Source organism: Sorex araneus, chromosome 5, assembly GCF_027595985.1.
Source record: "Sorex araneus isolate mSorAra2 chromosome 5, mSorAra2.pri, whole genome shotgun sequence".
NCBI classification, from domain to species: Eukaryota; Metazoa; Chordata; class Mammalia; order Eulipotyphla; family Soricidae; genus Sorex; species Sorex araneus.
Genome location: NC_073306.1, coordinates 162,494,530 through 162,782,887, shown reverse-complemented (window position 1 = coordinate 162,782,887; position 288,358 = coordinate 162,494,530).

The window sequence follows — 288,358 nt, the reverse complement described above, 5'->3', positions numbered from 1 at the left end:
TGATTCAATAAAATAAATTAAAAAAAGAGATATATATATACAGAAACTCAGTTATTTTGCAGCTCTTGAACTGAATATTTGCATACTTAACTATTTTATCCAACATGAAAGCAACATAATTATATTCTTTGATTTTCTAAAAATGTTTGACAGCATCATATAGTTCCCTAGTACTTACTTCTTAGATGATGGATTGTAAGTATCTGTAAAAAACTAAAGCACGCAGAGGGGCGAGTGCACTCGCGGGCTCTCCGGGTGGCTGTGCCTCACCGCCCACGTTCGGTGCTCTGGATCGGGAGTGTGTGGACTGGATCGGGACGGCCGGTGGTCAAGGACAGGCGAAGAAAGAACGAGGACCAAGCTGGTTGCTGATTAGTTACCGTTTATTCAATCTTCAAACTTTCTCATCTCCCGCACTCCCAGCTCCGGCCTCTCTCTGGATCTACTGCTCAACTGCTGCTCTCTCTGGCTTCTCTCTCTACTCCTACTTGTCTCTCCCACCTTGCCCTCTAGGCTACCACCAGCCAGGTAGCCAAATCAACATAAGAAAGCCCTTCCTGAGGGCAGGGCACTCCAAAGCCCTTCCTCACTCTTAAGGTTTTTTTTCTTTTCCTTAGTCCAGAAACTTATTAACATCTCAATACTAGTTATTTTTGTATGGACATAGCAAGGGATACATTGAGACTTGCAAGGCAGCTCTCCTGGCAACATCTTGCCACAGGTTCAGACCACAGCACTCAGGCCAGATTAATCATTCCTCACCCTAGCAGGGTCCAAATCTAGTATCACTGTTTGGATCATGACAGCATTTGTCCATGATCAAGCTCTTAACTTATAGTTAAGCATTAGGCACTTTGGCCAGGCCCATCTCGATGCCAGGGTAGCACACAACTCACCGCTTGCCCTGGGTCCTTCTTGTCCCACGTCGGGATGGTGCTTTGGGGGTGCTAGGAAGTAAGGGCAGCTGAGGCTTAGGTCAAAAGAACAGATGCCCTGGAGGAAAATATCATGTAGAGTCAAATGACTCCCAGGTTACAAAAGCATAACATTTGTTAAGTCTTCCTGTGTCCATACAAAAAGGACTTGCTCTGAATAAACTATGCAAAGGACTCAAGGAGAAGAGAAAAACATTATTTACAAGTCAACAGAACACCAAGAAAGAAGCTACAAATAAACAAAGAGGAATAGGAGCACTGTAACGGGAGTAACCCAATAAACCTAAACTGCTGAGGCTATGTTATCCTACAAGTATCCACTCAAGCTATTTTAGATATGAAAATGGTCAAATCTCACTAGTGCTATCAGTGCTTTCATCATTGCTGGAAATTGAGATGTTTTTATCTTTAAATACAATCATTTAAAGACCCAATTTCAGAAACCCTAGAACCAATTCAGAAAACATCTTTAATACTCTGTTCCCCCAAAGCAGACCCCACTCCACGTATTTGAATGCGTGTGAATTGCCTATTTATTACCATTTTCATACAGTTTGTGTAGGCATACTTACTAATCATGTCATTATTCTGTAAGGTTATAGCAAGTTGATTAAAACCAAAGGATCACTCTGGTTGAAAGATGTGTGTCAAAAGTAGACTATAAACCAAACATGATGGCCACTCAATACCTCTATTGCAAACTACAACACCCAAAAGGAGAGAGAACAAAAGGGAATGCCCTGCCACAAAGGCAGGGTGGGGTGGTGGGGGTTGGGTTGGGGGTGGTGGGAGGGATACTGGGAACATTGGTAGAGGAGAATGGGCACTAGTGGAGGGATGTAAATGATCACTGTATGACTGAAATGCAAACATGAAACTGTACCTCATGGTGATTCATTACTAATAAAAAAATAAATAAATAAAACCAAAGGGTCATCACCAAGTGCAACTACATACATCATTGATCTGCTATCTGAATGTATTGATTAAATGATTTAGAATAATTTTCTATCTAATCATCTATCAAGACACTATCAGCAATTTGCACTAATAGTTTGACTATGCAATTTTGTTTCACAATAATGCTGATGAATCTCAGACAAGATTATAGAGAAAATTTCTATTACGGAAAAGAGTTCAGTCTAACACTCAATTTCTTGCTGACCTCTTTACTAAGGTTGTCCAGAAGATGAAAAACATCTTTAATCTCATATAAAATTCTTTGTCACAGAGATCTACTCTACTTTGTAATTGGCCACACTAATATACTTATAACGGGAAGTGGGCTTAAGAATGATGGCCTAGAAACTGAAATTTCTTTGTAACAACTGAAGGTGGAAATTGAAGTCCAGTTATTGATATCTGTCTCTCTGATAAGTTTAAACATGAGCTTCAAATAAAACTGAAAATAGGGATATCATTGGTCTACAAATAATATTCATTTTAACCATAATGTTTTTTGCATGCACTTGACAAACTTTTAAAAATCTACCTATGATAACTTGAACTCACTATTCTATTTTTTTGAAAGCTTTGCTTATATTGTTAGCATTTACTTTTAATTTAAGTAAGATAGCTTAGCTTTTAATTATGTAAGAAAGAGGAAAAATTATGATGTCTTTACTCAGTTTCATAGGACTTCTATTATGTTCTTGATGCATATGTCAAAAAATAAAACTATACAATATTTAATTTTTATAACTTCTAAAATATTCAGAAATTGAGACACAGTGGGTAGGGCATTTGCCTTGTATGCAGCCGACCCAGGTTTGATTTTCAGCACCTCCAGGAGTAATTCCTTAGTGCATGAGCCGGGAGTAACACCTGTGTATTGCCGGGTGTGACCCAAAATGCAAAAAGTAAAATAAAATAAAGAAAAAGAAAATATTCAGAAATATCTGAATTAGGAAAGAAAAGATTATTATTTTCATCTTATAAATAAAGGCATGCTGAGGAAATATGTCTAAAATTTTAATACTCTGGATTGTAGTTGAAAATATTAGTCTCTTCATTCAAAGGTCTCTGTTCTCCATGCTAAAGTTATTATTGCTATGTAGATAGATGATTGACAGAAAGGCACAGATTTAAAATAGTACAGAGAGACAGTGCAAAAGCTATAAACTGGCATTGCATGTGCAGGCATTGGTTCAATTCCTGGCACCACATCACATATTGACAACTGCCAGCGATCTCTCCTGAGCATAGAGCTGGGAATAGCCACTGCAAAACAAGGATCTGCCACTCCCTCCAAGAAAGTAAATGAACAATAGAAGAATATTTTGTTATATAACTCTATCTTCATTCTGATGCTGGTCTAGTATTAATAGGACGGTAAGTGTGTGTCATAGCTTGACTAGTATGATATTTATATGCATAATTTCAAATTGTGAGTAAGAAAAAGAAAAATGAATATTTTTGCATATATTTTCTGTGGCAATATCCTGAAAGTCCAAGAGACACTTTGCTGTGCCTGTAATCTCAATGAGCTTTAGCCATACCCCCAAGCACCTATCTGTCCCTTTAATTCCGTTGCCTTTCTTTCAACCTAAGCATTTTTTGAGTCCTATTCTTCAAATTTTTGGTAATTTTATGAGGCAGAATTTAAAAACTATAGCATACTATGTTTCAGCTTAAGTCAATGGGAATTGATTTCTGAATTAGGAAACAACTTCTTGACTACTGCCTTAGAAAAACACAAAATGGACTACTAAGACATAACAATACTATACTGAGCTACAAGGTCTTTGGAGTCAAAACATGTTTTTTTCCCCCTTGATAATTTTCTGAGACAAATATTCTCTGGTTTAATTTTTTGTTTTTGTTTAATTTTGTTTTGCTTTTATTTTTCAAACAAACCCTGCTATGCTCAGGAGTTACTCCTGGCTCTGCACTCAGGAATCACTCTTGGCTTTTCTCACGGGGACCATACAGAATGCCAGGGATGGAACTGAAGAAGCCTGGATGCAGGGTAAGCACCTCATTCGCTGTATTATATCTGAGACACCATTATTTATATAGAGAAATTATAAATTTACTACTTTATGTGTTTGAGGGAATGGAACAGAGACAAAATGGAATGAAGGAAGTTGAGATGGTTAAAGAATTATGAACAATAGGGCTAGAGTGATAGTACAGTGGGTAGGGCATTTGCCTTGCATGCGGCCGACCCTGGTTCAATTCCCAGCATCCCATATGGTCTCCTGAGCACCACTAGGGGTAATTCCTGAGTGCAAAGCCAGGAGTAACCCCTGTGCATCGCTGGGTGTGACCCAAAAAAAAAAAAAAGAATTACGAACAATGTAATCCAATTTGCAAGTCATCTCATCATTAATTAGGGAATTTTGCTTCCACTCAATTGCCTATCAAAAACCATGATAAACTTTTTGTCTGGGAAATAGTGGAGCACTTGCTTTGAATATGGCTAACACAGATTTGATCCCCATTATCCCATACGATATCCCTAGCCTATCAACGGTGGTCTTTGATCCCAGAACCCAGAGAGAACTCTGAGTACCACAATGTGTGGTCAAAAAAAAAAAAAGAACTATAGTAAGTTTTCTATTTAGAGGTGCTATGTGTTTTCTATTTAGAGGTGCTATATGTGTTTGCATGAAAATAAACAAATTAAATGATTGTTAAATTTTATTTTTAATGTTCATTAAATAGAAAAGTAACACAGTTTACAAAACGTTTACAAATAAACTTGTTTTTAAAAATAGAAATAACTTAAAGGAATTGAAAAAATGTATGTTCAAATGATCATTCCATTACTACTTTCTTTTAGGGTTCTGAAATGTCCGAAAATGGGGTTAGTCCTAAATTTTGAGTAACAAGAGTAGAAATTTATCTCTAATTTCCGTAGAGCAGATACATATTTATATACATATATATACACATATAATATGTATATATTAGTCTTTTATTTTTTCTCTGTTGTGTAGAGGGTGAAATATTAACTCATTCCCTTTTATTTTCGTTTTGTTTGGGAGCCATATCCCATACAGGGCTCCTGATGGTGCTTGGGGGCCCCATAGAGGGTGCCAAATATTCAACCTGGGTTGGCTGAGTGCAAGGCAAGCGCCCAACCTGCTGTACTAACACTCCAGCCCCCATCCATGCCCCTTTTTAATTCTTAACAATAGGTAGCTCTGGTGAACATAGTGAGGGTGATACACGGCCAGAGCCATGATTAAGAAACATATTTGTCCAGTGATCCAAGTCTCAGTCTTTAATTAGTTGCCTCCCTAATGATTTAAGCCCATACATTGGTCTCTCCCTCTTTCTCTCATGATGTATTTCTCAACTGATTCAAAACTCGGAAATAATTTATGAGGGATATGAATGATTACTCTCTAGCCCCTTAAAATGAGAAGGCATCCAAGGGAAACGGAACTACTTTGAATGATTATTTCAGGTCCCCAAGTACTCACACATGCACATTAAAGCATGCATCTTCATCTATGAATAAAGTGAGATTACATTACTACCAGGAAAAACTTCAATAGAATAAAAATTAATTTTAGAAAACCAGCCGGAACTAGTATATCCAAATTCTGGTAGGATGTTTCCTACATACTCTTACATTCTTTGTGTAATAGCCCTGAGAGAAATTTGGGCTGTAAATTGAATGGATGAAAATTAGGACTTGGATATACATTGCAAAACATAATGATCAAAAGCAGAGAAAGAGTATGGGGAATATTGTCTGCCATGGAGGCAGAGGGAGGGTGAGAAGGGGGGTATACTGGGAATACTTGTGGTGAGGAGTATGTGCAGTGGTGGAGAGATGGGTGTTTGATTATTGTGTGATTGTAGCTCAGACATGAAAGCTTGTAACTATATCTCACAGTGAATCAATAAAATTTTTTAAAAAAGAAAGAAAATTAGGACTTGGTAGGACTTGGTTTAGGCAATTCTCCAAATGAATCATGGCCAACAATTAGGTATAAATAATCTATACAAGTGAAAGATAAATATGTCATCAACCTTAAGAACATCAAAAAACCACAAATTTCTTGCTTTACCCACTCACTCAATATGTCTAAGATTAAACAAGAGCGCTGACCATAAGTTCTTTTTTTAAAAATTTTTTTATTGAGTCACCATGTGGAAAGTTAAAAAGTTTTCAGGTTTAAGTCTCAGTTATACAATGCTCGAACACCCATCCCTTCACCAGTGCACATATTCCACCAACAAGAATCCCAGTATAGCTCCACCCCGCACGCCCACACCCTAACCCCCCCCGCCCCTAGCCCCCCACCCTTAGCGCCCCCCCCGCCTGTGTAACTAATAAATTTCACTTTACTTTCACTTTGATTGCATACAATATTTCAACAAAACTCACTATTATTGTTTGGAGAGTCTCTCCCCTAAAGTCAGACCTGCTGAAAAGGAAGCATTAGATAATTTGTTTTCCATTGCTGAGGATGAAGAGGTATGAGGTCGAGTGACCACACTTAGCGGCCTCTCGGTTTTGGGTTTCTGTATTTTAGTATTTTAGTAACTAAGTCCAGAGAGATATCTGATAGAAGTTGCATCGTTGCCAACTTGTACTTCTCAGTTACATTATATTCCACATATGAGTGCAATCTTTCTATGTCTGTCTCTTTCTTTCTGACTCATTTCACTCAACATGATACTTTCCATGTTGATCCATTTATATGCAAATTTCATGACTTCATGTTTTCTGACGGCTACATAGTATTCCATTGTGTAGATGTACCAGAGTTTCTTTAACCAGTCATCTGTTTTGGGGTACTCTGGTTTTTGCCAGATTCTGGCTATTGTAAACAGTGCTGCAATGAACCATAATTTCTATGAAGTTTCCTGAACTTCAAGAGACAAAACAGTTTTTCTTTTCAAATATATTATTCGAAAAGGAAAAATATTAATTTTATTTAGAGTAGTACTTTTGATATTCTCTTAGTAGCTTCAAAGTTTTATAATACTAAGATTATCACTGTTCATTGATACATTAAAATTTCTTTATTGCTAAGTTAGTTTTTTCTTTCAAATTTACAACTTGTTAAAACATTTAAAAATATTTTTATGAATTTTAAAAACTTAAGTATTATTACCAAAAGTTCACATTTATAGTGTGCATAGAATCATCTTTATACTTCTTATTTTTTGATACCTTAGACTTATTGATGTACAATTGTTTGAAATACTTCTTTCAAAACGTGTCAGTGTTCTTGTTTAGAGATATTTTGAACTTGCTTTCATGAACAAACATTTAAATTATCTAAGGCCTAGTTAATTTTATATGTTTCTACATTATTTACTATTCCTTCCATATTAATACCTGCTGAAGTGTATGCTCCTTTTTAGAAACTTCTGGTTTTAGTTTTGAAAGTTTTGAGTTAATCTTGAACTTCATTATAACTTCTACACCCAAAGCACAATTTTACATTTTATCTGAAAAACTGTAAGAATAACTTAAAGTCATTTTGAAACTCTTCAAATTATAGAGGTACAATTTAAATAATGTAGCTAAAATGACCCCAGAAAAAATTCTGCTTTGCATCACACATTTCTAAAACCCTTAATTTATGAAGAAGATTGAAGCACTGAGAATTGAAGTTATTTGCCTACCTCAAATCAAATAAATTTTATAATCACATTCATGATTAGAATCTCTCTCTTCTGTATAGTAGGCTAGTTATAAATAAAATTAATTATATGAAGATAAAATGTGTACTACCATTAATCAAAACACTCTAAAATACAACATGTTGGCATTGTATGTGCCAGGTATAAGAGTATATGGAAGCATATACATATATACTATATGTATAAGTATATGCTATAGGTACTATAAGTACTATAGGTACCCCTATATGTACATTGTAAATATATCTACATTTTATGTTTATTATAAGAAACTTTACCAAAATGTACTTTTGCTTTCAATATCTATTTTTTATCAAATACAGAAAAAACTCCAGATTTGTCATTTAATGAATATGTTGCAGGCAGGAAGGTATCAACATGAATTGTTATTATCCACAGGTCTTAGTAGAAGAATCAGGTTAAATTTTTATTGATTCAAAGGTGTGATAAAAAAGAAGTGTGTGAGCAACTCCATCTCTTCTCAAAGGACTTACTGTTCCTAAAACAATCTATAAGGAAAGGTGCATATGCTGCCTGAGCCCATGTGCTGCTTGCACCCATGTGGTGCCTGAGCACATATGTCACCCACATCTCCTGGGGACCTCTCACTATAGATCCCAGAATACAGTCTGCAGGCCACTTGTCCTTCCTAATCCCTGCAGGTTCCTTGTCCAGTCACTACCCTTTGGGTTATGACAGAGTTTGTCCACAACCATGCTCTTAACTTATAAGTTTTATGGCACTTGGCCTGCCCTGTTTTGATGCCAGGGTAGCTTACAGCTTGCCCTAGGCCCACCCGGTCCCTTCATCGGGATCCTGCTTTTGAGGTGCTAGGAGCTAAGGGCAACTGAGGCTTAAGTCTATTAAGTATGAGAGATGCACAGGAGTAAATATTATTTGGAGTCAATTAACCAACGAGTTAAAAAAGCAGAGCATTAACTGTCTTCCTGTGTCTATATAAAAAGGCCATTGCTCTAAAATAAACTATACAAAACACATAGGTGAATCAGAAAAGCAATATTTCACTTACAAATACAAAATCTAGAGTTCTTAGAAGGATCTTACCTTACACGTCACAGGGTCTGATTTGGGGATAAAGGTGATTCACAGAGAGGGGAAGCAGAACACAGAGGAGGGGTTAAAGATAAACACAGAGGAATGGGATTACCTTAGGAGCACTGTGATGAGTGTAACCAAATAAACCTAAGCTCCCTGTAGCAAGGGAGAAAGGCCAAATCAATGTTATCCTACCACATTCAAATTGGAAAAGACAAAGTTAAACTATCGCTATATCCTGATGGTGTGGCAATATGCATAGACTCTCTAAAGATACCACTAAAATCTCAGCAATATAGCAGCTACAAAATTAATAGCACTGTAGCACTGTTGTCCCATTGTTCATCAATTTGCTCAAGTGGGCACCAGTAATGTCTCCATTGTGAGACTTACTGTTTTTAGCATATCAAATACGCCATGGGTAGCTCGCCAGGCTCTGAACAAAATTAATACACAACAAAAATCTGTTGCATTTCTCTACATAATAATCTTGAGAATTCTTTTTTTTTTTTTGCTTTTTGGGTCACACGCAGCGATGCTCAGGGGTTACTCCTGGCTCTGAACTCAGGAATCACTCCTTGTGGTGTTCAGGAGACCATATGGGATGCTGAGAATTGAACCTGGGTCGGCCGCATGCAAGGCAAACACCCTACCTGCTGTGCTATCGTGCTAGCCCAACCTTGAGAATTTTTAGTATAAAATAATGTCGAAAAAAAACCTGAACCTAGAAATCTGCATAACAATTTGTGGAGGGGAGAAGGCAGATGGAATAGAGAAGGGATGACTAAGAAAATGATGGCTGGAGGAATCAGTCAGGATAAGAGATGTATGCTGAAAGTGAGTAATTGACCAAACATGATGGCCTCTCATGATGGTCTGTGTTGCAAGCCATGATGCCCAAAAGTAGAGAGTATGGGGAATACTGTTTGCCATGGAGGCAGGGGCAGAGTGGGAAAGAGGCGTATATACCAGGTGGGCAGGGGGGGATATTGGTGGTGGGGAATGTGCACTGGTGGAGGGATGGGTGTTTTATCATTGTGTGATTGTAACCCAAATATTAAAGCTTGTAACTATCTCACTGTGATTCAATAAATTTTTTAAAAAAGATATAGACATAAAAATCTATGAATCACTATTTAGAGAAATAGAATAGGACACTGGGAAATGGAAATATATTCCATGTTCATAGAGTGGAAGGCATGATATTGTCAAAATAACTGTTCTACAAAGACCACTATGCAAACTCAAAGCTACCTAAGTAAAAAGTCAATGAGATTCTTCAAGAACTTAGAACAGAGAAAGATAAGAATAAAGGGTGAATAAAGAAGTGTATAGATCTAATCATAAAGTGTTTGCTAATAATATTTACTATGTCCAAATATGACATAAAAAACAAAATATTTGCATACTGTTACTTCCTGTTTAGGTTTCGTTAAAGCTCTTCTATTATTGTTACCTTTTATGAGTTAAATGTGCCCTTTCAAAATTTTTATGTTTAAAGTTTAGCTCTCGCTATTTCAAAATATGAGATTACATAGAGCTAAGATAACTAAACTAAATTGAGACCATTAGGCAGAGCCATAATCCAGTATGACTACCTGTTATTTTTATAAGAAGAAATTATCTGGGTAATAGCAGAGATAAAATAACCCATGGAGACAGGGAAAAAATATAACATGATCAACTATAACTCAAGGAAACCTTTCAGAAGAAACCAACTCTGCTGGAAACTTAATTTTGGATTTCTAGTTTCCAGAGATGTCAAAAAATATTTTTTTTATTGTTCAAGCCACCTCTTCTATGGCACTTTGTTATGGCAGCACTAGCAAATCAATACACCATTTACAAGAGAAAGCTAAACAACCCAAAAGTCAATGGTCTTTTTCAGACCTATCAATAAACTGAGACTGCAAGGGAACTTCAACCTGAAATCTGGAAAGCAAGAGGACTCCAGAGAGTCATAGCTGAAATCTTCTTACATGGAGCAGAAATTGTTAGAACCATAAGGAAGAAATACTGAAAATAGCAATTTTGATAAATTATCAGAAGTTTAGTGAGACTGACAATGACAATGTGAAAGTTGTCATAACTGAACTCTTAACCTTCTCCTGACTCTCCCCCCAGTCCACCCCCTCATGTGCACACACACCGTCCTGAGCTTTGTCTCTGGTTTCTAAGCGTAATTTGTGCATAGTAAGTAGTTTGCATCCAAACAATATACTGTCGCACTGTAGCACTGTCTACCCTTGTTCATCGTCCCGTTGTTTGCTCGAGCAAGGCACTAGTAACATCTCCATTGTGAGACTTGTTACTATTTTTGGCATATTGAATATGCCACGGTAGCTTGCCAGGCTCTGCTGTGCGGACGGGATACTCTTGGTAGCTTGCCAGGCTCTCCGAGAGGGATGGAGGAATCGAACTTGGGCGCGTGCAAGGCAAACACCATATCCACTGTAGTATCGCTCCAGTCCTGAAGAATACACACTAAAGAGTAAATTTACAGTTAGAGAAAACAGATGAAGCCCTTTCAGCAGAAAGGTTGATATCAGCACTGATGGTATACTGAGTATATGTATCTTGAGTACATGATGGTAAGAACAGCACTCTGCCTGAGTTTATTAATTAGAAAAGTATCAGACATATCCCATTTGACAGCCCGAAATATACCTGAGCAGTAATTTTGAAACCAAAGCAAACTAGTTATCAAAAACAAAGACAGAAAATACCACAATCATCAGTGATCTGAGAAAAAAAAAATCAAACAAAAAATAAAATCAGGGTGATATCTAGAATAGTCTTTTGGAGAGATATGGGGGAAAGTTAAAGAAATATGAGTAAAGACTAAATTTAATTTGTAAAATTGTGGTGCTTAATGATTGTTCAAGTTTCTCTGTTTTTATAACTACATGTAAGCTGTATTGCACAAAACTGTGGCTCCACAACAATATTATATAATGCATATACTATGTGAGCATAAAACAATTCATACGTAAAAATAAGTGACAGTGACATGTATAATGCTATGTAGCATAATATTATTGTGTTATTTTGTTGTTTGTATTTTATGTATTAGTTATTCCATGTACTAAATATCATTTATTTTATATATTACATTGTTATATATTATAACATGCACATGCAATATAATGTACATGTATGCACATAAATACATTAAAATTACAATCCCAAAGGACTGAAAGATATGAAATATATGATGCAAGAAAATAAACTTTCTTCCCTTTTGTTTATGCCCCATTTTCACATTTATAGTTTTATATGGCTCCTTAGCATCCTCTTATAATAATTCATATATATAAATTCATATATTTGAAAATCAAAAAGATATGGATGCAGCTTGAATATCCGATAACAAATTATTATACAAAAAAATCTTAGGCACATATACATACACTGCATATATTGCAGCTGTAAGAAAAAATTAAGTCTTGCAGTTTGCACGATTATCCTGAAAGGTATCATATTAAGCAAAATAAGTCAAAGAGAGAACAAATACTAATTTGTCTTACCCAACTGTGAAATAGTGAGACAGAAATAAGAATTTTGAGAATTTCAAAGAATGGCAATCCCGTAGTTTTAGATTTCAGAAATGGTGGCAACAGTGGTAGGAATTATGAGAAGTGAAAATCAGACTAGGAGTCTCAAGGATAAGTTAATGTAGTAGGATGCTGTAATTTTTATCTTAAACATTAACGTGACCATAACTATATTGCCTGAACTAAAATAAAAATGAGTAAAAATTAAAAAGTTAAGTCAGATTGTTCTACACGTATTCAAAAACATCCCTTAAAGTCTTTTTCAGGGCCTAGCACGATAGCACAGCGGGTGGGGCGTTTGCCTTGCACGTGGCCGACCTGGGTTCGATTTTCCCAGCATGCCCTCGGACACCACCAGGAGTAATTTTTGAGTACATGAGCCAGGAGTAACCCCTGTGCATTGCTGGGTGTGACCCCAAAAGAAAAAAAAGTCTTTTTCAAAAATAAGTAAATCTATGTACTTATTTGTGTGTACTTGTTACCAATTAACCATAGGACAAATATATATTGAAATGTCAGGGTGATAAATAAAACACATACAAATAACAATTCTGAAACCAATATGTTAGCTATAAATGTTTTATATTATTTTCTGGGAAATACATTTAAGCTACAAGCAAAGGAGAAAAACATTTAAAAAATAATAGTTTGACATAATCTTGACATTTTCTTGGTCAAAATCAGCAGAACCATCCAACTCAATGGTTGTGAAAAATTTAGTGGTCCCATAATGTTTCCATAATTTCCAAAAGCACTTATATTTTCATAGTTTCCTTTATATAAATACGTTCTTTATATGCATTATAAGTTCTTCATATAATTTTTGTAATTCATATAAATTCTTTATATCAATTACATATAATATAGCCAAGTGCGGAATTCAGCACATATTTTATTTCATGAACCAATAATGCCAACATGACTCAGCAACACAGGACAGGGTTTTAAGAAGACCCCGAGCAGCAAAAAAGAGTCAGATTTGTTTGTATTTCTGTAAATAACTTAAAATGAAAACTAGAGTTACCATTCTGACAATGTCTCTATCTTGTATTCAGTCTACCAAATAGGAAGGAGAATGAAAATTTACTCACCCTTTTATCGCATTACTTTGATTTTCTTCATCCAGCAGTCTCCCTCCTACAAGCAAATAAACAAAACAAAGATTTTTAAAAAATAATATTTTGACATAGCCATGACATTTTAAAGGTAAAAGTCAGCAGATTCTTTCAATGTAATAGTTGTGAAAATTTAGTATTTCCATATTTCCATAATTTCCATGAGAGGTAAAAGTGTTTTACTGCAGTTTTCACTGCATTCTTGAGTAAAATATTTCTTTTTTTATTTTTGTATGTATAATAACAACTTTTCTCTTTCTACTAGTCCCCAGTAAGCATAGCATTGAATATACATAATATTATTGTGGTACTACATTTTCAAATCAAATAGTCATTTGATTAATAGGAGGGGTGCTAATTTTTAAAAATCATAATGAAAATTTTATTAATTATTATATAAAAGTCAACAGTGCAATAGATAATGTTCATTGAGAGCAATAGAGACATTCTAACTATCCTCAAAAGCATAGTGTTTAAAGTTCTGATTTGTTCTATTTAGGAGTTTTAGAATGGAAATTTTACAAGCAAGCCAGTAAAAGAAAAAAGTCCTCTGGCAAGAACATGAAAGAGGAAAGAGAGAACGAGAAAGAGAAAGAAAGAAAGAAAGAAAGAAAGAAAGAAGGAAGGAAGGAAGGAAGGAAGGAAGGAAGGAAGGAAGGAAGGAAGGAAGGAAGGAAGGAAGGAAGGAAGGAAGGAAGGAAGGAAGGGTGAATCAAACAAATAAGTCAGTATCTTAGAACAACAATCTACTTATTTTTCACTATTTAGGAAGAGATTGCTGACACTTCATGAAGTGATTTAAGATTTTTAACTTAAAAGAGAATAGAGTGGATTATGTATTATGTCTTTTCCAATTATAAGAAGAGACTATTCAAAAACAGGTACTTCTTATTTCTTAATTTTAAATCCAGAAATCCTCCTCTTCCCCATTAAGATATAAAATGTTTATCACCAGTTCTTCTTGCACTAACATATGCTTCAGAGACCTGGGCCCTACGCAAACAGGATGAGAATGCTATTAGGGTATCCCAAAGAGGAATCGAAAGAGCTATGCTGGGAATATCATGTCTCACTCAAGTGAGAGAAGGAATCCCGAGTTCTGACCTCCGTCGACGGTCAAAAATCAGGGATGCTGTCTTGTTTGCCAAGGCATCAAAAATCAGATGGGCCGGTCATGTAATGTGATTCAGAGACAACTGCTGGACTAGAGCTGTTACCGACTGGATTCCACGGGACGTCAGAAGACCTCGTGGCTGCCCACCAACTAGATGGTCAGATTTCTGCATCAAATCTCTGAGTGAACAATTTGAGGCTCTTTCTGTTCCTGGAGCGAGGAGGTATCATTGGGCTACACTAGCTCGAGACAGGGACAAATGGAGATGTTACTGGCGCCCACTGGAGAAAATCGAAGATCAACGGGACTACAAGTGATACAAGTGATCACCAGTGCTGAATACACAAATAAGATATAAAGTGAGACATTATATGAAAAGGTGAAAGTTACTGAAGTAAGTTTCACAGAGTACCAATTTGTCTGAAACTGCAATCTAATTTACAATCCAAATTGTAAATTTTGAGACTTTAGGAGATATTTATGTTGTGGTTTTTCCAATTTAAGCTAATTTGGTTTTTTGAATAATCATGAAAAAATATGGCACTGATAGTATTGTATAAGGACAATGAAAGGACAGACTCAGTTCAAGCGTAAAATGCCACCAGGGCCAGAGAAACGGTAAGATGTTAAGGCACTTGCTTTGCAAACGGCAGACCTCAGTTTGATGCCTGGTCCTCCATACAGCTCCCTCAGCATCTCAGGAGTCATCCCTGATCACAGACAGGAGACAGTACAGGTGTGAGACACAAAAGCCCCGAAAGAAAATTTATAAAATAAGATTAGAAGAAAGCAATGAGGACACGGTGGAATGTCAGTGATAGTGAAATAGGAGCATGTTTTTTAAAGGAAACTGAGCAAAATGAGAGGGATTAAGAAAAAGAAAAGTGAAATCAAAGAGAGATAGTAGAAGCAGAAGAACAAGCCTGATACCTGTGAGAACTTCACATAATGTAACATGGTAACATCTTTTATAATTTTTTTTTGAAGTAACAGATTTTATTTTAGAGGGTTTTGAGGAAAGGAGGAAGGGATAAGCAGAAAAGGAAAAACAGCAGGAGTAACGTGCTCAAGAGAGAACATGGGCTTCTCCAAGGGTGGAGGAAGCCCCTACACATGACCAAGCTTTAGACGCAAAAGTATGAAAGCATGAAAGTACACATCTAAAGAGGGGAGATGCGGGCGACACATGTGCTCGGATGACACGTGCTCGGCCACGCGTGGGCAAGCAGCACATGGACTCAGGCAGCATATGCACCCTTTTTAGAATTCTTATTTTGGTCCAAAACCAGTTATCTTTGGAGGAAAAGCTATAAAACAGTGCTTTTCTATAGCTGCCTTGATAAATCTTTTGTAGTTGAGTAAGTGGTATCCATAAATGAATGAAAGAGTCCCCTTGGAACTGCAGTTATAATTGACATCACCCAGAAAGACGTTGCACTGATCATTGTTCTAATTGCCCTTTCACTCAACGTCCAACACTAAAACCTAGTTTGTAAACTCTGCAGGGGGAGGGTGGGAAAGTGGGGGTATACCAGGGATATTGGTGGTGGGGAACGTGCACTGGTGGAGGGATGGGTGATTCATCGTTGTGTAATTGTAACCCAAACATGAAAGCTTGTAACTATCTCGCAGTGAGTCAATAAAATTTTAATTTTTTTTAAATGACTCTGTGGCTGTCCTCAGAGACACTCTTTACCAGTGGAAATCTAGCTTCCTGCTCTTCAAATTGCCTTTTCTGAGCTTCCTTTGATAGGCATGGATTGCACTTGTTTAGAAAAAAAAATTAGCTTTGTTCATTTAACTTCAAAGAAAAAGTTAAATTTTGAATATTTTAGAATATTAAATGTCCGTCAATGTATTTTACAAACATTTTAGGCATATTAATGGTCATGAGATGTCAATATTTTGTCCCAAAAATAATTTTAATGTTCCTTTTATTCTATTTCAGCCTATCAATGCTTTTTATATTTTCAATTTTTATAAAGACTACCTCCAAATAATTTAAAATACCTATAGATAAGTCTTAATACATATTTATACATGAATAAAGCTCTACTTTTGTATCCTAACCTTTTCAAAACCTGCCAACTATTGGTGAATGTGTGTGTTTTATTCAGCTAACCTCATTGCTTTCTTGTTTTATGCCCAGGGCTGAGCAATTAGAATTTCAAAGCATAAAGCTTTAATGTTTCTGACTGACATGGAATTTTTGCTTACTTTAAGGATTTATTTTTTTGCCAACTTTGCCTTTTCCCATTTTTCCCCTGTTCATAATCACAAAGCTTTTCAAGTCTCTGTAAATTAATAAATATTGTCATTTACTTAAGATCCACAAAGAGTAAAGGTTTTTTGGGGTTTTGCTTTTAAACACTGAGGAAAGAGCTCTACTTAATGCATATAGATTATTTTACAACTATTTTTCCTTACCTAAAAATGATTAAACATATTTTTATTCGCCTTCTATGCTGTGTAATCCCACCAACGGTCAACATCCAGAGACTATAAAACCAAGTTTCTGGAAGAGAGTGACTCACAAAGTTCTTGCCCCCATGCCTGGCTGTCTTCCCCAGGGCCCTTGGGAGGGGTTGGGATTCAGTTTTCCTCCCCTCCTCAAGCAGAGATCCTGCAGCCGAAGACCTCCGGAGCCTAGCCACAGCCATGCTCAAGACCCCTCTCCACATGTTCAGACGAGCCTCATGCATGAAGGTACCGGCAAAGGAACCCAGGTGTGTGGGACCTGGGGCCGAGACCTCCAAGCCTGCTCAGATCAGGACTGGGCCTCTTCCGCCCAGATTTCCCATTTTCCAGTAGCTAGGTGGTCACACCCAGGGACTGCCTCCGGCACCATGTAATTCCATCAAGAGTCAACATCTAGAAACTATAAAGCCAAGCTCCCAGACATTTTATGGCTTAGTTCTCCCTCTGGGAGAGCTTGGCAAGCTACCGAGTTTCCTGCCAACATGGGAGAGCCTCAAAAACTTTCCATGGCCTATTCATATGCCCAAACCAGTAATAATGATGGGTCTCATTCCCCTAACCCCGAAAGCGTCCAATGCAGCACCATTTGAAAGGACAAGTAAAGAGAGGCTGCTAAGATCTCAGGGCTAGGACGAATGGAGACGTTACTGAGACTGCCTTAGAAATTCAACCATCAATGGGATGATGATGATGATGATGATGATGATGATGATGATGATGATGATGATGATGATGATGATGTTGTAATACTGTACACCTGAAATTCAGTCATTTCATAAATAATATTGTAACTTTGTAACTCAAAGTGATTCAAAATAAAATTTAAAAAGCCATTTAAATGTAAAAAGATCATACATCCAAGAGAAAAGCTGGCTTCTAAGAACTACAAATTTATCTGTAATTAAATTTAAGAGGAGCTTATATTTTCACTGCTTTGTGGTTGTTATGGAGTCAACACAAGCTTCTTATTCTTAAAAAATAATCTCATTTGCTTTCACCTTAAGAATTTTAAAGAATCTATTTTAAAATCTAGTTTCTCTTTTCAGATGGAAAATGATCATGAAATGTGATTATGTTAATACATACTGGCTTTGTTGGATATCACATAATCCTGATGAAGAGCATTAGACTTTCAATCAGGAGATCTGTGTTCTAATCCATGTTATGCAATTAATTAGCAGTGTGACCTTGAATGCCTCATCTCAGTTCTGTGAATGTCAGTTTCTGCCTTTTGAATCATACTAAATCACATGACTTTTTGAGTCTCTTCAAATGACAGCATTTCATGCTGCTACAATAATTAAAGCCAAACTCTAATTTTTAAATGCTTAAATGAAGTGTGGGAGGGAGCATTTCAGGGGATGGTGAGAGAGTGTTCTCTTTTGAAGATGGTCATTAACATCCAGGAATACCTAATTCCACAACAATGGAGATTTACTGAAGGAAAAACACTGAGAATGTGGATCACTGCCTAGAGTGGCCTCAAAAGGAATGATTTGCTTTTGTGTAGGCAAGGACATAGGCTAGAAGTCCTGGAAAGAGACTATCTGATTCACTTCTAGGATGGAGATAATAGAAATAAATTGAAACCCTTAGTCCTCTGCTACATTCCAAGTTTAACAAGATTAACAGTAATCTTAGCTATGAATATTAGCTTCTCTAAAAATCAGATAGAAGCATGCAGTTTGGTTCACAAGAATAGTTATAGCTAAATACATTATTTCTGCCATTCTTCTTCCCATAAAAATGGAACTCTAAAGAATGTGTGCAAATTGTTACAGGAAGATATCTTATGTATTTTACAATAAATAAAATATAATATTTAACATTAAAATTTACACTGTAGAAATATTTTAGGATAGAAAGCAAGGTGTAAAGACTAAATGTTTAATCTCAGAAATATGCTAAGTAGTAAACCTGGACTTGCCTTTATACCTGCGTGACTGTAGGATGCTACATGGCATGTACAGCTCTTTCCTGCCTCAGTTCTCTAGTCTAGAAAATCGAAATAATAGCAGTACCACGTTTATATTGACATATAACTCGGGTTGTAATATTGATAAAAATAAATAATATATATGTCAATCATATTATCCTCTTCACGATAATCATTATGTTATAGGTGCCCAATAAACTAGTTCATGGAAAGACTTTCTAACTGCTATAGGAACTCTGGAAATGAGAATGGAAATTAGGGGATCATTTACCAATAAGATTATATTTAGAGTTCCTTTTTCTATCAGAATGACTCTTGAAGAGAAAGGAAAACTGCTTCAGCTGAATTTTGTGTTGACAAATCCTAATAGCAAAAGCACTTGTTCTGAATATCTGTATCCTATACGGATATCAGACAATTACCTTGAAGTTAGTGGGGTAATAGAAACAACCAAAACACTGCCTATCAGGAAGTACTAGATTTATCTTAATGAATTTGGGGGACTTCAGTTTCATCTGAAGGTAGATTATATCCACTGTAGGGTGGGATTGGACAGTTATGGGGGGTGATGGGCACTTTGGTGGTTGTGGGATATCGTAATTTGTACATCAGTACTGTGGAATTTCTACTGACTTTCCATGGTTCTGTTTTTATCTTCAGTGCTGGTATATTATTTGTATCCTTTAAAAAATAACTATTTCTTCCAATATTCAGCTGAATTTATCAAGTGAAGTTGTTTTAAGGTTAGGAAAGTATATCAGGGGCCTTAGAAATAACACAGTGGGTAATGTGATTTCCCTGCATGTTGCTGGTCTGAGTTTGGTCTCTGGGAACACATATTGTGCCCAGAATAGCAATAAAAACAAAATATACTTTTAAATATGTGCGCGACTTTATTATTTTTTAAATTTATTTATTTTATTGAATCACCATGTGGAAAGTTACAAAGTTCTCAGGCTTATGTCTCAGTTATATAATGCTCAAACACTCGTTCCTTCACCAGTGCCCATATTCCACCACCAAAAACCCCAGTATACCTCTCACCCCACCCCCCTATCCCTGCCTGCGTAGTTGATAAACTTCACTTCATATTCTCTTTACCTTGATTGCATTCCATATTTCAACACAAAATTCACTATTGTTGTTGGAGTTTTCCCCCAAAAAGCCAGCCCTACTGACAAGGAAGCATTTGATATATAGTTTTCCATTGCTGAGAATGAAGAGACATGACGTCTAGGTTTAGGATTTCTCTATTTTAGTATTTTAGTAATTAAGTCCAGGGAGATTTATGTTAGAAATTGCATCATTTCCCTTCCTGGGGCAGCATGGGGCTATGGCTTAGTTAACAGTCTAGAGACATGGCTGCAAGCAGTTGCTGGTACCAAAAGTAGTCTAGCTGGCCTCCAGATCCTGGTCGATCAGCAGCAGAGCGGCTGCACAAATGTGTGGCCATCCGGGTCGAATCTCGGGGGAGCATGCGCCAGTATTGTCCCCGGCCGGAGACTGCCCACACGTCCTGCTGTTTCAAGTTCATAACTCTTTTATTTTTCTCCTTCCCACACCACCAAGTTCATACCCACTTAATAGTCCTCATAATACATATACGTACAACTTTAACCTTACTCTATCAAAATGAAATAAAATATTAATTTGAGGGCCAGAAAGATAACACAACCAACTGAATCAACAATGTACAGGTTCAAGTTTGATTCTTGGCACTGCATGGTACCCCAAGCACCATGAGGAGTGAGTCCTGACAATAGTTAGGAATCATCTGCAAATTCTGCAGAGTGTGAACAAAACTAATTAAAAGTAATATTGGCAGATTTCAAGGACTAAAATAATTTGAAATATATGGACTTGCAATAATAAAATTAAAATAGGTATCAATGACAGAAACATTTCTTACAATGAGTTAACATTTCCTTTTTTGCTTTTTGGGTCACACTCGAAGATGCCTATGGGTTACTCCTTGCTCTACACTCAGGAATTACCCCTGGTGGTCCTTGGGGGACCACATGGGATGCTGGGAATCGAACCTGGGTCGGCCGTGTGCAAGGCAAACACCCTACCTGCTGTGCTATTGCTCCAGCCCCGAGTTAACATATTTAAAAGCAAATAAGACATAATAAATAATCACAAAGAACTTGTAGAATAAGTAGAAATACTCTAAATGGAATAAATATAAGAACAAAATGCAAATTGTTGATGTAGGTAAAAAAAATATTACTTAGAAAAAATTTTAATAGGAGTGAGTGTTTTAAATGAAAAGAAAATGAAGTCCTTAACTTCATTGTTTTACATTCAAATTTGATGTCCAAATCTGGTCTTATAAATTAAATAAATGCAGATAAAATTCATATCAAGTATAAAAAAGATACAATAAAGGTAATTGAAAAGTTGTGCAATTAGTAAATGAAAATACTTGGGGAAAATCAATGAAACCAAAATTTGACTTGTGAAAGGAACAATGAAATTGATACATCACTAGTCTGACAGATGAAATTAATTAGAGTGCCATTAAAACTTATGAGAAAACTATTAAAATAAAATATAGACAAAAATTTTATTCTAAATACATCAAATATGAATGGGTAATGCTATGAACAATCCCACGCTTACAAATAAGATAACATAGATAAACTCAACAAATGCCTCAGCTTGATTCTATGGTCTCAGAGTACCACAGCTTAAAAGGATGTAATTTCTCTGTCTTTGCTTTTTGTGTCTCTCTCTCTTTCTCCTCTCTTATAATGCAAAAACAATGCTATCAACTATCAAGAAACAGTCTTCGAGCAATGTAAATAAAGTTCATATATATATAATAAAACATTAAAGTGAGTATACATATATTTATATTTTTCATACCTCGTGCTTTCCTGTGACTACTATACAAAATTAAATAATCAAGCTTTAAAAATTTATATGCATATGTTTCAATAGCTGAAGTCATGATTGCTAAAGTTGGAAACTGCCTTCAGTGACTAAATAAATAAACTGTGGAAAACAAATTAAGCACTACACTATGATAAAAAAATAAACTATTAATTATCTTATAGAGAAGCCAATTTGAAAGAAGTTAAGCTCCATAGGTTTCACACATAAATACACCCGCATGTACCTATATAAAATATAAATTTATACACGTATATGTTATGACCCTGAAAGAAGGATCAGATTGATTTAAGCATAGTTGCTTAGTTAGCCACTGTGAATGCCAACACCCTTGGTGCCAAATGGAATATGATAGAAACAAGTTTTAGTGGTATTATAATAAACATACATACACATGTATATATCATATAGTTATGTATGTGGATATTATCTCTCATGCTTATTAAAAATGTGTTCAATCAAAGATTATACCAAAAAATGTCAAAACATGAAAGTTAGCAGAATTTTTCATTGTCATATATAATAAAATATTTCTTATAGTCAATCTCTCTAGAACTCATTTTTTGCTTATTTCTTTTCTGTTATTTTACATGTCTTAAATAAGAAAAAGTGCTATAATGAAAATTGGATTTTAATCAAACGATATGTTTAATATCACAGCATCCACAAGATATAAAACCATTAAGTAGTATTACAGATAATATTTATTGAAATATTTTTATTCTTTCATCCTTTCTAACTTCCTGTAAGAAGCTGAGATAATGAGAAGGTAGATATCAAGCATGAGTTTTGTGTAAAATCTAATTCTAATATTTGTATAAAGCATGTTCTGAAACACATGGAAAATAAAATATTTATTAAACACAATTGCTGCCACATGTAGTATGACAATTTGTAGATCCTGAAATCATTTCTGGTGTGACATCTCTGATAAGTAACAGATCACTGCAAGCTAAACTCCTGGTGAGAATGGGACCTCAGCCCAGCTGAAGCTGGAAAGAGTCTACAGTTATTTGATACCCAATAATTGGGTACAGGGATGAAACACATGAGAATACACAGGATAATGCATTATTTCAGTAGGAGGAAGCCCTAGAAAGTCACTGAAAAGCACATGAGAATAATAACCCATTTAAAAGAAAGTAAATAAATTCCCAAAATAACTTTCTATGACTTCCAGAAAAAAATGCAGTCAGTGAATTTTGGTGAGAAAAATAATGTTTCTTCAACAATTTAATATTAAATGCAAGTGTAACACATTTCATTTAACTTTTGATCACGGAAGCTCTAGAAGTTAGGCATTTTCCAATTAGGAAATCACCACAGTTTAATTACCTTTTATTTATCACATGACTCTAAAACTCTAAGTTGATGCATCAGACTTCAATCTTTGTTTTATTGATTCTATCTCATAAATTTCAACTTTTGTTATCTTCTTCTACATCTTTTCATGATGTTTTAATTAAATGCTTTTAGAACATTATGGCTATAGGATACCAAAGCTTAATGATTCTCAGAGCATGTAGGACTCTTAAAAACCCCAAAAGTGCATCTGGGAATGTGGCTTAAAGTGTAGAACAGTTACTTTGCATGTGCAAGTTCCTGATTTGATCCCAAGTGACATATGCCCTCCACCTCAGCATCTCTAGGTATATCTGGTGGCCCCTATACAAGCAATAGTGAACCTGGGATTCCCAGTACCCTAAATTTAAATTAACCCCAAAATGTACTTACATTGAGCTCTTTAGGTAGTGATGTGATTTTCTCCTAAATAACTGGATTTTTAAATACTAAATGTCCCTAAAATCACCTCCATTAAACAAATTGAAATAGAGACACCAGTAACCTTCTGTTCCAGAGATATTATAACAATTAAGCAGATTCTCTTGGGGTATTAAAATTTATGGAATGACTACCAGCCTTGCTTAAATTTTATCAAAAGACACTTAGCAAAATACTGGGAATATATCAAGCATTGCAGAAATTCATAAATGGACAAAGTATCATTTGCCTCAATTCCCCTTCAAATTTAATTTGTTGCTCAAGGTGCTTTTTGCCTTAGTTGTGAAAAAGACTTTTCAATAAATGTTTTGCTCTACACAGCTTACATGACATCCGTGAGGCTCATAGTATATAGCAAAGATACTGTACTCCATAAAAACATGGATTTCAATTTTTAATACTGTTTAAATGTTATTTTCACAGAAACAACTGAAATTTATTGGGAATTAAAAACCTAATTGGAATGAAAATGTCCACAAGATTAAACAGAAATTTAGTGGTTTTAAGAAGAACTCAAGAAAATACAGTTGTGATTAAACTTTCCACAATTCAATTTGGGGAGTAAAAAGAGAAGGTTAATAAAGCTGAAAGAGTGATAAATTTCGTGTATATTTAGAGCTAGATAAACAGAAATAGACCATCTTGCTCTCAGTGAAAAGGCCCAGAATCATAGTTGATAGAGATATGGACACTCCCGAATCTTTCCAGGTTGACTGCGCTGAGCTGAGAACTCTGGTCCGTGTCAGAACAGGGGTGGGAGAGATTGCTCTCTCTGCATGAAGGCTGAGCAGTCCACAACCGTAATCTACCACCACTGGCTTAGACCACAACCAGGACCATCGCAACTGAGCCTCATCAAACTGTCAAGATACCAAATTGTCCCAGATCTAAAGCTAATTGACTGCACAACTACATATGCACAGTACCTCAAAATTTCACAGCACTTTCAGTCCAGTAGGATGATGGCAAATCTGATTGGAAACTGGTTTAGAAAAGCACCAAGCCCAATGAGCCTAAACAAAAACGTAGAAGGCTCAGCTAGCACCGCCAGCATGGCAGCTCCTCAGACAATGACTTTACTAACATCACTGTGAGATATAACAAAATTCACAAATTAGCTCTTATTGATCTAAGTTTTGAAAATTCCATTTGTCTTGTGTTGTAATGAACAATTTGAAGTAAATGTTACTGTGTCTGCCAGAGATGATGTCTCTAGCAGTCGGTGGGAAACTGGGGACATGCGGAGGGAAGGGCGCATTAGTGATAGTGCATGTCTAAAACTCAACTATGAATAACTTTGTGAATGATGGTGCTTTAATACACATTTTGTGGAAAAAATGTATTATGACCCCATGGATTTACCAAGTTGTTATAATTCACTTGTTTCAGGCATAAAATAAATGTCAAATGTTATTAAAAAGCAAAAGATGTAAAACTTGTACTGTACAGGACTTCTCTGATGACTCCTACTATTTACTTTGGTGGATCTCACTTTGGAGAAGTTAGGATGGGCACCAGAGAGATGAGGTAAGACTATTCCATTGGCACTGGAAAATACAACCCAACTTGAAAAGAAGACAGAACATAAAGGCTGCCCTTGTTATATGTCTACTGATACTTATGTATTCAATGTAACAGAGGAAAATAAACATGAGCTGTTTTCCCAAGCTAAAGTGAAGTGAAGGCTATAATAACCCAAATTAACGGTGATGCCCATTTATTTCTCCAAGGCTTTTCATACAGACTGAGATGAGGCACCTAATAGAATCAAAGTAAACGAAAAAAACCTCTGCTGTAGCTTGTTGCCTGTGAGGTGGGACCATTTTGGTGGAGAGAAAGCACAGGAAGCCCAAAACATCACATTTAAATAATTGAGGACACCTGGTGTGAGGGAACATTGGCCAATTTTGATGATTTTTCTTTCTTTTCATTTTTTGGGGGCTGTTCCATTTTAGTGAATGAAGAGGTTTAAACATGATTATACCTGCCAGTTGCAACCTCCAAAAAGGGAAAACCATTTTCATTTTGAAAGGTATTACAAAAATGTTTGCTTTACTCATCACTCTCTCATTACAGGAAATGTATTATTAGCTCACCACTGCTAAAAGTTTCCACTTTGGAAATAGTTTCCCTGCTTTGTACCAGGAGACTTTGAACTAGGACAATGAGATATATTGGATATCAAAATTTTATCCAGCATACCATATTTTCAATACTTAATAGACTTTATTCTGGAAATCGTTACACTTCTCTGGAAAGTACGGGAAAGCAGGTGCCTTTTTGTCTATGTAACCCCCAAGAAGGTTCATTTCATTCTCCTGGGAGGACATCAATTTAGACATGCTGGCAGGTTGGACTCCTGTCTCAAGACTATCATTTTGTCTGCCTGGTCACTAGAAGGTACTTTATAGTAAAATAGAACAAAGAATCAAATTTTTAGATAGGGTGGGCTGCAACCATTGGACATGAGAATAAACAATAAAATTCCTTCCTGATTACCTGAGTACCTGAGTACCTGAGTAATTTCTGTCTAATTTTCAAACCTAAACAAAGTAAGGGTTAGGCTTTGGGAGAAAGTGTGAGCTGTGTCTTGTCTCTAAGCACTGGGGCAAAGGGCAGGCAAGTATAGTTGTCTTCACCAAGATAGGCTTTTTGTTTTCAGATACTGATTTCTGGGCCAGTTTCTGCTTCCAATCTTGAGTCTTCTAACAGTTTGATAGATTATATATAACTATTTTTTTAAAAAATCTGATCTTAATGGTTATTTATTCTAAAATCTTGAGCACATTAAAAAATGAATATATTATGAATCTATATATGCTACATGATGATATCCTCCACAAAATAATATATAAAATTGATATATATTGTATTGCATATTTTATTGTACATATAAGAATACAGTTACTTCTTTATTACCATATTTATTATTAGTAAAAGAAAAACTAATGTAAAAATAAAAGGCTAATATACTCATTGAAACCTCCAGAGTGGTCAGAATTAATCCAGGATTTCCAATGCAGTTTTGCAGAAGATGAAAAGTCCTGTGTTATGATAGTTTTAAAATTGGTGAGCTAATATAATGGAGGCAGAAAAAATGAAGGATGTTCTCCAAGTCTGGAGAATTGGCATTTTCAGAGAACAGCCGTTAAATGACATATTCCTAGAATAAAAAGCAATTCCATCTGACTGAAAAAGAGAGATCAAGTAGAATACTGATGGCAGCTAGTAGTAGGAGGTTGGGGAGATCCAAGCCATAGGTCAAAAATGCATTTGAAGCATGGGTAATGAAACACAGAAGCACAATGATCACAAAAAATAATTTTGAAAAATGGGCTCCAGTAATAATGAGAATAAGATATTCAGAGAAGTGATAAAAATGTTGGGAAAAAGAAGATGGGAAGCATCACCTTCCCCAACCTTAAACTCTACTACAACGCAACAATAATTAAAACAGCATGGTACTGGAACAAAGGCAAAGTCACAGAAAAAATGGAACAGGGTGAAATATCCTTACACACACCCTCAAATATATGATCATCTAATCTTTGATAATGGAGCAAGAAATATAAAGTGGAGCAAGGAAAGCTTCTTTAACAAATGGTGCTGGCAAAAAAAAAATGTGCTTCTGTGTTTCATTACCCATGCTACAAATGCATTTTTTGGCCTATATTTTGGATCTCCTCAACCTCCTACTGGACAGCTACATGCAAAAAAAGAAATAAGAAATGGGTTCAGACCTCTACCTAACACCATGCACAAAACTCAGATCAAAATTGATTAAACACCTCAACATCAGACCAGAATACATAAAGTACATTGAAGACAAGGTCGGCAAAACCCTCCATGACATTGAAGCTAAAGGTATCTTTAAAGATGACACGCCACTGGTCAAACAAGTGGAAACAGAGATAAACAAATGGCACTATCTTAAACTAAGAAGCTTCTGCACCTCAAAAGACACCATGACCAGGATACAAAAACAATCTACAGAATACAAAATTGGATATCCATCAAATACCCATCTGAAAAAGGGCTGATATCAAGGATATACAAGGCACTGGTTGAACTCTACAAGAAGAAAACATCCAACCCCATCAAATGAACAGAAACTTTCTCAAAGAAGAAATTCAAATGGCCAAAAGGATTAAAACAGCATGGTACTAGAGTGAAGGCAGAGTTGCAGACCAATGGAACAGGGTGTAATATCCTTTGAGAGTGGAATGAAAAAATGCTCTTCGTCACTAATCATCAGTAAGATGCAGATCAAAACAATAAGGAGATATCATCTCATACCACAGAGGCTGGACCAGAGCTAAAAGGACTAAAGCAACTGGTGTTGGCGAGGATGTGGGAAGTAAGGAACCCTCCTTCACTGCTGGTGGGAATGCTGACTGGTTCAAACCTTTTGGAAAGCCATATGGATGCTTCTTAAAAAATTAGAAATTGAGGGGCTGGAGTGATAGCATAGCGGGTAGGGTGTTTGCCTTGCATGTGGTCGACTTGGGTTCGATTCCCAGCATCCCATATGGTCCCCTGAGCACTGCCAGGGGTGATTCCTGAGCGCAGAGTCAGGAGTAATCCCTCTGTATTGCCGGGTGTGACCCAAAAAGCAAAAAAAAAAAAAAATTAGAAATTAAGCTCCCGTTTGACCAGCAATATACCACTTCTGTGAATACATCCTGAAGATGCAAAAAAATATAGTAGAAATGGCATCTGCAAGCTTCCCATGTGGGCAGAAAACTCAGAAGATTGCCAGTTTCTCCCAGAGGGAGAAGTAGACTACAAGATATCGCTTCTGGGAGCTTGCTTTTAAGTCTCTGGATTATGGCCATTGATGGGATTACACACACCTGGGTTCCTCTGCTGGTACCTTCATGCATGAGACCTGTTCAAACATGTGGAGAGGGGCCTCGAGCATGGCTTTAGCTAGGTTCCAGTGGTCTTTGACCGTCAGGAGATCTACTCAGGGTGGGGAGGGAAGCTGGAGCTGATCCACTCCGAGAGGCCCCAGAGAAGACAGCCAGGCGTGCGGGCAAGAGACTCTCCGGATAACTCTCTTCTGAGAGCTTCTTTTAAGTCTCTCTCTGTATGTTGGCTGTTGATGGGATTACACACACCTGGGTTCCTCTGCTGGCAGAGGTGATTCATTTAAAAAAAATTTTTTAATGGAAGACTACTATAAATGAAAGAATGAGTTGGAAAGTTGTTTTAAGAGTAGGAGGATAATGACATATGTTACAGAGTAAGAATCCAAGGAGAATTAATGATACATTGGAGAAACAGACAAGGCATGGTAGCAGGCAGGTAAGCATCAAGGGTGTGTGTGTGAGTGTATGCTTTAATCACTCTAATGCAAACTAAGATAAACTTGGATAGAGAGAGCATTGGGTGACACCTGGAAGTACTGATGAAATTTACCCAATAATCTTTGGAGGGGGGGTCCCATCTAGTCAAGGCAAGTGCCTTAGTCCATGATCTATCTCTACGGCCCCAAAGTTTAATATTTTAAAATGTATTTAAAGTAATTTTAAAATCTGAATTTAATTTAACTCAATAGTCCCTATGTTACAACTTGATGCTGATTATAGTGTTCCAGAGTTGAGGATCACTTCTGCCGCAAAGTGATTGGTCAGCTTATTCAACCTAATTTCCTTTTCTACTTTCTTCCATAAATGTGAAACTATAATGAAACACATCTGTTTTGGGTTTCCACCAAATTTAACAAACCGACCCATGAACAAAACATACTCTGACTTTTTTCTCCCCTGTAGCTGATACAAAGGAATCTCCATGTGGACAGAGGGATAAACAGAGAGTGGAATAGTTGTGCCTAAATATAGAGGCCATAGACTATTCGCAGAGTTTGTTATCCTCTTGGATCTGACTTCTGCTCACTTCTCATGCACCTCTTCCATCATATGGTAGCTCATTCCTGGGCCCATCTGGTCACTGAGGATCTGGCAGAAGCCAAGTCTTAATGAGTAGTTCCAGATGTGTGACCATTTGGTGTTCATAATTGAACATTCTAACTCAGCTAGTGACCAGTGGCTTTCTAGAAGCTGTTCTTAAAATATATACCATTTTCTGCGCCAGTGGTATGGGTCCTTATAGAACCTGAAAGTCACACTAGGGTTACCGTTAAGCTATAATTCTCATGACAGTTCTAAAACTCTAGGTCATTTCAGATTGTGGCATAAGCATCCCTAATGGTAAAAGTAATCTATGCATGCTTTACATTGGATGAAGGATGTGGGTTTTAGAACCTTGATCATTTAGGCAGCTGGGTTTCCCATTCAATTTTTGTATCCTATGGTTTATCTGTCATATTAATTCCCCAACTGGAAAAAAATGTTCCCAGAATATTATTAAACATTAGTTCTTCTGAACCTCCAAGGTACAATAACTTTTAAAATTTGGGAATAATGTCCTATTGTCTCCAATGAAACACTTCAAAAATTCTTCTCACCAATGGAACCTTTAAACAAAAGTTACTGGTTGTTTAGCCCCAAATTCTTAAGGGGTTGGCTCTATTTCTCAAGAGTATATATTTATGAAGATATACAACTTACAATTTTTGATTCAGCCTCTTCATTGGTAATCTGATGTTCTCTTGGATGGCCCATACTAGGGATAAGGGAGTTATTAAGACTGTGGGATCAAATCTGGAGGAATGCATCACTGTTTCTGCCATAGAAATACTGTTTCTGATTCTCTTTTATCATCAGAATCAAAAACCTTTAAAATATTGCTGGTGAATTATTTCACCGACGCTATAATTTTTTTTCCTCTGGCAAAGATACCGTCTATAACAGGCACTGCAATTTGGACTTCCTGTGTTTGTGTTATAGTAACAGTGTCATTATCTTACAGTATTATCTGGTTTAGCAGCACTGAAGCAGACAAAAAAACTAGTAAATTAAACTAGCTTCAGGTTTTTCCTGCATCTTTTAGTATCTTCAACATTTCATCAATTTCTCATTCTTCTCTTATGCACCCTAGAAATTAAGAAATCTTGCTTCTGATAAACATTCTAGGCCAGAGATCTCAGAACTTCCACTTAGACCTTTCTATCACAATATTATTTATGTTATAAACAAGGGTGCAATGGTAATTATAATTATATATTTAAAGAGTAGGAAATAAGCAGCAAATAAAGCATCAGATTGGACAGAACTAGTGTATGCTGTCCTAGAAGAGGATTCCATTATTTTATTCATTCTTGTATGCTCGATACTACCAGTGATACTTTAGGTATCTCAATAGTAATGACAATTCTGTCACTGTGTTTAGTAGATCCCAAAATGTTTAGACATTCATGTTTGCCTAATGCACACTTATTTTAATAAATAGCTAAAGGCAAAGCCTTCATGATTTGTGGGATCCAGCGCAAAATGAAAATGCAGGACCATTTATTCATAAAGCAGGAAAAATAGCTTTTTCCTTTCTTCAGCAGTCTCTCAACCTGTCAGAGTATATTTTATTTTCTATTTAATGTACCTCCCCCTAGGCACAAGGATATATGTCAACCTTTCCTGCACCTGGTTCAGACATTATCAGCACTCAAATCTGCACCCAGGGTTCATGGGCAGCAGCAGCAGGAGAAAATGGAGAATGGATAGCTGAGGTCCTGTCCCAAAGAGGTACAAAGCTGATGGGAGACAAGATCCCATGTGAACTAAATATCCAATCTCTTGACAGATGCTCCATCATTCCATTGGACTTTGATCATATCAAACATAGATTGAAAGATATCATCTTTAAGTATTTCAAGAAGGCAATTTCAGAATATTAAACCCAAATGTCAACTACCATTCTGAGAGTTTCAGTCTGACCAACTGCATTGGTTGATGCTACTGAAGATATCCTTGACTATGTCTGCCTTAGGAAAAGATAAGAGGGGCTGGAGCGATAGCACAGCGGGTAGGGCTTTTGCCTTGCACGCGGTCGACCCGGGTTCAATTCCCAGCATCCCATATGGTCCCCTGAGCACCGCTAGGAGTGATTTCTGAGTGCATGAGCCAGGAGTAACCCCTGTGCATCACCAGGTGTGACCCAAAAAGCAAAAAAATAAAAAATAAAAGGATAAGAACATCATTGCTATGAGTTTTTGCAGTTCGGAAAAACTCTACATGAGACAAAGTTCTTTCTCCTAGACACCTGTTCCTTTTGAGTTAGTGCATTGTGGAAGCTAATTATGGCTCTGGATTGGCATAGATATTATTTGCTTGTACTTTTTAAAACTCAACATCTAGTGCACTGCAACATCTAGGGCTTACTCTTTTAGCTATACACGTAAATTCTCCCTCCATTAATGTTTTAACAATTGAACTGAATCCTTGTGTCAGGGGAGACATCTGGGTATCTCTTACCACTTGTTATAGAAGAAAAATAATTCAAGTCCCTAATTTTATTTCATGACTTCCTAACATGAACTTCTCCTGGCCTTAAATATTCCAGGTTTTTTCTCCAGGAGCAGGGTCTGAGTTGGAGTCCAGCATGTAAGATCCTTAGAAAGGATCAGGATTTGTGAATGAGATGAAGATGAAGAAAGACTAAGAAGAGTAAAAGAGCTTTAGCATAAGCTACAAAAGCCAAAGTGAATTTGGCAGGGAGATCTGGTAGACAAATGGCCCATCAAAGGTACTATGCAGACCAACATACCAAAGTCTTTAAACATCCACCTACATGATCATTAAATATGATCTACTTTTAGTGGGACTTATCCTTGGAATAGGTTATCCACGACTTCTACAAAGAGCTCTTCGATAGCCCGTGTACCTGCCCACATACAAAACTCTGCAGGAAGGATATATTGTTCCAGCATTCTTCCTTCTGAAATCTGAACATGCCATTTAATCGGGAAAGAAGCGTACAGCACCCGGTCCAGACAAGGTCAGACCAAAACACCTGAATAATCTGCTGCCAGTACTCATCAAAACACTGTCTCTGCTCTTCACACGCTACGTGTCTGAATGTATGGTTTCGTCCCAATGGAAAACCAGCAGGACCGTCCTGTTGTACAAGAAGGGAGACATCCACGACATCAGCAACTATTGCCCAATCTGCCTGTTGCCCATCGTCTACAAGTTGTTCACTCACTTCATCCTGAATAGAATAGACAGAACACTAGATGAAGGAGAACCATGCAAGCAAGCTGGGTTCTGAAAAGGATTCAGCACAGTCGACCATATCCACATGGTGACCAAGCTCAGTGAGGTTTCACAAGAGTTCAAGATGCTGCTCTGTCTAAGGTTCATTGATTTAAAGAAGGCCTTCGATTCTGTTGAGACTGAAGCGGTCATTGAAGCCCTAGTCAAACAGGGCATTCAAACTCAGTACGTCAAGATCCTCCATGAGCTGTATTACGGATTCACCACCAGGATCTCACCATCCTATAAGGAAGTAATCATTGATGTTAAGAGAGGGATTCAGCAGGGTGATACCATTTCCTCGAGAACGTCATGTGGTAACTGGAATGGGAAAAAATGGGAGTGAAGATAGATGGTCGGCAACTACACCACCTTCACTTCACTGATGACATCATTCTAATAACACCAAACATTAGGCAAGGGGCACAAATTCTGGCCAACTTCAACCGTGAGTATGGAAAGGTCAGACTGCTGCTGAATCTCATGAAGACAATGTTCATGAGAAACGGACTAGTTACTGATGTTCCATTTGCTCTCAACGGAACAAATATCTCCGAATGCAGCAGTTACATGTACCTAGGTCAAGAACTCAACATGACAAACGACCTGGCACCTGTGCAGGAGGAAGAGAGAAGTGTGGAATGCCTTCACAGGCTGGGCATTTGCCTTGCACGCGGCTGACCTGGGTTCGATCCCCAGCATCACATATGGTCCCCTGAGCACCTCCAGGAGTAAAATCTGATTCCAAATCCAGAAGTAACTCCCTGTGCATTGCTAGGTTTGACCCCAAAAGTCTAAAATACATAAGTAAATAAATAAATAAATAAAATGATCAGCAACTCAGCTTACATTTAAAACAAAAAAAAGAACTTCGAAAAAGTTACTAAGAGGATGAAGAACCTTCAGCTTTGGGCACATCTTTTCAACTCCACCATTCTTTCTGTTCTAACATATGCCTCAGAGACCTGGGCTCTATGAAAACAGGATAAGAACGCTATTCAGGTCTCCCAAAGAGGAATTAAAAGAGCTATGCTTGGAATATCACATTTCACTCAAAGGAGAGAAAAAATCCGGAGTTCCAACCTCCGCTGACAATCAAGAATCAGGGATACTGTCTTGTTTGCCAAGGCGTCAAAAATTAGATAGGCCAGACATGCAATGTGATTTAGGGACAACCACTGGACTCACAACTCCTGGCTTCCCACTTACAAGATGGTCAGACTTCTTTGTCAAGACCTTGAACAAATGGTTTGAGGCTCTTTCGTGTTCCTGGAGCAAGCAGACGCCATTGAGCTACCCTAGAGCGCGACAGGGATGACTGGAGACGTTACTTGCACTGGCTCAAGCAAATCGATGAGCAATGAAATGACAAGTGATATAAGTGATCTTTGGTCAATCTGGCTCTTTTCTTTTCAGCTAAATCAAGACTGATGACATCTGGCACAAAACATTCTTGATTGAAGAAGAATTGGACAAAGCTATTTGTTTATCATGTTTCTCTATTCTTGCTTATCTCTAAGAAAGCATTTGATACATTTGCAGAAGACATAAAAAGAAGTGTAAAGGTATGAAAATTTACCTACAATTTAGCTAGAGACCCTCTGATTTCATTGACTCTGGATACTTTGCAGAACTTAGGGAGGTTTTTGACAAAACTCTGCTGTCATTGGTAGATTCATGAGTTTCCTCAAAGATGCCGAAGTAGCAGATTCCTTCTAGCAGCTGATTTCATGACACCTGGAGTCTATTACAAAGAAACCTGAGTCTGCCTTCTATCATCTGCCTGTTCCTGTGCCTGCTGATTTACCACAACCCATAATGTTCTACCTGGTTTGTTACTGGTTCATTGCATCTGTTACCTTGCAGACTACTTGAACTCTTTCTAACTTTTGCAATCAACATTTGCAGTCCAATTGTACTGAATCTTTCTAGTTTAGAAGCTTGGGAAAGGGGCTCTATCCTCTATTCACTGAATGCCCTCATTGATCCATTAATGTCAAAACTAGGTTGAGCTGCTTCTAACTTTTTTTTTTTTAACTTGGGGCTTACGCTTAGCAGTTCTCAGGAACTACTCTGGCTACTACTTAATTAGTCCTTTGACTTCTCTTCTGGGTCCTGTGTGACTGGTTTTAACAAATATTATACAAAAACTTGAAAATTTATTTCTCCCTTCCTTCCAAAGTAGTTGAGAAATCTGCATCTTCCAGTGATAGAGTCCCCATCCATGAAGATGCAACTATTTTACAGGCAGGTCAAATTTTACAGTAAGTTGCTGGAGAGGTAGTGTTTTATTGTAATGCCTTTGACTCTTGGGTAATTAATTTTTAATTATGAAATATTCTGTATACAAAATGGTATTTATAGTACAAAAAACTTTATAAAATATAATAAAAAGAACATCTGTGTCAGAGCTAGCCTAATTAAAAAAGTGAAAAGTTTAAATATCTTTGAAGCTCCCAGTGTGACTTTGAAAATAGCCTCGCAGCTCAAGCTGCTCTCCTGAGCTTATTCAAGAGTCTCAGGATCTGTATATGAGTCCTTGAAGAATGTATTTTTTTTGCATGACTATAAGTCTCATGGAAGGGAAAACATATTGCATGTATTTTTGTGACAATCATTTCTGCATGAACATACTTTATATGTGATTTATTTATATTGATATATACAATTGTAAGTCATTTATTTTTATTGCTCTATGAGGCATTTGGGGACATAGAAACTATAAACCACTTTTATCAAGAGCCCTGGTTTAAGAGTTTCAGCTTACAAACAAACTGTATTGGATCTCCATTTCTCTCCTGTCTTAAAAAAAATCAGGTAATAATAGATAAAACTTTGAAGATATTTTTTGTAACATTTTAAGTGTGTTGTTATGATGTTTGTTTATTTACAAGGATACTATTTTGTTGGAAAATAAGTTAATACTTTTTATTAAGAATTTTTTAAATTTGACAAATGCTGGACTGTTATTTACTAAAAAAGGTTATATCATGAGAAGAATGTAGTTGTGACTGTGTGTATTGGCAGTTACCATGTTGTGTGTATGTATATTTTTAATGTATCCTATTTTTTGTCCTACATTTCACTGCTGTACTACCTTTTGACTAAACTCTTTGCTCTGGAACCCCCCTAGATGCATCTCTGAATACTAACTCTCTACACTGTAAATGTAATAAGTCTCTTACATATCTTATATGGTGTAGCTAAAGTATTTTATTTTTAAAGTTTTGTCTTTTATTATCATTTGTTAATAATTATGTAAAATTTAAAGTTTACAAATTAAACCACTATGTGTATATATGATTTGCCACACTCACCGCCAAAGTTATATTGTCATCCCACACAAAATAGACCACTCTATGTGTTTCTGTGGGAGTGGGGGGAGAAGTTGGACCACATCTGCCAATGTTCAGAGATTACTCCTGGCTTTGTGCTCAGGAACCATTCCTGGTCATGCTCGGGGGACCATATGTGGTTCAAGAGTGGCATGTAGTTAGGGGACAATGTTCAAACTCCACATATCCAGTGGCCCTCTCAACGAATAGAATTTGTTTCTCAACAGTATTATAATGATCAATGTTCATTAAGTTAATGAATAACATGTGAAGATAAATAACGTTATTGACCAAGTCAATAATAGAAGGACCCTCTGTACTGGCAAACTGGACTGTAGGTAAAGTGTTTTACAAGAAATAAATTCTGATTATCCCTCCACCCATGGATTTTTCTCTTTTCTAATGCCTTGGCCTCTTAAGGTGGATTCTGGTCCTTAACTCAGCAAGTTCCACCACAGAAGTGGATATAAGAAGCTGGGTCTCTATATTAGGCACTGTTAAAATAGTTTTATTCCTTTAAATGAGTCAGTCATGCCTTTGGTGCATGCATTGCTTAAACTGTCAAAATCAATTCAGATGCTAAATACCATTTATGATAATTTCAGGTGACCTTTAAGTTTTATAAAGCATATTTGGCCATTATTTGTCTATCATCTTGTTAATGTCTCCTAAATTTTACCCTTTTGCATTATGCATCTATTTTAAAGGTGTTGTACAGAAAGCCAATTTTCCCGTATGGATTGGAAGGGACTTGGAGGCACAGTTGGAAGCTCTATTCAGCCATCAGGCTCCCTCCCTCACCATAATCTTGAGGATCCTTGTAAAAACCTTTCTTGGATATTTCTCATATTTATACCAACAATCTAGATGTGATTTCTCACACTTCCTAGGGAGTCCCAAATAGACAATCAGAGCTCCATCAACTGTGGGACTGAGGCATTCACTGAAATAACAATAGGAAAACAGATGTACTCTCCAGGAAATGATCATCATAGCTGCTATGAAGTTTATTTTGAGCTTGTTTTTCCTATATGGAGGTTTACATCTGTGGAGGAAATAGGTAACTGTACAGAGTTTTGTTTCTTCTTTGATTCAACCCAAAATATTACTAATCACAGCTCCTATGCTTTAAGCAGTTTTCAGTTGCAAACATTTAGTTTTACAATGTAACGAATACAATATTTCACTCAAATATATATAACACAATGGTATATGAGTATATACATAAAATGAGATATATACATATTTTATAATGCAATATGTATCTTAAATACCGCATGAAGGCATAGAGAATGTTTGTGCATTTTCAGGGCTATTTATTATATTTTTTGTTTGGGTTTGGGGCCCACACTGGGAAGTGCTCAGGACTCACTCCTGGCTTTGCATTTAGGGATTGCTCTTGTCAGGGCCCAGGGGATGTTATGGGTGTCAGGGATAAAAATCGCTTATCAGTGTGCAAAGCAGTTGCCCTACCTGCTGTCCTGTAGCTCCAACCCCCAGGTCAGCTGTACAGAAAGCTGGAAATACGTTTTAATTGATTAGATTTTGACAAGAAAATGTATATAAAGTTAAACAACCACAATACAAGTTAAGTATTGAGTAATGTGGGTTGAGTATGTGGGCATCCATAGGGCTGGATAGATAGCACAGAAGGTAAAGTGCTCCCCTTGCATGCAGCCGACTGCAGTTCAATCCCTGGCACTGCATATGTTCTGAAAATAGCAGGTATCACTCCTGAGCACAGAGCCAGAAATAACCCTGAGTACTGTCAGGTGTGACCTAAATTTCTTTCCTCTATAGTTCCCTAAAAAGAGCACCAATGACATTTTGAAGAAGTGGCTGCAACATGCAAGCCTAAAGGAATAAACAGCAACAAGATGCCCGAGTTCTATAGAACTTCTTGTTCTGACAGAAATTCTTTCTATATATCTGCTTGATTTTATATGTTGATCAAAATCAGTATTTTTACGTGTACATGGTTTTGCAGAACTCTCACAATTATTTTTATTTCATGACAATATTGACTAAACTGAAACTAAAATAATTTAGCCTCAAATTACAGATTCCCTACAGGAAACATGCATTGGTTCATTTTTACAAAAGTATAGAGGGACTTTACTCTCATCCCTTGTCCAAGTACTTTTTAGAAAGCACTAAAATTCCTATTGCAAAAGAAAGATCTGAATTACACATATTACAAGTGCAAGTTAAGTGGTGAACATTTGTTGAGCAACTATCATTTTAGATGTTATAAAGTCTGAATGAAGAAGTATAAAAGATAATGAAAGTAAAAAAGCTACTTTGGTTGATGATATCATAAGAACTTCTCATGCAAGAAGGAGATACTCCATGTGAAAAGAAACTAGTGTTTCAGATCAAAACTGGTAATTTAGAGAGGTGACCTTAAAACTAAAATGAATTTTGGTATAAAGTTGAGTCAACTAAATAGGATTTTTGATTTTATAGAGGAAAGAAATGAGACAAGAGGTTCTGACCAATCGATTCCTCAAAGAAGGCTTCTTTAAGAGTTCTAATACGTTAACACTACTTGTTGCAATAATTAAAAAAGTAAAATGTGTATCATATTCTTTCACTCTTATCATGCAAGTGCTTATAATGTTCAGTGTGTGCTGAGTAAAGGCCAGGTCAATTTGCATACAATTTTCATTTCAAAACAAAACAAACACGTGGCATGGGTTTTCCAATTGAGTTAAATACATATACTATATAATGCATTTTCATATGGAATTAATGGGCTATAAATGTAAAAGAAGCTTAATTAACTTGGAAATGATGAGATAAACAATTTGAGAGATGTCTTTTTTATTCTCAAGGAAAATCCAGACCTCCAGTACATTTCATTGTTTTTTTCCTGAAAATCTTTATTTTTTATTTATTTTTTATTTTTTTATTTTTTTGCTTTTTGGGTCACACCCAGCGATGCTCAGGGGTTACTCCTGGCTCTGCACTCAGGAATTACTCCTGGCAGTGCTTGGGGGACCATATGGGATGCCGGGGATCGAACCCGGGTCGGCCGCGTGCAAGGCAAACGCCCTACCCGCTGTGCTATCGCTCCGGCCCCGAAAATCTTTATTTTTTATTTATTTTTTTAAAGAAATATTTTATTGAACCACCGTGAAAAAAAGAAAAAAATTACAAAGCTTTCAGGTTTAAGTCACAGTCAAATACTGATTAAACCACCATCCCTTCACCAGTGCACCCGTTCCACCACCAAGAACCCCAATACACCCCCCTCCCACCCCACCCCCCATCTAAGTAGCTAATGATATTCCCATTATTCTCTATATATATTGAGTACATTCTATATTTCCATACAGAACTCACTATTATTGATTGGAAATTTTCCCCAACAATCAGGCCTGCTGAATAGGCATCATCTAATAATTTCTCTTCATTGCTAAGAGTGAAGACTTTGAGTCCATGCGGCCGCGATAGCGGCCACGCGGTTTTGGGTTTCTAATATTTTAGCTCAGTTCACAGTCAAAATGGATGGCTGCAAGAATCCGCTCTGGTGCCAAAATGGGTTAGGAGACCTCAGGATCACAGTCAATAGGCGCGGAGGGTCTGCTTCTCATGCCGAGGCTCCCGGTTCATCTCTGGGCGGAAGGCGCGCCGGGAACGCCCCCCCCCCCAGGACCACCTACAGGCTACGTCACTAAAGAAAGTCCTACCTCCTGGTGGAGGGGTCTTAGAGGGTGGCTCTTACCATGTGGCTGCTACCGCTGCCGCCATTTTCGCTCAGAAAAATGGGGTGGAGAGGGAAAAAAATCCCTCCCCGGGCTGCACGAGGTTGTAGCTCAGTTCACAGTCAAAATGCATGGCTGCAAGAATCCGCTCTGGTGCCAAAATGGGTTAGGAGACCTCAGGATCACAGTCAATAGGCGCGGAGGGTCTGCTTCTCGTGCCGCGGCTCCTGGTTCATCCAGTACATTTTAATATGCTAATATTTATAAACAATAGAGCAATGAGTGCTCTCTAATTTGAACATGAAATTCATTTGATAGGGAAACTTACATGAAGTAATATTTATTGAATGCAATGTAAAGTTTGCCAAGTGAAGAACTTTTGTAGGTTTTGTATATCATTTAGAAAAGATCTCCTTCAAGTGACCAAACTCGAGTTAGAAGATTCATATTATACTGTATCCAAATGAGTTGTAATAACTTAAAAATAAATGAAAAGAGCGATTTCATATTCATTCATATTTATAATAATCTGTTTATTTATGTTAATTTAAGAATTGAGTATGACATTTCCCTTCCTAATGAAACTAAACACTTACATCATTAGTTCTTCAACAGAGAAAATTATGTTGCTTACTGGATTATCAAAAAATTGTTTGACCTCTCTGCTAATGAAGAAAAACACTGCCCACCTAGTTATTAAGACCATTGAAACAAAGGCTCAGAGATATATATTGTGAGAGACCCATAGAATACTAAGCAAGAGTGATTAATAGTGATTTAAGAACTATAATATCTAAGTGTCTTGCTAGGCTGTACGGTGGGATAATTCCAAGAAAATGCCTGAAGAGTGAGCAGGAACATTGTTACTCTCTGGATATTTAGCTTGGATCAACTCTTTCCTTTAGAAACAATTGTAATAATGGAAGAAAACTCTCTTAAAGAGTTTATTTATTAGCATATATGTATTCTCCCATCTTTCCGGTCTTTGTTGTTTGCAAGTTCACTTTAATATAACTTCAAAAGTTTGTGATACAACTAATATTTTTAGCCACAATAACTTTTTAATGCCATGCCAAAGTCTTTAGTCAAATAAGAGGTATTTAGGTGTTCCTAGACTGTGTACATGTGAGTTACTTAAGAGGACTCCACTAGAGATATTCTGAATCAGCATCATTGAGATATAACCTGATAGTCTGTAATTTTAATAAGCAACCAGGTGGGTATTTTTTAACATAGCGTTTTTTTAAAGAAACACTATATTAGGTTTTTAATGTCCTGTGAGTGCACAATTACCGCTATCATTCAAAGATTTCCAAAAGCACTGACTAAGACAACTGACCACATACTACGCGTTTCACTGAAAAGAATTCAAAGATATCTTAGAAATTGTCTCTGCACTAAAAGATAGTGTATAACTATTCTGTTTGGGTATCAAACTAATAAATTAAAACAATTTCTTGGTAGACTGTGAAAGTCACATAAATATGGTTTGACATTTCTAGAGTTTCATTTCTATTGGTTAAATCTATATTTTGGAAGCTTAGTTTTCCAAAATGGTTTACAATTAGTTTATCCACTATGGAGGCAGATATAAATGATAAAGTTTCATATACAATGTATTTTTAATATATGATTTCTCCTAAGCCTTCTAAAGAAATGTCTATCAAATTGAATAGTCGACACACTTTGAACACTTAGTTCCAAAAAGAAGATGACATTTTTTATTAGTTTAGGATTTATATGCTAAAGTATCTGTCACAATAATAATAAAATCTGACAGTGCAGATCATATGGGTTTTATGCAGCAGAGGTAATGTGTTCTTCAGAATATATAAATGATGATTTGTTCAAATCAGAGTTTTAAAAATTTTAGACAAACAAAAAACTTCCAAAACTTTATTTCCACTATTTTAGAATTGCTAGTTGAATGACTAGTTTAACAACGTCTTGTCAGCCATACTAAATAAAATTTTGCTTGTATATGAATGAATTGTTATTATTCATTATATACTATGCTAGTTATTAACAATTTCCTAAAATTCACTTGGCAATCAACTCAAGTGCATTTACAAGTTTAGCATTTCCTTTTTCCTTGCTTTGTTATGGTTTGGGGGCCAGGTGTGCTCAGATCTTACTCCTGGCTCTGTGCTCCTGTATCACTCCTGATGAGGATGCAGGATGTCAAACCCAACTTGGCCATGTGCAAGGCAAATACTCTATCTACTGCTCCATCACTCTGGTCCCTATAGGATGATCTTTTTAGACATAAATTCTAATATGATTTAGACATGTTATAACTATGAGGTCCCCCCCGGGTAGCTGCAGTGTGTGAAATTTCAATGCATTTTATGCAAGAATATGAAAAATAGACACATAACTCAATCATTAATCAAAGAAGAAATATTACTTTTCTTCTGAAAAATAGATGGGGTTTCAATATGAATCAGCGTCTGCTTTCTGCTCTGCATCACAACCTCTTGTTTATGTCATCTGTGCTTTGATATGACTGCATTCCTCAAGGGAAGGGCCATATTTTATTCACTACTACCGCTAAGTAACACAGTGATCATAACAGGTACGTAATAAATGAGAGCCATACATGACTGAAAGATAAGTACCAGAAGTATGATACATATCAGAAGTCATGTAAGTGCTAAAAGTGACTTACACATGCATTAGAACTACACATACTTCACTGTTCACATTTTAAAAGTAGAATGAATGGTGAAGAAAACTGCATACTCGTGTGGTATTTTTTTTGTTTTGTTTTTAAATCTATGCTCTACAAGTCCAACTAATGGTATATTTACTTTGAGATAACTAGAAAAAATGTGACTTCTTAGGGTATTATTTAATGTTAAGAGACAATAATTTATCCTAAAAGAATTAATACAGCTTCAAAAGTACTGTATATATTCTCAGGAAATAGCTTGTATTGTGGGGAGTTCAGTTTCTTAAGACTTAATGTTTCTACATACAGAATGCTTATTTTTATTTCTTCACCTAAAGAAACCTTCAGAACAATCATCATCTTTTATTTTCTAAGATATATCTTCTTGTCAAATCATATTTTACATGAATACTACAGACACTTCAAGTTGCACCCTCAGGGGAAGTGTCTCAAGCCATCTCCATCCCAAGGAGGATTAATCAAGGATAAGTATAACCTGAAAATAAAGTATGTGATAACTCCCTATAATATTATTAGACAAACAGAGTGCCAACAACGTTCAGAAACAAAAGATAAAATACTTTCAAATCAAAGCTTACATTAAAAATAAAATCCACCTCTATATAAAAGTCTAATAAAATTTGTGGCATATACACAGTCAATATCTTTCACAGAATCATACACCATTACAGAAGGAAGCTGGTACATCATGATCATCATCAACATTATTAATATTATTATCAATTTGTAGATAATATTTAGTTTTTGTTTTTTTCTACTTTGGGGAACTTCTTCCCTTTACATGATATTTAAGCATTTACTTCTATTGGTACATAATTAGAGAGGCAAAATTAAAATTTTTAAGTCCTAAAATAAGCTCAATTAAATTAATATTTGTCTTTATAACACACATGAGCATCTACTTTTCTCCACCTCCTGAGTGTCAACAGACAATTGAGAAATATTATGTATTAAGCTAAAAAATAAAAGCAAACTTGGTAACGTGCATATATATATATATATATATATATATATATGTCTGTGAAAGGCATGTAGATTTGTGCAATTTGTAATTTTGGTGGTCTGTTTTGAGTGAATCCACAAAGCAGGGATTGCTGTTGAGATATCACTTGTCTTCCCATTGATCTTCAATTTGCTCGAGCGGGCTCCAGTAACGTCTCCATTTGTCCCTGTCACGTGCTAGTGTAGCCCAGTCATATCTGCTTGCTCCAGGGACAGAAAGTACCTCAAACTATTCATTCAGGGTTTTGACGAAGTCTGACCATCTCGTTGGTGGGAGGCCACGTGGTCTTTTGACATCCTGTGGAATCCAGTCGGTAACAGATCTAGTCCAGGGTCATCTCTGAATCATATTACATGTCTGGGCCCACCTGATTTTTGATGTCTTGGCAAAGGAGAGACAGCATCTCTGATTCTTGACTGTTGATGGAGGTCGGAACTCCTGATTCCTTTTTTTACTTAAGTGAGACTGGATACTCCTAGCATACCTTTTTCAATTCCTATTTGGGATACTCGAATAGCGTTCTCATCCTATTTGCATAGGGCTCAGGTCTCTGAGGCCTACGTTAGTGCAGGAAGAACAGTCGAATCAAAAAGATGAGCCCTGAGCCGGAGATCCTTCATCCTCTTAACCTCTTCGTCCTCTTAACCACTTCTTTGACGCTCTTTCCACGCTGTTCTCTTCCTCCTGTGCAGTTATGGCGCCAAGTCGTTCCTCAGGTACACATAGCTACTGCATTCGGAGATGTTCGTTCCATTGAGAGCAAATGGAGTGTCAGGGACTAGTTCGTTTTTCATGAGCATTGTCTTATTGAGGTTCAGCTGCAGTCCAACCTTTCCACACTCACGGTCAAAGTCGGCCAGAATTTGTGCCACTTGGCTAATGTTTGGCATTATGAGAACAATATCATCAGTGAAGCAGAGGTGGTGTATTTGCTGACCGTCTATCTTCATTCCCATGCCTTCCCATTCCAGTCATTGCATGACGTTCTCGAGGGTGGCACTGAAGAGTTTCAGTGAAATGGTATCGCTCTGCCAAACCCCTCTCTTTACATCAGTGAATGCAAGGTTCTGTCCCAAGGGAAAACCAGCAGGACCGTTCTGTTGTACAAGAAGGGAGACATCCACGACATGGGCAACTATCGCCCAATCTGCCTGCTGTCTGTCGTCTACAAGTTGTTCACTTGTGCCATCCTGAATAGAATAGGCAGAACACTAGACAGAGGACAACCATGCGAGCAAGCAGGGTTCCGAAAAGGATTTAGCACAATCGACCATATCCACATGGTGACCAAACTTATTGAAGTTTCTCTAGAGTTCAAGATGCCGCTCTATTTAACGTTCATCGATTTAAAGAAGGCCTTTGATTCTATTGAGACTGAAGCGGTCATCGAAGTCCTAGCCAAACAGAACTTTCAAACTCATTATATCCTCCGTGAGCTGTATTACGGATTCACCACCAGGATCTCACCATTCTACAAGGAAGTGCACTGCCATGCTCCAGGCCGCTCTCTGGACACTTGGGCCGAAACTCATGCATGAGTGAAGCACCACAAAACCAGGTAGCAGAACTTTGCAACCTTGAACTCTAGGCTCAACAAGACCCGGAAACAAGATCCTCTGTCTCCCTCCTCCAATCTGTGGCACCTTAGGGTGGGGTCAAACCCAGATGCCCCATCCTACCCAACCCAGATAAATACCTCACTGGCCAACCCCCACTACATCCACTACCCAGCCACCACCATGCTCCAGGCCGCTCTCCAGACCGCGCGGCCCAACACAGCACAAGACACTTAATACCTATTTCCCATCATTCCTGCACCATATTTGATAGGGTTCAAATATGGTGTGAACCATGGGAACACCTCTAAGGGTATTTGGAGGCCACCCTAAAACCTCCATCCCTCTCGCGGAGAGCCTGGCAAGGTATCGGGAGTACCCCGCCCGCACGACAGAGCCTAACAAGCTACCCGTGGCATATTTGATATGCCAAAACCAGTAACAACAATGGGCCTCATTCACCCTGCTGTAGAGCTAAGCCTGGAAAAACAAGATAGATATTAGCAGTCAGCACTCTCTAACTTTCTTTAGTTTCAGTTGGTTGTTAGTCAATGCTGTGAAGTAAACAATAATAAAAATGTGTGCAAAATGTTTTCTTCAGTCAGTGTGCTCTGGTTAATGTACAAGTAATGAATATTCCCCAACTCTCAGTGACTTGCAGAATGAAAGCTCCTTCTAACCAACTCTTGCTTTGTAGCAGGAGTATCTGTGCATTTTATTGCTTAGAATCATAGCCATCCCCACTGCCAGCATTGCTGGTTGCAGTGCCTTACAAAAAGGGAAAAAGCTGACGAGATTTTTTAAATTAGAATCTCCACATTGGAGTGGCTTATTTCCCATTATTATTTAGACAGAATCACTATTTCCCACCCACTCAATAGGAGGTCACCAAATATAATCCTACCAGATGGAGAGAAGAACCAGATGCGAATACTTAGAAATGGTGAACCCTGTCTCCTCTTGACTGTGCACCAGTTTGGGCATAAGGACAAAATGAAGGAAGTGCCACACTACTGTGGAGGCAAGTCTGGGCATCAAGCCTGGCATTTCTTCTGTAGGAGAACCCAATTAACTCTGACTCTTCATCTAGCTCTGTCAACCATTTCTCATAATCCTGAGTCATTTTATTGCACAGTCTAAAAAATTGCCTGGCTCATCCCTGAGATTATGAGCTCACTGAGAAAATGTACCATTTCTCATTCATTTCAGCACCAGGCCTGACAATATTGTAGGTCCTCAATAAATTTAATATGTAAATGAATGGCACTCGGAATGTCTGGAACCTTTTCATCAGAAGACTGAACAAGATTTACACCCCACTCAATTTTGATTATTTTCTAAAAATAAAACTAACCTTTAGGTCTCTATCACATCACTTCATTCTCTTTTCTTAAGAAATCAAACATTTTATAAGAGTTAGATCATAATTTTTAATTTCCATGTTATAGGTTTGTCATATTGCATGACATAGTTATGGAGGTATTCTGCAAATGAAGTGCTTTATAAAGCCAGGATCAAGAAAAAAGAACTAGTGGAAAGGCATAATTCGGGATCAAAGACAAGTGAAATAATGATGTCTAAAGGTTATCAGAATGCAAATGACCATATTTACTATGGCTCAGAAACACTGATCTACAAATTTTAGTACTACTGTTTTTTTTTTTTTTTATATTTGCTGTTTGTGGTTTGGGGACACACCCGTCTGTTCTCAGGGCTCACTGCTACCTCTGTGTTCAGGGATCATTCCTAGAAGTGCTGAGGAAACCAGATGGGAGACTGGGGATGAACTTGAGTCAGTCACATGCTTTCTGTACTACCTCTCTAGCTCATTAGTACAGCTGGATTAAAGAGAAGTTTGGCTCTTCTTTATTGCCTTCTCCTATTGCTTGGTATTTAGAGTAAATTTGACATCTAATTTCGGATTGAAAATGATATTCTTTCTATTCTATAGAAAAAGAGCTAAACACAATCTCTTATTTTAAAACTGCAACCTTGATAACAAGAAAATCTTATTTAACAGGTAGTATTTTTTTTTAATCTGTCCTTTTGGTTTGGGAACCTTCCCTGATGGAATTAGGGAGTACTTCCAGATCTGTGCTAGGGACTTACTCTCGCGTGATGTTGAAATTTAAACCTGGTCTCCTCCATGCAAAGTAGGTGTTCAGTCCACGGAGCTATTTTGATACCAGCCTACCAAGCTATTTCAATACCAACCCAATCAAAGTTATTGTATGTTTATGATTATTTGGGGCCATACCTAGTAGTGCTCAGGGTTTACTCATGCCTCTATGCTGAGGAATTACTTCAGGTGGGCTTCGGGTGTGATGTATAGGGTTCCAGAGATGAACTGGAGTCAGCCATGTACAAAGCAAGCTCTCAACCCCTATACTACTACTCCAACCCTAACAAAATTATATTTAATAACTTAGGATTTAGGACCGGAGATGTCACTTTGCTCTCACTCCTTTAACACACATACACTAACAATAAATACAATTAAAATTAAATTAAATGACTTAGAATCTTACTACATGACCAATTTACATATAGGTGGAGTCAGGTAAAGGCTCCTTCATTTCACAAACGAATAAAGAAAATATATTAGTAAATGACTGAAATTTTATGCATTTGTTTTGTTTTGTTTTGGTGCCACACTTATTGATGCCCAGGGTTTACTCCTCATTTTTTACTCAAAAATTATTCTTGGCAATGCTGGGAAATCATATCAGATGCTAAGGGTCAAACCTAGGTTGGCTGCATGCAAGACAAGTGCCACCCATTTTACTGTATCTCCAGCCTGTTAATGCATCTTGAATGTTGGGAAATTTTGGCTTTAGAACTCTGTTTCCTATCATTATTGCTGTCTCAGTCTTTTGAATAATGAACAAATATATGGATAATAAAATGACTCATATCCTATATCAGAATATAAGATAGCAATAATATAGTGAGTGGGATTATTTATTTATTACTGTGTATTGGGAATGAATGAAATAAAACTGACTTACACCAGGATTTCCAAAAGAGATTGATACCGCTGCTGAGGGAAGGGGTTCAGGAATTACCCAGGGAGAACAAGAGTAGGTTTTGGTGCAATTGAAGACACCTGTTACTTGTTCTCATAAAAAAGATTGATTTTTGAGAATAGAAGGGGGGATTATGCAGTGATTTTTTTTTCTGAAAATCAGTGGTAGGCCAAGTAAGTCTGGAAATATCTAGTCTCTTCTCCAACTCACCGATTTCAAAATACAGTTATATGAAAGAGCATTCCGGAGCTGGTATAAGCTTTCATAAATGCTATGCCAAGATGGATGGTCTATTTTATGTATAGCTTTATTTAATACCCTATTTAAGGATATTTAGGTTTGTGATGCCTTTGTAATCACTCTTCCTGATCCCTCAAACTCCTAGCCATGAGAACTAAATAATTTAATAAACTGCCCCCCCAAAAAAGTAGTTTGAAGGACAATGGTCTGCTATTTTTCAAAATGATGCTACTGACTGTGGTTCCTGTAGCTCATGTGAGTGTGTAGCTTCCCTAAGATGAGGGTCAGACAGGTTTTAAGGTCCTGGCGCATATGTCTGAAAGCAGATTGACTATTGTGTGAAGCACCATGAACATGCTCCTCCTGCTTTACCTTAACCTACTAAACGTTAGTCTACTCAGGATGGTTTTGACAATGAAATCCCAAAGAATAAAAACACCAAAAGCTCTGTTCCACATTATGAAACGCTTCTTTCATCTTCCATTGATCCAAATGAGCAAGAAAACCAGCCAAGAGCCAAGAGATGAGTTAACTTTCATGTGTTTATGAGGAGACTAGAGAAGTTTCACCATCAGGAAGTATGGCTATTTAACACATTCTTCTAAAGTAGTTGCTTTCATTTACAAATCTCTAGCTTTCAACACAAGTGCCAAACAATGAAAAGTAATGCATGTTTTAGTGGTTCTTACAGGAAGTTGTAAGAGAGAGATTGATTTCTTGAAGCTCTGGCAATTATCTGACCCATTCTTAGAGCCAGAAAGGAAAATACTTGGGGCCAATGGAGTTGAACAGCTCCAGCTGGAAGTGAAGGGGACAGCACTCAATCTACATTGCTGAAAACTCATCTCGGTTCACCAGACAAGAATAGAGAATATCTTTAAAACAAAGAACATAGTTTGGTACTTTTCAAAGTTATTACATTCATAAACTTTTGGGAATTGAGGGTCTGAACTTTTCCCTGAATCACACAAGAAATGTACTGGCAGGCCTGAGAGACAGTACAGTGAAGAAACTGCTTGCCTTGCATGTAGCTGATACTGGTTTACATCCCTTGCATTGCGTATGGTCCCACACTCCCTTCATAAGTGATCCATGAACACTGCTGGCTGTAGCCCTAAAATATAATAATAAGTTTTAATTCTATAAGATATTAAGTCACCATGATTTGTATAGTGATTCTTAGCTGAGTTTCAGGTGTTCCCATGGGCTCTTGCCTTGCATGTGCTCAACCTAAGTTTCATTCCTGACACTCCATATAATTCCCAGAGCTCCAGCTGTAGTGATTCTGGGCAGACTCAGGAGTAATCTCTGAGCACTTCCAGGAATGGCTCAAAAGACAAAAAAACAAGCAAAAAAAAAAAAAAACCACTAGTGCCTTTCTTACTTTACTCTTCTTCTTTCTTTGTTGAAAGTTTGCAGTTGAAATTAGGATAATATGAAAAAAGAGACACCATTCTCCATATACGTGCTGTGTAATCTTAATTTACTTCCCACATCACAATTTCTACAAAAAATCCATATGAATATAAAATTATGTCTATAAAGCAAAACATAATCTGTGTCAACAACTGGTCTTATAAGTAATGAGTGGAATATATCTCCATCAATATCTTCATAGGTTGAAAAAGCCAGTTGAAATTGTTTATCAATACATTTATTTTATAAGTAAATACATTTGAATTTTTAACTCAAAATTACGAATCTTTCTATAACTATTTTATATGAAAATCATTTCCATAAATAAATACACTTGGGATTTTATTTTAAAAGTATAAGATAACCACGTAGTGAAATTTCTGCCTGTATTATGTTGAAACAATTCTCAAAAACACATTCTAGGAACATAAATGATTCTCCTGAACTTCTAAAGAAAATTTAAAACCACAGGTATGATCATAATCAAAGTCTATCAAAAGTCACTAACTCTGAGTCTATATATTTGAAGTGTACTCACAAAATGATTTACAAAGAAATAGAATACTGCAGCTCAGGAAGTTTAAAGATGACCTAGATTGTGTACCAGAATCACTGAAAAATTGGCCAAAATGGCCTGAAGCAGCACTGAACAAGAAATGTTCTTTAAATTTATACTCAAAATATACGTATGTTTTTTTATTACACCACTCTGCAACATGACTCAGGTGGCCTTATACAGAACTTTAAACAAACAACAAAAAAAATAAAACCCAAAAAACAAAAGATAGATTCCAGACAGTGTTGACAAGCTTAACTCTGGCTGGGGAATCTTATTTATTCTCTCAACTTTTCTATTTTCAAATTTCATTTGATCTTAGCTTTTGGCTTTGGTCCCTTCTTGGTTTGATTATTGAGTTTTGTGCATCTGTTTTTAAAGTAACCGGAGAGCTGAAAGCCTTTCACTTTCAACCAAATTTATTTGAGGCTGATAGACATATCTCGGTAGCTCTATCCTCAGGCCCTTATTTCTTCCCAACAGCAAGCACCACTCAAAAGGATGAGAGCAGCTTGCATTAGTGCTAACATGCAAGTCCTCTCATTGCCTTGGAGATACTCAGGCAATTTATGATCATTTGTTGCAAAGAGGCTCTGCCATTTCTCTCAGCCAGAAGGAAAATAGCATTGCCTCCTCAATTGCATCTCAAGGACTCAGCTAATGCAGCCCTCCTGCTCTTCTCTGGATGGAAATATCTACAAAGGCTTTGAGAGCTGAGATCAAGTATTTTCACTGTAAGCCACCAAAGGCATTCTGCCCCCTACCTGCCACAATTACCAGACTTGCTCGCCTGAAGATCTAGGCAGTCTGAAATGTCTTCTATTCTCTTGTCAATGTTGAACCACACATTCCTTTTTTTTTTTTTCTAAGTGTCATTCTTTCTCCCTCAGTGGCTCAAGTGCACTATGAAGGGTCTTTGACTCAGTCTGTGTCAGTCTGGGACCCGAAACTTAGAAGCAGCTCTGTACCCAAACACTGACGCTCGCCCAGCAGGCTATAAAGAATCAGGAACTCACCTCGGGCTAGAAGGAGTGGATATTTGTTTCTGGATGTGGGCCCCTTGCAGAGGATAGATAAGAAGGTACAAGCCAAGGAGCTAGGAGGAAACCGAGTGACAGAGCAGATTTTAGAACATGAGAGCTTATTTCAGCAATGAAAGCCAGAGAAAAGCGGGACGTTGCTTTCTGCCTGTCAGCGTAGAGCGCACTGCTGTGATCGGCAGGTGCCTGGACTTTGAGGCTCCTTTTGCTCTGTAATGGGAATCTCTCCACAGCTAAGGTAGAGTTCCCCAGACCAGTGGGTTCGGAAAGGGCTGAAGAAAGACCCCAGTGTACACGAGGATTTTCCCTTTAATTAATAACCGCGTTTCAAAGCAGCCCCCGGCCCCAACCTGCCCCAGAAGGTAAGCCAATCATTCTGTATAGCTAGATCACAACACCACAGGCTTGAGATTCCGGAGTCAACATGGTTAAGGATAGTGTAGTTTATTCCTTCAGGCTACAGTTAACTCACAGAGGATAATTAAGAGTGGGTAGAGCAAGCAGAGAAAAGGGCTGTTTCTCTGCCATGCACCATTAGCTATATAGGATTTCCAATTTATGTAACCATGAGACCAGCTAAGTGGTATGTTCACCTTAAAGAGTTGATGTTTTAATGGCCTGCATGTTCTATAACTGTCACCTACTCTATCATCATTAGCTAACACACTTGAGAAAAATTGCTCTCTACGCGAATTCTTACAGACACGAAACCTGAAGTATGATTGGCTCTATCTTTCACAAAGCTGAAAATCCAGGATCATCTACTAGCCTTTGACATGGCACTGGTGTAAATAATATTAAAGTCTAGGTGCTAGAGGAAGTAAAAGAAGAGACCAATAAAAATTTTCATGTAATTGTAAATGCAAATCCTTTTCAAAGCTTACTTTTAAATAGATAAAAATTCTCTTTAATTATTGTGAGTTTTATTTCTCACATAAAGTAAGAGGAAGCAAAAACTACTTTTGAGGATTATTTAGTGTTGTTCTCCTATTTCAGATGAAATAGTCAATAAATGTCTAGGCACAGTGAATGGATTCCAGGGGCTTATGATCTGATAGAGAACACTTAATACACACACACACACACACATACACACACACACACACGCACACACACCCCACATCTCTAACAGGAGAAGGAAAGACGCAATATAAATGCAAGCACAAGCACAGGGTACAAGTGGAAGAGTTATTCCTGCTAAGTAGTTCTATGTAGAACTACTTACTGAGGATATGAGACCTTAAAGGTAACCTAAGATTTTAGTATGAGAAAAGAGGTAGCAAATGCAATCGAATGAAAAAAATCAGGGCAGAGTTAAAAGGAAGTATGAGGCTATGAATTCCCATGGCCCACTCAAACACTGGAGTGCAGAGCAAATGATAAAACCCAGGTAAGGTAGGATATGTTAGGAAAGCCATCAAACAATGGATGTCTGTGTGTGCGTGCACTGTATTTTTCTATTGCTGCAAGATACATACAACAGCAAATTTTTAATTGAACTGATTTTGCTCACTTTGAGCCTTCTCAGTGCTAAGGGAGCTGCTTTCTGTGATACAGAGGAATCCATTTGGTTTGGGGGATCCCGCATGGAAACAGTGCACCTCAGCCCTTTGAGCTCTCTTGCTTGTACCCAAATTGAATCACTTTTAAGTGTACAATTTGGAGGTGCTAAGTAAATGCATCCTTTGCAAAACCATCATTACTATCCTTCAGAATTACTTTTTTCTCCCCAAACTAAAGCTGTATACCCATTAAACAAAAGATTATAAAGTCTTTCTCTGCTTCAGACTTAAAACTAACAATCTATTTTTTGTCTCTGTGAATTTTGTCTCTAAAACACCGGAAATTTCATATAAGTGAAATCATATAGAATTTGTGTTTCTTTGGCTAATTTATTCCACATAATATGTCTTTAAAGCCACGTTTATGTGATAGCATATAATATCACTGTCACTGTCACTGTCATCCTGTTGTTCATCGATTTACTCGAGCAGGAGTCAGTAATGCCTCCATTTGTCTCAGCCCTGAGATTTTAGTAGCCTCTCCTTACTCATATTTCCCAACTATTGGAGGCTCTTTCAGGGTCAGGGGAATGAGACCCGTCATTGTTACTGTTTTTGGCATATCGAATACAGCACGAGAAATACACAACTTAGTTAACTGGCATAAAACAGCCTCCGGGTTGCTGGCGGATCCAGGCAGAGGCCCCATGTGCTGTAACATTGACTCATACATCATCAGGCCCTCTGGAGGACACCCATATATGTGGAGGAGTACACAGCATATAATATAACTCCAATTTTTCTTAAAGAACAAATAATATTCCACTACATTTATAGACCATATTTATTCATTCAATCAATGTGAGTTGCTTTCACCTTTGGCTATCACAAATAATGATGATATAAGACACATTTTATAAATATTTTAGTTTCTGTGTTTCATTTTGAATGTGGAAAAGTTTCATCCAGGTATATAAATGATGATCATAGAATAATTCTTTTTGTTGTTTTTTTTTGGTAACATTGATTTTTTTGAAAAAAAAACACCACTATTCCATACTTGTAGTACTATATTCAGTCTCAAAACCAGCATAAATTCTCCATATCCTTGTTTATATGTTCAATTTTGTGATTTTGTGTGTGTGTCTGTGTGGTGTAACAGTCATTCCATTAGATGGTAAATAGTGTTAGTAATTTTATTTTCTATTTTCACAATAAACAATATTGTCTGATGATAAAATCATTCCAAATTTATAGATAAATAAAAACAGAACTCTGAACCTAAATAACTTTTCATGTACCTTGATTAGAAAATTGATACAAGCATGGAATATGAATTATATAATCAATGGATAAACAATTTACAAGAAATTTATAACTAATGTTGCCAGGAATACATTGTTGAAAAATAAGATAATTCCTTGTTATTTTGCCAACACTTACTCTATTCTAGTTTGCTATGACATTTGTTTTGTCTTCAAGGTGGTACCTGGTACCCCTTAGATTGTACAAAATACTTATCCTAATCTTTTTTTACTTAATATCAGATACACTCCCAACATTTGAAAGCATGACTTGTTTCATAATTTAGGAGGAATTAAAATTTTTATAATGAATCAAGAGTTAGTGGGAGATTAAAACTTCTATCTGAAATCAGTGAAATAAGAGCACCTTCCATTATTTAAGTATAACAAAAGATGATACTCTTCTCCATAGAAGTGAAGTATTCCAAAATTTAGATTTTGGGGAATAAAATTGCTGAAGAATTTGTGTCTATATAATAATTGCCATTTATCAACAAATAAGTTAATATTTAGTATGTATATTATTTCTTATGTAGATATGAAAAGTGGAATTGACTATTGGAAGATAATTAAGAACTAATTAAATAAATAACTTCTTCCAATTCTCTTAATGCAGTGAGTTAATACAACTTTCCTTTCTTAAATTTAATTTAATTTTTATAAAGTTGTTCATAATTAATTGCAGTCCTTATTAAAACACCAATACCACCACCAATACATCTTCCCACAACCATATTCTGAATTATTCCATCCCAATCCCCATAGTCTGCCCCAAAGCAGAACATAATAATTTATTTTGTATTTCCTGTTATGAATAATATGCTAAAGATAATCCAAAAATATTTTCTTAGAGGAAAGTGTGTAAAGATTATTGTATCACCCCGGTGCCATTAAGCCCTTGTATATAGAGTATGAGATGTTGCTCAAGGAACACAAAAAATTTTAAATAGAGTGGTGCAGCAAGAATTACATTTTTTAACTCAATGGTGACTTTGGGGTCTAGAGACATCTCTGTGGCATGTTTCTCTCTTCCTCTCTTGAGATTTATTTGTGAGTGTATGGATCATGGGCATTAATGAGCTTAAATGGCACCAGAGGGAATTTATGGGCACGACTACAGCTACTAGAAGCACAGGGAAATGATGGGGGTTGGGGGGTTAGTGACCTATTCCCTACTCCATGTTAGTCTGGATATTTCAGTCACAAGTCCTGCATACCTGGGTTTTTCAGCAGATTCACTCATGGATAAAACTCATCCCAACCTGTGGAGACTGTTCATGAGTATAGTGGCAATTGAATTGTAGAGGTTTTCAGCTGCTGGGTTTTTTTTGTGGTGTATAGTGATTGTCCCTGATGAGACTACCTGACACAGGGTCTGGTGGCATCTTTGCATCTTGTTGCCTTTCGGCTATTCAAAACCACTTTTTTCCATGTTGTACACACCAGCATTTTTAATCCTTCTTTTATAGCACTTTCTAACTTGCAGACTATTGTTTTACGATGTCCATTTTATGATAATCCAGTATTATCAAGTTGATGTTATTATAATGGAAAGGAATGGCAACTATCTGAAAGTGCACAATAACTACATGTATGGAAATTACAATAAATGCTGATTGAAAAGAAAGTAAAGGAATAGTTGGCAATTTGAATAGACTCTTCTATGCCAGGGAAAATCATTCATGCGTGTTTGACTCAACTATTATGTTGTTCCAAATTTCAGATTTCTGACAAGTGAAGAAAACAACCACCAAATGAAAATTTCATTAATAATTAAATTCCAAGATAAAGAACAAAGGACATGTTGAAGAAATTTATGGAGAAACATAAACCAAATAATTATTTCTAGAACAAAAGTTAAGTTGAAATCCACAAAAACATTGGCATGTTTGAATTACAAAATTAAATAGAAAAATCAACACATAGCTTAAAAGTGGCTGAACAACAACAACAAAAAGTTGACACAGAATAATTAGAAGTTAACTGCATGTGAGAAAAGTAGATTCTGGTGTTTTCATAAGTTTCAGCTTAAGTAGCAGTCATTGCCACTCTCTGGAATCAAAGCAATTTGTCATTCATGAACAACTGCCAAGAAGAACATCGCTAGGGACAGGAGAGGTTATGTTTATACCAGTCCTGGGTTTTCATAGAAAAGTATTGAATTTATCTGCTCTGTGGAGAGTTGCTAAGCTTGTGTCAAGGGAAAGGGCCCATCTTATTAGAGGAGATGTTATCTTAGTCATTGTCATCTGTCATAGTCTAAAGCAATGGGGAAGGAGAGATACATGTAACCACAGCTGCAGACAAATCAGAGTTCAGTTGTAGGGTCCTCACACATTACTGAACTTGTAGTTTCTGGAGGAAAAGACTCACTTTAATCAGACGTTTTTGAGAGCCCCAAAATTGCACCTTGAATTCTCATAAGCTACCTGTATTTAAAAACAAATATTTATATAAATAGATATTTCATATTTATATATACTCACACTTATATATCTGTTCGTATCATACACACACATGTAATATAATACACACACACAAAGCACAATTCTAATTTTCTTTTAATAATTTGGAATGCAGACCCACTGGCAAAATACAGACAGGAACACCCATAAATATATAATGAGATGTTGCATGTGTGTACAGAAAAGCCCGCATGGACTGACTAGAGAAAGGAAATGCTCTGAGTTTGGAAAAGTAGCTTGGGAGGCTTTGAAGTTGAATGCAGTGATTTTCAAAGGGCACATCCAAATGTCCCAGTGGTTGTGATGGGGTGAAGGAGACTCATCATTCACAAGGAGGTAATGGGCTGTTTACATGCTCCACTGGAGCCTAATGTGACAAATGAATATATTTTTACACAGGTCTCAAAGAGGCTTGATTGCTGAAAGTGACAGGGATTTCTCTCCAGGCATGGGCAACAAATCCCCATTTATTTTCTCCTCTAGGAACCAGCCTTTGTTGGAAGGTGAGAGGAACTAGTCTGGATACAACTTCCTTGACTCAGAGTGCAACCGCCACATCTGTTTGAAGACTCTGCTACAGTAGAAGTGGCCTGCATTCTCTGGAATAGAGCTCTAGTTATCCATTTATACTCAGCACTCACCCATGTAACTCCATCCTGTGTTCACCACCCCAAGTAAACCCACGAAAACGTTACATTATAAGCTGTGTACATGTTATTACCTTGCAACCTATCGGAGGGAAAATGACAGAGCACATGCAATTGGGTTGCTAATAAACTGATATTAACACAAGAGATTATCCTGGAATTATCTGGGTGAGCACAATTTAATCACAAAAGGCCTCCAATGTGGAAAACAAAAACAGAAAACTCAGTCATAGTACTAGCACCTGGAAACAGTTAACTTAACACTGATATATTTTGCAGTTAACATTTTGGAAGGAATCTTGAACTCATCTACTTTGGTTACTTTGATTGCTAGATTTAATTCCATCTTTGTGGAGGTCCATTAGGCATAGAACATGGTCAATGATCAAAACAGTTCTTTTATATAATTTCCTTTTAGACAGAGACAATTTCTATAAAAAAAAAACAGATGAGAAAAAAAAAGTTTTTGTTAGAACAACTAAAGTAGTACTATACAGGACTTGTTCACACAGCTTCATATTTCTATCTTTGATGATAAAGATATCTCCCCATCCTTATGACTGGGTGGTATCTATTATATGGAGATTAATTATGGTTTTCAGAGAGAACAGAGGAGAAGGATCATAGAAAATCCCTGCTTTTAAGATAAAGTGAGATTTAGGGTACTATTGTTTGTGGACTGTTTCAATTCAAGTTGATCAATATGCTACTTTGGATCTGGAACTCCCCACTTCCCACCAGGGATATTGATGGATAGAAGGTAAAATCACAAACTAAGAAACGTAGAGGTTCTTTAGGAGATAAAATGGCAGGAAAATGGGAAAAACATATGGTCATCTAGAAAGGAACATATTTCCCATTTGAAAAAGAAAATATTCACTTTTGGAGAGATGGTACAACAGGCAGGGCATTGCCTTGCACCTGTCTGAGTGGATTCAATATCTGGAAGCATATATGGTCCCTTGAGCCCTGACAGGAGTAATTCTCAGCAAATCCAGGAGTAAGCCTAGAAAACTGTGAGTGGTTTAGAATGAAAGGAAGTGAGGAAGGAAGGAAGGAAATGAGGAAGGAAGGAAGGAAGGAAGGAAGGAAGGAAGGAAGGAAGGAAGGAAGGAAGGAAGGAAGGAAGGAAGGAAATGAGGAAGGAAGGAAGGAAGGAAATGAGGAAGGAAGGAAGGAAGGAAGGAAGGAAGGAAGGAAGGAAGGAAGGAAGGAAGGAAGGAAGGAAGGAAGGAAGGAAGGAAGGAAGGAAGGAAGGAAGGAAGGAAGGAAGGAAGCTTGCCAGGTTCTCCGAAGCGGAGAACTAAGCTATAAGATGTTTTCCAAGAGCTTGGTTTTATAGTCTCTGGATGTTGGCAGTTGATGGGATTACGTGGCACCAGAGGCAGTTTCTGTGTGTGACCACCTTGCTACTAGAAAATGGGGATCTGGGTGGAAGAGGCCCAATCCCAATCCAAGCAGGCTAGGAGATCTATGCCCCGGGACCCAGACACCTGGGTTCCTCTGCCAGTTCCCCCATGCGTGAGGCTCATCTGAACGTGTGGAGAGGGGCCTTAGAGAATAGCTGTGGCTGGTTTCTGGAGGTCTGGAGGTCTTTGGCTTCTGGGGCTCTGCTCAGGACAGGGAGGGAAACTCACTGCACCCCCTCCGAGGGGCCCCAGTGAAGACAGCCAGGCATGGGGGCAAGAGACTCAATAAATAGTATAGCCTGTAGGGCCCTTGTCTTGGACATGGAAGACCCAACTTTTATCCCAGGTACTTCAGATGGTCACCTGAGCCCCACATGGAGTGATCCTTGAACACAGAGCCAAAGGTAAACACAGAGTCATGGAGCATCCTGGGGGATGACCCCAAAATAAAATATTTAAAAAATAAAATAAAATCATGCACTGTTCAATTCTGGGAAATTTCTGTTAATTTTCTACAATAGCAATAAGAGGCTAATATACCTTTTTTTACTCAATGTGATGCTTGTAAGATTCACTCATGTAATTTCAAGTACTATTTGTGTCTTTCTGATTTCCTGACTGTAATCAAGCATTAGATATCTCCCCACGTATGTACTTTGTAGAACTCTCAATTCCCATTCACCTCTGTTCTCTCCTCCATGGAATGCATTCATGTATTGTGTGTTTAATGTTAAAGCAGGGGATAGAACAAACACTAAAATTCTCTGAAAAATCCTGAAAGAATAAAAAGAATAAATATAGCCCTCAGGGAAGTGGGTTAACTTAGATTTATTAAACAATAAGACATAGTGGAGGGGGCATTCCCTCCATCAACAAACAATACCCCAAACATTAGCTGGGCATCCTACATTTGAATTTAATCCTGTCTCTGTTTTTTCTGGTGGGAGTGTGAAATTCTACTGGTTAAGGGTTTGATCTTACAAAACTACTGCAGACAGCTTTTGACCAACTGACTCTAAATCAGAAGTTCCTAGGGTTTAGCCTCTATTGGTTTGATTCATTTGCTAGAGTGACTCAAAGAACTCAGAGAAACATCTGACTAGGTAACTATTTTATTACAAAAGGAAATAGACCAAGACGTCCACGGGGAAGGGATAGGTGGTGCAAAATTTTGGAAAAGAGCATGAGGCATCTTCACTCTCCTTGGGAACACCACTTTCTCAGTACCTCCCTGTGTTCACCACTCTGGAACATCTCCAAATATTTCTTTGGGGATTTTATGGAGACGATGACATGGGAGCAATTGATTAAATCATTGCCATTGGTGACTGAATTTAATTTCCAGCCATTCTCCCTTTCTGAATGCCAAAGTAGGAAGGGGGACTGAGAGTTCCAACTTTCTAATCACAAAATTGGCTCAAATGGCAACCGGCCTTTATATCTAAGTGCTCTGGAAAAGTCAATAACATAACAAAAGACATTTATCACTCTAAACACTTAGAAAATTCCAAGGGTTTTCAGAACCCTGAGTCAGAAACCCTGGATTAAGACAAAATAAATATGGCATTCAGATGACTCCATATAATTTCCTATGAACAATAATGTCATATTCCTTTCACAGCCCTGTTTTCTCCAGGCATACGTTGATGAACATCTAGACTGTGCTTTTTATTAAATCACTGCCACTTGATAGAGTCTTTCAGAATGGGTTTGAGGATTTCCTAGTTGTTAGCTCTTCTGATGGTGACATGGTGTCTGACTGATGAAGGAAGGGTGTCAGTATGTGTTGCTTCAGGGTGAAAAACAGCAACTCCACTCTATTGTTAGCAAACTTTCCCAGACTCTGACAGAATATTTCACCAGCAAGATCTGGGCATGCAGGAGCTATCTTGACTTGAATGAGACTATGGACAACTCTATGTTCTGAATTATGTACTTCCTTCCTCATAACCAGATTGAAGATAATCAGCCTTGCTGTGCATTAGCCAAAGAATGCTTTCCACTGATAATAATCATGTTGCAGCATCATCTGAAGCAGTAACATCTTGCTATTTGTTCATCATTGTAATATGGGTAAAAGTAGCTGCATTTACATCATTATGCTGGGCAACAACTATGACAGCATAAACATATCTGATAAAGTATACATTATAAGCTTCTACAATCTTAACTTTCAAAAAATATCAAGAGGAAAAGTCCTCTGTCTTATATTTCTAGAAAATTATTAAATATAGACAACATACTAATTCAATAAATATTAACCGAGTATAGATCATCTTCTAGATGCTTATAAGATGATCAGTATTTATTTCACCTGTATCTCACTTTTAAAGATTCTAGTGAAGACGGTAAAAAATATATCAATGTTCCTCTAGTCTTTGCTGTGGTCACAAAAATGTTGGCATATGGGCATGGTGGTGAAATGAGTGTTGTTTTCATGAATGTCCTTGGTCTGGTAGAGGGATGTGGGGAAGCCAGGCAGATTCCAGAGGTGATGTTCTTGAATTAGGAAGATGTGATTCGAGGAGTTTTATTTGAAAGGGGGTAGAGGGAAAGAGTGAGTAGTAAAGACGCATACTGTGTTCAGAGAAGATATATTAAAACTCTATATATCCAGGTACATACCAGCCTAGAAGCCTCCAATCAAGCTTAGACCCACGTCAGGAAGAGATGATAACTGTTTTAAAATTTTAAGAAGTTATTAATCACATAAACACAAACTAGAATCAAATTCCAGTAAAGCTGCTAGTTACTTGGCCTTCAGTTAAGCTTCTATCTCCATGTGTTCATTTGCAAACAGAGACTTCACTTGAGATGTTAACAACAATGCTGGAAGAAGGAAATGACAGAATTTATATGGTGTTCAGCAGAGTGATTAATATATAATTAAATTTTTACACACCACAAACTTTCTTTGGTTATTCCCCTTTCGTTTACTTTAATATCAGATATATTCTAAAAAAGTATATGCTCATAACATTTTGTGCCCAAGAAGATACTAGATAGCAGAAAAACACATACCTAAAAGTTGGACTCTAGCTGGTTGTTACGAAAGAGGAGACAATAACACACATAATTTTCACACACTTCCTGTGAAAGTGTATCATAGTCCTAGTAGTTGTGTTGAAGAACACTGTATAACTGAATCCCAATCATGAACAGCTTTGCAATGCTCTATCTCATAGTGATTCAATTAAAAAAATTAAAAATTAAAAATAAATCTTTCTGAGAGGAAGGAAAGTCAGCCCAGAGTCAAGCAGAGAGGCAGTGATTAACCACTGTTTCACTGCTCATCGATTTTCTCCAGTGGGCACCAGTAACGTCTCCATAGTGTGACTTGTTGTTACTGTTTTTGGCATATCGAATACTCCATGAGTAGCTTGCCAGGCTCTGCTGTGCAGGCGGGATACTCTCAGTAGCTTGCTGGGTTCTCTGAGAGGGACGGAGGAATTGAACCAGGATTGGCTGCATGAAAGGCAAATGCCCTACAATCTGTGCTATCACTCCAGTCCTGATCTTTATCATATTAACCACAGCTATTACAAATTATGGGAAGACAACACCCTTTGTGGTTCTGTCCTTCCCCATCTCTGGAGCAGTGTCTCCAAATCCCTCTCCCCTCAAGGAGAATTCCCCGAAGTTTAACCAACTGGTGGCTCAGAAGCAATGGTGGTAGGGAATCCAGTAGTATTGATCTGTTGTTGGAAAAAAGTCATGTAATGGTAAGAGTCATGTATTGCATTAATGGGAATAGTCACATCTGAGGAACATAGAAATCTATACAATTTGTGATCTTCTTTAAGAAAACAACCAACTTGTTTTCAATCCACAAATTAGGTGTTCTTTTCGATTTGTATTACTACTGTAATACATTACCACATACTTAGTAGCTTAATGTATTACAGATTTATTATTAATTAGTCTGGGGTGTGTCACAGCCCCAAATATATTTCACTAGATTAAATCAAGATGTTGACAGGTGGTAATCCTTTCTGTAATCACTGAGGGAGTTTCCACGTTCTCATTTTACCTAGTAGCTTCCTCTCTTCCTTCAGTTCAAACCCATTTCCTCTATGGTCAAAGCCAGAAACAGTCATATGAACCTTTTACACAGATCTCCAGGGACTCTTCTGTCTCTTTTTTTTACCAAAGGACCTTGTGATTACTTTGGACAAACCTTGATAATCCAGACCATGTTCAGATTGTAAGACCAGTTTGTCAGCAATCTTAGTTTTAAATGCAAATTTTGACACTTCCTGTCATGTTTTAATTGTTAAAATGTAGACATATTTTAGAGGAGTAATACTGGTGACCACTGTATGAAATTAATGTTAAAATAAGAAAACAAATATCATAATCTATATGATGACTATGAGATTCAAGTCATTTTCTCCCCTGATTTTTTCAAGGCAATTGACAATAAGTATTTCCCTAGAAATACTTCTGAATAAAACTTACTTGTTCCCCTCACCTCCACTATTCTATAACTGTCAACAACCTTTCACACTGAATAGACACATGAAAAAATGACAGACCCTAAAACTAAACTCCTGAGACTCAGAACTAATCTGCTTCTGAGACCTGCAGTTTTCTGAGAACTAAAAATCATAGCAACAGAGATCATCTCCAGTCTGAAAACATATCCCCTTAAAAAGTGGGTTACTGTGGTGCCCTGGTGGCTTAAATAACATTATTTTTGTGGGTTTTTAAATGAAATAAGTATTATTGACTGAATTTGAGCTTCCAGTATTTGAAAGGCATTGAGAAAGGCAATTTAAAGGTAAGCTCCTTCTAGTGAATCTTGTGCTTATTCATATTTTATTAGCTGAAATCTTACCAAATTTAGGTTGAAGGATTTTTTAATGCACCTCTTTAATCAGTTAAAGTATATATGATGAGCAACACATGGGAAATTATATGAAGGGATATTAATATTCTATAAGTGCATCTTTTGTGCTGATATGAAAGAAAATAATTCTCACCTCTAGTCCTTTTTTGCTTTATTCTACCTTTATATGATAATCTCTACACTTAGTATGACATTCCATAGTGATTTTTCTGGAATTCTGACTTTTATAGTTGTGTGTTGAAAGTTTAGCAGAGGGGTGCCTCATCTATAGACATTGCTCTCTGACTGGGAGAGGGTCTATTTGTGGTTGCCTCTGCTGATCTTTTTCAGGGAAGAGGAGCTAACATGAAAACAAAAATCCACCTGAAAAAAGAATATAGAACTTTTGTTAGAATAAGGTTAGTCAAATTGTTTTGTTTTATACAGAAATAATTACAGTTACCATTCCATGAGGGCATGCCACCTGCCAGCCTAAGAATTTATATGCCACCTGCCAGACTAAGAATTTATGTCCCTTATCATGTTTGGTGTGCATAACAACACTGCAAAAAGCGATATTGGCATCTATTTTCTTTTCTCATGAATATTTTTAAGAGGAACTAATATTTTATGGTTCTCACATCAGAAAAGACCAACTGATTGGATATGGAGTTATCCGTTTTTTTCCAGACATTTCTAAGTCATAAGCTTCGCTGCCACTCACTCTCAACAGATATGGATGGGGTCAGATGGAATTTTCAACACTGCTGTTTGAGAGACAGAAATAGCAAGATCTAAGTCTTCGGAGTTTAAAAGAGGTCTGAAAACACCAGGATTAAATGAGATGACTGCTGCTGCTGAAAGCTAGGTCACTCTAAATTTTTTAAAATTGTATTATTTTAATTAAAGAGCTGTGATTTGAGCAGAACTTCCGAAGACATGCCATTTTGCCATCAGGACTTTCAAACTGGGAATTCAAGACCCTACAGTTTCACAAGAAATTTTCACCATTCCCTAAAATATCTAAAAAGTATGAGGACTGCCCTTTGGACCCTGCTGTGGAGCGAGCATGATGGAAAAGCCCAAGGAAGCACCCTTGGACTCCAAGCAGCCCACTGAACTAATTCCGGCATGGGACCAGAGACCCAACGGTGCGCTGAAACAGTGGGAACCGGGCATCCCCCAATTCTTTTAACCTGTCTCTCTCTCTCAACTCCTCCCTCCTGAGCACAGCGCAGGATCCGCGGTTTTCCTGAGCGCAAAATGGAGCCGGCGATCCAGCTGAAACAGGACAAGCGCTCGCGCTTGCGGGAGACCCCAGGGAGTGGGGGCGGCGACCCCCGCCCACCGCAGATAGATATTTAAACCCACCTCCCCCACGTGTGCTTCCCTTTGGACCCTGCTGTGGAGCGAGCATGATGGAAGAGCCCAAGGAAGCGCCCGTGGACTCCAAGCAGCGCACTGAACTAATTCTGGCATGGGACCAGAGACCCCACGGTGCGCTGAAACAGTGGGAACCGGGCATCCCCCAATTCTTTTAACCTCTCTCTCTCAACTCCTCCCTCCTGAGCACAGCGCAGGATCCGCGGTTTTCCTGAGCGCAAAATGGAGACGCCGAGCCTCTCTCTAGGCTTCTCCATCTTATGAGCACCATAAAAGGGTAAAAGTTTGTAGTGATGTTATTTCTGGTTGTACTTTCCCTGGACTTTATACAGAAACCCAAGACCTAATGTCATCTAGCATCAGCAATATGTAATGGTTCCTTTTTAATGGGTCGGACTTTTGTGGGAGATCCTAACAAGAATAGTAAGTCTGTTGCTGAAATATTGAAGGCAATCAAAGTGGTAGCCATCTCTCTAGACTGAACTAAGCTATATCCCCACACCAGCTGAGAAGAAATTTTCTTCTTTCTCGGGAAGAAACGCGGCGTGTCGTCAACTACAGTGTGATGTCCATTAAGCAAACAGACCTGGTGGCGTGGGAATGGGATATAAGGGGAAAAATTATGTACATGGAACAGTGGGACGCTGGTGGAATCTCGAGCCGGAGCCGATACCAGCGCAAGACCTTCGGTTCCAGAAACTGCTTGCAGACACTCTACTAGTCTATCAACTAAGCCAGAGCCCCACGCCTGCTGATGACGGGAAATAACCATCCTTTTTGGTTTTTTTTCCCTTGTCAGGCAGTGTGGCAATTACTAAACAGGCGTGAACTTGGTGGCGCAGGGCAAGGGGGAAAATGAAAAGTTATGTAACAAACAGCGGGACTTAATATCTCTATATTCTTAGCAGTGGAGAACTACCAAATGCCTCCTTGGCAATAGGACTGCTTTTCTTTTTTGGGGGAAACCCCAACAACGGTAGTGAGTTGTGTGTTGAAACATGGAATGTAATCGAGATAAGGCATAAACGAAGTGAAACTTATCATGTACAAGGGTGGGGACTGGGGAGGTGGGAGGGGGCGGCAGGTATACTGGGGGGGTTGGTGATGGAAGATGGGCACTGGTGAAGGGAAGGGTGTTTGAGAATTGTATAACCGACATCATCCTGAGAACTATGTAACCCTCCACATGGTGATTCAATAAAATTAAAAAAAAAATAAATTAAAAAAAATAACAAGTATGAGGACTGGGGGGATGGGAGATATTACCCCAAATTAGGCTTGTTACCAGAAACAAACTTTTATTAGAGAAGCCCCGCTCTATGGCAGGGCAAATATGTAGCTTTAGCACATCTGGTCTTCATTGCATATGTCACATCACTCTCTTTTTATCAATCAATCATGTTCCAGTTGAGGTCCAGGCCACTGTCCATTCCTAGAACATGTTCACTCATTTTGCGCCTGTGAACTGTAGGACCTATGTCCATATGAATTTCCCCTATGCATGTAATTAAATCTGTGCTTTCATCCTACTAATCCATCTGATATTAACTTGCTTATTAGACTAGGCTAAAAGATCGTGTATGAACCTAAAGGCTAGAGGAGAATCTCCCATCACCATTTTTTAAATCTGTTTTTATCTGTTTTATCTGTTACCACTGTTTTTATCTGTTTCCTTTCACCTGGTGAGTAATATCAATAAAGCTGGATACAGAAGCAGTGCCAGCTCCTGGAAGAGAGTGACGCAGAGAGTCTCTTACCCTCTTGCCTGGCTGTCTTCCCCAGGGCCTCCTTAGAGGGGATGGACTCCAGCTTCCCTCCTTACCCTGAGCAGAGCTCCCGGCAGCCGAAGACATCCAGAGCCTAGCCATAGCCATGCACAAGGCCCCTCTCCACACGTTCGGTTGAGCCTCACGCATGAAGGAAGCGGCAGAGGAACCTAGGTGTGTGGGACCCAGGGCTGAGACCTCCAAGGCTGCTCGGATTGGGACTGGGCCTCCTCTGCCTAGATTTCCCATCTCCCAGTAGCTAGGCGATCACACCCAGGGACTGCTCCCAGCGCCGTGTAATCCTGTCAATGGCCAGCATCCAGAGACTTAAAAGCCAGCTCCCAGAAGCGCAGGAGGCTGCTTTGCAGCCGCAGGATATCTTATAGCCCAGTTCTCCCTCTGAGGGAACCTAGCAAACTACGGGAGTTTCCTGCCCACATGGGAGAGCCTGGCAAGGTCCCAATGGTGTATTAATATGCCAAAACCAGTAACAAGCTGGGTCTCGTTCCTCTGACCCTGAAAGAGCCTCCAGTACAGCATTGATGGAAGAACAAGTAGACAGATGCTTCTAAAATCTCAAGGCTTGGACGAATGGAGATGTTACTAAGACCACTCGAGAAATTTGACGATCAACGGGATGATGATGATGATGATGATGATGATGATGATGATGATGATGATGATGATGACAGAAGCAATGCAAAACTACTAAATATTATTCACATTTTTCTTTTTGTTTGGGACCACGCTGAGAAGCACTCAGGGCTTACTCCTGGATCTGCACTCAGAGAATACTTCTCTCAGGCTCAGGGATTATATGGGGTGCCAGAGATTGGATCCAGTTTGCCCACATGCAGGGTATATGCCCTACCCACTGTTCTATCACTCTGGCTGCTTACTCACATCCTTAGTTAACTACATAGAATCTAGAATTTTTTTAATTAACTACTCAAATCAATATAAATAAGTGTCTCATTAACATTTATATCACCACCTATTCCTAAAACTACTAAAACTAAAGGATGCCACACCAACTCTCCTTCCTATCATGGAAGAAATCTTTGGGACACTGTTTCAGAGACTTTCTTAAGAGGAGACAGCCACCTTAACCTCAGACTGCTCACAGCTCTGTGGAAAGGTTGGAAACAGATTCCAAATCTTAGAACCCTAAAGCGAACCAAGTCAAGGGAATTTATGATCTGTAAATCCTATTCTGCTCTTTGATGGGCTGGACTAACCAGCAAAGCAGAGAAAATAAAACAGAGGGAGAGGCTGGACTTTGCAAGTAAACTTCTTAGTGACAAGAGATACTTGGAAGACTCCTGCAGTCAGAATCTCGGTGCCCACCACACATGGAAGAAGACTGATTTTCCTGTATATCAAAGATGCTGGAACTTGGGGCTGGAGCAATAGTAGAGTGGGTAGGGCGTTTGCCTTGCATGCAGTTGACCCAGGTTCGATTTCCAGCATCTCATATGGTTCCCTGAGCACCACAAGGAGTAATTCCTGAGTGCAGAGCCACGAAACCCTGTGCATCTCCAGGTATGACACAAAAAGCAAAAAACAAAAACAAAAACAAACAAACAAACAAACAAAAAATTCAGGACTTGCATCTCCCAGAAAGCGTTGAAGAATACTGCATAAGGCATGAATCAGAAAGTGTTCTGACATGCCTGCAGCATGTGCTGAGAAATGCCATTTAATCACTGGAGCCAAATTAATAGAGAACCGAAAAAAACCACTGTTGATAATTAGACTACTGTACTGTCCTCTTTAAAATGAACTGAACCTTGTCTGGGTCAAACAATTAATTTACCAGTGAGACAGAATAAGGTCTGGGGTTGAACCCTCACCTCAATCAAGGAGCCCAACAGATAAACTCCTCAGAACTTTCTACATTGCAGCGACATTTCTACCCCACAAGACCAAACACCTGTTTGCCAATTCCTCAGCACAAGATAACCAGGCCCCTGACCACAATTCCCCCTTCAACAAAACAAAGGGCATTTACCAATCCTGTGCTGTGAAGTAAACTGTCCTGTTTCATGACCTTCACAGGTGGTGGTGGTGGCAACGGGGAAGGGGAACTCCACTTAGCAGGTTGTTGATCTCCACTGGGCACGCACCACCTGCACCTGCCCTGCACCAATTTTTGGAACAATGTGCCACAAACCCGGCTTCAGCATGTGCACTCCAGCAGGCTGGGCGGTTCTGAAGCTGAGTGCACCATTCCCTGGCAGTGGGGGTGAATTTCCTGATTGATTAGAATGCTTTGGAATTCCAAATGGACAAAAACCTTAATCAGTCAGATTCATTTTGAAAAGCCAGCCAGTAAGTCTTACTTCCACGCTCTCTTTTGCTAGAGCATAAGCTCCATTAAGACCCTGTCTGAGACTTTGACCACTGGTCAATTTGTATTGCACACCGTGCCCAAAAAACTGCCAAAAACAAGAAGAATGAGGATACCTGCTTTAGAGAATTGATGGAAAACCTTCACTGCTTTTACTTCATGGCCAATTCGCCTGATCATTCTACTCAACCCTTCCTTCTAATCTTGTGACTACATCTAGCTGTTGCCTCATCTCTGACCTCATCAAACTATTTTCCTTTTTAAGCCTCCTCCCATCCCCCACTGTCTTGAACACACACACACACACACACACACACACACACACATACCTGCACCCCTTGGGATGGTGCTAGAGGTTCCTGCATGCTTCAAAATACAATTCTGCATACTCCAAAATACAAGATGCATTTCACTTGTCTGACTACCTTGTTGTTCTTTTATTGAAAGTGAAAAAAAAATACCATCGGGATTTTTATTTTACTGGTGCTAAGGCTTGAAGTCCATACAGTTCAAGTGACTCATTTAACTCCAAGAGAAGCAGAATTCATTGTTCTCAGTCAGGAAACCATACTGCAGTGCTTCCTACATAACTACCTTGAAGGGCATGGCACTTAACTTGTGCATTTGTTTAGTATAAATTGCCTTGTCTCTGTGCAGGTGCAGAATTAACGATATGGAATAAATACTGCCTACAGCCACATTACATAGATGCTGTTAATTAAAAGGTGAGCAATGGATAAACTGGAGGAAGTCACTTAGAATTTGTAGAAACATAATTAATAGATCTAGCTGAATATAATGAGCTAAAATTCACCACAAAAACAGTTTGGGGAAACCCAAATGCAATATATTTTATGTAATTGTTATTATAATTCTGGGTAGTTAATAATATGCAGTGAAGTCTTTTGTTTCTATTTAACACAGGTTGTAAAATATTTGGTTCATAGAAGTGTTAAGATGAAGCAATGAAAGGGAGTGGAAAAGAAACCCTTTGTTTTTAAAGGCGTTCTTTTGTTTTTCTCCCTGGTTATGAATCTTTCCCCTGAACAAACTGCTGTCTCATTTAAATTTGTTCTGTGTTCCCAAATGCCTCACTTGAAACTTTTCTTCATATTTAAAAACAAATGGAGATGCTGCTTAATTCATTTTGCTTTCAAGGGAGTAAAGGAAATGAAAATTAAAAGTAGTTTTACCACCAGTAACAAATGCTATGTATGATGCAGAGGTTTGGAGAGCAATGTTACAAGAAAAAATATATTACATGTTTTCTGTTCATCTTTCTAAAATACCTCTCCTTATCCACTTCAAACGTCAATATTCTAAAAACTGCATTTGTGATACCCCAGCATAGGTAATACACTTTGTTAGATGTTAAAAAGAAAAGCTATAAAGCAAATGAAAATGGAAAAGTGCTGAGCCTACGGTTAATGTAGTAAGCTCCTTTCAATGAGCAGTACATTCGGACCATGACTAGGTGTTTCAAGGGTCGAGGCCATGTTTATTTTTCCTGCAAGGTCTAGGTCTGGTGAGATGCCTACCATATATTGAACTACATTAAAAGATACACTGGGTGAATTACTGCTGCATTGGAGCAAAGTCAATCCCAAGTGGGCAGCAGCAGCTAGAATTAGAATGTCCATTCCACCAGCTAGTCTTTCAAGAGAAAAAGTAAAACAAAGAAAGGGAGTTAAAGATTAACTAACTGTGGCTTAAAATTCTAGTTGGACGTTTGTGATAGAATTTCCTTAGACTTTGGTTTTGTGACCTTTGCTTTGACATTTTTTTACTGATGAAGTGCCAGAGAAACAGAAACCCCTCCATTTGGTCTAATGGCTTCATTCTTTAATTCATGAATGAAGCGTTGGAAATTGGTCTCGAAGAAATGAAGTGAATTTAAAATTGACAACCAGCAGCTTTTCTGCACAATAACAGGTATCTTTGTGTTGTCTTCATTCTAAACACACACACACACACACACACACACACACACACACACACACACATACACCATGACAGAGTAAATCATGACTCAGAAACCTGTAGTGTTGCAGATATAATGAAGTGAGCCTTTGGAGACTGGCTCATGCGGGAAGTTTTAAAATTTATGTTGACCTTACAGGTTTCCAAGTGACCCTTCCACTTTTATGTACTGACCTCTTTCTCCATTAATAACTGCTTTTGGGGACCGTGAGTTCATCATGATACCGCCCAATAGATGGTGGCCAGTTTCTCTTTCTCCTTCTTGACTGGTCACCATAACTCTCTATTGATTGGCTCTCTGTTGGCTGAAGAAATTGGTCTTTTCTGTTACACTTTTATTAAACATTTCTCAATTAATTTTAAATTAATTTATAATTCCATGTTACTTTCTGTGACCAAAAACTCTACCCAATGCCTTTGACCAGAAATCTATGAGAAAAACAGGGACTTGCAGAGAAGATGCTGAGTTAGAAGATGTGATGAGATCCAATGACAGACATTGACCTACTCATGGTACTCCTAAGCTAAAGTTTGTGCTATGAAAAAGCTATAGATATACGTTATTTGTCCCCATCTGAGTTTCAATGTCAAATCTTACTATCTTAGTGTAAAGGGTTAGCAAACTGAGGCAGAAGCAAGCACGCTATATGCAGTTAACCCTCACTGATATCATCACATTGGGTTAGGCTTCCTGATGTTATAATTGATCATAAAAATAGTGACTTCAAGAAAAACGGTTTATTCCCTAACACTACTGGTGGTTGGAAGTCAAAATGAGTCTAAAAATATCTATAATGAGGGTGTCTGCAGGGTTTGTTCCATTTGGAGACTTTAGATGTTAATCAACCATGCCCTTTTCAACTTTTGGGGAGTATTGCAGTTGACTACACTCAACCACATTGTTCTACCTTTGTTTCCATCATCACACCATATTATCTGTTTTCTGACCTCCCTCTTTTTTCATGTGTGAAACAAGGGTGGCTCTTATTAAAGAAAACTTGCTTAGAAAGATGTGAGACGAGAGAGGAAACGCGTTTAAGAGATAACACAGGCTTCTCCAGAGAGAACGCTCCAGCAAGCAAAGAAGCATAGAGCAAGCAAGAGAGATATGAGATCCATGAGCTCGAAGAGCAAACCCTGCCTCATTTTCTGAAGTTCTTTGAAGAATGTTAAGATATTGGGTCCATCCAGGTACATAGGATGTTATCTCCAACTGAGTCCTAACTGAGTCACATCTATAATGTTCTTTCATCAGAAATATATTCATAGACATTAGGAATTCTGCTATTAATAACTCTGAAGAGTCTGCTAAGTCTACTATAAATACCACTATGATAATCAATTGTTTATGTTTGGGGACTTTAAGAAATTTACACACCTGTAAATTCCCCATAGCTAAGAAAAATAATGGGGTATATTGTTTACTTTGTGAAATTTGTTTTAATTTGGTCATTCTTAACAAATTGGGAAGTTGGGTGTGGTAGATATGAGAGGGGCTCTAACTAGAACATATATATTTTTTTAAAAAAATCTCTGTAAATATTTTAATTTATTCTTTTTTCAATAAATATTTATTACTGTTTTAGGAGCTGAGGGATTTTAAATATCCAATGATGCTTTATGTTGGAAAACCAAATAAAAATTTAATAGACATGACAAAGAAAATATTTCTTTCTGAAACTACAAAGTATATGCACAAATAAAATATTAACGTAACTAATGTGAACACGAGGACACAAAATTATAAAGGGGATCTATTATCAATGGGAGTAATTGTTGCCTATTTTCCATATTATTTGTCTAACAACCAACTCTGAATTCAGTATTTAAAAGTGCTTTTTCTCCTCGAAACACTGATAGTCAACTTTACATGTCACCGTGATTGAAATATTCTATCTCTGTTTCAATGGACAGGCAAACTTGGTTCTGCATAGTTAGTCAGTAGAACTAAGGACATTAATTTATTTGAACACACTTATGTCAACCTCACCCTAAGAAAAAGGGTCATTCCAGTGTGCATTTAAGACATAAAATATTTTAGGTTACCCTGTTCTCACTTTGCCCTTAAAGCACTATGCAGCTGATACACTCAACATGCTGAGGAGGAAAATCTGCTACTTCCATACTGAAGGGATGGAAGCAGAAGGGAAACTGAGCTGGGAGGGAAGAGAACCTGACTCCAGTCCAACCGGGCTACCTGTAAGTGCCCAGTAAAGAGATCATTTTATTAACTATCTTAGCTGCCATCTTCCCAGACTCAGTGACCTGATTCCTTTGTTTGTGTGACACCCATAAGTTCACTAATGCACCGATTATTTTGGGGTGATGGAAAGGGACTTTGAGAGGGCCACCCCTTGTGATGCTCAGGGATTATTTTCTGCTTCTGCAGGTAGGAATTACTACTGGTGATTGTTAGAGGACCACATGGGATACTGGACTTAGGCCAGTATTTGCTTTGCAGGTAGACCACATGCAAAACAAACACCCTACCCACTGTGCCATTGCTCTGACATCCCAGAATACATAAATTTTTATTCAAAGCAATGTCCTTTCTGAAACAACCTTAAAAAGTCCTAGTTAAATAAAAAAAATCACTGTGTAAGTTCACCTTTGCAATTTGTTAGGAAGAGGTGCTTAGGCGACAGGTAGAAATGTTCATTCAGGGCAATTCCTGGCTCTACACTCGAGATACCAAGGGACTCCAAATGTGGTCCTCAGAAACTACATTTGGTGTCATGGAATGAACCATGGTTGGTGATTAACACTGTACATAAAATCTCCATGCAGTTTTAATTATTTTTAATTTATTTATTTTCTATCATGTTATTTACAACTAAAAACTTAGACCAATCCTTCCTCTGATCTAAACTCTATATTAACTGGGAAGATTTATCCATCATTAAAATGACATTTTATAGGGCCGAGAGATAGTAAAGTGAGAAGGGCATTTACCTTCCATATTTGGTCAACCTAGGTTCAATCTCCAGCATCCTAAGCACTTCCAGGATTAATTCCTGAGTACATAGTCAGGATTAAAAGCTGAGCATTAGAAGGTATGACCAAAAAAAGCAAAAGAAAATAAAAAGGCATATTGTATATGCACATTTAAATAATCTTCCTTTAACCACCTTCTCTTTGTATATTATTAATGTCTTAATTTTTAAGCTCATCATTATAAATCCTGTTTCAAGTTTTCTCATCAAGGTATGCTCATGATCCAACTTTGAAAGAGTACACAAAAAATCATACAGTGCTCCTTCTTCACACACTTCCTTACTTGATTGTACATTAGAGTTAGAGTACAAAGTTAGTACTCCATGATTTTTTGAGTGTGGTATGTATGTCTCTCTGGTATGTATGTCTTTTGTTCTTTCCTACAGTGCATTAGTGCAATCTCAACAAGCAGTTTGGAATAGTAAATTCAATTACAAAGAATATTTTGTTGGTTTTGGTTGTTGGACTACAGTCAGCAGTACTGTGGGCTTACTTCTGGCCCTGTTCTCAGGGACTACTCCTAGTAAGCTTGCGGGACCATATGGTGTGCCTGGATCAAACCTGGGTTTTTCACATGCAAGGCAAGCAACCCTACCTGCTGTACTCTCACTGGGCCCCGGAACAGAATTTTTTTAATAATAAATTTATTTATTTTTAATTAATGAATCACCATGAGGGTACAGTTACAGATTTATACACATTTGTGCTTATGCTTCCCTCATACAAAGTTCGGGAACCCATCCCTTCACCAGTGCCCATAATCCACCACCAGTAAACCCAGCATCTCTCCCATCCTCCCCAATCCCATCTCCCCCCACCCCACCCTGTCACTGTGGCAGGGCATTCCCTTCTGTTCTCTCCCTCAAATTAGCTGTTGTGGTTTGCAATAAAGGTGTTGAGTGGCCACTGTGCTCAGTCTCTAGCCCTCATTCAGCCCGCAACTCCCTTCTCCCGAATGGCCTTCAACTACATTATAGTTGGTGATCCCTTCTCTGAGTTGCCCTTTCCCCAGAATGTGAGGCCAGCCTCCAAGCCATGGAGTCAACCTCCTAGTACTTGTTTCTACAATTCTTGGGTGTTAGTCTCCCACTCTGTTATTCTATATACCATAGATGAGTGCAATCTTTCTATGTCTGTCTCTCTCTTTCTGACTCATTTCACTCAGCATGAAACTTTTCATGCCGATCCACTTAAATAAAAAATTCATGACCTCCTTTTTTCTAACAGCTGCATAGTATTCCATTGTATAGATGTACCAAAGTTTCCTCAACCAGTCATCCGTTCTAGGGCATTCAGTTTTTTTTCCAGATTCTGGCTATTATAAATAGTGCTGCGATGAACATACATGTGCAGATGTTGTTTTGATTATACTTTTTTGCCTCTCTGGGATATATTCCCAGCAGTGGTATTGCTGGGTCAAATGGGAGCTCAATATCTAATTTTTTGAGAATCGTCCATATTGTTTTCCAGAAGGGCTGAACCAGTCGGCATTCCCACCAGCAGTGTAGAAGGGTCCCTTTCTCCCCACATCCTCTCCAACAGCGGTTGCTTTTGTTCTTTTGGATGTGCGCTAGTCTCTGTGGTGTGAGGTGGTATCTCGTGGTTGTTTTGATCTGCATCTCTCTGATGATTAGTGATGTAGAGCACTTTTTCATGTGCCTTTTGGTCATTCGTATTTCTTCCTTGGGAAAGTTTCTGTTCATTTCTTCGCCCCATTTTTTGATGGGGTTGGATGTTTTCTTCTTGTAGAGTTCAACCAGTGCTTTATATACCATTGATATCAACCCCTTATCTGATGGGTATTGTGTAAATATCCTTTCCTATTCTGTAGATAGTCTTTGTATTCTGGTCACTGTATCTTTTGCGGTGCAGAAGCTTTTTAGTTTAATGTAGTCCCATTTGTTGATCTCTGTTTTTACTAGATTGCTTAGTTCCGTGTCGCCTTTGAAGATACCTTTGTCTTCAATATCGTGGAGGGTTTTGCCGACCTTGTCTTCAATATACCTTATGGTTTGTGGTCTAATGTTGAAGCCATCTATCATAAGCCTATGGCAAGCATTATCCTCAACGGGGAAAAACTAAGGGTCTTTCCTCTGAGATCAGGCACAAGACAAGGATGCCCACTCTCACCACTCCTCTTCAATATAGTACTGGAAGTACTTGCGATAGCTATTAGACAAGAAAAAGAGATTAAGCGCATCCAGATAGGAAAGGAAGAAATCAATCTCTCACTATTTGCAGACGATATGATACTATATCTAGAGAAGCCTAAAGCCTCTACTAAGAAACTCTTAGAAACAATAGACTTATACAGTAAAGTTGCGGGCTACAAAATCAATACCCAAAAATCCATGGCCTTCATATATGCAAACAATGAGGCAGAGGAAAGGGACATGAAAAAAGCAATCCCATTCACAATCGTGCCCCAGAAAATCAAGTACCTCGGAATCAGCTTAACCAAGGAAGTAAAAGAACTCTACAAAGAAAACTACAAAACACTATTCCATGAAATCAAAGAGGACATGAGGAAATGGAAACATATACCCTGCTCGTGGATATGGAGAATCAATGTTGTCAAAATGGCAATACTCCCCAAAGCATTATACAGATTCAACGCGACCCTTATAAGGATACCCATGACATTCTTCAAAGAAATGGATCAAGCAATCTTAAAATTCATATGGAACAACAAACGTCCAAGGATATCTAAAACAATTCTTGGGAAAAATACGATGGGAGGCATCACTCTCTCCAACCTCAAACTTTACTACAAAGCAGTAACAATTAACACAGCATGGTACTGGAACATAGGCAGAGCCGTAGACCAATGGAACAGGGTGGAATATCCTTACACACAACCCCAAATGTATGACCATCTAATCTTTGATAAGGGAGCAAGAGATGTGAAGTGGAGCAAGGAAAGCCTCTTTAACAAATGGTGCTGGCACAACTGGACAACCATATGCAAAAAAATGGGCTTAGACCGGAACAGAATTTTTAAGCGCTATATTATACAAACAGCTTCATTCTCCTCCAGTCCAGCTAGTATCAGGGATAATACTACCATTTAAATGTTCACCTTGTAATATATGTGACTACTTTCTCAAATGTGTGCATAGCCCTGAAGAGAAGGCGTTGTTTATTGTGACCCTCAAGTTTTCATAAACTGACACAGTGATCAAGAATGGCAGAAGGGTAGTCACTGGTTTAGTGATATAAGAAACAAAATGCCATATGGATAAGTAGATGCTTCAGGATGGCTCCTGACCTTTTAGGAATATAGAGTCTTGCCACAGCAGCTGTTACAACAGATGTCTTTTGTGTGGACAGCTATTTTCTAAGTAGCACAGGGTTTTAGTAAAACATATTTCACACTGGCTACATCTTGACTAATGCAGGTGTGGCTTTAACCTAAACAAGCCTATATGAGATAGAGATTCAATTCTCAAGGGAGAGGAATTATTTTTGTTTCATCTATAGCACACCTATTACAAACATCTGAGGCACTCAGGGCCTCAAATTATTTGTGTTTATTCTTTGTGTTTTTTATTATCCACTTGTTTAGGCTTCAATTTCAACAATCAGCTGATATCTAGGTGGACAATATATGTCATGTAAGGTTTTTATTAAACTTCATTTTTGTATTTTATGTATTTGATATAAGTCAAGGCTATTAATTTAGTTTATTAAAATCCTTTCTCCTTGCCACACTTGCAAAGCTATCTGATTAAAAAAATGAAATTTAGGCTTGCCAAGAGGCTAATAGCTTGAATCTCCATACATAGCATATTCAATCTCAGAGGGCCACCTCTTACCACATGGTTTCATACTGACTCTAATTTGCACATGTAAATGAACTATAACTATGGTATAAGATCCCTAAGAACCAGACTGATGCACAAAATAATAGTAAATGTTATTAACTTACGAAGAATAGGAAAACAGTTCTATTATGTTGATGGCTTTTATTTGCAACCCAGTTAAAAAAATATTCGACATTATCACAAAATTTAAACTAAAAATTCAGCAAGTGTATGCTATATTTGCATTTATCTCAGTAAGGTTTATAGATAATTTGCAAGATAAATAGGGATAAAATACATAGAATTTTAAATGTCTTAACAGACTATGACTTGGAAAGTGATTTTACCTTTGGGAAGAGCAGAAGTTATATATTCAAGAACTAAGAACAAAAGAGTTATATAAGATGTTCCTTAAGATCCTTAGAACCAAATCAGTACCAGATAAAGTGTAAAACAAAGTTCACACATTGATATCAAATTCTCTTCCTCTGTTGATGGTAAAATTTCATAGCAACGATTTTGTTTTGGAAAGAGCTCATACACAAGAAATCCACAAAGAAGCATCACCATCTAGTTCCATATGGCAAACCTTTAGCAGCAGCAAGGAAATCATTTCATGAGAACTTGGATAACTATACATAGCAGTTACAGATGTTTTTAAAGAGGGAAAAACTAAGTAGATCATCAAATACTTCCAACATATTCAGGTTTATTTTATAATGGTTATATTTGCTTAATATGTAGATTTCCCTCCAAACACCAATTCAGTATAATGTTTGAGGATTTTATTGTTTATCAAACACTATGCTTTCCTCCCACCCCCCTCAGAAGAGCCTGGAAAGCTCAGAAGAGACTGGCAAGCTCCCTGTGGCATATTCAGTATGCCAAATACAGTAACAATAACAGGTTTCATTCCCCTGACCTTGAAAAGAGCCTCCAATCGTTGGGAAAGATGAGTAAGGAGAGGCTGCTAAAATCTCAGGGCTGGGATGAATGGAGACATTACTGCCGCCCGCTCGAGTAAATCGATGAACAACAGGATGACAGTGTTACAGTGATGCTTTCCCCTGGGAATACAAAGGCAACAGAAACTATATCCATAGAGAATATATCTTCAAGGGAGAATGAAGAACTGAGAAAGATGGAAAAAAGGTACGTATGCACTATTGAGTTTCAAGAAGAATGGGAAGACTCCACTGTGGGGGAAAATTACTGTCCAAAGCAAGCCTTCCTAGTGGGAATAAAAAGGCAAGGGAAGAATATGTGAAAAACAGGAAACAGCCAAGGAACTGGAAACAAAACATGAGATTGGATTGTTGGTATTACTGCACAACTCATGTGCTTCTCAAGTGTAATTTGCAAACAGTTCCTCTCAATGCCAACGTGAGGGCGAGAGGAAAGACACAAACCATTCCAGACCTAGAATTTACTATCTAAAGCAATTTCACAAGATTTTACTGGAGTGATTGAAAGATGAGAGAGGTTACTGTGTTCCCACAAAATCTCAAAACTTCTATGCTAAGGCTCTAATTATATTCAGACACATCTGAAGCCCAGGCAGCCTCAACAGCACATATTCTGTCATATATTTCTCCAGGCTATATTCTTGGAGCAGTCTTGGAAACCCACATTCCCAAGCAAGAAGGGAGAGAATTCTCTGTGTTTAGCTTTCTGGTCATATAGACAATCATATTCTCTCAATGGCCTCCCAACACACTTAGCCTGCCATTATGTTTTGTATTGGGGAGTCTTAAAAAATCTGGAAAATTGTGTAAGGGAAAGAAAGGAAAAGTTTGGCCCTCTGAGAGAATAAAATAATTTTTTTTAAAAAAATTGAGTTTAACACAAGAAATATTCATCCTACTGTGAGGGGAAGGAAAACAACCAGTTTAGGGAATAAATAAGAAAGAATAAAACTCAGCAGACAACAGAAATGACATGATCCAAAAAAGAAATCATTAATGAGCTGAGCTTCATTAAAAGTGAAAACCCTCTTCTCTACTCTGTGAAAGGTAGTGTCGAAATAATGATAATATAAGTCCCAGAGTGGGAGAAAACATTTTTAAAGGACCCATATGATAAGGACTGTATTCCAACATACAAAATTTTCTAAACTCAAAAAAGAAAGCAAATAAAACAGGCCAAAGACATCCACCTTTCTACAAAGGTATGCAGATGGAAAACAAACTAATAAAAAGATGCTCCATATTACATGTCAAGAGGGAAATACTTATTAAAATAGCAATAAGATTTTCTACACACCTATTAGAAAAACCAAAATCAATAATCCATGGCAATGCCAAATGCTGATGGGGTTGTGGTATAGCAGATTCTCTCATTTTTTGATGGTGGGAAAGAAATCACTAACACCACTTAGAAAGGTAACTTTCTTAAACTAACTGCATCTTAAGGCATCTTTCCATATAACTCCACAGTCATGCTCCGAAATCCTTGCACGAAGAAAGTCAAAATCTTTGTCTTACCCTAAACATGCACCCACAGTGCTCTTAGCACTTTACTCAGAATCACTAAAATTTGAAAGACACCAAGATATCCTTCAGTAGATGAATAATCCAGAGTACATCCAAACAGTGGACTCTTAAACAGCACTCAAAGGAAGTGAACGCCAAAGTCTTGGAAAGATACAAAGAAAAATTAAAATACATATTAATGATGACATCTTTAAGGCCACATGTGTTATGATTCACATTGACACTTTAGAAAATGCAAAACTGTGGAGACAATAGACAACATTAGTGGTTGCCAGGGATAAAAATGCAGATGTCCTATATCATGGCACTATGTTCAATACATGTCCTTATATACATGTTTTCAAATCTGTGGCATGTGCAACCACCAGGAATGCACTTTGAGCAGCTGCACTGTGTTGGTTGATCATTTCAAAAAAATGTACCACTGTTACTTAGAGGCACATACTCAGGTGGGAGGATATATGGGCAATTCCTGCACAATCTCTCAATTATTCTGTCAACTTAAAACTGTCCTAAAATAAGGTGTGAATAATTTAGAAAAACTAAACTCAAAAAATAAGCTATAAATCAGTTTAGTGGTAGAGTACATGTCTTGCATGTGTGAGATCCTGGGTTCAATCTCTCTCTGCAAAATGGAAAAATACATGGCTGGTATTAATAATTAATAAAATAACAGGAAAAAGAACTGTCTGTTAAAAAATAGAATAGGAGAGGATGGAATCATTTGGGGAATAGCCCACGATAGCAGAAAGAGATGGAGCAGTAGACAGAGCATGCATTTTGCCATGTAAATTGCATGTGGACTAGAGGTGATGTAAGGAGAGTGGCAGAGGTTCCTGGCCTTGTTGGAGGTGGAGTCCTGCAGTAACTCCACAAAACTGTACACGTCAATACTTTTAAAACCATGTTGCCTCAAATACGAAGGCCTCTCAGTATCTGTATTCTGAACAGAGATGCCCAAAAGAAGAGAGAGAGAGTAAGAAGGAAGGTGCCTGGCAGAGTCAGGGGGTGGGGTGGGCTGGGGGTGGTGGGAGGGATACTGGGGACACTAGTGGTGAAAAGTGCACACTGGTGGAGGGAAGGGTGTTCAATCATTGTATGTCTGAAACTCAATCATGAAAGCTCTGAAACTGTATCTCACAGTGATGAAATGAAAAATAAATTAAAAGAATAAATAATTAAACAAGGTCACCTAAACTACAAACAAATGAAATTATTTTATAAAGACAAGTAGTCATCACATCAGTAATAAAATGTCACAGTTATCATGTAAAATAAAATTACAATATTCTAATTCCAAGCAATCCACAAGTAAAGTGGCAAAGAAAAGGTAATTTTTAGAGACAGGTATGGTAAGGTTTGAATTTACTGGGTCACGGGGCCATCCTTTCTGAAGTCTCAGCAGCAACTGATGGCAGAGTTCAAGTGTTGCTGATTCTGCAGATAGCTAGAAAGGGAATAGGGAGGGAGACTTTTTTGAAATACAAGAGGAAATTATAGTTTGCAAAATATGGAGAACGGGGAGAAGAGAACTTCATTGGGGTTTCGTTTTTACTATGAGAATAAATGTGAAACACTTTAAGAAGGTTTAAATACCTTATATATCTGAGAGATGGGAGTAATTTTACATACCGATTCTCCTCACCCTTACCTGATAATCAGATTGCATAAAACTGACAAGTTGCGGTAAAACTATAGATCAAAGTTCTTAGACTTTAGATAACTTCATTAAACAGATTAAGATTCATAAAGTTGAGAGAGAGGGAAAGTTATTCTTTTCCTTACCAGTGATTCTTTTTTTTTTTTTTTGCTTTTTGGGTCACACCTGGTGATGCTCAAAGGTTACTCCTGGCTCATTCAATCAGGAATTATACCTGGCAGTGCTCAAAGGGACCATATGGGATGATGGGAATCAAACCCGGGTTAGCCTCGTGCAAAGCAAATGCACTACCCACTGTGCTATCACTCCAGCTGCCTCCTTGCCAGTGATCTTGAACAATAATTTACGTCTGGGTTAAACCAAGCTCTGAGATATAAAAATAATATGCACATGTGAGAACGCTTGTAGATGTTGATGTTACCTGTATAATTTTACTATAAATGGTTTGTGACTTTTGTGTCAGAATTTTATGTGACGTATTTAGTTTTTAGTATTTCAACTGTATCCTAATTTACCTTGGATTTAATTACATTTTTTAAATTCATTTTTAACCTAAAACAGAATGAGGTTCTACATTGTGAGCTTTGATTTCTTATAGATTTAATGGTAGTGTTCAAAATTTAATATAGCTTTTTTAACGTTATAACTCATTCTGCTGTCTCAGTACACAATGCCATGTCCTCTGCAAGGTATATTGGCTGACATGAACGATCATATTTTAGAAAAAAATCTGCAATAGGAGGCCGGGAATGATAGCGCAGTGAGTAAGGCACTGTGTGTACACAACCGACTCAGATTCCATCTCGAGTACCCCATCTGTGTGCCCCGCGCCCCCCGAGACTACAGGAGTGATCCTTGAGTGCCAAGCTAGGAATAGGTCTTCAAATATGGCCCCAAAACAAACAAAAGTGAAATAAGAAGTAAACTTACAAGGTGGAAGTTTGGATTGTGTTATTTTATTTTTAACTATTTATTTGTTTCTGATTGGAAACAAAATCAGACAGGGCTCAAGGGTTACTTCTTGCTCTATTTTCAGAAGTTACTCCTGGTCATCCTTGAGAAATTGTATCTGATGCTAGGGAATTGAACTGGAATCCCTGAGATGTAAGGCAAATATCTTCATCCTAATAAAACTTCTCCAACTTTGATTGTGTTATTTTACTTGACAAACACTCTATTCCTTGCATTGCATTCTGAGACCCTATTGAAAATATGTGTCAGAGTTCCAAGAAGATTATTTTATTTTTTTTTTTTTTTTGCTTTTTGGGTCACACCCAGCGATGCTCAGGGGTCACTCCTGGCTTTGCACTCAGGAATTACTCCTGGCGGTGCTTGGGGGACCATATGGGATGCCGGGGATCGAACCCGGGTCGGCCGCGTGCAAGGCAAACGCCCTACCCGCTGTGCTATCGCTCCGGCCCCCCAAGAAGATTATTTTTTAATGGTGCTTTGGAAAGGTACTTGTAAAGTAAAACAGAGACACTTTCACTGAACATTGAACGCTGATCATTATAGGAAGAACCACAGGTTTAGTTGACCAGACCTTTTTTGAAGCCTAAAGAGCTTACAGGACTCAATCTCATGCTGTTATTAGGGATTTCCTCGACCATCATCTAGAGAACTGTGATATCAGTCTCTTCCCCCAAAGGCTCAGATAGGCTCTTGACAGTATATCAAAACTAGACCTTTTCACCATGATATGTCATCTTGAAAACTCAGGTTCAACTGAGTCTCAGTTGGGACATCAGGAAGAAATGTTAACTGTGGAGCAGGAACAGAATTTGTATGCAAAGCACATAAGAACTGGGATATTCCTGGCATGTCTGACACCAGCTTTATGAAAGAAGAAAGTATATCTCTAAGATTAATAGCAGAGAACTGGAGCCCATGCTACATCTAGTGAATGTGGGGCGCTGGTTTAATCAAGTTGCATCAAGTTGCAGAGTGATTGAGGTAAAGATTTGGTTGTAAGTTAGTCATTTTCTGCAAACTTCCTTACCTATAATTGGGTCTCCAAGTCTTTTTTATCTTTTCATAAAACTATCAAGGTGATTTCTAGGGTGACCAGGTTAAAGGAAATTTGCACTTCCACAGTGGGTTACCAGTTCTGTCTTAGGTAGGTGTCTCTATTTAGAACAAGGGAGTTGGAGGTAGTAATTCTGTTGTGGGCCTAACAGTACTGCAGAAAATAGGAGTGATTAAGGTTGTGCCTTCTGTTGTGGGTTCTGTGGGTTTGCATTTCTGCTGGACACAGTAGTGGTTGGGACCTCCCAAAGCCCAGATGCTCCACCCTTTGCCTCTTTTGTCAGGAAGTTTTCCTGCACAGAGACCACTTTTCTGTTCCTTTATTGCCATTACTTAAAGAGAGCAGATTGGGGGCTGAAGTGTTAGTACACTAACGTGGATGTTTGTCTTGCACACAGTCAACATAGAGTTGATCTCTGGTTTGCCATATAGCCCCCAAGCTCCAGGAATGATCACATGACCAGATCCTGGAGGAATTCCTGAGCACCACAAAGTGTGGTTCCCAATTCCAAATAACAAGTTTTTTAAAAAATGATTATTTTAAGAGCAACAAAACTTCTGGAAGCTGAGAAGAAAGTCTTGTCCTTATTTCAGATCTTTGCCTCTTTTCTTAATCAAATAAACAATCACTGATCCCCACTTTTAATGACCAAGAATATAGTCGGGGGGGGCGGGGGAGTGGATCTCACCCAGGCCTATATTTATCAGTGATCATACACTCCTGGAGAAACTCAGGAAGTAATCACCCTTTCTTTCCCTTCCTCTTTCCTTGGTGCCTCATATCCCTTCCATAGAGTAAACTCTCCATCTCCCCTTTCGCATTATTGAGAATATACTTCTATGAAAATTCTCCATACCTACTCCTTTAAAACTTTCCCTTGGCTAACCTATCTAATGCAATGTTGATTACTCTTCTATCCTAAGACCCTAAGGATGAGATATTTTCCCCCTACACCTCAAAATACACATCCAGAAAAGTCACACATAGGTAATGCTACCAACCTCATTCCTTCATTTACAAGGTGATGAGAAAGGGAGGAGGAAACAGAGTCCAGAGTCAATCTATTATGACTTCCATTTCTGTTGAGTCTGTGGAGAGATCAAACAGGGTGACTAACTCAGAACCACGTCCCTTCTTCAACCCTCAGCTCCCAGCCAAAATTACAGGGAAGGATCATTTGACAGACAACCGAAGACCCAGAACTAAAGCATTAAAATGTGCCTGGGGTTGCCAGAATTATCCTCACTTTAAAGATTAGGAAAATGTGACTCCCAGGTAAGCAACTTTTCTAGAAACAGAGTAAATGACCAGAAATATTCATAACTAATCTGTCTCACTTAAAAGCATGAGTTGGTCAATGGTATATTTTTTAAGAATTAGTCCTTATCTTCATCCCTAAGCATGTCTCCCAAAACTTAAGCTCAGACTTCACTTTGTTTTTCTGCTATTCAGTACTAATTAATGTTCCATTACTCCCAATATTTCCTGTTATTCCCCAAATTTCCTATCACTCCCAATATTTCTTAGGTCAGCATGAATCACAGAAGTATGTGGTGAGCTTACTATCATGTTTATTTGCTCTTTTAAAGTATCTTAACATCTCAATATTTCCTTCACTAGCAGAATTTAGGCTTGTAGTAATTGCATAGTGTTTGTAGAATACAGCTTCTTCTGATTCCCAGCCACTTAAATCTAAGGAAATATTCATGCAAACATATCCCAATTGATCTAGCATTTAATAGCATTAGGGAGTGAGTTTAGCCTCACCTGCATATAGGAAAAAAACACTGAGATTCTCTCTACCTGATCCTGGATAATCAGACTAAACACTGAGTCTAAATTAGTAGTCGGCTTAGACTACTAATTTAGTTTTTGTTCTGTTTCCTATTCACCCCTTCATTACTTTGAGATTCAGGAGAAATCATGTGCCCTTCTCATCCTTAACATAACTATCCTTTGAAGCCCCGTTTACATTTTGAAATTGTAAAAAAAAAATGTATTCCATTAAGTTTATGGACCTTATGTTAATAAACCAATTACTCAAACATGGTTTTCCTCTAAAGACTTGGATTGTCTTTGTGTACTTACTGTGTTTCACTACACTGTGTCACTGCTTTTTATTTGCCAACTCATCAATTGACCAGTTGCCTGAGTTAATTGTGGAATAAAACCATTTCAGAGAACTAATTTCCATATCAAAGTAGAGAAAAGTGCCTACACTCTTAGAAGAGTTAATAAGCTCCTCAGAGGGCCTATTTTTTCTAGAGTGACTTAAACACTCAGGAAAATCTAGAGTTTGGAGAAGCTGCCAGTACAATTGTGTAGAGTATGCCACAGTCTGATACACGATTTGTCAAATTGCATTCATTTGTGAGAAAGCAGTCCTGAAGTTAGCCCTCCTTCCTAAACTCCCCCTTCTGTCATTTCTGAGATTTAAGAAAGGTTTCAAGACTAAGTACTGTCACTTATGTGTGAGATTGCTCCTGCCACTGGCAATAAATCATACTTGTACCTACTTGATGTGCATTTACTCACAGATGATATATATTTTACAATTCACGGGGCTCTTTACAACTCATCCGATTTGAAGTAGGTCACAAGAAAGTCTTAGGGTTTTAAAACTGTATGTGGTCTGCGGTTGTTTTTTTTTTTTTTCCTATTAGGATCTTGCTATTTTTAGCATTGGAAGGAACTTGAGAGATGAGATCATGCAATCTCTCCATTTTATAGATTAAGAACCAGAGACCTGGGAAGGTGAATAGATTGCCCCCAAAGTCCCCGAGCTAGTTAGTGGCAGCGCCAGCTCAGGACCGGATGCTATGCTCCTCTTGCAGCTCCCCTCCGCTCTACTCAGCCATTTCTTTCCCACAACGCAAACCAGGCTTCTGAAGTGCATTATGAAAGGATTATCGGGCCCACCCTTAGTGACTGGGTCAGCAATAAGTTTATTAAATTTTTATCTCATTCGGAGCTCTCCCACCTAGAAGATCTTTAGCTGTCAGATTTAATCTACCAAAAATATGCAGAGTGAAGAGATGACACGCAGACGAGTCACACAATTGGTCAGTGAAAGCTGGACGATCCCTGGAACAATAGACACCCAAATTGTATTATGTTCTAAAAAAAAAAAACCAAAAACACCCAATAAACATTTCTTCTCTCCACTTAGGCATGCATGCTACCTGCACACGGATACCCCGAGACCGCAGAGAGAGATGCTGGAAGTGCCTCCACTCTGACATCTGCCTAAATGCCGAATGAGTCTGCCGTATGATAATGAATACAAAATGAATTAATAATGATATGTGAATCATGAATACAATTTACAGTTCCGCAGACAAAATAGTGTCTTTTTTAGCATGCACCTGCATAAACTACCTCCCGCAGACCCGTCACCGCCTCGCAGGCTCTTCCCCCGGCACACCACCGCCATCTACTGTCTGTAGGTAGAACGGCAGCCATGCTCAAAACTGGTCCTGAGCCTGCAATGCTCCTGGTTAAGTGGGCTGCTCTTTTGTTCTGACCAACCTTGTTTCTCTTTTTATTTGTTTCTTTTGTTTTTAAAGTATCTGCCTTTTCAGGGCATGGCTCGCATACTTTCTTCTTTTACCTTTGTGACAAATAACTTAATTCACTCAGGGGCCAAATTTTTGACAGTGTGTTCTATTACACCACACAATCTACTGTGTATCAGCTCTCTTCTTGGTTGACAGCAAAAAGCTATCTAAGTGGATGACAGAGCATTTATTTCTCTCGTCAGTTTTACGTAATCAGTTTTGTGATCTCAGGCCATCAGTTTATAAAATACTCAGCCTTTCAGTCTTCCTCACAATAAATTCAGAAATTCTCGACATCCTCCTGACCGCAGTGTTTAAACTCTAAGGGTTGCTGGATTTATCCTGTCCATGCTTCAGAGGACAACTGCCATTTGTATCCCACATTTTCTCTGCGGTATTCAACAACAGCTAAAGGGTGTCTGAATTTCTCCTGTTAGGGTAAGGAAATGCTAAGTTCTCATTTGAAAGACCATTTTGGTTTCTTTGTTGAGAAATGAGCAGTGAGTTAGGAAGCTGTGGGAATTCAGGAAACCAGAACTGTGACTTCAACAGGCAAAGGGTGAGAATGCTGGTAAGAAATGGTTAGATCTGGGATATATCCAGAAAGTACAGTTAATAAGCCGTGCTGAAAATCTGGGCTTAATGTGAGAGAAAAAAAGAAAGTCAAAGACAGCACACTGATTTTTGCACTGACTTGGAGAGGAGAGCAGGAATTCAGTTCTAACCTTGAAGAATTTGAGATTAGTACCTGGCATTCAAATACATCTGTATGACGATAGAAGTGCATTCAATAAGCCAATGTCCTTTGGGAGAATTAGTTGATCTCACTACATGTCATGGGAGTAGAACTCTGAATTGTTGTTCTGCCTTGACTGTGGACAGGAGTAATGCTATAGTAATAAATATGCTATGACTGAAACAAGCTACAAACAAAGCCTAACAAGAGTGAAGTCATCAGGCAACACAGAGATAGGGCAGCGGGTAAGGAGACTGCCTTGTATATCACTTATCCTGGTTCAATCTCTGGCACACACGAGATTCCCCAAAGCACCACCAAAATTATTCCTGAGCACAGAGCCAGAAATTGGCCCTAAGCACTGCTCTGATTCCCCCCTATAATTAAAAATTGACTAAGTGAATGAAGTTTTGCTTTTAGTTTCATGATTATACTGTCACATCACTGGATCAGCTAACTTGTATAAAATGTCATATCATAAATATTGAGTTTTCACACCATACAACTGACAAGTATGAATATATTTGTCATCATTATATAATGAAAGAGTCTATCTGAAAGTTTTCCATAATCTTTATTTTTAAAAACAAGGAAGCACATGTCTTTGTTTAACAGCATTGTGCAATAAAATCTACTGAGATTTTTGTTGTTGCTGTTAAGTTGCTGTTTCTGGTGGCCTTATTCCTTCTAATTTTCATTCATTTGTTTGTTTTAAGAAGGAATTGATATTGGCTGGAGAAATAGCACAACAAGTAAAACGCTTGACTTGCATGTGGCCTATCCAGGTTTTATTCTAGCGCCATATACGGTTCCCAGGCACCACCAGAAGTGATCCTTTAGCACAGTCAGGAGTGAGACATGAGCGCAGCCTTCAAAAACAATGCCATCATGCCCTCTTTTTTAACAGGAAACTCAGAAAATGTATGCAATATAATTTACCCAGCATTCAACTTTATATGAAAGTAATGATGTTGAAAACCAGCTTCGTGTCATGTCTGGATTCTTCCTTATGTTGTTTTCCTCTAGTTCTTATATTAGATGCTAAAGCAACCAGAAAGCTAACAGGATTATTTATCTCCTCATCTGTGCAATGTAGGAACTATAGCCCAAATTTCTAAGGTCTTTCCTCAGCTTTAACCTTCTTATTCTGTAGTTGTGAATAGTTAAAATTGACCCTGTGGTTTAACCGGGCCATTTTCTTAAAACTCAGTCCATTTTATTTTTCTGATTATGGTTTTCACAATCATGTTGTCTTAAAAAAGTATTTGCTAAGATTCAGGGGGAAAAAAGAATGTTGTTGCTAAGTAACCAGCCTCATAACAAGAAAAGGAAAGAGTTAGGCAGTACAAATCAGAAAACAAAAATAAAATATCCAAGAGAAATTCTTTAAAATACCACTATGATTATGGTGTATATGTCCAAGTTGGGTTCTCCTTGGTAAGTACATTTATTTTATATTTCAAATTAAATATTGAGATTAGAGGGAAGGAATAGAGTAGGTACAAAATATCATCTCACTTCTGTAGTTCATAGCAATGCATTAAAAAATTATGCACTGACACTGGCCTTTGATTCAGTTATATAATCCAAACAGAGTTCTGTGTAGTGATTGAATAAAATCACTTAGAAATAGAAAAGTCAGTGTGTGCAGAAATGAACTTTCCACCATATCTAACAGGCAATTCATTACAAGGAGGAAACATTTTTAATTTCATCATATCCATTTACAATTCTAGAAATTTCACTTTTCCCTTCACAACCTTTCTGCCCTCCCTAGATATTTAAAACACACTTTCCTTCTTGCTTCTAAATTCTTTTCTACCTGTCCATCAAGCTTCAATTCCTTAGATCACAGCACCAATTTCATTTTTCTTTCCTTTTTTCCTAGACAAAAGGAAGCTGCTCATTTGATCTGTCTCATTCAAATAGAGAAAGGAGTTTAATAGCTTTAAAAAAATCTTTTATATTTATATGTCAAAGTTATCCCATTCATACAGTGCATTTTATAATGCTCATAAAATTATACCTAATGTACAAAATATTTTATGGTTTTGCATTTTTAAACATCATTAATATGGTTAAGGCTTATGTTAATACACTTGAACGGCCTCTCCAGGAGGGAGAATTGGTCTCACGGGCATGAAAACATTTTTCTTTGTAGTTTTCTTTAAATAATTTAATTTTAATTTATTATTAGTTATAGGTTAATTGGCACAATTGTGGAAGTGTTAAAATGCATGATAGTGGGGCCAGAAAGGATGGTGTAGTGTGTAAGCCATTTACCTCGCAGGCAGCCAACCATGGCAAATTCTCTCCCTGGCATCATATAAGGCCCTCTGAGCTCATCAGCAGTCATCCCTCAACAGAGAGCCAGGAGTAAAGCCTGAGTACTCCAGATATGTTCCCTTCAAAAAAATTTAGAGTATTGATATACAAAGCTCTACACCCACCCCACTATATCAAAAATGTCTAAGAAAGACCGAAGTTGTCGTCTTTAGATGCTGTCTATCTCTCCATGGAAATCTTAGAAAACATGTCATCATCTCTTTGTCCCCATTCAACAGCACTGTTTATAAAGCTTTGAAATGATTAATACATACTTTAAAATAAAAAAAAAATACACATTTTCAGGGGGTATGGTGCCGCCGGGCTGGAGCGATAGCACAGCGGTAGGGCGTTCGCCTTTCACGTGGCCGACCCGTGTTCGATTCCTCCGCCCCTCTCGGAGAGCCCAGCAAGCAACCGAGATATCACGCCCACAGCAGAGCCTGGCAAGCTACCCGTGGCATATTGGATATGCCACAAGCAGTAACAATAACTCTCACAATGAGAGCCATTACTGGTACCCACTCGAACAAATCAATGAGCAACAGGATGACACTGACAGTGACAGTGATGGTGTCGCCAGCTGGTCAAACCATACATGCAGGGTGCGTGTATAAGCAGCATGTTGGTAACTTCAAACTTCCTGATGCCTCAAAATTTTTGCTTTGTCTCTAACCAAACCCCAACAACTTGGGGCCAAGTTTACCAAGAACTTAAATAGCCAGAAGTTAGGTGTGGGGGTCCACACCCACAAAGCACCTCTGACTCATCTATACAAGCTCATTTATTGGCCTTATTTCAGAGATCCATAAATCTTGAAAGAGATGAAAAAGTGCAGGTAGGGCCAGTGGCACGGCACACGACAGTATTGTCATATGCCCTGGAGGCGTGCCCTACTGGGTATATGAAAATAGATTAATTCTCTGGAAAAGATGGAAACAAAAGCAATGATCTAGAGACACACAAAAACTGAGAAGCTTGCTGCAGAGATGCCTCCGGACTTTAAGCTAGGCTGACTTCACTGGGGTGCCTCAGATGGGGGTAGGCGTCCTCCCTCTACCTACCACTTAAAAATCCATGGCAGCCTCCAACTTTTAGAACCCAGTAAGAAGTACAGGGAGCTGGAGTGATAGAAGAGCGGGTAGGGTGTTTGTCTTGCACGTGACCAACCCGAATTCGATTCCCAGCATCCCATATGTTCCCCTAAGTACCACCAAGGGTAATTCCTGAGTGCAGAGCCAGTAGTAACTCCATGTGCATTGTCAGTGTGACCCAAAAAGGAAAGAAAGAAAGAAAGAAAGAAAGAAAGAAAGAAAGAAAGAAAGAAAGAAAGAAAGAAAGAAAGAAAGAAAGAAAGAAAGAAAGAAAGAAAGAAAGAAAGAAAGAAAGAGAGAAAGAAAGAAGGAGAGAAAGAAAGAAAGAAGGAGAGAAAGAAAGAAGGAGAGAAAGAAAGAAAGAGAGAAAGAAAGAAAGAGAAAGAAAGAAAGAGAGAAAGAAAGAAAGAGAGAAAGAAAGAAAGAGAGAAAGAAAGAAAGAAAGAAAGAAAGAAAGAAAGAAAGAAAGAAAGAAAGAAAGAAAGAAAGAAAGAAAGAAAGAAAGAAAGAAAGAAAGAAAGAAAGAAAGAAAGAAAGAAAGAAAGAAAAATCGGGTTCAGTGATGGCAAACTCCAGGCATCAAGGGTTAGGAGATGGGTCGGACCATCTCATCCCACCATCCCCATGGGACCCTGGAGGTCACACCCACAAAGTGCCTCTGGCTGCTATTTAAGCTCCTGTGGCCATAATCCAGAGACACAAAATAATCTCTGAACTGAGCAGCAGTTTCTTCAGACCCTAATTATCTAGAATTTTGGACTTCCAGGAGCACACCGCCGCTTTCGAAGCCACGCGACATGTTATGCTATTCATCACAAGCAATAGAGGAGAGTATGAGGGAGATTGCCTGCCATGGAGGCAGGGAGAGGAGTGGGATGAGAGGGGTACTGGGGTCTTGGTGGTAGAATATGTGCACTGGTGGAGGGTTGGGTGATTGATCATTGTATGACTGAAAGTCAAACAGGAAAGCTTTGTAATTTTATCTCATGGTGATTAAAAAATAATAATAATAATCGATAAAATAAAATTGACATTTTGAATAAAAAAGCAATGTGGAATTCATGCCTAATTCAATCAGCTTAATCAATGGCTGAATAAATAACAGTACTCCTACATTCAAAAAAATTTTTAAATGTACATTTAAAATTTTATGTTTCATGTTTCCTTTAAGGCTTGCAGTTATATATTATAAAGGAAAAATAAGTGTTTTGGATGGTAAACAAGTTTCTTCCACATATAAAAACAAGCATGATATGACAAAATCCGTGGGAGATGATGCTATTTGTTCTTCAATATATATCCCACCCTCCTTTCACTGTGACATAATATAACTCAACACATGATCTAGAATAACCTAGAATAAAGATGACATATCTTGGTCTCTTTTAGAGCAATGTGGGATGAAATAACTGCATTCTGGGAAGTGTATGGGATAAGGAAACACTTGATAGCGTGCCTTCAAAGGAAAAGTGTGTTACTCTGCCTTCACTCCTCAGTGCAGGTCTCTGTGAATGAGAGATAGTGAACCATCTTGAGCTTTACAGATAAGTGCAATCCCTTAGATTGAAGAGCAAAAAGCTAGAAGGATGCTGGGTCTCTGAAGGTCCCAAAATCCAAAGCCATCGCATAGGCCAGATTTCTGAGTTCAAAACAGAGTTCTAATTAAGTGAACTTTACTTTGATTCTCTTGTTAATGCTTAAAGGCAACAGTATATTGTAAGAATCAAGTTTATTTCTGTCAGCAAATATATATATCTCCCTTAACTCTTTCTGCAGGAGTGATCTTAGAAGGAGTTTACTTTGACAAATGCAATAGGGCAGGGGGTGTGTGTGGAGGGAGTCTGGGGGGTTAACACTTGAATCGCCTAAAAAAGTAAGTACAGGCTATTTTAGGGTGTTACTTGATAGTATTATGTGATTTTAATGTAACTTTAGGTATTCATTATAAAAAGGGACAGAATTCTACAGAAGTTAAAGAATGTACCTTTCTTGGTTTCTCTGAAAAATAAACTTTGGTTTGAATTGTCACTCTTCCATACACACACACACACACACACACACACACACACGCACACACACCATTAATTCCCTCAAAAATTTCAAAAGGATTATATCAATTACCTACTATACTCAGGTTCTGTATGTGTCTATTTCAGGGAGACAAATACACAGATAACCTAAGATAGATATATATTTGAAAATTGCTCTAAAATCATTTAGCTGTAAAACTCTTGCCAATTTATGTACACTTTCTTGGTCTCAGATGCCTTGTACATAAAATAGGTTAATACTGGTTTCTAACTCATAAAGTTTTGAAGATTGAACGTGACGATTTGTATGAAGCATTAGAGAACATCTGCACAGGGAAATAATTCAATGTATAGCTGCCTTGTGGCTGTTGGTAATGTTACAATAGTTGATATTATCATTGTATAGCGTAATAGTCAAAAACACTACCGTGTTGATACGAGGGACTTGTCATATGGAAGAGGAGATCAGACAGCTTCCTAATAGGTTATCACACAAAGTCATAAATTCTAGCAATCATCCCCATGGAAGTTATAAGCAAATACTATTTCTGGCTAGGCACTGGAAGATGTTGTATAAAGGGAGATCAATTTACCCAGAGTTTGAATAATAAGAAATCTCCTTACAGGTGAAAACGAGTGTTATAATGAGTAGGTGTCCTGTTGGAGAAAGCAGCATGAATAAATGCACACTGTCTCAGTGATTATACCTGTTTTACTGAAAGCTCTTTCGAAAGCCATAGTTCCCCAAAGAAAGAGATTTTTAAAGGAGATGCAATAAACTGTCAAATAGTGGAAATAAGTATTTTGTCATTTTCGAAATTGGAGCATCAAAAATGGTGTGAAGGGCCAGAGCTAAATACCTTTTTCTTCTGCCTGTAGCGAAGTTACAGAGAAAAACAGCCATGGGCTCCCTGGGACATTATATGAGCAGTGGCATAAAAATATCACTAGGATAAATCTGAACTAAGAGTTAGGTACCTTAGATTTCTAAATCTGATTCACACAGAAAGTAATTTATAGCTACATGAGATGTAAATTGGCCTCCTTCCTGGCAAAGCAGACTGTGCCTTTGGTGGTAAATTAAAAACAGATAAACACAAACATTTTGTTAGCCACAATCAGTCTCTGGGGTAAAAGAGCAAATTTTGCTTTACAATTGCAGGTCGGAATCCAATTTTGAGATCAGCAATTTGGATCTCTTGAAAATAGTCTGACAGCTGAAATTCTGAAATCAAATAACTCAGGCATAATGTTATTTCTAGAACTATCTGATTTATTTAATTTTCTGAATTTATGCCTTTTAAAATGGCTTCTAAGAACATGTGTGGTTAGAAACAAGAGAAAACTGACTCAAGAATGAATAATTTGGGACTAATTAAGTTAATACAAAAGTAGCAAAAGTAAGGCAGTAACTCAAAATTTCCCTTTTTCTCTTTCTGAGAATAACCCTTGTCCCCGGTATACATTGGATTGCAGATTGTTAGATACCAGCATCAAACTTGTGATAGTTTGAGTTGTAACTAATAATTATGAATAGAGTATTGGTAAAGTCTTTATATCCAATCTAACATTTGTAATATTTATTTTAAACTAATGACATGTAAGCAAATGGTAAAATAAATCAAGAGAACTTGAAATTTTTAAACACTAAGTATGACTGAGCAAACTATATCTTTGACTTGCCTCACTTCCAAATTCTATTATAATGAGTAAATTAATGCTATTAATAACAAAAGTATAAAACTATCCGAACAGAGGGAATTAAAAATGGAGGAGGATCCATATTTTAAAAAAATTTTTAAACTACTGAAATTTATTGAAGAGAGAGAGACTGAAAAAGTCAGAGGCTCTGTCAATAATTAGGGAAAAGAAAGATCAAAGGGCACTTCAAAAAATTATTTTTAGTTTGGGGGCCACACCCAGTGGGATTCAGACTTACTCTAGGTTCTGCCCCCAGGAACCACTCTTGGGATACACAAGAGACCATTTAGTCTCCAGAGATCAAGAGCCCTACCCCTTATACTCTCATTCCAGCCAAGACACACTCTTTACGGAAGGAAACACTGGAAAACCCTGATGAAGTTTTATTCTCTGAAACATCATGTACAATACAAGCTGATAGCAAAGAGTTGCCAACAAACAGAGGAAAATATTGAAAGAATGTAGCAAAAAATCATGACTTGCACAACCTAATCTTCGTATGCAAAGAAACCCAAGAGCCAGATATGCAGCAAGCATACATGTGACAGGAAATGATAAAGATGTTCTCTCTTTTTTTGTTTTGAGTTATATCAAATCTTTATACTTACTTATATTTTTATTGAATCACTGTGAGATACAGTCACAGAGCTTTCATGTTTTAGTTTCAGTCATACAATGATAGAACACCCATCCCTCCACTGTGTACATTTTCCACCACCAATGTCCCCTGTCTCCCACTCCATCTGACCTTTCCCCCTCATTTTATGGCAGACAATTTCCCTCTTTCTCTCTCTCTCTCTACATTTGGTCATCATGGTTTGCAATACACATAGTGAGAGGCCATCATGTTTGGTCCTTTATCTACTTTCAGCATACATCTCTCACCCCGAGGGATTCTTCCAACTATCACTGACTCATTGATCTTCTTTCTATCCCAGCTGCCTTCTCCTCCAAGTCATGAAGCAGGCTTCCAACTGAGGAGTAATCTTCCTGGCCCTTGTCTCTATGGTCCTTAGGTGTTAGCCTCATATTATGTTATTTTATATTCCACGAATGAGTGCACTCATTCTATGTCTGTCCATTCTAAGTAAAATGAGCCAGAAAGAGAAGGAAAGATGTTCTCTTTTTCTCTAGCTAGAACTGAACAGAAAAATTAATGGAGGACCTGAGAAATAGTAAATCAGATAGGAAGTTTGTCTTGCACGTGGCCAACTGGGGTTCAATCCTCGGCACCCCGTATGGTCCCTCAATTACTTCCTGAATGTAGAGCCAGGAGTAACCCCTGAGCATCACCAGATGTGACCAAAAAAGCAAGATAAATAAATTTAATTAAATTAGATAGATAGTATATTTTTCCACTTTCATAAACACATGTAACTACTTTGCATATTTTGGCTCTTCTGTGTGTTCAGTTATTTGTGGTTTGGTTTTTGATCCTTTAAAATGGGTTCTAACAAATTCCATTTGACAAGAGAGATGCAACATCTATTCACTGGCTTACTCTTTCAAAACGGATTTGCCCAACATGAGATTTTTTGAAAACACAGAGAACAAGAGTATAAAGAGAAAATTTATTCAAGGAAATAAAGAACAAAAGTAGCTAGAAAAATATCAAGACTTGTGCATGCTGGTAATGACTGATATTTGTGACTACCTTCTTATGTGTTTTACTTTCAACTGTTATAGACTCTGTGAACTCAGGGAAAATATTGGGAATTGATTTGCAGGAAAAGGACAAACTGGGTGAGACCACAAACCCGAATGTGCTATAGGAGGGGCTTTCTGTGTGCTATAGAAGTATCATGAACCTCCAAAGACTCAGGAAAGGAAAGTGTAGAGAAATTAGCGGTGCAGAGTGTCTTCTTGAGGCAAATTGGTGATCTTCAATTTGCTCGACTGGTGCCAGCAATGTCTCCATTCGTCCCTGTCACGTGCTATTGTAGCCCAGTGGTATCTGCTCACTACAGAAAAACGAAGATCCTCAAACCATTCATTCAGGGATTTGATGAAGAAGTCTGACCATCTCGTAGGTGCACAGCCACATGGTCTTTTGACGTTCCATGGAATCCAGTCAGTAACAGCTCTAGTCCAGTGGTCATCTCTAAATCACAATACATGTCTGACTCATCTGATTTTCGAAGCCTTGGCAAACAAGAGAGTGTCCCTGATTCTTGATCATCGATGGAGATCAGAACTCCAGATTCCTTCTCTCACTTGTATGAAATGTGATATTCCAAGCACAGCTCTTTCGATCCCTCTCTGGGATACCCGAATAGTGTTCTCGTCCTGTTCTCGTAGGGCCCAGGTCTCTAAGGCGTATGTTAATGTAGGAAGACCGGTCGAGTCAAAAAGATGTGCCTGGAGCCGGAGGTTATTTGTCCTCTTAATAACTTCTTCGATGCTCTTGAAGTCATTCCATGCTGCTCTCTTCCTCCTGCGCAGTTCTGGAGCCACGTCTTTCCTCATGTTGTGTTCTCAATCCAGGTACACATAACTGCTGCATTCAGAGATGTTCATTCCGTTCAGAGAAAAGGAAACGTCAGGGACTAGTTCATTTTTCATGAACATTGTCTTGGTGAGATTCAGCTGTAGTTCAACCTTTACACACTCATGATGGAAGTGTGCCAGCATTTGTGCTGCTTGGCTAATGTTTGATGTTATTAGAATGATGTCATCAGTGAAGCAGAGGTGGTGTAGTTGCCAACTGTCTACCTTCACTCCCATTCCTTCTCATTCTAGTTGTCGAATGATGTTCTCAAGGGTGGCGCTGGAGAGTTTTGGTAAAATGGTATCACCCTGCCCAACCCCTCACTTTATGTCCATGATCACTTCCTTGTAGAATGGTGAGATCCTGGTGGTGAACCAGTAATAGAGCTCGCAGAAGATCTTGATGTACTGAGTGTGAATGCTCTGTTTGTCTAGGGCTTCAGTGACCACTTCAGTCTCAACAGAATCAAAGGCCTTCTTTAAATCCATGAACCTTAGACAGAGTGGCATCTTGAACTCTCACAAACCTTCAATGAGCTTGGTCACTGTGTGGATATGGTCGATCATGCTGAATACTTTTCAGAACCCGGCTTGCTCGCATGGTTATCCTTTATCTAATATTCTGCCTATTCTATTCAGGATGACTCAAGTGAACAACTTGTAGATGACATGCAACAGGCACATTGGGTGATAGTTGCCGATATCGTGGATGTCTCCCTTCTTGTACAACAGAAAGTTCATGCTGGTTTTCCATTGGGATGGAACCTTGCATTCAGACAGGTAACGTGTGAAGAGTTGAGCTAGTGTATTGACAAGTACTGAAGGCAGATTCTTCAGAGTCTGACCTTCTCTGAACCTTGTCTGGACCAGGTGCTTTACACATTTTTACCAACAAAGTGGCGTGTCAGATTTCGGAAGGGAGAACGTTGGGAACGATATATCCATCATGCGGAATTTGGTATGTGGGCAGGTGGACGTTGCTGTCAAAGAAATCGGAGTTGAAGTCGTGAATAATCCTCTCCATGGCCCTTCTGGAAGATGTGTTAGATCCATCTGGACATCGGAGGGCAGTCATCTTGGTCTTGTAGTTGGCTAAGGAAAGGTGAGTGTCGCAAATACTTTTCCTGACTTCTGCTGCATAGGCCAACACTGCTGCTCTTCTCTCTTTAAGGTCTTCTTTAATCGCTTCTCTGCACAGGTTTGCGATCTTGGACATTAGCTTGTAATTGCCTGAGGCTCGTGCTAAACCACGTTGGTGAATGATCTGGAGAGTTTCGGAAGACAGGGGTCGGTTTGTGGCTTTCCTACTCAAGATATTCCTCAGCTTTACTGTTACTTTTACTGTTTCTAAACAGCAACAGTTACAGATATAAGGTGATGCTTTAAAAAAGAAACAACTTTTCTTTTATGATAAACACCATTTATCAACAACAAATAAAATTTAGATAATAGAATAAATTTTTCTAAAAACAAGCCAAGCTTACATGCTGGGGAAAAAGGAAGCTCAGATAGAGAAGGGACCATCAAGTAATTGATGCTTGGAGGACCTGCTCGTGATGGGAGATGTGTGCCTAAAGTAGACCGTAGACCGAACATGATGGCCACTTAATACCTGCATTGCAGACCACAACACCCTAAATGGGAGAGAGAGTAAAAGGGAATCTACCTGCCACAGAGGCAGATGTTGGGGGGATGGTGGGATCCTGGAAACATTGGTGGTGGAGAGTGGGCACTGGTGGAGGGATGGGTACTCGACTGAAATGTATGCACGAAAGTTTGTAAGTCTGTAACTGTATCTCATGGTGATTCATTAAAAAATAAAAATAATTAATTAATTAAAAGCCAAGAAAAATCACTATAATCTCTGGAGACCAAAAGGAGAGATTGTGAAATAAAGCCTGAACTTAGTGACATGATCCAGAAGTTCCACATTTTAGTAATTCGCACTGTTACCAGAGACAAAAGTGATTTATTTACCCAGAGGGAAACACTTCAATATGTTCAGAATTAGATGCTTCGGTGATACCATACTACTCTTTAGAATTTTAGGTGCATCATCATTTATTATCACTAAATTGCTTAGATTCTATTAACTAAGTCAATGAAATTATTCCATAGCCATTTATTGAAATAAATTAGTCAATGAATTAGTTAAAATCTGAGTAGCAGTATGTTAATAAATTCAATTATATCACTAAATTTTTATGAACAAAATAGATGACTAAAGGTCTATGATTTTTGCTGTGATATTTGATCTGTTTATTATGTAAGCTACCTTAGCAAAAATATTGTCTTTAAGAGTATTATGCCAATAAAGTATTCTAATCCACATCTACTAAAGAAAAATATTAAGGTACTGAAAAGTTTTCAAAATTATAAGATGATAATCACCTGAAAATCATAATTCATTTTATTAATGTCATTATCACATAATAGATATTCATCAAATTCATTCTAAAATTTCTAAGTTAAATTTTCATAAACTTTTTAATTGAATATTTTTCTATAATGTTTATTAATATTTTTCATATTATACAAAGTATTGTGTAGAATCCATCATGAATATACAAACTATAATTCATTATGATACTTTCTCCTAAAAATAGTGCATAATGTTTACCTTTTAAGAAAATTAAATTTAGTACTTTATTTTAGATCTTTATTTCTAGTAGTGTTATAAACAAATACTATTGATGAATATTTATTATGCCACACATACAAAGTACTAACTCCTATAAATAGTCATCTTTCAAACAAATCTATTAAGCTAAGATTTTTTTATTCCCATTTTTAAGATAATAAACTAAGCTTTGAGTTTAACTATCTAACTAAATTCATAGAAAGCCCTCTATATGATCAGAATTTGTTTTGAAAAGCAATGTTTGATATATGAAACATTTCTCTGAGCATATTATTTATTGGATGTGCCTTAGGCAATGTATACAAATTTACTCCATAGTATTAGTAGCATCTAATTATGAATATAATCTTAAAAACAACATGCTTGGCATTGCACAGAGAGAATCTATTTACTCAGCCAAATAGTTCATTAGTGTCATAGCTGACAGCTCACCTTTCTCCTCACAGCACCAAGATTGTCAATCAGATGGAATGGTTCCATTTACACCTGCATCCCATTATTTGAATAATATGCACACAAATTCAACACCTACCATTTCAATTTATAGAAGCTAGTGCAATGTCACTGCTTTGTGTAGGTGGCTTAAATATTTCAGGGGAGAAACATAATTAGGAGAGCATAATATATTACATTTTCACAGTCTATAGGTACTTTAGCTTATATTTTAAATCATATTTTGCTAATATATATCCTTTTATGTTGAATAAATATTCAACCTTAGGTAGATTAAAAAAATGACGACTCAGTTTCAACACAAATTCTGATATGCTGCACAATATGTTCTTTTCCCCCTAGAAATATATTGGCAACATTTTGGATTTGTGCTACTCAAATTCGAAGTGTAGCACACTTCGCTCATATGTTAGCCTTAGTTCTGTTTTTTTAGTGGTATAATCATATGGTCTCCTTTGGTTTTGCACTTATATTAGAACTTTGCTAACAGAGTCAAGTTAATGCCAAGCTTATATGTGGGATGTGTCCATATAATTTGATACTTTCAAAGTCACTGATTTTATGTTTTTAAAACCAATTCAAGGGTCAAGAGAGAGCACAAAACACTAGGGGCAGATGTCTTTCATGCATGAGACCCTGGTTCAGCTCACAACACTACACGGCCTTGGGCATTACTGAATGACACTCTGATGGTCCCAGTGCCATCAGGTCTCAGAAGCGGTACATAACTGGACCTGAGCACTGAATAATGAACTGTCAGTTACCACTGACCTCTCGGTTTCCTCACTTCCAAACTAGTAATAACTAATTATATTCTATCTCAGTTTGATTCCATACATGATAGCAAAAAGATAAAAAATGCATCTGGCACAAGCAAATTCTCTCAAGGGTCACCCACTTCACATAGCAGTCAATTGAATGAAGATCAGAAATATTTGCCCTCAATAATGTATACAAGAAACTCCTCTTTGTCCTGTTTTTCTGTAAGAATCTCCAATACTTTATAGTATGTGAGGGGTTACAGGTCTGTGTGAAATTCTATTTCCCATTCAGTAACGATCTCCTTCAAAAGGGCTAAGAGCTTTATAGCATGTTTACTGATAAAACTAGTTCCACATATACTGGAAAAACTTTCCAAGATGCTCTCTACAGGTTAGTCTGTTTATTTCATTTTTTAAAAGTTATAGAAATAAATTTAATTACTAGCACAGGCCAGACAGATTTCATATTAAATTTTCTAACACATAAAAATCACATTAAATGAGAATATCTTACTTTTGGGCCCATTTACAAAATAGAATATCTATGTGTAAGAAAGTTAGCCAATAAGCAGCTCATCCAAGTCCACAGAATATCTATTTTAGACCCACTGATGAATAGGACCAGGCTTCCATTTTAGCTATCTTGAGAAAATGTTAAACTGTTTTTAGTGAAAACTTAAATTCTTCCAGACTAATAAATGCAGGTGAGCACGATTCAAAGATTGACGAGTCACTTGTATAATATAATTCAAAGGGCCCTAAGCTCTGCATTAAGGGTGGATTCAGGGCACCACATGGGGTACAAGGGATCAAATCACGGTTGGCCATGTGTAAGGCGAGTACCTACACTGTGTATTACTACCCCAGCCCCCAAATGGAAAACTTTAATGTATTTACTTAATGTTATTATAAAGACTCTTTATAAGAGAGTCTCTTGCCCGCACGCCTGGCTGTCTTCTCCGGGGCCCCTCGGAGAGTATGGGTTCCAGCTTCCCTCCCCTTACCAGGCTCTACTATGCAGGCAGGATATTCTCGGGAGCTTGCCGGACTCTCTGAAAGGGACAGAGGAATCGAACCCCAGTCGGCCATGTGCAAGACAAATGCCCTACCAACTGTGCTATCGCTCCAGTACAATAATAATAATGATGATGATGTTGTAGACCTTAGTGTATGTAAGAATTTTTCCGTGTTTGCACATTGTGACCCAGGGAGAGTGTTAAGTTCATTTTCTTTCAATCCATCCATCTGTAAAATTGTCATCCTGATTATTAAACATTTTGAGTCTTCAACATATCCTGAGCACCGAATATAACATGTATAAAGACATTGTTTTTGCCCCTTAGAAGCATAATGAAGCTTACCACTTACTTCTAAGAAAGTAGGAATGTCTTTGGGGATTGAAACACTATTTTAAAGTGCCAAGAGCTACTCAGAAGAAATGTGCTGTATAATTACAGATATTATTATAGATGAATGGACATGTTCCATTAAACACTAGAATTGGTTACCAAGGGAGTTTATGAAGTCTTCTTCCCTGGAGAGCTTAAAAAAATCCTGAGCAGTTAGATCAATAGCTGCATTGCATCTAAGCACCAATTGGGAGAGTCACAGGGGGGAAAAAATAAAAATTCAAATGAATTCTCAAATTATACCAGGTTAGTATCATTTAAAAAACAATGGCAAAAAGAAGTTAAATAAATAATCAGATTGAAAAACAAAAAGAGCATATGTTCCAACTGAGGAGGTAATTAAGAAAGTTAAGAATGCTTTAGCTTAAAAAGATATCTATTTAACTAATTATCAGATACTCTTTACCTCAATCTGAGTATGCTTAAGTACAACTTGCACCACATTATAAAACAAAACAAAACCTGAAGCTAACTAAATTTCTCATCATTGAACCCGAGTAAATTGCCTAATCAGGAAAATTCACAAATAATAACATCTTAGAATATTGTAAAACATGTTAAAGTCTTTCCTGCTTGAACAAACTCAGTAAAATAAATAGTATTTATCCTTGTTCTAATAGTAGTTCTTTGGAAATTGAATGTTTTTTAAAAAGTTCCCAATGATTCAAGACCTCTATTCTAATTTTTTTCCCCTATAGATCCAGAGGTACTCAAAAGTGGGATTGTTTGGGAAGAACCCAATGCAAATGGTCAGTATATGCGGAAAATACTTGACATGAACATATTTAGGGACACTTATTTCATTTTTGTATAACCTGAATAAAACAGGAGCAATTATATGATCTTCAGAGAACTTCTTAGCAGAACTATTGACTTAAAGGCTATGAAACAACCTTCAACTGAGCTGTTTTTAATCACTAGAAACTCTTCTTCCTGGCATTATCACTGTGGTGAATTGACAGAAGTGTTTAAAACATTATCTATTATTTCTGTATCACAAATCCTGTAGACTGGGTCAATCGCCTTGTCAATTTCAACACACTCCTCTGTCTGACTTGCAGAAAGATTCAGAATATGATAGAAGGATCTCTCTTCTGGGAAGAAGAAGATCTGTATTTTACAGTTTTCACTCTGGAAGCTTATCTTTTTCTACTTTTAGCTAACCATGTTCATAATTTTACTTTCTAAAATAATTCCTTAGTGAGGTTCTAAAATTTACAATACTGTTAATGATGGTTTCGTGCACGCATCATTCCAACACTACCTACCACTACAGCACCCTCCACCACAGCATATATCTCCACCAATGTGCTAAAGTCCCCGGCCATTCAACCCCTTCTCTTCTGTAAGCTCAAGCAAATTGCATGAATTTTACTTTTATAGCCGCATAATATTCCCTAATATATTCCTTATACTATATAATCTACTATACATTACTATCTATATACAATATATTATAATGTGTTATATATTATCTACTACAATAAATTATATATAACTACCCATTATATATCATTATTACTATCCATAGTATTTATTCCATTATTCTAATTTTTCAGTTTTTCATTATTTCAATGTATATATATAACATTTCAATATATATAACAACTTCTTTATTCATTCATCTGTAGTTGGGCATTTCATTGTTTCTATATATTAACTATTGTCTAAGCTCTGCCATGAACATAGGTATGCATAGATCCTTTCAAATTTATGTTTTTTTGTTTTGTGGGTAGATGCCAAGAAGAGCTATTGCCAAGTCAGTGAAAGTTGTATTCTTACTTTCTTGAGACAGTTTCATATTATATAGAGGTGGAATATGATGATATTTCCACCAACACCTGGTCAGAAAGACACCCTCATTCACTATTCACTATAATCTAGAAGTCATTTCTCCTGGACACAGTGTCCTCAGGAATAAATTAAGGGATTTGATCAGATAATCAATTAGGTTCTATCCACTGTAAACATTTGAGACGTTGGTAATAGAAACCAAAGTCCTTTGCTATGAATCTCTTTCTCATGAGTATCCCATAATACTTTGCAAACCTTGTTGTCCTTTGACACTTATTTAATTCTTTATCCTAATTTAAAATACTAAAGCATACAAGTCAAATATTAATTGTATTGAATACATTTGATTTGTATATTAAAAGAAAATATTTGAGTTTTACATGAAAAATAATAAATTAATCATGATATCTTTTAAAATGGAGGAAGTAACAAAAATATAGCTATGGGTTTCTGTTGGAAGGATTACCTAAGCACATTATGTCTGCAGGGCCCAGAGCCTCACTATGTCCCCTCTCAGGAAAGAATTAATTCTTCTATTTGGGTTAAAATTGACAAAGAATGTAGCAGGAAGCCTCCTCATAGAAGGAAAAGGATATGCTTATGTTTCAACAGATGATAACCCCACCAAGAAACTCCGGGCCCCACCAAGCTTCATCAGGAGTCAAGTTCATCAGTCCAGTTCAGCCCCCGGAGCACCAGAAGTTCCACAATTCTCCAAACTCCAGCCCTGAGCCATCACCAAACGGATCTCAACTGGAAGTCACAAGGAAATTGAAGGAGGAGCCAGTGACAAAGAACCCCCAGATAAAGGCCTCACTCCTTTAACATGGCATGAGATCACATTAAAAACATTCCTTACACCCCTCTTTTACAGGTTGTTGATTGGACAATGGCGGGCGCCCCTATCTGGACTAACAATTCCTTCCTTATACCCCCTCCTTGGGACTCTGAATGAGGAAGGAATACCTTTCAATTTCTCTCTAAGATACTATTGATCCTGTTTGTATTGGAGCTTCCCTTGTCTTTCTCTCTGTCCCAGGCATGGATTTGTACCAAGCTCCTGAATTTCACTGCCTCTGATCACTTCCAGAACTTGGTTTTGTTTTTGTTTTGTCACACATAAAGCTAGGTCACATATATGACTGCCATTAATATGACCAGAGAATGGCAGCATTTCCCTACTGGAGATCTTGTGACAGAAGTTGTGACACACCTGCTCCTGTGCTCTGGGCATTACATTAAACTCTTTCTAGTTGCCCTCTTGGGACACACTGTTGTCACCATTACCACTGTTGCTGCAGACGCAGCTCTTCAAAACTCAATCCTGATGCACTATTCCAACAAAACTGACTCTCACCACCTCTGGACAAGTGCAGGCCACGATCCACCATGACACTGAGCAACAAATGGACCTTCACAACAAGCACTGCTGTGGGTCCAAGGGCGGGACAAACTCTTGGAACAACAAATAAGAATGTTTTGTGACTAGAACAGTACCTCTTTTTGTGTCCTTTCCCCCGCCCCTAGATATAATGGATCTGCTCATTCTCAGGACCAAATTAGATACCATTTGCAAGATTTAAAGGGAAATATGTCCCTAGACACTCTTGTCCATCAGGAGGAGATTGTTCAAGTGTTTAAAGGAAAGCTTCCAGGAGTTAAATATGAAAACTTAGCCCAAGGTACTGTGATGCATTACAGGGCCTCAAACTAGGGTCAAGGTGGCATAGTATCACCCATGCTGTCGGCAGCCCTGATACAGCCTTACTTACCATGCCCCTTTTATTGACTACAGGGTCCTGCCTCTTGCAGAAAAGACTAGTCATGCTGGGAGTATGACCTGTCAAGCTTATTTCAACTTTTTGCATTTTCGCAAACAGAAAAGGGGGAGATGTTGGATTATAGTCCCAAGCACTTTAGGCATAACATTAGGTTGTCCTTTGTCCTCATGCAGAGAACTTAGGTTAATCAAATTACACCCACTAAAGTGCTCCTACCCAATTCCACTGGGCACTTCCAATCCTACATGTTTATCTTTATACTCCCTTTTGTGTTCTTCTTTCCCTGTCTGTTTGTCATAAATATCTCCAAATCAGACACAGGAACTTATAAAGTCAGACCTTCTCATGGCTCTGGATCTTGCATATGCAAATCATGTATACGCTTTTCTTTTTCCTTTATATTATGCTCTTTACATATTTTAGTTTATAGCAATGAATGGCCTTTTTGTATAGACACAGGAAGACAATGCAATGCTTTTGCAATTTGGGAGTTAACAGACTCTGAAATATATTACCTCATGGGATCCATCATATTTTCTTGACTTAAGCCTCAGTTACCCTTAGATTGATCTTAGTTCCTTACACCCCAAAAAGTCAGTCTTACTGAGGGACTTGGATGGACCCGGGACAAGCCCTAAGATACCCCGGCTTTGACATGGGAGAGCCATTAGAAGTATAATAAGAGCACAGCCATGGAACAAACTCTGTCATGACCCCAAAAGAAGTAACAAAATAAGGACCCTATCAGAGTTAGGAAAAACCTGGCCTGAAGACTCTAGTCTGGAAAATACAGTGAGATGTCCCCAGGAACAGCCTCCCTTTACCATGAATCCAAAGTGATCATTTAAAGCTTAATGCAGGGTACAAATAAAAAGTCTATATCTCTTACTGTATTTATACAAAATAAATAGAAATATTATCAAGAAATAAAATTAATATGACTGTTTAAATTTCCAGTAAAGGAAAGGAGAAAGCAACATGCCCCTAGATGACTTGCCGCCCCTGTGTGGATATCCTATAAGGAATCTAGAGTACTGGAGCCTGTAGATGAAATTCCATCCTTGGGTGGGTCTTTTTTTCCCACTCTCACCACTTCTCTTTATTTATTTATATTGAATCACCATGTGGAAAGTTACAAAGTTCTCAGGCTTATGTCTCAGTTATACAATATTCAAACACCCATCCCTTCACCAGTGCCCATATTCCACCACTAAAAACCCCAGTATACCTCCCGCCCCCGCCCTCCCACCCCCAATTGCATAACTGATGAATTTCACTTCATTTTATCTTTACCTTGATTACATTCCATATTTCAACACAAAACTCACTATTGTTGTTGGAGTTTCCCCCCAAGAAAGACAGCCCTACTACCAAGGAAGCATTTGATAATTAGTTTTCCATTGCTGAGAATGAAGAGAGATATGTAGCCCCACTGCTCCAAGTACATAACTCTTTTTTTTCCTTTTTCCTTTTCCTTTTTTTTCCCTCATCCCCCTTCCCGTGGTATGGTGGACGCCATGCCACTTTTTTCCCTGAGTATGGGAAACAACCGGGAAAGAGGGATATTTCCTCTTCTCGGCTGGCGTGGGGCTGTTGCTTAGTTCACAGTCCAGAGAAATGGCTGCTACTTTGATTACCTTCAATATTTCAACAAAAATCTCACTGTTATTATTTGGAGTTTCCCCCACAAGTCAGACCTGCTAAAAAGGAACCGTTTCATGTTGCTGACAATTAAGAGATGTTAAGTTGATTTAAAGTCCAGGGAAAATTCTGCCAGAAATTGCATAGCCCATCTCACAATCCCAGTGCATTGCTGTAAGAAGCTGCACTGGATGCCAAAATGTGTGAGAAGGTCTCTGGAATCAAAGTCATTAGGCACAGAGGGTCCGTTTCGCTCTCAGCAGCTCTGGATTTATCTGGGCCGAGGGCGTGCCGGTTACACCCACTTCCCATGATTCCCTAAAAGCCCCAAGTGCAAAAACCATATACCTCTGGGTTAGCAGTCTTAGAAGGTGGCTCCTGCCATGTGGATGTTGCTGCTGCCACCATTTTCTGTGCAGAAAGACAGGGTGGAGAGGAAAGATCCATCCCCAGGCAGCGCGGAGTTGTAGCCCAGCTCACAGTTCCAGTGCATTGCAGTAAGAAGCTGCGCTGGATGCCAAAATGTGTTAGAAGGTCTTTGGAATCAAAGTGTTTAGGCACAGAGGGTCTGATGGGTGGGTCTTCTAACAGAATTTCCCCTGAAGGAGGAGTTTTACCTCTGTTCATTGTTTATGTTAATATTCAACCCCACATATGTGTAGTTGCTGCCTCCCAGCCCTTCAAGATATCTCTATAATAATCCCGATTGATTTGAATAAAGTTGCCACTGGTTAAAAGCCTCTGGACCCGTTCCTTTATTCATCCGCTGAGGGGATGGTCATTGACCACGAACACACCAGGGTACCCTAATACTGAGAGACTCGCACACTGACACTTGCCATCCTTATTTGTGATAGCTACTCCTATAGTGTTTCATTCTGGACACTATTCACTTTTGTTCTGTCTGGAAAGGCCTAAATTTATGATTGTTACTGCATGTTTGTGTGTTTTCTCCAAAGAACAATGGCCTTTTCCCTATAATAATCTGTTCTTACTTAGAATAGTCTCCTTGAGATCTTGGTACTTAGATTTAAATTTGTGCTTTTCACTGCTGTAAGTCTGGGGGTCTATGTCTTTAAGGATCGTGTTCACATTATAAAAATTCATACTACCACAGTCTAACTCACCATGTACTAAAATAGAAGTACAACTTTCCTCAAGTGGATACAAGCTATTGTTTGGTATTCCTTTTAATGTGGCACTACTGATAGCAAAATAATACCTTTAGAGAGTTGAGAAGAGTTGAACTTAGCTTGCCTCTGCACTAATTGCCCCCATAGGCTATAACACTTGTATTCATACATGCAGTTACCTTAAATGTTAATGTGGGAATTTAAATAGCCTTCAAAGGCTATATATGCTCTCCACTCTCCACTATTATGGAATTTTGGTATTTCTTTAGTCTATGCAATTCTATTTCTTTCTTGCAATGGCAGTTCTACCCTCCTGAATACTTCTGATATCTATAACATGCTTCTATCTTCTCAACAAATATATAGTTTTTGCATTTTCCTTTAATGCATGGCTTCTTTCTCTGTCTTTGGGGATTGATTTTATAGTAATTAAAATCAAAATACAGGGTTCATGTCTTATGATTAATGAACCAAGACATTACATTGTCTGGTTCCTAGTTATTTTAAGAAACTTCCCCCTTCAAGTCTGGATTATATTAGGACAGACATTCAAACACAGAAAAAGTAGAGAATTCCTAAAGAAATTTATTGGAATTTTCTCACTTGAACAATGAATGATAACTCAGAAAATGACTGAGGTGCTAATTTTTTTCCATTCCCCAAACTGGTGATGTAATTTGTACTATTCTAGATGCATAAGAGAGACACTAATTAATTACATGTGATGAATGCTTAGAGCAGTCACATCCATTTAATTTTTCACAGAGAACCTTCACTGAAGAAAGATTAAATTTGTATCTTTGTTTTTATTAGTAAAACTTTTAAATCAAGGGCTAAAAGGAAATTCAGAAAAGCAATAAAACCACTCGTCTCTTTCTACATTCATCTTTTGTGATTATTTCAGATAGTGTGCTCATTAATACACAAAGGGGTGTCTTTTTTAAGTAGATAATGTATTTTATACATTATCAGGTTGAAAATTCTTTATGTGGGTATGAGCACAGGATTAGGTCCATAGCTTCATATATGTGAACCATAAAACCTACCACTAAGCAACCTCTCTGGCTCAGTTGGAAATTATTTTTTATAAAAATAATAAAAATTACTAGAGATTATCATAAAATATTCCAGGGCAGTCATTAATTTTCTGTTAGATTTCTTTCTTTAGCAAGTCAATAAAGATCTCATATATGTATATGATTATCTTCTGATTATCACTGATTGTCTTCATATGTGCTCTACAAGGGTGAAGGTTAAGTATATAAAAATGGATGGAGACTTATGCAGTTACTCAAGAATCCTATTCTCAGCATTACAATTTTTATCTCATTTAGAAGCGTAAGATATGTTCAAGGCTCACTGATATATATTAAAAGACCTTGAGCTATGAAAAATATTTATCCTCTTCAGTACAAGGGTTTCAGTAGGTGTAAAACTACAATTCTTCCCAAATAAAAGTAACAATAATAATAAATAATAATTAGAGCCACTCATGTTTATTAACAGTATTTTAATCATATATTGACTTAAGTAAATCTCACTCTGAGAAGAAATTGTGTTACATGTGCCCCTATTTAAAAAAATATTTTAAGTAATTAATTATTTTATGTTTTGAGGCAAATGATGGGTCTCATTCCCCTGACCCTGAAAGAGCCTTCAATGTGACACCATTGGGAAGGACAAATAAAGAGAGCCTTCTAAAATCTCAGGGCTAGTATGAATGGAGATGTTACTGAGACTGCTTGAGAAAATCGATAATCAACGGGATGATGATGATGATGATGATGATGATGATGATGATGATGATGATGATGATGATGATGATGATGTTTGAGGCCACATCAGCAAAACTCAGGACTTTCTCTTGGCTATGCACACAGAGATGACTCCTGGTGGGACTAGGTAAACCATATTGTGTGCCAGGGATTGAACCCATGTTGTTCACCTGCAACACAAGCGCCCAAACCACTGTACTATCTCTCTGACCCCATATGCCTCTAATTTTTTTATTTGTTTTTCATTATTTTAAAGAATGAAAAAGTTAAAAGAACAAAGAAACACAGTACTATAAATGCAACTGTTGGCTAAGTCCAACATAGCAAGCGTATGCTGTGCAGTATACAGCAATAGTTACAATAGAAATATTAAAAACACAAATGAAATTATGCATGCAGTTTTAAATTTTCTAACAGACTTAAAATAATTAACATAATTTATTAAATATAAATGACCAGGGATTGGAGAGCCACTTCAGTTGGGGTGTTTGTCTTGCAATTGACCAATATGGGTTTGATCCCTGGCACCCTATATTGTCCCCCAATTCCAACTAGAGTTGATCCCTGAGTGCAGAGCCAGGAGTAAGTCCTGAGCACCACTGGATGTGTCCCCAAAAGAAAAACAAAAGAGGGGCTGGAGTGATAGTACAGTGAGTAGGGCGTTTGCCTTGCACGCAGATGACTTAGGTTCAATTCCCAGCACCCCATATGGTCCCCTGAGCACTACCAGGGGTAGTGTATGAGCCAGGAGTAACCCCTGTGCATAGATGGGTGCCAGATGTGACCCAAAAAGCAAAAAAATAAAAAAAAATTAAAAACAGAACATTATCTACTGCACTTTTTCCAAGCTCTCACATTGCCAGTTCTTAAGATATTTATAAGGGTTAGGCTACCTAAATGTGAATTTTTCTTTATTAAATAAAATTATACCAGTGATTCTTTCTCAGTGGAATTTTGTGTCTCTCTATACTCAGGACATTTATAGATGTCCAGAGATATCTTTAATTGGGTTGAGCCTAGGACACTGCTGACTGTTGCCAGATAGGTCAACGTTACAAACAAGTACCTGACCTACACTATCAATTATGTTGAGATTAAAACAGTAGTTTAGACCTAAGCATTTTAGCTTTTGTAATGTGCCTATATACATTCTAGAGGTATATAAACCTTCACAATTCCAATATTCTGCTACTACTGTCACTTCAAATATCAGATTTTATTTAGAATAAATAATCTAAATAATTTGACTCAGAATCTAATTAATTTGACCCCAATCCCAGAAACCTTTAAGCAGCAATAGCAGGATGATTTTATGCTTTCCTGAATCACATCTTAATCTCTTAGTTGGCCTTCATAAAACAATCCTGGCCCATCTTCCTATTTTGAAGATCATATTTTTATGTTTGTGTGAGACAGAATTTTGTTTTATTTGTAATTTCAGTATTTGACAAGTTTGTTCTTTGTAAAATAAAAATAATTTCCTGCAAAATGAAAATAAAATCCAGTATTATCTCCCTCCCCAATTTTAATTAGTAGGGGAAAAAACACAGAAAATCGGAGCTAGTCCAAGAGACAGTATAGTGTAAGTTTTCAAACAGAAAAACGGGGTGCACCTTACACACGGAACTCGAGCGTTCAGTGGCTGAGAGCCCCGTCCTCAGGCTGGACAATGGGAGCAATATAGGACCGAGTAACGGAAAAACTGGGCGCAGAACCCCACGCTGGTCAGTAGTCAGTTTATTTCTCTCACCTCCCCTGCATAGTCCGATCTCTCCCTTATGTTGCAGCCGCCGTCGTAGTTTTGGTTGTAGTCCCAGTCATCAGAGTTCCATCATCCTAGTCTCCTTGTAGACCTCGAAGCCCTCTCCTTAGTTACGTCCTTTTCCTTGTCTCTATGCAATCTCACAGTTGTCTGCTTCTAGTGATCATCCTCATTTGGTTTTCCTTCTAGTCCCAAAGTCTCCCAAGTCTCAGTTATCCTCGTCTTCAATGTCTTGTCATCAACCTTCCCATCCTCAACATCTAGTCCTCAGCATCTAGTCCCCAATATCTTCAACATCTCGTCCTCAGCATCCAGTCCTCAGCTCCTCAGCTCCTAGTCTTCAGCATCTAGTCCCAACTTTCTCGTCCCCAACATCTAGTCTTCGACATCTACAACATTTCTTTCCTTCTTACCCCTTTCAGCATAGTTATATAGAAATCATGAAGGGTGGGGATACAAAGGTGGGGATGAACATTATCATAAGAAGAGAGAGGTAAAGCCTTTCCTTTAGGAGACTGACTCAAGAACAAAATCCCATCTAAGGATACAGCACTCCAGACTACTAGGAGGTCCGGTCAAGGGGGAATTCCATCCAGGGTATATTGTTTTCTCCTTTCCTCAGCTAGTAATTCATTTCAACAGTCATAGTCAATTTATTTCTTACAGTATTTCTAGCAATGTCATTTTGTATGAACACAGTAAGAGATATATTAGGCTTAAAGTTTGGCTTTCCTGGGGACATCTAGCTATATGTTCCAGACCATAGTCCTCAGGCCAGATTAGTCTTTCCTAATCCCAGCAGGGTCCTTATTCAGTTACTTCTTTTTGGGTCATGACAGAGTTTGTCCATGACCATGCTCTTAACTTATAGTTAAGAATTATGGTGCTTGACGTGGCCCATTTTAATGCTAGGGTAGCTCACTGTTTATCCTGGATCCATCTAGTCCCTCATAGGGACCCTGCTCTCGGAGTGCTAGGAACTTAGGGGAACTGAGCCTTAAGTCAAGTAAATATGGATGCCCAGGAGTAAATATTATTTTAAAGTCTATTAACTCCATATTACATAGCATAGCATCAATTGTTGTCCTGTGTCTATACAAAGAGGACATTGCTAAAGAAACCATGCAAATGACATAAAGGAAAGAGTAAAGCAATATAGGATTATTAGTGCCTGATGAAATTGGGTGTGTCTCAGTTGCACTGTTGTGGGAGTGGCTCCATAAACCTTAAACTCTTTGCAGAAGGTGTAAGGACAATCGAATGTTACACAACAGTATAGAGGACAAGGTGCTTGCCTGGAACATAGTTGACCCCTGGTTTGATTCCTGGCACCACGTAAAGTTCCCCCATGATTGCCCAGAGTAAGCTCTGAACACAGCTAGGGCTGACCCAAAAGACACCCCCTCTCTGCATCCATAAAATGAAGGAAAAAAGAAACAGAAAATATTAAATTGTACCAGGATATGAAGATTCCTTGATGCTTAATCTCAATTTCTGTCATTGGCTGCTGCTGGTTTGGTCAAATCTCAGGAGCAGGATAAGCACCAAACCAAAATGTGAGTCACGTTGTAATTTAGCAGAGTGGAGTATATGTAACTCAATTATTGAGACAAATTTTAGGTCCTGCGCAACAGCACTGATGGTAGGGCATTTGTTTTGCATGCCACCAGCCTGTGTTTGATCCCCAGCATCTTATACAATCCCCTGAGCACTGCCAGGCATAATTCCTGATTGCAGAGCCAAAAATAACTTGTAAGCATCACCAGGTTAAAAAACAAAGCCCCCCAAAAATTATTGGGACAAATGTTAAGAGTCATTAAACCAAGTGCAATTTTTATTAATGAAATCTATTGTTTTCAAGCATTATTCAATTATCTAGAAAAAGTAATTTTCTCTCAGGAAACAAAATCACAGGGGAAAAATAAATTTATGCAGCTTTCCAACTAAAGTACTAGAATAAGACTTAAAACTGTATAATTTTTAAACGGGTGATTCTTTTTTTTCACAGAGCATAAAATATTCAAAGAAAGAATAAGGGCATTTGTAAACAGATTTTTTGCTTTAGAAGTGGAACAACATTAAACAGTTGTTACAAAGGAGAGCCAATTACAACAGGAAAGTAATGCTAATTTTTTACTGCATTGTATACATATGGTTTTCACATGCTATTCTACGTAACATTATGCCTTATCTATAGTCTCAAAGTTTCTTTCCCTTCTATATTTAGTCATACTCATTTGTTCCATTATCATGAAAGGAGCAAAGCTATTGACAGAGATAAGAGTCAATGAGAAAGTTTTATGGTATATTTGGGTTGGATTTTTTCTGCAGAACTGACAATACTTCAGAATTCTGTCTTTTTACATGATCAAAACCATAAATCCTTATTACTTGGACATAAAAAATCACTTCATTTAAATGAATATCTAAAAGATTGAAGAGCAGGGGCTGGAGCAATAGCACAGCGGGTAGGACATTTGCCTTGCCCTGGTTTGATTCCCACTAACCCATATGGTCCCCTGAACACTGCCAGGGGTAATTCCTGAGTGCAGAGCCAGGAGTAATCCCTGTGCATTGCCAGGTGTGACCCAAAATGCAAAAATAAATTAATTAATTAATTAAAGATTGAAGACCAGATTCTCTATGAATTAATTAATCATGATGGAACAGACTAAGTTCTATGTTTACATTTCTATGTTTATGTCCTTAATTCATATGTTTCAGTTCTAAACTCCAGCACATCAGATCTTACTACATTTCAGGACAGTACCTCAAAAATGTGTTCAAATAAAATGAGGTTTTGTAAACATACCGTGATCCAAAAGTTTTAATATCTTTACCGAAAAAGATTAGGATACAGAGAAGCATGTGTACAGAAGAAACACATGGGAAAATGAAGTTGAAAGGCAATTTATGCAATCAGGGAGAAAAGGATCTGGGGAAGCAAAACCTTCCAAACCTCTTGTTGACTTCTCATCTCCAAAACAGTAAGAAAGTAAATTTCTATTATGTAAGTCACTTGGTTTATAGAATTTTGTTAAGAAAGCTAAAACAAAGTCCCACGTGATTTAAATAATGATATAAAAATGTCACACACCAATGAAGAAAAATATCTTTCAAGGTACTAATTATCCCTTTAGATAAGGAAAACATTGACTCTGGCTTATAGCGTGGTCCTGGTCATCTTCCGTCACAGAAACTGAATGTTCTGTGGAAAATAAGGAAAGAATACTAAATATTAGTTAAATGTTAAATCTTATTTAAAATTTTTGGCATATGCTAAGGTGCACTGTTAACAGGAACCATTTCGCTGGGAAAATATTACACCCCAAACAGCATTCAACAAATTCAAACAAATATATAAAAATTGTAAGTAAGAATTTTAGCAACAAAAACTTACCCTGAATAAAATCTAGAACATAAACTAGTATGCTTTATAAAACACAAGATAATACTACATAGATCAGATTTTATTCTATGCTTTAAAATAAGCTCACTAATTTAATCTACTGAGTTAAAAATTATTTTATTTTTTAAAATTTATTTATTTTATTGAATCACCATGTGGAAAGTTACAAAGCTTTCAGGCTTAAATCTCAGTTATACAATGCTTGAACACCCATCCCTTCACCAGTGCACATATTCCACCACCAAGAACCACAGTAAACCTCCCCCCCACCCCCCCAACCCCCAGCCCCCCACCCCGCCTGTGTAACTGATAAATTTCACTTTACTTTCTCTTTACTTTGATTACATTCAATATTTCAACAAAAAAATGCTTACTCTAGTTTGAGTCTTTTTCTTTAAATTTTATGTAAATCTAAGAGCTGGAGTTAATTTGACAATGTTTAATTTCACTATCTATACTAATCCCAATTACTTTCCTTAAAAGTATTTAATAGAGAAATTTCCGAAATTTCTGTTAATAATATGTGATTTTCTTAAGTATAGGAATTTGTTTATTATCTGAGCCAGTAAGAAACATACAGATTTTGCAACTTTCCTACTTTCTCCCAAGTTCATTTTAGGCACTGTTCTATCAATGCCCATAAAATGCTTTAATAAGAATTTCCAATTAATTTTCACTTAAGTATTGAGTTGTGTTCAGCTTTTTTACCTACCATTGATCACATCAATTTTTCATAATTAGAAAAAAATTAAATTCAAATACCATACAATAGATACATTTTGTTTAAACAAGATAATCATTTGAATGCAAGATAAATTGTTTTAATTCCTTTCTCCTCAAATGGTTTTCAGTGGTAATAATATCTTGTAATATTTATAAATGATTTCTGGAGGTGAAAACTCAAAAAAAGCTACAGAGTGAGGGGAGACTTGGGCCATATTCAGCGTTCCACAGGAATTACTTCTGGCTCTGTGCTCAGGGATCACTTATGGGGACCATGTGCAGTTCTGGGATAAAACTTGGGTGGATTCTACGCAAAGCAAGTACCATACTTGCTATACTACCACTCTGACCCAAGACTAGCATTTCATGCCGAGGAAAGACGACAGCTTTGGAATGAACTCGGCACCACATTGTCTCACAATCACAGAGCGTAGACCTTACACCACCACCACCAGGTATGCGCCCCGTGTAAAAACACAAAGAAGAAAAAGGGAGGGGGCCAAACGGGGCACCACACCACGGGCACAGGGCACAGGGCAGCAGCACTGTCTCTCCCACTGCCCGCGTTCGGTAGTCTCCAGGTGCTTCACCCACCCCGGGGAGGTTGATGGTGATGATGAGGCAAGCGAAGGAAGGAACGGAGCCAAGCTGCTTGGTCTCAGTTGCAGTTTATTCCATTCCCATATCCATTCTCCTCTGATTCTCCTTCCGCTTATTCCTCCCCCATGCTACTTCATTCTCCTTCTCCTCTGGATCTGGATCTCGATCTGGCTTCTCTAGATCTGGCACTGGGACTGGCCCCCCAGCCCACTCTCACAGCCTAGTTAAATCTCCCAGCATGAGGGGTCAGCTTACACATAGGTATGGTCACAATCAATAGGGGTAAAGTTCTTTCCCTCGGGGGATGCTTCTTCTAGGACAGATTCTCTTTCAGCAGGACACCCACCCAAGAGCGTAATCCCATGGGTGTGTTTCTCCTCTCCTTGTCCAACTAACATATATGCATTCATAATATTAATAATAATTTTGTATGGACGTAGCAAGAGATGCATTAAGCTTATAGAATTGCTTTCCTGGGGTTACCTCAACCCCAGACTCCAGTGCTCAGGCCAGATTAGTCTTTCCTATCCCTAGCAGGGTCCTAGTCTCATTGTTACTTTTGTTTGGATCATGACATGACATGTCCATGACCAAGCTCTTAACTTATAGTTAAGCATTAGGCACTTTGGCCAGGCCCATCTTGATGCCAGGGTAGCACATAACTCACTGCTTTCCCTGGGTCCGTCCCGTCCCTCATCGGGACCCTACCTTTGGGATGCTAGGAAATTGAGAAAGCAGATGCTAGGGAGTGAACAATATTCAAAGCCAATTAAATCCCATGTTACCAAAGCATATTAACAACTATCTTTCTTTGTCCATACAAAAAGGACATTGTTTTAAAGTAAACTATTCAAAAGACATAAGGAGAGGAGAAAAGGCAATATTAACTTACAATGCAAGTTCACTGTCCTAGCAAGGTCTGACCTTACAAATTAACAGAGTCTGATTAGGGGAAGAGCTAATTAACTGGTTGGGGAAGGGAGCATAGAAGTGATTACGGATAAACAAAGAAATGAGTGACTTGGGAAGCACCTTGATGGGCATGACTGATATACCTAAGCTCCTAGTGGCAAGGGGAGCAGGACATACCAATGTAGTCTAGAATTGTTTAGAGATTATTACCAGATAAGCCCAAAGTCTGTGGCAAGGGAGAAAGGACAAACCAATGATATCCTACACGCCCCCACCAAACAGAGTGAATTAGATATATTGTTGACTTTTTTTCTTATGTATTTTTGCATTAGTTAATATTATTGATGCTGAGCTCTCAATTTTTAGAATTATATCATAGCTAGCGTATTAACAGTAGTGCTAAATTCTAAACACTCCTTTCTATACACTCCCAAAAAGAATGGAGAAAACATCAATGTCATTGTAGTGCAGGGCAAACATGCTACCCACTGTGCTATCACTGTGCTATCGCTCCAGCCCAGGGAAACATAAAATACTTAAAATATTCAATAGCTTTCAGCTTCTGGTTTACTAATTTCTAACTCTGCGATTATTAAATCAATATTCAAGAGGCTGCCATCCAATGTTGCCATGGATTCCATAAATTTGGAGCAGGAGAAGAAATATTTTTAAAGATGAATCTCAACACTAATTAAAACTCAATTGAGATTAGTTTCGTTTTCTGGAATGACACTACATTATGAATGGGTTTAAGTGGTGAGAATGTTGAAAATTAATTTCTAATTTAATCGAGTTATTTAGTACAACTTTCATTTTCTTCCCTTTTAAAAATTAATTTTTCAAATCTTCCTTTTCAGCCAAACTTCCCACACATACAGACACCATGGAAAAATTAATCCACACCTATTTTGTGCTTCTGCTGTACCTGTTCTTATCCAGGAATTATATTTTATTCAACAATCCCTCTTTTCATGCCTAATTTTCATGGTTTTGTATTTTTATATTTATTCTCCCAGTTTTTTATTTGTGCACTGAATAATTTTGAGCATCCACTAAGTGCTGAGCAATGGAGACAATGATACAGAGGGAAAATCAGCATCGTTGTGTATCAATTTTACACTCGATGGCAATTTCTAGTTGTGCATGTGCACTGGAGGGATTCCTAGGTAAATACATTTGTAAGGTAACAGTTATGTAGCGCATCCACATTGACAAAATTTGGGATAATGCTACTAATGTGGAATCTTAGTTGCTGCCATAAGTTTCCTGAGTCATAATTTTATCAGTTGCACACCATAGAAACTTGAAGACTTTTGCATCTGAGGATACCTAACATCTCAATCCTAGTTTATTAACATTGACAAGTCTCTGCTATCTAAAATAAACATATTTTTGAAACCCACATTCTTATCACACCAGATTTCAGTGGTTCAAACCTTTTCCTTTGTTCTCCACTTTGTATTTCTACGAAACTACACTTTTCACTGTTTCTTGAAAAGCTTATTCTCAAAGTTTTTAAACTTCTCTCTAAATCTCAACTGTAGCCACAGAGGTCCTTAAATTGCACTGTTAATAGTAGCAAGGATGCCAGTAAGTGGTTGAGCAGGTTCTTTATGCTAAGTACACTTCTAAAAGCACTTCATTTATCAGTTCATTTCACTTTCAACACTGATTGAAGAAGCTACCTTTATTATTCTTATTTTCAAATGAGATGAGGCACAGAGAGGTTGAGGAACAGTCACTCCATCACAATGCCTATCTCTGTTCTCTGAGCAGAACACCAGTGATTCTTTTCTCAATACTTTAGGACTTTTATTTTAAATTTGGCCAACAGCAAAGGACTTGCTTTCTAATAGTCATTCCCATATTTTTCTCATTTCACATTTGCTATTCATTAATCTCTTCCCATTATACATTACTCTCCTTCTGACCTCAAATAATTCACATTCAGTGCATATACACCTACTGGATTTATAACAGAGTAAAGTTTCAAATATAAATGTAGGACCCACTGGTAGTTTTCGATGCTACATGTTTCAAAGTATCAAAAACAATATGTAAAGGAAAAAAGAAGATAAAATATATGGTGCAAATGTTGCAATTTTTAGCAAGGATTTAAACATTGCTTTAGAAATCCTCTTATTTTCTGTTTCTCAGAAATACCCTATCAATATCAACCTCAGCTTGTTTGATTTGTTTTTTCACTTATTTTGCATCCCTTTACTTCATTGCTTTATGGAATTCAGTTAAAGAACCCATATTTTGGATCAGAGAGATATTATAGCAAGTAGCACACTTGTCTTGCATGTAGCTGACCTAGGTGCAATCCCCAGCACCCAATATGGTTCCCTGAACATACCAGGAGTGTTCCCTGAGTGTAACTGAGGAATAATCCTTGAACACTGAAGGGTGTCTCCCATACTCCCCGAAATTGTATCCCTAATTTATAGTGGTTTGTTGCTTATGAGGTTATTGGAAAGAATATGACTCAGCGATATCAAGAGCTTAAAATCTAATAGAGTAAGGATGTTCAGATATAATCCTGAGCATAAAATCCATGAGAAGGTAGAATCATTTACAACACAGATATGGTTTAAAAAACACTCAGTGATGACATCCAATGATGAATCTCAATGATGACAAGTAATGTGAAATTTAACAAACAAACTGTTAAGATTTTATTATTTAGACAAAACGATGCTGACAATCAATTAGGTTTATTCAGTTAACAAAAAAGAAACAAAATGTCTCAGCAGTAATCATGAAAGGAGACAATCTTGTAAAAGTATGTGATTTTAAGAAGTTATGGAGATTATAATATAGTTACAAGGTATTTGGGGAAGAGTAGTGGATGGAGGCCATTAGGAAAGAAAATGGAAGGATAATAAAGAACAGATACCATGAGCCTACAAAATTCAACTTGTAAAGGCATCATTTCAGGAACCATATGTAGTGTTTAATTTTTTCTACTTTTGGACAATTTTATATAATTTTACTTATAAAATACAGTTGAAAGAGACATCTGATTAGATGTCTTTGTTTTCATCAGAATATTCTATATGAGTTATTTAAAACAGGAATAACTTTTTGGTTTGTTTTGAACATGAATCAGCAGATGAAAGTCTTAGGAGTCATCTTAAACTACTGCTGAGGATAATAAAGTACCATAAATGAACTCAGGGTTCATAAAATATTCTGACAAAAAAGTAAAGTTAAATTATGTTCAAATTATTTTATATAATAATAAAAATTATAAATGCAGTTACATATATGTTTATATGAAATGCATGCACACAAACTCAAGAAAGGGTTGAGATAGCACTTCTGAAATTTCTGTGATTTGTAAAAATCATAAAATGACACTTTCTTACTTTTTATTTATTTCAAACTTTCAGGGTTATTTCAACCATGTTTTTCATTTTACTTTTAAGTCTTGTTGGACTTCTATCTTTTCAGTGAAAAAACATTGCAACAGCATCAGATAATGATTGGTAGACATAGTTGAAAATCAACATGTGTATGAAAAATATTAATTCTGTTGCTAAAAGTACAGTTATCCTTCATCATACCAGTTTTCCTCCAACTCAACTTATAATTCATGATACCTCCTTCCCTGAAGGCCTTTTATTATTTGGTTCTCAATCAGGATTATAAATCATTTCCTTATATTTTTCTCTCTACTTAAATGTTATACAAATATATGAGTCTGTTTGGGTAAAATATATTTTTGCAGTTTTAGCATAATAATTAACAATGTTATCTATAAAAGATAAATTAAAATTATTATCAATTCTAATAATGATAAAATGTAATGACCTTGAGCAAGTTAACATATGTCACTTTGTAATGAATAAAATTTGTATTCAAATATAAAGAGAGAAGGAAATTTTAAGGAATAAAATATTTATACAACTAGTTCTTATAAAATACTTTAAAAATACTTAATATAAAAATGTTGTGAAACATTGAGAGAAGACTGAATGTCCTTTATATAAACATGTGTTTATATGTATATATTATGGTCATTATTAAAATTTATAATTTAACATCTGGGTCAAGTACAACTTTTAGAACATTATCATTATTTTTTCCTATCCTGAAGTATCTTACATGTGGCCATAGAAATGGAAGGACAAAAGCAAATGAGCCAACTTTTATGAGAAGTCATGATATATTAATTTGAAAAATGAACCTTGTCCTAGAAAAATAGAACTGGCCATCCCTCAAAAAAAGAAAACAGGATAATAGAATACAATGTATAATAATAGTACATAGTAAAGAATCTGAAAACAATATTAATAATTTGAGAAGTAAGGTAAGAACTCACTGAGTGAAAAAAATATCAAAACTAAAATGATATAATTTTCTAATAAAGGTTTTCAATGTAGTGAATATATTGAAAGTATTTGGAATACATATTTTCAAGTTTGTACATATAGAAAGAAGAAACAGGATTTGCATGGCTCCAGTTAAATCTGCTGACTTTATTTAGAATTTATCTAAACTGCGCACCATTTTAGCCAGCCCCTCCTTATTGCCAGGTAACTTCGACTCCAGATCAATCGTGCTCTCTTCTTCCTGCCCCTCTGAAAGACCTCTCACACCGGCTCCACCCAGCCTGGGGACTTCCGGCTGGTGGGGGAGTGTCCTCTACATCAGGGGCGTGTCCTCAAAGGGGGCGTGGCCTATGTTAGACCGAAGTTATTTTTCTCCCTCTCCTATACTGCGCACTTAGGTCACAAATCCCTATGACTTACTTACTCGAAGAACAACCTGGCCATCTCAATCACTATATGCCTATAAACTCATGCTAATTCCAGAAAAAGTGACAGGAATACAACTAGGTACACAAAGCCCTCATAAACAGACCATAGCCTCAAACCTTGATTAGAAGCCCTACATAAACTAGGAAGATCGCAGTAATATAAGGAACTATTCTAGAAGGGGGAAAAGATTACTGTTATTGATTTAGCTCGCCTACAATCCTCTCCTGGAGCAAGAGGAATAGTGATATAGAATCGAGAGGTTTCACCTCTATTGTTCCATAACAACATGAAGAAACATCGAAAAAAACCGCCACAAACAGAAAATGAAGAGATTCCAGAATCCTCAATACAGGTCACCCACAAAGACAACCTCCTCTCAGATAAAGAATTCAGAGAAGAAATTGTGAAGATGGTCGAGGAACTCAAAACAACCATGGAACCGACAGCCAATAAACTAAGGGAGGATATGAACACAAACATGGAACGAACAATCAATAAACTAAGGGAGGATATGAACACAGCCTTGGAACGGTCACCAAGAAAATACAGAAAGAAATGAAAGCAGAAATTTCAAACCTACAAACAGAAGTGACATAATTAAAGGAATCGGTAGATGAAATAAAAACTTCAGTAGTAGCCCTCAAGAGTAGAATGACTGTAGCAGAAGACAGAATCAGTGAGCTTGAAGATGACCTGCACAAAGCTTACAAACAACAACAAATAATGGCAAAAGACCTCAAGATGGCTCTAGGGCGAATCAGAGTCCTAAGGGATGACCTCAAAAGGAACAACATAAGAATCATGGGAGTACCAGAACCACAGGAATTAATCCCAATGAAAAAAAACAAACACAGTTAAAGACATCATTGCTAAGAAATTCCCAGAGCTGGAGAATGCGGACATCCAGATCCAAGGAGCCCAAAGGGTGCCAACTAAAAGGGACCCCAACAAAAAAACTCCAAGGCATATCATAGTCACAATGATGGATGCAAAGGATAGAGGCACAATACTGCAAGCAGCAAGGTCAAAGAAGGAAATCACATACAAAGGATCACTCCTCAGATTTACAGCAGACCTATCAGAGGAAACCCTCGAAGCCCGAAGACAATGGTGGGATATAGTGAAAAATCTCAACGAAATGAATGTCTCACTGAGATTCCTCTATCCGGCTAAACTCTCACTTAAACTCAAAGGAACAATACACTATTTTCTGGATAAACAACAGCTCAGGAAATTCATTGACTCAAAACCAAACCTAAAAGAAGGCCTAAAGGGGCTGCTGTAAGACAAAGAAAAACCCTAACAAGAACAACAAACCCTACAGAAAGATGGCACATAATCCCATGACAATAATCTCTCTCAATGTCAATGGGCTAAATGCACCAATCAAGAGACAAAGAGTAGCAAAATGGATTCGGAAACTAAACCCAACTTTCTGCTGCCTACAAGAAACACACCTGAACAGTCAGAGAAAACACAGGCTCAAAGTCAAAGGATGGAAAACAATACTACAAGCAAACAACTCCCTCAAAAAAGCTGGGGTGGCCATACTAGTATCTAACAACATAGATTTCAGTCTGAAAAGGATTAGAAGGGACAGTTGACAGTCATTTTCTATTCATCAAGGGATACGTACAACAGGAAGAAATCACACTCTTAAACATATACGCACCTAACGAGCAACGACTAAATATTTAAAGCAACTCCTAACAAACTTTAAGGAGGACATCACTAGCATCACAATAGTAGTCGGAGACTTCAACACCACTTTATCACCTCTGGATAGATCAACAAGAACAAACCTCAGCAAGGAAACAATGGCCCTGAAGGAAGAAATAGAAGAGAGAGGGCTTATAGACCTATACAGGGCTTTACACCCCCAAAAGAAAGAATTTACATTTTTCTCCAGTGCACACGGAACATTCTCCAAAATAGACCATGTGCTGGGTCACAAAACATACCTCAACAGAATCAGCAAGATAGAAATTGTATCAACCATCTTCTCGAACCATGATACACTGAAAATAGAAGCTAAGCACACACAGACACGGAGCACCAAATCGAATACCTGGAAATTAAACAATTCCCTGTTGAACAACGAGTGGATCAAAAAGGAAATCAAGGAAGAGATCTAAAGATACCTCGAAACAAATGAGAATGAAGACACAAGCAACCAGAACCTATGGGACACGGCTAAAGCTGTGTTAAGGGGAAAATTTATAGCCCTGCAAGCATTCTTCAGGAGGGAGGAAAGGGCCTACATAGAGAGCTTGACTTCACAGCTCACGATCTTAGAAAAGGACCAGCAAAAGGAACCCAAGCCAGACCGAAGGAAAGAAATAATAAAACTTAGAGCAGAAAATAACGATAGGGAAACCCAAAAGACAATCCGAAAGATCAATAAAACAAAAAACTGGTTCTTTGAGAAAATAAACAAGATTGACAAACTGCTAGCAAGACTCACAAAGAAAGAAAGAGAGAGAACCCTAATAAACCGAATCAGAAATGAAAAGGGGGATATCACAACAGAAACCAATGAAATTCAAAAGATCATCAGAGACTAACTTGAAAATCTCTATGCCACAAAACAAGAGAACCTAAAAGATATGGACGAATTCCTTGATTCCTACAATCTTCCAAAACTGAATCAAGATGACATAGAATACCTGAATAGACTCATTAATATCAAGGAAATTGAAATTGTTATCAGATGTCTTCCCAAAAACAAAAGCCCAGGCCCAAATGGATTCACTAGCAAATTCTTTCAAATATTTAAAGAGGACCTGTTGTCAGTTCTCTTCAAGTTATTCAAGGACATTGAAGAAACAGGGACTCTACCGAACGGTTTCTATGAAGCTCATATCTCCCAAATACCAAAGGCAAACAAAGATACCACAAACAAAGAAAACTACAGGCCAATATCCCTGATGAACATGGATGCGAAGATGCTCAACAAAATACTAGCAATTAGAATACAACAACATTAAAAAATTCATACATCACGATCAAGTAGGATTCATCCCGGGGATGCAAGGATGGTTTAACATTCGGAAATCAATCAACATAATTCATCACATCAACAAAAGTAAAAATAAAAAAACATATAATCATTTCAATAGATGCAGAGAAAGCATTTGACAAGATCCAACACCCATTTATGATGAACAAATGGGTGTTGTTCATTTATGATGGACAACATTATGATGAAAATTCTCACCAAAATAGGCTTAGGAGGAACTTTCTTCAAGATAGTCGAAGCCATCTACCACAAACCCATGGCAAGCATTATCCTCAATGGAGAAACACTAAAGGCCTTCCCTCTAAGATGAGGGACAAGACAAGGATGCCCACTCTCACCACTTCTGTTCAACATAGTACTGGAATTACTTGCAATAGCAATTAGGCAAGAAAAAGACATTAAGGGTATACAGATAGGAAAGGAAGAAATCAAGCCCTCACTATTTGCAGATGACATGATTCTATACCTAGAGAATCCTAAAACCTCCACTAAGAAACTCCTAGAAACAATAGATTTGTACAGCAAAGTTGCAGGCTATAAAATCAATACCCCAAAATCCATGGCCTTCCTATACGCAAACAGCCAGTCAGAGGAAAGTGACAATTAAAAAAACCAATCCCATTCACAATTTTGTCCCAGAAGATCAAGTATCTAGGAATCAGCCTAACTAAGGAAGTAAAGGATCTCTACAAGGAAAACTATAAAACACTACTCAATGAAATAAAAGAGGACACGAGGAAATGGAAACATATTCCTTGCTCATGGATAGGAAGACTTAATATTGTCAAAATGGCAATACTCCCCAAAGCACTATACAGATTCAATGCGATCCCTATAAGGATACCCATGAAATTCTTCAAAGAAATTGATCAAACACTCCTGAAATTCATATGGAACAATAAATGCCCATGAATAGCTAAAGCAATTCTTGGGAAAAAGAGGATGGGAAGCATCACCCTCCCCAACTTCAAACTTTACTACAAAGCAGTAACAATTAAAACATCAGGGTACTGGAACAAAGGCAGAGCCGCTCATCAATGGAACAGGGTGGAATATCCCTATATGCAACCCAAAATATATGATCATCTGATCCTTGATAAGGGGGCAAGAAATGTGAAATGGAACAAGGAAAGCCTCTTCAACAAATGGTGCTGGCATACTGGACAGCCACATGCAAAAAAATGGGCTTAGAAATCGACCTAACACCATGCACAAAAGTCAGATCAAAATGGATTAAAGACCTCAACATCAGACCACAATCCATAAGGTACATTGAAGACAAGGTCGGCAAAACCCTTCACAATATTGAAGCTAAAGGTATCTTCAAAGATGACACAGAACTAAGTAATCAAGTAGAAACAGAGATAAACAAATGGGACTATATTAAACTAAAAAGCTTCTGCACCGCAAAAGACAGTGACCAGAATTCAAAGGCAATCTACAGAATGGGAAAGGATATTCACCCATCCGATAAAGGGTTGATATCAAGGGTATATAAAGCACTGGTTGACCTCTACAAGAAGAAAACATCCAACCCCATCAAAAAATGGGGTGAAGAAATGAACAGAAACTTTCTCAAGGAAGAAATACAAATGGCTATAAGGCACATGAAAAAATGCTCTTCATCACTAATCATCAGGGAGAAGCAGATCAAAACAACTATGAGATACCACCTCACACCACAGAGACTGGCTCACACCCAAAATAACAAAAACATCCGCTGTTGGCTCCTACACTACTGGTGGGAATGTCAACTGGTTCAGCCCTTTTGGAAAACAACATGGTCGATTCTCAAAGAATTAGAAATTGATCTTCCATTTGACCCAGCAATACCACTCCTGGGAATATACCTCGGAGAAGCAAAAAAAGTATACTCAAAATGACATCTGTACCAGTATGTTTATCGCAGAACAATTTACAATAGCCAGAAACTGGAAAAAACCCGAATGCCCAAGAACAGATGACTGGCTAAAAAAACTGTGGTACATCTACACAATAGAATACTATGCAGCTGTTAGAAAGCATCAAGTCATGAAATGTGCATATAAGTGGATCAACATGGAAAGTATCATGTTGAGTGAAATGAGTCAGAAAGAAAGAGACAGACACAGAAAGATTGCACTCATATGTGGAATATAAAGTAGCAGAGAGGTACGAGCTAGCAATGATGCAACCTCTCCCAGAAAGCCCTCTGGACTTAGTCACTAAAATACTAAAATACAGAAATCTAGAACCTCACGGCCGCTACTGTGGCCACACGACCTCATATCTCCTCATTCACAGCAATGGAAAACAAATTATCAAATGCTTCTTTTCCAGCAGGTCCCACTCTGGGGGGAGAAACTCCAAACAACAATAGTGAGTTTTTTGTTTGTATGTAATCAAAGTAAAGAGAAAGTAAAGTGAAATTTACCAACTACACAGGCAGGGTGGGGGGCTGGGGGGCTGGGGGGAAGGTGGGGGAGAGGTTTACTGTGGTTCTTGGTGGTGGAATGTATGCACTGGTGAAGGGATGGGTGTTCGAGCATTATGTAACTGAGACTTAAGCCTGAAAGCTTTGTAACTTTCAACATGGTGATTCAATTAAAAAAATTAATTAATAAAAAAAAGAATTTATCTAAGGACAATTCACAATAACAGAAATTAAATTGAACATGCCACATGTATACATGTATTTCAGGGTTGTATATAAGTCCATTAAATATAATATCATTTTCTTTTTCAGAAAATTAGACAGTGAAAAATGCTTTTAAACCCCATATACTAAATTTTATCCTCAGTTGCTAAATTTAGGGGAAATGTTTTTGAAAAATAAATCTTAAAGTTCTAATATATAAATACCCAAAGTACTACAAGTCAATGCAAGTTCACTAAGCATTCTGAGAATCTCACTATTACTAATATAGCTTTTTAACTTATTAAAATTTAATGGGGAAACACATTCCTCATCACTAGCAGGCAATAAAACAATTTTGTTTTGTTCAATTTATAGCATTTCTACTATCCAAAAGATAGGCACATAACCTGAAACTATTCCCACATTAAACTTAACCTGGATTCTCTCTCTTATTTTTCCTCCATGTTCTAATCTTTCTATACTTGGCCAAAAGCAAGTAGCTTTAGAGCTCCTTCCATCCCCCAATAAGAGTGAATTTTAATAGAGAGACCTCGACTTTTTTAGCTAATGCTTTTTCAGAACAAAATATAGATGTTGATGAGGGGAGAAAAGTTTATTAGAAGAGTGGATTTATTATAGAACAAAGAATAGGAAAATTGTGCTAGTATAGGATTTAGCTTCTATTTCAGAGTCATGGTCAACAAACATTAGATATAAAGGAGCACATGACAAATACTTTAGATTTGTGATCTTTGATTTTATAAGACTGGAGTGATATCACCGCAGGACTGGAGCGACAGTACAGTGGGTAGGACATTTGCCTTGCATGCAGCTGACTTGGGTTCAATTCCTCAGTCCCTCTTGGAGAGCCCAGCAAGCTACCGAGAGTATCGTGCCCGCATGACAGAGCTTGGCAAGCTACCCGTGGCGTATTCCATATGTCAAAAACAGTAACAACAAGTCTCACAATGAGAGATGTTACTGGTGCCCACTCGAATAAAACAATGAACAATGGAATGACAGTGACAGTGACAGTGATGTATGAATCCAAGTGCTCCTATCATTTATTAAATAGATATGCTTTCAGAATTACACATGCTACTAACATTTCAGTAGAAGCTATGTGAATAATGAAATGTGTATTTTTTTGTTCAAAGGGCTTGTTATTAAATCATGCAAATTAGAAGAAGCACAACAAACAAAAAAATCTCATATATTAACATAAATTCACTAATGTGATCATTTGGATCTAATTCATGACCTAATTTTAAACTAAATACCCCCCAAAACCCTCCTTCCAAATACCAGCACACTGCAGGCTAGTACATGAACATGAAAAGATGAATTTAACATTGAGAGTTTGGAGGACATAAACATTTAACACAAAACAGAAGGAAGTCAGAATAATTCATTACTAATAGCTTATATAAAAACAGTATAATCAAAACAAGATATCATCTCATACCAGTGAGACAGCTACACATCACAAAACACGAAGTGTTGATATAAATATGTGAACAATCATATTAATTTTTTATTCATGCCAGTGCAAATGTCTACTGGATCACTCTTGTAGGGAAACAACTGGGCACTTCTCAGAAAGCTAGCAATTCAGCTTCTGTAGGACACACAAATCCACTTCTTGGCATCAACCATAAGGGTCCTAAAGTCTATTCAGAAAAGATATCTGCACTCCTATTTTCATTACAGTACCATTCACAATAGTCCAAATCTGTGAACAACCCAAGTGTTCAAGAACAGATGACAGGATAAAGAACCGGTGGTAGGTATAGGCAATGGAAAATGACTCACCTTTAGAAAAGATGAAATCATGCTATTTGCTGCTGTGTAGATGACCTGGAAAGTACACAGAGTGAAGTCATGAGAAGGACATACACCAGATAGAAACACAGAAGAAAAACAAGTAACCAATGCCCAGAGGGAACAGAAATGGAGAACAGATCTTTACTAGGAAGATTACCTTTCGGGGAAGGAATGGATGGCTGTCGGAGTACGAAGGAGCAAACACTGGAACATTGGTGAAGCAAAAGACATTATTGTGGAAGGTATAGTACTGGAATGTCTTATGCATTGAAACCCAGTACATTAAGGTAGTGAGAAGATAGCACAGAGGGCAAGGCACTTACCTTGCAGAAAGCTGTGACAGATTTGATCCCTCTCACCACATATGGTCCCCTGAGTACCACCAGGAGTGAACTCTGATCATATCATAGAGCCAGGAATAAACCCTAAGCACAGCAAAGGGTTACCTAAAAGCCACACACACACACACACACACACACACACACACACACACACACACACACACACACACATACATATATATATATATATATATATATATATATATATATATTTAACACTTCAATAATATTTAAAACACCGATAGTCCATAAAACTTCCTAAATACAGACCAGTTTATGTTTAAGTTGAGTCACATTTGGAGAATCGGATATGTTATAAGAAGAGTCTAAGTTTATTGGGCACCTCAAAAGTAATTTGTGGGGCTGGAGCTATAGCACAGCAGGTAGGGCGTTTGCCTTGTACGTGGCCAACCCAGGTTCGATTCCCAGCATCCCATATGGCTCTCTGAGCACTTCCAAGGGTGATTCCTGAGTGAAGAGCCAGGAGTAACCCCTGTGCATCACTGGATGTGACCAAAAAAGAAAAAAAAGTAATTTGCAATTCACAAATTATTTAATCTCATTGTTGAATTCATATTAACCTTATAAAATTAGTATATCTTAAACTGTAGTTTCCAAATGTCATTCTTTAGCTTCAAATCCTGAATTCTATTAGGCTACTGCTTTCTCTGTATACAGTTTTTTGCTGACCTATTTTTCTCATTAATTACACTACCCTCGCAATGAGACTATTCTAACTAGGCACTTAATTTACACAGTTCTAACTACAGAAGAGCGAGTTCCATATTCTAACCTTCAGCGAAAACCTCATCATCAAAAAGACTTCCCAGAAACCAATAAAGACACTTGCCCAAATTTGACCTTAAAATTGGGTGGGAATAACCTGGATTTGGCACTGAAGAGAAATACTTTTTACCCTTTTTTCCTAACTTTAAATACAGTGAAACCCTACATTTTGTTTATTTTTTGTTGTTGAAATAACTGGCATGAATCTAAATGCAATTACATCCTTTGTCTGTTTTTATTTGAATAAATATGGCAGGAAGTTCTTTATAACACTAGCCCTACCAAACCTATTTCCTTCCCCTGTTCAAATGTCATGAATATTTATGAACCTGGAGATGGAGCAGTAAAATAAAATAAATTGGCTTGAGCCAAACACTATTGTGTGATCTTTTCCAGTTCATTCAACCGACTGCCACTTGACCAAGACCTCACTCAAATGAACTTATACATTAAACTACTCACTGAAAAATTGGTTTCCCAAATGTTTTCCAATTACAAAATCACATGGAGTTTCACAGAAGCATTCAGCAAAACAATCACTGTCTGTAAGACTTTTCATTTTGACACGGAATTATTTTTTCATCAGATGTTGGCTATTGTTCATTGCTTCTCAGGTAGTCAAGCCCTTTCCTGTAGGTTTAGAAACATAGGTTTCTAAGCGATCATGTCTTTCTATTTGAAAAGTCCATGTTCTTGGCAAGGGCTCCTTCTATGGCTATGTGACTTTGAGAGCATAAGAAAGCAAAATTCATGGCACCATCGTGTGTCCATCTGGCTTTCTTTGGTAAATAATAAAAGGGTAAAGTCAATACAGGTCTATTCAAAGCAGAACTTTTACTGACCATCTTGTATTTTCACTTATTCTCTTGCTCACTCTATCTGGTATGAGAATAAAATCCCTCAAATAGGGTCTGTTCTTCTATAAAAAGTTTCAGAAAGAAAAGAGACGTAAAACCAAAATTAAATATGTATTATTATTATTAAACTTTCTAGAATTTTATTTTTTAAGTGAATCACAACCTAACAAAGTTGGTATTGGAAATAAGATACCATAGAATAATCTAAAACTATGTGACTGATGTGTTCAGGGTGAAGATAAAAATAAAACTGCTTCTGAATATTTGAAAAACTTTTAGCATATGTTTTGAAAATGTGAACTATTTTGTGAAAGTCTCAATGGACTAAATATTATTTGTTAAAATGGATGAAATGAAGAATTGGAAAGGCAGTTCATTAGGTAGGGTGACATTACATTGTACATTGGGTAGGGACTTGTCTTGCATGTGGCGGTGCTGGATTCCATCCCTGGCACTCCATATAGTTCCCCAAGGTCAACAGCAGTGACCCCTGAGAGCATTGCTAAGAGCAATCCCTGAAAACCATGAGGTCAAAATAGGGTGGAATAAGTAATATTGCCAATGACTTAGAAAATAGCTGTGATTACGAAGGTTGATAGTGGTATATGGAGGCATTATTTCTAAATAAATTTTCTCTGTATTCAATAACTTTTTGGAAACATACATTTAAAAATCATGTACATGCTAATGCATTCCCTTAAGGGGGAGGAAACTCATCAGTAATATTGTGAGACTTGGTCATATGACATGGTGGCCAGCAGAACATGAATTTAAATCATAAAGTCAATTTTAAAGTCAAAATTTCAAAAGACTTGTATGCTCCCATCAGCAAACTTTATCCTTTATTCTATACTGAGAATAATGTTGCACAATGACATACTGCTCTTAAAGTCCGGAAAACAAAGTAAAATGTGTTACAAAGTACAACATAGTATTTGCTAAATTTTAACTCTAGTCACAGAATTTTAAGGTCTTTGGAATTTTTCAAGAAGTTTATTCAATATTTTAGAGAGAACATGAAGAATACATTGTATCAAAAGAAACTTAGTCTATTAGTTTGCATTGTTTTGCATTTATCAAACATTGACTTGATAATTACCAAATCTAGAATGTTCCCAGTTGAAATTAATATTCATATAATCAAATGTTTGATGGTTACAATAGCATCTAATAGTGATAACTTATATACTTTATAAACATACTAAATTTCTGAGAAAATATGATTTACAATGATCTTAAAAAATTAAGATTAAAATTTCTAGTAATTTTCCGTGTATCTCTCACCTACATTCTTCACTATAGGTAGTTTAAAAATCTATTTTTTTCAAAAAAAATTTTATTAGTGAATCACCGTGAGGTATAGTTACAGACTTACAAACTTCTGTGCTTGCATTTTAGTCATACAATGGTCAAGTACCTATCCCTCCAGCAGTGCCCATTTTCCACCGCCAATGGTCCCAGCATCCCTCCCACCACCCCTACCCCGCCCCCTCCACCCCACCCCACCTAAGTGTCAGGCCATTCCCTTTTGCTCTCTCTCTCTCTCTCTCTCTCTCTCTCTCTCTCTCTCTCTCTCTCTCTCTCTCTCTCTCTCTCTCTCTCTCTCTCTCTCTTCTTGGGTGTTGTGGTTTGCAATAGAGGTATTAAGTGGCCACCATGTTAAGACTATCCACATCTCCCATCCTGAGCAGGCCCTCCTAACACCCTTTACTTGGTGGTCCCTTCTCTATCTGAGCTGCCTTTTCTCCAAGCATGCAAGGCTGGCTTCTAAGCTGCCGAATAATCCTCCTGGTACTTATCTGTACTATTCTTGGGTGTTAGTCTCCCATTCTTTTACTTAATATTCCACAAATAGGTGCAATCTTTCTATATCTGTCCCTCTCTTTCTGATTCATTTCACTTAATATGATACTTTCCCTGTTGATCCACCTACATGCAAATTTCATCACTTCATATTTGTAAAAGAAAATGGAGTGCACTCTATCTTGAGGTCATGCACACCGCTTTATTTTGAGTGTACAATATCTTCCTCTTACTTTACATTACATTCCATTTCTCGGGCCCCCAAGACCCAAACCTGGCTATATAGTTTATTATTATTATTTTCTAATTTTTATTTTCTCTGGTATTTTTTTGAAGGGAAGAAGGGTTTGTACCACACTCTGCTATGCTTAGAACTTATTCCTGGGTATATTCCTCTATTGGATCACTTCTGGCAGTGCTCAGGAGACCATATGTGGTGTTGGGATCAAACAATGCAAGACAAGAACTGGCCACATGTTGATCAGCCACATTCAAAGCAAGAACCTTACCTACTCTACCATTCCTCTGACCCTGATATCTTTCTTTTCTTTAGTTTTAATGACCATGTCCAAAAATGCCCTGAAGTATTTACTTTATAAGTACATGCTTTATAAGTACGTTATAAGCACTTTAAAAAGTATTTTATAAGTACTTTTATGAAGTATATACTTCATAGATGAAAGATTAGTCTAAATCTAAAATGTCAACATCTACAAATCCTTTATCATTGATATGAGACATATGCTTTATATGAAAATTTAATTAACATCTTAAAAATTCTTTTTTGTGCCTTTCTCCTTTGCATTATTTGTAAGCAGAGTCAGATGCAGTCTTTAGACATGTTATGGGCTAAATAACAAAATCTGCATGTTTAAGTCTTAACCTCTCAGTAATTCAGCATGTATCTGTACTTGGAAATCCAAGCTTGAGAGGTGATTAAATTGAATTGAGACCATTAGAGGGATAATAAGCAAATCCAAACAGTGTCCTGTTAAAAAGAAAATATTTGGAGAATTCAGCTGTCTGTTAACACAGACAACAAAGTGTGAGGATGACCATCTGAGGTGTGAGACACTGGTCTCAGAAGTAACCATATCTCCAGAGACCATGATTTTGGGAACTGCAGTTTTCAGAACATTAATTCTGGCCTCTTTTTTTTCTTCATTTTGGAGCCATATCCAGTGATGCCTAGGGCTCACTCCTTGCTCTCTGCACAGGGCTCACTCCTGGCAAAGCAGAGAGAACTATATGTAGCGTCAGGAACGAAACCCAGGTCTGCTGCATGCAAGTGTCTATCCACTGTACTATCGCTCCTGCCCCACTAATTCTTTGTTATAACAACTCTAGTAAACTAATGAAATGTAAAATAAACAAGTAACTTATGAATATTATTTGATAAAAGCCTAATGGAAACTTGTAATAGAGAAACAAAAATTACAAAATACAAAGTGCCTTCAGTTTCAGTATGTGCATTTCTTTATTTTAACTTAACTGTATTCTGTTTATTCTTTCGTTTAAAGCAACTTTGGAAATTATATTATCAACAGTATCTCCCACTGAATTCAATAACTCAAAGTGATCTCTTAAATGAATGGCAATGTTCTATGCTTTCCATCTATGTGTTTCAGTAACATTTTCCCAATTTTATTCTAAAATTAATTTTTCCTGAAAGTAATTTTGATCATTTGACTTTCCTCTCTGCGTGAGATAAATTTCATACAAATAAAAAGCATGCTGCAGATGCATCTAAACTTTGTATCACAGAATATAACATAAATCCTTTTTCTGTAGATCAATATAATATTCATAAAAATTCAAACCAGATATAAATCTGGAAATCATTCTGTGACTTCCCATTGCATGTATTACTAACTAGCTATTTAAGCATTTAAACTGTCTTCCTCAACAATTTGTAAATTCTGCAAGAATAATTTCCTGCAAAGGTAACATGGCCGAATAGGCAGAACTTGTGTCAACAGTTTCTTATGTTGTGGCAAAAATCTAAACCCAAATTTGGATGAATCATGGAATCTTGCTTGAGGCCACAACTAACATCCTAGAAAGGAAGTTCCAGAAAGACTGAAGTCAAGGGCGCCCTCACCAGGTGAGAGACCCCGCCACTGCGTAACAAGCTGCATTCTGGAAGATAAATCTAAGCTGAACTCAATTTGCCACCAGCTAATAGCTGAACGATGCAAACCCTTGATTAAGCCTAGTCAACCAGACACAGCTCCTCACAGTCCTCAACTGACTACTAGCAGAAAATTCACGAATCATGGGCAGTTATTGGGGAGACACCACAAGTTGCATTACTGAAGCTCTAGTAACCTCTTATGCACACATGGGTTACCCCGCCACGGGCAGGCCTGTAGGAGAACAGAACAATGTCCTTAAGGTAGCCAGGAAATCACCAGTCCCTTGAGCCTTGGTCATCACTCAGGCTCTAAATACTGGTACAAAGGTGCCCTTGAGCAGCTGTGATCTTGAAGTTCGTGTTGCCCTCCAAAGCTTTTTTAACAGGGAACATACAGCATTTCTCTCTGGTAACCACAAGTCCAGATTCCTGGTCTCCATTACTTAGGCCCATAGAAATTAGTTCCCCCCCAGGCAGCTGGATCCCACAAATTCACTGATACTTGGTCCAAACTTATCATTTGGCAATCATGACTGCGCTTACCTGGTCACGAGCCAGGTCTTTTCCCAGCATGGCACACAGGTGCACACAGGCACGTGTGAGAAAACACTTAGTTAGAGCACAAGCCTACTCAAATTCAGTGTTCTGGGTTCCCCAAATGCTCAGAACAGCATCCCATGGACCGCTACCCAATTCTGCATGACCATGGCATGACAGTTGCAGCCAGGTATTGGTGAATGAAAATGCATTGGCAACAACACAGGTCTGTTCCGTGCTGCTACTTATTTTAGGCACCAGAAGTACAGATCCATAGCCACTGACCAGGCTGCCCAAACCTTGACCATATAGTCACCACTGTAAGAACAAAGCCTGAGTTCTAGGGTCCAGGCCCATTAGACCTTTGTGAGTCCTTCCTGCAGTGTACTTATACTCAAAAAAAAAAGGAATTCAGTGACCAACCAGGCTTCTACAAAAGAGGATGAGAGGGGAGAGAGAAGGGGAGGGGAGAGAGAGGAAGAAGAGAAGTAGGAGGAGAAGCTGAAGGGAGGGAAACTTGGAAGGAAGGCCAAGGGAGGGGAGGAGAGGGCGGGCTCACATATAAGGAAACCACAGTAAGACACTCAGAAAATTTATGAAATGAAATCCTATAGTTCAGATGGAATGATTTCATATGTCAAAACTTTGTAAAACATCTCCAACTAATGATGTTGTCCAACTAGTTTGTAAGTTAAATTTGAAAGAGTCATAAAGTTTCTCAGATAAACAGCAGTTTAAACAAACCATGGTCACTCAACTGGTTCTGCACAAAATACTTGAGTCTATTGTAGGGGCCTGAGACAGCAGACAGGTTCTCACCTTGCACACAGTTCACCCACATTTGAGCCCTGGTGCCACATATAGACACCCGAACAACAGCAGGAGTGATCTGTGAGCTCAGAGCCAGAAGTGAGTCTTAATCATAGCCAGGTGTGGCCCAAAGTACAAAAGAAATGATGGTCAATTATAAAAGGCACACACACACAAAAAAACCTACTTCCTAGTTTTAAAGAAAACAAAAATGAGATGAGGACATGTAATACAATCTCTTACTATGACCTTAGACTTGCCTTGAATTAAAATGGAATATAAGGTTATAATTATAGAAATATACTTCACGACAATGAAAATGTTTAAATATATAGAAAAATTGGAGATGTGGTAAATTAAGCCTCATCATTATACAATATATTGATATCAATATACAGGGAAAAGAGGAATAGATAATCAAATAAATATAAATGACAAAATTTTCAAAAATCAATGCAGATAATGGCAATAAATTAATTCATATCAATAATTTAATTGAAGTTTAATGATCTGAACTCCCCAGTGAAAATATACAGAGTCCCAGTTGCTCAAAAAACAAAATCACTCTTTTATTGATCACCCACCAGAACTTCAATGAAAAATAGGCTCAAAATAGATGGTTGATAAATAATCAAACAGGCAAGTTGTGGTCTGAAAAATATAGACCAAGTAATATTTACATCATAAAAATATATTTTAAACTAAAACCAGTAACAAAAATCAGAGATGAACATATATTATTATTATGGACTAATTACATCATGTTCATTAACATATATAATATTAATGTGCACCTATATTTGTAAATTATTAACATGCCTCAAGAAAGACATCAACAGCAACACAACAGCAATTAGAGACTACAAAATTTCACTCTCACCAATAGAGAAATCAACCAGAAAGAAAATCGATAAGAAAACAACAGCTATAAATGAGGAGTTGGAAGAGCTTTGCTCAGTAGATATTTTGGCACTTTCCACAAACCAAAAACCAAAATCACATGCTTCTGTAGTGCACGTAAAACTTTCTCCATGGTAGACCACATGCTGAAACACGGAATGTCAATGAAGTCATGATGATCAAAATCATATAAAGTATTTTTTTAGAACACAATTCTACAAAGGAGAACTAATCATAAAGAAAAGCTGTGAACTGTTGGGTCAAAGAAAAAATAAATCATGCCTAGGAAAAAGGATGAAGCATGAACTATTAGAACATATGGAACATAGAAAAACTGGTACTGAGATGGAGGTTCATACTTAAATTTCATCATCATCATCATCATCATCCTGTTGATCTTCGAATTTCTCAAGTGGTCTCAGTAACGTTGCCCTTCATCCTAGCCCTGAGATTTTAGAAGCCTCTCTTCACTCATCCTTTTCAATGATGCCGCATTGGAGGCTCTTTCAGGATCAGGATAATGAGAGATGAGATACTTAAATTTAGAAATAAAAGTCTTAGTGTTAGAATTATTGAACAGCAGGTAGGGCACTTGCCTTGCATGTGGCCAACCCCGGTTCAATCTCCAGTATACCATATAGTCCTCAAGCCTTCCAGGAGTGATCCCTAAGCACAGATCCACCCAAAAACCTAGAAAAAAGAAAATAGGCATAAGAAGTCTCAAATACTCATATAATACTTAGATCTTAAATCTTAGGAAACTAGGAAAAAGACAACAAATCAAACTGAAAATCATAATATGAAGAAATTGATTTAAGTAGAAATCATAAAATATGTAATGTCAATGAAAAGAAAAAATGGATCTTTAAAAGAATAAACAAGATTGATGGACATTTTTATAGATTTTTGAATTAAAATCAGAAGACCCAATTTAAAGAGATTAAGTTAAAACAGACTCCCCTGAAACACAAAACACCATGAGAGAGTACTATGAACAGCTCTACACCACTACATTGAGGGATCCAGAGAAACAAAGACGTTTTTAGAATCATGTTCATTCCTAAGATTCTATCTCTGGAATCACATGTTTCTGCCAAGCACCACTGGGAATAGCTCTGAGGCCAAGGCAGAATAAGGCCCTTAGTACCACTGGGTGTTACCCTCACACACAATAACTAGCTGAATAAATAATGCCCAAGGGATCATTCACTGTCAGAAGGAAACTGACTTGCAAGTTGAGACCATGAGTTTGTTCCCAGCACTACGCATAGATCTAGTAGTTCTATTTACAAATATTAATGTTAAAGTTGGTGTGGTCTCTAGTTGACCATAGCAAACTGTGTGCAATCACTGCAACTAAGTGTGTGACTCCTAGTAAGCACCTCAACTAAAAGATGTGTGAGCACTGTGAATAGGAGTGTGACACCCAATGAGCATATGTGTGAAACCACAAATAGAGCATGCAACTCCTGACCATCATTGTGGCTGAGTATTCTAATGTTGCAGCCAGACATGATCACAATCAAACTTGTGTGTGACATAGAAAAAAGAACAACAGCCAAGGGGAGGGAAGGAAAAAAATAAGTAAGAATTATATCATCTGAAGCAAATCTATTACCCAATAAATTATCCCTTCCCTCTTTCATTAACTTTAATCCAGAATGAACAATTCAATGAGACACTAACTAATCATGTGAAATATGCCATTGTGAAATTATAAAGTTCAACACCTTAGTAAATCATGCATTTGATCCTTAAAACACAATTGCAGATGATAGATATATGAAATCACAAGACGACTTGATTTTTAAAAATCTTGGATTTTATTCTGCTTTGGACAGACTAGTATCACTACCTCTGACTTCACTCAGATTCAACAAAAAGACATCTAACTATATAAAGTGCTTCATTTTTTATCTTTACTGATTTTAACACAAAAAAATGAATAACTTGATCACAGTAAAGTATCTCAAACTGTGAGAATTGTGGGTTCTGTCAGAATTTTGCCTCAGAGATGTCTGCCTACACTTAATCTTTCCTATTTCTTTGCTCTTCTGATCAAAGTTTATTCTGACTTTTTTAGTAAATGCATCGGTCAGTCTCCTTTGATGAAAACCAGTTCATGAACAAATCAAATGTATTCTTCTCTAATCTTATGCAACTCTATGAAGAGTCACATGAAAATTGAATCCAGTTCTAGAATATCAAAGAATCACCAAGTTAAAGGAGAAATTGAGCTCTTAGGGAATAATTTCTTATTTGAAAAAAATTGTGAATTCCAAGGGGAAAAATAACCCTCAATAATTGCCTTGTTATCATTTAGCTTCTTGATTTTAGCTTATTTCAGCCTATCTTATTTTTAAAAATTTATTTTGTTCTTTAATTACTGAATCACTATGAGGGTACAGATACAGATTCACACATTTTTGAGCTTCTTTTTCCCTCATACAATGTTCGCAAAAACATCCCTCCACCAGTGCTCATTCTCCACCACCAATAAACCCAGTATCCTTCCCACCCCCCAATCTCACCCTGCCTCTGTGGCAGGGTATTCCCTTTTGATCTCTCTCCAATTGGGTGCTGTGACTGCAATATGGGTATTGAGTGGCCATTGTGTTCAGTCTCTAGTCTACTTTCAGCACGCATCTCCCTTCACGCGTGGGATCTCCAACCACATATTACTTGGTCTTCCATTCTCTATCTGGGCTGCCTTTTTCCCCAGCATGTGAAGACCAGCTTCCAAGCCATGGAGCCAATCTACTGGTACTTATTTCTACTATTCTTGAATATTAGTCTCCTACTCTGTTATTTTATATTCCAAAGATGAGTGCAATCTTTCTATGTCTGTCTCTCTCTTTCTGACTCATTTCACTTAGCATGATACTTTCCATGTCGATCCATTTGTATCCAAAGTTCATGACTTCATTTTTTCTAACAGCTGCATAGTATTCCATTGTATAGATGTACCAGAGCTTCTTTAACAAGTCATCTGTTCTCAGGCACTCGGTTCTTTTCCAGATTCTGGCTATTGTAAACAGTGCTGAGATTAACATATAAGTTCAGATGTCATTTCGACTAAACTTTTTTGCTTCTCCTGGGTATATTCCCAGTAGTGGTATTGCTGGGTCAAATGGGAGCTCAATTTCTAATTTTTTGAGAAACATCCATTTTGTTTTCCAGAGGTCTGAACCAGTTGGTATTCCCACCAGCAGTGTAGAAGGGTCCCTTTCTCCCCACATCCTCTCCAATAGTGGTTGCTTTTTTTTTTTTGATGTGTGCCATTCTCTTTAGTGTGAGGTGGTATCTCATGGTTGCTTTGACCTGCATCTCCCTGATGATTAGTGATGTAGAGCACTTTTTCATGTGTCTTTTGGCCATTCGTCTCTCTTCCATGGGAAAGTTTCTGTTCATTTATTCGCCCCATTTTCTGATGGAGTTGGATGTTTTCTTCTTGTAGAGTTCAACCAGTGCCTTATGTACCCTTGATATCAACCCCTTATCTGATGGGTATCGGGTGAATATCTTTTCCCATTCTGTAGACTGTCTTTGTATTCTAGTCACTGTATCTTTTGCGGTGCAGAAGCTTCTTGCTTAATGTAGTCTCATTTGTTTATCTGTTTCCTCTTGGTTCGTCAGTTGGGTGTCATCTTTGAAGAAACTGTTAGCTTTAATATCGTGGAGGGTTTTGCCGAACTTGTCTTCAATGTACCTTATGGTTTGTGGTCTGATGTTGAGGTCTTTAATCCATTTTGATCTGACTTTTGTGCATGGTGTCAGGTCGAGGTCTAAGCCCATTCTTTTGCATGTGGTTGTCCAGTTGTGCCAGCACCATTTGTTAAAGAGGCTTTCCTTGCTCCACTTCACATTTCTTGCTTCCTTATCAAAGATTAGATGGTCATATATTTGGGGTTGTGTGTGAGGATATTCCACCCTGTTCCACTGGTCTTCAGCTCTGCCTTTGTTCTAGTACCATGCTGTTTTGATTATTACCGCTTTGTAATAAAGTTTGAGGTTGGGGAGGTTGATGCCTCCCATTGTCTTTTTCCCAAGAATTGTTTTAGCAATCCGTGGGCGTTTGTTGCTCCATATGAATTTCAGGATTGCTTGATCCATTTATTTGAAGAATGTCATGGGTATCTGTATAGGGATCACGTTCTATCTGTATAATGCTTTTGGGAGTATTGCCATTTTGGCAATGTTGATTCTCCCTAACCATGAGCAGAGTATATGCTTCCATTTCCTCATATCCTTTTTTATTTCATGGAGTAGCGTCTTGTAGTTTTCTTTGTAGAGGTCTTTTACTTCCTTAGTTATCAGCCTATCCTCTTAAAGGTGTCCATGACAAATTGTGTTTTATAAAGCTATTTGTGTGTATGTGCATGCAATACATATATGTGCCACATGTGTGCCAGTGCATGGTAAGATGATTTGAAATACGTATAATACAAGAAAGAATTAAACATATGAGAACCATTTCTTTAACATATTGCTTCCATCTTGTCTTCATTATAAATTGGGTTAATGCATGAAAATAACATAATGTAATTCAAATTTCTGCAACGCATTCAGTATGAATTCAAGGACGTGGCATTGAAACCAATCTTTTTAATATTACAACCAAAAGAAAATTTTGATGCTTATGAAATAAAAATGTTTGAAGCATGCATTATAAAAACACATGGTTAGTTCAATCCTGCCCCCCAAATTAAGTAGCTAAAGTATTTTAAAATTTTACTTAGTAATTTTACAATAATCTTATACACTACCAAAAAATGTAAAACAATCTATACATATAAGGCGTATCTTTGATAGGAAGCATATGACCTTGAAAGTCATATTATTACTGCTAATGAGCAATTCCAATGGTCTCTGTTCCATATTAAGTCAAACATGATAGCCCCCTCAGTGTAATTTATTGGTCCTAGATCAGTTCTCTAGAGTCACACAGAAAATTCAAGCCATTCTTTTGCATGACAGACCTTTAAGCACTCAATATGCTACTTTGCCCTACTAATTGCAGTTTTCCAGAAGGAATAGCAGATTATAGCTAAAGCATATACACAGCCTCTCACTAATGAAAAGAAATCAGACAGTGTCAATTTGACGAGCTATCTGTGTCCAATTTGGATCCTTAGGGAAGATTTCAACCCTGAGCCACAATGATTTAATTAAAATATTCTAAAATATTAGCTAACTAAGCCTCTACTCAAAGTCCTTAAATTCACTTTGAAAGTTAGCTCAGAGCCTGAGAAGACAGAACAGCAGGTAGGGTACTTGTCTTGCATTCATTTAACACAGACCCCCATCCCCAAACCACATATACCCCCGCAAAAAAAGTCAATTCAAACCTATTTTACACATTTAAAAAAATGTTTAGAGTTCTATATTTCTTGGGCTGTTGCAGACATTTTTTCCTTTCTCCAATAGTTCTTTGTAAAAATTGATAAAAACAGAAGATATGCAATGTTGCAAAATGTTCTTTTCTCTGAAGTTTTGGATAAGCAATCCTTTCCCGTTAAACAGTGGCCAAACAATGTTCTTTTCATTTATAAATTTCCATTTTTATACATTGTGAATTTTTTTTCATATTGGCCTGGAAAATGGAGTGCTAGAGCATTCTAAAGGATATACTAACCAGGAATCTTTGAGATTTATCAGGGACAGGAATGATGACAACTCAAATGCAAGCATTTATATCATTGTCCTCTTCAAAACTAAGAGCATATTTTGGAGGATACTGCCTTTGACCAGTGTGAGTAAGTAAATGTCACTAGTGGAGGATGCTTAAAGGTCACAAATGCCATAGACCTTGGAACAAAAGCTTCAGAGCAGCCATAAATTTCAATTTTACAGTTAAATTTAATATACTCTGCTAGGCAGCATGCCATTATATTTCTCTTTAAATCCTCAAATAGTAATGCAACCACAAGACTCATTTTAAGACTGCTGGTGATAGCAAACAATAGGCAGTCAGCTTTACAAAACCCCAGGAGTTACAGAAAACTTTTCAAGGTAAGTAAGTAAAATACCTTAAAAATTGATGTTTATTTTGTTTAATATATTAGATTATTTTATATATAACAAATTCAATATTTATATATATAACATAAAATTATATTTCAAGTTATATATATGTAACTTAAAGTTATATTAAATGTATCTAAAATTATTTTAATTTTAATATCTGTACATAAATGTTATATTATCTTTTAAATGAGCAGCAAAGTTTTTCTAGAATTAATAGGACATTAAGGACATTAGACAGTTTGCCTTTCTCCAACTAACTTTACAAAATGCTGCAGTACACAGTAGTTATTATTCTTTTATTAAAAAATAAAAGTTTTAACTAACTACAGATTACACAAATATATAGCAATGTGATGTCAATGCCATACCCCTCAAAGTCAGTTTTGCTTTCCTGTATGATTTATAAGGCATATTTTTCAGAATAATTGCAAAAGATTTATGGTCATATTACATATAATTTTCTACCTATGTATACATGCAATATTTGAAATTCTGTTTTTTCTTTTTTTATAGATCTAAATATTTTTAAATTGTCTATGATTCAAATATGATTTTTAGAAATGTAACATTATTTATGGAAATAAAAGGCAGAATTTAACAATAAGAAAACAGAAGTCTATACTATAAGATCAAGGTTTGATAAAAACTCATTGGTTTGTATATTGAAGAAAGAATTTCTGAAATTACATATTTGACAATGGGTAGAATCTTTGACAGACAACCCTGAAGATCAGCTAGAGAAGCACATTTAACAAGTCACAGGGGCAGATATTTATTTAAGTGTGAAGTGAGTACAAAGAAGTCCTGAGAGAAGTTTAAGGGAATTTGAAATTTGCAGAATTAAGAAATCTTTAAATTAACCTTTAAAATAAAGATAATTTTCAGATCTTGACTCTCAAAAGTATTAAGCCATGGTAAATTTTGAATGCCTACTAGAGATTAAATATTAAATTTGGCAACAAAAGCATGGGGCAATGCTAAAGTGAATTTTATGTATGTATATATATATATACATACATATATATGTATAATGTAGATGGATAATACAGGGGCTAGAGCTTGCCTATATGCAGTCAAGTCTTGTTTAATCCCCAGTACCACTGAGCAATGTCAGAGGTGACTTACGCACGGAATCAGGAATAAGCTCTGAATAACACAAAGTGTTCTGGACTCTAACTCCTGATCCCCCTCCCCCCCAAAAGTAAACATATAATTTAGGGAATACTTTTAGTAAGATGAATTGATATATGAAATTCAAATTAATGTGTCCTGTCTTTTATTTGGCATCCCAACCAAGTTCCTAGGTTTGCTAATGGTAGCACAAGTCACTGTTTCTAGGCACCTGTAATAATCGAAGACGGAAACCAAAATTTTTACTACTATTCCCCCTTACACAATCAGGTGTAAGTTACAAGATTTTTGCTTTCATATTTTTCAATCTTCAATCTGTTAGTTTATCTGATGGCATGAAACCAAAGCATAATCAAATGTGGAAACCAAACCTTATGTACTATTAAAGAGTCAGGTGAAATTAACAACATATTTTTTAGATTTATTCTCCATAATTTTCATTCTTAAGTCTGTTAGTTTATCTAATTATATAAAACCAAATGATTCATGTGAATCCCAGTTTGACAGAAGCCTGGCAATGCCAGGAAGACAAAATGCACAAATATGGCAATCAGCCAAATTAGAGAGGGTACCGAAAATTAATAGGTAGCACTGTAGCACTGCCATCCCATTGTTCATCGATTTGCTTGAGCAGGCACCAGTAACGTCTCCATTGTGAGACTTGTTGTTACTGTTTTTGGCATATTGAATACTCCACGGCCAGCTTGCCAGGCTCTGCCATGTGGGCAGGATACTGTCAGTAGCTTGCCGAGCTCTCTGAGAGAGACGGAGGAATCCCTGACACATGGGACCTACACACACTAAGAATTAAAAAGCATATATTCAGGGGCCAGAGCAATAATACAGTGGGTGGGCATTTCTCTTGCATGTGGCCCACCTGGGTTCAATCCCCAGTATCCCAAATGGTCCACTAAACCTGCCAGGAGTGATCCCTGAGCATAGAGCCCATAGTAAGTCCTGAACACAGCCAGGTGTGGGCCCAAAGCCAAAATAAGAAATAGTATATATTCAGAGAGATAAAAAAATGATCAGTAACATTTTTAAAAATAACAAAAACTAGATTAGTCTATATATTATATATTCAACAGAATGCTCCATATAAATTGCTTAAAATCACAAAATACAGAATGGAAGTTTTAGTTACTACCAGGTAAAAAAGAGGAACACTTTGTAGGAGAAGTAATTCAATATTTTATATTTAAATTTTAGTATCCTAAGTCAATCTCTGTTGCAGTTAGCAATCCTCCTGCTGAACACAACACACATCTAAAATAATTTCTTTGTTATTATTAATCAGTTATTCACATTTTTATTATATTCATCCGTGCATTTATACTACCACATTTTAACATGCTAGCACAAAAAAAAAAAAAAACCCTCAATTGAGCAACTGTTTACTTAACAAAGCACAGAAACATTCTGTGGTAGTTTCTTGGGAGAAGGAAACTGGTATTTATGTCCCCCTGAAAAAGTAATTAAATGGTAATTCCTGTATCATTTAAATAACACTGAGGTAGTGACACCAATGGATTGTGGCCAGGAAATTCAAAGTTAAAGTGAAAGCTGGTATTCTCTCCTGAAATCAGGCTGTTGTCCTGCTCACACTCTTAGCCTTGCAAATTTAATTAAATCTAAGTTCTGACCTGTTGATGCAAGTGATTCAGAAAACTCTTCATTGACATTTTATCCTGTGGATGGCCTTTTGTAGTCCTTTTCCTCTCCTGGGGACATAACAAGTCTATATACATTTTTTCTTCTCTTTAAAATAAAGTATTCGTGGTGAAAGAGATATTTTATTTCAAGTATTTAGCAATTTCCCAAACACAATGTAGCAAAATTTTACATGTAATGTCATTTACTCCTCAGTATCTGAATGAATGAAACTCAGGTCTCATTAAAAAGCGCCCTTTCCTTATTTAACTATTTTTTGTGTGTATTTTAAGTGTGCTATGCTTTGTGCTTCAATTAAACCTACTTTGTGAGTTAAAAAGATAGCTTAAAATTAAACTATAATTCATTCATACTTTAAAACTTCTCCAAAACTATTTTTAGCAAATTAATTTGCAAAATATCAAATAGCTGGCTAGTAAAGTTTAAAATGATGTTTTCAATATGTTTACAAAAGTAAATTTTTCCTTTTGATCTAATAACAAAATCTTGAAATTCAATAGCAATGTTTCTCATTGAAAAACTCAAACAAATAAAACAATTTAATATCACATGCTCTTGCCTTGCAGTTGCAAAATCTAGCTTTCCAGAAATTCAAATTGAGTTTTAGAAGCTGGAAATTTTAGAAGTTAGAATTTTTTTTTGATTTCTCAAAAGCCGACAGTGATTTCACAAATTTCTACAGTTGTCTTGTGTTTTTTTTATCTGAAATTGTGGGGGGCACATGGAATCTATTGCTTAATAAGGGCAGTGGGTTTAGTATAGAGAAGACTTAAATTGTCTATACTTTATAACAGATGCATGTAATTTCATTGAAGGACGAGTAAATAGGAAACTTAAAATTATATATAAATACAATCATCATCATCATCATATCCAAGGGACATCATTTATCATATCGCTAGAAAACAAAGGCCCCAACAAGAAACTGCAGGTTATATCAGTGAACATTACAGACTAGAAAGCTTTTTGCCCATGCTCCAAGCAAAACCTTTAAAAGATTCAGCAAAAGTAACAGAATTTATTTTTCAGAAATCTTTGAAACTGTCTGATGTTGACAGTAACCAAGTGCATTCAGAAAAAAAAAAGCAAAAGTCTAAAAGATAAAAAGAGAGAGAGAGAGACAGGCAGGTGCGTGTTTGTCAGTGTGCTGATTGTTACAACGTGCCAGTTGACCAAAAGCTTACATTCAGTAGACTGGGAACACCTGTAAAGGTGATTAAAGGCCGCCCCAAAAGCCTCAGCCCCTCTCGGAGAGCCTGGCAAGCTACCAAGAGTATCCCACCTGCATGGTAGAGCCTGGCAAGCTACCCGTGGTGTACTAGATATGCCAAAAACGGTAACAATGACGGTTCTCATTCCCCTGATCCTGAAAGAGCCCCCAGTAGGCCATCGGGCTACCCTAGCATGCAACAGGGATGCATGGAGACGTTACTGGTGCCCGCTCGAGCAAATCGATGAGCAACGGGATGACAGTGATACAGTGACATGTATCCTTTTGTAAGTTATGTTTTCCTATATTTATATGAATATATGAAATACATTCATAATTGCTTTATTTTTATCTAACTGAATTACTATCTAGTGATGGACTGGAGCAATAGCGCAGCAGGTTGGGTGTTTGCCTTGCATGTGTCTGATCTAGGTTTGATCCTCTGCCCCTCTCAGAGAGCCTAGCAAGCTTCGGAGAGCATCCCGCCCATACAGCAGAGCCTGGCAAGCTACTGTGGCATATTCCATATGCCAAAAACAGTGACAGCAAGTCTCACAATGAAGAGGTTACTGGTGCCCCCTCCAGCAAATTGGTGAACAACAGGATGATAGTGCTACAGTGCTACATTATCCAATGATACATCTAGGTCTATTTTTATTGAATGATTTCTTTTCTCCTCATCATGGACATTTTTATTTTTTATGTTTGTTAATTTTATTGAATATAATTGAGGACTTTATGTTTGGTGGTAGAGTACTGCTCTATGTACAAGGGTGAGTGATTTTAAACGCTGTAAGATTCTGATTTGTGCGTAGTTCAGTTAAATTACTTGGAAATAATTTGGTTCATTATTTTCAGACTTGTTTTTCAACTTCCTAAGACAGCTGAAAAATAGTATTCAATGAAGATCAAATTATGTTTCACTATTGAAACTCTGTGAGAATACCAAGAATGCATTTTATATGTTTATTTTTTTATTTTTTTGAGGAATTTCTATTCTGGCCAGAATTCAAATTATTTCTGGTCATGTATGAAGTCTGGGATTGTTCACTCTTGTTCTTCCTATGGATATCTCCCAGAATTTAGGTTTCTTCATACACACACACACACACACACACACACACACACACACACACACACACACACACCAGTGCTAAGGTAGAAGAGTTTTGACTAATCTCTGTAGAATAACACTTCCTCTTTACACAGCCCTCTCTGAGACACTGCTCCATTAATTCTAGACAACTTAGCTTCTACAAAGCTACAATTCTGTCTTCTTCATACAAATAAATTGTTAAACTCTACTTGGCTGGGCCCATCCTGCCTTTCTATATCAGGCAAATGTGGTACCCACTGGTTGGTATTTCCTTCCTTCCATTCTTCCTTCCGTTTTTCTTTCCTAACTTCCCATCCTCCTTCCCTACCTCCCTTTCCCTACCTCCCTTCTCCCTTCCTTCCTTCCTTCCTTCCTTCCTTCCTTCCTTCCTTCCTTCCTTCCTTCCTTCCTTCCTTCCTTCCTTCCTTCCTTCCTTCCTTCCTTCCTTCCTCACTATTTGCTATTATCTGTCAGAAATATACAATTGATTCCTTTAACATCTCTTACCCAAAGTGTGCTTCTTTTACTTGCAAAGGAAAATAAAACTCGTGGGTGATTATTTACAAAGAGTACTATAAAAGATAGTGTTCAGGTGATTATGTGTTTGTCAGTATATTTTCATCAATTGTAACAAATGTTCCAGTTACGAGTGCTGGTATTCAGAAAGTTAAGTAAGTATATGGGTATAAGATTTATAAAAAGACTTCATTAGTTCCATTTAATCTTGCTATTAATTTTAAACAAATATACACATAATTAAATAAAAATATAAATTAATTAAAATAGCAGGTGTGTTCAATTAATGAATATAAATTTGAAATTTGAACATGCAATTTATTGGAATAAAAATAAACCTAAACAAAGCCAGAATTATTTTATTGGATTGAAAAAGTGGTATCATGAGTATAATTACTATATGCTCTTTCAAGTTAAATATTTACAAACTAGTGTTTTGAAATTGAGCTCACTTGACCTTATATTTCAGTATAGTGACAGACTATGAAAGTTCTATGACAAGTGGTATGGAATCTGAATTTAGGTAGATAAACTGTTTTGAAATATGTAGGAGGATTCTTTCATTTTTATTGCAAGTAATAAAAAATTACCAGTAACAAGACTGTTAATCTATTTTTATGAATGTAAATGATAATACATCTTGTTCACATTAACAAGATTTTCCCTTATGCATAATAAGTAGAGGTATGGTGGATATTTTTATGCAGTACTTTAAATAACCTCTGAAATATGCCTAAAATTATAATGTTACCTATCGTAAAAAATTATTGCCAATATACTTTCAACTGAAAAATTGATTTGATATTCCATCAATATCATTCAAACCAAAAATTGAAAAACAACTGATTTGCAAGAAGTTGTCATATAATCATTTGAATCATTCATTTTCTCAACACCTTTATCGATAGTATAAATTGTTCCTTTGGTGCCTCTGAGATTTTTACAACCAAGAAAAACTATAATAATAAATTGGAAATAGCTTAGAGGATTTTTTTATTGTTTTTGTGAATGACTCAGATGTGATTTTTGAAGGGAAATATGGATAACACTCATCTGCATATTAATGTTGATGTTCACAGACAGGTATGTTGTAGGCAATAGTTAATATGGAAGATGAGAATTAGGTATTGAAATCATTACTTATTTCTGTATCCCTAAATTATTGGCTAATCTTTACCTCCAATGAAACCCAAAAACCTCAATAGTACAAACTATAAATGTAAAGAAACTTATAAAGACATTTTACCCTCTCAATATACATGTACAATTAAGTTTTTAATAAATTACAAAATAGATTCACTTCACTTGTATCACTTGTAGTCCTGTTGATCTTCAATTTGCTCAAGTGGGCGCCAGTAACGTCTCCATTTGTCCCTGTCATGAGCTAGTACAGCCCAGTGATATCTGCTTGCTCCAGGAACAGGAAAAGCCTCAAATAATTCATTCAGGGATTTGATGAAGAAATCTGACCATCTAGTTGGTGGGCAGCCACAAGGTCTTCTGACATCCCATGGAATCCAGTCTGTAACAGCTCTAGTCCAGCGGTCATCTCTGAATCGCATTACATGACCGGCCCATCTGATTTTTGATGCCTTGGCAAAGGAGAGAGCATCCCTGATTTTTGACCATCAGCGGAGGTCAGAACTCCGGATTCCTTCTCTCACTTGAGTGAGACAAGATATTCCCAGCATAGCTCTTTCGATTCCTACTCGATTCCTAATAGCATTCTCATCCTGTTTGCATAGGGCCCAGGTCTCTGAGGCATATGTTAGTGTAGGAAGAATGGTGGAATCGAAAAGATGTGCCTGGAGTCAGAGGTTCTTCATTCTCTTAACACCTCTTCGACGCTCTTGAATGCATTCCACACTGCTCTCTTACTCCTGCACAGTTCTGGCACCAAGTCATTCCTCATGTTGAATTCTCAACCCAGGTACACAAAGCTGCTGCATTCAGAGATGCTCGTTCCATTGAGAGCAAATGGAGCTTCAGGGACCAGTTAGTTTTTCATGAATATCGTCTTGTTGAGATTCAGGTGCAATCCGACCTTTCCACACTCGTGGTCAAAGTCGGCCAGCATTTGTGCCGCTTGGCTAATGTTTGATGTTATGAGAACGATGTCATCAGCGAAGCGGAAGTGGTGTAATTGTCGATCATCTATCTTCACTCCCATTCCTTCCTATTCCAGTTGTCGCATGATGTTCTCAAGGGTGGCACTGAAGAGTTTTGGTGAAATGGTATCACCCTGCCACACCCCTCTCTTTACATCAATGATCACTTCCTTGTAGAATGGTGAGATCCTGGTGGTGAATCCACGATACAGCTCGAGGAGGATTTTGATATACTGAGTTAGAACGCCCTGTTTGGCCAGGGCTTCGATGAACACCTCAGTCTCAACAGAATCGAAGGCCTTCTTTAAGTCGATGAACGTTAGACAGAGCGGCATCTTGAACTCTCAAGAAACTTCAATGTGTTTGATCACTTTGTAGATATGGTCTATCGTGCTGAATCCCCTTAGGAACCCGGCTTGCTTGCATGGTTGTACTTCATTTAGTGTTCTGTCTATTCTATTCAAGATGACACGAGTGAACAACTTGTAGACGACAGACAGCAGGCAGATTGGGCGATAGTTGCCGATGTCGTGGATGTCTCCCTTCTTGTACAACAGAACGGCCCTACTGGTTTTCCACTGGGACGGAACCTTGCATTCAGACAGGTAGTGTGTGAAGAGTCGGGCCAGTGTATTGATGAGTACTGGAGGCAGATACTTCAGGTGTTCGGGTCTGACTTTGTCCGGACCAGGTGCTGTATGCGTCTTTACCAGCAAAATGGCCTGTCGGATTTCAGAAGGGAGAACGTTGGGAACGACATATCCATCCTGCAGAATTTGTTATGTGGGCAGCTAGACATAGCTGTCAAAGAGATCCAAGTAGAAGTCGTGAATAATTTTCTCCATTGACTTTCTGGAGGATGTGATAGATCCATCGGGACATCGGAGGGCAGTCATCTTGGTCTTGTAGTTGGCGAAGGACAGTTGAGTGTTGCAAATACTTTTCCCGGCTTCTGCTGCACTGGCCAACACTGCTGCTCTTCTATCTTTGAGGTCTTCCTTTATCGCATCTCTGCACAGCTTTGTGAGCTCCGACATCAGCTTGTGGTTGCCTGAGGCTCGTGCCAAACCACGTTGACGAATGAGCTCTAGAGTTTCCGAAGACAGGCGTCTGTTTGTGGCATTCTCACTCTCCACATTCTTCTCACAGACATGAAGGTGCTGAACCAGTCGATTGTATTCCTTGTCCATGTTGTCAAGGACAACATCTTCCCACATTGCTGCAATAGTGCCAAAGAGCTCCCAGTTGGTGGTCATTCTGGGAGTTGTCTTCTTAGACTTAAATTTTGCAGACTTTTCTCCCCGCTCTGTGAAGTAGAATTTCGCACGAAGGAGACAGTGGTCTGATCCAGTTTGGAATTTTGGGACAACAGCAACATCGGTAAGGCAAATCCTTTGATTGAATATGATGTGGTCAATTTCATTGTGGTATTGTCCACCAGGAGACTCCCATGTCCAGCGTTTAGATTCGACCTTCTGGAACTGTGAGTTACCATGGATGGTCTTGGTAGACATGATGAATTCAGACAGTCTCTCACCCTGATCATGATCGTTCCATGCTAGGCCATGTCTCCCAATGTGGAGTTCTTCGGGCGACCTTCTCGCACCTATCTTGGTATTAAAATCACCAACAGTGATCTTGTAGATGATGTGGTCTTCTTTATAGAACTTCTCCAGTTCCATGTAGAACCTCTCAATTTCTTCTTCATTGTAGTTGGAAGTTGGTGCATAGATGACGACAAAGATAGAAACTGCAGGCAGAGAGCCACATCTATTCAAGTGTAATCGTCCAATTCAGGTTGTTATGCATTAGAATGAATCGATGCTCATGGCCAAGTTTGTGTTGACAAGGACATCAATGCCACCAACGCCTCTGTTGTCGCATGGTCCTAGGAACAATTCTTCTCCAGTGTCGAAAATGGCGTGATGTGATTGATGTCTCCTCGTTTCAGTCAAACCAATGATGTCGTACTTGATCTTCAGTGCTTGCACCATCAGGTCCTCGATGGAGGTTTCTGATGCCAGTGTCCATGTGTTGAAAGTACAGACAAGCATTTTGGTCTTTCTTCATTTTGGCAGTCTAGTTTGTCCTCGAGATTTTTTCAGCCTCTCTTTGCTCATCTTTCTTAACACTGCCATATTGGGGGCTCTTTTGGTGACAGGTGAATAAGGCCAATTGTTGTTACTGTTGTTGGCATATCGAATATGTGACGGGTAGCTTGCTAAGCTCTGCCGTGCGGGTGAGATACTCTCGGTAGCTTGCCGGGCTCTTCGAGAGGGATGGAGGCTTTTAGGGCGGCCTCTAATTGCCCTTAGAGGTGTTACCATGGTTCACACCAAATTTGAACCCTACCAAATATGGAGTGGGAATAATAGGTATTAAGTGTTTTATGGTGTATCGCGTGTCCGCTTCTCGGACGTGCGGTCCGGAGAGCAACCTGGAGGGTGGCGGTGGCTGGGTAGTGGATGTAGTTGGGGTTGGCCAGTGAGCTATTTATCTTGGGTAGGGTGGGGCGTCTGGGTTGGACCCCTCCTTCAGATGCCAGAGATTGGAGGAGGCAGACAGAGGAACTAGTTTCCAGGTCTCGTTGAACCTAGAGCTAAGGTCTAAATCTTATTGAAAATAGATTAACAATAATAATAAAATACAATAATCATAAAACATGAATTTTTAATGTGAATGTGATCTCTTTTCCTCTCAAATATCTTCTGGTGCACAGTGTTTTTGTCTGTGGTTCACTGAGAAATAAACTATGTAAAATGAACCATGGATAAGATTAGACTACAACATTATCAGATGTAAACATATGTAAACATGTTTTATGCCCAATTCCTTAAGGTAACCTGCAATTTTTATGCCTTCCTAACTTCAGCTCACAAAAATAGTTGGGATCTTATAGTAGGCATGGCATGTGGTTCTACTCCCATTAACAGTTAATCCATATGAAACATGAATCAGATTTTTCTTTTTTCTTTTTTTTAATTGAATCACCATGTGGAAAGTTACAGAACTTTCAGTCTTAAGTCTCCATTATACAATGCTCAACACCCATCCCATCACTAGTGCATATTTTCCACCACCAGGAGCCCCAGTATACCTCTCCTCACCCCCCCATCCTACCTGTGTAGCTGATAGATTTCACTTTGATTACCTTCAATATTTCAACAAAAAACTCACTATTATTGTTTGGAGTTTCCCCCCAAAGTCAGACCTGCTGAAAAGGAACCATTTGATAATATTTTACATTACTGACAATTAAGAGATATGGATTTCTGTATTTTAGTAACAAAAGGTTTTGGATTTCTGTATTTTAGTAACAAAGTCCAGGGAAATTTCTGCCAGAAATTGTATCACTGCAAGCTATTACTTCCCTTTTGTGCTCATAAGATGGAAAAGTGGATAGAGAAAACCCCTTCCCCCCTGGCGCCACATGGAGCAGTGGCTCAGTTCACAGTCTAGAGGCATTTCTGTGAGCTGCTGGTGCCCAAAGTAGTTTAGTTGGCCTCTGGGATCATGCTTGTGCAGCAGTGGAAAGGCCACACACTTGTGGCCGTTGCGCTTAAATCTTGGCGGAAGGCAGGGCCCGTACCACCCACCTCCTGGGATCTCCTGCTCGTCCCATTGCTGCCGGCTGGTACCTCCATCTTGTGCTCAAAAAGCGATGATCGCCATGCTGTGCCCGGAATGGAAGGGGCGAGAGAGAGAAATCCTTCCCCCCCTGGCGCCGCATGGGGCAGTGGTTCAGTTCACAGTCTAGAGACATTTCTGTGAGCTGCTGGTGCCCAAAGTAGTTTAGTTGGCCTCTGGGATCATGCTCATGCAGCAGTGGAAAGGCTGAATCATATTTTTCTTGAGGTGACAAAATAGGCATCCTGGGACCATGGAATGTTTTTCAGTCATAGAATTCCATTAAGAAGGCTGGCCTAAGTTCGATTCCCAGCATCCCATATGGTCCCCTGAGCACTGCCAGGGGTAATTCCTGAGTGCAGAGCCAGAAGTGAGACCTGTGCATCTCTGGGTGTGACCCAAAATGCAAAAAAAAAAAAAAAAAAGAAGGCTTCATGTATCAATATTCTAAGTCTACCCAAGATAAAATATAAAAACAAAAAATTCTTATCAAAAGTTTAATGTTGAAGAATTTTTTCTTTATATAGTTGCTTTCTGATATATGGATAATTACTGTCACTCTCACTGCATCCCATTACTCATCGATTTGCTTGAGCAGGCACCAGTAATGTCTCCATTGTGAGACTTGTTACTGTCATTGGCATATTGGATATGTAACAGTTAGCTCTCCGGGTTCTGGCCGTGCGGGTGGAATACTATTGGTAGCTTGCCAGGCTCTCTGAGAAGGGCAGAGGAATCGAACCCAGGTTGACCAAGTGCAAGGCGAATGCCCTACCCACTGTACTATCACTCCAGCTCATATGGATAATTACATATGTTAGAATAGTAGCACTGTAGCACTGTCATCCCGTTGTTCATCGATTTGTTGAGCAGGCACTAGTAATGTCTCCATTGTGAGACTTGTTGTTACTGTTTTGGGCACATCAAATATGCCACAGATAGCTTGCCAGGCTCTGTCATGCAGGCAGGATACTCTCAGTAGCTTGCCGGGCTCGGGCTCTCTGAGAGGGACGGAGGCATCAAACCTGGGTCAGCTGCATTCAAGGCAAATGCCCTACCCATTATGCTATGGCTCTAGTCCATTAGAATAGTATGTAATATAATTATCAACTCTCAACTTCTGAAATTATTTATAAATACATATATTTAGCACTAAACTTCATTTCCAAATACATTTATGCCTGTAAATCATATAGACAGTTAAATAAAAATAATTCCAACGTTTAGCTCTCACCAAAATCCTCCAGCTTAAAATTTCACTGATTGAGGTCAGATTACAAATAGCTGACCGACTATTATGCATTTTAAAGTTATCTCTCAGTACTACATTCCCTTGCTTTATATAAATCATCATGCATAAAATTTATGCAGAAATTCTAAGGGTATGGTGTTTGTAAGTGATATAAACAGGATGCATTTTAGTATTGAGTTTGACATTTCTACTAGCTTCTCTAGTGAAGTAAAATATTTTTGATATTCATTTTTTCAGTTTACAACAGATCAAACTTTGCTTCATTTCAGATTATTTGGTCTAGTATCATTCAATAAGATTATTTCTCATTTTTAAAGAAAGAGTACAAAGTGTAGTAAGGCTTAACTGTGTTAACGGCTATTACATCTTCAGCAAGAATTAGATTTTTGAACTGGGTTTTGAAGAGTACCCCAATATGATCAGCTCAACCTGAACATACATGATTGTGTAACAGGTGCTCTCTTTCCCTTGTGTTCTCTTGATAAGCACATGGACCTCCATACTGTGGTTGATTTTTAGAGTAATTCAGAATGTTTCACCAAATATATTGCCACTACTTCCTATTTAAATTGGGGTTGGGAGGGTATGTGTAACAACATATCTGATAATTGCTTGTATTATGAAGCATTGTCAAGGCAAATTTTCCAAGTACCAAACAAAATGCTTAACACTTATTTTTCAGCAAAAACTGCAATGCAGTGCTTCTGCAGCAGAAACTCCAAATTCTACTTTCACACAGTTAATCCAATTATGTCTTACACACCCAGACTGACAGACTGTTACTAAGCACAACGTGGTGTTTACCCATGCTTTGGTGAAGAGGATTGAGAAGAACATTCATTTTCTCATAGGATTTTTAGCATAAGTCACACATTCCTATGTAAATAAACTTTATTACATATGTTTTGGTAGCATAAAGAAGACAATCAACTTCTTTGTTAGAACTTTTAAAATATAGTCTACATTTGACACTGTAGGTTTTAGAATTTTTGAAAATCAATTAAATTTTAGTGAAGTTTAGATAATAAGATTCTCATCAGGATCAAGGATATCTTACATGGAATTTTAGTCATTTGTGCTGAGTGGTCCTAGGCAAAAGAATCAAATATTCTACTCCCCAATGTTTTTATCAGAAAGATGTAGATAATACCCAGTTTGCCTTGTGGGAGTTTCCAAGGCTTCAAGGAGATAATACAAGCACCATGTTTAATAAGATGCTTAGTATATAGTAAATATTCAATAAATGTTAACTATTATCTGACTTCAAATTATTGTGTATGCTTATAGCCTCTGAAGAGTTATTTTCAGATCCATTTATATAATATTTCGATTTTCAAGTGCTTACAACTTGAAAGAGTACAGTACTATTTCCACAATTTATACTTTGGCATAAAGATGAATGAAAGAAAGATCCGAATTGTATCCATAGAAGCTGAGTTATAGATTGGAATGTTTAAAGATGATCTATTAAAGAATGCTTTTGAGGGTAAAATCTAAATGGGCTTAGCCCCCAAATGAAAGAAGTTGTGCAAAAAAAAAGTTAGAGAAACTCTAGTTTTAGATTATATCTAAAGGGAATCTGACATGAATCACTATTTTCTCTGTCTTTTGCTTAGCTTTGGACTTTCAGCTTATCTCATGAGGTAGATACCACCTTTGGTTGCTTACTGAAGTTTATATGAATACTGCAAATAAAAGCCCTAACCATTTAAGAAAGGTTTTGCATACATCAATCAAAATGACAGAAGTGTATGGAGTGAATAGAATGAGGTATCCCTGTAAAATATGCCATAGAATTCTTAGATCAGACCAGTCTGGTAAAAGAGATAATCAGGGAGGATAGTGGTTTAAATTATTTCAATTCACTGTACAAGGAGAACAAGCTACCACAGAATGAGTTCTTACTGCAAGTATTCACATGCAGCTATTTCATAACCTGAACACTAATATTTTTATATTGGGTATCAAATTAAAAATTTTCCCCTTACCAGTACATATTTGTAGAATGGTGAGATCCTGGTGGTGAATCCATCATACAGCTCACAGAGGATCCTTATGTATTGAGTTTGAACGCCCTGTTTGGCTAGGGCTTCGATGACCACTTCAGCCTCAACAGAATCAAAGGCCTTCTTTAAATCGATGAACATTAGACAGAGCAGCAGCTTTAACTCTCCCAAAACTTCAATGAGCTTGGTCACCTTGTGGATATGGTTGGTTGTGCTGAATCCTTTTCAGAACTCAGTTTGCTCACTGGTTGTCCTTTTTCTAGTGTTCTGCCAATCTTATTCAGGATGTCTCGAGTGAATAATTTGTAGATGATGGACAATAAGCAGATCAGGCGATAGCTGCCAATGTCATGGATGTCTCCCTTCTTGTACAACAGGACAGTCCTGCTGGTTTTCCACTGGGACAGAAACCTGCATACAAATAGGTAGTGTGTGAAGAGCCAAGCCAGTGTATTGATAAGTACAGGCAGCAGATTCTTCAGGTGTTTGGGTCTGACATTGTCTGGATCGAGTGCTGTATGCTTCTTTACCGACGAAATGGCCTGTCGGATTTTGGAAGGGAGAATGCTGGGAACGACATATCCATCCTGTGGAAATTGTTTTGTGGGGAGGTGGATGTCGCTATCAAAGAGATCCAAGTAGAAGTCGTAGATAACCTTTTCCCTTGCCCTTCTGGAAGATGTGATAGATCCGTCAGGACATCGAAGGACAATCATCTTGGTCTTAGAGTTGGTGAAGGACAGGCGGGTGTTGTGAATACTTATCCTGGCTTCTGCCGCATTGGCCAACACTGCTGCTCTTCTCTCTTTGAGGTCTTCCTTTATTGCTTGCTGCACAGCTTTTCAAGCTCAGAAGCACTTATACAAAGTAGTGATCATCAATGTAAAGAGAGGGGTTCAGCAGGGTGACACCATTTCACCAAAACTTTTCAGTGCCACCCTTAAGAACATCATGCAATGACTGGAATGAGAAGGAATGGGAGTAAAGATAGATGATTGGCAACTACACCATAATTGCTTCACTGATGGCATCATTCTCATAGCACCAAATATCAGCCAAGCAGCAAAAATGCTGGCCAACTTCAACTGTGAATGTGGAAAGGTCGGACCGCAGCTGAATCTCATGAAGACAATGTTCATGAGAAACAACTAGTTTGTGATGTTCCATTTGCCCTCAATGGAAGGAACATCTCCGAATGCAGTATTTATGTGTACCTAGGTCTAGAACTCAACATGACAAACGATCTGGTACCTGAACTCTCTTCCACCGCAGGAGGAAGAGAGCAGTATAGGATGCCTTCAAGAGCATTGAAGAAGTGGTGAAGAGGATGAAGAATCTCCGGCTCCAGGCACATCTTTTCGACTCCACCTTTCTTCCTGCACTAACGTATACCTCAGAGACCTGGGCCCTAAGCAAACAGGATGAGAACACTATTTGGATATCCCAAAGAGAAATCAAAAGAACTATGCTTGGAGTATCACATTTCACACAACTGAAAGAAGGAATCCCGAATTCTGACCTCCATCAATGATCAAGAATCAGGGTCGCTGTCACATTTCCCAAAATCAGATGGGCCGGTTACATAGAGACAATCGCTGGACTAGAGCTGTTACAGACTGGATTCCATGGGGCGTCAAAAGACCACGAGGTCGCCCACCTACAAGATGGTCAGACTTCTCCGTCCAAACCCTGAATGAACGGTTTTAGGCTCTTCTTGTTCCTGGAGTGAGCAAATGTCGCTGGTCTACACTAGCACGAGACAGGGACGGGACGAATGGAGACGTTACTGGCACCACCCAAACAGATCAACAAACAATAGGATGACAAGTGATACAAGTGATACTAGTACATATTACTTACTTTAAGAATCTGTACTTCTATGGATGCCACAAAAGTAAAGTGCAAATCTTGAGAAAAAGGAATGATTTTTATTTTTTTAATTTAATTTTTTAAAAGTCATCCACAATAATTTATTACATTTAATATTCAAACACCAATCCCACCACCATTACATCTTCCTACCATCATATTTCAAATATTTCCATCTTGATCCTCAAACCCTGACACTAAATTTGAACCAAACTAATTAATTTTATATTGCTTGTTATAATCCAAAAAATGATCCAAAAAGTTTTAGGGGTGAGTGGATTGTTGTATTTCACCCAGAAGCTGTTAAGCCCTTCTATGAGAGATTAGTAACATATTGTTAAAGGTTGAGCCTTGTGTGCTTTTATATGCAGGAGAGATAGCACAGAGGCCAGGGTGGCAAACCCAGGTTGGATTCCTTCTCCCTCTTGGATAGTGGGGCAAGCTACAGAAAGTATCTCACCCTCACAGCAGAGCCTGGCAAGCTACCCATGGCATATTCGATATGCCAAAAACAGTAACAAGTCTCACAATGGAGACATTACTTGTGCCCACCCAAGCAAATTGATGAGCAAGGGGATGACATTGATACAGCAATACAGAGTGTCCTTACACAAACAACATCCCCTACATTTCACTTCCAGCCTGGATGACATACTTTTCTTTCACAAATCAGTAAGAGCATTAATAGTTCCAAAACAATCTCTCTATATCATAGTTATTTCCACAGAATCTTTATTTGAGCCTCCTGTATAAATAGAGCAGTTCTATTCCATTTGGGTGTCTCGTGCAATATATACATACTGGATGACTTACAAATAACAACTTGTATTTTTTCACTTCTTCTGGAGACTGGGAAGTCACAGGTTAAGTTGTCAACAGATCAGTTGTCTATTAAGGATGACTTTCTGGATCCATAAATGGCTGACTCCTCACAAGGTGTGATGCACCATCTCTGTGATCGCTCTCCATGTAGGGTGCATCATCTCTCTGATCTCTCGGATAAATGGACTCATTCTACTCACCAGAGGGCCCTCCGTTTCTCTATAGTTAGCAAAGTGGTTAGTTCCAAACTCCAGCACAGTGGAGGCTAAGATAGAACACAGATCATTTAGAAGGACACATTAATTCTATAGCTCTGCCTATGTGCAAAGTTCTTACAATAATTAGTCTTTCTCATTAACAGTAACACTGATAGTATGAAGGAACTTGGGAATATGGGTGAGGAAGAGGCATATTCGGAGGTGAAGTTGTGGTAAAAGTGTACATAAAATTATGAATGTTAATATTACTATAGTAATATGTTGTTAGAATTATTTATTAAAAAAGCCTGATGTTAGATAATATCACTTATATGTTGTATTAAAAATAACTGGATGAAGAAATGCAATGGTTTAAAGGGGAATAACTATATCACCCTTGGCCCCAGAGTATAAGGAGAAGAATAAAAGAAATAGAGTGAAGGGGAAGGTAAGAAGTGAGAGATGAGAAGAAATGGGGACAGGGTTCAAGGAATTCAGGTACATCGTAGTGTTATAGAATGATAGAGTGAAATATCTAAACCACGGAGTCAATAGCACTGAAATCACAATAACCAAACTTTAATAACCGAATATAAATTTGTCTAGGGTGGGGCTCCAGAGGAGAGTGTTAGGGAAGGGGACCTGGGAACACTAGTGGGGGGAAGAAGACACTGGTGGCAGGATCCATCACAGAATATTGTATGGCAAAAGCCAACTACGAATAACTTTGTAACTCACAGTGCTTTGATAAAATAAAATGTTAAAGAAGTAAAGTCTGCTGCTCATGAGTCTAAATAAATAACAACTGATAGAATTTTCTTTATTTTTCTAACTAGACTTACCATAAGTGTAAAAATAATGTGCAATGTGTTTTATTCTTTGTTAGTTTTATTTTGATACTTACACACCCCAAATAATTTAATAAAGTTTCGTGAAGGCTGGATGGATGAATAACTAGAATAATATATCCTTGCTCACTCCAATCTGTGAGCCCTCCAGTCTCTCAATTATTTGGATATTCATTCGTGTTTATTTTGTGACACTTATTTCAATACCCAGTAGGTCAAGTATCAAACTATTCTGGCATAATTTTTGCAACATTTACACCCATCAAATTAGGTTAAAAATAAGCATAGATATTTTTATTAGAGTTTTCTGAGACACATAACTAAAGCAAAGTTTGAATTAATTATAAAAATATAGTATAAGATGACATCAGGAACGAGTGGACATTATAGGACACTATTTGCTAGGAAGCTTTACATCACAGGAAAAAGGAGGGCATATTGGTATTTTTCCTAGAGATATTGCTGTTCTAGATAGGCTTGGTAGCATAAACTCTCTAAAATGCATTTATATTGTATCTTCAATTAATTAGCAACTTATATCCTAAAAAATTATAGCGAGTTTACCAAAGAACCTTATATTTGTGATTCTAGGAATGCATACACCCTAGCTTCCAGATAGAAAATTTTTTGTTGTTTGTTCTTGTTTTCTGGGTTTTTTTTTTTTTTTTTGCTTTTTGGGTCACACCCGGGGATGCTTAGGTGGCTTTGCACTCAGGAATTACTCCTGGCGGTGCCTGGGGAACCATATGGGATGTTGGGAATTGAACCTGGGTCAGCTGCGTGCAAGGCAAACACCCTACCCACTGTGCTATCAATCCAGCCCCAAGAGAGGAAATTTTTATAGGAAAATTAAAATTGCATTATGTAATAGTTATCTTTAGAAACTATATTCCCCATTCACTATTCCAAACTTCCATAGGACTAAAAAAATTTATTTAACATTCACAAGTCTATCAATTTGTTGAGTTGAATAGAAAAAAATCAGTAATTAAAAAAATACTAGCTCAATCACAGAAATTTGAATTGAAATAAAAATAATTGCATTTGAATATAGTCATATTAGCAATGCTTATTGGACTCAAGGAAGAGTTCTGAATTCTGCAGAAACCTCAGCAAAGTGAGCCAAAAGAGACTTTTTCCTCTGCCCTACTTAGATTGCTGGAGTTGGGTGGGGTACAGACCCTATTTTGCACTCCTCAGGGCCAGTTTGGCAGCTTTTGGGGAAAGCAAATTTTCTCCTCAAGCAGAGGTGATGTGGAAGAGGGCAGGTGCAGTTCTCCATCAGCAATCCTTGCTGTTCTAATCAGTGTATTTTATTTAAAAATGCTAAGATCATCTTCTGGAGTATGTAAGGAACATGGCCTCTAGGATGATGAAGTGGTTGAGTGGTAGAGCACCTACTTTGCATGTTCACAATCTGGGTTCAACCCTAGCACTGCAAAAAGAAAAATTAAGAAATGGAAAAGTAAAAACAAAATAAATTCATGATTATTCAAGGTATATTAAATTGAAGATTTGTGCAGCTGACAGAGGCAAAATGAAAATGGCTTCGATACCAGAGAAAATCACACTTGCTGAAGGCACACCTGATGTTCTAGGGTTAATCCAGGATCTGCCCTTGCTCAGGAACCACTTTGCCTGGGATAGGGGATGGAACCCAGTCAGCCACATGCAAAGCAAGTGCTCTAACTACTGTTATCTCACCTTGAACTAACTTAGCCACAAAGCTATATGCTAACACTTGTTCTTTGTGAGAAAATCGGATTCTCTCTCGGAGAAAGCATGAGCATGAGGGCAGTATGAGATGTTTCTCCTTTCTGATAGCCATCATGACTTTTAAAACCTGCCAGACTTACCTAATATTCCAAGCATATCATTACCTCCTTATAGTCATCTGAGAGTTTCAAACAGAACCACTGTATCACTGTCATCCCGTTGCTCATCGATTTGCTCAAGCAGGCACCAGTAATGTATCCATTTGTCCCTGTCAAGTTCAGGGTCAGGGGAATGAGGCCCATTATTGTTACTGTTTTTGGCATATCAAATATGCCATGGGTAGCTTGTCAGGCTCTGATGTGCGAGATTCTGCATCGCTCTCTTCTGGGAGCTTTGTTTTATAGTCTCAGGGTCTTGGCCATTGATGAGATTACATGGCACCTGGGGCAGTTTGTGGGTGTGATTGCCAAGCTACTAGAAAACTGGGGATCTAAGTGGAGGAGGCCCAGTCCCCATCTGAGCAGTCTTGGAGATCTCAGCCACGGGTCCCGCATACCTGGGTTTCTCTGTTGGTTCCTTCATAGGTGTCTCTGTTGGTTCCTTCATAGGTGAGGCTTGTCCATGTGTGTGGAGAGTGGCCTTGGGCATGACTGTGGCTGGGTTCTAGAGGTTTTCAGCTGTTGAGGCTCTGTTTGGGGCAGGGAGGGAAATTCAACCCATCCCCCTCCAAGGTGCCCTGGTGAAGGCAGCCTGGCGCAGGAGCAGGAAATTCTTCAAACACAATATAAAATTATAAAATTATTTTAGATATTTTGTAATTTTTCTCATTGGGAAGGGTAGTCTGCAACAAGATAATCTTAGCATGAAAGAAATGGGATTCTCTCAAGAAAATATTTTTAAGTAGAATGTACTGATTAGAACAGCAAGGATTGGTGATGTCAAACTGAACCCTGCCCACTTCCACATTCCCTCTGCTTGGGGAGAAAACTTGCTTTCCCCACAAGCTGCCAGACTAGCCCTGAGGAGCTCATAAGAGGGCCCGTACCCCACCCAACTCCAGTTAACAGTCCCCATTAAGAGGAGTCGTCCCGAATTCCCCAGGTAAGAAACAGGGGTCAACACCTGAGCCCCCAATGCTTACTGGGGACCAGTGCAGTTTTAAAGAAAGGTAAGTGGTGGTTAGAAACAAGCCAGAGACATGAGGAGCAAAGCTCACCATATAGACCACCAGGGCTCCCCACCAGCCCAAATCCCAGGAAGAGCCAAACCCCATTCCCTAGAGTAGTGACTGGCTGTAGGTAGCCCCAACACAAAGAGGACATAGTACCAGAAAAAATTCAAAAAGGAAAAGAAAGTATTCGGCTGCATCAATGGATAGGGGCAAAAGTCCAGGAAGAGCCTCAACTATATCAGATTTTTAAAAACAAAATACATTATGCTAATTTGCATGTTATTTTACATACTATATTTTATGTCATGATTTTAGTTATAATGCAAATTCATATTTTATCTTTATTTACTGTCTTTATTATACATGGTAATTTATAGTTCCCTATATATTTTAGTGTGAAATTGTCAATTTTCTTAAAAATATTTCTTGTGGGACTAGACTGATAGCATAGACACCAGGCAAAAACCAAAGCATCGAGAAGCAAAAGGGACAGTACTGCTCCCACCCCCGCCCACTCTTTGATAAATGGAGGGGACTTCTACTCTGGTCCTATCAAGATGGGTAAGGAAGGGGATAATCTATGCACAGGCGTTAAAGCAGGCCATATTGTAGCAATGGCCCAGGAAGCTGCTTCTTCAGCTCATATCCTCACAGGAATCAGGCTGAGAACGAGCACCAGTTTGCACATCTTGGTCTACTGGAGGCACAGTCTTCCGTGTCAGGCATTCAGGAATCCACACTGGTTCTGCCCTGACCTGTGGAAAAACACAAAACAGAACCCCTGGCCCAGGTTAACACGGGCTGTGCCATCCACCAGAAAGGATATAGGTGGAATCAGTTTGGCGATGAATCAGGAGCTCTGGTGGTCTGAGATCCAAATCAGGTGCTTGAATTCTGCTTCTGATAAGACGTAAAGGGATCCAAAGTTTCTTAGCGGGGTTATCATCTGTTGAAACAAAAGCATAGCCTTTTCCTCGAATGAGGAGTTTTCCTGCTACATTCAATTGAGAAAATACCTCCTTTTTGTATTTGATTTAACATTGCATACATCCACTGAAAAATGCAGAGGTGATGGGCTTAAGGCCACAGTGTTCTATACTGAAAAGGGGTTGTAGTAACTTTATCGGGGCAGGGAATAGGCTGCGCTTCCTGCCGTTCCTGGCTGCAGCGATTATACTGATTGGAGCTCTGAAACTCCACACTGGGGAAAGGGGCTGAAACTGGGAACATCCCCTGATTTTGCGGGGCCTGGGGCTGGCCCCCTTGCAGATGTCCTGAGTTGGGGTCACCCACTACATCAAAATTAAAGTGACAATCTCTGGCCCAATGATTTCCCCTCTTACACCGGGGACAGGGCCCGAGAGGTGCAAGTCTGGCTCTGCAGTCTCTGGCCCAGTGGTTTCCCTTCTTACACCTGGGACAGGGCCCAGGACATGCTCTCATAGCACGGCTTGGGGGCGCATAGCAATCTCTACGAAAGTGGCCTGGTTTTCCACAATTAAAATATCTTTTCTGAGCTTGTCTCTGTAAGGCATAGACCTGTACCTTATGTTTAGCAGAGCCAACATTCCTGCATGCTTCCAAATACCCGAATATGTCTTCCTTCTCCTTAATAGGGCGCAGAATGGCCTGGCAATCCTTATTAGCATTTTCAAAGGCCAATAGTTTAGTCAACAGCTACTGAGTTGCCTTATCCTTAACCTGCATTTCAATGGCTTTCATCAACCTTCCTATGAAATCTACATAAGGCTCTGAGGCTCTCTGGAAAATCTTTGTAAAACTTCCCTTAAATTCTGCTTCTGCATCAACCTTCTCCCATGCACGCAGGGCTATTTCACAGACATGAGCAAGAACAGCATGAGGCAAGGTGACTTGCCTTTCTGGGTCGCGCCATTTCCCTTCACCAGTTAACATCTCACAAGTCAACTCAATACCTGAAAAGTTTTGTCCAGCATGGCCTAGGCCTTGAAGCTTTGCCTTGGCCTCATTATAGAGCCACATTCTCCATTCCAAGTACTGAGAACAGCTTAAGCATGTCTTAGCAACCATGTGAAAATCTTGAGATACCCAGTTGGCCTTTTTACTCCAGTATGCAAGATACTCCCTACAGTACGGAGATGTAGGCCCGTATGAGACACAGGCCCGTTTGAAACGACTGAGAGAATCCATCCTTAACCTGCGACAAGATGGATGCTGCTTCTTCTCTGCCTGGACTGGGCGATTGGGAGCATGTCCCGAGCGGCCTGGAGGCCGCTTAGCTGAGTCACTCTTGGACTCAGAATCTGAGTAAGTGATAGCAGACTCATAACCCACAACACTTCCATCTAATACACTGGAAGTAGAACTATATTCATCAGCCTCAGAAGTATTTTTCCTATGAAAACCCTTTCGAGACTTAGGTGTGGGAGGAGCTGAGGCCATATTATTCCTAATGTTCTCCACATCAATTGCACTATTCAAAAATAGGAGAATAGAATTAACAATCTCCCATGTAGTCCAGAATTTCCGGGGGATCTTAGTCCCTTTCTTAGATGCCTTATAGACATTTTTCCTAACTTGTCTCCAAATCTTGCTTTCTAAAGTTCCTTCATCTGGGAACCATGGGTTAATCTCATAAACTACTTTAAGGCAGGACCGGAGTTGGTCTCTGGAAATGTAGAGTTCCGGGTTTCCTATTCTGCAGGAGAGAGACTGAATGAAATCCATAAATGACTTGCCCTGTTCAGTCTGGCTCGAGAAAATACGAAAGATCTTGGGAAGGCCCAGAGTCTGTCCCATCTTAGTGGGGGATTGCTGCTAGGATTCTAATTCGCAGCACACACAAAAAAAAAATCCTGATCTCCTGCTCACCTTCTAGAGTGGGGTGCACCAAACGCTTATTCTTACCTTTAGTCGGTAGTTTGTGCCCACCCAGGGACGCCAGCTATAAAATAACACGCAACCCGGAGATTCTTCTTGCAGCAATTTATTAAGAAACCTTCTCATGCAAACGGAAAAGAGGACAAACGAAGGAAGAGGAACCAGGGGGGAACCCACTAGCTAGGCAGCTTCCCTCCTTATATACCTCTAGCTGTTTGTTTACACCCAAGTATCTGCAGCTGATAGGCTAGTTACACCTTGTGGGCGTGACAGGACATCCTGTTTTCTTACACCCTGTGGGCGTGACAGGACATCCTGTTTTTCAAAGCACGCTGAAATTAACAAGAACAGGTATTGTTTACGAAGCACGGGGTCCTGTGGAGGCTCTCCACACCCGGGTTCGATTCCCAGCATCCCATATGGTCCCCCGAGCACTATCAGTGTTAATTCCTGAGTGCAGAGCCAGGAGTAACCCCTGTGCATTGCTAGGTGTGACACAAAAAGTAAAAAAAAAAAGTAAATTTTCATAGAACTGTTATGTTATTAAAACAGAACCTCTATTTTATGATTTATACATATATAGATCCATGTATATCTCTTTTATCTTCTGTGTGTTTATTTTTGTACATATATTCTCTTCACCTCCATTTTAGACTTTTGTTCTATAACATTTAAAACAGGTTCACAAGTATTAAAAAATTAAAATGAAAAAGCAAGGCTAAAAAACAAAGAATAAAAATAAATAAAACATTTATTATAAGATAATTTATTATACTTATCAGTTATTTTTTGCTACACTTAAGTTTTTGTTACCAAATTGGAAAAAACGTGATTTATTCCTTCAAGACATTTTTGTACTGTTTTGGTGTTATATGAATAGCAGATTATAGCATACTGAATTTGTATCAGTAAAGTTACAATATTTTATCAGTAATAACATGTTTGTTCCAATAAATGGGTAACTATGCATCTAAGAGCTAACATTTGGGGTCTGTAGAGATTTCTCGAAGAGTTAGAGTCCATATTTTGCATTTAGAAGACCCAGTTTAGATCATTGGCACTTAGGTCCCTTGAACCCTATTGGAAGTGATCCCCAAGCACAAAGTTGGGGGTAACCCCAGGTCCCCCACAAAGAGCATAAAACAGAAAGTAATCTGTTATTTCAAAATATATTTTAAATTGTTCTCCTGAGAGAATCCCATTTCTATTACATTAAAACTATTTCATTATAGACTACATTTGAAACTGTGTTTTCTTGTCATACTTGGATTTGTTTTTCATTAAATTCCCCCATTATTTCCATTTCCAAATACCCCATTTCTAATCTTTACAAAGTAATCATAAAATTTTACTTGCATGCCTCCATAGGTAGTTTTTGAGGAAATACCTCTATAATCCTGTTAAAATACAAAAGCCTTAAGAAACCAACCTGGCTTTTCACTCTGCATCTGCATCTCATTACTTCATGGTGCATGTTTTTACCTGCCTTATCATCATACTATACAGCGTGGTTTGGTTCCTAGCGTGAGGTGCAAAATCTGTTACTGATTTTCTTTGCACTGAAATTCACATGCAGTTAATTTTCTTTTAGCTAAACTAGATTACTTAAAATTATTTTAGTGAACTTAGAAATATTTAGCAAATTGCTCTGTCTGGAAATAATTGCAATAACATTCTCAAATGATAATTTGACTATATATTTTACATGTATTACTTTCTCAGTACTATTAAAATATCCCAATGATCATTTGATTCTGTCTACTTTAAATTAAATTAGAATTACTTTGAGGATAATATAGCCTTTCTCTGTGAAATCTTTTAATGCAATTTTTTTGATTTTGGTATTTGTAGTTATCCAAGATATGATTAGATGTAAAATTTTCCTCCTGCTTTATATTTTGTAATTTATGGGAGGAAAGAAGATTTATCAATTTGCCAATTCTGTCAATTATGTGTCATAGTTTCTTCAATAGTTTTAATAATCAATCTAGTAATTCCTTCTAAAATTTAGTTAAGAAAATACTAACCTTTTAAAACTTTAATTCTGCCATTCAATCTCTTAACACCTTCCATAGTCATATTTCATATTCATCTTTATCCTTTCCAACTTTTTCTTCTATAAGTCTAATCCACTAGTATGATTTTTTAAATTTTTTAATTACTTGCACTTTTTTTTGCTTTTTTGGAGTCACATCCGGCTATGCACAGGGATTTCTCCTGGCTTATGCACTCAGGAATGACTCCTGGCGGTGCTCTGGGGACCATATGGGATGATGAGAATAAATTCAGGTCCGATGCTTGCAAGGCAAACGTCCTACCGGCTGTGCTATCGCTCCAGCCCCTTACTTGCACATTTCAGACATTAAATTTCCAGAAAACCAAATAGAAAGATTCTAAAAATCTTTCTAAGAGAGTGCATACTTCCAAATTCAAATTTTTTAAGATTTCTTCCTGTCATTAAAATGGTCAGTCTTGAGAAAACTGTTCAATGTTTATGTAAGAATGTGTATTTTGTGTAAATTATTGGATACAATATGCGTAGACCTCAATTAGAGCAATTTTGTCTAGTTTAGTTTAGTTTGGGGGGCACATCCAGTGGTGCTCAGGGCTTTTTAAAAATTTTTATTGACTCTCCGTGACATAGTTACCAGCTTTCATGTTTGGGTTACAATCACACAATGATCAAACACCCACCCCTCAACCAGTGCACATTCCCCACCACCAATATCCCCGGTATAACAACCCTTTTCCACCCTCCCCCTATGTCCATGGCAGATAATATTCCCCTTAGTCTCTCTCTACTTTTTGGGCATCATGGCTTGCAACACAGACACTGAGAAGCCATCATGTTTGGTCCATTATCCACTTTCAGCACACATCTCCCATCCCGACTGATTCCTCCAGCCATCATTTTCTTAGTTATCCCTTCTCTATTCCATCTGCTTTCTCTCCTCCAGTCATTGTTATGCAGATTTCTAGGTTCCGTGTTTTTTTGGACATTATTTATACTAAAAGTTCTCAAGTTCATTATATAGAGAGATGCAACAGATTTATGTTGTGTATTAATTTTGTTCAGAGCCTGGCAATTTTGTCCAGAGCCTGGCAAGCTACCCGTGGCATATTCAATATGCCAAAAACAGTAAGTATCACAATGGAGACGGTACTGGTGCCCATCCCAGCAATCGATGAACCATGGGTCGACAGTACTACATGCTGTTAATTTTGTAGCTGCTACATTTTAGTGTGCATTGGTGAAGGGATGGGTGTTTGATGATTGTATGACGAAAATCAAACATGAAAGCTTTGTAACTGTATCTCATGGTGAATCAATAAAAATGGGGGGGGATAAATAAGAGACAAAATTAAAAAAAAAGAAGTCCCTATATGCCACCTGCACCTGCTATTTATCTTACGTAATTTTAATTTCAGTTAATGGAAAAAATTAAAGGCATATTACTATGAATCAAAATACTTAATCCACTTTTTTTAAAAATTAATTTTAATCTAATGTCCTTGGTTTTGTTTTTTTATTCACATCTAGCAAGTACTGGTCTGGGGGACTCTAAAAACCTCAAGAATAACTAAGAGTAGCCTTAGAGTCTCCTGAACACTACTTTTAAAATTATTTTTATAAGATTGTTCACAATAATTTATTACATTTAATATTCCCACACAAATCCTGCTACCATTACACCTTCCCACAACCATAACTCTAATGTTTCCACCCAGACACCCAAACCCTGCCCCCAAGTAGGACCTAAATAATTTATTTGTATTGCTGGTTATGAATAATCTGTTTGAAATGATCCAAATATATTTCCTTAGAGAAAAGTGTGAAGATTTTTGTATTTCACTCTGGAGTCATTAAGCCATTGTATAAGAGATTAATAACATGTTGTTAAAGGTTGAGTGATTGAGTCTTGTGTACATGTATATATATACATATATATGTACATATATATATATATATATATATATATATATATATTTCTCCCCGGGATTGGTTTCCTTCTACTTTATACCCCCCTAGTCTTGGTACATCAGTGGTATAGAGTATGAGTTATCACTCCAGGAATTCTAAAATTTTAAATACAGTTTATAGCTGATATTAATTAATATTATTTTAACTCAATGGTGATTTTAGGGTCCAGAGGCATCTCTGCGGCATATCGCTCTGTGTTGCTCTCTTCTGAGAGATTTTATCTGTGAATTTCTGGATCCACGGCCACTAATGAGCTTATATGATGCCAGAGGCACTGAATGGTACTTAAAGCTAGACATTGATCATCCTTTTAAATGTTTATTTGTTGTTTCCTTACTAGTCAAAGGAGAAAAATATTTTAATTTAAATTATACCAGCTCTATTTTTGCTCTCAAAAATTTTGGTCTTTGGTATTATATCTAAAATGTCATCACAAAAAAACCCTAGATTTTCTAGTGCCTTTCTCTTTTCTAGAAGATTTATGATGTTTTACATATTTTACATTATGCCTGTGGTTTATTTTGTGTTAATATTTGGGAAAGTTGCAAGAGCTTAAACTATGTCCTTCCTTTACTAAAAAAAATTAGTGAAAAACATTTATTTAAAATGTTAAATTACTGAAAAAATACCCATTTATTAAAAAAATATTAAAGTTTCTCCATTGAATTGCCTATGGTCAATTTCAAATATCAGTTGTTTACATATGAAAATATCTCTTTTTGTGTTGCCTAATCTGTTACATTGATCTATATGTATATATGTCCAATACCATGCTATTTTGGTCACTACAGTAATAGGTTGGGTTTCCCTTTCTGCCCCTAGCAGAGCCCTGGCAGCCGAATACCTCCAGAACTCAGCCACAGCTATGCTCAGGGCCCCTCTCCACACATTCAGACGAGCTTCACGCATGAAGGAACCGGCAGAGGAGCCCAGGTGTGCGGGAACTGGAGCTGATATCTCCAAACCTGCTCGGATTGAGAATCTGGCAAGCTACCGAGAGTTTCCTGCATACATGGGAGAACCTGGCAAGTTCCCTGTGGCATATTCATATGCCAAAACCAGTAACAATGATGGGTCTCATTCCCCTGACCCTAAAAGAGCTTCCAGTGTGGCATGTTGGGAAGGACGAGTAAAGAGAGGCTTCTAAAATATCAGGGCTAGGAGGAATGGAGAGGTTACTGAGACCGCTTGAGAAAATCTACGATCAACGGGATGATGATGATGATGATGATGATGACAATAGATTAACAAAGTGTGGTGTGGCAATTATGCCAATTGGATTATTCTTCAATATTTTATTAGGTCCTTTAGTCTTTTTATCATAAAGTTTATAGTCAATTTGTCTATCCACAAACTAATTTTGGTTGAGGTATCACTGTATCACTGTATCACTATTATCCCATTGCTCATTGATTTGCTCCAGAGGGCACCAGGAACGTCTCCATTGTGAGACTTGTTGTTACTGGTTTTGGCATATTGAATACGCCATGGGTATCTTGCCAGTCTCTCAGTGCGGCCAGGATACTCTAGGTAGCTTGCCAGGCTCTCCAAGAGGGACAGAGGAATCAAACTGGGTGGGCCGCGTGCAAGGCAAATGCCCTACCTGCTGTGCTATCGCTTGGTTGAAATATTTCACCAAATACACAGATAAAATTTAGGAGAAATAGAATATTAGGAATATGTATAATTCATAAGCAAAACCTTTTTCTCATTTATTTTGATTTTTTTGATTATGTTCATCAGATTTTGTAATTCTCTACATATGTATTCAGTAAATATTTTTTTACATTGAGGAATACCTACCTAATATTTGGTTTTGTTAGTGAAACCAGATTAGAAAATTTCACATTCTAATAATCATTACTACTATATGAAAAAGAAAGGTACTTCTGTATGTGATATCTATACATATGCTATATGTTTTATACTCATTTCATATTCTTTCTGACATGAACTATTATGTTTTGGGTTATATCTTGAAGTAATTTATGCTTTTTCACCACAACTTTCCTTTCATCTGTGATATTATGCCAAAATACAGATCATGAGACTGAATTATTTATGAAAGTCGGTTGGCTCTACTTAATCTAATTAAATTTAATTGCATGGTGGCTACATTCAAAATCGTCCTAACTGAAGGAACATGGCTGTTACATTCATGCTCTTAAACAAATTTTCTAAGCCAAATCATTTTCACAAATGTAGCTCTCAGAAAATAAACTTTCAGTACAGAATTAGTAAAGTAAATCAGATTGATTTCCTTATTCTGTGTTTTCCACAATAAAAACAACAGAAAAATTTTTTGTTGCTGTTTGGGGTCACACCCAATGGGGAACATAGCTTTCTCCTGGGTCTGCACTTAAGAGTTACACCTGGCATTGCTCAGGGGACCCTATAGGATGCCAGGGATAAATCCCAGGTAAGACGCATGCACCCTACCCACTACACTATCTCTCCAACCCTAACAATTTAAGCTCTGAGTTTAAATTATATTTGCTAAAATAGTACAATAGGCATGCCCTGAAAGTACATTGACATAAATTATAAGCATGAAACAGATTATACATTACACAATTCAAGTGTTTAGAACAGGTAGTTTAAAAATAAAGAATATTAGCACTGCAAGAGAACTGAACAATTAAGTGATTTAATCTATATGAAAAGAGGAGACAGATGCTATTATTTGTCTAACAATTATATGGCCAATGAGTTATAGAGCTAAAGTAAAAATTTAATCTAGACTTCTCTGTATTCTTTCATTAGGTACTACCTATATCTATCTATCTCTTTATCTATCTATGTAGATGAAAGTATAAATATAATGTACAAATAAAACGGTAGATAAAAGAAAATAGTGGGTAAATTTATTCCTAGAGCAAAACTTCAGAATTTAAATCAGAACATTAGAATTTTGTTTCAAACAAATTTAGATGCTGTTAGTTAACACAGATTTTCAGAATCAACTGTATACTATCAAAACGGGTCTTCTCCAAACAGTTGATTGTCTTTAGAAATCTCAAAGAATATGAATTTCTATAACATAGTTTTAAACTAAACTTTTGGTGCTGGAGTGATAATACAGTAGGTAGGGGGCTTGCCTTGCATGCATGCAGCAGACCTGAGTTTGATCCCCAATACCCCAAAGGGTCCCCCAAGCCTGCCAGGAATGATCCCTGAGTGCAGAGCCAGGAGTAAGCCCTGAGCATTTACCAGTGTGGTCCCCAAGCAAATCAAAGCTAAAATTAAATAATAATAAACTTCTCTATAGCAGTTTATTAAGGGCTACAATAGAATAGTATTCAGTTATGAGAAAAAAATAGAAAGTTACGCAATACTCCATTAGGTAGATGGAATTGTAGGGTAACATATGAGTGAAGTCAACTAGTCAGGAGAGAGACAGAAACATGATGATCTCTCTCAGATGTGGGCTGTAAAAGAAACAATATAGAAATAACAAAAGGTCAAAGACAACATCAGAACCTGAACCTGGTTTCCGGGTTTACAGAATGGAGTGTACCAATGGTGGGAGATGATGGGAGGAGGGAGTTTGGGAAGGGGCCTTGAGACAAGTAGACACTCTTGTGGAGAGTGTGATTTTGGAACTTGTATGAAAAAAATTCATCATTAACTGTCGGGGTCCTTGTCAGTTGACCCTAGCAGAGTGGAGTTTGATCCCCCAAAGTCTCCGCGGACTTACTCCCTAAAGGGGAGGGTGTGGGTAGGGGGAAAGCCTCTGGCCTGGTGCTCTGCACACCATGGGATTCCTGCCTGCTGTCCCCAAGAAAGAAAGCCACAGAGGGGGGAGCCTGGTGGTCAAGCAGTTCTCCATTTATTGTCCTTTACAAAAGGGTTCTTATACATATATTCAGGGCACGTAGGGCACTTTCACCCAGTCAAGCTAGGTACAGATGTCAGCTAATGATTTACAGATCCTGCTTAGGGCTGGCTTAAGAATATTGGTAGGTGGTCACAGTCATATCCCTCTCCCTCAACCAGAGTGCCTACATGTGGAGAGTGCTGGATGGAGCCCCTGGGTCTTTGTAACCAGGGCTGGCTCTTGCTTCCAGGGGCAGGGGATTTGGTTAAAGTCTCTGGCTAGCTACTGAGACTCCAACAATTAACAGAATTGTCAACCAAAATGTTTCCAAAAACAGAATAAGACAATGCTAGAACTGAAATTTAACTATAACTTTTCCAGATTTTAACATCCCTAAAAGCACAAATAGGTGAAATGAGGTAGCTGGGCATAATTATGGAACCATTCTAATGGTACAAAGGAGAAAATTACTCCCTTCTTCTCCACCATCTGCTTACTCAACAAAACTTCTATGTGAATAATTAATTTTTGCTCTATTGGAGCAGAAAGATTGTGAGTCATTCTCTAACTTAACTGTACTAAAGAAAGGGAATGAACACAATCTGGAGCAAACCAGAAGGACTCTCAAAGCAAAGTTAGAAACATTACAGAGGGGCTGGGGCCATAGGACAATGGGTAGGGTTTTGTCTTGCAAGCTGCCAACTAAGGTTCAATCCTAGACATCACATGTGGTCCCTTGAGCCTGCCAGGAGTGATCTTTGAGCTCAAAGCCAGAAGCCCTGAGCACAGTGGGGTGTGTCATCCCTGCCTGAACACCCCTCTCCCCCCCCCCCCCGCCAATTGAAAATAAACACAGAGAGAAATGGGTGATGATTACTCTACTTCTTCCATCAAAACTCTTAGGGTGGGTATCACTTTTCATTGAAAGGTTGCTAAAAGGCCACTGTATATCTCTGTCTCTGAACAAAGGTGATCACCATATGAACAACAAAATGATAGTAAATGAAAACTGACTATCAGCTTTCATTAAATGAAGTGTAAACAAAATTTAAAGATTTCCAGAATCATGAATCACGAAATCCCATTGACTGTTGATTTCTTGAGCGGGCTCAGTAACCTCTCCATTCGTCCTATCCCTGAGTTTTTAGAAGCCTCTCTCCACTCGGCCTTCCCAATGGTGCTGCATTGGAGGCTCTTTCAGGGTCAGGGGAATGAGATCCAGCTTATTACTGGCTTTGGCATATGAATACACCATGGGAAGCTTGCAAGGCTGTTCCATGTGGGCAGGAAACTCTCAGTAGCTTGCTAGTTTCTCTCAGAGGGAGAAGTAGGTTATAAGATATCTAGAAATGCATGAAAATCCAGAGAACTTTAAAATGTAATACTACAACTAGAACACATTTCCTATTACATCATATTAATTTTTTTCCATTTCAAAGATGCATTGTTTACACTTGGTTTTGTTATAAAAATATGGATTGCTCTATTTATTTTATTCTAAATATAAGATTTATTCTAAATCTAAGATGGTGCCATGCCACCTAAACCCTTCGCACTCTCCCAAACCTGGCTCATCATCTCGCCTTAGACAATGCACGGCTCAGCACGCCAGGCAAGGACCTCTATGTGTGATCCCTGCTGGAACTCTACACATGATTCCTGATGGACATCGCTGGATGTTTTGCAAGATTCAAACAGAATGGCGTTAACGGGGCACAGAGAAACCAGGGCAGTGGCCGCAGCATCGCTGTCCGACATAGAGCCATGGTGGCAGTGCGCACAGTGGCTCATCCACCATGGGGTGCTGTCAGTCAACCAACAGGTGACCTGGGTCTCAGTGCAGGTGTTTGACCTGGCACAGACCTCTGATAAAGGGTCCTGCTCTGCTAGCTGCTCAACAAGCTCCAGGTATATTCCATCATCCTCAAGGAGATCAACCTGAGGCTGCAGATGTCCCAGATGCTGCCCAGAGACACAGGCAGGTGCGTGTTTGTCAGTGTGCAGATCATTACAACATGCCAGTCGAACAAAAGCTTATATTTAGTAGACTGGGAACACCTGTAAAGTCTATTAGAGGCCGCCCTAAAAGCCTCCGTCCCTCTTGGAGAACCTGGCAAGCTACCGAGAATATCCCACCCGCATGGCAGAATCTGGCAAGCTACCCGTGGTGTACTCGATTTGACAAAATCAGTAACGACGATGGTCCTCATTCCCCTGATTCTGAAAGAGCCCCAAAATGCGATCAGGCTACACTAGCACACGACAGGGACAAATGCAGACATTACTGATGCCTGCTCGAGCAAATCGATGAACAACAGGATAACAGGGATACAGTGATATTTTATTCTATAATTGAAGTATTATGTCAAATAAATCCATAAACTAATCAAGGTATAGTTCTGGTTTGAGTACATTACATTTGAAGCACTAAGCCCCCTGTTTGATAAATATATAATTATTATATATCACAGAAGATAATGCACAGAGTCAAAAATCAAGGATTTTGGAGTCTACTGGTCTAGAAGAAAATTAGTGGGTTATTACTTAAACATTCTGAACCTTTGTGTTCAGAATATGTAGACATACAATGGGAATGATGACAGTAGTACCTGAACCCTAAGATTGTTAAAAAAAGAACACATGCAAAGCTAATAACTAATTTTTATTATGTGCAAACATTCTAAGTGCAAAACAGAATATTTCCAAATAAAAAAATTAAGGACATCACACTGCTTTCTATTTCATTAATAAATAAGACAGTTTTCCTTTCCCCAAAGGATAGCACTGGAGAATCAGACACTTGAGTATTTAAATTGGATCTACATTAAGGAATTTGGAGATATTGGAAATGAAACATGAATTTGCAAGTAGAAAACACATTCAGAGGGTTATTAGATATACAGTTGTGTAAGATATATTATTCTGAATTATTAAGCTACTTCAATTTCCTATTTGACTTGTGAAAATGCCAATGAGTTAACTCTTTTTGAAATTGCTAGAGTGCTTTGAGGTTATTAATATCACATAATTGTGTACTTACAGAGTAATCATTTTTCCCTGGAGGAATAAAGAAAGCCACTAAAGTTAGGTTAAGTGACTTTCCATTTCTAGTGGTATTGATATCTACACTATGAAGCAATGGTGCTTTGAATAGAGAAACATAAAAGAGCAATAGGTGTAGCAGAAGAATACCTGAATTTTCTCACTTTTCTTTACGCCTGTTCATTTAATCTTTGAATTAAAGATTCAATCTCTCCAGTTTCCCTCCTGCCACACTTACCCCTCTGTCTCTATGGCAGACACATTTCTCCTTTCTCTTTTCTCATTTCCGTTTGCTATAAAAATATTTTCTAATATGAAATGAGATTATGTGTGCAAAAGTTGTTTGTAAAATTAAAAGTGCTATACAAGCTAGTGTTTGTTTAATAAAAACAAGCTAAAATTGAAATCTATCTGAAACGAATGAGAATTAAAGAGAAAAATTATTTTATGACTAAAACTTTACCTGAACTATGCATAAACTTTACCTAAACTATGCATGTAATCCCAGGATCAAGGATAAAAAGCATATAAAATCATAAGCAAAATCTTTTTTTTTTACTATTTTTCGTTTTTTTAATTGAATCACCGTGAGAGAGTTACAAGCTTTCATGTTTGAGTTAAAACCACACAATGATCAAACACCCATCCCTCCACCAGTGCACATTCCCCACCACCAATATCCCCAGCATACCCCCACATTTCCCACCCTCCCACTGCCTCCATGGCAGACAATATTCCCCATACTCTCTCTCTACTTTGGGGCATTCTGGTTTGCAATACAGATACTGAGAGGTTATCATGTTTGCTTCATTATCTACTTTTGGCACACATCTCCCCTCCTGAACGATCTCCCCAATCATCATTTTTTTAGTGATCCCTTCTCTATTCCAGCTGCCTTCTCCCCTCTGCTCATGAGGCAGGCTTCCAACTATGGAGCAATCTTCCTGACCCTTTTATCTACTGTCCTTGGGTGTCAGTCTCATGTTGTGTTATTTTATACTTCACAAATGAGTACAGTTCTTCTATATCTGTCCCTCTCTTTCTGATTCATTGCACTAAGCATGATACTCTCCATGTCTATCCACTTACAAGCAAGTTTCATGACTTCATCTCTCCTAACAGCTGCATAGTATCCCATTGTGTAGATGTACCAAAATGTCTTTAATCAGTCATCTGTTCTAGGGCACTTGGGTTGTTTCCAGATTTTGGCTATTGCAGTGAACATATGGGTGCAGATGCCATTTCTACTGTGCTTTTTTGCAGCCTCAGGATATATTCCCAGAAGTAATATTGCAGGTTCATATGGAAGCTCAATTTCTAGTTTTTGAAGGACTGTCCATACTGTTTCCAGAAAGGCTGGACCAGTCATCATTCCCATTAACAGTGAAAGAGAGTCTCTTTTCCCCCACATCTACACCAGCACTGGTTGTTTTTGTTCTTTTGAATGTGTGCCAGTCTCTGTGTTGTGAGATGATATCTCATTGTTGTTTTTATTTGCATCTCCCTGATGGCTAGCGATGTGTAGCATTTTTCACGTGCCTTTTGGCCATTTGTATTTCTTTTTTGAGAAAGCTTCTGTTTATTTCTTTTCCCCACTTTTGGATGGGGTTGTAGTTTTTTTTTTCTTGTATAATTCTACCAGTGTCTTGTATATCCTGGATATTAATCCTTTATCAGATAGGTATTGGGTAAATATTCTTTCCCATTCTGTGGGCTCTCTCTGTATTTTGGTCACTCTTTCTTTTGAAGTGCAGAAGCTTCTTAGTTTGATATAGTCCCATATGTTAATGTTTGTTCCCACTTGCTTGGCCAGTGGTGTTTCATCCTTAAAGATGCTTTTAGCTTCAATGTCATGAAGGGTTCTGCCTACATTTTCCTCTATGTACCTTATGGATTCATGTCTGATATTGAGGTCTTTAATCCACTTTGATTAGACTTTTGTGCCTGGGGTTAGACAGAGGTCAGAATTCAGTTTTTTGCAGGTAGCTATCTAGTTTTCCCAACACCATTTGTTGAAGAAGCGTTCCTTGTTCCACTTCACATTTCTTGCTCCTTAGTTAAAGATTAATTGATCATATATTTCGGAGTCTGTGACAGAATATTTAATTCTGTTCCATTGGTCTGCAGTTCTGTTTCTAGCCCAACATCATGCTGCTTTAATTACTACTGTTTTGTAGTACAGCTTGAAGTTGAAGAAGGTGATGCCACCCATGTTCTTTGTCCCAAGGTTTGCTTTAGCCATTAGTTGGGGTTCATTGTTCCATATGAATTTCAGGAGTGTTTTGTCTATTTCTTTGAAAATTGTCATGGGTATCCTGATAGGGACCACATTGAATTTGATTATAGGAGCTTTTCTGTAGAGTTTCTAGGGTTTTATAAGTATAGTATCATATCCTCTGCAAATAGTGGTAGCTTGATCTCTTCTTTTCCTATCTGTATGGTTTTGATACCTATTTCTTGCCTAACAACTATGGCTAGGACAAGAAGCAAAATCTTATATACAATATCCAAGCATCTAATCATACACTGGCTACTTTATAAAACATTTTATTATAATCTGTGAGATATATTTAAATACTAAAATATAAGAGAGGGAGTAATCCTTCATTAAAAAAAAAAAGTGGAGTTCATGCCCAAACAAATCAGCTTAATCAATGGCTGAATAAATAGCAGCACTCTTACATTTAAAAAAAAGAAAACAGTAGGCATCATATTATTTCTGTTTTCTCAGCATGTACACAATGACAGGTACATATCAGGCATAGTAAAATGTATATGGATGGGGGCTGGAGCGATAGTACAGCGGGTAGGTCCTTTGCCTTGCATGCGGCCAACTGGGGTTCAATTCCCTGCATCCCATATGATCCCCTGAGCACTGCCAGGAGTAATTCCTGAGTGCAAAGCCAGGAGTAAGCCCTGTGCATTGCCGGATGTGACCCAAAAAGCAAAAAAAAAAAAGTATATGGATTAATTATACTCAGACAGTTCATCATTTCTTCTGAGGCATCTTGCACTATCATTTTGCATTCTTTTCAACTTTAGATCCTGTGATTACATATAAACATCACCATGGTGCAGATGAGTATAACCTTGGTGAATATATACATCTATGAAGAAATATAGATCTTATGTATAAATTCCATGTTAAACTTATAAATAGTCAAACAGTGATCATTAGATAAGACATAAGGAACTGATACAAAGAACCAAAAACTGAAATTAAATTAAGAAATATATCGAAGCCAAACTTAGTTTTTCTTAAGCCTCAATAATGGCATTATCATCATAGAAACATTTAACTTTCTATAGCTATGAGAGTCTAAATTAGTGTTCTGAAATGTAAAATCTCGGGAAGCAAGTAAAAGATATTTTAACTTGCTATAAAAAAGTACTCTAATATTTAATGTTTCTTAATGTAAGTTATGTGATGAGCAGATTTTATTATGAGTTTTTAGCACCTAGCTTATATAATTCTACATAAACCTGTGGTTTAGTTGATACAATCAATCTCTAGCTAATAAAAATTAAACAACAGGGAATTTAAAGTGGTTTTATTTACAATTACATTTTGGATAAAGATGTATTTGAATAATTAGGTTAGATAAAAGATTATACCATGAAAGAATAATGCCCCTTGCTATTAACTGAATTAAATTATAATCTTTCAAAAATCACCACCAATTCTCTAATTTAAAATTAAGCATTTATAAAGTGTTCATTCTCTAAAATGTAGTGCTTCTTTTTCCAAAAATTAAATCAAATAACGTGAGAGTATTTAAGTAGTTATTAGCCATCAAATAACACCCCAGATATATGAAAATGTGCAAACTTGGCCATGAGTTTCCCTCTCACATATATCAAACACATTAGGGAATTATATCAGTCAAATTAATTTGGTTTTAAAATGGACAGGAAACAGATACAAAAATATGTGTATATTTAACATTAAAACAATATATTTCTACTCATGAAGATCAGTGAAGCTATAATGTTTAGGAAATTTTTTATCCACCTTAAAAATAAATAAAACATTTATTACCAAGCTCACTATATGAACAGCTAGATTAATAAATGTATCCAAGTGTTAAATGTTGACACATTTGTGTATATGTGTATATTTAACATTACAACAATATAATATTTCTTCTCATCAAGATCAGTGTAACTATAATGTTCAGGAATTTTTTTATCCACCTTAAAAAAAATAAAACCTTTATCAACAAGCTCACTATATAAACAGCTAGATTATTAAATATATTCAAGTGTTAAGTGTTAAAGGTTGATAAAATAAAAACTAATATGTAATGCTACTCAAGATCAAGAAAGTTGTTTAGCTAAACTTAAAATTCAGACGCTTAAAAAGCAAATAAAAAGTTTTAAAATAGTAATAACAATTATTAGTAAATAATGATATTTTGTGGAAAGTTATTTTGTAAACTGGAGAACGTAAAATCAGTTTAGAATATAGATTCTTAATTCAGATAAAACAAAATGGTCGCTACACATTATGTGCAATGAGCTCTTATGTATTTAGCAAAAAGTCACTAATCCAATTATCCAATGGGTAATACCAGTGAATACAGCTCAGTGGAAAACAATTCCAAGTGATCAATAAATATTTTATAAATTCTCACATTCAAAATCTGGAAAAAGGGTAGGAATAATAATTCAGTAAAATGGGTACTTGCTTTGCATGCAACCTATCCAGATTCATCCCAGGTACCCCGCATGGTCCTACAAGTCCCCCAAGAGTGACACCTGAGCAGAGATCCTAAAGCAATCCCTGAGCAGTGACAGGTGTGGCTCACAAACAAAAACGAACAGAAAAAAAGATTCAAGAAACAAATTAAGCTCATAATGAATCATTACTTTATGCTAATCAGGTCAATAAAAGATACTATAAATGAGGATAACTGCTTCCTATTGATAAAAAAAATACAGAGCTTTGCCAAGATAATATGCAAATGAAACTGCGCCTTTTAAAAGAAATCTGGCACATCTATAAGCAGTGTATTTCTGAGTAAGAATTTCTGAGTAAGAATAAAGAAACCCTGTTTGTTTGTATACTAGAATCACAGTTTAAGAAAACAAAGTAATCACAGTTTAAGAAAACAAAGTAATCTTCAGTTCCTTGGTATATGTGAACATAGCACTCATAGCTGATGTGTTGCATATCACTACATAAACATTAGGAAAGTAGATGTTTTCTTGGTGACTTGGGGTTTTTTTTTTATTTGTTTTGGAGTTGTTAACATTGATTTCTAATGAGCAAGAGAGTCAATGGGGAGACTGACTACATTAAACAAATACAGATCTTGCAACTGTTTGTTGTCAACTCAAACAAGCCATGTTCACTTTTTCAGTGTGGTAAGAGACTAGTGAAGGGCTCACATGAATAAGCAGTTATGTCTACCTTGCAAACTTTGTCTACATTCAAGCCTTCGCTTGATTATTTATGTCCCTCAAATGTTCTCTTTCAGTTGATTTTTTTAAAGAACCTATTCTTATCTTCTTTACTTTCCTATAACCCCTTCCCTTATCTTCTTTCCTCTCTTTTCCTTATCTTCCTTCTTCCTTTCTTTCCACTTTTCTTCCCTTCCCTCTTTGCTCTCCTTCTCCTCCTTTTCACTTCCCTACACGTCATCCTCACTCACCCCACCCTTCTCTATGCTTTCCCTAAAATTCTTCCCTTACTGCTTGTCTCTTCTCTCTTCTTCTTTTCCTTCTTTCAATTACCCCTTCCATCTCTGTTTTCATTTCCTCTTTTCATTCTTTTCTTTCCTCTACTTTCATTCCCCCTTCTCTTTCCTTTCTGTCATCCTCTCCTGCATCCTCTTTCATATAGTGATCTGTGTGTCTGAGAACAAAATAAAGGAAAGAGAGTAGGGCCACTGGCCTACAAAATAACAGATACTGATGAACTTAATAAATCAAAATGTTAATTACATTGTGAACCAAAGTTAAGAAAGTGTTTTAGAAGCATGAACATGGAAAAACTAGAAAGAAATCTTATTTTAGGGTTGAATTGTAGGGATCAACGCAAAATCTAGGATTGCATATTGTAATAAATGCACATATATGTTATACATTTATAGGTATGTGTGCAGGGCTGGAGTGATAGTACAGCAGGTAGGGCATTTGCCTTGCATGAGGCCAACCCATGTTCAATTCCTCCATCCCCTTAGGAGAGCCCGGCAAGCTATCAAGAGTATCCTGACGGCACAGCAGAGCCTGGCATGCTATCCCTGGTGTATTCAATATGCAAAAAACAGTAACAAGTCTCACAATGAAGACATTATTGGTGCCGACTTGAGAAAATTGATGAACAATGAGACAACAGTATTAACAGTGTTACAGTGTTAGAGCTATGTGTGCAGTATATTTTTTGTTTTTGTTTTTGTTTTTTTGTGCCAAGATAAACCTTGCTCAGGGCTCACTCCAAACTCTGCACTCAGAGATCATTCCTGGCAGTTTTGGGGGGACCATTTGGGGTGTCGGGGATCAAAGCTGTAGGTATGTGCTCTACCCACTGTGCTATCTCATTAGCCCCCTATCTACAGAGCTTTTTTGACTTATTTGTAACTTAAGAGTTGGGGAAGGAAATGAAGTAGAGTCAACTAACAAGTCTTCTGAAGCACTTAGGGTAAAGTTTTGTTTCTTTTGTTATTGTTTTGTATTTTGGTTAAAGTTGTTGATATAAAATTCTAACTTAAGTCAAGGAAGATAAAATAGTATAGGCTCCCAAATTTGAAAATTTATTTAGTAATTTTCTAGCTACAGTTTGAGTTTACATGAAGGATTGAATGAGATGAAACATATAATGAACCTATTCTTTGGAAGGAGTGAAGTAAAATTTAAGCATACCACCTGATATTCAGGTAAATATTACCTACTTAATCCCCAGAAGTCTTGCGTTGTCTAAAGCAACAATTAATAGTACTGTTTTACTTGGTAGAAATAAGATGTAGGGAAATTACCTTATTAAAATCAAAGAGCGAGTAAGGAAAAAAACTCTCTGGACCAGATCCCAAGTTTCTTATCAGTCACCCGGAAGCAAAGACATATATTAATTTTAAGTTTATCTCAAAATTTTGTGAAAGCCAGAGTGCCTTTTAGTGTAATACTTAAATTATCTTAATTTTTTATTTACTTAAACACTCATATGGTAAGGCTAGAATTACTCTGAGAATCTCCAATTGACATGATGATCTTATCACTTACTAAATTCTATGCTAAAATTAAACTTAGAGTATCCACTAACTGGTCATGGGGGAAATGCTATTTTTGATACACCAGAATGAGGAAGACGAAGCCAGTATTTGGGGGTTTCACCCTCATCATAGCAATACATAGGCATCACATTCTGACCTATGAAGTTGAAGACTTGTGGGCTATTGCAGTGTTGAAGACTTGTAGGCTATTGCAGTGTTGTTAGGAAAAAGTGAAATAAATTTCTTATTGGAAACATGCTGATAAAATGTTGGCAGGTGAAAGCTCAGTGGCATAGAAAGAAAATGTCTTTAAAAATATCCAAGTGAATGGTCTTGTTTTAAGTTAACAGGTAGCCTGTAGCTTCTTAAATCAGCAACTAGTCGTCTTGCACAATGTGCTAGGAGTTCAATTTCTAAAGCAAAAATGTCCTATGACACAGAAGTGCAAAGATGCTCAGATTTTCTATGCTTTATATAATATTGTTTTGATGTAAGCAACAGAATATGATCTTATAATACGATGCAATTAATATGGTGGCTGCCAATTACTGTATCAGATGGGCAGAAGAATATTCCACCTTTGACCAAAAGCTCATTATCTTCCCATGTATTTCTTTGCTTTTTTCTTCAAAACACATTAGCACAACAAAAAAGAATAAACAAGATGCGTAATATGTAAAGGCATGAACAAGAGGTTAACAATACATTATGGTAAAATAATATCATCTTTCATTGACTAACATATGTTTGTAAAATAAAAATAAGCACAGCTGAATGGCAGAAAGAAAACTGAGGAAGCTAATGTTTGGAATTGATACTGATATTAACCTGGAGAATTTGGAAAGATATCAAGCAAAGGATGTCCAAAACCTTTTCATTCTCTTGCTTTACCTCTTGTTCTCAGCTCTTTCTCTCACAGTGTGATCAATTAATCATTAAGTTTTTTGATCTAAGCACCACTTCAATTATTACTTTTCGATTTTTACATAAAATGCATTATCTATATAAATTATCTTTTTTTAAATAATTTTCTTTCTCCTTGGAATTGCTTTTCTTTTCTTTCAAACTTTACCAGTGGGAACTGAAATGTTTTACCTCTTTCTTTAGGCATAGATAACGGAGTTTTCTAAAGTATCTTGATAGGGACTAACTTGGGGTCACCCTCCAGAAGTATTATCTTAAGTGTTCCCCACCTACCTTGGAAAAATCATTTGTCCTCAGAGAGATTTTAACCAGGCTCTGACAGAAAAAGTAATAATGTCATCACAAAGTCTAACATACCATGTTACTATATATTTTGAAAATTTTACTTTTGTCTTACCCTTTCCTCTGTGCTTATTTGTAACTTCTTTCTTTGTGCTCTGTTGACTTGTAAATATTGTTTTTCTCTTCCCCTTAAGTTCTTTCTATAGTATATTTAGAGCAATGCCCTTTTTGTATGGGCACAGTAAGACAGTAGTAAATGCTATGCTTTTGTAACCTGGGAGTCATTTGAATCTAAATGATACTTTCCTCCTGGGCATCTGTTCTCCTGACCTAAGCCTCAGCTGCCCTTACTTCCTACCACCCCCAAAAGCAAGGTTCTGAAGAGGGACTGAATAGACCCAGGACAAGCTATGAGCTATGTGCTACCCTGGCATGAGATGGGCCTGGCCAAAGTGCCTAATGCTTAACTATAAGTTAAGAACTTGGTCATGGACAGATACTGTCATGATCCAAAAAGTAATAACTAGATTTGGACCCTGCTAGGATTAGGAATAATTAATCTTATCTGAGCTCTGTAGTCTGAGTCTGGGTGAGATGTTCCCAGGAGAACTGCCCTACACTCTTATTGTGTCCATACAAAAATAACTAAAGGAGAAAAACACCTTAAGTGATATTTTGCCTACAGGCCATCAGGAAGGGTTTCCTTATGTTGTTTTTAGTTCCAGACCAGATGGAGCTTGGGCTGGGAGGGCAAGGTAGACAGATATAAATAGGGGTGGAGCGAGCCGTAGAGGCATCAGAATCCAAGAGAAGTAGAGTCTGAATCCAGAGGGAGAATTAGGAGAGTTGGGATCCAGGAATGAGGAGTTAGGAAAGAAGAATGTGTGAGAAGAGAGAGAGAAACACGAGATCAGCACCAGCCTGGTTCTCATTCTTCCTTCGCCTGCCCATTGCCTATAGCTGTCCTGATCCTGTCCATGGCTTGAGAGCACCGTACATGGGTGGTGAGTGAGAGCCGCCCAGAGAGCCTGCGAACACACATCCCTCACGCGCTGGGGTAGTTCTTTACAGTAGGGTGTCATATATAAACTATTTCAGCACCCTACCCTGAACCAGTCTGTTCATTTCCCTCCACCAGAGTATCCATTTCCCGCCACCAGTGCTCGTTCCCCTTCACTGTTCTTCCACTGGCCCTTCCCATCTCCCTCTTTTAATAGCAGGCTTAAGACTGGAGACCACTTCTCAGTTTGTTACCCTTTGAGGGCATTTTTATTCCCGTATTTTGTTTCTTTCTATCCCACACATGAGATAAACCATTCTGTGTCTGTCCCTCTTCTTCTGGCTAACTTCATTCAGCTTGATACTCTCCAGATCCATTAACGTAGCATCAAATTTCACCTCTTCGAAAAGCTCAGTATTATTCTCTGTGCATTTGTGATACTGCAAAAGTGAATTTTCACATAGTGGTGAGTTCTTGAGGATTATAGGAAAGATTTTTTCATGCTAAATTTCAAGTGCTCATGAAGAGCTCATTCAGTTCAACTGATGGGTCTGAGTTCCTCTTCAATGTCCAGCCTTTCCATTTACCCCATACAATGTCACTTGTCTTCTATCTCTGATCTAGATCCTGGCCACCTCCAATGTACAGTCTTGCCTTATGCCATTCTGCTAGCCTCCAGTGTACCATGTTCAACAGCAAAATCTTGTTGCTGGACTTCTCTCAGACTGTGCCCCAAAGATTCTCTGCCATCCCAATTTTTATTAGTCTCCAGTCATGGCCATGTGCACAGAATGAGACTCCTATGCTCAGTACCCTGTCACTCTCTGGGCATGTGAGCCCTGCTTGATCTGTTGCCTGTCTGGTAACTGTGAAGGAAGAGAACGTCAGTTCACCTGCCCAGGGTTTCTTTTTATCTTCTGCTACTTCCCACTGACCAACCCATCATTTATTCTTGATTGGATTCCTTTTCGGGTGGGTGAGATTAAAATGATTGGCTCAAACCGACCTTTGATTAACTCCTCCATCTTGTTCTACACTAGTTGATTAGATTATCTGGCACTGCATCCTTCCACTCACTCCTGTTGTATTCTAAGTACCATAGATTTTGTTTTGGATACTTGGATTGTTTCCAGGTTTTGGTTACTGCAAACAGTGCCGCAATGAATATAGGTGTGCAAATGTCTTTTAACAGTTTTTGGAATCTTGGGCTAGATGCCAAAAAGTGAAGTTACTGAGTTGCTAGATTTTTGAGAAGTGCCCTTATTCTTTTACAAAAAGTCTGAATCACTGGGCATTGCCATCAGCAGTGAATGGGGGCCCTTTTTCCCACACAACCATTTCAACATGCATTGTTTTTTGTTTGTGGTGTGTGTCTATAATCCTACCATTGCTATATATATATCTTGTATATTGAGCCTTTATCAGACAAGTGGTTGACAAATATTCTTCCTTAGTGTGTGTGGTACCTAGTTATCATTTCTAATGTGGTGCAAAATCTTCTTAGTTTGATGTAATCTCATTTGTTTATCTTTGCTTTCATTTGTTTGACCAATGATACTAAATCCACAAAGATATCTCTGATTTCAATGTCATTAAGTGGTCTACTGATGTTTTTGCAACATAACTTATAGGTTCAGACTAATATTGAAGTCTTCAATCCATTTTAATTTAAATTTTTGGATGCTGTTAGATAGTAGTCAGAATTCATCTTTTTTGCATGTGAATGACTACCTTTTCCAGCATCCTTTGTTGAAGAGTCTTTCTTTGTCCCCCTTTACACCTTTTGCTTGTTTAATGAAGATTAACTGTCCATAAGCCTCAATTCTATTCTACTAGTTTGAGAGTCTATCTTTATTCCAGTACCTACACTATTTTAATTACTACACCTTTAAAACATAGTTTGAAAGAGATGAAAGATATGCCTCCCATCTTTTGTTTTTCCTTAACTTGCTTTGGAAAGTTGAGGGGGAGTTTGGTTTAATTGCTCCATACAAATTTAAATAGAATCTAATCTCTGTTTTTAAAAAATTTCATGAGTCTTTTTATAAGGATTTTGTTGAATCTGTATAGTACTTTGGGCAAGATTTGTATTTTTGACAATGTTAATTCTTCTAAAATGTGAACATGAAATAGTTTTCTAATATTTCCATTCTTATTTGAAAGGGTAAACATGAAATTTAATTCTATTATACTCCCTAAGGAACCTGAAAATCATTATTACTAAAAAATAATATATGAGATGATTTTCCAAAATAAATGCTAATTAATAAATGTTACATAAATGCTACTGGTGGTTTTTATTTGAGGAAAACTACTTTGGAAATATGACTGGACTCATAATTTTTTAAATTGTACTGCTTAATTAATAACCACCAATTGAGAAAATAATTTCTATTTTTAAAAATTTGCATTTGTAAATTATTGGAAATGAAGAAAGTCTAGATGCTTTAATTAAATGATATTATTTTTTCTTGTTCCAATTCATTCAATGAATCAGTTTAATTTTAAAATAACTAAAGAGATCTGACTTACCACCAAAGAGAAGCTAAGATGCTTGTATAGTAAATTTCATATTATTTCTATATAGAGCTATTAAGAATTCAACACAGTATAATAATTGATGTAGAAAAGCATGGCTTCCCACATTACTCTTATGAACATAATAGTCATTTGGAATCAATGCTTCTGTCACCATCATCTTATATCAAGTTTTTCATCTATAGTTGAGAGTTAGCTTGAAAACCTTTCAAGTAGAACTATATCTCATGTATCTTATGGATTCAGGTTTGATATTAAGGTCTTTGATCCATTTGGATCTGACTTGTAGGAAATGTAGGCAGAACCTTCCATGATATCAAAGACAAAGGCATCTTCAATGATGAAACACCACTGATAAAGCAAGTGGAAACAAATATAAACAAATGGGACTACATTAAACTAAGAAGTTTCTGCACTTCAAAAGAAACAGTGATCAAAATACTGAAAGAGCCCATGGAATGGGAAAAATTACTTGCCCAATATCCATCAGATAGGGGCTTAAAATACAGGATATACAACACACTGCTAGAACTTGAAAAGAAAAAAAAAACTCCAACTTCATCAAAAAATGGGGAAAAGGAATGAACATAAACTTCCTCAAAAAAGAAATTAAAATGGCCAAAGACAAATAAAAAAATGCTCTACATAAATAATCATCAGGGAGATGCAAATCAAAACAACAATGATATATCATCTTACAGCACAGAAGCTGGCACACATCAAAAAAGAACAAGAACAACCAGTACTGGACTCTTATTTATTGTTGGTGGGAATGGTGACTAGTCCAGCTGTTTTGGAAAACAAGATGGACTTTCTTCCAAAAACCTAGAAATTGAGCTCCCATATTAGCCAACAGTATTATTTCTGGGAATATATCTCAGAGATGCAAAATAGTACAATAAAAATGACATCTGCACTTGTCTGTTTATTGCAGCACTGTTTACAATAGCCAGAATCTGTAAAAAACCCAAATGCCAGAGAACAGACAACTGATTAAAGAAAACCTGGTACATCTATACAATGGAATACTATGCAGCTGTCAGAAAAGATGAAATCATGAAATTTGCGTAAAAGTGGATGGACATGGAAAGTATCATGCCAAGTGAAATTAGAAAGAGAGTGACAGAGAGAGGATGACTGCACTCATTCATGGAATATAGAGTAACATAATAGGAGACTGACACCTGAGAACAGTTGAGATAAATGCCAGCAGGATTGCACCATGGCTTGGAAACCGGCCTCACATCCAGCTGGGTTGGGCAACTAGGGATAGAGAAGGGAACTGGGATAGAGAAGGGACCACTAAATAAATGATGGTTGGAGGGATCGCTCAGGATGGGAGATGAGTGCTGAAAGCAGACTATGAACCAAACATGACGGCCTCTTAGTATCTGTATTGCAAACCATATCACCCAAAAGGAGAGAGAGTAAGAAAAAATGTATCTACCACAGAAGCAAGGGGTGGGAAGGGGTAGGGGTAGTGGGAGGGATCCTGGGAACATTGCTGGTGGAGAAGGGGCACTGGTGTAGGGATAGGTGCTCAATCACTGTATAACTGAAATGCAATCATGAGAGTTTGTAAGTCTGTAATGTATCTCAATAAAAATAAATATCTAAGGGGCTGGAGTGATAGCACAGCAGGTAGGGCAACCTTGCATGTGGCCTTGCACGCGGCTGACCCGGGTTCGATTCCCAGCATCCCATATGGTCCCTTGAGCACCTCCAGGAGTAATTCCTGAATGCAGAGCCAGGAGTAACCCCTGTGCATCACCGGGTGTGACCCAAAAAGCAAAATAAATACATAAATAAATAAATAAATAAATAAAAGAAATGTATTCAAGAAAATAAGGTAAGACTGATCATTTGAGGCTTTTATTTGAAAATGAAAGAGGTTAAAATAAGCAACATTTTGAGTTTACTCATAGATAGTAAAGTTTACTCAACTACTTTTGACATCAAGATATTGTTTAATCATTTTCTGAGAGATGAAGAGATATTCCTCCACTACAGTGTCAATTTCCACAATCTTGTTCTGTTCTTTCTTTATGTTATCATTAGGTATATATGTAATATGCAGCTTTCATAAGAAGTCCACAAGCTTGCAGATTTAAAAAAAAAAGATCCAAATCATGACAAACACATTTTTTTTACTTTTTCTTTAGGTAATAAATAAATAAATAAATAAGCAAACTAAATTGTAATAGAATCATATAATCATAAAATAGAAGATGTTTTTGTTCTGTTTCTATTTTACTCTTCCTTGAATAAACACCGACCTCCACCACCTCCACTACCCAGTCACCGCCATGCTCCAAGACGCTTACTGGACACTCAGGCCGAACTTCACACATGAGTGAAGCCTCACAGAACCAGGTAAAGCAGAACATTGTGACCTTGGACTCCAGGCTCAAGGAGACCTTGGAACAAGCTCCTCTGTCTGCTTCCTCCAATCTTCGGTGCTCCAGGGATCAAACCCAGACGACCCACCCTACCCTCGCCAGATAAATACCTCATCGGCTGGCCTCCACTACTTCCACTAGCCAGTAACCACCACGCTCCAGGCCATTTTCTGGACCGCTCAGCTGCTTTGCAGCCACGCAACACACCATAGGACAGTTAATACCCAGTTTCAATAATTTCTACACCATGTTTGATGTGGTTCAAATATGGTGTGAACCACGGGAACACCTGTAAGGGTGATTGGAGGCTGCCCTAAAAGCCTCCATCTCTCTTGGAGAGCCCTGCAAGCTACTGAGAGTACCCCGCTTGCACAGCAGAGCCTGGCAAGCTACCCGTGTCATATTAGATATACCAAAAACAGTAACAACAATGGCCCTCATTCGCCTGATACCGAAAGAGCCCCCAATATGGCAGCATTAAGAAGGATGAACAAGGAGAGGGCAAAAAAAAAATATCAGGGACGACCTAGACTGCCAAAATGAATAAGCACTAAAATGACTGTCTGTATTTTCAACACACATATGCTATCATCAGAAGCATCCATCGAGGACCTGATGATGCAATTGCAGAAGATCAAGTAAGACATCATTGGTCTAACCAAAATGAAAAGTCATAGATTACAGCACGACACTTTCGACACTGGAGAAGAACTGTTCCTTGGAACATATGACAACAGAGGGGCTAGTGGGGTCAGTGTCTTTATCAACATGAACTTGGCCATGAGCATTAATTCATTAGAATGCCTAACAACCTGAATAGGATGATTACACTTGAATAGATGTGGCTCACTGCCAGCAGTTTCTATTTTAGTCATCTACCCACCAACATCCAACAATGATGAAAAAGAAATTAAGAAATTCTACATGGAGCTGGAGAAGTTCTATAAAGAAGACCACACCTTCTACAAGATCATTGTCGGTGATTTTAATGCCAAGATAGGACCAAGAAGGTCGCCCGAAGAACTCCACATTGGGACACATGGCCTAGAATAGAACGATCAGGGTGAGAGACTGTCTGAGTTCATCATGTCAACCAAGATCATCCATGGTAACTCACAGTTCCAGAAGGCCGAATCTGAACGTTGGACATAGGACTCTCCCAATGGACAGTTCAACAATAAAATTGAGCACATCATATTCGATCATAGCTTTTGCCTGACTGATGTGGCTGTTGTCCCAAAATTCCAAATTGGTTTGGAACACCATCTCCTTTGTGCAAAATTCAACTAAGGAAGGACTGCAAAGTTTAAGTTTAAGAAGAGAACTCCAAGAATGACCACCAACTGGGAGCTCTTTGGCACTATTGCGGCAACATGAGAAGATGCCGCACATGCATCATGACAACATCAACGAAGAATACGATCAACTGGTTCAGCACCTCCATGACTGTGCTAAGAATGCCAAGAATAGGAAAGCCACAAACAGATGCCTGTCTTCAGAAACTCTCAAGGTCATTGGCCAACATGGTTTGATACGATCCTCAAGCAATCACAACCTAATGTCTGAACTCTCAAAGCTGTGCAGAGAAGTGATAAAGGAAGACCTCAAAGAGAGAAAAGCAGCAGTGTTGGCTGATGCGTCAGAAGCCGGGAAAAGTATTCACAATGCTGTCTGTCCTTCGCCAACTACAAGACCAGTATGACTGCCCTCCGACGTCTTGCTGGACCTATCACATTTTCTAGAGGGCAATGAAGAGGATTATTCACAACTTCTACTCTGATCTCTTTGACAGCTACGTCCACTTGCCCACATACCAAATTCTGCAGGTCGTTCCCAATGTCCTCCCTTCCAAAATCTGACACGCCATTTCATTGGTAAAGACACGTACAGCACCCGGTCCAGACAAGGTCAGACCCGACACTTGAAGAATCTGCCACCAATACTTGTCAATACATTGGCTCGGCTCTTCACATGCTACCTGTCTATATGCAAGTTTTCATCCCAATGGAAAACCAGCAGAACTGTTCTGTTGTACAAGAAGGGAGACATCCACGTCATCAGAAACTATTGCCCAATCTGCCTATTGTCTGTCGTCTATAAGTTGTTCACTCTTGTCATCCTGAATAGACTAGGCAGAACGCTAGACGAAGGACAACCATGCCAGCAAGCTGCGTTCCAAAAAGGATTCAGCACAATCGACCATATCCACACAGTGACCAAGCTCCTTAAAGTTTTGTAAGAGTTCAATATGCCACTGTGTCTAACGTTCATTGATTTAAAGGAAGTCTGTGATTCTGTTGAGAATGAAGTGGTCATTAAAGTCCTAGCCAAACAGGGCGCTCAACTCAGTACATCAAGATCCACTTCGAGCTGTATTATGGTTTCACCACCAGGGTTTCACCATTCTACAAGGAAGTGATCAGTGACATAAAGAGAAGGGTTCAGTAGGCTGATACCATTTCACCGAAACTCTTAAGTTCCACCCTCGAGAACATCATGTGACGACTGGAATAAGAAGGAATGGGAGTGAAGATAGACAATCAGCAGCTACACTACCTCCGCTTCACTGATGACATCATTCTAATAACACCAAACATTAGCCAAGAGGCACAAACGCTGGCCAACATCGACCACGAGTGTGGAAAGGTCAGACTGCAGCTGAATCTCACCAAGTCAATGTTTATGAAAAATAAACTAGTCCCTGATGTTCCATTTGTTCTCAACAAAATGAACATCTCTGAATGCAGCAGCTATGTGTATCTGGGTCGAGAACTCAACATGAGGAACAACTTGGCACTAGAACTGTGCAGGAGCAAGAGAGCAGCATGAAAAGCCTTCAAGAGCGTCGAAGAAGTGGTTAAGAGGATGAAGAAACTCCAGCTCCGGGTACATCTTTTAGACTCCACCGTTCTTCCTGCACTAACATGCATGTCAGAGACCTGCGCCCTAAGAAAACAGGATGAGAACGCTATTCGAGTATCCCAAAGAGGAATTGAAAGAGCTATGCTAGGAGTATCATGTTTCACTCAAGTAAGAGAAGGAATCTGGAGTTCCGACCTCCACCGATGATCAAGAATCAAGGACGCTGTCTTGTCTGCCAAGGTGTCAAAAATCAGATGGGCTGGTCATGTAATGTGATTTAGAGATGACCGCTGAACTAGATCTGTTACCGTCTGGATTCCACGGTACATCAAAGACTGCCTGGCTGCCCACCTACAAGATGGTCAGACTTCTTCATCAAAACCCTGAGCAAACTGAACGGTTTGAGGCTTTTCGTGTTCTTGGAGCTAACAGATACCATTGGGCTACACTAGCACGCTACAGAGATGAATGGAGACATTACTGGAGCCCGCTCGAGTAAATCAAAGATCAATGAATGACAAGTGACAAGGTAATAAACAACTGGAAGCTGTTTGAATACCATTTACACATTTAGTTAAGAAGAAATAAAGGCTATTTACTAACTGCTTTACTCAGCCACCAAAAACATTTACAAAGATATTTTTTAAAGAAGTGTTTATTAACCTTGGTTATTTTTTATTAGTTATTTATTTTATTGAATCACCATGTGGAAATTTACAAGTTCTTAGGCTTATGTCTCAGTTACACAATGCTCAAACAACCATCCCCTCACCAGTGCCCATATTCCACCACCAAAAACCCTACTATACCTCCCACCCCCCAGCCTCCCACCCCTGCTTGCATAACTGATAAATATCACTTCATTTTCTCTTTACCTTGATTACATTCCATATTTCAACACAAAACTCACTATTGTTGTTGGAGTTTCCCCCCAAAAAAGACAGCCCTACTGACAAAGAAGCATTTGATATTTAGTTTTCCATTGCTGAGAATGAAGAGATATGAAGTTTAGGATAAGAGATATGAAGGTTAAGGATTTCTGTATTTTAGTATTTTAGTAATTAAGTCCAGGGAGATTTATGTTAGAAATTGCATCATTTCCCTTTCCGGGGCAGCATGGGGCAGACTGTGGCTTAGCTCACAGTCTAGAGACATGGCTACAAGCAGTTTCTGGGACCAAAAGTAGTCTAGCTGGGCTCAGGATCCTGGTCGATCAGCAGCAAAGCGGCCGCACAAAAGTGTGGCCACCCAGCTCGAATCTTAGCAGAGCGCGCACCAGTATCAGCCCCGGCCCGAGACTGTGGCTCAGCTCACAGTCTAGAGACATTTCTGTGAGCTGCTGGTGTCCAAAGTAGTTTAGTTGGCCTCTGGGATCATGCTCGTGCAGCAGCGGAAAGGCCTAACCTTGGTTATTTAATTTTTTTTTAATTTTAAAAATATTTGATTATAATATTTCACAACATTTGGCTACATTTAGTATTCAAACACCAATTCCACCACCATTACACCTCCCCACAACCATATTTCGGACGTTTTCATCACAAACCCCAATCCCTGCCCCAAATCACAACTGAAATATATTTTATATTGTTTGCTATGAGAAACTGCTGAAAATGCTCCAAAAAAGTATCTTTAGAGGAAAGAGTTTAAAGATTGTTGTATTTCACCTAGGGGCCATTAAGCCCGTCTATAAGAGATCACTAACATGTTGTTAAGGTTGAGACTTTATGCTTTTATATACATATACATATACATATACGTATACATATATTACATATACACATATATCATATGTATATAATATAATATATATATTTATCTGTGAAAAAAATATTTCCCTCTAAGATAGGTTACCTCCTATTTGAACCTTTGAACCCCATCAAATATGGTGCAGTACTCTTGGAGAATGGGTCACTGTCACTGTCACTGTCACCCCGTTGCTTGGCCAGGTTTATGCAGGGCAAATGCCCTACCTGCTGTGCTGTAGGGTGTGTCATATGAAGTGTCGCACAGTCACGAATGCAACTGAGAGGTCCAGGAATAGGTTCACGCATGGGTGAGGCTCAGCCCAAGTACGTGAAGAGCAGCCATGAATATGGCAGCAATTCAACCAGGGCTGCGTCTCTTAGGGTCGGGAGGGGTCTCACCCACCCACCTCTGAGTGAAACAGCCGGGAACAGGGCCCAGTGGCATGGTTATGGCAAGGGTCATGTTATGAACCTTGGTGATTTTTATAACATTTTACAAGCAATATAAAAAATACAAATTCATTAAAATATATTATGCATACATTAATATTTTTATAAGTCAATACATTCATCCTACAGTTAGCAGGAAGATCAGTACAATAAAAGGCAAAACTTTGTAGAGATTTCAGAAAATTGCCTTCCTACAGTTGCTGCTGACAGACAGAAAACAAAACTTTCCTTGCAGTTGGAAGATATATAGGATCATTACATGGTAACAGCCACTATGTATTATATTTTATCAAAATGTAACTTTTTTTTACAGTTTACATTTTTTATCAAAATGTAAAATTGTTTCACTCAAATAATATGCTAGTAGGATGAATATTAGAGGGAAATTGCGTATAAAAGACTTTTTTATTTCCCTGTCAAGAATGTAAATACATTCAGAATCTCAACTAACAGGGTTTCTTTGGAGGTTTGGGGTGGGGGGTGGTGTCACTTTTCTTTTGTTTTGGAGCCATTCCTACTAGTGCTCAGAGTTTATTCCTTGCTTTATGCTTACGGGTCAACTCTGGCATTGCTCAGGGACTACGTGCAGTGCAGGGAATTGAACCAAGTGTCAGTCACATGCGAGGCAAGTACCTTCACCTTGGTATTAGATCTATAGTCCTTCCACAAATATCTATTATTTTTACCCACTGCTCAGGAAAAGACATAAGGTTTATTTCTTTATGAATTTTCTGCAGATAAATTTTAGATTCAAGCATTCTGTCCAAGCATCAATCAAACACTATAAGATTCCAAAATCCAGCCTCACCCTAATACATCAAAATAAATATTTTATTTATTTTCCGGATAAGTTTGTCTCCACTATTTATACAAGACAAAGTTAATCAGGAGCTCTTTCAGAGGTCAAACAGTTTGTCCTTGGTTTCAGGAACACTTGGTATGTGGAGGTATTTTCATTTGAAATCAGTATGATTTCAAAAAATATATTGAAATAAACAAAACCATATGAAAGTGTTTCTTTATTAATTACACTTTCTATAGTAAATTGCATAAAATTATTTCAAACAGCTAGCGTCTTTAAGAAATTAGTCTAAATTAAATATTCTTTTGAACTTTGTTGGCATTCTTCTCCACTTTACTCTAGGTTGCAAATTAAATTAAGGTCTTGTCAATTGTCTCTCATTCTGGGACCAATTGCAAGGTGAAGTGTAATATCACAAGGGAAGCACATTGCAATCCTCAAACTTTTGCTGAAATTACACTGACATATTGTGCCAAAAGCAGATCTTTTGCCAAACCCAACATCCCTGATCACTGATGCATGAAATAGTAGTAGTGAAATGAATACAGAGAAACTATAGGAGTCACATAACAATATAAATACATACACTTTAATATCATTAGTAAGTAGAACTAGTGAATAAAGATCTAATCGACTACTGAGTAGTGATAGTGATAAAATCTCTAAAACACAAAAGTCCAAAAGTCCTGGGGGCTGAGGAAATCATCAGAGAGTACCATAAACACAGGTACTCGGGCTTCAGTTATACTGGCAAATGAGTGAGTGGTATTGCCATGTACCCGAAAACACAGACTCAGCAAAACTGAAAATGCAACCTCTGAAATTTTGTACTGTGCCTGTCAAGTTGGACAGGTGGGGATGGGTTGTGGGTTGGGGTGAAGAGGGAATGTGGGAACACTGGAGGGAGGGAAGTTGAACTGGTAGTGGGACTAATACTGAGATATTCACTCTCACTGTCATCCCATTACTTATCGATTTGCTCGAGCAGGCACCAGTAATGTCTCCATTGTGAGACTTGTTGTTTTTGGCACATCAAATATGCCACAGGGAGCTTGCCAGGCTCTGCTGTGCGGGAGGAATATTCTCGGTAGCTTGCCAGGCTCTCTGAGAGGGGCAGAGGAATCAGTCGAACTTGGGTCAGCCACGTGCAAGGCCAATGCCCTACCTGCTGTCCTGAAATATTATGTGCCCAAAATTCAACTATCAGTAACCTTGTAAATCACAGTTCTTAATAAAAAAAATTTAAGTGAATATAAAACACATCTATGATAGCAGACCAGATTCCTTTGTTGTTTCTATTAAGAGAGAGGATAATAAATAGATATAACTTTATATCTTGAAAATACACATCATCACTATTACCTTAAAAATATAAATTCAAGGTAATAGTAATGTATATTTACTATTTACTATAGCATATATCAATTATCAGAAGCATTCTATGCTTTCCAAATATTTTTAAAGTAATACTTAAAGAGCTAGCTCCCTTACTTTGTAAGCAAATATGTTTACAAGAGCCTTTCTGTTTCCACCTATTTTGCAAAAGTGAACCTCTAAAGTTTTTGCTCAGTTGAAAGCAACCAGTTGGTGTACGGAAGTGGGCTTTATTGTAAAATTTCTGTTATTTATCATCACCAAAATTTATCTATTGTGTGATGTTTTTATCACCAGAGACAAACTGAAATTCACTCTCCTGTCAAATATAATTGCCCTTTTAGTAGGCAAATCTTGTAAGAGGTACTTAAGAATGGGTAGCATTGCTGCCACTTACTACTAGAGTTTTGAGTAAACTGCTGCAAGGGGTTGAGAGACCTTCTTAGATAATAATGTGAAGTAACTTAAATGGGCAACTAGAAGTGAAAAAACTATGTTTACCATACCTAAATTAAAATTAAGTAGTCAATAAGTACTGTTTTATACTGTAAACAAATAAAGACAGAAAAGCAGAAGAAAGTGAAGAAAATAATGGAAGAAGTAAATTGGGAAAAGAAAAGAGAGAAGGTAGGAAGCATGTATATATCTGTTTACCTAAAAGGAATCTATAGTTATCATTTTCTAAGCATCCTTAGTAGATCTAATGATCATTTCACATAACATTTAAGAATTTAAAAATGAAGAAAGGACCGGGGATCTATAACAAAGTGACGGTGCACTTGCTTTGCTTATCAGAGATGGATTCACTCCCCACTACTTCATGATCCCACTGGGAGTGACCCCGGAGCAATATGCAAGGAGCAACCCCTGTGCCCTGCTTTGGTTGTGGCCCCAAAGCAAACAAAAAACAGGCAGAAAGATGAGTTTTTAAATTTAATGGTTCTTTCTTAAATATATACCTCGAAATGTGACTTTGAACAAGTGAAAAGTATGCTTCAATCCTACCTACACTGCTAGGTCTACCTGTATGACCTACACAACTACCAACCATAGTTGTTTTGGCTGCTTTTAATTACTCTTACATTATGGGTCTCTGTGCTTCTCCTTTTTCTATTATTAAGTAAGAATACACACATAATTTACAGATAATTATAGTTTACTTTCAGAGTAAAGAAAGAAGGAACATCTAGAAATAGACACTCAGTGTTTGAGCCTTGGTGGTCTCAATTACTAGTTTTGTGAGATGTTGAACAAGTTAAAATCTAAATGCTTTAAATCTACTCTTTTCTAAAATAAAAGGAAAAACAGACATATCCTTTTAAGAGTGACAAGACATTCCAAATAGAGTATTCTAAAAGCCTTTTTCTGGTTGACATTAAACTGTTTCTTTTTTTTTTTTGCAATTGTTATTATAATTTTTCAATACAACTCTTGTCTTTGGTCTGGGTCCTGGATGTTCTAACTTAGCACAGTGTTGACACATAGTTCAGCTCTAATGACAAGAAAATCCAATTCTTGCCGAAGAAGAAAATGAATTGTATACCATACGGTCACACATTTGGAACCTGTTATTTTCAATAATAACATGGTAGGGAAGCATTCATTATTGACTAGAAATAACTCATTTCGACAGTTAACTGTTGTAGAGTTCATGCTGAGTGCTAAGAGGCTGACATCAAACAGAAAGAGAGCAAATACAGTGAGCGCTGTTCTAGCAGAAGACATCCATCAGTGTGGTTTATTTGCAAGGTCCTGTATTATTTCTTCTCAATCAGCAAGTTCAATGGAGGCTCCTTTACCACAGGAAGTGTTGGACAGCCATTCTGCTCCCTTTGCACTGCTCACCTCTTTGCCACTCACCATAAATCTAAACTATTTTAAAGTTATTTCTCTTTTAACCTGCAGGTCTGGTTTAATACTCAAAAGTCACCCGTGGGTTAGGGGATATAAACCCAGTTATTTGAATCTAGAAAAGCTAACCTGCTTTCATGAAGATCTCAGCTTTAAAGTCAGATAAATGTCTTCAGATGCATTTGTGCAGAGCACAGCCAAATGATACGAGGCCAGTCAGGAGATTACATTTCTATGTTCTCTTCCTGGCAGATAAGTTTATCCGGGGAGCTATATCCTCTTCATTTCTCAGCAGGAGAAAGGGTATTAAAACTTCAAGCCTAATAAAATGCATAGCAAAGCAATTTCATGGGTAAGACAAGAACTGGGTTTGTTGGGGAACTTGGTGGCAAGGGACGAATGTCACTGAGTCTGCCCATCAGAATTATTTTAAGATCCCTATAATGCATTGGTATTAAGGGTCTTCCTCTGAATGCAATGTATAAAATGCTGGGATTATTAATAGCAACAAGAAGATTAAACTTAAATTGAGGAGGAAAAAAATCAACATCTGCAGTTATTCTGATAGAAGCCAGAGAGAGAAAGGAGGTAAATCATTAAAAGTTATCTTCATTTTGAAATCAAAAGCTACAAATCTAATATATTTAGTAATAAAATATGAATTACAAGCTATGGAAATATTATTGGTAAAATAATAAAATATGTATAATTTCAAATAGAAATCATAACAAATTAAGAACAAAATGTGTTCTTAACACATTTTGGATATTTTTAACTGTAAAAAAAGAAATAAATACTTTGGAATTTCAATAAGAAAACAACTTTGTTTAACAAAAATATGTAAAGCAATTTTGGCTTCTTATTCCAAGTGATGTAAAAGCTCAGCAAGACTTATATTTAAGATGAAAATTGAAAGCTTCCTTTGAATAAATTCTAAAAATTGGCAAATCTCATATCCCCTGGACTACAACAAAAATAATTTTCCAATAAATGGATTACCTAGTTTGAATGCTACTCTTTTATAAGGGGTCACACCCAGCAATGCTCAGTGGGCCACCAGGTCTACCCAGCAGGATTGGAAGTGGGAACACACAGCAATGGGGCTAGAACTCAGGCCCGACCCTTACTCGACCTGTGTGCTACTCCTAACTCTTCCTCTAGTAACAGAGATATTTTATGTTTTCAAATGGGAATAATAGTTCAAACCACTGTGGGCTCCCTGAAGGGTTTAACCTGCAGAAAATAGATCAGAGCATTTCCAAAATGTAGGCACTTGTCCAAGCTAAAACATACCAGATTCTTCGTAAACCAATAATGATCTCGATGCATTCCTTTTTCCCTTCAAGCTACGTTTCACACAGAAGACAGTGGGAAGTTGGATGGAATTGTTTTTTTCTTCATGTTATTGGGCATATAAGTGACAAGGATTACATAGCATAGGAATGGCTAACTCCTATTTTCTGTCCAAAAGATTAAAACGGGATCAATTCCATGGGAAGCTCCAGGATTTAATGTCAAGATGAAGCCAATTAATTTAATGTATAGATATGTGGGCACATGACCCAAATATATCAAATCGTATTTAATCCTAAACTTTCCAGTAAATGCTGGAATAAGACTCACAATTCAGTTGGAGTTGATGATTCACGTTTATACATCTCCCAACTGCTGCATTCTAAAAACAAGAATCTTGAGATTCCAAAAAATTAGTAAGAATTCACTTTAAGAAGAAATGAATTGCAATATAAAACTGATTAGTGTCTTCAAATCAATGATTAAGTTCTGGGAACTGGAGTTCTCTCTGAGTTATTCTATAATTGGTGTCACTATTTGTTAAACCAGGCTGTACGAAACATTTATCTTTAAAATAAATTCAGATTCTTTTAAATCTTTTATATTTTAATTCATATTTAAGATACGAATCTAACATTTCTGAAAATATTGAAGCCTATTTCTTTAATTTGGCAGAGCCTGGCAAGCTACCCGTGTCGTACTCTATGTGCCAAAAACAGTAACAAGGATGGTCCTCATTCCCCTAATCCTGAAAGAGCCCCCAATATGCCATTGGGCTACACTAGCATGCAACAGGGACGAATGGGGACATTACTGTTACCTGCTTGAGCAGATCAATGAACAAGGACAGTGACAGTGATACAGTGATTTCTCTAGTTAGTAAAAGATTATTCATTGTTAAATTTTTCTAGGACCATTACTACTATGTGTGTTTGTGTGTTTAACATTATAATCTAATCTAATTCTAAGTTGCAAAAAAAACACAAAATTCAGTTCCCTAAAACCATAACCATTTATCCATTCACTCCCACATGGCTGTCAGGTAAGATGGGTGTGGCTGTGCTCAGGTAGGTTCTCTGACTCAAGATGGAATATTTGAGGTGGAGGTGGTTTCTTAGTTAAGTAATTAATTGAGTCCTGTTTCATTCACTTTCTCTCTAGGACGTAGGCAAAAGGGGATAACAGTTTCTCATAACAATATTGTGATAAAGAGGTACTAGAAAGCAAAAGCAGTTACACAGCACACTTCTTTTTCTTTTTTTTATTGAATCACCATGAGGTACAGTTACAAAGATTTCATGTTTTAGTTTTAGGCATACAATGATCAAACACCCATCTCTTCACCAGTGCACATTTTCCACCACCAAAGTCCCCAGTATCTCCTCCCCCACCATCCCAACCATCCACCTGCCTGTATGGTAGACAATTTCCACAATATTTTCTACTTCGATTACATTTAATATTTTGACACCATTTGATTATTTCTTATATTCCATATAATAAATTCCATTATTATTTGGAATTTTCCCACCATCCCTCAAACCGGCCGAAAAGATATTGCTAGACAATATATTTTGTATTGTTTGTTATGAATAGTATATGATGTTACACGGTCACTCTCCTGAAATTCTAAAATTTTAACAATTTGGGTCTGGGGGGATCGCTACAGTGAGCTGCTCTGTTCCGAGATTCTTTTGTGTGTCTCTGGATCATGGCCGTGAAAGAGCTTAAAGTAATAGCCGGAAGCAGTTGGTGGGCGTCATCTCAGAGTCCTATCTGGTGGGAAGACAAGAGGAAATGGCTCCTCCCCCATTCCCTGAAGCCTGGTGTTTGCCATTACTGCTTCCATGTGCCTGGGCTTTTTGTTGGGTTCTGGAAGATGGCAGCCACAAAAGAATCTTGGAACGGAACAGCTTGCTGCAGACATGCCTCCAGACTACTCCAGACGGGAGCAGGTGCTCTCCCTCTACCTCACCCCTGGGAACTACACAACACGTTTCTAGACTGACCGTACTTGTATGCTTGCATGTTGAACATACTTAAGCATTGTTCAGTAGATAATGTTGACGGAGGAAGTCCTCAATACTGTTAGCTCAATAGAATTCAAAAGACTAGAAATCTGAATGTTCACATTCTATTCCCAAATACATTATTTTGTGACCTGGAGCAAGTCATTTTACTTCTTTGGATCTTTTCCCTCTCCTCCACTAGGAGATGAGAAAATTAGAAAATATCTAATATAGGTTTTAAAGATAAAATAAAAATAATGTAGGTGGCAGCAAGTAGAAGGAGGGGAATATTTCTTATCTTAACTGCTTTGTATAAAGAAATAAGTCATTCCAAAGACCTAAAATATGTCAGAAATTTGGCTTTTTATTGTTGTAAAATCAAAATAGAAAAGAATTACAGTCCACTCAAAAAAAAAAAGAAATGAAATGAAAGTAGAAAGGGCAGATGAGGACTATTATGACATGTCTGTCTCCATAGAGTCAGACATTCTGCCAGCCACTATGTGTTATTTATTTCAATCCTTACATTTCTTAAGCTAAAAGAAGGGGGGAAATGAACATTTCTTGAGATACAGCACTAACTAAACTCTGTGCAGCCGATTTTACCTAAAAGGCACATGACTCAATTGGAAGTCAGTTTGTAACAGTGCAGAAGTTTGAGAATTATCCAGAACCATTTCTCATTTCCTTGAGTTTGCATCATCTGCTGCCCATTAATTGGCTCTTCTCTCCTTAGAAAGTGTGTCAATCTCTCTGGGGCTTGCTTTAGGGCAAAAATGAGAGCAATTATATTCATTGCTCCATTCCACAAGAAGTATAGAATTAAAAGTAACATTTGCCAGTATGTGACATGGAGTTAATTCTTTAAAAGTTAGACACTTTTCTAGTCTAACCTGACCTATTTCCTTGTGTCATCCACGCACTTTTCCTTTGTTGCTGTCACTTTGAGGGACAGGAGTCACATATGCACACTTGTGGTGCTTGCAGAGAGTCACTCACAAATATAATGCAATAGTTGCATTCAAGCCTACAAGAGTTTATGAGAGACTTAAACACTTTAGCAATGATGCTCACTCCTATACTAGTGTGAATCTCCACCATGGGTCACACACACATCTGGTTGCAGTAGGCATAGAGAGATAACACACTCACTATGGTGGTGGGGATCCCAGATTTTAGAGTCATGAACATAGCACTCAGCACAAGTGGGCAACACCAGAACACAACATCAGTCACAAGTCATATCTGTGCTCCCATAACAAGCCTGGATTCCCTTAACCTATTTTTCAAATTTTATTTTATTTTTATAAAGTTGTTCACAATAATTTATTACATTTAATATTCAACACCAATCCCACCACCATTACTCCTTCCCACTACCATATTTCAAATGTTTCTACCCTGATCCCTAAACCCTAGTCCCAAAGCAGGACCAGAGCCTGGAGATTTCAATCACAAGTCCCAGATACCTGAGTATTTTTTAGCAGATTCACTCATGGATGAGGCTCATCTAAGCCCCCCTTAACCTATTTTTAATACTAAAAATCTACGAACAAATTTGTGTTACTCCTCTTCCTATCCTCTATAAATAAATGAAAATTGCTCTCTGCTAGGGAGGAAGGATGCTCTGTGAAATACAGAAAGTGTGTAAGGTAGAATATTTCTTTAGGTACATACACTTCTCTGAAGAAAAACTAAGGAGTGTATAAATGGAATGTATCACCTGTACAGTGACACCTGAGTAATTAAGAGCAAAATAATTTTTCTATTTTTCTATAATATATAAAAATGTATTCTTTTATTACTTTTGATGCAGTTATAGCACTGGAGAGATAATTTTGTACACAAGGAGCTTTCCTAAATTTTGGTTAACATGGATGCACTTTCCAGCACCCCATTATGGTTTTGCCAAGTTCAACCAGAAGTGACCACTGAACGCAGTTAGGATTATAGCTGAGTGTGGCCCTAGCCACAAAACAAACAAAAATTGCAACCAGTATATTGTCATCTGGTATACCTGAAGGATAGTATAACATCAGTTTTTAAGACTTTGGGCTTTGTGGTAAAACTTGTCATCTGGTATACCTGAAGGATGGTATAACATTAGTTTTTAAGACTTTGGGCTTTGTGGTAAAACTTGTAATTGTAATAAAATCTATTGCCTCACTCAAATAATTCTTATTTAATAAGCATATATTATCTGAGCCTTGATATAATGTTTGAAAATAACCATATCACAAGAATAGCTATAGTAGAAATCTCATCTGATGAACGTAAAACCCTTATTACCTCATTCCCTGGAGGAGACTGAGAATGGGATGTCTAAAACATTGGCTTTCATGGCTGTACTAAGAGCATCAGTAAGTCCCAGCTCTCACAAAAGTAAAGCCCTGAGATCCAAGCAGATTGAAACATAAAGTTTTATTACTCACTCGTGAAAATTCCACAGAGTTCATCAGGACCTTTCCCCTACCAAATAAGTGTTTCGGGTTAGAAATTATTACTCTTATTTTCTCTCATAGTATAAATTTGGTCATATGATCCATTCTGTTTTAATTTTAATTGTTTTATTTAGTTACTGATACAGTATTGTCTTAAGACATATATGTTTTCAGATTGCAGGTGTGTACTTTTGTAAATATGTGTAATTGACCCATGACAGCTACCACCAAAGTACCAATAAATGTCCAACAAGATCCACTGGACCACTGCTGCCTCATTCTGATGTTAAAGACCTGTAAATACAAGAAGACATTAGGTTACTTCTCATGAGAACTAATAGTCTTTTCCCTAGAAGTAATGCACTGAGTTTGAGTTCTAGATCAACCATCTACTAAGTTATAGATATAAGATATATAGATTTGACGAATTACTAACCATCCTCAAAACATAAGCTTTTCAACTATGAAATAGATAAATCACTGTGAATTCCTTAAAATGTCTTGACCAGACAAAATATTATGAGAAACTGTTTATTCTAGTGATTGTCACTTAAAACTCACTAAATAATTGCCAACAGCATTCATGTTTACAATTCAACTTTAGTTTTCATCTAAAAGTTTTGGCATGATGAACTACTTTAAAGCTAACTAGGAAAAATAAAGAGCAGAGAATATTTGAAACTGCTTTGTACCAGATGATCAATTTATGCCTAGATAACAGTTCAACTGAGATCCAAGGACAAATATGTGGAAAGGCCCTGAGGCAGGAAACAGCTCAGTATATTAAAGGAACTGAATCAACGATATTGGCTCAAACTAGGAGATAGAGAAGATAAATAGACTAAGAAAAGGAAACAAGAAGTGACTAGAGAAAGTGGCAGTACTCAGGGTGTAGAAACTGACAATCAAGAGCTTAATAGCCAAGTGTCCTGGACTCATGATATTTATACTATAGCATGTAATTATACAAGCATAATGAGAGAATCTCTTTAGGTGTAGCTTAGAGTTTGTGAAATACTATTACAAGTATAACTACCATAAATTTTCAGAACAATCTCTGAGGTCACCAGTGCAGATGATAATTCATAAAGACATATGAGAAACATAAGCTGCTCTCATGAGAAACATATGGTCACACAGTGGCATAACATTGTATAACATAAATCTTACTCAAACTTGTTTTAAGGTGGGATATAGACAAAGTAACATATGTGTCTACTATGTGCCAGATCTTGGATGGGATATTAAACATGTGCTAGAAATTTCTGTGACACTTATTAGTGCAGTTATATGGGCTACATTAGTTATAATGTTTCCCCTTTTCCATCATGCATTGTGACCATGATTTTCTAAGAATATAATTTAATATTAATGGGAATCAAAGTGACGGCACATACTTCTACTTCCTGGAGTAGTTCTTCTAGATTATATATTAGTGTGAAATATAGTCTTAAAAGGTATAATATCCCAGACAAAATGATATAGTGAGTATGCATTGCCATCATCCTATATAGATTATAATGAATCAGTCTAAGTTAAATAAAAGCATATATTAATTATTAAATTGTTGGTTTGCTAGGAAACCACCTACAAATTTTTTAAAAGAGTATTTTATGGTGACAAATCTTATCTGGGCCTATTTGAATTATCTATCTACTTTCTTGTTGCCATTGCTTTAATATAATGTTTAAGCCAGAAAGAGCTGTAATGAATAATTTCTTTTTATTTCAGGCTAGAGTCTTTATTTTAAAATATTATTGTCACCATGAAATTTTAATATAATTAAAATTGGTTGTATAGATGCTAAAAGTTCAAAATTATTTAAATTTTGTAGGATTCATTGCATTTTCTTCATATAAATGTTAGATATACAAATAAAAACAAAGTAACACTGGGAGTTCCATGAGGAGAGAAACACTATTTTATTTAGTTCTATACTTGTCATGAACAGTGTGTCCGACACATTTTAAAGGCTAGTGATTAGTGAGAGAATTATTGACATGTAAATAGCAAGATTGTCATATTTCTGCATAAAATCATCAGTCGTAGAACTACTCAAGATGGTTTCTGGGTGCCTACTCAGCTCGGATTTTTATTTTTACATTTCATAAATATTCTCAAATACAAAGTTCTAGGTTTTACTATAAAGTTGACTTTTGCTTCAGGAAGATCCCAGGCATGTCTGTCTCTTAAGATCCTAACTTCCAAGATCTTGATCTTGAACTCTTTATTCAATTTACGAAACTAATTTCTCATCTGTAAGATAATATTAATTCATCCATGCCTATTAATTCGTGTCAGACAATGTACCAGGTAACTAGAATACATCTCATTTATGAGGGAATAAAATTCTAATTAGATGTTATAAACTAAATATAAACTATTGGTTAGATACCTTGCAATTAATAGGACAACTCTTTTCCAACATTGCCACACCTTGAGGTATATATATTTTTCTATGACATTTTCAGAATTAATCCTATTAAAATTACTCTCATAGTCAATATCAAAAGGTTTCTGTAAAAAACATGTTTTAAGTTAAAATTTAAGATATTCTCTTTCTCAGGATACAGGAAACACATTAGAAAATAAGACATTGCAATGTCTTAACTCTATTAATAAAAATCTTAAAAACAGAGAAGGCAGCAGTGAACAACAAAGTGGGCAGAGAAGGCCAGCAGCAATTTCCCAGGTAAAGCCTAATCTGTATGTCCACTTGACGAGAGAGGAAAGGACACTCTAAGTTTCTGACCTGAAATGGATTTTTAAATGAAGTTGACAACAGCTGGTAAAATGTATTTACTAAAAACTCAAGACCCAGACTTTGATACCATTTGACATGTTTGAAGAATTAAAAATTCTGGAAAGGTCATCGGACCTTTATTTTCCTCCATGAGCTGATATTTATTGGAGAATTTCCATTTGAGTGAGAAATAATTAGGGTATGTTGGCCTCCATTCTATGGAAAAAAGAAGAAAATGCAATGCAGCTGTAGCCTTCTCATGTCCCTCAGCTTCCTTATAGCTTAGAAATTCTCTGAAGGAAAAAGTCCCCTCGAGCCAAATTAAATGATAGTGCTGGATACTACCAAATTATAGAGTATACATGTGCATAAACTCACTCATTCATTATTCACTTACTTATCCAACCATTCACTCATCATTGTATTTGTTCTCACCTGATAGACAAGTTTAACATCTTCTGTTATCAGTCATCATTCTTTCTATGATAGAAGAGATATTAAAATTAAAATAATGACTCCTCTCTTGAAACTAAAATATCTAGATGAGGAGAAATAAAAATAAATAATCAAGTGAAACAGCTAAAATCAATTGTAGTGTTATGTAAGAACCTAACAGAGACTAATACTCAAATAAGTTGAGTAGTAGCAGCACCATAGGACAGCTAAAATCTAGATGGCTGGGATGCCCTATAGGGAGATGGGATGTGAAATATGACTGAGTGAGTGTTAAAACTTTTTTTCCAACAAAATGGCAAGGAAAGCAACTCTAGAAGAAGTTGGATATGTAAAGGTCTTGCATTGGAAAAGAACATGGAGTATTGGATGTCCTATATAATAGACCTGGACTCTAGGAAAGAAGGCAGAAAAAGCTTGAGCCCAGGTTTATTCTAACACTGTAAGTCAAACAATAGCATTTAGATTTTATACCTAGTACGTGGGGAGTTGTACATGAAAGTCCAGCAATGAGAAGCTTTTCCCACTTCCAAATAATTGTTTGCACTGCTGTAAAGAGTGGAAAAGAGAGACTCAGTCAAAGAAGTAGGAAAAGAAACAGGAGACTCTGTGGAAGAAATGATACCTGGATCTGTTGTGCAAGATGTCATGATGGATGACACATTTAGGACAAATACCCAACAACTTACAGTATCCTCATGATAGTTAAGACAGAATTAGTCTTTCAAATTCTTGAATTTATCTATATGAAAATGGAAACCTGGAGAGTTGACATCATGCCAACACCACAAAGCCAGTACGTGGCAGGAGCTTGATGGTGCATTCTGGTTTCCAGGTCTGGATTATCTTCAAGTCAAGAGAAGCAAATTGAAAATTGGCTGCCCTACCATCGCTAAGGTTTCTGAAACAGTGTAATGTAGGAGGCAGAATTAAGAAGATTTATTATTTAATTAAAAAGATTATGATGCTGGTATCATGATCACTGTCACTGTCACTGTCATTTCATTGCTCATCTATTTGCTGAGTGGGCGCCAGTAATGTCTCCATTGTGAGACTTGCTGTTACGGTTTTTTGCCATATCGAATACACCACGGGTAGCTTGCCAGGCTCTGCTGTGTGGGTGAGATACTCTCAGTAGCTTTCCGGGCTCTCTGAGAGGGGTGGAGGAATCGAACCCGGGTCGGCTGCATGCAAGGCGAATGCCCTACCTGCTGTGAAATAGCTCTGGAGGACATAATACTTATGATAAAGATTCGTTGATGACCATATAACAGATGCTGTAATAAACACTGTTTACTTAAGCCACAAAATAATTCTATGAGAAAAATTATTAATGATAATATTAATCACCAAAATAAATTACTTACAAAAAATTAAATAATAATTAATTATAAAATTAAAATTGCTCATAATAATAGTTTATTACTATTAATAAACCCATTTAAGAATAAACTAACAAAGATTGAGAGAAGTTTAATAATTGGCCTAAATCCACAAAGTATAATATATATATTTTTATATATATTATATAATTAATATATATTAATTATATATAATATTAAACAATATATATTTCATTTAAAGAATGAAATCTTTTGTATTTTATTTTTTCATTTTTGCTTTGCGGCCACTCCTGGTGATGCTCAAGTATTACTCCTGACTCTGCACTCAAGAATTACTCTCCTGGAGGTGCTTGGGGGACCATAGAGAGGCTGGGGATCAAACCCCATCAGCCACGTGCAAGGCATGTTCTCTACCCACTATACTACCCCTCTGGCCCAAGATGTGCTATTTCTAAGAAAATAGATATAGATGTATATAATTTATTAACCACCCAAAATGTTAAAAATAAAATATCTTATAAGGATAGGAATTAGTCTACAATTCTGTGCTCAGGGTCATTCCTGGCAGTGTCAGGGAACCATACATAGTGCTGGTGACCAAACCAGGGTCAGTCACATGAAATGCAAGACCACAATCTCAAAAGTCATAGATTTGATGTTCAAAGTTACTGTCTGTTCACCATCCCCTTTACCAAAATATCCAAAGACCCTTGCACTATCCTAATTTTCATGTTTGCAGTGTTGTGACTGCATATAGACCATCAGAGTGTCAGGACCTCTCCAATAGTATCCGAAGGTCCCTTCCTTCCATTCCCATGTAATCACAGTTAAATAAAGTGACTAGATCACAGTTCTAGTCACCTTATTTCAATGTGCCTTTCTACTGGGGGACTGTCTAATCAATTACTTTGTTTCTTCACCCAAAGAAGTGAGATCTTTTTCTTTTTCTTTCTAACTTCCTCCAATTTCACCTAAGTTTCATTTCTTAAAAACATGTTTCTTAATAGATTTTCAGGGGACTGGAGCGATAGCACAGCAGGTAGAGTGTTTGCCTTGCATGCAGCCGACCCGGGTTCAATTACCAGCATTCCATATGGTTCCCCGAGCACTGCCAGGAGTAATTCCTGAGTGCAGAGCCAGGAGTAAACCCTGTGTGACCCAAAAAGCAATATATATATATATATATATATATATATATATATATATATATTCATTTATATAAATAACTAAATGAATTAATTTTATCATATGTAAAATGTTTCTTTCATGGACAGAAAATAAAAAGTTATATTAAAATGCAGTTTTGTATTTTGTTTTTTTTTTATTTTTTGTCTCTTTGGCAGTAAACCAAAGTCAAGAGTATTTTTCTCAGTCTTCTATTAGCTTTTGCATGTCAATTTAATCTCTGTCTCACTCATGAAAATTCCCTTGTCTTGAATGCAAAGGGCCTCTACATAACTACCAAAGACTCAGTAGATTCCCTTGCCAGTGTCTGCAGCACAGGGTCATAAGGTGACTAAAAGGTAGCTGTTATACATGTCAGCTGTTATACATGTTATACATAACATCTTGGTCATTTGTGCACTCATACACGCAACCCAAGGAGCCCCTTGTAATATTGACTTAAGTCACAGCTGGGAAGATGGTACATCTGCCCCTAAACCTAATAACTTACCCTCCTGAGACCATCATTTCTTATCACAGAACTTGTGGTGGGAGAAGTTTTTGTATTCATACCCAAGTCACGAGGTAGATATTTTAAGATTGAAAAAAAAATGAAAGAAAAAAATAAAGAAGTTTTGTTGAAAATGTTTTAAAACATAGTTTCCATCTTGTAAGTATTTAGATATTTCATTTTATTTTCGTTCTGCTCCTAGTCTTCAGATAGAAAGAGGATGACTTATCTGGGATCTTCAATCCTGCAAACACTGAATAAAAAACATGAAGGTGTTGCACAGACTGACATCTCTAAGCTTGTAGCCTCTCACTGGTATTGTATAGTCCAAGGAATTAGCAGACAATCTGATTCGTAGAAGAATTGAAATATAGGTTGAAGTATGGCCAATAATAGAACTATATAAATTCTTAAAAGGCAGTTATTTACTATACTTTCCCATATATGTTTCCTGACAGCAGTCAAGCAGATACTTTATAAACGTAATATGTTCATAGGTTATTTTCAGACAAATGATTCACTGGGGTGGTGGTAACAATTAAGTCATCATTTGCACAGTCTTACCCTAACCTGGATAATATCTGCATTTTAAAATGGTGCAATTTATAAGCATAGCATTTAAAGTGAAGGGCCAGAGAGACAGTACAGTGGATAGGGCACTTGCCTTGCACACAGTACACCTAGGTTTGATCTCCAACACCTCATATGGTCCCCCAACATCCACCAGGAGTGATGCCAGAATGCAGAACGAGGAGCAATCAATTTGCACAGCTGGGTTTGACTCCACAAAGCACTACCCTCTCCAAAAAATAAAAGAAATCAATCAGCCAATAAATATAAATAAGATGTATAATAAAAAGTTAGATATGAAAGTCCAATTCTAGCCCATAAACTTGAAATTTAAAGAGAAAAACACAGTTGAAAGTAAAATCATTATTGTTTCCCTAACTACATCTCACAATGACAAAAGGTAGACCAAAAGTTACCAGTATGAAAGGTTGATGAAACTGCACCTACCCCTCAGGTGGCGATAGCCACCACACCTAACACGGGCAGCAAGGAAACTGACAGACCTTTCAGATTTTCAGATGGACTCCTCAGAAGAAAAGACTTGCAATTTAAGACAGATTCAGTGAAATGGAATTGAAGTTTTCTGATTGTATAAACAAATAAAAAGTTGTTTTATTCTCTGAACTCTGGATATGCATCTATTAGAGTAAGAATAAATTGAGTCCTTTACTTGTTATCACTTTCCCAAATTTCTTTGCTGTGATTAACAGTCATGTACTATGTAAGATTTAATGTCTATCTGTGGTGCTAAACTAAGCTAGTGCTTAATGCCATTATCAACACTGGTACTAAAATAAATTTAGAGTCATTTGTTTTAAATGACTTCTTGTGGATCACTTAGCTCCACTGTTGACAAATATAGTAGAGCTAATGTGTAGTTCCTGGAGCTTCTCCCTTCACAATTATCTAAAAGACCTTGGTATCAATCTTCTTTATTGTGTCATTTTGTCAAGAAAAGAGTAGTCATGGGGTCTGAGAAATTCTGCTGCTCCTAACAAATAGAAAAACAACTAAAAAACTTCTAAAGCTTTTATTCACATAGTTTAGGGGCATTTGTGTCCCCTCAAATCACAGAGTAAGTTCACCAAAAGGTAACAATGGATTGCTAGAAGACTAATGATGCAGAAGCGAATGGTGCAGAGTTCTGAGAGATGCACATTTAGAAGGAGCTCTGGGCATTGTCTCTGCATTGTGTGCCCGTTATAAGAAAGCAATTTTATCATTCTACCCTTTCCTTTTCCTCTTCTCAAATCACATGACAAAGTAGAAGTCATCATGTAAAAATCTAGGGAAATTATGTTATAATGTATTTAGAACATTTCCTGGAGAACTTCTTAGAAATATTACTATCAAGAATTCAGCCTTAATGATAGTAACGTGCTCAATTTTTAGTGGGATGCAGGAATCTGTATATCTAATAAATAACACCGATGATTCCTATGCCTCTAGCTTAGAGCTGATTTTTGAACACCACTAGTCTAGATGACCCAGTAAATAACCTCCTGGAGAATAAAGACATACTTGAGCACCAGGTTGGACTTCATTGCCCATAATAGGAATTCAATACTTGAAGTCCCTGAATTGACTATTTTCTCAAATTGCTAAAGTTTTGAAAAAAATCTGTAAAATCTAACATGTTTGAAAAGTGTAGCATCCATTGCAGTTTCTATATTTTAAAACTTTAAATTATTGTAAGCATTCACCTTCAAACCCCTTCAGACTCAAGTTACGTTAGGATTTTTTTTCTTTGACTGAGGCGACCGTGATGAGCTTTATTTTCCCTAGTCTAAATTAGTTTCTCGGAGCCTCCCGCCTACTGACTGTGATCCTGAGGTCTCCTAACCCATTTTGGCACCAGAGCAGATTCTTGCAGCCATGCATTTTGACTGCGAACTGAACTACAACCTCGTGCAGCCCGGGGAGGGATTTTTTTCCTCTCCACCCCATTTTTCTGAGCGAAAATGGCGGCAGCGGCAGCAGCCACGCGGTGAGAGCCACCCTCTAAGACCCCTACACCAGGAGGTAGGACTTTCTTTAGTGACGTAGCCCGTAGGTGATCCTGGGAGGGGAGGTGTTCCCGGCGCGCCTTCCGCCCAGAGATGAACCAAGAGCCGCGGCACGAGAAGCAGAGCCTCCCGCCTACTGACTGTGATCCTGAGGTCTCCTAACCCATTTTGGCACCAGAGCAGATTCTTGCAGCCATCCATTTTGACTGTGAACTGAGCTAAAGTATTAGAAACCCAAAACCGCGCGGCCGCGATAGCGGCCGCGCGGTCTCAAAGTCTTCACTTTTACCAAGGAAGAGAAATTATTAGATGATGCTTATTCAGCAGGCCTGATTGTTGGGGAAAATTTCCAATCAACAATAGTGAGTTCTGTATGGAAATATGAAATGTACTCAATATATAGAGAGAATAATGGGAATATCATCAACTACTTAGATGGGGGTGGGGTGGGAGGGGGGTGTATTGGGGTTCTTGGTGGTGGAACGGGTGCACTGGTGAAGGGATGGTGGTTTAATCAGTATTTGACTGTGACTTAAACCTGAAAGCTTTGTATTTTTTTTGTTTTCACGGTGGTTCAATAAAATATTTCTTTAAAAAAAAAAAAAAAAAAGTAAATTAGTTTCTCAAGAGGCTGAATATCAATATGAGATGAGAAAATATGAATCAATGCAGAGAGAAAAATTCCTTTCTCTTCCCCTCAACATGCATAATAGGTTCTCAGTATGCATTACAGCCTGATGAATAAATTAGGACAATTTCTAAATTGTATATTGATTTTTATACAGCATAAAATAAAGCCATGTATCTAAAGGAGGTAATCAGCAGGAATAAATTAAAAGGAAATAGTAAAATAGTAAGATAAAATACAAAAGTTAAAACATAGCACTTTATACTAAAAAATCCATAGACATTTTCTCTGGATTCTGGTAATATTAATGAGTTTATGTTATTGAAGCTACTTTTAAATAATTATTTGTGAAGTAATGGCATGGTCAAAGACCAAAATGTCTCGGTCATTTCTCTGACATAGAATTCTATTCCATCCTAAAATAACTGTACTGGGATCTTATAGTACATAGCTATATATACCTGTGTGGTATATACTGGTTTAAACCCTCATTAAGTTACCATTAACATTACTTGTGAAGTGCAGGGCAAATTTAGGTTACATTTTCTGGTTGGCATTTCCCCCCAGAAGACACTGCTATGTGAAACATTGGTCCAATATACAAAGATACCCAGATTAACACAGAGTTTCTACCTAATACAAAATCAGAACTAAAAGAATCAAGGCAATTCTATATGTGTAACGATGGACATTTTTTGAATTTTCAAAATATTAGAGTTAGATTTTTTTAATTAAGGTTTAACCTTGGTGATTAGCCACTAAAACAGGTTATTAGCTTGTTGGTGCCTGATTTGGCTATTTCCACCTTGGTCATTTACCTCTTTCAATATAACTTGTTATTGATAATTTGGGGAACTTGCCTGGCCTTTCCAACGTTATAGTAAATAATTGCAGCCAAAGATTACTTTCTTTTATTCTTTTAATTTTACGTTTATTTTTATTTCATTACAGAATATATAAGATGGTTAGGTTAATGTTAAAGTTTTAACGTTTGTGGTGTTGATGTACAAAGTTACTGCATCCCCACCACCACCAAAGCAACCAAGACACTCCCCCACTGTCCATTGGTCTTCCCTAGTTCACTCTTCATTACCCCACACACACAGGTTCCCCTTCCTCATGGCTGGATGGTAATTCAAGAGCTACTTTTTATCTTTTTTTGATACGGTCTATTCCATTTCATCCTTCTGAATTGCACAAATGAGTGACTTCATCGAGTATTTTTCCTTCTCCTTCTGACTTATTTAGCACAACATGATATCTTACATGTTACAGTGAACTGCATAATTTGTTCTACTCATTGCTGCACAGTATTCTATGATGTATATGTCTCATAACCTCTGTATTTATTCATCCTCAGTTGAACACTGGATCGTTTTCATAAACTGGTTTTTGAATAAACACTGCAATAAACATCAGTGTGCAATATCTTTTCTGATTGATGATTTTGTGTTCAGGACTCTGTCAAGAAGTAGAATCAATGGGATGTATGAGAGTTCTATTCTTACTTCTTTGAGAAAACTCCATAATGATTTCTATAGAGTTTGAATCAGATGACTTTCCCTCCAAAAGTGATAAAAGATTTTCTTCTTTTCACCACATCCCAACCAAAACTGATTTTTCCCCCAAGATTTTAAATATGTACCATTTTCACTGGTGTAAAATGGTATTTCAATGTTTATCTGGTTTGTATGCCCTGGTAATAAATGATGATGAGCACTTTCATATGGTTACTGGCTTCTTTGAAGCAGTTGTCTGTCTTCTTGAACCAGTGTCTGTTCATCTTCTCATCCCACTTTTGACTTGGGTTTTGGTTGCTCTGTAACTGAGCTTTAATTAGTGCCTCAGATAATAGTCCTTTTAATGTGCTGTGTGCAAATGTCTTCTTATATTCAGTACAATGTCTCTTTAAAAATATTTTTTCTCTTTGTTGAAAGATTATGGTTTATAATTCTGTTAACACATTAGCTAAGATAAGAAGCTCTGTTGGAGCACCAAATGCCAGAGTTAATTTTTCACTGAAGACCACTGACAATAACTGAAAAACGATAAACCTACCTCTTCTTTTAGAGCTATATATGGTATGTAACAGCAAGAATAGAAAAATAAAGGAGTCCCTCAAAGTACTGAAACAGTTGATAGAGTCATTTAAAAAGTAAAGGTCCTTCTAGGGAGAGAATCTGAAACATCTGAATTCACTCCCTCAGGGCACGGAAGTGGAACTAGGTAGAGAGATGACAGAGTATGGAGGATATGATAGCTCAGGGTCGATTTAAAGCCTTGGTGGAAACCACGCAGAGGATAGAGACTATGACAAATCTGCATGATAAATGGGTAGGTGACAAAGACAAGACCATTCTGACACAGAACCTTTCTATTGAAAAAGCTGCTCTGAAATTTGTTTTCCCTCCTGTGGCATACCTCAGAGATATATTCACGGAGACTCCTCGGAGATAATATTCAGTGACATTCACTACTTGTCATTTATGGAGTGCTGCAGTGGGAAAATAAGCAGGATATTATAGGAAATTCCTGGGGTCCCAACAGTAATTCCACCTCATTTCTTCCTCAATCCACCGTCATGGCTTGACATCGTATTTGAGAAGCATTACATTACTTAAGGCAACTAAAATGATAAAAGAACTTCGTCCTTTTTAAAATGATAAAAAGACGAAGTTCTTTTATCATTTTAAAACTCTAAGGAGTTGGTGTTTTATGAAATTGGAGTGATACATTGCTATCAAAAAGGCTTTATTAGCATAACCTCCTACTCTTTGTTGTTGATGTTACTTCTGAAACTTGATTGAAGAACCTTCAATCAACAATAATCTATTCTGATTGCACGGGCTTTTTCCTTCCAGAAAGGAAATTTAAATTGTCATTTTACATTTAAATGGTTATTTTATCATTTCATCATTTTCTCATTTTATCATTGACAAGGAATGTATACTTGGAGCATCTGTTGCCAGAAGCAGACTGCAGCCGTCAGGACACCTAAGGCTTTGCCCGGTCTCTTCCCCACTGGGCCTGTATGTCAAGAGCTGGATCTCCAAGCCAAAAGCCTCTTCAATGAAACAAAGGAAACAATTTCAAGGGAAGACAATTTTCAGGCTATTATTTAAAGGATGACCAATGTCACAAATTAGTGACAAAGATTATTTTTTAAGAGGGGATAGGGCGGGCAAAGGGATGAGGTCCTGCTTAGTGAAAATAAAGATTGGACCCCAAAGTGAGGAGAACTCTGAGAGCACATCCCACTCCTCAACCCTGAGGCTGGGGTAACTGGGAGGAGTGCTGAATTATAGCGCCAACACAGGCTCCTTCCCAATGATTTGCTTTACGGTTGCCTCGTTGTACCCAAGTGGCGAGCTGAGATGCTGGTTTCTTTGGAGCTCCAGAGCTCAGGGTTGAAGGGTTGACCTCTAAGTACAGGAATGCCTCTAGCCCAGACCTGAGCAGAGGGGCCAGCCATGCTGAGCGACGAGGCGGGGCTCTCCAGCTGGGAAGTGGGGTGCACATATCCGGGCAGGACTGTCTTAATGTGTCTTCTACTCATGCCCAGGACCAGGCAGGTCCTTCACCTCAAAGACAGGGAGGGATTCTACTAGCAATTCTTTGAGACACCGTTGTTGTATAAAACTAGTCTTGTGTATTACAAACAAAGAACAAAACAAAGTGGTGTTTTCTTATTTGGGTGAACAGTACAGAAGGAAGGTTGAGACAAGAATATCAGAGCCGGGGGCTGGAGTGATAGCACAGCTGGTAAGGTGCTTGCCTTGCACAAGATGACTAGGGCTCAATTCCTGCCAACAAAAAGATTTCTCTTAGCCCTGATCCCTGAGCACAGAGATAGACCAGGTGGAAGCCCTGAACACAGCCAGATGAGACTCAAAAAAAAAAAAAAAAAGACTAACAGTGCAAACTTGGGTATGACCATTAGAGAGAAGACAGTTAACTACTCTGGTCATTCTTAAAGCAACCATAAGGAATGTGGGAGTGGGATGTTTCCTTAGATCCAGATATAGCAGGCAGGGTTTGGGAATATTTTATTCTACTCCCTAGCAAGCATGGGGTAGGGAGAAGAGTAGAGCCATCACTGGAGCACAGCCATCAATTAGTAAATAGGGAAAAAAAGATTCATTTTCTAATAACTGTAAAAAAATTCACTGTGATTTCAAAAGAATGCTATTTATAGATAAGCAAGAAAATTCCCAGAAAAATATTTTAATTGATATTTTATTAACATTTATCAACATAATTAGTTACAGTACCTAAGGGGTTTCTGTAGGTTCAGTGGACCTTTAGGTTGCCTTTGGTTGAATTTCAAGCTTAACTGCTAAATTGTTTAACATAATTAAGCTCATTTAACTGATGTAAAAATCAATTAAGTAATGAAAAACTGGTTTCATTAAAGTGTAATTACAATTTTACTTATCACATATGTGTACGCACATGTGTACTTACAAACACATAAATTTACTCATATCTGCATTTTAAGGGTTTAAATAACACAGCTTTTTTGTTACTGCTTTATTTTGGGGACAAACCAGGCTATAATCAGGGATTACTCCTGGCTCAGTGCTCAATAATCACTCCTTATGGTGCTCATAGGTCCATAGGAGGGGTGAGGATTAAACTGGGTAGGCCGTGTTCAAGGCAAGCACCCTCCCGCTGTTCTACTACTCCAGCCCAAATAGCATCACTGTCACTGTCATCCTGTTGCTCATCGATTTGTTTGAGCGGGCACCAGTAACATCTCTCACTGAGAGACTTATTGTTACTGTGTTTGGCATATCCAATACGCCACGAGTAGCTTGCCAGGCTCTGCAGTGAGGGCGCGATACTCTCAGTAGCTTGCCGGGCTCTCCGAGGGGGGGGGGGGGCGGAGGAATCGAACTCGGGTCGGCCGCATAAAAGGTGAACGCCCTATGGCTGTGCTATTGGGCAAATAGCATAGCATTTAACATACCTTAAAATAGCATATGCTATTATATACATATATATAATAGCATAGCATTTAGCAAATAGCATAGCATTTAAAAATAAATATATTAAACTCAAGTCAATGTACTGCTTCAGTCTCATTTTACAATGAATGTGGTTTGATACTATATTTTGAAGAAAAAGAAAAAATGAACAGATATTCTAGTTATGAAGCTTGCATCTAGTAATAACTATGAAAACAAATCCATGATAATTCAATCAAGTCATGAGTTTCTGTCTTTCACCTAAGATCCACAGTAGGAAAAGAAAAATGGACATATCTTCATTACACTTTCATTAAGCATGTGACCATGTTAATTCCTTAGATTAGCATGTTAGGCAAATCTATAAATAAAAGGCATATTATTATGATGACACTATTTGTTACCTATTAAACTATTACATTTCTTGGATTCCTTGAAAGCAAGGTCAATGCAATTATCACACTGTTTCCACTAAGAGACATCTTTGCTGAACTCTAAGTCCCTTGAGGTAAAATTGCAAAAGCTCAAAGATTATATAAATGAGTATAAATCACCATAAAATTCTAATTTATTTCACCATTTACCACACATCATTCCACAGTTCTGAATTTCTGTACTCTTCAAAATATAAAACCTGGGACCTTATTTAGTATGAATTAATGTAGCATTTATGTTTTTATGCTCAGAAATAAATGCTGTAGACTGGCTCTACATGATCATTCTAAGAGTGGCTTCCTCATCTAAATCTACACAAGGACAAAGAGAGTTTTGTTCAAAGCTGTGGTGGAGCAACTGAGTAGCCTCAAAGCAAGCCCATACAATCGTAAACTTAAGAGAATACATGAGAAGAAGTATGGCCCCACGTCCCCTGGTCCTGTGCCACCATCAAACCTCTATTTATGTGTATTTTATGAAAACATAAACACTGCAAAATATGCCAAATGAAAGACAGGTACATCCTGGAGTTCTTTTTTTCCAATAAATATCTCCCAGGTGGAAAATCTTACTATTTAATCCCAATGTTGCAGAATGTTCATATATCTAAAAAAATTAATATTTAACTAATGTCTATATATAATATCTATATTTGTGTTTATGTGCTCCAAATTTGATCCTCTATTTGGCTAAAAATCATTGTCATCAACCTTCCAGTTATCTTCAAAATACTGTTGAGTATTAGATGCACTAACAATTGTACTAGACATTAGAAAGGGGCCACCATTGGGCTGGAGCAATAATACAGTGGGTAGGTTGTTTGCCTTGCACGCAGCTTACCTGGCTTAATATGGTGCCCTGAGCACCGCCAGAGGTGGTTTCTCAGTGCAAAGCCAGAGTAACCCCTGAGCATCACCAGATGTGGCCTCAAAATCCAAAATTAAAAATGGTAAGAAAAAAATAGAAGGAACACCATGCATAAAACATAATACAGCGTTAGGAAACAATGAGTGAAAAGCATCTTTGTGAGATCGAGTGTCCTTCTCTCCCAGAAGGGAGCAACATGATGCTCTCCATAATCACTCCACCAGACTCCCATATCAGGTTGTTTTACTCAGGGCACCCTGGAGGGAAGCATGTGAGACTCCTTCTCGCCCCAAGAGACCCAGTCCCTGCAGCCAAAAACTTCCACAAATCATCCAGTGCCGCATGAATGATCACTCTCCACATGTTCAGGCCGAGCCTCATCCACACGTGCATCCTTTCCTGGACAGCACAACCGCATTCATACTTCAAACCAAATACTCTACCCATACTCCAAGATTACTGCACCACATTTGACAGTGTTCAACATATGAGGCTACCAATCTTACAGGGAAATATACATTTTTTACAAATATATATTTATCTATATATAGATAGATCTGTAAAAACACACAAGGCTCAACCTTTAACAACATGTTAGTGATCTCTTATAGAAGGGTTTAATGGCCCCTGGGTGAAATACAACAATCCTCACACTCTTTCCTCTAAGGATACTTTTTTCTAGCATTCTCAACAAATTTTCATAACAAACAATACAAAATATATAATTTCAGTTCTGCTTTGGGACAGAGATTGGGGTTTGGGATGGAAACATCTCGAATTTTATGGTGGAAAGGTGTAATGGTGGTGGGATTGGTGTTTGAATATTAAATGTAATCAATTATTGTGAATTACTTTATAAAAGAAAAAAAGAAAAGAAAATCATAGTTTCAGACCCAAGAATAATAGTACTCAGTTGTTGTATCCTGATTTATTTCCATGAGGCCTGTCTTACATTACCCTTGTTTCAACCTAGTGTTTTATGTGCCACTCCCTACCACTGGTACCAAATTTAAAAACATAATAAAGGAAATGCAGATAAGGAATCAAAAAAAGAAAAAAATTAGTAAGCCTTCTTAATCAGCTATCGGAAAGCAATATTTTATATCATAAGATAATAGTTCACATCTCCTAATAAAAACATTAGTTTTTTTTGTGCTTAAGTTACATTTTTGAGTACTGGGGTCAGAGAGAGAACACAGTGGGTGTCATTGCCTTGTATGTGGTTAACCGAGGTTCGGTCCCCAGAGCAATAAAAAGTCAACCCCAATCCCTCCAGGAGTGATCTTTGAGCACAGAGCACCAGGAATAAGCTATGAGCACTGGCAGGTAGGACACAGTGCTGCCACACAAAATAGACTTAATTGGAAGTGCGGGTTGTCTTTAGAGGTGTTGTATCTATACATCCAAACCACAGAGCCATCAACACTGAGAGCATGTACCCAAGCTACAACAACAAATTTTAAAATGTGTCTATTGAGGAGGCAGTCTGGCTGGGAGGCAGAGAACATTTGAATATTAGTGGAGGGAAGTTGGCATGGGTGGTGGGATTGGTGTTGAAACATTAGATGCCTGAAATTCTATGGTAAACAACTTTGCAAATCATGGTGCTTTAATGAAAAAATGAAGGGCCAAGAGTAAATCTCAAGCACCACTGTGTGTGACCCCAAAATAGAAGAAAATAAAACCCAAAGCAATAATGATAAACCTAAAAATTAAAATAAAACTTAATTCATTTTTCTACATGAAATAAAGGGAAAGAAGCTTCTTATTAAGAATCTTTGTGGGGGCTGGAGTGATAGCACAGCGGGTAGGGCGTTTGCCTTGCACGCGCCAACCCGGGTTCGAATCCCAGCATCCCATATGGTCCCCTGAGCACTGCCAGGGGTAATTCCTGAGTGCAGAGCCAGGAGTAACCCCTGTGCATCGCCAGGTGTGACCCAAAAAGCAAAAAAAAAAAAAAAAAAAAAAAAGAATCTTTGTGGGGCTGGAGAAATAGCACAGCGGGTAGGGCGTTTGCCTTGCACGTGGCCAACCCGGGTTCGATTCCCAGCATCCCATAGGGTCCCCTGATCACTGCCAGGGGGTAATTCCTAAGCACAAAGCCAGGAGTAACCCCTGTGCATCGCCACGCATGACCCAAAAAGCAAAACAACAATAACAACAACAACAACAAGTAATCGTTGTCCAGAATAGCTGATTTCTCTAGATTTTCCTGTTAGGTAAGCATATTATCATAAAGTGATGTATAATTTATATATAAGTATATATTCCCATCAAAACACTAAAAGTTTGGAGTGGAGAGATAGCCCCAGCCACCAAGACCATGCTTTTTTGAGGGATGTTCATTCAATCAATCCCTAGTATTGTCTACCCGAGTACCACCAGAAGTGACCTCCTGAACAAAGAGCCTAGAGTTATCCCCGGGCACTGATGAGTGTGTATGAAAAAAAAAAAATAGCAAAAAAAGAGCCAAATTATTTAAAAGCAAGTTCAAATCAAGCTTAAATTTGTGATGTTTTGTATCAAAATGAAATAATAATGTAATCATAAATAATTTGATGAATATATTTACAAATTATACCAATATATGCTAGTGAGTGGAGATAATTTGGAATTTGTGTAAAAACTATAACATATTTTTACTTCAAATCTATAATCCAGCCTTTTTAATAATAAAGTCCTGTATAAAATGATCTATTTATTTTTCTTTACAGTCACTGGAGTAATATAATACTTCATGTAATATTTGCAGTGATATTTGCACACACTGCATTAGATTGAGTGAACAATGAAACAGTCTATTCCATAGGACAACGATGTCACTTTTCAGCCACTCCAGTTACTGGTAGTAAAACCACTCAAGTTGCACTATCTATCTGTGATATGGATGAGACAATAATAGAGCCAGAGTGATAGTACAGAGAGCAGGGCTTTTGCCTTGCACAAACTGACCTGATTTTGATCCTGATCCGTGGTACCTTGCGGGGTACCTGAGCTCACCAGGAGTGATCACTGAATATAGGCCCAGGCGTAAGACCCAACAAACGTGGCTCCCAAAATTAATAGAGTCTACTATAAATGGGCAATTGGGAAAATATGCAAAAACAGTTGACACAAAAACACTTAGTTACTGTTGCAGATTGCTTGATGCAAAGAGAATAGTATGTGTTAGCTCTGATATTCAAAACATGATTTCCTTTTACTTCTGAAATACAAATGATAAATACCTTACTTTACAAAGTTGTAAGGATTAATATGCAAATGACATTTAATTTTTAGAATAAAGTCTGAAACAGTAAATTGCTAACAAATGTGATATTTTATTTTTATTAATATTACTGTGAAAACCCAGGGCACTTAGTTTTCATTGTCATACAGATTGAAATGAACTTACTTACTAGAGGCAACTATTAGCAGAAAAATATACATTAAAGGCTTTTGCTTTGTGAGAGCAAAGCATGCCCAGGTTGAGATTCTAATACAAAAATGTCACAGAAAATGCCAAATAACATGCCACCCTATCCCACACAAACAGGCAAATGCTTATAAAAGAGCGAGATCACTTAAAACAAATCAACCAATAAAAACAAATCAAAACAAAATGGGCACGTAGCCATAATAGTAAAATCTTAAGAACATCATTATTGCTTCTTAATTTGTCTAATGTTCTGGTATTGCCTTCATAAACCAATGCTCTGTTACCATTTAAAGAAAACTAGATTTGCAGGAACCTCTGCTCCTAAAGACTATGATCCTAGAGGTCTTCTAACCCATTTTGGCACCCAGAGCAGCTTCTTACAGAAATGCTTCTAGACTGTGATCTGTGCTACAAGCCCTTGCCGCCTGGGGAGGGATTTTCCCTCTCTACCCTGTTGTTCTGCGGGGAAAATGGCAGCGACAGCAACATCCATGTGGTGAGAGCCACCTTCTAAGACTCCCAACCCAGAGGTATGAGTTCGCAGTGACGTGGCTCGTAGGCAATCATGGGAGGGGGGGCATTACCAGCATGCCCACGCCCAGATAAGATCCGGAGCTGCCGCTCTTGAAATGGACCCTCCTAAAGACTATGATCTGAGAGGTCTTCTAACCCATTTTGGCACCCAAAGCGGCTTCTTACAGAAATGCATCTAGACTGTGAACTGAGCTAAAATATCAGAAATCCAAAAACTCACGGCCGCTATCGTGGCTGCGCGAGCTTATAAAGTCTTCATTTTTAGCAATGAAAAGAAATTATTAAATGATGCCTTTTCAGCAGGCCTGATTGGGGAAAATTCCAAACAATAATAGTGAGTTCTCTATTGAAATATTGAATGTATTCAAAGTATAGAGAGAATAAAGTGAAGATCATTAGATACTTAGGTGGGGGGGGGGGTGGGAGGCGGGTATATTGGAGTTCTTGGTGGTGGAACATGTGCACTGGTGAAGGGATGGTGTTTAATCATTATATGACTGAGACTTAAACTTGAAAGCTTTGTGTTTTTTTTCATGGTGATTCAATAAAAGAAAAACTTAATAAAATAAAATAAAGAAAACTAGATTTGCTCTTTTCCTCAATGGTTTTGATCCAAGTGTGAAAATGTTTCCAAGCAAAAAGCCTATTATATAGAGACATTACTGGTACCCACTCAAGCAAATCGATGAGCAACAGGATGGCAGTAACAGTGACCATTGTAAAGAAACTAGTAATCAACAGTGGACAAGAAAATGAGTGTGTCTTTCTCACACTGCTCTTCTACTTGGAGGAATTTAGATTTCTTAATAATAGTTGTAGATAACATAGTTATAGTAGTACTAGTGTCTCAGTTCTGATGTAAAAATTTATTGTGAGGGTATGGTGCCATTAGCAGGTCAACCTGTACCTAGGGGACGAGTTCATCAACAGCCTGATGATGCCTTCAGGCTTCCCGATACCCCCAAATTGCTGCTGTGTCTTTGGCCAGACCCCAACAACTTGGGGCCAAGTTTACCAAGAAATAAACAGCCACAAGTTAGGTATGTGGGAGCTACACCCTCTAAGCACCTTCGGCTAAGCTATACAAATTCACTTACTGGCCATATTTCAGAGACCCATAAATTTTGAAAGAGATCAAAACTGTTGTTAGGGCCAGCGGCACGGCACACTACGGGTGAGCATGTGTGACCTGCAGGGCATGTGAAAATAGGTTATTTCTCTGGAAAGGATGGAAACAGGGGCCTTGTTCCAAAGACACATACAAAAATAATATCTCTGAATTGAGTAAGTAGCTGGCTGCAGAGATGTCTCCAGACCCTAATTATCTAAAGTTTTAGAATTCCAGGAGTACACGGCTGCTCTCCTGGCCGCGCGGCATCCTATGCTGTTCATAACAAGCAATACAAAAGAGAGCATAAGGGAAATTGTCTGCCCTAGAGGCAGGGGGATGGGTGGGAGCAGTGGGGATACTGGGGACATTGGTGGTGGAAGATGTGCACTGGTGGAGGGATGGGTGTCTGATCACTGTATGACTGAAACTCATACAGCTTTGCAACTGCATCTCCTGGTGATTCAATTCAAAAATTAATAAATAAATAAAATTAACATTCTGAATTAAAAAAGTAATTTGGAGTTCATGCCAAATTCAATCAGCTTAATCAATAGCAGTACTCTTACATTAAAAAAAGGTATTGTGCCAGGAGTTCATTAATAACTAAGTATTTTATTATTTTAGGGCAAGTGCAGCAGGCAATTTAAGAATACGAAAATGCTGTTATACCTCATCTAATACAGAGTTAACCCCAACCAAAATTTAGTCTGGTTGTTGGGTCTTACTAGAAGTCTGAAAGACTGGATCCCTTTCACATCAGCTACTGCCTAAATAAAAGGGATCTAATGAGTTATCTTAAGTGCTCCACTGCTATAAGAGTCAGTGGAATTTTGTGCTTGGCTTTTTGAGGGAAAGTGTTAGAATTTACTATGGTCATAGGGGGCTGTGAAAGAAGGAGGTTCCAGTCAGCAGAGGTCCCAACCAGAGGTCCCAGCCAGAAGCCTTAGACTGCATTGTAGCAGTGTTATCCTATTGTTCATCGATTTGCTTGAGTGGGCACCAGTAACGTCTCCACTGTGTGACTTGTTACTGCATTGGGCATATCCATTACGCCACGGGTAGCTTGCGAGGCTCTGCCGTGCAGGCTAGATACTCTCGGTAGCTTGCCAGGCTCTCCGAGGGGGATGGAGAAATCGAACCCAGGCCGGCCATATGCAAGGCAAACGCCCTACCTGCTGTGTTATGGCTCCAGTCCAGACAGCTTGGGAAAATTAGTCCTTCAGAAAACCCTTTGTTCTTGATAAGCGCATCAGCCTGACTGCCAATTAGTTTGTGTAACCCAGCCTGCTTCGCAAGCTTGCTTTCCTCCTGCACCCAAAGAAATCAAAGCGTAATGGACCCTTTATCTGGGCCCAGAGTGGCCAGTGTTACCTGAACTCTTTGAATAGGCGAATTAAACTTTCTCTTCCACTCTCACAACCTCTATGCCTTGGGCTTTTCCTAACAGGTTCCTCTCTCCAAGATTCATTCCACTTCATTCACCCGAAGATCAGACAGGGTGAATAATCAAACTATTGCTGAGATATCATCAAGGACTTGAAACTTCTCTTTACGAAAACCCAAGACTAAAAGCTAAGTTCTCTTTGAACTTTGAACTCCACAGGTAGCCAGTAAAAGCAGAAACTAACAACCTTACAGCAGATTCAGCAGTAAACAAAAGAAAGAAATAAAAGTTTGGGTTCTAGCTATTGTTTTCTTGTTCTCTTAAATCCTCTTCCCTCTTAGTGCCAGGAATAGCTTTTTTTCCTCCAGGGGTCATTTTCTTTTTTAATTGTTAAATCAGATAAGTCCCCCTCCTGGGCAGGCATGGGGCCACAGCTTAGTTCTCAGTCTGAAGATATTCTGCAAGGAGCTGCCCATACCAAAAGTAGTTTAGCTGGCCTCTGGAGTCATGCTCGTGCAGCTGCGCGAAGGACGCACACATGAGGCCCCCGAGATCACATCTCTGCGGTGAGCGGGGCCAGTGCCACCCACTTCCTGAGAGCACCCGTGCGTCCCTTTGCTGCAGTTTGTAACTCACATCTGTGGTCCTCATAATATGTGGTCACCACACCCTTCACCCCCGGCAAGGAAAAAGGTGAGAGAGAGCAAAACCTTTCCCCTCCTGGGCAGGCATGGGGCAGCGGCTTAGTTCTCAGTCTGGAGACATTCTGCAAGGAGCTGCCCATACCAAAAGAAGGCATTTAGCTGGCCTCTGGAGTCATGCTCGTGCAGCTGCGGGGAGGCCGCACACGTGTGGCACCCGGGAGGTATTTCTCCCTCTCGCCTTTTTCCTTGCCGATTGTCATGACATATATTTAATTCCCCTACATGGCTAATTACTTTAAGGAGCTTAGAACAGAGACTTGACTCTTGACTCTTAAGTTCAAACGGCTTATAACCCCATTTATAGAAGACGGTCAGTAACATGGAAATGGGCAGAATTAAATGAGCATAGTTTATAGGTAGAAGATCCACCAAAAAAGCCTAAATGCCATTTAACTTTTAGCTTATTTTCTTCAATTTTCTGTGCTACATCCTAAGGTACCTAGCAACTACTGTAAACCTGTAATTGCTAAAGATAGAATTTCAATACTAAAAGTGGAGAATTAGTGAGATAGTACAGCAGGTAGAATACTTACTTTATGTGCAGCTGACTTGGGTTTGACCTCCAGCATCCAATCTGTTCTCCTGAGAGTCACCGGGAGAAAACCCTGAGTGTGGAACCAGGAGCAATGCCTGAGTATCATTGGGTGTAGCCCCCCACAAACAAACAAACAAATAAAAATCACTTAAGTAGAGGCTGGGGATGACTTTATTCTTCAAACATGTCCTCCCATTGGCCTAAGAGTCATGACTCTGAACTTTCAAGTGGTGAGGATGAACTCCGAGTTCGTACAGATCAAGTGGGTCTCAGGTCCAGCATGACGTCAATCTTGGTGAGGCTCTCAGGACTTTGGTGTTCACATTAAAAAGAAACATGCAAACTAGCCCCCACCCCCACCCTCTTCCCCCCTGACAAAAGAATAAATACCTGGGCCAGAAAGATAGTACAGTGGTAGGGTGTTTGCCTTGCACGATGCCAACCCAAGTTTAATCCCAGGCGTCCCATACGGTCCGCCAAGCACCAATAGGAGTAATTCCTGAGTGCAGAGACAGGAGTAACCCCTGAGCATCACTGGGTGTGACTCAAAAAAGTAAAATAAATGAATAGATTGATAAATAACTATAGAAGGAAACATTTTTTATGACAGAAACAGACCAGATTGCTAAATGCAGGATGATCAGTAGCATGTTTAAATTTTAAATAATATAACTAAATACAAGTAAAGCAAATTAGAGCTATTGCATTTTTCTATAAGAAAAAAAATTGTTTGAATCTTGCCTCCTTGCTTAGACTCTATTCTCAATATTTTCACATCTCAAATTTGACATTTTGATCATACTGAATTTGCATTTTCTCAAATATATTCCTTCCTCTGGATTTTATAATACGTGATTTCTGCTTGCATGTTCTTCCTGACTCAGCAAACTTCTTAGTCTAACTTTTAATCATCTTTTAGAATATGTCTTAGATTTTGTTTCCTTTAAGTAAATCTATTACTTTATGCATCATTTAAAGCAAGCCAATTTGAGGAAAGTAGGACATGTTGCTAGTAACCATATAAAAAGTTTAAGCCAGGTCTGTCTAGGCAAAATCAAGGTCAGAGTATCATTATCTCACACATTCCTCAATATTGCAACTTATAAGAAGCATAGCTATCTCAGTTTTGCTTGCAATATTCTTGACATATAAATCTTTACAAATTGCCATATTTTTAATTGCTCATCTTTTTGTTCTGGCTCTATTAAAGATGTCCTCAATATGAGAGTTTTCTTTTCATTCATTTACAACGTTTTAACTTCAATTTTCAGAGAAAAATTGCTTTACTTCCTATTTGATTTCATTCTTTATGTCTTAGAAAGTATTAAGCATGATCTATCCAAGTCCAGTATATAAGAACAAAAGCTCATGCTACTAACAAAATTATAAAATTCAAAAATATAACTTAAAGTAAGAAATTATGTTGTGATTTTTTATTTTACTCTTCCATTCCTTGATATTAAATATTTGATAGTAAAGAATAATTTATAGGGTCAGAGAGATAGTGCAGTGAGTTGGGTGTTTGCATTTAACATAGCCAGCTGGGTTAGATCCCTGGTACCCCATATGTTACACTGAACATGGTCAGATGTGATCCCTGAGCACAGAACCAGGAATTTACACTAAGCGTTACCAGGTGTGGCCCTAAAACCAAAAACAAAATTTTAAACACTGACTGAATTACACTGAAAATTTTAATATAGTTCTCAGTGCCCATGGCTAAAGGAATCTATGCTTGGTATATAACACAGACACTGAACCAATAATTTATTTAATGATTACACATATATTATATATAATCAAATTAAATTCTTCATGTATAATGAAAGATATACTTCCCTTATTTTTCAGAACCTCTATTAATCTTATAAAAAGATTCCCAACAATTAAGACAGCTAAAAATGTTCAGTGCTCATTTTTCCTTTGGAGGTCATAGTTTATTTTGAAAATAGTGACATGCAATACAATTTCTAGAGCAAATAAAAGTGCATATTTTATTGCTTAGGAAAATAGCTATAGACTTATGAAATAAAATACACTAAATAGTTTATTAAAGCTATCTGATTATAGAAGACATCTCGTCTTTTCAATCATTGAATCCCTGTACTAGTTTAGTAGATTAGACTTCATTAAGCTGATGTAAAAGCAGATTGTTTTATATCATGAGTAACTATTCCATGCTAAATCATCAAAATAACCTGTAACGATAACAACTATAATAAAATGAATGATTTTGAGATGATTTGGAGACGACCACTGGACTAGAACTGTTACAGACTGGATTCCACAGGACGTCAAAAGAACGCCTGGCCCCCCACCAGGAGATGGTCAGACTTCTTCGTCAAGACCTTGAGGCTCTTCGTGTTCTTGGAGTGAGCAGATGCCACTGGGCTACACTGGCACGTGATAGGGATGAATGGAGACATTACTGGCGCTTGCTCAACCAAAACTTTGAGCAACGGGATGACAAGTGATGAGAAGTGATGATAATACAATGAAAATAATTGTAGTCATTATTTATTGAATGATTACTATGAGCTCTATTTGTCCTTGTAAAATATTGCTATTCCATAATAGTACTGTGCCAGTTTCCCATATGAAAAGACTAAGACCAAGAAGAATTAAATAATCTTACTGGAGGCTTACATAGCTGTTAAAAATGAAAAAAATAAAATAATTATAATAACAAAACAACCAAATACTTATTAAAATATAAATCATTAGTTTTTTTCCTATGAACTATCCAAAATTAAGGTATAGTTACAAAAATATTTTTTAGGCTATATAGCTAGTTCCAATTATCCATGTAAAAATGTAAGTATCCATGTGAAAAGTAAGTTGCTATTTTTTGAATACTCTGACAAGTAGGACAACTTTGTAGAATCTGTGGGCCAGACTACACTTTGAATGTTTTTTTTTTTAAAAAGTAAGTGTTGTCATTGATTTTCATATAATCCTTGAGGTATTATTCCCAGTAAGATAAGAAATTCAAGTACAGACTGGGAAGTCTTAATCTAAGGTTCATGATGCTTATTTATACTAGAACACCTTACTCATAAGAAGTTGATATGGTGTTCAGAAGAGTAATAATAGTTAAAAATTGTATCAGGCTTATTATTAAGCTCAAATATCTCAATTAAGTTTTTTTAACAATATTCCACCTGCTATGAAATAATATAAGTGGATACTATCATTGTGGAAGAACATATGGCTATATATTTACTTTTCAGAACCCATCAAAAGTTAACATAGGAAAATATCTGTTTCACCTATGGACGTTACACTTGAGACTATTTACTGATTCCCTATTAATCAAAACTACTTATTAGTCCCATAGAAAAAAGTGAACAGAAATTAATCTATTTACTATGTAATACAGTTCTTAGTATATTTCAACAAAATTATTCAGATTACACTTGAATGAGAGGTCTCAACTCTGATGAATTTGTTTCATAAGACTACAATAATAGAGAACCTAAATTTATGACCTTTGCAAGTGTTCATAACTAATCCTTAATTGATTCTCAATAGAAAAGTTTGAACGCAATGATGGTTCAAGCTGAACACCAAATAATCCGAAAGGATCCTACTGGCATGAAAATAATAAGGGACCAAAGCAGAACCCCCAGAGAAGATTGTTCAGAGAGAACTTTTTGTATTTCTTATTGTTACCAAATGAATTAAAAATAGCAACATAGTGAGATGTAACAATATTTACTTCTTGCATTAACTCTGCATCTCCAGGGTTAACAATAATAATATTAATAAATAATAATAATAATATTGATTTCGGGTCACACCAAGAAGTGCTCAGGGTTTTCTCCTGCACCTATACTCAGAGGCCAATCCTGACAATGTTTGGGGTACTATAGGTGGTGTCAAGGAATGAACACTGGCAGGTCGTGTGTAAGGTAAACATGCTCCTACTTATGCTATCTCTCCATTCCCCCAGGATAATTTAAGTAAAATTATATTCATGCTCAGAAGATGGAGTTTCACAGTTTATCTCATAAGGATATCATTGTAGGATTAAGATTGAAGAAATCATAGACATAACTTCTTCCTATATTCTTGTACTTTAAAAAGTACCCAAATGATCAATGTCTGATTTGAAAGATAGTAATCACAATATTGGGCAAGAAATTAAAATTTTTGTTCCATTCTGACATTCAAATTTCAAATATACATATACATCAGTGGACATATACATAATTGGCTACCTAGTAAAAAATAAAAAATATAATTATTTTAAATCACAGAGCAAATAATGCATATAAGGTTATAGGTTCCTAGTTAATTCTCAAAAGTTAGTATCAACCACAATTTTTGTAAAAGAACACAAATTAAATATCACAGAAAGAGATGTTCAGTAGTACTTACCTCTATTAATGTTGGAATTTTGACCTTCTCCATGAGTCCTGAATGTTCTTTTCTTTTTTTTTTTTTGCTTTTTGGGTCACACCCAGCGATGCTCAGGGGTTACTCCTGGTTTTGCACTCAGGAATTACTCCTGGCAGTGCTTGGGGGACCATATGGGATGCCGGGGATTGAACCCAGGTCGGCCTCGTGCAAGGCAAACGCCCTACCCGCTGTGCTATCGCTCCGGCCCCAAAGTTCTGAATGTTCTTAATGAAATCTAAAATATTGAATACTTTCCAAGAGATTTTCAATTTCTTTGCCCATGTTTATCACAGGAAACAGTATCTCTGGCAGAGATATCCATTTAAAGTAGGTATCTTAAATTGTAAGACTTGAAATATTAAACTTCTGCTTGATCCATGAGCTATAAAATTTATATTGCTTTTGCAGTCATTAAAACAAAATTGTTCTTGTACATATCCACCCAAACTCTTCAGTGATCAGGTACTTTATCAGTGAGCAGTTATATTTTGAAAGGAAGATTTTAGAAGTCTTAACTTAATGTTCAGCAAACCATGTTGTAAATAAATATGCCATTACCTAGGCTTTGTTGAGCCATTAATAGAGCACATGTGAAGTCTATTTATCATGATTTTTAATTGCTCTAGAATTCTTGAGAGGCTAAACAAGCACTTATGGTTTCAAAATTCACCAGTTCTGTGCTTTTCTAAGAATGTCTGTCTGTCTGTCTTTTGAACCTTTGACACTGGGCACTGACTTTTGGTATGAAAGCCCAAGCTTTTATGTTCCTCCGATTTAAAGCTGGCACAGACTCTGATCCAGGCTGTTTTCACTTGGGGCACCCCAGAGGGGGGCAGGTGAGAGCCCTACCCACCCCAAGGGACTCAGAACCGGCAGCTGACCTCCACAACCCAACCACCGCCGCACTCTAGGCCGCTTTCCATATGCTCAGGCCAAGCTTCACATATGAGTGAAAATATTCCTGGGCTGAGAAAGCGGCCACACGACACATCATAAGACATTCACTACTCATTTTCCATAATTACCACACCATTGAGTTATCAATTTTTCCTGGATCCCGTAGGACCCATGCGGATGATTAGAGGCTGCCCCAAAGCCTCTGTCCTTCTAGGAGAGCCCGGCAAGCTACCAAAGATATCCCACTCAAACGGCAGAGCTGGCAAGCTACCCATGGCATTCGATATACCAAAAACAGTAACAGTAACAACAACCTGCTCTTCCTGTTCCTGGAGCAAACAGACACCATTGGGCTACACTAGCATGCGACAAAGATGAATAATGTTTTTACTGGTGTCCGCTCAAGCAATCATGAACAACGGGATGACAGTGACATGACAGTGACAGGCTTTTTTGACAACACTAAGAATCCAATGTAGCCACCATCAGTAATTATTTTAGGACAACTTCTAGAGAACTTGTAGTTTCTACATCACTACTTTGTTTCCTTTAAAATCTCTGCTAGCCTCAAATCATATTTCAACACTTCATCTTGGTCACTAGTACCTCAAATTCTATATAGAAGAGACACAAATTTTCGAATAGACAGAGTTAGAGAAATTGTACAGGGACTAAAACACTTATCTTTTTGTGCACATTTATCTTTTTGTACACATCAGGTGCACATTTCATTCTCAGTACCTCATTATGGTTACCCAGTACCACCAGGTGTCAGTCCTAAGCACAGTGTCAGAAAGGCAAACCACCAATAGGGCTATCCTAATACCTTTTTCTAAAGAAAAAAATTAACAAAAAATTAAGAGAGCATTGCAGACAATCGAGTTTCCTGTTTTTTCTTACCTATTGTTTAAACTCTTACCCCCGTTCCTGGCTGTCTCTTACCGGGCAGAGTTTCTTGCCCCCATGCCTGGCTGTCTTCACTGGGGTCCCTCGGAGGGGGTAGGTTGAGTTTCCCTCCCCACCCTGAGCAAAGCCCCAGCAGCTCAAGACTTCTGGAACCCAGGCACAGCCATGCTCAAGGCCACTCTCCACATCTTCAAATGCTCTGTCCTTTCTTTCAGTCCATTCTCATAACTGCATTTTAGTTATGGGTGACCATCTATTAAGAACAAAAAAGTTGCATCAAAACCTTTCAGCATCTGTTTCACAAACTATAATGACTAAACTGAGAGAGAGGAGAAAAAGAGAGAGAGAAGAGAGGTATCTGTCATAGACGCAAGCTGGGGTAGGGGATGGCATTAAGGGGTTGGAGAGAAACTGGAGACACTGGTCCTGGGAAATTATACTGATGGAGCGATGGGTGTTGGAACATTGTAAGACTGAATTGCAATCATGAACAATTTTGTAATGCTCTATCTCATGGTTATTCAATAATAATAAAAATTAAAAATCAAACAACTTGATGAAGATGAGAAGTAATGATGGTTTCCACCATAGCTATAAAAAAAGTTGCATCAAAAGGAGTGATGCAGTGATTGCACCCATCTATGGAATATTAAAAAAAAAACAGTATGAGACTAATACCCAAGGACAGTAGAAACAAGGACCAAGAAGGCTGGTTCACAGTTGAAAGCCTGCCTCAGGTGCTTGGGAAAAGGGCCACTGTGATAGAGAAGGGACAACTATGACGATGCTAGTTGGAAATGATCAGTCTTAATAAGAACTGAGTCCTGGAAATAGGTAATGGAACAAAGATGATAACTCTCAGTATCTGTATTGCAAACCATAATGTCCCAAGGAGAGAGACAGAGACAGAGACACACAGACACAGACACAGAGAGAGAGAGAGGCAGAGAGAGAATCAGACATACAGATAGAAAGGTGTCTGCCATGAGGGCAGGCTGGTGGGGAGGGGTTTGGCAGGAGGGAAACTGAGAAATGTACACTGGTAGAGGGGTGGATATTGGGACATTGTATGACTGAAACCCCACCCATAAACAGTTCTCTAACTGTGAAAAAATAAACCAAAAGGTCTGGGGGATTGTGTCTTGGATTTCTCCAACCACCACACCACCTGCACTGTTATAAAAAAACATTTGCACTCCTGTGCTCATTGTGGTACTAATCACAAAAGCCACAATATGCAACAACCTAAGTGCTCAAGAACACACTAGTGGATAAAGAATGAAAAACTGCTCAACTACAAGAAAAAAATGAAGTCATGCAATTCATCTCTATTTGGATGAAACAGAGATTACATTACCACACCGAGTGAAGTCAGTGTGAAGGGACAAGTACAGAATGAGCTCTCTCATGTGTGGAATATGAAGAAACACAGTGAGCAGAAAACAAATGCTAATGGCATCAGATCCTAAGACTTATCCTATAAAACTAATCTGTGGAAGAGGGGAGAATGGGAGAGAACATTGGCACATTGGTGGAGAGACGCTGACACTGGTGGTAGATGTGCTGCTAGAATATTCTATGCTTGAAACTTCACTATTAACACTATTGTAAATCATGCTGCCTAAATAAAAATTGGAGAAAAAAAGAAAAATCTAGATTTTGTGCTCTACTGTAATAGATAATGCATAGATAATGTATAGATAATGCATAGTAACCTGCTCCCTTTGGATTAATTTCCAAGTCCCCATGTTCTTTTTACAGCTGTAACCCTACATAGCATCCCTTGAATGACCAAAACCTAGTTCATAAATTCTGTGAGTCCATTGATTTCATGTCTTCCAACTTAACTCAGTTTTCAAGAGAATACAGACTGCAAGACCCAAGAACAAATGTCACATAATAATCTAAGAATCCAGACCAAGAAATCACATTTCCTCTCATCTAACTCCATTTCTACTGTGTACAAGTCCCATGACTTTAGATACTAAAACATCCATTTGAAACTCAGTTTTCACACATGTGAAATTATGGAAACCTCTTGCATATCAGGTGATTCTGAAACTAACGTGTATTGAATTTGTCCTAGAACATGATATGCCTACAATATCTGTTACTTCTTAATATCAAGCTCTTGGAACATAAGTTGGAGTCTGAAATGACTTAAATTTAATGTTTGTATTTTATCTTATCTGCAGACAAGTAAAGGCTAATGTGGAAAATGACCTTTGGAGTATCACCCATAATACTATTGCATCACGTTTGCTTCAAATCTTTTTTGAAGGAAATAAAAAAGATTGTTTAGTTGAAGATTATATTTCCTCCTCTTCATCTCATTTCCCTCTGTCCCAGAGGCATCATTACCAGTCAGTGTGGTTTTTCACATCTATGGTTAGTATTTATGACATCAGCATATCATCTATAAAATAGCACAATTTCTGTGTGGCTGCAACAGCTAGATAAAAATCACCGTAAGTTAAGCAGCTTTTTTGAACTTGTTTTTCATCCAAAAGAATTTGATTTGCAATCTGCGTATACTTTAAACATTTGATGCATTTCACTCATTTTAAATTCTTTTCTTACTTATAACTTAATATTTCATCATTTTCTGTGTTCATAAATGTTTCAAATTGACTGTGATAGCATATTCTTATGTGTGAATTTATCTGTACTCCTGAAATAAACTTGTAATAATCGCTTTTACTTAATAATTAATCTTAATATAGGACTATTTTTGTTCATATTTTTCCTCACTATAGTAGCTTGGTTTTTCTTTGGGATTTATTTTAGAATTATTAATTCTTATCCCATTAAAAATACTGTCAGATGTTTATCAGAATTGCATTGACAATGTTTTTATGAAAAGAATGCAAAGTTTTTTCTTTTTGTTTTTGTTTGCTTTTTAGTTCACACCTGGTGAGGCTCAGGGGTTATTCCTGGCTCTGCACTCAAGAATCACACCTGGCAGTGTTGCATACGGGATGCTGGGAATCGAACTTTGGTTGGCCATGTTCGAGGCAAACACCCTACCAGGTGTACTATCGCTCCAGCCCCCCAAGAACTTAAAGTTTTAAAAACCACTTGCATATTATTCTATAGACTGTGTTTTGATTTAGGCTTACAGAGCAGTACTGGTGACTAAGTTCAGATACAAAACTGAATGTGAAAACACAAGCTCTTATGAATTTCTTCATTATATCCTAACAGAATGCCCTTGATGGCTATTTTCTTTCTTACTCACTGGATTAATGTTAATATCTTAGTTAATGAGTTAAAGAAAAATGAATTTATAAGACAGAAAGAAAAATTTGTGTTATGTAAAAGACTAAAGAATTTATAGAGAAAAATTAAAATTATAATATTACATTTTAGGCATTATATTTTTCTCTACTGTTAAGTAAGTTTTGGTCCTCCATAATTTATTACAAATGTGTATCTCAACTGTATGTTCTTGTAAACTTCTAAGCATACTGATATTCATTATAATTTTGCCACTACTTATACTGAATGTTCTTTCTTGAAATGTAGTTCTATTATAGTAGTGATAAAATGATGATATTGTAGTTTCACTTTTAAATGATAAAATTTGGTGTTGTTACATAGATAAGAGCATTTACTTCCTCTCATGTAGGTGTTTATTCATTCAACCAGATGTAGGAATAGACAAATGGAATATCAATCTAGGTTGCCATTTTTAGTATTCTTTTTTATTTGATTTTTATATTTTATTAGACTCAATCATTAAGTAATCTTTCATTCTGGTTTCTATAACTTTGACAAATCAGATTATTTTTATAGTTACTATCTTATTCTAGATGCTATTCACAATTCATCTTGCATCTCTACTTCTGAAATGACTATTTTGCAAGGGAATTTTGCTTTTTATAATTTGGAAGTAGCACTAATACACCAAGTCTGGGAACTAAGTTTCCCAACTGGTAGCATATAACATTGTCTTGAGTTATTCTACAAGATGGAGGGATTCATAAAGAGGTATATATTTGCATTTGATATGCATTCACCTTTTTTAAAAAATTTTAATTAGTGAATCACTGTGAGGGTACTGTTACAGATTTATACATTTTTGTGCTCATGTTTCCCCCATACAAAGTTCGAGAACCCATCCCTTCACCAGTGCCCATTCTCCAACATCAGTCCATTCTCCACCACCAGTAAACCCAGCGTCCCTCCCAACCCAAACTGCCACTATGGCAGGGTATTCCCTTTTGTTCTCTCTCTGATTAGGTGTTGTGGTTTGCAATAAAGGTGTTGAGTGGCCATTGTGTTCAGTCTCTAGTCTATATTGGGCCCGCATCATCTTTCCCCCACATGACCTCCAATCACATTTTACTTGGTGTTCCCTTCTCTGAGTTGCCCAGAATGAGAGACCAGCCTCCAAGCCATGGAGACAACCTCCTGGTACTTATTTCTACTCTTTTTGGGTGTTAGATTCCTAGTCTATTATTCTGTATTCCACAGATGAGTGCAATCTTTCTATGTCTGTCTCTCTCTTTCTGACTCATTTCACTTAGCATGATACTTTCCATGCTGATCCACTTATATGCAAACTTCATGACCTAATTTTTTCTAACAGCTGCATAGTATTCCATTGTATAGATATACCAACGTTTCTTCAACCAGTCATCTGTTCTAGGGCACTCGGGTTTTTTCCAGATTCTGGCTATTGTAGACAGTGCTGCAACGAACATATAAGGGCAGATGTCATTTTGACTATACTTTTTTGCTCCTCTGGGATATATTCCCAGCAGTCGTATTGCTGGGTCAAATGGGAGCTCAACCTCTAGTTTTTTGAGAATCGTCCATATTGTTTTCCAAAAGGGCTGAACTAGTCGACATTACCACCAGCAGTGTAGAAGGGTCCCTTTCTCCCCACATCCTCTCCAACAGTGGTTGCTTTTGTACTATTGGATGTGTACTAGTCTCTGTGGTGTGAGGTGGTATCTCATGATTGTTTTGATCTGCATCTCCCTGATGATTAATGATGCAGAGCACTTTTTCATGTGCCTTTGGGCCATTCGTATTTCTTCTTTGGGAAAGTTTCTGTTCATTTCTTTGCCCCATTTTTTAATGGGGTTGGATGTTTTCTTCTTGTAGAGTTCAACCAGTGCTTTATATACCATTGATATCAACCCCTTATCTGATGGGTATTGTGTAAATATCCTTTCCCATTCTGTAGATAGTCTTTGTATTTTGGTCACTGTATCTTTTGTGGTGCAGAAGCTTTTTAGTTTAATGTAGTCCCATTTGTTGATCTCTGTTTTTACTAGCTTGCTTACTTCTGTGTCATCTTTGAAGATACCTTTATCTTCAATATCGTGGAGGGTTTTGCCGACCTTGTCTTCAATATACCTTATGGTTTGTGGTCTGATGTTGAGGTCTTTAATCCATTTTGATCCGACTTTTGTGCATGGTTTCAGGTCGAGGTCTAAGCCCATTCTTTTGCATGTGGTTGTCCAGTTGTGCCAGCATCATTTGTTAAAGAGGCTTTCCTTGCTCCACTTCACATCTCTTGCTCCTTTATCAAAGATTAGATTATCATACATTTGAGGGTGTGTTTAGGGATATTCCACCCTGTTCCATTGGTCTTCAGCTCTGCCTTTGTTCCAGTACCATGCTGTTTTAATTGTTACTGCTTTGTAGTAGAGATAAGGTTGGGGAGGGTGATGCCTCCCATCATCCTTTTTCCCAAGAATTGTTTTAGCTATCCGTGGGCGTTTATTGTTCCATATAAATTTCAGGATGAAGAATGCCATGGTTATCCTTATAGGGATCGCGTTAAATCTGTATAATGCTTTGGGGAGTATTGCCATTTTGACAATGTTTATTCTCCCTATCCATGAGCATGGGATATGTTTCCATTTCCTCATGTCCTCTTTTATTTCATGGAGTCGTGTTTTATAATTTTCTTTGTAGAGGTCCTTTACTTCTTTAACTTCTTTAGTTAAGCTGATTCCAAGGTATTTGATTTTCTGGGGCATGATTGTGAACGGGATTGCTTTTTTCATGTCCCTTTCCTCTGTCTCATTGTTTGCATATAGGAAGGCCATGGATTTTTGGTATTGATTTTATAGCCTACGACTTTACTATACAGGTCAATTGTTTCTAAGAGTTTCTTACTAGAGCTTTTAGGCTTCTCTAGGTATAGTATCATATCGTCTGCGAATAGTGAGAGCTTGATTTCATCCTTTCTGATCTGAATCCCCTTAATATCCTTTTCTTGCCTGATGGCTATTGCTAATACTTCCAGTATTATATTAAAGAGAAGTGGTGAGAGTGGGCATCCTTGTCTGGTTCCCGATCTTAGAGGAAAGGCCCTTAGTTTTTCTCCATTGATGGTAATGCTTGTCATAGGTTCGTGGTAGATGGCTTAGACTATCTTGAGAAAAGTTCCTCTAAAACCCATTTTGGTGAGAGTTTTTATCATGAACGGGTGTTGGATCTTGTCAAATGCTTTCTATGCATCTATTGATATGATCATATGGTTTTTATCTTTACTTTTGTTGACATGATGGATTATGTTGATTGATTTCCGAATGTTAAAGCATCCTTGCATCCCCGGGATGAATCCCACTTGGTTGTGGTGTATGATCTTTTTGATGAGTTGTTGGATTCTATTTGCTAGTATTTTGTTGAGGATCTTCGCATTAGTGTTCATCAAGGATATTGGTCTACAGTTTTCTTTGTTAGTGGTGTCTTTGTTTGCTTTTGGTATCAGGGAGATATGTGCCTCGTAGAAACCGTTCAGAAGAGTTCCTATCTTTTCAATTTCCAGGAAAAGCTTGTGGAGAACTGGCAACAAGTCTTCTTTAAATGTTTGGAAGAATTCACCAGTGAATCCGTCTGGATCTGGGCTTTTGTTTTTGGGGAGAGTTTTGATTACAGTTTCGATTTCCTTGATATTTATGGGCCTATTCAGGTATTTCAAGTCTTCTTGATTCAGTCTTGGGAGATTGTAGGAGTCAACGAATTCGTCCATTTCTTTTAGGTTCTCTTGTTTCGTGGCATACAGACATTAAAAGTAGTCTCTGATGATCCTTTGAATCTCCTTGGTTTCTGTTGTGATGTCCCCCTTTTCATTTCTGATTCGGTTTATGAGGGTTTTCTCTCTTTCTTTCTTTGTGAGTTTTGCTAGCAGCTTATCAATCTTATTTATTTTCTCGAAGAACCAGCTCTTTGTTTCATTGATCTTTCAGATTGTTTTTCGGGTTTCCACATCGTTAATTTCTGCTCTAAGTTTTATTATTTCTTTCCTTCGATCTGGTTTGGGTTCCTTTTGCTAGTCCTCTTCTAAGATCTTGAGCTGCGAAGTCAAGCTATCTATATAGGCCCTTTCTTCCTTTCTGAGGAAGGCTTGCAGAGCTATAAATTTTCCCCTTAACACAGCTTTAGCTGCGTCCCATAGGTTCTGGTAGCTTGTGTCTTCATTCTCATTTGTTTCAAGGTATCTCTTGATTTCTTCCTTGATTTCCTTCGTGACCCACTCATTGTTCAATAGTGAGTTGTTTAATTTCCAAGTGTTTGATTTGGTTCTCTATGTCTGTGTGTGATTATCTTCCATCTTCAGTGTATCATGGTCTGAAAAGATAGTTGATACAATTTCTATCTTCCCGATTCTATTAAGGTATAATTTGTGGCCCAGAACGTGGTCTATTTTGGAAAACGTTCCATGTGCGCTGGAAAAGAATGTGTATTCTTTCTTTTTGGGGTGTATAGCCCTGTATAGGTCTATTAGCCCTGCCTCCTCCATTTATTCCTTTAGAGCCATCGTTTCCTTGCTGAGTGTTGTTTTTGTCAATCTATCCAGAGGTGATAAGGCAGTGTTGAAATCTCCAACTATCGTGGTGTTAGTTATGTCCTCCTTAAATTCTGTTAGGAGTTCTTTTAAGTATTTAGCTGGTCGTTCATTAGGTGCGTATACATTTAATAGTCTTATTTCTTCCTATTGTACATATCCCTTGATGAATAGAAACTGACTTTTGCTGTCCTTTCTTTTTTTTTTTTTTTTTTTGCTTTTTGGGTCACACCTGGCAATGCACAGGGGTTACTCCTGGATCTGCACTCAGGAATCACCCCTGGCCGTGCTCAGGGGACCATATGGGATGCTGGGATTCGAACACGGGTCGACCGCATGCAAGGCAAACGCCCTACCCGCTGTGCTATCGCTCCAGCCCTTTGCTGTCCTTTCTGATCTTTTTCAGCCTGCTATAGGATACTAGTATGGCCACCTCTGCTGTTTTTTTTTTTTTGAGGGAGCTGTTTGCTTGCATGTTTGTTTTCCATCCTTTGATTTTGAGTCTGTGTTTGTTCTGACTATTCAGATGTGTTTCTTGTAGGCAGCAGAAAGTTGGGTTTAGTTTCTGAATCCATTTTGCCACTCTGTGCCTCTTGATTGGTGCATTTAGACCGTTAACATTAAGAGAAATTATTATCATGGGATTTTGTGTCATTTTTCTGTAGGGTTTGTTGTTATTGTAGGTTTTTTCCTTGCCTTATAGTAGCCCTTTGAGTCCTTCTTTTAAATTTGGTCTTGAGTCTATGAAGTTCCCGAGCTGTTGCTTCTCTGTGAAATAGTGTATGGTTCCTCCAAGTTTAACTGAGAGTTTAGCCGGGTAGAGTATTCTTGGTGAGGCATTCATTTCATTAAGTTTTTTCACTATATCCCACCATTGTCTTCGGGCTTGGAGGGTTTCTTCTGATAGGTCTGCTGTGAATCTAAGGGGTGCTCCTTTGTATATGATCTCCTTCTTTGATCTTGCTGCTTGCAGTATTGTGTCTCTATCCATAGCATCCATCATTGTGACTATGATATGCCTTGGGGATTTTCCATTTGGGTCCGTTTTAGCTGGCACCCTTCGGACTCCTTGGATCTGGATGTCCGCATTCTCTAGCTCTGGGAATTTTTTTAGCAATGATGTCTTTAATGGTGTTTTTTTATTGGGATTGCTTCCGTGTGGTTCCTGTACTCCCATGATTCTTATGTTGTTTCTCCTGAGGTCATCGCCTAGGACTCTAATTCGCTCTAGAGCCATTTTGAAGTCTTTTGCCATTATTTGTTGTTCCCTATATGCTTTGTGCAGCTCATCTTCAAGCTCACTGATTCTGTCTTCGGCTGTAGTCATTCTACTATTGAGGGCTCCTACCGAGTTTTTTATTTCATCTACTGATTCTTTTAGTTGTGTGACTTCTGTTAATAGCTTTGAAATTTCTGCTCTCATTTCTTCCTGGATTATCTTGGTGGACCATTCCAATGCTTCATCCATATCCTCCCTTAATTTATTGGAAGTTCGTTCCATAGTTGCTTTGAGTTCGTGAACCATCCTCACAATTTCCTCTCTGAATTCTTTATCCAAGAGAAGGTTGTATTTCTGGGAAGTCACTGCTGAGATTAGTGAGATATTTTCTTGGATCTCTCCTGGTGGTGGGGATTTTCACTGTTTCTTCATGTTGTTATGGGCTTTACTATCCGGTGCTCTCCTTAGCTTGGGAGGGGCCTCAACTGAAGATGTGGGGCTATGCTCTTTTTACAAAGGACTATTATGTGCAACTTGATGTGTTCACTGACAGTTTTCGTGAAATTAGGATAGGCTAGGTTTCTTGACTATTAACATATAGTGACTAAGATGACCAGGGAATTCTTCAGAGGAGTGGGTTCTATCAATTGTGGCCAAAGGACAATGCATGGAATGGTAAAAAAAACAACTGTGGCTGCAGCTGCTCCGGAAAGAGGCCACGCCCACTTTTGAGGCCACGCCCCTACGGTGATGACACGCCCCTAGCCAGCAGAGTGTAGAGTGGTCAGGACCGGACATGCAGTGGCTGAAAGGTGCCAGGGGGTGGTGGGGGCGTCAGGGCGAGCCCCAATCCGCGGGCAGGGGGCGGGTAGAGGGCTTCTCTGTGCTGGGCAGTGTCTCCAAGGGATTTCCTATTTACCTGCAGAGTGGGGAGTGGTCTGCATTCACCTTTGTATTTGCGTATTAAACATTTTGAGGGCATGGTTATATCTTTAACAATTACCAAAAGAAGCTTAATTCTCATTATTTCAAGCATATTTTACTAGGTCTCTCAATCATAAGAAATCACTTCACTTGTATCACTTGTCATCCCATTGCACATCAATTTACTCGAGTGTCAGTAACATCTCTGTTCATCACTGTTGAGCACTAGTGTAGCCCAATGGTGTCTGCTCACCCCAGGAAGAGCCTCAAACGATTCCTTCAGGGTCTTCACGAAGAAGTCTGACCGTCTCGCAGGTGGGTGGCGAGGCGTTCTTTTGCTGTCCCATGGAATCCATTCGGTAACAGCTCTAGTGCAGCAGTCGTCATCAAGTCGCATTACATTTCTGGCCCATATGATTTTCGACACCTTGGCAAACAAGACAGCATCCCTGATTCTCGATCATCAACGAAGGTCAGAACTCTGGATTTCTTCTCTCACTTAAGTGAAAATGTGAATTCCAAGCGTAGCACTTTTGCTTTCTATTTGGGTGACCCGAATATTGCATTCTTATCTTGTTTTTGAAGGGCACAGGTCGAAGGGTCATACCATTTTACCGACACTCTTCAGTGCCACCCTCGAGAATGTCATGCAATGACTAGAATGGGAAGGAATGGGAGTGAAGATAGATGGTAGGCAACTACACCACCTCTGCTTCGCTGATGACTCCGTTCTAATAACGCTAAACATTAGCCAAGCAGCACAGATGCTGCTGACTTTGACTGTGAATGTGGAAAGGTCGGACCGCAATTGAATCTCAGGAAGACAATGTTCATGAGAAATGGATTAGTTCCTGACATTTCATTTGCTCTCAGCGGAATGAACATCTCCAAATGCAGCAGTTATGTGTACCTAGGTCAAGAACTCAACATGACTAACGACATGGCACTTGAGCTGCACAGGAGGAAGAGAGCAGTGTGGAACGCTTTCAAGAGCATCAATGAGGTTGTTAAGAGGACGAAGAAACTCCAGCTCCAGGCACATCTTTTGACTCCACCGTTCTTCCTGCACTAGCATACGATTCAGAGCCCTGAGCCATACCAAAAAAATCATAAGATATAAGTGTAATAACTTCAAAATTTGTAAACTCATACCACTATGGGAAAAGAATATTTGACTAGAGTGATAGCATAGCAGGTAGGGTGTTTGCTTTGCACGCTGCCAACCTGGGTCCAATTCCTCCACCCCTCTCAGAGCCCTGGCAAGCTACCGAGAGTATCTCTCCTGCACGGCAGAGTTTGGCCAGTTACCCTTGGCATATTAGATATGCCAAAAACAGTAACTATAAGTCTCACAATGGAGACGTTACTGGTGCCTGCTTGAGCAAATCAATGTGCAACAGGATGACAGTGACAATATTTATTTCTACCATTTTTAAAAAATATATATGTTGAACCAGAATGAGATACACAGTTACAAAGTTGTTTATGATTGTATTTTATCATATAATTCCAACACCCGTCCTTTCACCAGTACACCTTTTCCACCTCCAGTGTCCAATTTCCTTCCTGCACCCACCTTCCACTGCATGTTCTATGGAGGCACCATCTCTCTCTCTCTCTCTCTCTCTCTCTCTCTCTCTCTCTCTCTCTCTCTCTCTCTCTCTCTCTCTCTCTTTTCTTTGGGGCTTTATGGTTTGCAATACAGATACCGAAAGGTTATCATCAGTCCTTTTTTCATTCTTTTAATTTTTATCATAAGGTTATAACTTGAAACAATCATATCCAAAAGTTACTGGTTCTTTTACATGTCACACAGCATAGGTAATTAATTCACTCTAAATTGGGTTCAAATTTTCCCATCCTTACTGTTTAATGAATGAGAAACATCCCATCATGATTTTATAATGATCAGATTTTCTTCATAATGTAAAGTTTTGAGAATGCAGTGTCCAGATCACCACCAAATATGCTTGGGTTTAAATAGCTTTTGATCATTAACACAAACCAGAATTTCTTCTATCATTCTACATAATAAATGCTCTCTGTATCTTATGCTGAAACAGAATTGAGTACTAGAGAGAACCACCTTCTGACAATTCAGAGGATATGAAAACCCATCATTATTCTTTCATAATTCTATTTAGATTTAAGGAATTTAAAATTATGCCAGAAGAAATATTTTTTGTAAAATTTATCTTCCAGATAGAAAGATTTCAATATATGTGATAACTTATCATAATTTAAAGTAAAAGCCAGTTTTCATGATAAGCTATTTGGAGCTGGTTTATAATGCATTTTGATTTGATGGCATTTTTATAAATTTTCATTTCCCCTCAAGGCTCAACATTTTTAAGAAGTTGTAACTACTCAATTTAATTCTATAATACTCCAAAGAACTAGTAAAGAATGACTAAAAAAATTACAAATTGAGACTCCATTGTAAAGGAGATGTCACTAAGAATGTTCTATCACATAAGTTGTATTGCAGTCACTAAACACATGTAGGGCATGTATGTTATGCCTGATATTGTTAATAAATCTATTTTACTCTAACATAAAATATACTTTAGGAAAGACTAGCATGCAAATAATTATTTAATTATTCTCCTTATGTATTTAATGACTAAAATATATTAAATATTTTAGAAGCACAAAATACATCCTAGATCATTCCTTTGCCAGTAAAGATAAAATCTCAAAATATAAAATTTACAAAATAAAAAGATTTGAAGATATTTAAATGTCTGTGAATGTAACAGATTAAATTACATGCTAATTCTCCAAGTCAAACACATGTATAGTTGGAGTTAATAATCTTGTAAGTGCTAAGCCTAGGTAACCAGAAAGGAAGATAAAATATCTGGGAGAAAGAAAATAAGCACTGATTCTATAGTCATCAAAGCCAGGAGAAAAATGGAGGTGGTACTTAGATGTTTATCTAAAAAACAGTTTTTTTTGTAGATTTTGCGTTGTTTTATTAAAGCATGTGGTTTACAAAATTGCTTATAATAGAGATATTATATTCAGACAATATTTCCTTTTTAAAGTTTATATTCAGACCTCATGTGTGCCAGAATGAGGGAGCAGTATAGAACTACATGCAGAGAATCTGGCTGTGCAGGTTTGTAGAAAAAAGGGTGAAGAAGTTGTAGAGTTTTTGAAGGAGAGGAGAGCTATAGAAAAACTCACAGCAGTGCACTGTAGCACTGTAGCACTGTTGTCCTGTTGTTCATCTATTTGCTCCAGTGGGCACCAGTAATGTCTCCATTCCGAGACTTGTTACTGTTTTTGGAATATCGAATACGCCATGGGTAGCTTGCCAGGCTCTGCCTTGCAGGCAGGATACTCTCATTAGCTTGCCAGGCTCTCCAAGAGGGACAGAGGGAGGAATCGAACGCCCTGCAAGGCAAAAGCCCTAACCACTGTGCTATCACTCCAGTCCTGTGCTATCACTCCACACCAGTGCAAGAGGGGAAAAAATAGTAAAATTGAAATAGGGCATAGTAGAGAAAATAATGAAACAGAATGGAAAAAAAAAGAAAGAAAAAGGTGAAAAAATTAAATCTGTTTTGCTATGTACCCTGAAAGAAAAAATTGTTGTGTAAGTTATTGCTTCACATGGATTTTAATTTTGAATTTGCACCATTTGACTTTTCCAGGAACCATGAATATAATGATTTGTATTATATTCTTAGCAAAGTTGTAATACCAAATTTGTTTCTAGTTATAACCTTTTTACTAAATATATATGCAAGTTTTTACTTTGGAAATCGTGGTTTACAACTGAGACAATGTTGCCAATTTTCACCACTACTATTCAGTTTGGTTTTGGAAGTTCTTATAATGGTAATTAGGTAAGAAAGATATGTTAAGGGCATCCAAATTAAAAAAGAGGAATTTGAACTCACACTATGCAGAAGATATGCTATTATAGTTAGAAATTCCTACTTCGCTTTTTTAAATGCAACTTTTTATGATTTTTGTCAGTATTAACATTTTATATTTCACCTAGCCTTAGGTATAATTGTAATTTTGTTTTAATTTGTTTTCATATCTGTATTATCTTCTTTGTTGAACACTAAATATAACTTTTCTCCCTTCTATATTTTCTGTCCTGCGTTTTCTGTATTCTCAAGGTCAGGTGACCCTAAGTTCAGCTTTTCTTAATATTACTTGAATTTTCTGTATTTTACAATTTGTTGAATCATTTATAATTATGTATATATAAATATAAATATGATGATATTCTAGACAATTAGGTGATCAGTATAAAAGTTCAAATCTGAGTAATGACTTTTTAGAAGTAAAAGAAAAAATTAGCAGAAAATATTTTCCCAAATTACAAATAATATGTTAACAATAAATAATATTTTTCAATTATCAAAAAAACTTTATTCAAAAAGTGAATTTTAGAGTATGGTGCTTACAAAGGAAATCTCAAAGCTTGCAGGAAGGAAATATTAATAAATAAAACAGGTCAATTCAAAGTCAGGAAAAAGGTTTATAAGAGACTTCCAACTAGAATCTAGAACAGACATTGTCTTTGTATTCCATAAATAAATGAATATTAATACATTGAATTCCCAGAGAATATATCTATCAGGTGTAGAGATATAAAAAATATACTATCAGGTATTTATTCATTATGCAGGAAAGAGTCAACATGACAGATACCGTTATCTCCAAGTGAAACCTATTCAAGTGACTAAAGAATGTTTCTTAGAGCCTCAGTCTGTATTGAAGGGTTATTTTGTGTTACATGGTCACTATCTTAAGTTTTCAGGTTGTTCGTGCAAACGTCATGATTTATGGTGAGTAAGCGCTCAAATTTCCTGTTAGTGTCTTTACTGTGTAATTCTGGGTGATTGATCAAGCCGACTACTATGGCCATTTTGCAAAAACTCTATTACCAGAATTTAGGTAGAAATAGAATCCCACATTAACTCAGAATCTGAGTTTTAAGTAGGTTTGATAGGCAGAAGCAATGGACAAGTGTTATGCATTGCACTGGAGGGGGGATGAGGCAAGCTTTATTTAAGACCAAACTGCATCCAACCTCTTCCTGACTTTGCTTGCTGTCTATGTGTTGATGCTTTGTGTATTATTCCACCATAATATACTGTAACTATGAGTATAACTCTTCCGAAGTATGGAGTAATCTTAGTGAGTAATGTATAGGTGAACCTCGTATACTCCCCAAACACTTAAAAGTCATAAAAGTTAACATTTCAAGGATAAGGCACTTTTGCACTGCATTTGGCTAACTCAAGTTCAATGCTCTGCACCCCATATGGTTCCTTTAACCCACCCAGGAGTGTTCTTGTGCACAGAGCCAGGAGCAGGCCCTGAAAACAGCTTGATGTGGCCCCAAAACAAACAGAAAGGAAAACATTCTTTCTTAGGAATTTCCCCAAAAGATGTGCTCCTTCTAGGCAAGTAATTTTATGAAGAAAGAAAATGAACTGGATCCTGGGAGTCAATAATTTATCACAGAGCATAGGCAGTGAAAATACACAAAAAGACAGTAAATATAAAGATATTAAAATTTTAATAAAACAAAATAAAATGAATTCATGATAAATAAGACATAACAGGGATCTACTGATTGATCCCTAATTTTAGCTGAAAATTTTAGAGTAAATTTGTATTTTATTTATAATTTATATCGTGATTTATAGTTTTAAGAAAATTATTTTTACCAAATAAAGAAGAAACATTTTTTCCTTCTGAAAGAAAAAAAAACCGGCATGCCTGAGCAGTAAATGATGTTAAATATATATAAAATAATATAATTACTAGGTATTAATGTATTAAATATTAATATGATGTAATAAACAAATGGTTGAATTTACATATTAATGCACAGGTAGATATTTAAGATATAAGAATTACACCACCTCCCTTATTAACAAAAATCAATGCATGCAATATGTTTATTACATAAAAATATAAACATGAGGATATATTGGAGTAAATACTAGAGATAAATGATAAGAACATGATTGTTTCTGAAAGATTGGGCTTCAAAATAAGCAAAATATTGTCACTCATTTTGTTTCAATAGAGACTTTGTAAATTTTTTTTTATTTTGAAGTTATTGGAAAAATGGTACGTGTATTTTAATTTAAAACAAAAATTTATGTAATAAAATTACTTGGAAAACATATGCAATGTATTCCAGCAATTTGATGACTAAAATTACCTGTAATTTTGAGCGTTGTTGGTTGGGGCCCTGGAAAATAATTTGTTGGCTTAAAGTGCACATGTTACATAATAAAACGAAAGATAGTTCACGTGAGAACATGAGCTGGAGAGACTGAATAGCAGGTAGAGACTTCCCTTGCACACAGTTGATCTGGATTCAGTTCCTAACACAATTTATGTTACCTTGAGCACTGTCCGGAATGATCTCTGAGCACGAAGCTAGGATGAAGCCCTGAGAACAACCAGTTATGGCCCAAACATAACAATAAAATAAATAACAAATAAAATGATTAACATTTGAGTCTACTTTCTCCCTGCTATTTAACTATAGTTTATAATGACTAAAGTTACCAGTGGATGACTCAAATTACATGCCACATGAACCCGATTGTTTTTGTAATTTATATATTCATTTAAGTGGACAGAAATATCCAAAGTTCTTCCTTTACTACTAATTTTGTACATGTGCATATATATGTATATATACACATGTACACATATATATGCACATATATACGTATCACCCTTCTCTTCATATATTCTAATTATTTTCTTTTAATTACTTTTATTTTTGTTTTATGACCAATAAATGCACCTTGGAAAATACCAAGGAAATATTCAATTAGTGCTACAGCTCCATGGATAGAAGTATCATCTATCTTTACTTGCCAGCCAATAAAATTGAAAGACTAATGTATACTCACTGACTCCATGAATGTTCAAAGAACACAGTTAGCAGCACTAATTTTTCATTGACAGTAGATATTTTAGTAAATGTAAGAGTTGAAATTTAGGAAAGTAATCAGGGAATAGAAATGGAAGAAGTTTGAAAGTCTGCTGGCAAAAAACCATATATAAGTATATAGACAAAGTTCAGGATGAGTCCAATACAGATAATCAGAACTGAAGGTGGATAAAGAATGAAGAGACAATAGTGAGGAAGAAGTGATAGTCAAGGAATCACTCTGATTTTCATTCATCATATTAGCTTATTTATAGGATTCCTGTAAGGTGAAACAAAGTCTATCATTTGAAGCATTTTGTAGAACAATAAATATATCTGTTCTTACTATTGAATCATGCTTATGTATTGTCTCACTTAGAACACATTAATTTTGTATTAGGAAGATTTCCTCCTCAACAGTGATGAAAATATAGACATAATCTGAATGAGACTGTTCACTTCTCCTTTCTAAATTTAATATATGGTTTTCTTCTTAATTCCCAGACAATGACTGAATGATAGATTCACTTTGGAAAATGTAAATTTTCCTTGTACTTGATAACATGCCAACAGTGCAAGAAGCAACAGGCTCCAGATGTGGAAAGAAAAAAAACCCTAAATATCTGCAATATTCTAGATACTAATTTGATCAGAAAAATTAATTTATCAGAAATCTGATTCTCCAAACTCCTATGAAGGAATAATAATGCTTACATTTCAGAGTTTTGAGGAATTTATTTAAATGAAAACCACCCGAAAATTCTAAATTAGACAGAAGCCTTTCTTATGTTACTGCAAGGATTTTTTTTATGATGGGAGATGAAAACATTACATTATTTGTTTTTATAGCAATTTTTATGCTTCAAATTGATAGGCTTAAAAATGTGAGCTTAAATTTTGGAACTAATGAGCTGAATTTTACTTCAATGTTGGTTCTTTAAAACTTGTCATTCTTTCTAGTATAAAATTGTGCACTTTCGATCACTAATTCAATGATGGTTGGAGAAATCATTTGGGATGGGATATGTGTTCTGACAGTAGATAAAGGACCAAACATGATAATCTTTTAGTATCTATCTGTATTGCAAACCATAATGCCCAAAAGTACAAAGAGAATATGGGTGAAATTGTCTGTCATGAAGGCAGGGGGGGCTTTGAGATGGGGGGGTATACCCTGACATTGGTGGTGGAGAATGTGCACTGGTGGAGGGATGAGTGTTTGATCATTGTATGATTGAAACTTTAACATAAAAGCTCATAACTGTATCTCACTCTGAATCAATAAAAAAATAATAGATAAATAAATAAATAAATAAATAAAATAAAATCGTGCCCTTTCAGCCTATGTTTCTATTTGTTTAATTACTTCTTTAGTAAAAATATAATTCTGTCACTTTGTTTCAGCTGTCATTAACAAGACCCATTTTTTTGACATGTCTAAGCCAAAACTACGTGCAGAATTCAAAAGCAAAGAAGTCAGAGGATGATAGGACAATGGGTAGGATGCTTCCCTTGCACAAGGGCTACCTGAGGTCAACCCCTGAGTCTGCCAGGAGAGGTCCCTGAGCCCTTCTAGGTGTCACCGCTCAAAAAACAAAAATAAATAACAAAGACTTTTTAAGAAGCAGAAGAGTCAGTTCATTTTATTTTTAGTTTCATTTCCCTCCTAGGACACTCAAAAGAGGGTTATTATTTAATTCAGAGAATTTATCCTGGGACAATAGTTGGGACAACATATCCTTTCCTGGGTCAGGTTCACCACTTAGAAGTCTTAATTTCATCTGTTCTGTCTCAATTATTTTTTATGAAAAGTAAAACTTTATGTTTGCCTGATCTCATGTTCATCCACCCTGCATTTCACACAGCCTTATGAGCAATTGCTGAAGTTTATTCCCATTAGCTTGACACTTCTCAACCCAGGAGGCCAAACTTTCATCCGTAAACTTGAACATCTCATTAAGTGCTCCTTCTTCCAGAGCTTTTATATTAAAAGATAGTTAAATAAGTCAGCAGAGTCCTTCAATTGATCCCTAGAGAATGCCATTCTTAATAACCAGCAAGTCAAAGACAAAAATTTTTCCCTACATTTTTTGTCTTATCTTTAAAAGCTAGTTCCAGCTTAATGGCCAAATATGCTTCCCAGCTTCATGATAGCTGCATTTATAATAGGCTTACATATTGAAACTTTAAACTCTAGCCAAAACAGATTGGTATCAGGCTAAAAACAAAATACAAAATCCTCAGATGTCAGGAAGCACATCTCCTTCGAACACTTGCCAATCCAACAAAAATATATATTATCTCGATCTAAAGAACGATTATATGTATTAAAATCACCCTAATGATGTAAGCTCTTTCTAAACTTTTTAATTTACAGACACAATTCATAATACCTGTCTCAAAAGACAAATGTAAGAATGGAAGCATATTGTCTATGTCTAGCACATGATCAGCTCTCAATAACTATGTACTAAATCACTTATTAATAATTAAAATTAGTTGAGTAGGGATCAAATTGACAAAGATCTCATTACCTAATTAATGAACACAGAAATATATTTCTTTTGCTGTTCATTCTGTGTAAAATAGGAGCATAGTTTCCTTTGAGTATGACCTTACATAAAGGACCCTAGATGGGTAGAACGAGTTTATGAAAGAAACTTAGGAAAACACTTTTCTTAGACCTGCTGCTGTGGCAACCCAGACACTTAAGAGCACTAGTTGAGTGATTCTACTATTGATGTTCACTTGCAAGTAATTTGTCACTATGGAAACAATGTGACATTTGAAAAAGGGTTTAATGGCATCCTCAAGTACATGGCAAATTGCAAATTCACTCGACATCTCTAAACACCTGACACTTGAACAGAATCAGATGGAGATATGTTGAAATTTTACATCTTACACACACACATATAGATCAAGGGATTGAGAACAATTAAAGACTTCATAATTGAAACTTCTCTTTGAAGATGTCCCCAGTATCTTCAGTATCTTCAATCAGAATGAATTATTCAAATTTTATTCACAGTATAGCATTTAGAGAATAATTCAGGCATGGTATCCATTGTAGTTATTGGTAATCATAAATGCTTCCCTCAGAAAAACTGTCACAAAAAAGGGCTCTAGTTTTTTCTAGATTTCACAATATATACAGCTAATATATAGCTAATATATAATATATAGCTAATATATATTTCAGTATAAGTCTTAATTAAGTACACTATATACATAAAGCATATTAGTATACTACTGTTTTAGTACTATTGCTATACTCATTCTTATTAAAATATTTATTCACAGACTGGAAAGATAGTATAGGAGTTATGCAGGCAACCCTACTTGAATTTCTGGTACTACTTACATTTCCCCCAGCACTGACAGGAGTGATGTCCGAGTACAACGCTAGGAGTAATCCTTGAGTACTAGGTGTGAGCCAACCCCACCTCAATCCCACCCCAATATTGTTGACTAATTGTATCACAATTCATAAACTATCTTTAGCCCATTATTTTCTAGAATGTTTGCTTTCTTTAAAAATATGTTTATTGTCTGAGGTGGCTAAGTAACTATGCAAATATTATAAAATACTTTAACATAGGTACTTTTAATTTATTTTTTGTGTGTTTGGTGCCACACTTAGTGGCTACTCTTCACTCAATTTTCATAAGTTAACCCCAGAAACTCTGCTGGGAATTGTAGTGCAGATGAATAAATTCGGAGCTTTACACATAGAAAGTTTTTTTTTTAATGTGGTCCACCCCTTTAGGCTTTCTCTCTTGCACAAACATCTGTATTTATTAAGTTAGATAGCATACATTCTAGGGCTGGAAAGAGTACAGTAATTAAGATTTGCACCCCAACCAGCCCCTGGATATACACACAAGGTCCGCACAAGCACTGCTAGGACTGATTCCAGAACACAGAAACAAGAATAAGCCCTGAGCACCACCAGGTATAGCTCCCCCAACTGTAGCACTGTAGCACTGTTGTCCCATTGTTCATTGATTTGCTCGAGCGGGCACCAGTAATGTCTCCATTGTGAGACTTGTTACTGTTTTTGGCATATCGAATATACCACGGATAACTAGCCAGACTGTGCCGTACAGACGAGATACTCTCAGTAGCTTGCTGGGCTCTCAAAGAGGGACAGAGGAATCAAACCCGGGTTGGCCGCTTGCAAGGCAAACATTGTGCTATTGCTCTAGTCCTCCACTATCATCCCATTGCTCATTGATTTTTTCGAGCAGGCACCAGTAACACCTCTCATTGTGAGACATTGTTACTGTCTTTGGCATATCCAATATGCCACGGGTAGCTTGCCAGGCTCTACCATGCGGGTTAGAAACTCTTGGTAGTTTGCCAGGCTCTCTGAGAGGGGCGGAGGAATCGAACACGGGTCGGCCGTGTGAAAGGCAAATGCCCTACCGCTGTGCTATCACTCCAGCCCACCCTATCCACCCAAAATAAGAAAATTCATTCAATGAATGAGATGCTTTTCTGTCATTGTCATTGTATTTCTGTGGCAAAATTCTGCTTCTGTTTTATGTGAGTTACTGCAATAAAAATAGGAGAAATCAATAAAGTGAATACCAATAATAATGAAGGACATCATAAATTATATGCATTCATATAATTATTCATGTTTGACTTACAATTAGAAAAAAGTCACTATTTTTAGATATATTATTTTGAAAAGTACATTGTTTTAATTACCACCATAATCAGAGATTATAAAACCAAGCTCCTGGACATCTTATAGCCCATTTCTCCTTCTGGGAGAAAGTGGCAAGCTACCAAGAGTTTCCTACCTACATGAGAGAGCCTAGCAAACTCCCCATGGTGTATTCACATGCCCAAACCAGTAACAATGATGGGTTTCATTCCCCTGGCCCTAAAGAGCCTCCAATGTGGCACCATAGGAAAGGACAAGTAAAGAGAGGCTTCTAAAATCTCAGGGCTAGGACAAATGGAGACATGACTGAGACTGCTCAAGAAATTTGATGATCAAGGGGATGATGATGATGATGATGATGATGATGATGATGAAGATAGAAGATAATTTTTATAAACACACAAATGTTTCCTTGTATTTATACGTAGGTGATCTTCTCAAGACAAACCAAGCATCTGACAGCCCTTCCTGCTGTATTATAATAGTTAAATAAAAATTAAATCAAGTTCTTTATCAGAACAATATATACATTTGCTTCTACACAGATAACTTATATGTAAAGATGTAGTTATTTCTTATGAATACAATATAAACATTTGTACTTTTGGACAGTTCCCCCCCCCAATAACAAATTTTAAATAACAAAGAAGCAATTAAACAAAAATTCAAATTTCATAAAAGTTACATTTTTATTGAAATTTATTTCCATTTTAGGATCCTAGCGAGTGATGCTCAGGGACTACTCCTGACTCTAAGGCCAGGGTCACTGCTGGAGGTACCTGAGGGACCTTGAATGCAGGGAAGTGAGCTGCAGGCATGTGCTCAGCCTTCAGTGGAAAACCAACTTCTAATGACTTCTAATGAATACAGGTTTATATTTAGTGATTTAATTAAAATGTATCTGTATCCTGGAATTCAATTTCATTTATTTTTAATTGATATTAACCTGACAAGCTACCAAGAGTTACTGTCCGCACGGGAGAGACTGGCAAGCTCCCTGTGGCATATTCATATGCCAAATATAGTAATAATGATGGGTCTCATTCCCCTGACCCTGAAGAGCCTCTAATGTGGCACCATTGGGAAGGACAAGTAAAGAGAGGCTGCTAAAATCTCAGGGCTAGGATGAATGGAGACGTTACTGGGCCCACTCAAACAAATCATTACCAACGGGATGACAGTATATACGTACCTCTCGGAGAGCCCAGCAAGCTAAGGAGAGTATCCCGTCTGCATGGGCAAAGCCTGGCAAGTTACCCGTGACATATTCAATATGCCAAAAACAGTAATGATAGGTCTCATTCCCCTGACCCTGAAAGAGCCTTCAATCATTGGGAAAGATGAGTAAGGAGAGGCTGCTAAAATCTCAGGGCTGAGAGAAAAAGAGATGTTACTGGTACCCGCTCCAGTAAATAGATGAACAATGAGATGACAGTGATACAGTGATTAAAGAATTAAAATTGAGTTTATAAACTTTTGTACCATGAACAGAGTGAACTTTTTTCTATTTCTTGCCTAACAAATTTTTTGTTTCCTTAACAACCTTTATCAGTTTGAAATCCAGATCCTCTCATATTTTGCCATCCACATATAATTTTGCAAACTTTACTTGATTAATTTTGCAACGTTTGAACCTAGCCATCCCCAATTTCAATTCAGCTTAACTTGCTCCAAGTTACATAACTATAGGATAACTCAGCACCCTGTTGGATAGTGTCATTTTAAGGTTGCAATCACCAAACTCTTGATTTTTCTTGTTACACATTTCAGTAAAGTGCACCATCATTTACTGTTTTGTCTAAATAATCAGGAATCATTTTTTTCTCTTTGACTTTGAATCACATCTGTATCCTGTCTTGATGAATGCTGCATCAATATTTTATCTTTCTTCAATACTTATCCTGAAATTGGAATGCTATTTGGGGGAATACACACCTAGTAGTGCTCAGATGTTACTTCTGGCTCTGCTCAAAGGGATCACTCCTGGGAACCCATGTGTGTTGCTAGTGCCTGAGCTGATGTCTGCCGTGTGCCAGTCAAACCCTTGCCCACCGTACTATCTCTCCAGCCCCACAACTTTGAATTCTCTTCATAACCTTCAGTCCCAATATCCCAAAGCAAACTATCAAGACGTTCTTCCCTCCTGTAATAATACACCAGCTATTTAACTATTCTCTCTATTTCTTCAAATACCTATTAGCGCTTCAAAGTAGTTCAAAGTGGTATTTTTAAAATAGAAATGAATTTATACCTCCCATATATATAAAGGATTATTACTTCCAATTATATTTAAAATAGAACAGAAAAATATGTCATGACATAAGAGAAGCTCTGTAATATCTCCAGATAATTTAACCTTAGTCGTTTCCCCTTTCATGCTTATTATACTATTGATATACACATATTATTGTTTTCAAACACATAACAGCAATTTTGTGTGCCATATTTTTTGACCTGATATTAGCTTGGTCTAAGACACTTTTATTCTAGGATCCTCAGTGATAAGTACATCAGGGATGCCACTCGCCTTGTAATACACTAATTCAGATTTGCTCCCCAGTACCCTCAGAGCATCACTAGAAGGATCCCTGAGCACAGGACAGGAATAAGTCCTGAGAACTGCAGGGTGTGCCTCGCCACCCCCCCACCCAAATTGCCTTTACTTATTTATTTTTATTTCTATTGCATCTCATACAATTGTGTAACCTTAGAATTCACTAGGGTGACCTCATATAAAGCAACACACTTGAGGAACTCTCAGACTGTAATTCATCATTCTTACAGGGCACCCCATGCTTATGTGTCTATTTATTTGCTGTGATTCAAACTAGTTTGTACTTTATAAAAATAGGAACTTCTTCCTTTTTATAAAACGTGTGGGATAAAAAATGTTATTATCACACAACCGATGCTATTGTCTGGCCCATGTTAAATGTTCACAAATATTTGTGGAATAAACTACTATATTAATTTCAAAGCACCAACAAAGTCAATATCAAATAATTTCAGAATATAAAGTAGGTACAATGTCTTAGCATTAAAAATTGTTAGAAAGAAATACAGATGACCTTTTGGCCTGCCTTTTCAACCCTCTATATCACTGCATCACTGTATCACTGTCATCCCGTTGTTATTCGATTTACTCGATTATGCACCAGTAACATCTCTATTACACTCAGCCCTGAGATTTTAGCAGCATCTCCTTACTCATCTTTCCCAATGATTGGAGGCTCTTTCAGGGTTAGGGGAATAAGACCTATCGCTTCTGTTTTTAGCTTATCGAATACTCCACTGGTAGCTTACCAGGCTCTGCCGTGGGGAAGAGATACTCTCAGTACAGCTCTCCACCTCAGTACCAAGAGTAATCTTTAAGAACAGAGTTGGGAATAAGCTCTGAGCACAGCTGGGTATGCTATATCTATAAGTGACATGTGCATACATATTATAAAATATATGTATATATAAATATACAATACAATCCATATATTCTATATATATTTTCTTATTATATCTGCTGTACTCAGTATTAGAGACACATTAGATAACAATATAGAAACAGTTCTGCTCTCAGAAAATTGTCAATAAATTAGTATAAAATTATTTTCTTCATGACATTTACTATCACTAAAATCTTTAGCTGATATAAACTAAGCTGCATTATTAAATACAAAAGTTTTATAAAAAGAACAGTTTAAAAAGTTTTCAGGCAAGTTTATAATAAAAAGCTACAGCCTGAAATGAGAGTTCAGCAGGTAGGGTACTCACCATGCACATGTCTAACCAGGGTTCAATCCCTTCCACCCCATATAGTTCCCAGAGCCATGCGAGGAGCAATTTCTGAGCTCAGGGTCAGGAATAAGAAGGGTGAGAGAGAGAGAGAGAGAAAGAGAGAGAGAGAGCAAGAGCGAGCGAGAGAATACAGTACTATAAGGATAGCGAAAAACAGAGATTATTTACGATCTAGCATCTTGAAAGGGCAAAAGGAGATAAAGCAATTTTAAAAATTGCTTTGATAATAATTTCTTATTGAGAAGACAATTTTAGACTATAGCCAGAGTTGTTTATGGTAAGTTTTTGTAAAACACCTGTGTTTATTGTGGAAAATTTTCTATATTTACTTTTAACACCTAAGCTTGTTAAATGTTTTGAGGTAGCAAAGTATAGAAAAACAGAACAGTAAGCTTATCAACTTGCAAATATGTTTGTAGTATTTTATACAAAAGAAGCATCTAAAATATGAAATTGTTACATCATCTATGAGTAGTATATAGGAAAACTTTTGTGGTGTAATCAAAGGACATAAGTTCAGAAGAAGAGATATGTGTAAGTTTATTTCTTTAGTATGGCATCTCTTACCAGGGCAGAAAAAATGAAATTTCTTAAAAGTTAGTATTTTTTATTAAAATAAAATGTGCTTCTTTGTATAATTAAGGTATCCACTTTATATTTTAAATGACAACTGGATCCAGTATTATTTAGTCATTTTTTTACTCTAGAGTGCCTTGAATAACGTTTCATTCAAGCGTCAGTGTTATACATGAATAAGTTAGAGTTAGTGCCGTCTCATTTGGGTTGACATATTCTAAATTAGAAGAGTAAGAACACCTAAAGAATAAACAAATATAAAGTTGAGCTTGCTAATGTGTATCTAGTAAGTACCTACTACGATCTTGGATTAATTATGTACTTGAAAAATGCTAATTAATCCTCAAACTTTTAAAACTACAAATATGTAAGGAAATGAAGAAATTCTATTATTTCTATTTATTGTTTTAGATTGGCTTGTTCTTTTGTTATTTTATCATCTAATACAGGTATTATATTCATCATTTTGTAACTAAGAAGTTTTAATGTCTGTAACCATAAAAATTGATTATTCTAGGATCATATATTCATTCTTTATTCTATATTCAAAGATGATAATATGTGTCTATACATGTGTAGATGTGTACACATATATTAATGGTTCTGAATGTAAATACATATACATATATATGTATTATATTAAAAAGTGTAATGATTCTAGAAGAGAACAAATTTTACAGTATTATGTGTATAGATATATACATATGTGTCTAAATATGTATATAGTAATACATATGCTTCTCAATCACCGTATTCACTGTATCACTGTCATCCCATTGTTCAACAATTTCCTTGAGCAGGCACCAATAACATCTTCATTTGTCCCTGTCACATGCTACTGTAACCCAATGGCATCTGCTTGCTCTAGGAACATGAAGAGCACATTGATGTTACTGTTTCTGGCATATTAAATATGTCACAGGTAGCTTGCCAGGCTCTGGAGTGTGGGAAAAAAAAAATAAATAAATAAATAAATAAATATCAAAATAAAGAGACCCAGGAAAAATTGCATCACTCTTTTCCCGGGAGCTTTGTTTTATAGTCTCTGGATCTTGGCCATTGATGACATTACATGGTGCCGGGAGCAGTTTGTGGGTGTGATTGTCAAGCTACTGGAAAACTGGGGATCTGGGTGGAGGAGGCCCACTTCCAATCTGAGCAGGCTTGGAGAACTCAGCCCCGGTTTCCGCATACCTGTTGGTTCCTTCATGGGTGAGGCCTCATCTGAGCATGTGGAGAATGGCATTGATCATGGCTGTGGCTGAGTTCCAGATCATGGCTGCTGGGGCTCTGCTTGGGACGGGGAGGGAAACTCAACCTGCCCTCCTCCGACGGGCCCCCAGTGAAGACAGCCTGGCATGGGAGCAGGAGATTTTGCATTGCTCTCTTCTGGGAGCTTTGTCTCTGGACTATAAAATCTGACAAAACCTAAAACTATGAAACCTAAAAAACTATAAAGCTGGGGAAGTATGTGGGTGTGACTGCCAAGTTACTGGAAAACAGGGGATCTGGGTAGAAGAGGCCCAGTCCCGATCCGAGCAGGCTTGAAGATCTCAGCTGTGGCTGAAATGTTTCTCAATAGGATCCATTATTTTTGTTTTGAAAATATTATGCTCTATATTATATAATTACATGCATTAAATATGATATAGAGTATATTTATAATAAATATACATGCTATGACACAAAATATTCTCATGTGGTAACTTGCCATTTATTGTAATAATATACCATAATGAAGTCAATCTGATTGGCCCGTTCAACCTCTGTCCAGCAAAGGTTGGTCACAGAGATTGAGAAACAAACAAGGAGACAAAAACACAAGGATTGCCCAAGTTCTAGGGTTGCTCCACAGCCATGACTGAGCTCAAGGGCTTTTATTTATTCAGTAGAATATTGGTCCCCTACCCTGGCTCTGAACAAATGAGTCACAATATGACAGACATTAAGAAACAGTAAGAGAAAGGGTTAGAATATTTCACTTTACAGGCATCCCTAAAGTATAGAATAAAGTCATGACAATTTTCTAATCTATTTTTGCCTTTGTTCTCCATTGCATCTAAAAGATCATAAACTGTTTCATTCTGTCTCTTTCTGCACCCATGTTAGCTGCCCTGTAATATTCTAAAACACTAAAATTGTTTTAGCCAGGGCACTATTCTGACCTTGGGGTTTCTTTTTTAGGACAATTGTCCACAACTTATGTTCTCATTTCTAAAGTTTTCTGATAGCGTGATCATTACCTTTTCTTAGTTCAATAATACAAACATGCACTTTATGTATGTTTCATATTTGACTCTGGTGGCAATTCCATGTTCTGAGTTTGTATTTTGCTCCCGAAGTGGTGGAGGATCAGGCAGTGCTGGTCAAGGGTTAGGTCAAGAGTTCCTGGAGGAAAACACACACTCATCCCATTGGGCCATCTCTCTGATCCTCTGAATGATTTAACCAGATATTGCTTTGGTCTTTCAGTTTCCCAAGGGGAATTTAGATTAAGAAATTGAAATATTTAGCCAAAGACATATGGTAAGAGATGAAAGGAGACAATCCTTGATCTTTTGCAACAGTATTCCTTTCATAAAACTGTATTTCATCCAATTCTCTTTTATTTCTATACTGAAAAACATCTACTAATAACACATTTACAAATAATTGTGCCTAGTAACCCAAAGTGGAAAATCAATAGTTATTCATAGTCTTCCCACTTAATCATCCAAATAACATTCCAATATATGTTTTTCCAATTTTTTGAAAAATAAGAAATCTGTTTACCACTTCATAGTCTAGTTTATGTTTGATGAAATTTCTTTTTAAATATTAAATGAAATTTTCTGAAAATAGCCAGTCAATATTCATCTTTAAGTTTGTAGACCATAAGGTCTCATTGTCAACCAGTGAACCCTGCCTTTATATATACATATAAAGGATGAGCAGCATTAACCAGGACAGATATGGACAAGGGCAACAGGTGAATTCAGATCTTAGTCTTCAAAAACTTTCTAACAACCTTTCAAAAGCTAGTTATACCTATGTCTACTTGTTAAATACACAAAATTTGCCTAGCAAACCTCTAGTTGGTTTATTATTGTCAGGATTATGAGCATTATTCACTGCACAGTTTTCATTTGTTTATTTTTATTTTGGGCATCGGGATTTATAAACTGTTACTAGTAGTACTCCATACATGCACTATTTTAGCAGCAAACACTACACCCAGGTATCCACTTCCTTCATCCACTGTCCCCAGCCCGCACCCCCAGTAAGCTTCATATTGAAGTTGTTCATTTTTGAGGTATTAAGTGAAGTAGTTTTTTAAATTTTTTTATTAATGAATCACCAAGTGGTACAGTAATAGACTTACAAACTTTCATGCTTGCATTTCAGTCATAAAATTATCAAGTACCTCTCCATTAAGTGGAGTAAATTTTTATAGATCATACTTTGAAAATAACAGAAAAGTAACCTAAAATTGGCTTAAATAATCTGGCTTGCAAACTGAACAGACAGCAGTAGATAAATATATGGTTTGAATCAATATGACCATAAAAACAGTATTGCCAATTAAAAAAAGGTAAAGAAAAAAGATGTTAAAAGAAATAAAATATATTATTTTTCCACAAAAGACAAGTTTGTACTTTAACAACTTGCCAGTTTAAAAGAAATATGCACCGCTCCCCCCCTTCCCCTACCATCAAGGTGCCCCCGAGGACCCAGGCCAGAGGCAATGCCCTGCAAGTTTTAGAACCTCATCAGAAGTGAAACTCTAATCCTGCTCAGGAACCCCACAGGCACAGCAGCAGTGGTGGCCGTGGACTCCAGGGATGTGATGAGCGGCCACAGTTATTTTCCCCTTTCCCAGAGCTTTGGACTCACATCGCAACCTCCATTACCTAATTCTGAGGAGGACAGCCTTAGAGACACCACAAAAAAAGAAAGTTACAAGCTGATATTCCTGATGAACAGAGATGTAAAGATCCTCAATAAAATATTAGCAAATAGAATCCAACAACTCATCAAATAGATCATACACCACAACCAAGTGGGATTCATCCCGGGATTCAAGGATGGTTTAATATTTGCAAGTCAATGAACATAATCCATAATATCAATAAAAGAAAAGATAAAAATCTTATGATCATAATAGATGCAGATAAAAGTAAAAGAAATGGGATAATACAAAAGAGATCACTCCCTCCCACCAACCCAGGTTCATAAAGTATATGTATGGAAATTAAAATATTACACCAAAACAGAGACACAGAGAGAGACACAGTAGCACTGTAGCACTATCATCCCTTTGCTCATCGATTTGCTCGAGTGGGCACCAGTAACATCTCCATTGTGAGACTTGTTGTTACTGGTTTTGGCATATCGAGTATGCCATGGGTAGCTTGCCAGACTCTGCTGTGTGGGCGAGATACTCTCAGTAGCTTTCTGAGGGGCAAAGGAATCGAACCCAGGTCGGCCAGGTGCAAGGCAAATACCCTACTCACTGTGCTATCACTCCAGGGACCACTAAGTGAATGAAATTTGAATAAACAAAATGATTTTGGGCCATTCAATTAGATCATTAGAGTTTGAAGGGCTCACTCAGGATGGAAGATGTGTGCTGAAAGTAGATTATAGACCAAACAAGATGGCCACTTACTACCTGTATTGCAAACCGTATCATCCAAAAGGAGAGAGACAGTAAGAGGGAGTGTGCCTGCCACAGAAGCAGTGAAGGGGGGGGACATGGAGGGGTGGCAAAATGGACACTGGGAAAATTGCTGGTGGAGAATGGTCACTGGTGGAGGGATGGGTACTCTATTATTGTATTACTGTAACTGTATCTCACGGTGATTTCATTAAAAATATTTTCAGAAAAAGGAAAAGAAAGTGGAAAAATAGAAAAAAAAAGAAAAATGTAAGTTTTGTTCTGTCATTATATTCCTTCTGGTCAAAGATTTTTTGTCTTTGTTTTGTTTTGTTTTTTATCAGGAAATTTGCCTACAGATCAACTTCTATTTTTCATTATGTCTTTCCAAATAACGCTAAGTAAAGAGTATTAAAATATTGTAGGCATTATTCAATGCATAATCAATGCAAGATAATTAACTTAGAAATAACCCAAGTTCTCACCTCATATGAAAGTTGGACGTTTTTGCAGGCTATTTATTAATACGACAAAGCATTTATTATAAAATGTTAATTCAAAAGAACAAAATTAAAAAATGAAGCAACAACCCAAATATGCATATATAGATCACCAAAAGACATATAGATAAAAGTAGATGCTAATTGATTTTCTTCCCCTACTTACAAATGCTCTGATTCTCCAATGGAGAAAGTTACACTTCCTTCCCCATGATCTAGAGTGTGATCTAAGGGATCAATTCCTATGGTGATATCCCGATTATATCACCATATTCCATTTCTCAGTTATAAATATTTCTGTCACACATATCTCTCACTTAAGCCAAAATCAATGACATGAAAGGAAATTTACATTGCCACCTCTAATGAATTTTTTTTCTTTTATCTATGTTCTTGTAATTATCTATGTTTTTTTTTCCAATGCCACTATTAAAAAAGTCACTTGTGGGTCTGGGAGATCATAACTTGGGTTTGATTCCCAGTTCCACACGGTCCTGTAAGCATTGCCTAGTTCAGCCCTGGAGAACCTTTGGGCACTGTGAGAGGTAGAACAGATAATCTGCAGCATCAGCACCACAGAACCAGCAGGCTGAGCCTCCAGTTCTTTTGAGCAACACTTGGGAAACACCCCCAGCCAAAAAAAAAAAAAAAAAACAGGGATATCTTTCAAACCTGCCTTACATAAGAATGTAGGGAAGTTCAAGAGATAAAAGGAACTAGGAACTGGAGTGATAGCACAGCCGGTAGGGCATTTAACTTGCCTGTGGCCAACCTGGGTTCGATTCCCAGCATCCCATATGGTCCCCCGAGCACCGCCAGGTGTAATTCCTGAGTTATTCCTGAGTGTATGAGCCAGGAGTAGCCCTGTTGAAGTCGCACTGTAGTACTGTTGTTCCGTTGCTCATAAATTGCTCAAGCGGGCACAAGTAACAGCTCCATTATGAGACTTGTTGTTACTGTTTTTGGCATATCGAATATGCCACTGGTAGCTTGCCTGTCTCCGCCGTGCTGGGCTCTCAGAGAGGGATGGAGGAATCAAACCCCGGTCAGCTGTGTGCAAGGCAAACGCCCTATCCTCTGTACTATCGCTCCAGCCCCTGACAGAATTGTTTTTTAGCTATTTGCTTTTATACTCCTCTAAAGAAGACTACAGGGTCACTGTAAATTTCATCTGAGACAAATATAGCAAATAATTCTTAGATTCATAATCTGTTACACTTATACTGAGGTAGAGATGAAAAAACAAATCCCTGTCCTTTTTTTTTTTTTTAACCTTTTGAATGCACTGTAGCTCTGTCATCCCATTGTTCATCAATTTGCTCTAGCGGCCACCAGTAACATCTCCATTGTGAGACTTGTTGTTACTGTTTTCGGCATATCGAAAATCCCATGGGTAGCTTATTAGGCTCTGCCCTATGGGCGGGATACTCTTGGTAGCTTGCTGGGCTTTCTGAGAGGGGCGGAGGAATCAAACCGGGGTCAGCCATGTGCAAGGCAAATGCCCTACCTGCTGTGCTATAGCTCCAGTTGTGCTTTTGAATGAATTTTGAAATTCAGCAGCTCTATCCCTCATCATTCAGTTACTAATGCAGGCAATTTCTTTGTTAAGTAAGCCTGATTTTTAGCTTTTTTTAGTTGCTTTTAACAAAGTAAGATTTGTAAATAACAAATTTATTTATATTCTCAAGATAATAAAATATTAGGTCAGCGACATACATTGAATGTTGATGAATAGATGTTCATCTTGTGAAGTACCTCTTTTAATACAGAGGAGCACAATGTAAAAAATTTCCCTCTATTTCCTAGGCATATGTGCATTTCAAACCAATTACTACACTTGAATTATTTTACCACAGGCTGCAGATGCATAAAAGCACAAATACCACACAGTTCTCTGCTAGCAGTGATACCAGGTTTTTTTTATAAGTCTGTAAATTTCATCTTTCTTTGACTTAATAATGGTGATAATAAAGAGTGTGTGTCAGTCTCTGTGAGGTTTTCTGTAGAAATCAGTGCCTTCAAATTATTTTGAAGTGCAGGAAACTTTGAATTTATGAAATATTTATGAGAAGTCATATCATGTCTACAGCGGTTCTCAGCTGTGACTACAGCATATGGTTTATAAATTGAAACAGGTGTGGGCGAACAGGTGGCCACAGGCAAGCCAAGAAGGATTGGAATTTACCGTGGGGAAGCAACATGATAAAATACCACCATTGGCACTGAAGGCAACTTGCTGATTTGATGGTAAACCAAAAAGATGCTCACAGGGGCAAATACATATGACAGCGTTCAAGATGAAGGTATTCACCTACTCAACCCTCACATATGGAAGTTGGGAAGAAATCAGTATCATTTCCCATGGTGAATGAACTCAAGTGAGTCTCCATACTGAATTTGGATAGTTTGCAACAAATTGACTTAAAAGATTAGACTAATTGTTTCCCTTTAGTGTAAAAGTATTTTATAGAAAATCGAGAACTATTTTCACCTATGTTTCCTATGTAATTTCTGGAAACTATACCACATTGTCAATCTATCTCAATGTCCCTTCTTTAAGAAAGCAGGGATAATGCCTCCCCTACCCCTCCTAATATTTCAGTAAATACCTCTTCAATAAGTCTCCAAAATTCATATTTTTTCCTGAATAAATATAACTAAAATAGTGTTTGTAATTTTAAGAGCTCCCTCACCTTTCTCAGTACTGTATTCTATACTCCAAGGCAGTTAAGTAGTGCATACTAATGGAGTCTAAGTGAAAGCTACAAAAAGTGTTTCTAGATATATTTAAATATTTATTAAATATAAATATATATTATCTCTATAAATACACAAAGTTTGGAGTACTTAAAGGATCATTTTTATATTTGTGTATATATATATATAATCACAATCAGAAATCACTCATATTTTATATGCATTCAAATGAGAACTGTCAAAATGATCTCAGAATTACATAAGAAATTCAGGTAAACAAAATCACCTTTATTTCTTTTTCATTTTTCTTTTTCTAAAATTTAGATGCTATGATTTATAATTCTGTAAATCATAGTTCCAGGCATATGTTGTTTCCCTTCCACACCTACCACCAATGCCGGCATCCTCCCACCAACATCACATAGTTCCCTTCTCCTGCCTACCACATTTGCTCTTCAAAACCATTTTGATTTGATTATAATAATTTTGGTCACAAGTTTACAATAATGTTAGAAATTACAGTTTAATTGACATATTTATTTCACCTCTCAACCACCAAATTATCTCAGATCCTTGACAACTATTCCTATGTTACCTTTTACACCACAATTTCTATCTTCCCACTACCTCCTTCCTTGGAAATTTTAGGTCTGTAAGCACAGTATCTATATATTTCTTTATGTATCAGAGACTAGTGAGATACTTCAGTATTTTTCCTTTTCCCTGTGACTTATTTTGCTTAATATGATATGTTTCAGTAACATCCAAATTGCAGTTAATATCCAAATTTAGGTTGCATAGTATTCCACTGTGTATATACATCACAATTGTTCCCAATAATATATTATTAGACATTTGAAGTATTTACATATGATGTCTAATATGCATAAGCTTCAGAAAGAATATGAGTGCATATATCTTTTTGAGTTAGTTTTTTTATTGGGTAAATTTCAAGAAGTAGGTATCTCTGAGTCAATTGAAGTTCTGTTTTTAAAGATCACCTTTTTTATGTCTTTAAAATTCTTTCTATAATTATCTTCTTCCTGTAATATAATGACATGGGCTGAGATCTCCGAACCTGCTCGGATCGGTGCTGGGCTCCCTCCACTCAGAACCCCCATTTTCCAGTAGCTTGGCAGCCACACCCACAAACTGCTCCTGGCATCAATGGCCAAGATCCAGAGACTATAAAACCAAGCTCCCGGATGACATCTTATAGCCTAGTTCTCCCTCTCAGAGAACCTGGCAGGGTACTGGGAGCATCCTGCCCACACAGAAGAGTCTGGTAAGCTCTCTGTGGCACATTCGATATACCAAACACAGTGACGATGATGGGTCTCATTTCCCTTACCCTGAAAGAGCCTCCAATGTGGCACCGCTGGGTAGACCGAGTAAAGAGAGGCTGCTAAAACCTCAGGGCTAGGACGAATGGAGACGTTACTGTTGCCCGCTCGAGAAAAGTGATGATCAACGGGTTGACAGTAATACAGTGATGTAATATAATTAGTAGGGTTAATTTTAGAATACAATGATATTAGGTAGAGTTAAAAGTACCAAATGCCTTTAGAATCAGCATCTCTGTTGAATGAATATCTGATGTGGAGAAAAAAATAACAAATTCATCTCATAAGCATGAAAAGGAAATCGCATTTTTGAGCACATGTGGTCATGAGTTGAGACGAATAATTCTTGGCTGCTGCATAATTATGAGTTTAGAGCTTTGAGGTGATTCCTGTCCCATAATTTCTTTGATATGAAGAAGCTATCTTAATAAGAGTTACACATGCTTTCCAGAAGAAAGGAAGACTAATAAGAGGAGGACAAGGGAAGGAGGAGGAATGCCCAGTTCCAGAGCACTCTTGACTTTGATTTTACATTATCCTAAATTCTCATCCTATTTATTATTTCACTCTTCATTTTCCATAGATGTTGATTCCCAGAGCACTACCAGACCAACACCGTCTCAGAAGCTAGAACACTCAACACAGAATCATGAATAGCAGACTTGGTCCAAGAAAGAAAACTCCACTACCTATTGCCAATAAGGACCTCTTCAGGGACAGCAAAGTGCTCATCTCATCTCATTCAGTGCAAAGGAAATTTGTTAAACTTTTACTATGAAGTACTGATATGTGCTGAAAGTATTCGTAAAATGATGAATCCAAATGGCTAAATGGCTCATGAGATTAGTGATTCTACATCACTAATCATCAGGGAGATGCAGATCAAAACAACAATGAAATAGCATCTCACACCACAGAGACTAGCCCACATCCAAAAGAATAAAAGCAACCAGTGCTGATGTGGATGTGGGGAGAAAGGAACTCTCCTTCACTGCTGGTGGGAATGCTGACTGGTTCAGCCCTTTTGGAAAACAATTTGGACGATTCTCAAAAAATTAGAAATTGAGCTCCCATTTGACCTAGCAATACCACTTCTGGGAATATATCCTAGAGATACAAAAAAAGTGTAGTAGAAATGACATCTTTTCTTGTATGTTTATTGCAGCAGTGTTTACAATAGCCAGAACCTGAAAAAACTCGAGTACTCGGGAACAGATGACTGGCTAAAGAAACTTGGTACATCTACACAATGGAATGCTATGCAGCTATTAGAAAAGATGAAGTCATGAAATTTGCATATAAGTGGATGGACATGGAGAATATTATGCTAAGTGAAATGAGTCAGAAAGAGAGGGACAAAAAAAAACTGGGGGCTGGAGTGATAGCACAGCGGGTAGGGCGTTTGCCTTGCACGCGGCCGACCGGGTTCGAATCCCAGCATCACATATGGTCCCCTGAGCACCGCCAGGGGTGATTCCTGAGTGCATGAGCCAGGAGTGACCCCTGTGCATCGCCGGGTGTGACCCAAAAAGCAAAAAAAAAAAAAAAAAGAAGAAGAAAGAGAGGGACAGACATAGGAAGACTGCACTAATTTGTGGAATATAAAATAACAAAATGTGAGACTAATACCCAAGGATAGTAGAGATAAGGACCAGGAGACAGGGGGGCATATAGATTGTTGGGAATTAAATCTATGTTGGCTGGGTGCAAAGCAAATGCCATACCTGCTATAATATCATGTCAGCACGTGAGAATAATGTTTCTAAAGGTAACATTTAGAAACGTCAGCACTTGAGAATAATGTTTCTAAAGGTAATAAAATTAAGTTCTATGGTTAGTCATCTAACCATGCAATCAATATTTTTTGATACAACTTATGTAAAAATTTCCACAGAGAGGATATCTTAAAGAACAAAAAATTATTTTTATATAATGTGGAAGCTATAAGCCTAATACAAAATGTGAGCAGAATCTCTCTCCTTGACTCCCAGATAGTCACTTTGCCTTGTATGTATACCTCTATCTATGCACATACATTTCTCTTTATATGTTACAAGATTTTATTTGCTTAAAAGGACATCAAATCCACTGTAAAAGCTTAAAAAGTCCATTTCCAAATATAATTAAATTGTGTCAGTGGATGTGAGAACTTCAACATGTGAATTTGGGTGAGGGGACTTATTTAATTCATAACCAAATCAAATTTGTGTGCATGTGTGTATATGCATCTGCCTTGTGGTTTTTGATTTGTTTCTGAGCAAGCAGGAGCATTGTATTAAGGATGCTGTAATAATATAGATATCAAGGACATGAGGAACAGCAAGATAAAATGAATATATGTACAGAATGAAACCAATCAAAGGATTCTAGACCTATTAACTTGCCTGTTTATGCACTTTATAATTGACTTGAATTATATCAGAAACATGGTACATATTTTCTAAAGTTGCAATAATTCCCCAAACAGGACTTTGTTTTTGGCTACTGAGTAGCATGTATCACACACAGCTCCTGTTACTCAATGATAGTATCAGACAAGCTTTATCTGTAAGTAGGATGACATGTGAGCTAAGCCTTGTTACTTATAGCATTTAGAACTGTAAAACCCATGTGGGTCATAAAAACCAATGATTTCCAAATTGTGGCTCTGCAGAGCCCACAGAGGAGACTTTTCTAACATCCTTGAATTGGAGAATTCCAAGACTTATCTTGTTTACATATTAGGTTTCTAAGTGAGCTTCAATTTCAAGAGTGTCCCACAGTTAGCTATCTAAAAGCATGAAATGGTCTGAAACTATTTAATGTTCCAGTAGCCTTATTTGACTACTCAGGAAATTGTGTGCCAGCGAAGTTTGCTGACTTTTGAAAATTCAGACAATTGGAAAGTAAGAGTAAGGTTCTTAAGTAAGATTGTTCTTAATTCTTAATTCAAATGCAATATTTGTTCAGGTTTCTTGACATCTACATATTGTTCCATTATAGGAGTGAAAGTGAACTAATACACACTAGAGGAATACATACTATGAGTTGTGTGTATCTGTGTATGTATTTCTGTTTGTTAAAACATACACATACATATATATAATATATACACATATGTATAAGTTTATATATATATATTATATATAAGCATAGCACTATGTGTTTTATAGATGTAGAATTCGGAGAAGTCAGACAGCATTTCCTATATCGTAGAGTCAGAATTCACAGAGCTATGATGTGTAATCAACACTGTAACCCTAACTGCAAAGGCCAAGTCTTGTTCCTTTTTCAATATGAAACCCCTCAGCAAGGAAACTCCAATCTTAATACTCTGGTTACTACTTGAATATGACTTACCATATAATATAAATATGAGCTATGTTAATGTCATTCATAAACATTCATTACCATTATTAGTGTTCTCCTTATTCATGTTCACCTCTACATTTCACCTTCCAGTAACCTCACCTAGTTAAATCGTTCTATAAAATTTTAGAGCGCATTAAAACAGAGACCATAATTACTGAACCAATATTTTCTCAGTTTTCAATAACACATAATCAAGAATCTTCAACTCTAACTGTTATTTTGTTTCAGACCAGAGACCCAGCTTGATCATCTGCCCAACTTTGTGAGGCAATGTTGCTCAGAGGAAATATGAATAGTGAACATGTCTGTTATTGATTAATAAAATAAAGGCTGCAGAACAGCCCCACACTACCTCTATGGGACATGCTAAGACAAGAGAAAGCAGGAAAGCTAAGACATACTGAGCCTAGAGCAGCAGGAGAAAAGCCAGAAGCAACCATGAAAACCAGAAGACATTGCCCTCTGGCATATCTCATGGCTCTCACTTTATTGTATACTGTGGCTCTTGAGTTAATCTGGTCACACTTTGGAAGGGAATCTAGAGAAATCTCAATTCATATTCACTGTGTGCCAAGTCTTCTTCTCTGATTGGTATATAACCTATCTTTGATGAACAGACAATCTAAGAATAATATAGGGCCAATAATATGTGAGAGAGATTTGTTACAGTGGGTAAAACATATGGAGATAAAAAGGTAGAAACTAAGCACCAAAGTAAACATAAAAAAAGATAAGAGAATTAAATGATAGATCATTTGGTCTCAGTACCCAAGTGCAGGGAAGAAATGAGCTCCATACACATTGTTTAAATAATTATCAACTATTTGGAGACAGAAGTAAGATCAGATACATTTATATTTAATCCTAATTTTCAATATTTTTAAAGACAATCAGAAATTTTCACGAAAGATTATCATTATAAATAAATAATCTTGACATTAAAAATTATCAACCCTGGCATTAACAGACATTTGGACCGAGATAATTATTTGTTGTGAGGAACTAACCTGTGGATTTTAAGATGTTAGCAGCATGCCTAGATTCTCCTCAATTCCAGAAGCACAACTCTACAATCTTAACAATGCAAAGAAGTCTCTAGAAATGTCCTATGTGAGGAAAAGCATTGACTGAAAAGATACTATTCTAGGTCATTCAAATGAACACAAAGTGTTTCAATCACCATCGTATTGTCAAGTTATATGATACAGCACATGACAAGTGACAATATCACTTACTCAATAAGGCATTCAAAGGTTGGTCCATTGGCTCATTGAACTAAAACATGCTAGATTTGGCAGTACTTTGCTTATGTACTTATTTCCAGGGCTAGACATTCATAGGAGATGAAAAAAGTAAATTTACTTTTACTAAATTTACTCTTACAGTAGGGCTGGAGCTATAGCACAGAGGTAGGGCATTCGCCTTTCACGTGGCCGACCCATGTTCAATTCCTCTGCCCCTCTCGGAGTGCCTGGCAAGCTACTGAGAGTATCGAGCCCACATGGCAGAGCCTGGCAAGCTACCCGTGGTGTGTTGGATATGCCAAAAACAGTAACAATAAGTCTCACAATGAGAGACGTTACTGGTGCCCTCTTGAGCAAATCAATGAGCAATGGGATGACAGTGACAGTGACTCTTACAGTGAAAAAATTCATATGAGAGGAACACTGCAGGTCACTGGGATTATATTTCTTTATCTCTATCCTTTGTCCTCATTTTGATCACTTGGATTCCCTGAAAGCCCTTGCATCTGAGTTCAGTATTAATAATAGTTTCATTTATGCAACTTGTCTATCTGATGACCAAATAAAGAAACAAGCATATTTTTTCTAAAACTTACATTAGCTTAATACTTTTAAAAAGTGGCTTTACAATAATACAGGGATAGAGAGATGGTACCACAGGTAAGACACTTCTTTGCATATGGTCAATCCTGGTTTGATCAATGGCATCCTCTATGGTCCCCTGAGCACCGCCACAGTAATTCCTGAGTGCAGAGCCGGGAGTAACCTATGACCATCACTGGTGTGGATCAAAACCCATAATAAATAAATTTATTAATTAATTAAAAATAAATATTAACTTTATAGTAATATAATAAAATCCAAGTTTTTATGTGGTTTGTATATTTTTAATTTTAATTTTTAATTTTAAAAAGATATATTATATGTACATATTTATGCACACCTATCTCTCTATGTATATATAAAGAGAGCAAGATAGGTGTGCATACATATATATATAAACACAGAAAGATTAACACTTCACTGAAACGCTGATATTTTTACACTTGAACACATGAAATTTTCAGTACAACAAGGTGAATTTGATAGCAATAGTCAAAATATGTTGTATGCAATGTGAAAATGACCTGCCAGAAAGGGAACTTTCAGTACAGGAAAACGTGTCTCTGCTGCTAAATACATAGCATTTTAAATGGTGCCAAAATCACTAGTTTAAAAAATATATAGGACAACATATATTTTAATTTTTCTTCAATGTTAGGGAAAAACAAATGTTTGACAATATTTTGCAAATTAAAATACCAAATTGAAGCTAAGCAATATGTAAGAAAAATTTCTTTATAGTATGTTGTAGCTTAATTTTCTGATTAAACTAAGGTAAATGCAACCCTAGGAGGTACTTTATCCTTATTTCTTTTTTGTTGTTGTTGTTAGCAAAATTTTTATAGTACAAAGCATAACAGAACTATAATGAAGAATACACAATGCTAAGAAATATTTGAAAAATTAAAAGAACAGAAAAAAGTTAGAAAAATATCAAGAAAGTTAACAGCAACTGCCCTTAGAGTAGCTGGCTCTGAATGCTTAAATCTTCTTTTCCTTACAATTTGTATTTTTTTGGCCACTCAGTACCTCTATTGCAGGCTACAACACCCAAAAGGAGAGAGAACAAAAAAGAATGACCTGCAGCAGAGGCAGGGTGGGGTGGTGGGGGATGGGCTGGGGGGTGGTGAGAGGGATACTGGGATCATTGGTGGAGGAAAATGGGCACTGGTGGAGGGATGGGTAAACGATCATTGTATGAATGAAATGAAAACACAAAAGTTCATAAGTGTGTAACTGTACATCAGAGTGATTCTCTAATAAATTTTTTTTTAAAAAATTGTAGTTTTTCCAAACTTTGTTTAATAGATCATGCAAATGTGTTTACAATGAAAGACTTGGAGCTGGAGAGATAGCACAGCTGGTAAGGACCTGGGTTCGATTCCCAGCATCCCATATGGTCCTCCGAGCACCGCCAGGAGTAATTCCTGAGTACGTGAGCCAGGAGTAACCCCTGTGCATAGCTGGGTATGACCCAAAAAGAAAAAAAGAATAAAAATTAAAAAATTAAAATAAAAGGCTTCTCATAAATAATCATGTCAATGAGAATTAAAGATAATTTTTTTTAACTTCTAACTGTGGACTATTTGACCATCATGTTTTTCCAAAGCATTAGTCAAACAAATATGATTTCTTTTACTTTGACTAAGAAGTTCCATGAAGAGTAGTACTTGGCTCAGATTATGAAAAGAAAGCCAAAAATGATTATTCAGCTCTGCTCACAGGGAACTCACGCCCTGCAGATTTTAGAGTAGATTTGGCATCACTCCCTTTCTTAATAACAGTTAAATATTTCATACTCCTGATTTATGTGCAAGTTCTGTCAAAGATCATCCAGAGTCAGTCAAGAAGTGAGTCATCTGAACACATTCAGTAACAGGGGGAGTGTCTGATGTGGGGCTGAGGTGGGGAGCCCAGGGCAGGAAAACATTTGGGGTCTATACTAGCTTCATAATTGTTCCTTGACATACTTTAAATGAGGATAAGTGCCTGTCTGTAGAAGGTTATTGGCCTTTTTTTAAAACAGATCTTTATGTCTAACTTCTTTTTTTGTTTGTTTTCTTTTTTAATTTTTTTATGAAGTTGTTCACAGTAATTGATTGCATTAAATATTTCACTACCAATCTACCACCATTACCCCGTCCTTCCACCATTATTTCAATTTTTCTCACTGCTACTAAAGCCTGCCCCCCAGGCAGAGGCTAAATAATTTATTATGTATTGCTTGTTATGAATAGTATAGGATGTCGTGCGGTTGTAAAAGTGGCCATGCGCTCCTGGATATCTAAAACTTTAAATAATTGGGGTCCAGAGACATCTCTGTGGTGAGCTGCTGTATTCTAAGATTCAGTTGTGATTTTCTGGATCGTGGGCATTAATGCGCTTAAATGGTACCCGGAGGCAGTTTATGGGCATGACAGCCAGGACACAGGATGGGCAGGGAGACGGGGAGAGAATTTTCAGTAACTGGTACCTGAGTTTTTCTTCCAGAGCTTTGTGGCCACCGGAGTTCATCTATAGTAGGCGGAGAGAGAACACCTGATCCTTTTGAGGAGCCCCAGAGAAATCAACTCAGCACTGGGTCTGAGCACATCTCTATGGGCAAGCTGCCATCTTCCAAGATTCATCTGTGGGTCCCTGGGTCTTGGCAGTTAATGCGCTTAATATCTATCCTTATTTCTTAATTTAAATGTAATCTAATGAAGTTTGAATGTGATTATCCCTAGTATAAAAAATAAAAATAATGAGTCTGTAAAAATTATTTGTATAAGAGTAATTATTTACTGAAGACCTGTCAAATGCAAGGTAGATTGATGGATGGTTGCAGAGCATGTATAGATATATAGGTATATGTATCATACACATGGGCTGGAGCAATAGCACAGTGGTAGGGCATTCGCCTTGCATGCAGCCAACCCGTGTTAGATTACTCTGCCCCTCTCAGAGAACCTGGCAAGCTACCAAGAGTATCTCACTCACATGGCAGAGCCTGGCAAGCTACCCGTGGTGTATTCGATATGCCAAAAACAAAGTCTCACAATGGAGACGATACTGGTGCCCACTCGAGCAACTCGATGAGCAACAGGATGACTGTGACTGTGACTATCATACACATAGTATATTCAGTAAATACATGAAAGTGAATTTATGAGAAGTGGTAGCTATGATAACTATTGGATGGCTATGATTCTCACTAAATGTGAAGTTTTTTCTATCGGCAGATATTTAGACTACATTTCTGAAGCTACATTTCTAAAGCTTTCTGACAATAACATATATCCTAGTGAGTGTTGACCAGTGGTATGGTGACATGAGAGTTTCAAGGTGCTTCAGGAGTAAGTCCACAACAGAATAGAAGAGACCTGTGCTGTTAATGACTAAGGCTTAGAAACCACGTGTTTCTGAACACTCCATGTCTCATTTCTTATTGATTAAGTTGTGGTAACTACAATAAATAACTATTTATTTTGTAAGTCAACTGAAATTTGTGGTCACCAAAGAAATGGAATTTGGGAAAGTCTATTGCTGTCTACTCCATGACATCGTGCACTAACTCTTCTAAGATCTGTTCTCCAGTTCTAATTGCCAGAAACCTGCATTTATTGATTTAATGTGAAACTTTTTAAAATTTTACCTTATCTTTATAAAGTTTACTGTATCACTGTCACTGCTATCCCATTGCTCATTGATTTGCTTGAGCGGGCACCAGTAACGTCTCCATCATGAGACTTGTTGTTACTGTTTTTGGCATATTGAATACACCACAGGTAGCTTGCCGGGCTCTCCGAGAGGGGCAGAGGAACCGATTCCAGGTTGGCTGTGTGCAAGGCAAATGTATACCACTGTGCTATCTCTCCAGCTCATTTTTATAAAGTTGTTCACAATAATTGATTAAATTTAATATCCCAACACCAATCCCATCACCATTACACCTTCCTACCACCATGTTTCGAAGGTTTCCAACATGACCCCCAAAGCCTGCCCCCAAAGCAGGACCTAAATAATTCATTTTGTATTGCCTGTTATGAATAATTCACTAAAAACGATCCGAAGAAGTTTCCTTAGAGGAAAGTGTGTGAAGATTGTTGTATTTCACCATGGAGCCATTAAGGCCTTATCTTGGAATATCAGTGGCATAGAGTATGAGACATTGCTACAGGAATTCTAAAATTTTAAATGCAGTGATAAAACTGAGGTTAATTTAATCTTCCCACCACAAGTCCTGAATACCTGGGATTTTCAGCAGATTCACTCATTAATGAGGCTAATTCGTGCATGTGGAAATCAGCCATGAGCATGGCGGTGATTGAGTTCTGCAGCTTTTCAGCTGCCAGGGCTCCACTGGGGCAGGTGGGGAGACTCACCCACCCCACTCTGGATTCCCCCTGGTGAGACAGCCTGGCACAGGGTCCAGAAGCATTTCTGTGGTGTGTTGCTCTCATGTTGTTCTCTCCAAAAGATTATTTGTGAGTCTCTGGATCATGGCCGTTAATGAGCTTATATGGCTCCAGACACAGTTTGTGAGTGTGGCTGCCTGGCTACTGGAAGCACAGGGAAATAATGTAAGATTTCTGGCCATTGGAGATCAACAAATAGTCTTACATCATTGAAAAATTCTAGGGAATTTATTAAGCACCTCCTTTCACAATGAATGGGGGATTTTGTGCAATTTTTTTCCTTTCTCTGGACTCCCCCTTCCTTGGCTTACTCCTGAAGCAAAACTTTTCCCCTGAATCCCAGAATCTCTTAAGCAGGATATAACTCCAGGAACCTGCCTGGCCTTTGGCTGAATAACATCTTTGTTATGAATTCTCTTTCTCCCCCAGATGTCCTATTCATTTTATTATCTCCTAGGTACATTTATGTACTTGTCTAAGTTTATTTGGAGAAAAAGCCAAACTAATTAGAACATTTAACCTTTACAGACTGGCATAACAAGTAATATAACCAGAAACACATTTTTTCCTTTGTCCTATGTTTTCACAATATGCCTTTGTATGTGGTTAGCATTATGAAGCTCTCTAAACCCCAGTGTTCCTCTGAAACAGCTACATAATAACACTTGTTTAATAATGCTGCTATGAATTTTAAAAGTGAAGATTCTAATGTTATAAAGATACGTTATAAAGCTAGAGTGGTAACTATAAATGTTCTATGAGGGTGAAACTGAAGCCATGACAGGCTGTAGCTAACATGAAGTCTCAACTAGGCCTCAGTTTCTGTTTCCCCCGAGCAGGACCTGCAGTTTCAGGTAAACTCCCAGTTGAGTAATTTGCCGAGATAAGGAATTGAGCAGTTGGGTCTGGTCAGCCATGAGGGGTCACTCTACCCTCCTTAGAAACTGTTACTGACCATTGCCTAATTGCTGGCCACTATTGGAATAGGGCTGATGCTAAAAATAGGCCAGTAAACAAATTGCTTCTTAACTCTGAACCCTGTATAAACTGCTTGTGATTTGGAGTCGGGATCCTTGTCAAGACTCTACTGTGTTGGATGAGACTTGGACCCTAGCTCCAGCAAGCACTGGCTCGGGCTAGTAATAAAGTTCCTTTGCTTTTGCATTGTCGTGCATGGACTTGGTTTCTCTCCAATTAAGGATCTGAAACTCTGGGTACGACAATTCTAGACCAGAAGCTTCCTATCTTATTTGGCCTACCAAGTACCAAAAAGACTATCCACTTCATTAAACAAACAAAAACTGCTTGGCACTCCTTACCCCCCACACCCTATAAATCAAAGTCTTTTAAGCAAACAAACAGAAAGAGTTCCTGAATTGCACCTGAGCAAACTACAATCTTGGAATGGTCTAGAAACATTTGCCCTGCAGCAGGGGCAGGAAAAACCCATCATGGGAAATAAAGTACAAACCAGTACTTATTGAACTTATGCAGCTGATTTTGAATTAAGTTTTGATTGCTGTGCACGTAACAAACTTTTATTAATGTTGCCAGATCTTCCACAATTATAAAACTCAGTTATATGACCTGTCCTGGGGTAGTACCCCACACTTGTTTTTTTCGCTTTTTTTGGGGGGGGTCACATCTGGTGATGCACAGGGGTTACTCCTGGCTCTGCACTCAGGAATTACCCCTGGCGGTGCTCAGAGGACCATATGGGACACTGGGAATTGAACCCAGGTCGGCCGTGTGCAAGGCAAACGCCCTACCTGCTGTGCTATCACTCCAGCCCCAGTACCCCACACTTTAAGTAGCTAGAGTCTAACACCATTTGTTGAAGAGGATTTCTTTGCTCCACTTCAAACTTTTTGCCCCTTAATCAGAGATTAACTATCCACATATGTGAGGATCTGTCTCTGAACTCTTAAATTTTGTTCCACTGGTTTGAGAATCTGTCTCTATTCCAGTATTATATTGTTTTAATTGCCATTTTTGTATAGAACAGTTTGAGGTTAAGGAAAAGGAAGTCTCTCATCTTCTTTATTTCTAGGATTTCTTTGGCTATTCAGGGGATTTATTACTGCATATAAATTTTATCAGCATTTGATCTATGCCTTTAAAATATGTCAGGGGTATTTTTACAGGGATTGAACTGCATCTGTGTAATACTTTGGGCAAGTTTATTATTTTGACAATATTAATCTTTCCAATCTACAAACAGCAATGCATTTCCATTTCTTTGTGTCATCTTTTATTTCTTTTAGTTGTGTTCTATAGTTTTCTTTGAACAAGTCTTTCACCACTTATATGAGTTAAACTGATTCACAAGTACTTGATTTTTCTAAGACACAGTTGTGAATGCTACCTTTCTCCAAATTTTTATTTCTTCTATATCATTATCTATATGTAGAAAACTCAAGGATGTCTGTATTGATTTTGTACAAGTTTATTGCACCTTATTGCACAAGTCTATTGCATCTAGGACTTCTTTGTCTGGAGTCTTTAGGATTTTCTAAATATAATATAATGTTATCTGCATATAGAGAGAGTTTGACTTCTTTTATTCTGATCATGATGGGCTTCATATCTCTGGCTGGAGTTAGAACAAGAACACAGAAAGAAGGTGCTAACACAGCTAACCAGGTTTCAATCCCTGGCACCACATATATCTGCAAGCCCCAACAGGAGATATCTCTGAGTGCAAAGCAAAATGAAGTTCTGGAACCACCAGAGTAGTTAGTGGTGAGAGTAAGAAACTTGTAGGTCACAAGCCAAAAAAAAATAAAAAAAGTGAGCTCAGACCCCTTTCTAACTTCACACACAAAACTCAAATATGAATTAAAGACCTACATATCAGACCTGAATCCACAGATTATTTTGAAAAACACAGGCAGGACACTTCATGATGTTGAAACTTGGGGCATCATTAATGATTCAATGGTATTGGCCAAGAAAATAGCAGCAAATTTAAACAAATGGGAAATCAAACTAAGAAGATTCTGCACTGAAAAATAAGTGACCCAGATTGAAAAAAAAATACCCTCAGACTCAGAAAAAAATATTTGTTCAGCACATTCTGACAAAGAGTTGATATACAAGATACATAAAGTACTGATAGAAATTTACAAGAAAAAACACAAATAACCAAATCAGAAAATTGCGAGAGACATGAACAAGACTTCCTCAAAGAAGACATAAAGATGGACAAACGGCACATGACACAATTTTCTGCATTACTTATTATCAGGAAAATGCAAATCAAAAACAGAGAGATATCACCTCACACTGGTGAGACTAGCACACATCAGAGAACAAGAGAAAAGGAAAGGAAAGAAAAGAGAAGAAGAGAAGAAGAGAAGAGAAGAGAAGAGAAGAGAAGAGAAGAGAAGAGAAGAGAAGAGAAGAGAAGAGAAGAGAAGAGAAGAGAAGAGAAGAGAAGAGAAGAGAAGAGAAGAGAAGAGAAGAGGAGAGAAGAGAAGAGAAGAGAAGAGAAGAGAAGAGAAGAGAAGAGAAGAGAAGAGAAGAGAAGAGGAGAGAAGAGGAGAGAAGAGGAGAGAAGAGGAGAGAAGAGGAGAGAAGAGGAGAGAAGAGGAGAGAAGAGGAGAGAAGAGGAGAGGAGAGGAGAGGAGAGGAGAGGAGAGGAGAGGAGAGGAGAGGAGAGGAGAGGAGAGGAGAGGAGAGGAGAGGAGGGGAGGGGAGGGAAGGGGAGGGGAGGGGAGGGAAGGGAAGGGGAGGGAAGGGAAGGGGAGGGAAGGGAAGGGGAGGGAAGAATACCAGAAACAACTAGTGCTGATGCAGATGTGGGAAAAAGGGACCTTTATTCATTGTAGGTGGAAATGTCTATTGGCCCCACCTTTTGGAAAACAATATGGACACTTCTCAAAAAAACTAGGAACTGAATTTTCATATGAACCCAAAATTCCACTTTTTGGAATCTCAAGGTACAAAAAATCTACTCAGAAAAGACATGTGCAGGCCTATTCTTATCAGCCCTATTCACAATAGCCTTACTCTGAAAATAGCCTAAGGATCCAAGAACAGATGGCCAGATAAAGAAACTGTGTTACAAATAAACAATTAGATACTACTTGACTTCAAGGAAATAACTCAAAATTTGCTTCTACCTGAATTACCTGTATTAGACCAAGTGAGGTTAGGGACAGACACAAACTACTGTTCTCACATGTGGGATATGGATTACGTCAAAGCATAGGAGAACGACAAATTCCCAAAGCCAGCAGGAACTAAGAACTGGTATTCAGTAAGAATCTTATCAACTGAGGGGGTGACGGGGTAGGGAGACACAGGGAAAACAGCAGAGGGAATGGGACACTGGTGGACAGTGTGATGTTGGACTGTTTGATGTAGAAAGCCTTACCACTAAGAGTTTTGCAAACCACAGTAAAATAAAAATAAAATTAAGGAAAAAAATAATCTAAGGTCCAGACTATTTAAAACATTGAGTTATGCTTAAATTATTCTATTTGTATTACTATATATCAAGACAGTGGTGGGAATGGTATTTAGAATCAATGGTACCATACTGAAATTCTAGAATGTAGTCACCTATATTTTCCTATGCTTTACTAAAGTTATAAAAACTAAATTTTAAGTGTTAATTTTTATTTTGTACCAAAGTTGTCCCTTTGTGCCTAAACGTAACTTGGAGTGCATATGCATTAATTTACATATTTCTTACATATTGAGCAGCTCTACTTTCTGGTTTATTCTTTCAGAATTTATCTTCTGGTTTTTGCACTAAATTTTTCATTTTTGCTCTATTTCCCAAGACCTCTTTGTTATTCGTTATTTATACTTGTTGTTACATGTTTATGTCTTCTGTTTCTTCTCTAAATATACTACAGTATTCTTAAAGTTTTCTTTTTACAAATATAAATATTGTCCCTCTATTGTTTTTGTTTTACTATTTGTGATCTTTTAAAAAATCTCAGATATACTTTTCTCACTTGTATGCTAATTCTGGTCTTCATTGGCTTACTTAGCCATGGAA